Consider the following 243,793-nt stretch of genomic DNA (forward strand, 5'->3'; position numbering starts at 1 on the left):
CAGCAGCAGGTGGGGGTGGGGTGAGGGATGACACATGTCTACTCCTCCACCCTTCCCTGCCCTGCTCTCTGTCCCAGGAAACCACGTCTCTTGAGATCCCTTACCTCTGGCGTCCAGGTAGATTTTGCCATTAGAAAGCATCTTCAGAAGACAGGAAACCAGAGAGGAGAACAGTGGAAATTCATACCCCGAGCTCTGCTTGCTGTGGCACCTCTGTCAACAGCCATGTCCCCACCGAGGCTTCGGCTTCCACCCACAGCACCGTCTCTCTGTGGTACTCTGCTGGACAGCCCCAGGCCCTAGAATCTCAGCACCCACCTTCCTCCTCTTGGCAATCCCACCTTGGGCATGGAAGTGCATCGTGCTGTTGCTAATCTCTGGGTTGCCTCAGTGTCCCCTTAGATTGGCTTCTGCCACCTGTTTACAGTCCCTAAGTCCTCTGAAGAGTCTAGAACAGCATCTCTCCCATTTAGCTTACAAATAAGTCACCTGATTCAGTAGGTCTGGAGCATTTCTAACGAGCTCCAGGTGACATTGATGTTTCTGGTCCTTGGACAACATTTTAAGAAGAAAAGACCAGGGCAGTTTTTATTTTCCTAAAATAATGTGCTGGGCACTCTGCTGGGCAGTGGGTCACAAAGGTGAAACGAATAGACCTGTGTTCAGTCCAGACAGGGAGACAGACTCATTTAGATGACAATCACTATAAATGACACCATTGGTGAGTGCTCCAAAGGATGGACAGGAGGCTGTGAACAGTCAGGTCCTCAGGATGGCTTCCTTGACACCTTTTTGAGATAATGTTTTAGCTGAAATGCAGGGAAGGGGTGGGGAAAGTTTTTAGCAGCAGTGCATGAGCAGAGGCTGGGTGACAGAGGAACTATGTATGTATATTCTGCGGTCTGAGAGGAAGTCAGCAGGGCTAGAGCACAGTGAGAACTCCTGGTGATTGGGCCCAGAAGCTCAGGTTCCCAGGCACTGAGCTGCCTCCTCCTTCCCCAGCAAGAGGGGCTGTACCTGAATTTGACTACCCATGGGAATTGGCCTCCCCTTCCCCTATGGCCTGAACTCAGCTTCCAGTAAGGTCTCCAGGTGCTGGCAGCTGGTGCCCTCAGACACCTCTCTGCTCAACTGGCAGCCACGCCCAGACTGTCTGGTGCCTGAGTCTGGCTGCTGGTCTCCCAAAACAAGGCCATCTGGTCATGCATTAAAAAGGGGCAGTAGCAGGGGCAGGTCCTTGCCCTAGCACACAACCCCAGATATGATGGCGGCTTGGCCCCCACAGACGGACACTGAGGGGGACAGCATGCCTCTGCTTGCTGACCTTTGGAGTTTTAGTTTCCCCAAGAAACTCACATCTTAACCCCATACACAGTGATGTTTAGTATTTTCCTCCTCCCTCTCACCACATTAGGGCTTTTCTGTGTCTTATGAGCAGTGAAAACCATTGAAGGGTTAAACATGGGATTGTCTAACAGAATTTGTTTCCAAATACATTTAGGGCTGCAATGTGAAGAATGAGCTGTAAGGAGAGGGGAGAGAGAAAGGGGAGACCATGGGGAGAGGGGTCGCATATGGGTATGGTAGCCCTGTTATCAGCTCAGGTGTCCCTGGGGCCATAAGTACAGCAAGAGCCATGGCTGGCTCTGAATGCCAAGGTCAGGCTGCCCTTGGAGACTGAGAAAGGAAGAGATGCCAGACCTGTCTCTGAGGGAGTGGGCACTAGTTGGGGGATAGGTGACTATGAAGATTTGAAGACCTCTTCCCTTTTTGTCCCTGCTTTGAGATTCTGGGGTGGAGTGGAGCCCCTGGGACGGTTGATGGGGCAGCCAGGAGGGTCATCGAAAGACTCAGCCACACTTGGGGAGAGACATAAGGGCAGAGTGGGGAGCAGAAGTGGGGTTTAGAGGCAGGGACAGAGCTGGGTACCTGGGAAGACAGGAGCCACCTAGTCTGAGAAAAGCAGTGGAAGGTCAGGGGCTCCCCAACCTGTGGCTTACAGCATGAACAGCTTGGGCAGTGGTGGCCCTGGGGTATGGTTCAACACTCTGTCCTTGGAAGCTGAGGCTGCCCACACGGCCCTCCTGGCTCAGCCTGGATAACAGGCTCTGGGCAGGTGTAGGGGTGCCCAGATGAGCCTCTGTGTATGTGTGTGATGAGCAAGTGGGCCATGGTGGGCCCTCCACAGAGGAGCTACAGCACAGGAAAAAATGGGGGAACATCACCGTCACCCCTGAGGGTGGCTAGGTGTCAACCATGGGGAAAGGACACCATAAGCAGATATGGGCTTGGGAAGGCTCCAGGCCTGGGGATTCAATTCTTTGGGATTTTAGGCATTGCTTTAAGGCCTGTGGTGCTCTGGGTGTGTGATCCCTTTTTGACTATCCATCTGACAAACACTTCAGGCTGGTGCTAGCTACTTGACCTGCATTCCCTCCTAATTATCATGTTGAAAGTGAAGTCTGATGTAGAATGGGACTTTAAGTTGGTTCAGAATTGCTTCCAGCTGAGATTAATAGTTAAATGCCCATATTCGAAAGCCTGCAGTTGGTAAGTCCATGCTGGGCTTTAAGGAGAGGAAGTGAAGCCAGTCCTTCAGCCTCACCCACCACCCAAGGTGAACCTCTGTAAATTGAATACCTTGAACGGAAGAGAACGTGCATCTGAACAGCGAGTTGGCACCTGTGGGAAGTATAGCTTCTCTCTGAGTGTGGGTGCAGCCATCCCCAGCCCAAATCTGCAGCTCTAGGAAAATTGTGAAGACCGCGGGGGTGGGGGACCCCTGAAAGAAGAGATGACATATCTCTCCACTCAAGGGCTCCACGAATCTCAGCATTGGGCCTCAAGACACAGCTCCCAAGTGGGACATTCCTGGAAGCTAGGAGACCACCCCCCGTAGAAAGTATTCACACCTTCCACCCTCTTCAGCTCTGGGGCTCAAAGCTTCTGCTCCTGCTGCCTCTTCCAAGGGGGCAAAATGCACACCTGGGGTCCCCTCCACTTCTGACATTCACTTGTCTTGGGCCAGGACTTCAGCAGACCTAGGTAAGCTCCCAGGTCTCTATCAACTTTGTGTTTTTGATGCTTTTTTTTTTTTTGCTGTTATACTTTATAAAAAGGTTTCTGATCTGATCTCACCTTGATTGTAAGATCTCTCTCTCTCTCTTACACACACACACACACACACACACACACACACACACACACAGGCTCATGTGGGCTGGATGTGATTGTACGGCACCCTGTGGAAAGGGTGAAGTTGGGGCTCCAAAAATTCACCTGCCCACTGGACAGCCCTGGGATTTTGGGGGGTGGCAGAAGCTGTTCTTGATGAACTCAGGGAAGAAAGAGAGTCCAGTCAGAAGGGAGGACGAAGTATGCTATTTGGGGTGACAATTTCCCCCACACACAATTACACACACACACGCACACACACACACACCACACACACACACACTCCACTATCATCAGGGACCTGTGTCTGAGGGGGCGGTGGCACCGGGCAACTGGGTATGTGTATTCTCAGCTCTTAAAGGTGGAAACAGAACCTGTGGCTCTGAGTCACCACAACCGTGACACTCTCTTTTCCTTTGTGCTTCATTGGACACAGATCAGTCACCAGCCCCAAGCTGGGTCCACGCTGGTCGCAGGAGCAGGAGGCTGGCTAACCAGACAGGAGTGCTGAGTATGGAGGAAAGCTGGGAGGCTGGGCACAGCTAACATCCTGAGTGCTCTGTGCTCTTGACGTCTCTGTGTGCTCAAGAAAGGACCACCCTACCTCAGGATGAACCTTCCCGTGGGGCCAAGAGTCCCACTGGACCCAGCCCAGGAGCCCAGCTGCATGGCCACCCCAGCCTCACCCAGCAGGTGGGACAGTTCCCCGAGCAGCGCCTCCAGCCTGGACCAACCTCTGCCCATCAGTCCCACGGTAAGCCTGGGGCAAGCATGTGCAGGCATATAGCCTTCCCTCCCCTATCCTGATCCTTGACCTGGAGACACGCAGGGGCTTAGACAGGGAGATAAAAAAGGCCTGTGCTCTACTGTGGGGTTTTGGGCAGAGGTCAGTGGACCTCTCTGAGCCTGTCCTACACATATGGGCCACTAGAGGAGAGTGTGGACCATATTTTTCCTTGAAGAGAGCATCCGAGGAATAGAAAGACCAGTCTTGAAGGACAAAGGGCTGGAATGGCCCAGATCTGCCCTTGGCTACATCCACTCTTTTCTGAGAGTGGTTAGATACCCCCATGGAGCCTTCAAGAGAAGAAGGCATACACTAGACTTCTGGATTTGTCCAGCCCATAATGGGGCATTGGGTGTGTTCTGTTGCCTCCATGATTCTAGTCAGGATCCCAGGGCCATATCCACCAACTCCACCATTAACTGGGGAAGACCGAGGGTACCCTCTGGACCCTGGAATGCTGGCCTAGGTTCTGGACAAAATGGGAAGGTTCTGGTGGCTATAGGGGTTAGGGCAGGATAAATAATAAACCACTCCCTTGAAAAGAAGCTGGGAAAGGAGGTGTCTTTAAATCTCTTTGTACTGGCTTCACAGTATCATACCCTCCTGTAGTGACTCTGGAAAGCCTAAACTAACTTTTTCTTTCTTTCTTTCTTTCTTTCTTTCTTTCTTTCTTTCTTTCTTTCTTTCTTTCTTTCTTTCTTTCTTTCTTTCTTTCTTTCTTTCTCTTCCCTTCCTTCCTTCCTTCCTTCCTTCCTTCCTTCCTTCCTTCCTTCAGCTATTCCTTCCTTCCTTCTTCTTCCTTTCTTTCTTTCTTCCCTTTTTTTTATGGGTGACATTGGTTAATGAAATCAACAGTTTTCAATATACCTTTAACAATAAGGCATTATATATATTTACACTGTGTGTTCACCTCCCTTAGTTAAGATTTCTTTCTATCACCACATATTTGACCCCCTTTACCCCGTCTACCTCCCCTCTCCCCCGACCCCCTACCCTCTGGTAACCACTAGTCTATAGTCCATGTCCATGAGTCTCTGTTTATCCTGTTCATTTGTTGCTTTTAGGTTTATATCCCACATATAAGTGATATCATTAAACTTTCTTTATAAAGGGGAATTCTTTCCCTCTTTCATACCCGTCCTACCCAGATATATTCTAGGAGAATACAACCACTTCTTTGAAACTTGGGAGGGCATGGCATCTCAGAGGAGAGGAACTCCACCCCACTCCTCCATCCCAGAGTTGAGGGTGCCTGGAATACTATTGCTGACTGTCTTGGCACTTGGGACAGGGCCCATATAGCAGAGAGGAACCCATCTAAGGGTTGGCTCTGCCTTCCCCTCAATGAAAGGTAGAGTCCCCAATTGCCAGACATGTCAGTCTGTTCTACCAGCCTCCAACAGGTGATCTGAGCCCACTCCTATAAGCCTTATGCCTCTGTGCCATGGTTTAGGAGCTTGGGCTCGACTTTAGGAAGACCTACATTTCCTTTCCAGCTCAGCTACTTTCTAGCTATGTGGGTAAGTGACTTTGGCACTCTGAGCCTCAGTTTCTACACCTTCCACACCGGGAACCCTAACCCCTCTTTCTCAGGACTATTTGAAGGTGACAGGGTTACGTGATGCCCTGTTTCTCTGTCTCTCTACAGGCAGCTGGATCTCAGGCTGCTGCCTGGGTCCCCTTTCCCACAGTCGATGTTCCGGACCACGCCCATTACACCCTAGGCACAGTGATCCTGCTGGTGGGGCTCACAGGGATGCTGGGCAATCTGACGGTCATCTATACCTTCTGCAGGTGCATCCTCTCTATGCCTCAAAGAGCAGCCCTGAGTCCTCAAGCCCCTCAGCAACCACCCCTTCCTTCCACACCTGCCCTATTTGTAGGCTGAATGGCTGAGATAGGCAGGGAGAGAATTGAAACCCAGGCTCTATCACCTATTAGCTGAAATGACTGTGGGCAAGTCATTTATCCTCATTGAGACCACGTATCTTGTCTGCAAAATGGCGTTGTGATTTACTTCATGGAGTCAATGTAATGATTAAGTTCATGTAATGCAGTGCCCAGCACATGTGTTTGAATCCTGGCTGTGCCGCTTGCTGAGTTTTATGATCTGGAGCAAACCACACCATGAGTGAGAGCCTCAGTGAACTTATCTGGAAAATGGGGGCGGGAGTAGATATGAAGATGGATGGCTACAGGAGATGAGGTTTATGAAGGAACCTAGTCCATGGAGCATAATCCTCAGTTCCATTGTCCTTTGCCACCCCTGACGGTGAGGAATGCAGACATAGTTGTGCTGAGCAGGGCCCAGACCACGACACTGGAAGAATGGAGATGAGAAGGCTGCCAGAGGGAGGAGGTACAGTCTGGGCACATGGAAAGAGGAGCCTAGGGAGAAGACACTTGGGAGAACTTCGCCTTGAGGGGCTCAGAAAAATGAGGGTGTGTCCAAGGAGAGAGTATAGGTCATGCAGAGGAGATACAGAGGTGAAAAGAAGTAATGGATGCCACAAAAAACACAGCTTCTGCTGAGCGGAGCAGCAGCCCTGGAGAGATATTGCTCTCCGCTTCATTCTGAGGGAACCACCCTCAAAAGATAAGGGTCTCAATTCTCAGACTGCACTGCCAGGCACCAGAGCTGTTTGGCTAGTACTTGCTGGGCAGCAGATGGCCCAGCAGCTCGTGTCTGTGTGCATACATAAGTGTGCATGTGCATGGGTCTGTGTGTACATGTCCATGTGTGTGTATGTGCATGTGTGCATGTGTGCATGTGTGCATGTGTAATAGAGGGAGGCTCCCCAGCAGAAGCACCTCCTGACAGCTTCTGACCCCTCACAGGAGCAGAGGCCTCAGGACACCTGCAAACATGTTCATTATCAACCTCGCAGTGAGCGACTTCCTCATGTCTTTCACCCAGGCTCCCGTCGTCTTCATCAGCAGCCTCTATAAGCGGTGGCTCTTTGGGCAGGCAGGTAGACACTCAGGGCTCCCTTTTGCTGGAGGTGGGAGGGGGAGATTTATGGCAGCGGATGCCCACCCATGATGTGGGGTGGCGCGGATGAGGAGGTGATTTACTCTTCCTTGGCAGGGAGTGGGTAGCTGTCCTCATCCCGTGAATGAGCAACAGGGAAGACTCAGGTTTCAGTCCTGAGGCCTCCACCAGCCTCTGCCAGATGTGGCAAGTAGGCAAGGTGCAGAGGGCCTCAGGCTGCTTTTCTTAGAGGTGAGGGCAGGAGCCAAATACATGCCATCCTCAGACCCTTTCTCCCTTGGAATACATGATGGTCTCCTGCCAAGGGCTGAGGTCAAGGAGCTGTGCCCACAGGCTGCGAGTTCTATGCCTTCTGTGGTGCTCTCTTTGGCATCACCTCCATGATTACCCTGACGGCTATCGCCCTGGACCGCTACCTGGTGATCACACGCCCACTGGCTGCCATCGGGGTGGTGTCCAAGAGGCGGGCAGCGCTTGTTCTGCTGGGTGTCTGGCTCTACGCCCTGGCCTGGAGTCTGCCACCCTTCTTTGGCTGGAGTAAGTGGGCTGGGGGAATTGGAGGAGGGGAAGATAGTCTGGGAGGGGCATGTTCGAGGGGCAGGTTGGTAGACTTGGGTTGACCGGCTGGCAGGAGGGGTCAGGGAACTGCCTGGGCCTCAATGCACGTCGACATTCAGGGGGTATGACTAGCAGCAGGGAATACTGAAGCTGCACCATCAGCTATCAGAGAATGACGTGGGCTCCCATCCCTCAATACAGAGGGGAAGACATGGTTCTTGGGTGGTAGGAAGTGACAAGTCCATCTGATGCTGAGTTTGCAGTAAGTCAGACGGGTTGGGGTGTGAGGCCTCATCAGATACGAAGTTTAGCAGCAAGGCACCCACGCTTCTGGTAAAACCCTTCCTGGTGGGACCAGGAAGCTGGCTAAAACCTGGGGGAGTAGGACCCTGGGGCTCTGGTGAAGTCTTTGCTCCAAACCGGCAAGAACAGGCAGCAGTGGGCTTTGCCAGCTGTCTCCTGAGCTAGTGTCCCTGCCAGAACAGTCTTGGCAAGTTCTCCTTCATGTGCCTTGGCTTCCTCCCTGCACTGAGCAGGGCTGGGGCTAGGGCCAGTGTTCTAAGATCCCAGACCGCACGTCCAAAGTCCCTGCTGAATGAGAAGCCCAAGTCAGCGCAATCCAGAACACTGAGCCCTTGCTCCTGGCTCCCAGGTGCCTATGTGCCCGAGGGGTTGCTGACCTCCTGTTCCTGGGACTACATGAGCTTCACACCATCAGTTCGTGCCTACACCATGTTGCTCTTCTGCTTCGTATTCTTCCTTCCCTTGCTAATCATCATCTACTGCTACATCTTCATCTTCAGGGCTATCCGGGAGACAGGCCAGTAAGAGCTGGGCACGGAGGAGGGGCTAGATGGGAGAGGGGTCATGCCCCTTTGCCAGAGGCTCAAATCTGTACCCACCCCAGGGCATTTCCAGCTCCAGATGGGCAAAGACAAACTGAGCACCTGTGCTTATTGGGTAGATGCCTAGAGACCAGCACAGCCTGGTGCCTACAGGAGCCCCAAGAAACACAATCTTCTCAAGAGGGGACCTTTAGGCATGTAGAGGGTCTAGGGGGCAGAGAGGATACCGCCAGTGGAACCCCAGGGAGGCAGCTTAGATTGGATATAATGGAGAACTTTATGGGTGTTGAGGCTGCCTGCACTAGAAGGGATGGCCAGGTCCAGGGAGGCTCCCCAACAGTGGCCATGACCCTGGCACTCACTGCAACTCAAATGGGGCCAGACCCAACTTTGCACTCTTCCTAGGGCTCTCCAAACTTTTGGGGCCTGCGAGGGCCTCAGTGAGTTGCCCCGGCAACGACAGCGGCTACAGAGCGAGTGGAAAATGGCTAAGATTGTGCTGCTGGTCATCCTTCTCTTCGTGCTCTCCTGGGCCCCCTACTCCACTGTGGCCCTGATGGCCTTTGCTGGGTAAGCAATGGCTAAGGGGTTGAGTGAGGGGGCTGAATTGGTGGGAGAGGGGTAAAGGGGCCCTAGGGCAGCCTATCCCTCCCCAGTCCAAGCTGAAGCCAGCTGTCCTCACACATTAAGTCTAGCCTCACAGCCTTCTTCTCCCCCTGTGGTAAGATGATTCACCAGAGCTGGGCCTGCCTGGTTCCTAGAGGCATTAGGACACATGCTGGGGGAGCTCTGGGTTACATTGGATTTGGCCTGAGGGCCTGTAAGGGCTACCAGGTCCTGCCCGACCCCTTGGGAATACATGGCTCTCCCTGAGGTTCTGGTTCCCTCTTCACCCGGGCACACAGCCAGTGGTTCTGCTCACCTTCTGCTCTCCAGTCCTTTGTGGCAAGAGTCCGAGGACTTTGACATTTGCAGCAGCATGGACGTAGGCCAGACTTCTGAAGCACTTTTGATATAGGGAGAGCTATTAATCCTTGGAAGTATTTAAGTATGAGTTCTCCTTGTACAGAAACGGTCCCCTGGTGGACCCGCCTGTGAAGTTACTCTCAGAGAACCCGGGGAGCTACGGGCATCAGGTTTGGGTTGGGGCATGGGAAGCGCTGAGCAGAGGGTCATTGGGAATGGAGAGGGTTTATTGCCAGCAGCACAGGTTCCAGGGGACAATGAAACCCCCAACCTGGCATACTTTCCTCCCAGCCTCTCCCTTGATGGCTCTCTGGGTTCCCACTCGCCTCAGATCAGAATTCTTTCCAGCACTGCAGTTTCTCTCATGGGGCTGACTTGGCCGTGCTGGTTTGGGCCAGGCTGGGCTGTGCCCCTGGCAGAGCCTGGCCTGGAGGAAGAAGATTCCTGAGAGGGTGGTGGGCTGTGGAGTCACCAAGGAGGGCCATCTGGCAGGGGGACCACAGCTTCTTTATTCTAGGTACTCGCATGTCCTGACGCCCTACATGAACTCGGTGCCAGCCATCATCGCCAAGGCTTCTGCCATCCACAACCCCATCATTTACGCCATCACCCACCCCAAGTACAGGTGCAGCCCTCCTCCAGGCCCTAGTCCCAGGTGCCCAGATGTACCCTCATGGCCATGGAGGCCTGTGAATGGGGCAGAGATCCACCATCTTTCCTGTCTCTTGTATATACATTGGGTGGGAGCCTCTGGCAGCTATGAGTAGCCAGTGATACTGGATTGATTTTGGAGCTTGTGTCACCTTTGCTGCTCCAGCTTTCCAGGGGGCTCAGCTTGAAGGGACATCAGGGCTCCCTGGACAGTGTCCATCCCTAACTAGCGATTTTTGGAGCCGAGGATGAAAGGCAGCCAGTTTGGCTGATCAGCAGTGCTGCCCCCTATAAAGAGAAGCTCCCAGACAGTGACATCCTGGAGAGACCACAGCAGGGAGAGCTAGCTACACTTCAAGGGCCCTGGCAAAGCCCTGGGGATGGTTCAGGCCCAGAGTGCTCTCTGCTGATAGAATCCTAGCATACTGGCCTCTCTCACCAGAGGGGCTTCAGTGCTTCCTTTTGTCTGGTTGTGTCAGTAACTCACTTCCCTGCTGAGGTGACCAGCAGGCTTTACCCGATCCAGCTCAGAGGTTCCCATTCACAGAGATGTGTCTTGGGCCAGCCACTTGAGGGCTGGAGCCGAGCACCTGGCTGGATCTGCTACCCTAAGGCTCTCCTTCCATGCCCATGGCCCCAGCATCTCTCTGTCCATTCCCAGCCCTGTCAGTTTCCTTCACTCCAGCACCTATCTGTCCTTCCTCATCACTGCCTATCACTCTATCATCTGTCTGTCTGTCCTCATAAACCTACTGTCTGAATCACCCTCTTTCCCCAGTGGCTATCAGTTCATTTCCATTATCCTTGTATCAGTTTGTCTATCCATCCTCATCTCTTCATGTCTGTCTGTCCATCTCCTCTGCTCTAACCAGCTGTGCCATTCCTGCAGAATGGCCATAGCCCAGCATTTGCCCTGCCTTGGGGTGCTGCTGGGCATGTCAGGCCAGCACACTGGCCCATACACCAGTTACCGTTCCACCCACCGCTCCACACTGAGCAGCCAGGCCTCGGACCTCAGCTGGATCTCCAGACGGAGGCGCCAGGCATCCCTGGGATCTGAGAGTGAGATGGTAAGAATGCTGGGCCCTCACTTGCTGGCCATCTCTTCCTCAACCAAACCATCCTCAGGCCTCCATCCAGGCAGGGCTGCCTCTGAGACTCAGGGAACCTCAGGACCCTGGGATGCTGGCTGGAAGAACCCCTCCCAACTTCCCTACAGCGTTTCCATGCACCATCACCTCTGGCAGGTAGGGCACTGGGGCCAGAGAAGCAATGAGTTGGCCCAACATCACTCAGAAGCAAAGCCAGGACTAAACATGGGTCTTCCAGCTCCAGGACATCTCTTTTCTGGCGCTACCCTTTAGAGCCACAGATTGAAAAGACTAGCATTTCTGGCCCCATATGAGCCTCCAGAGAGACAGACAGGAGCTAGCTCAGGGCCTCTTGTTCTCAGCATTAAGCCCCCTCCTCCTGGGAGCCTTGAAGAGCCCACAAGATACAGAGGAAGGAGCACTGGCCTTAGAGTCAGGGTACCCGGGTTCAAGCCTAAGTTCTACCATGTGCTCACTGTGTGAGCTTGGGCAGGTCACTCACCCTCTCTGAGCCTTTATCCCCTCCTCTGAAAGGGGAAAAATCATCTCTACATCCAAAACTGGCTAGGGTGCCCATGAGTAGATGCCAACCCCATAGTTGTTGTCAGTCCTGGGAGCTACTAGCCTGCCAGTCCCTCCTTAGGGCTTGGAGCTATTATGCCCTCTGATGTCCCCTACACCATATGCTCCCATCCCCAGCCACACTTGGCCTCCTCCATATTGTGCCTACAGGTCCCACTGTGAGCCTCACCAAGAGCCTCAGCTGAACACCTCCCACTGCCCCCATCCCTGGAAATCTCAGTTAAAGGGCTGAGGGAAGAGCTGTCAGAGGTCCCTTCCCTGAATCACTGTAGTAAAAGACACCAAGGAGTGAATCTTTTCTGTTAACAGAGGTCTAGACCCTCATTAAGACGTACCCATCCCACATGCTTTAGAAGGTATACGAGTATGTGCAAGCATGTACACACACACATAACCTGGCACATGCACTCACAGTTTGCAGGGATTTGGTGACCAGCAACCCTGTGCAGTGTCATGGGCCTCACCCCAGTGAATATCATGGGGAGGATGGAGTAAGTCCTCGTGGGGAAGAAGGCAGGAGCAAGACTATAGAATGTCCTTCTCACCTCACAGTGACTCTCCTACCTCCCCCAGGGCTGGACGGACACGGAGGCAGCAGCTACGTGGGGGACTGCGCAGCAAGTGAGTGGCCCATCCCTCTGGGGTCAGGACCTGGAGGATGTGGAAGCCAAGGCCCCTCCCAAGCCCCAGGGATATGAAGCAGAGGCTCCCAGGAAGGTGATTGGGCCCAGCACCTGCCAATCTGTAAAGGGGTGGGATAGAGGCAAGTAGCCCAGGGAGTGGCCATGAAATGGGGAGCTTGTTCTCATGGGCAGGGCCGATGCCCTCTGAGAATCTCCCCCTTTCTGTACCTCCCAGCTTTCCCTTGCCAACCTGGAAGGCCTGGGGGTCTGTTACTCCTAGATGCTCTGAGCAGGCCTGAGTGTGGTCTGTGACTACACCTGAGAGTGTCTGTGTGTGATTGACTAACTGCACGTAGGTAGCAGATGGTGGTGGCCTTGCTGTCCTATGACAGGTATATGCATGTGTGTAAGTGTGTGTGACCATATTCCCAGTACATGCTCTCTGTCACTGTGACACCACAGGGAATGGGATTGAGTGTACCCTAATGTGTCTTCTCTAAGCTGTGCATGTGACCAAGTATGTGGTGTGCAATGGGAGGCTGGACATATCTGGGTAGGGGTGCCGCAAGCTGTGTATGTGCTCGCTATGAATGCCCTGAGATTAGGATGTCACCCAGAATACTTGTGGCTATTAAAAGAAGGCCAGCTGTCAGCCCAAGTGCCTATGGAATGGAATGTCGATGGTGATTAGAGGCCATATTCTGGAATGCTGGAAATGCCATGGGCACAGGCCCTGAGGCTGCCTCTCCCCCTCAGCTGACAGCTCCCCATCCTGGCCTTCCACTCACACCAGCACAACACCCCCAGCTCCCGGGCTCTCTTGGGCTTTCCCAGCAAGCCCAAGGCCAGAGACACTTTCCTGCTTTCCTTTTCCAAGGCTGTTCCCCCGCATGTCCCAGAGAGGGGGAGCTCTGGGCTACTCCCTATGGTTGTAGAGCCCCTGCCTCCCCTAGCTTTAGTATCCCAGGAATCCTCCACTGATGCTCCAGCCCCAAGGGGACTCACTCCCCAGCCCTGAGCCCAGGCACTGTGCATGGACACAGAGGCCAGGACAGAGGCTCGGCTGTGACCCCCAGACTGGTGGGGCAATGACAAAAGGCACAATGCCTGTCCTAGGGAGACTACTGAGCTGGGGTGGGGCACTGTGCAGAGAGGGATTGCACATCAGCAGTCACCTAACATGTGATAAGCACTGCCATCGAGGTATCAGCACACAGGGTGCTGAAAGCAGAGGCAAGTCCTCAAGGGCACCCCAGGGAAGGTGGAGATGAAGTGGGGGATTGCCAGGCGGGATGGGGTTGGGGTCGAGGGGTCCAGACTGTGCCCATGCGAATGCAGTGGGGCACAGAGGAACTCAGTGTCCTGGAACAGCGTGTTGTTCTGTGACCTCAGAGGCAACCAAAGGGAACCTGGGAGCTGACAGTGGGAAAGTAGGAGAAGAGAGAGTGGCCGGAGGTAGTAGGAGCTGTGGGAAGACCCCCTCAGGTACTGGCCAGGGGCGTCTCTAGGCATGATGCTGGGGGACAAGGAACCCTTGGAGGACTTAGATGGGGCCCTATTAGAGGCTGGGTCAGCTTTGTAGGGTAACTGGGAGCCTCTATAGTGGCTGGGGAAGGACAGATTGAATGGAATGAGCTGCAGGGAGACCAGAGGAAGCCACTGCTATAGGGACAGGCAAGGAATGAGACATTTAAGGTAGTAGGGAGAGAGGAGATGCTAGAGTGCAGGCATGTGGAAGAGGAGTGGAGGGAAGAGGAGAACTGGATGATAAGGTGAGGAGAGCTCAGTCTGTACCCCAGGAGCCTGTGAACCTGGGAGACATCCCAGGGGGACATCCTGAAGACAGTCTTAGACTGCTGACTCTACCTTCCAGGCCGAGTTGCCTGCAGTCTCAGAGAAGGCCCATCCTTGACCAAGGGTACAACCTGGCCCTCCATGCAACCTCCCTTCACTACTTGGTGACCCTAAACACAGAGGAGACTGTGCCTACAGGGTCATTCATTAGGCTAAACAGGTGTGCGCTGTTTGTTTTCAGACCAAGGAGCTGCTCCCCAGCCTAGACCCTAGGATGTAGGGCAACTTGGGCTCTCCTTTTCTTCTGGGACACATCCAGCCCCCTCACGACCCCTCACACACACATACCCAGGATCACTCATGAGACTGTGAGCTTTGGAAGTGGCCCTGTCACCCATGGTATGCTGGATTCACACCTAGAAATACAAAACTCCTGCCCTGCAAAGTGATCTACACCCACTTCTCATCTCGTCAGACTGCATCTCAGGCTCAACCTGAAGACTGAAGCCCAGGCCCTTCTGCTTCCTGGAGCTGTCTGCTTCTCCTCAAATGCTGTGTGCTGTGATTGTCCAGGCAATGCTAATGGTGATGGGACACACCAGCTATTTATGAGCTGCCTCTGTACCCAGGCTGGGCATTTCCCTTACACAGAAAGCCTCACTGTCTCCCACAACCAGCAGTTGAAGCTGAGCACAGATCTTCGGGCACTGGAAACTGTTACTCACCTCTGGCTTCTCCCTGCAGTGTACTGTTTGTACTTCAGCCCACACTTTTGTGCACACATACATTTGCGGGCACACTCTCCCGTATGTACATATTTGCATGTACACCAAGCACACCTGTGTACACTGCATCTGTGATTTCTCTCAAATCAGTGGTTTAAGCTCATCCCAGGGCTGTGTGGCTCTGAGAGGGTATTGGAAAATAAAAAGCAGAAAAGGTCTCAGACAAGTATGGTCTCTATCTGTTGATGCTTCAATGGGAGAGAAACCCCAGGCCTGCCCTCTTATGCCTAGACCTCTCTTCCTTCCCTCCCTCTATTCCCACCTCTTGACTCTCTCCTGAAGCCCCCATCTCAAACAGAGTGGAAGAGGGACAAAGACCAGACTTGCCCCCATTCCCACACCTGAAATGAGCTGCTGTTACCAAGAAGTGGCTCCCGTCCAGCCTGTGGGTACAAGGAGGGAGGCTGATCTTCCCCTTTAAGAGCATCCTTCCCACTATCCCTCCCTTTCCCCAGGGCAGCATCAGCCATCAGGTGGGTTCTCAAGTCCAGAGAAAGATCTTGCAGCTATAGGCATAGACTAGCCTGGGCCTCCCCTTCCTTCTTTACCCCATACTGGTCATGCCCTGCTGATGGTTCCTCTCCAGGCTGGCAGGACAGATCTCTCTAGGGAAGGGAGTAAGGCTGGAGTCAGGAATGGATGGTTTGGGGCCTGGGGGAGGAGCTGGGTGCTGGCCATGAGTGGCTTGCCTCTTGGGCCAGGCCCTGGCAGAGGACAGGCTGGGCTGCATGATACAGGACAGAGGTAGTGAAGTAGAGGAAAGAACACAGGTCCCTCTCTGGCCTCTTCTAGTTGATATTTTTGTGACCTTGGGAAGGTTACCAAATGCCCTTATAATGTGGGGACTCCTTCTACCTTGCATGTTGTACGTGCCAGGCCCAGAATGTGAGGAAGGATTCTGGCAGCCGGGAAATTACTCACACCCTGCACTTAGTCTCTGGGCCCCAGCTCAGGCCAGAGCCCTCCGGGAGGGCCAGAAAGCAGCCAGCCCAGTTGCCTTCCTCGAGTCTCAGTTTCCCCAGCCAGGAGCCAGGGTGGACCTTAATCTATCTCCAGACCACCCAAGGCCTCGGGTCTCTTCTGGGGAAGGGTTTCTGGAAGTATCCTGGGCCAAAGACCATGCTGGCAGGAGTCTCGAGGTACCTAGGCTTCCCTCCCAGAACACACTGTTTCTGGGTTACGGGCTGAACACATCAAACACGCTTTCCCTTCTCTGCCCCTTCTGGCCCTATGTCCCAGCAGCTGAGCTGATGGCATCCCTTCCCCTCCTCCCTGCCCCTTGCCATTCCAGCACAAAGGGCACAAGGGCCTGGCGTGCCACACTGGCAGCTGGAGCTTTCCATGCTGCTGTCAAGTTTTCCAGAACACAAATGAGACAGGAGAGCCAGGAATAACCGCTGGGCGCCTAGAGGGTCTGAAGGGTGTGGGCCTGCCCCAAACCTGCTTTTAGACCCTGTGCCAAGGGATGCAGGCCGGGACCCCTCCACTCCCCACAATCCCCCCGCCCTGCCTCCTCCCCGCAACCCGCCCACCCCTCTACCCAGCATTGGGAAGAACCCGTGCCCACTGGAAGCCAGTTATCTGTCATGAGTCCCATGAGAATGAGCCCATGCTCCAGTGTGGCCTGAGTTCACTCCCTGTGTGACCTTGGAAAAGTCACTTAACCTCTCTGATCCTTGGTTCCTGCCAGGGCAGTAGCCTTTCAAGATCTGAGGGGATCATGGAGTGAAGGGTCTGGAGCTGAGCTTGGTTGTACCCAGAGCTGCTGCTATTATGATCTTTTTTATGGCTGGACAACCTTGGGCTGGTTATTGGTCTCTTGCATGGAAGCTCTGTTCAGACAAGCTGGAGGCTCAGCTTGGTCCTAGGGATCATCAGGACTGCACACCGGGTAAGGTACAAACTCTCACAAGTGAGCACAGGGCAGCAATAACCTAAGTGGAAAAGCCCCTGCCCGAGGGAGCTCAGCTATGGTGTTCTGGGCAAAGGTGTGGGTGCAGCTGGGGAGAGTGCATGCATCTAGGCTCTCTAGAGGGCAGAGGGATCAAGGAGAGCAGGGAGGCAAGAGCATTATCACTGACCGGCCAGTCCCCTATCCTGACCCCTGGGGGGTAGTGGGTGCTGGACACTTCTCCCCAGGGGCTATATTAGCCATGTGAGTCACAGTGGATCGGCTGGGAGGCCTAAGCGGGCGGGCACAGTGTAGGGTTACAATCCATTTATGGGCGCAGCAGAGGGCAGATATCAGTGTCGATGGCATTCGTTCCCAGCTATTCTTAGGAGTCTCTCAGGAGCTCCACGCAGTCTGGGCAGCCTGGCCAGGCAGCAGCAAGAGACAGAGCAGGCAAGGCCGGGGGTTTGGGGGTCGGGGGCAGGAGCAGAAGTATGGGCTAGGGAGGCGGGGTGTCTGAGGACTCTCTCACTCCACTCTTTCCTTGTCCACAGAGACTGCTGCTGTCAGCACCAGCATGTCTTACAGTGTGACCCTGACTGGGCCTGGGCCCTGGGGCTTCCGTCTGCAGGGAGGCAAGGACTTCAACATGCCGCTCACTATCTCCCGGGTAAGTTGTGTTTAGAGGGGTGTGTGTGTGTCCATCCATATGTCCTTCCCCAAGGCTCTTGAAAAAGAGAGCATGCCTCATCCTTAGTCTGGGGGCTGGGAGTGGGCCCAACTGGATGCTGCCCACTATAGACCTCTGGTCTCAGCCACAGCTGTTCACCCACCTGAACTGGCCAGCCTGTTTTGAGAGTGAAACATCATGAGCAAGTGGCAGATATTTTGAGCAGAGAAGGAAGTGCCAAGTTTTCAGGGCAGGTAGGCAAGTGAACAGAGGACAGCAACTTCCTAAGCCCTTCCTTAGCAGGGTGGGCTCAGGATGCCCCCAAACCCAGAACATTTTTCTGGATGTGAGCAACTACTTTGGAGAGAGGACTCCTAACAGGTGACAGGTGGGTATCAGAGCTTGCGTATCAGGGCTTGGATATCAGGGCTTGGGTCTGGATTGGGCAGGTTACTGGGCTCTAGCAGCCACTCAATCCCAGACCCAAGATAATAGCCCACCTTCCTGGGCCTTCCAGGGACCTTGCACTGGCTGGCCTCATGAGTCTGGGCCTTCCTCCTCACCTGCCCAAGGTAGGGACCCATTCACCCACAGCTGCTTTGTCTGCCTGTCTTACATCTTATTCTGCATGCTCACCTGGGAAAATGACCCATGTCCTGCAGTATCTGTGATCAGGGAACAGCACCGCCTGATGGCGATGTCACGGAACATTGGAGAATATCCAAGTAACTCTATTGCCCCTCTAGAGACACTGAAACCCAGAGAGCCGAGAAGCTAGATCTGCTTGAGAGGAAGCTATCTATAAGAAAGGACTGTTTTAACCACTGCTGCCTCCCCAGCACCTACACCAGGGCTTAGAACATAGTAGGTGCTCATGTAACATATGTCAAGTAAAAGGAATCTCCAACAAGTCTAGCAGAGCTGGGGCTGAAGGCCCTGAGGCTCAGGGTGGATTGTGAGTTGTGCGAGGGAATAGACAAGCCCTAGTGGAATAAGGCTGAGGTGGCCCCCAGCAGTACTGGTGTGGGCACAAGGGGACAGGCTGAGGCCCCAGGCTGTTACTGGAGGATGATGGATGATGGGCAGAAGTGTCTGGGTTGCTGCCCACCTGGGAACAGGAAGACAGTTTTTTCTCCAGAGCAGCAGAAACTTTCCTTGGGCCCTGGGGGTAGATGGTTACAGGAAGGCAGCCAGGGAAGGCCAGTGCTTAGCAGAGAGGGCAGGGAGCCAATGCCCCTATTGGAAAAGCAATCCTGGTTGTGGAACGTGATGTGGGCATAGAGGCCACATTCCTCTGGGGCAGGGCACTGGCCTGGCTCCAGCCCAGGGAAAAGGACTTGCCCTCTATCCTTCCATTGGGGAGCTGGCTCATTCTAACCTGAGTCCACACGCTTCCAGACTCACTGCCATGGAGACCACAGGGTCCCACGGTAAAAGGACACCTAGAGACTTGCACACCCTGCCTGATGATGTGGTGACACATGGGCATTTGAGCCCAAGTGGACGCCTCCCCCGCCCCCCAGGACCCTGCAAAATTCCTACACCCATGGTTACAGGGCTCCTCCCTGTATGAGGGGCTGTCCACCTTCACTCTCATATGTCCATCTGCCACATACACTTGGGATTGAGCCCAACTCTCTCCCAGCCCCACCATCCTCAAGGCCTCCTCCTGGTGCTCCCTGTCTCATCCTTGCGGGTGAGAATTAGCCTCCTGGTTCAGTGGCACCCAGGATAGCCAATTACCTCACGCAAGGTCTATGTACCACCTGGCCTGGCTAGCTCAGGGCTTAAAGGGCAGCATAGGGACCTTAAGCTAGACAGCAGGAAGAATGTTCTCACTGCAGGGAGGGGGTGTATTAGGATGTACTGGAGCCAATGACTAGGGGAGACTTTTAAAAATAGAACCCACAGCTTAGGCAGGGCATTGGGGGACGGGCATAATGACATCTCTGCTTTCTACAGGGGCACACCCCAAATCACCAAGGCCATGGAGCAAGCTAAACTGGACACTGGGGCCTCCCCAGGGCTCTTGATAAACTCATCTGGTGGGCTACTGATACCCAGAGCTTGGGTGTCCCAGGCTTGGTGTTGCCAGCCTGCTATCCCACTAGGGCTGTGGTAAATGGGCCCTTAGGCCCGTCTGCTCCAGGAACTTCTCTCCCAAGGGGATGCAGGGCCACAGCTCTCTGGAGAGACCTTTCTCTCATCTCAGCCATGATCCACTTCCCACGGGAAGCAATGGTGCTCAGGTGACTATTGCAGAGGGGGAATTAGCAGAGGCAGGGCCTGCTCATTCTCAGTAGGGGCTGGCACCCCCTGCACATGCACTGCAATCCTGAGGGAGTAGTCAGGCAGGCAAGGCTTCAGAGTCAGCAAACTGAGGCTTGAATTTGCGCACGAGCTCCTGTTGGGCCCCCTCCTGTAGTAAGCCCTAGCACCCATTCTTGCCCCGTCACCCCTCTGGCTAGGGGCTGGAAAAGCACTGAGCGGGGTCTGTCCTCTGACAGCTGTAGGTGCAGTCTGCCGCTCCTCCTGTAAGAAGGTGGCCACCCGCAGGCTGGATGGTAGCTCCATTCACACTCTACCTTGCCCACAGGCCCCATAGCATCAACCTTGGGGCAGCAGCAGCCCCTCAAGGGCTCCCTTCAGTGGGTCTCAACTTGAGGACCCACAGAGAAGGGGGTTCAGGAGGGAGACTTGGAGGGTGGAGGGGGAAATGCCTTTATTTATCCTGGACAGGTGCTGGCTGGGCCTGCAACATGAGCTGCCCTCTCATCTCCACCCTCCCCCAACCCCAGCCAGCTCTCCAGGATGTGGGGGAGGGGTGGGAGTAGCTCCAAAGGCCCAGCCCCCACCCCACACCCAACTGCTAGGCCAGAGGCTGGGCCACGGTCTGGGGCCTTGCCCTTGGCACATGTTGTGGTCCTCAACTTTATGGAAGAGGTGTGTGCTTTTGTTTGGCTCTGCTACTCACAGCTGTGTCACTTTAGAAAAGTCAGTTCACCTGCTGAGTGTCAATTTATCCATCTGTAAAATGAGGATAGTGCCTCTGTGAGTCCTTCCTAACATGTACCTGTGAAAATTTGTTTTTCCTCAGGGACTGGTTGTGAGATTGGTGGAGTGGTGGGCTGAGCCTGGGGTGGGGCCTGTCTCTCTGCTCCACCCACCAGCCCAGCAGACTTGCCTGAGGACCAGGCCCTTTGCAGTTTTTCTGTTCCAGTATTTATCAGACTCTCCCAGCTACAATGGGGACATAGAGGACAGAGGGTCCCCAGGGAGGGGGAAGGCCGAGACTATTCTGGGGCAACTGTGCTGTTGATTCCTGGAATTCTGAGGCTGCTGGAGCTGTTTCTTGGGCAGCGCCTCACAGTGCTGACAGGTCATGCTGTTTATAGCCACCTTGAAGGTCAGGCAAGTCTCTGGAGGTCTCCTGTGGGGCTGCTGGGGTACCCCCCTCCCTCAACACATGAACAAATGGTGATGATAGCAGACAGACCCACAGCGGGGGAATGCATTCTTAGAGGTCCCCCAGCCAGGCCAGGCCCCCTCCTCTCATGCTTTTCTTCTCTGGTGCTCAGAGCTGTGCCTGACCCTGTGAGGGCCCTGAAGGGAGTAGGCACGAGGTCGAGGTCCTGGGTCCTGGGGAGTGGACCCTCCAAGGCCCTGTGCCAAGACACAGGACACCAGTAACTTCCTGAGCAGCTCCTTGGCTCCCTAGGTTTAAAGGCTTTGTGGGACAGCAGCCAAGTATGAAGAGGTTTCCTGAGTAAGGTCTGCTGGGCTCTGCTGGGGCGGCCCTCCAGCCTGGGAGACGTCTCCCTAGTTCCCTGAGTCTCTACATGGTCCCCACTCACCCAGGGGCTATTTATCATTTCAAAGGCCCTCCACCCCAGAGCCTCCCATTCCCAAACACAGCTTCTCTGACCCTCTGGAACCAGGCTCCACCTCTACTCAGGAGCCATCTTGAGAGGTGTGAAGCAGACTTTGCTGTGTCCCAGGGCTCTCTGGGGCCCAACGAGAGTGATGTGCCCATGGGAGCATTCTACAGGTGACTTCCGAGACAGAACGGGCCTGGATGGGCCTGGATGAGAGGAGAAGAGAGTGACTCACAAGGCTAGGGAAGGGTATGGTCAGCTAGAGAAGGGACCAGTGACCCCTGGCTTTGGAGTGGCTTTGGAGTGGTGGTGGCCAGAGCCAAATGGGTGGGTGTGAGAGCGATGGGAGATAGTAGAGGCAGGCTCTGCTGATCACATCTTGGAGAAGCCCGGAGGTAAAGAAAGAGAGAGAAACATGACAGGAACCAGCTGGAGCAGCTAAGGCAGGGGAGGGAGAGGCTTTTTTTTTTCCCTTTGTTTTTTAAAAAGATTATTTTCATAGAGCAGTTTTAGGTTCATAGCAATTGAGGGGAAGGTACAGAGATTTCTCATATACCCCCTACTCCTATGTATGCACAGCCTCCCCCATTGCCAACATTCCCCACCAGAGTCGTACATTTATTACAACAGATGAATACATTGACATATCATTATCACCCTGACATTAGGGTTCACTCTTGTTCTAGTATAATCTATGGGTTTGGACAAATGTGTAATGACATACATCTACCATTATAGTATCATACAGAGTATTTTCATTGCCCTGAAAATCCTCCGTTCGAGGAGAGGTTTTTGAGCATTGGCAAGACTCTGGTTTGTTTATGGGCCAGGATGGGGTTGAGAGTGGGGCCATGGGGAGACAGAGTTTCCAGTGAGAGGATGAGGGATGGAGCAAGGCCCCAGGGAAGCCAGATGGGACCAGAGTGGAGTACGGCATGATGGTAATTTAATCACACAGTGTAATGCACTTAGGGCTCCACGGGAAATCCCCTGGGGTGGTCAGCCTGGGAGGATGAGGAGATGCTGCAAACTACACCATCCACAGCATCCACTAAGCTACCCTTGCTCCCCATCCCCTAACACCCCTATACAGGCAAATCTAGAGGAAAAGGAAGGCGGGGGCCTTTCTTGTTTTGAACACTGAGAGTGATGGCCGAGAACTTCTGCAGAGAGCCCACCTGCCTTCCTGACTGCAGGGAAATGAGGGTAATAGAAGCAGATGGTTTGGATGCCCCTGAGCCCCAGCCAGTGTCTCACTTCCCCGGAAACCTTGACAGAGAACTTCTTCCCCACCCCCAATACCCCTCCACCCCGCCCCCAGCTAATGTGCGGGTCCCTCTAGGGACAACAGGCTGGCTCAAAACTGGTCAGTCAGGGTAGTCTCTTGCACCCTACTCTCCGCCAGCTCCAGATCTTGTTTCCTGCAGCCTCCCGGCCTTGGCCCCTCTGGCACCTCCGGGAGAAGGGGCCAGGGGCAGCACCTATGCCTCCTTGGTTGGGAGCTTCTCTGAAACTTTCTCAGCTCTGCGCCCTCCTTACATAATACCCTATTTAATAATGCAATGCTAGAAGCCATCTTGGAGAAAGGCACTGTTGCTCTCCTTACACAGAGGGCATAGAGGCTGGCATTGCAATCTCAGGTCTGGGTCAGATCAAAGTCCACACTCTTCCCTTTGCTCCCTCTCCCACAGGCACCTACAAGTGTCTGGGGCCACCACTGCTCCTGGCATCGGTTATTCCTGTGCCCACTCTGGGGTGCCCTAAGACCACATCACAGCAAGGTGAAAGGACTCCTGTAAGACAGGTAGCCATCTTGGCCCCCAAACACCTTAAGCACATTCTAGGGAACCTTTGAGACAAGACTTTAGGCCTGGAACTTTGCCCAGGGCTGGTTTCCCGGGTAAAAGGTGACTAGTGACCGGAGAAGACTGAGAAGTGAAGTGGAAATGAAACAACTACTACAAATTGTTTTTTAAATGCTTAAAAGGGGAAAGACTAAAGAAAAAAACCTCCAAAGATTTAGCTGCTTTGGGTCCTTTCTGGGACAAGGGAAGCAGAGAGGAATAGTCAGATAAGAGATCCGTGGGTCCATCAAGCCTGGACCGCATCCTTCACTGCCCTGGTCTCTGGTTGAGAGTACAAGTGTGGCCTCACCCTTCTGCAGAGAAAGCTACTACTGTGGTGGAGGGAGGAGATCTAATGGTCCTTGGGCCGAGCTGGGGGTCCTTGCCTCCATCCTGCCTCCACTAGGGGAAGCTGGGCAGAACTAGAAGGGCACTTCCCTACAAGAGGATGACAACACCCTCCACCCCACAGCTCGAGGGTTCTTGGGTCCTGCTCAGGGCAGCCAAAGGCCAGGCTAGCTGAGCCCTGATGGGCATACACAGGTGCAGGCAGACAGGTGCCAAGGGCAGGCAAGAGTCAGCTCTGTGGCTTCCCTCGGGGGAAGCTACTGACCAGACCCCAGGAAGGCTGAGCTCTTCCTTAGGAACAAGGATCACCATAGCCCACGCCCGAGGATGAGAGGGAGCAAGGCAGGGCCAGGCAAGTGGGGCGGTGGGAGGCCCAGTGGGAAGAATTAGTGTGAGCTAGCCAATGCCTGAGGGAGAAAGATGTCCCCAAGGCAGCTCCACCCCCCCACCCTTCGCCCCACTCCACCAGGCTTACCTGAGCTGATGTGTGGTCTCACCCATCCTCTCTTGGATGTCACTCTGATGTCCTTGCTTATACTGTCATCTGTGATCTTCTGGACATAGTACTGGTCCTGTCTGGCAGTTAGCTCTATAGGCAGCAGGCCTGTCCTTCTGGCTGGAGCCTGTGCTGCCACCTCCCACCTAGGAGCTCCATTCTTCAGGGTGATAGCCCCTTCTCTGTAGATGTTTAGAAGAATGTGGGGAACCCTAGTGTGGGGGTTTCACAGTGTGGGGGAGCCTGGCTGTAGGTACCCCTGGTGCGGGGAGCCCTGCCAGCAGTCCACCAGGAGGGCAGAGGTATTGCACACTTCGTTCTGAATGGAAGCATACCGGTGTCTGCTACTTTCTCTGAACTACTTGAATACTCAGATGTATTAGGTGGATGGAGAGAGGAGTTAGAGTGTGATGCAGCAAGTTGAGTGATATGTTATGGTAGAACCTCAGCGATGGGTATTTGCATGTTCACTGTAGAATTCTTTCTGCTTTTTCTGTATTTGAAGATGTCTATAATATAGTACTGAGGAGAGCACAGGCCTGAACATGAAGCCAGGTGTAGGGAAAGGACAGGACTGGCTTAGCAGCTCATTTGCCCTCAGGAGTCCCCACTCAGCCTGGAAAGTGTTTTGTTTTTCTTCCTGGTTGCTTTTCACCCATTATTCAACTCCTTAAATGAAGGAAACAACATACCCTGTCATTAGTAGAGGCTCCCTGTGGCTTAGGATTTGTAGAGAAGGACTATGTGCATTTTGAGAAGGCCTGAGTAGCTCCAAGATGCCCCTATGGGAGCTGGGCAAGCAGGCTGGACTCTGCAAACAGACAATGTGGCTACCTGGCAATCTAGGGGTTTGTTTTTCTCCTGTCCTTGTCTATTTCATCAGATTCAGGGATTGGGAGAGGCTGCTCTGGGCAAAGGTGGCCAGTGTTTAAGCAGATAATACAGCTCTCAGGGCTGAAATGATTGCTCGAGGCAGTAAGTGAGGCCTCTCCTGTCTCGCTGTTATCATTGGATCATCATACACTGTTCCTGGGCTCATCCTGTAGAGCCTATCTAGGAACGTGTTGGAAGCTGGTGACAGTAAAACTCTGGTTTAGATGAGAGTTCTCTGTGAGGCCCCTGGCAGGAAGCTTCTATCCATGTCTGGGAGCCCAGGGCCTGGCAGGAGGCCCTCCCAGGCTTGACAAACAAGGCATGGGACTGTCTCCAGGTCCTCTCTGAGCTTCTTCTAGGATGGTCCCCAAGCGTTGGCCAGAAAATGACTTCTGCAAGCATTAAGAGCAGACCTTGTGCCTAGGGTATAGCCAGGAAAGTGACTGGGATGTGTCCAGAGAAGCCAGGAGGACCGGCTGGTGGGCAGCTGGAGAGGAAAAGCCAAGGGCCTCCCTCCAGTCACAGCATGGTAGGGGGTGTGACTCCCAGAGGGCTATCCCCATTTCCTATGATATCATTGGGGGTGGGGCCTGCATGGCAGTTCACATGATGTCACAGGGGAGTCTTCCCCATGATGTCATGGGAGTAAGGTCACAAAGTCATTCTATGTGATATCAGCAAGGGTGGGCTTGCATGATATTCCACATGGTGTCATGGGAGTGGGGCAGAGTCTCTGTGATATTCCATGGAATGTCACTAGGGCAGGCCATTCAGAATTTTGCATTTGATGTGATATCACTGCAGGTGGGGTCTCCACAGCCTTCAGGGTGCTATTACTGGAAGCCAGACCTGCTGAATCTGGCATCATACATGATGTCATTGGGAGTGGAATCTGAGCCATTGTGGCATCCCAAGTAATGTCCCTGGGGGCGTAGCCTTCCTGACATCACATGGGGGTATTCCAGGGTGGAGCATACCTGACATTCTGTGCGCTCACACTAGGGGCGGGGCCCCCAGACTCTAATATTCTGTGATGTCATCAAGGATTTGGGAACTGGCCCCCACTTTTACCTCCCCTTCTGGAAGGATGAAGCCAACCTCAGAACACTGAGCCCTGCCCCTTGTCCCAGCCTTGCTCCTCCAGGCAGGGTGACGGCTCCCTAGTCCACTGTACCCCTGCCATGGTAGCACTAAGCACTCACACTAAGATGTATTGTGAGGGAGCATTTGACCTGCCTGCTGATCTAGCAGTGTCTCTGTGATGGTGCTGAGTCTTAGGTCCTGAGTATCCCCTGCCTCTTGGAGCCTGGGAAGCGCTCTATAGGTTTCCGGGATGCAAGTATTGTAGTAAGCAAGCTGGTGTAACAAACAGCCCCCAAATCTCAATGGCTTAGCATAATGAAAGTTTATTTCTCTCTCATTCATCATCCAATGTGGTGCTTCTTAGTTATTCTCCTCTAAGTAGTGACTCCAGGATCCAGGTCCCTTCCATTAGTGGCTTAGCTATCCTCCTCTGGGTCCTCTGCATCCAGTCAGCCCATAAGCAGAGAGAGTGCAAGATGGCAAGGATGGCTGCTTGGGGGAAGACCTGGAAGTAGTGTGCACTGCCTCCATCCACATTCCACTAACCAGAGCTAGACTTAAAACCAGACTCAGATACGACAAACTAGGAAATGTGGTGGCTAAGTACCAGCAAGAAGAATCAGGCTCGGTGAGCAGCAGATACTAGCAACAGTGAATGAAAGATAAAATGGCAGGTGTCTACTAGAGGATGGCAGGTAACTCTTCCCTGGGGACTGACTCATCCTCAGGCCCACCCTCCTAATGCTCATCTCCCAATCTGCTATTCTCTCAGATCACACCAGGCAGCAAGGCGGCCCAGTCCCAGCTCACCCAGGGTGACCTCGTGGTAGCCATTGATGGTGTCAACACAGATACCATGACCCACTTGGAGGCCCAGAACAAGATCAAGTCTGCCAGCTACAACCTAAGCCTCACACTGCAGAAGTAGGTGGGAGCTCTCCAGAGCAGAGGGGAGGTTGGGATGTGGGCATCAGGGGCCCAAGAGAGGAGCTATCCAGTAGCAGTTGTGTGGCCCCAACCCTGTGATACAAGGCCTCGAAGGGCAGTAAAGACAGCCCCTGGACTAGAGGAAGGACTAGGCCTAAGCCATCGTCAATCACCTCTCATATCTGTGTCTCAATTTACAGATGAGGCTGAGAGGGTGGGTCCAGTTTTCCCAGGAAGCCTCCCAAGGGCCTAGCAGAAGCCGGTGGCTACAAAGTGCCCAAGGGCTATGACTTCTCCATTCTGATCAGGCTCAGTGTCTTTCTGAGGACATCCAACTGACAGGGTGGACAGCGGGTTTCGGCCCCTCTGATCTGGTTCCCCAGTACTCTATTGCTCTCCCCTGGCCATCCCTGATGAGGCAGGAGCTCCTGGCCCCACATGTGACTGTCTTCACTTGGTCTCATTTCTGGTTTTTACAGGTCAAAGCGTCCCATACCCATCTCCACAACAGCGCCCCCGATCCAGTCCCCTCTGCCAGTAATCCCTCATCAGAAGGTAGGTGCCAATAGTTGATGGCAGGCTCCACTCTCAGCCATGGTTCCTAGGGTACAGGCCCTGCCTGGTCTGCCTGCCTAACTCTTGCCTGGACTACTTGAGGTGAGGTGAGGGACATGGCTGACCCTGGGAGGTGAGGCAGGCCTCAAAGAGAGGTGTTTGAGTCCCCATGAAATACTAAGTGTGGGGTGCCTGTCTGGGTGCCACCACCTCGGGCGTCATGGCTGGGCTGATGTAATACCGGCTTAGACAGCAGTGTTCTCAGGAAAGGGGACGTCCCAGGCAAGACAAGGACAAGTGTCCAGAAGGCTCTGACTCTCATCCTCCTGAGGTGGGATGGGTGACGGGGGGAAGGGGAGCTGTGGCATGAAAGCTGGAGGCCCCAGATTCAGCTGGTCATCCCAGGAGGGGCTCCTAGGCATGGAGGGGCCTGCTGGCCCTTGGAGTTTCTCCTCTGACCTAGGCTCTGTCCTGCTGATTTCCATTCCTTCTCTCAATTGCATGCCCCTATAGCCCAATCAGAAATGCTGGTGGTGGCCAAGAGGCCAGTACAGGAGAGAAGGTGGAGCCCTGGCTGCAGACCTCATCCTGTGCTCCAGGCCCCTTCCCAGTTCCCTCTAAACAGCTCAACCCTGTGGGCCCAGGGCATGGGCGGCCCATCCCACCTCTCCTACAGGAATCTACTCCCCACCTCTCCCTGTATGACCTCATACTTACTCCTGTCTCTTCGGTGAGGCAGAGTGGGCAAGGGGCAGAGTGAAGAGAGGGGAGAGGAGGAGACTGAGGGGTTGGGGTAGGAGACAGATTGGGGAAATAGGCAGAAGGATACTTGGGAGAAATCGCAGAAGTAAACCAAGGGAACCAAGTGTCAGCCCCCTATTTCCTCAGTTTTCCCTCCTGCACCTGCACCCTGCCTGTCCACCACCAGCCGGGGGGAACCCCTTCTCACTTGCCATGTGAGGGCCATAGAGCAGAAGGCTGGGCTGTGCCTACCAGGTGCCCCCGCTCAGAGGTGGCTCCCTCCGCACCCTGAGCCCTTTTGTTCCAGCCCTTGCTTCCAGTCCTGCAGGCGGGCTGGCTTGGCTTGGCTTTGTGTGTGAAGCTTTGCATTTTGTCCAGGTGGATACCAGCATTGGAGCTCAGAACTGTGTGCTTCCCCTGTTCTTCCTGACAAAACCCTTCTCTTCCAGGTGCCCTGTCTGGCCCCACCTGAGCTCAATGCAGCAGGCTGCAGGCTGCGGAGCTCTCGCACTAACACCTCCGTTTCAGGTCCATGCAGAAACACTTGGACATGTGTGGCCTCTAACCGCTCTCTTCTCTCTCCCTTGCATGACGTCTACCCTGTGCCAGGACCCTGCTCTGGACACGAACGGCAGCCTGGCGGCACCCAGCCCCAACTCCAAGACAAGGGTCGGCCTGGGCACCCCGGAGCTCAGGCAGACCTTTAGCTCTTCCTTCTCCCAGACCTCCGTCTTCTCCTCACACACAGAGGCCTCTGATCTCGGTCCTACACAGGGCAGCCCAGGGGCCCTGGACTCACTCAGCCAGAAAATGCCACTGGGCTCGAGCCAGCCAAGGCAGTATAACAACCCCATTGGCCTGTACTCGGCAGAGACCCTGAGGGAGATGGCTCAGATGTATCAGATGAGCCTCCGAGGGAAAACCTCAGGTGCTGGACTCCCAGGAGGGTAGGTAACGGGTGTACAGCTCTCCACTGGTGGTCTAGGGCCACCTGGGTCCTTGGTGCTCGGTAGAGTCCTGGTCAGGTGGTCAGAGCAAGGAGCTAGCCTCAATCCACCAGCCCTAACCCCATGAGGCAGCTCAGGCTGACAGCCATGAAAACAATGGTCCTACTGACATTTGCCATGAGACAAGTGCATCATTGCTTTATGCAACCACCCTAGGGTGATGTGTCAGATTTTGCAGAGGAGAAAACTGAGGCTCGGAGAAGGTTAAGTTGAGATCCAAGACAGGACAAAGCTTGCTACCTCCAGGAGCTCTGGGACAAGGGGACAGGCTGGTCTCTACCCCTCTCAGAGCCCTGAGGCAGGAGCAAAGAGGAATTAGAGAGGTGGGAAAGCAAGTTCTCTAACGCTGGGGGTGGTCTGGGAAGGCTGCCCAGAGGTGGGCACATCTAAGCTGGGTGCAGAGAAACTTGGCAATGGTGTGAAGGGAGCAGGCTTGTAGGACTGACCCTGGCTAGGGTGGAGCAGCAAGGAAGCAGGACCCGAGGAAAAGGGCTGTGTAGAGCAACAACCCATCCCCCACCCCCTGAGATCTAGCTAGTGGGACTCTGCGAGCATAGGAGTGAAAAGAACCTAGAGCCGGAAGATGTCACAGAGGGGCCCAGGGAAAGGAGCCCTCAAGCAGAGCATATATTAGCTTCTAAGCCCTTCATGTTTTTTATCTCGTTTTAACTTCTCCCATGACCCTAGAGCCGGCTGAGTCAGTGGTTAGGGGTACATGGACATGAGACTGTCCAGATCTCAAGGTTACTGGGAGGACTGAAGGAGACAACACATGGGTAGCACTGAGCTCTGTTCTGGCACACTCAATACGTCCTACCTGTTGTCATTGCCTGAAGTCACACAGCCTGGGTCAGTTGACCCAAGCCCACGCCCTTCCTTTGCCCTTGCCACAGAAGGTAAGATTTTGTGCTCCCTCAGCTCACTGCTGTCCTGGAGATCCCCACCTCCCCCGGTCCTCCAGTTCTTTCTTGGATCCTGAGTGAAGCTGGCCTCGGACATTCCACAGTCTGAGCGCCTGGACCCTGGCTTCCCTGGACCGAGGTGGCAGAGACATATACCCCCGGCTTTTCCAGCAAGGAGCTTCTGTCAGAAAACTTAGGAAATGGCAGAGTAGAAATGGCCCCCTTCTCTGCCTTGGATAGTCTGATAGCTCTTTCTTGTCCCCCTGGGACTGGCACCTGACAGGGAAGTCAGTCTCTGGTGGACTAACAACTCCATGAGGTCCACCTGCAACGAGGGCAATGTCTCCCCTTACCAAGCTCCCAGTCTGGGCTGGGCACCTGCTAACAGTCTATGTGCTTTAACTAACACGACTCTCCCAGCAACTTCAGAGGTGGGCATCATTTTCCCCACTTATAGCTGGGAATAGAAGCCCAGAATCTGTGAGTAATTTGCCCAAGGTCACACAGCTAATGACTGGCAGGACTGGCACTCAGGTCAGCCTGACTCCTCCTTGCAAGGAGACAGGGACCTACCTACCTGCCCAGAGAAGTGAGGGGTCAGCCCCGTGCCTGCTTTCCATGACTCCCACCCATTGGCACAAGGACTTCTCAGAACCTGACAAGTGTTACTTTATACTTGACACTCAGAGCATCAAGGTCTAACAGTTTCCTCCAAGGGAAGATGTGCTAGAAGAGGGAGCACTTCATCCAAATGAAGGCTGGTGCTGTTGCCACAGGAAGGGTGGAGCCTCTGACTTGGACTAACACCGGTGGCCTCTGTTGAGCTGAGACATTACCTTCGATAAGTGTCTAACTGCTTGAAATCCATCCACTGTACACTTAACCTATGCTGAGGGCTTTACTCTCAGCATTCTATTTCGTCTGCACAACCTGTCTGTGCGGTGGGCACCACCATCTCGATTTTATGAATGGAGAGACAGAGGAGAGACAGGTGGGTAACCTGCCCAGAATCACAGCACTAGGAAGAGGCAGGGTGAGGATTTGAATTCTGTCCTGTCTGGCTCCGAAAGGAAGTTCCTTCCCCTACTCTCCTCTTTGGCAGCTTCTGTCCTCTTGGGAGGCATGGAGAGGAAAAGGTGGGTGCGAGGACAGGGGGTCTGAGCATCCCTGCAGCCCTGTTCTCCTTGTACTCTCTGGGGCTGGCACTGAAGAGCAGTGTCCCTCAAGCCACTAGGTGCCAGGGCTCCTGGGCTGGTCTTACATCTTTGGGTCATCCTCCCCAAGACCTGGGTGCTGCCTCTTCTTTGAGCTGTCTGCCGCAGGCATCCTAGCCTCCAGGTCTTCAGGAGGAAGCTAAGCAGGGGACAGGAATCAATGCCAAAGAAGGAGCTGGCTGCCCAGGCAGGGCAGGCCAGAGGCAGTCCCAGAGGCCAACACTGCCCTCTCTAGGGTGCATGGCTGGTCAGGGCAAGAGCTGACTCTGCAGCTGTCAGGACTGGCCAAAAATGGAGAAGGAATGGAAGATCTGTGCTGGCCCTTTCCTAATATAGCTCCTCTCGCAGCTATTTTTGAGCCTGGGAGGACAGAGGAAATTATATCAGCTCTGAGACGGGCCTGGAGCTGAGATGGGCCACTGTGAGGCTACCTGGAGCTTGGGGGCCCCTGGCTTTGGCCTAGTTCCCAAAAGTCCTGGACAAAAGATGACCAGGGTCAGGCCAGCTAGGACACAGGCTCCCAGTCAGAACCCACGGTAGTCATATCTGAGAAGGTGGCAGAGTTTGGGGGCAAAGACGCTACCTTCTGCATTCTTCCCCCCTCAGGTTTCTGACAGGGCCATAGCAGCTGCCAGGATCTGCTGCTGCAAGGAATTTGCATTTAAGAAGATGTAATGCAGGCAATACCTCCACTATGGAGATGGTGCTCCAGAAGGCATGTTCGCAGATAAGAGCAAGGGTGGGGTTTCTCTTGTAGTTTCCAAGATGGGCTGCCCTGGCTGAGAGCTTTCTTGCAATAAACCTCAGACCCACACTTCTTTGTTGCCTATCCACAGGGCCTTTAGGACTGGTCACCAGGGAGTGCACAGACCCCCTATCCCCTGTGCCCCAGGAGGTGTAACCATAGCTGCCTGCCCCTCCTCCGAGAGGGAGAGCAGGTCCTGTGGGCTGTGGGTAAGCCGGCCACACATACACACCCAGCACCACTGCAACTCCTGCTCAGGTTGCAGAACTCTCAGAGCTGCCCCCATTAAACAGGGGTAAGTGCAGAGCTGCTGTCTGGCCAGGAGGTACTTAGGGGCAGCCGTAGCTGGTCCTGTCTCCATCTCCAGCTTCTTCTCCTAGAGTCTACAGCTAGGTTGTATGTGGGGGATTCATATACATGAGTGTCCATAAAGATGGACAAACAAACCTTTCTTCCTAGCCAAACTTTGGGTACTGGGGACCTACCGAGGGGGAATCGCTGCTGTAGGCATCTCTGACCCAAACCAAGAGACCATGACCCAATTCTGAACTCTTCACCTCCTTACTATGCACTCTCCTCAACCAGCGCCTGACTCGGCTGCCTCTGCCTCCACAATGCCAGTCTGAGGACAGTCCCCCTAGCAGGAGCCTCACTCTGATAGCCCTGTCTTCTTTCCTCCTCAGGTGGTAGCCAACTCTCCAGCCAAGTTAGTATCCAAGGAAAGCATGTGTGTGTGCTTGCGTGCATATTCTAGCATGCGTCTGTGTGTCTGTCCATCTGGACAGTGTGTGCCTGTCAGCATGTGTACGTGTGTATGCATGTGTGAAAGGGGGTGCATTTGTGTTCCTGAGTGAGCCTGCATGTGTGTGAAGCTGCGAATATGGAGTGGAGGAGTTGGGGAGGGATCCTAGGCCTCTATCTGATACCCTCGCCATTCCGTTGTTTCCCAATTTCCTGCTGCAGCTGCTTAACACCAGCAGGCTGGCTCTGGTGGGCGGTGGGTGGAATGCTGTGCTGACGCGGGGTTCTGTGTGAACCTGAAGACATTTCTGTCCTTGTGGGACCCCTCAGAAGGGCCGTGCCTAACCTCGTCTTTGTCCCGGTGAGCACACCTGCCTGTCGGAGGGGAAAGCCCCGATGGGTAGAGACTGATGGGCCACAAAGCAAGTTGGACATGATGGGGCCTGAGCAGCCTGAGCCCTGCTGGGTGGAAGAAACACATGCACTGAAGCATCTGGAGGAGCAGAACCCCCCAGCCACGGGGGCAGCCTATAGGATGAGCCCCTTGGTTGAGGAACGAATCTCAAAATCCCAGTAGGGTTGCTTTTCGCCTTTTGTGCGTCCTGGACTCCGTTTGGGCTGCTGCTGCCTGTCACGTGTAACCCAGCTCCTGTACCCCCAACCCCACTCCCCAACCCTTTTTGACTCTGCTTCCCAGTTGGTGTGGTGAGAGAGCTTTCAATGCCTGACGCCCCCTGCTGATCCTGGACGGTAGCTCAGGCTGAGCCGGGGCCTCCAGGGATCTGGAAAAACCCAGATGGGCAAGAAAAACCTGCAAAGGGCTTTGGGGAGGGTGCCGAGGATTTTCCTGACCAGACCCAGCCCAGCCACAGTTGGGGGGGCCTGGGATCAGACTTTGGGAGATCTCTCTCGACACCCTCCGCCACCAGCCCCCCATGTAATATCACCTGTTGCCCTTTTCTCCTTCCACTTCCCTCCTCGCTACTCCCTCTGCTCCCCCTGCTCCCCTCCCCCAGCGCCGATTACCAGGAACGCTTCAACCCCAACGCCCTGAAGGACTCGGCCCTGTCCACCCACAAGCCCATCGAGGTGAAGGGGCTGGGCGGCAAGGCCACCATCATCCATGCGCAGTATAACACGCCCATCAGCATGTACTCCCAAGACGCCATCATGGACGCCATCGCTGGGCAGGCCCAGGCCCAGGGCAGTGACTTCAGTGGGTAAGCGTCTTCCTTCATCCTCGGTTGCTCACGGCTCACCAACTCCGCCACCAGCCTGGCCTCATCCCCCGCGGAGGCTGAGGGCACCAGGCCGCTGGGCTACATCAGAGACTTAAGGCATCGGAACCCGCTTTCTTCCCTCGCCTTCAGCCTCCTGGGCATGAGCCAGCCTCTGTCCATACCTTCCAGAACATAATGTTCTCTCTTCAGAATCAAACGCATGGTCAGCTTTGGGTGAAGGGTGGAGAAATGCAGAATATGGTGGTTCCTCCAAGTGCCTGTCAGAGCCTCTGCATTTTCCCCCTGGCTCCATGCTGGGAATGGTTTAAAAAGAGACTTCTGAAATCCTGTTATGGGGGAAGAGCGGGGTGGTATTCTGGATATCGCAGTCTTCTCATAAGCCTTTCTTTGGGGGGAAGTTCCTGCGTTCTTCCACTGATGAGAGCAATTCAAATTTGTGACTGGGTTTCTTGTTTGGGAAGGGGGCTCCAGAGCAACCATCCAGGGTGCTGTTGGCATTTACCCCACTTTAGAACCTGGGGTGCTGCCAAAGACTAGGCACTCACCTCCTCCTGTTTGCCCCCAGGGAAGTGGGACTGAGGACATCCTTGGTTTCTGGAATTTGCCTGTTATAGATGGTTGAGGACTAAATAGGGAAAGATTTGGCTGAAGATCATCTGTGAATGCTAATAGTGCGAACATTAATGGGGACCTCTTCCTCTTCGTGTCTTTCTGTTTTAGTTTCTCTCTCTCTCCGTATGTCTTTGTTTGTGCCTGTCTCTGTCACTCTGTATGCTGTCTCTCTGTCTTTGTCTCTCTGTCTCTGTCTTTCTGTTGTCTCTCTCTTCCTTTCACACACACACACACACACACACACAGAGTCTCTCACTGTTTTCTACTTGGGAATACCATTAGTGTTGACTTTCAGAACTACCTCTTTGGATGACATCTTATCCCTGAGTCAGTATCTCCAGTAACTCAAGGCAAGAAAACTTGAAAAGATAGTTGTACCTTTTTTCCGAAGCTAAGAAAAACATGTTTTAAAAAGAATCAAGGGGTTAAAAAGTCCCAGAAAGTTCCTATAGCATTTGGCCTTTCCAGAACTGAGCCCTTATGGCCACGATGTGCATGTGGTTTATAGGGGGAAGCTCCAGAGGACAAAGGATGAAAGGTTATGTGGACTTCAGGGCTATCCTAGTCCCAGGAAGCCTGGCCCTCTCAGGCATGCAGTTCTTCCTTTGGACCACTAGGGGACAGAGGTTACTTGCCTTGGAGCCCTGGATCTCAAACTGGCCAGGCTCACGGCTGCAGCTCTTAGCAGAACTAGACACGATGTTCATTTATTTAATTCTGTCATTCAAAATAGAATATATGACCATGCAAGTTTAAAAACACAACCCTTATCTCATGTGTACCAAGAAAAACAAGGCTGCCTGAATAAGCCAAAGAGCTAATAGGGATTTCCTGCTAACATTTGTTTGCCACAGAATGTAACAAGTATGTCCTTGATGTGCTCCTAAAAGTGGTCACCAAAGGGAAGGTCAGTGGAAGATAATGGAAGAACTGCTCTTCACTTTCTATTTTCTGCACCTTTGGAAAAGACTATTATCATTTGGTTTTGCCACTAAGCAACCTGAGATTTTTTTAACAGGATGCACCATTGATCTAATCTAGTCTTCTCAAAGGACCTTTGCTATCTCCTGCCTGTCCTCTCCCCTCCCCTCCTTTATCCTCTCCTCCCCTTCCTTTCCCTTTCCCTGCAATCCTGGGGAGCAACATGCGCTCCCCTTTCTTCTAACTCAGCCCTGCTAGACTGGTGCTGTGTGGTACCTGTGGGTAAGAGCCGCCTCTCTCTGCCATAAGGTGCTCCGTTTCTGCTGTTAATTTCCATGATTCCTTCCTCACTGACAGTTTTCTTTTTGTCTCTCTTTCTTCCTCTTTCATCCACTCCACTCCCATAACTCATTTCTGATCCTAACCCTGCTCCCTTGTGTGTGCGCCACCCCTCTGCCATCCCTTGATGGACACGCACTCCCTGCTGGGCTTTCTTCTGCTTGGCAGGGCATCGCCACTGGCGTAAGTAGACCCCACAGTGTCTGTTCCGTTGTCTGTCTGTCTAGTTGTGGGATGGTGTGTGGGTTTGGTGGGATGTGTTTGAGGACAGTGCCTTTGCGTTCTTCCTTATACCCACCTAACAGCCAGATGGCATGCCCTGCAGCTTATACAGGCTTGTCTTTTGGGGTTTGCCCCAAATAATGTCACTATGGACACAGATGAGAGTAATAACACTCGTGTTGACACCCCAAGGCTGGAGCGTTCTTGCCGTGCTTTGCGGGTGTTTCCTCCAGCCTTTTCTGTCTGTACTGGGACAGTGTAGACCTGAATGTCAACTTCCACACTGGGCCATTATTCAAGGGAGAGGGTGATAAGGAGGCCTCTTAGAGGCCACTACCCGGAATCCTCATGGAAGATGGATCTGGAAGAGCTTGTGCTTGCTAAGACCACCCAAGGGAGGCAAAAGATGTGTCAGATATGGGGGCAGTGTACAGTGAAGTAAATGCCTCAAGGTGACCTTGATGTGGTGACCATGGAGTGGTTTTGGTGGCAAGAAGACCATGCTGGAAGCAGCTCCAGAGAATGGCCTCGGACCCAGGGTCCCAGAATTGTTCCATCCTCTTTCTGTACATATTCTCCCTGAGCCCCAGAATCTTAAAAAAAGCACAGCAGTTCTTCCTTTGGACTCCCAATCTCTGTTGTGGCAGCACCAGTCCCTGGTTTTTGCACAGTGTGGTGGAATGGTGGAAAATGAACCAATAATGTGAAACCCAAGGGACTCACTCTTGGCAGCTTTCTGGAGCCCGGGGAAGGACAGGGCAGCACCTCCAGGGCATGTTCCAAGGAAATGGCAGTAAACACCTTCTGTCTGTTTTCTGGACCACAAAGCTCAGTGTAGGCAGGCTCACAGGCAGGGCCTGGGCTTGAGTCTACATCTTGCCTCACCCACAGCACAGGCCACACTTCCTCCAAGCAGGCCAGGAAGTCCTGGTTGTTTCCTCCCATTGCCCATCTCACCCAAAGACAGTAGGTCCAGCATCTGCTTTGGGAATCCTTGGGAGACTTCCCTGTGCCAGAAATGCCCTCCCTCAGTGAGATCCTACCCACTCCTCTGCTCCTGGGTAACCCCAGGCTCCTTCCTGCTTGGACCCCAGACAGATCTGTTGGTTTTTCCCATGAGGTCTCAACCACAGGCTGCCAGTACCTGTAGCTCTTGGGCCAGGGCATTGCCTTCAGGGAAGTAGGGGCAGCTCTGCTGTACCCAGCTTTCATCACCTTTTGTCGCCTTTCTCCACCTTTGCTGTCATAGCCCACCCTGAGCCAGACACAGAGCACCAATCCTGAGAGACTCCAGTCCTGGGAAACTAGCCAATGCTTCCATCCAGCTCTTTGCAGAGAGGGTAGAAGACATGGGCACTGAGGAAGCCCCTCCCCCATCCAGCCAGTCCTGGGTAGGGAGCAGGTAGAAGCAGCCATAGAGGCAGGCAAGGAATGCTGGAAAGAATGAGTGTCTAGGCTGCGCCAAGTCTGCAGGCACAGAGCCTCTGGGGTGTACAAGGCTCCAGTGGGCAGAAGTGGCTTTTCTGAGCCCTTGTCACTACAGAGGGTCTGATAGAAAGGCCACTGGGCTGGGAGCTGGGATGCCTGGATTCTAATTCAGTGGGGTCCCTGTATGCTGTAATCAGCCAACCTTGTGGGACCTCGTTTTCAACATATGTAAGAGGAGAGGGCTGGGCCGCTGACCCACAGGCTGGGGAGACGGGCTATTCTTACTGTGAACTCCACCTGAGTCCATCCTGACTCCTGACAGGGTAGCTGGGCGTCCTGCATCCTCCAGCCCTCACTGGCCAGGGTGAGTGGGCTGGGATATATAAAAGCTTTAGATAGAGCCTCCTTGCAGTCTGGGCTGGGTTGGGAGGCACTGGACCCAAGGGGCTCTGGGTTCTCTTCTGGTTCTGATCTAGGATTCATTCATTCAACTAAGTTTTGAGCACCTATTATGTGCCAGACCCGGGGATTCTAAAAGGTCACCAGGCCCCCCTCAATAGGCTAGGCCAGAGACCAAATTACCCTCCTGCATCTCTACTCTCAGCTCCCCCAGGCCAGAATTCCCTTGTCTGCAAGCGATCCTGGCTGTGTGGGCTTGTTGCCCAATTCCTCACACCAGCCCCCCGACCGTGCCTGCCTGGTTGTAGCTGAGCGGGAGTCCCCAGTCCTCTTCTAGAGCAGTCACAGCATTGGCAGCTTCCTGTTTGGATCCAAAGGTGTGAGGAGGACAAGGAATTGCCTTAAGGAGTCTCTGGGTCCCCCAAATGGCCTGTCATCACATAGCCCCAAACTCAGGACTTGCTCAGGGAGAGGGAAATTACTTCGAGAAGATAAGTTCTGCCTCCTTTCTCCTTAAAGGAGATCTGGCCCCTGAGACGGGGCGGTGGGTATCTTCAGTCCTACGTCTGAGTTAGTACGGCAAGAGGGATCTCAGCTTCCTAATCCTTCATAAGAGAAATCACTGTCCCACTGTGACCACCATGAGCACTGAGGACCCAGCCAAGCCCTTGCCCCAGGTTCTCAGATGGCAGTGGGTAAAGGGCATGGTGGGTTCGGACAAATAGGGGCCGTCATGGGAATGGGAGTGCAAGGAGTGCCAGAGGGACGCAACATGGGGAGAACGCGAGGGATAGGGAGCAGGGTTCCAGAGTAGCCCTCGCCCACAGCCTTTTTCTGCATTGCAGGAGCCTTCCTGTTAAAGATCTTACTGTAGACAGCGCCTCTCCTGTGTATCAGGCTGTGATTAAGAACCAGAACAAGCCGGAAGATGAGGCTGATGAGTGGGCCCGCCGCTCCTCCAACCTGCAGTCTCGCTCCTTCCGTATCCTGGCCCAGATGACAGGGACAGAATACAGTAAGTGAGGGCTGTGGCAAGGTGGGGGCAAAAAGGAAAGATGCTGAGAGATCACACTCCCACAGAAGCTAGGGAATCAAGTCCTCCTACCCTTTAAGATGCGCTGGCCTTGACAAATATCAGCCTGCTGAGCCCCTCCTGGGCCCCTGGGGCAAGCAAATGACATCTGCCTTCTTCTGCTCAGTTCTCTGACCCAACAGCAGGCAGCAGTCTTGCCACGGGGATTCCAGGTGAAATTACTGCCCAGAGCTGGGGTAAGAGGACGTCTCAGGACATACCTTTGACCACTCCCACCCAACTGCACCATTTCCTCTCATGTCCCCTTTCTCTGCCCAGCACACAGCCTTTCCCTTCCTAGTTTACAGACTAGGGAGCAGTAACTGTTCAGTTATTAGTGGGTACTCAGTGTCCACAGAGCTCTAGCGACTTTTCTTCCTTTTGTTCCTTGTGATTCCTCCTGACCAACAACTTTCTACCCACAGTGCAAGACCCTGATGAAGAAGCTTTGCGAAGGTCAAGGTAAGTGCCTGGACTCAGGCTCTGTGGCCTTGCCCCTCCTAACCCCATCCCTCTCCGGGCAGCCCCAGGTAACATGACTTATGGAAGGATAAGTCTCAAGTTCATGTATTTGGGAACTCCTTGCCCCTAAAGCACTCAGGCAGATGCTGGCTTGAGGCATCTGTCCTGGGTCAGTGAGGTGCCTGGAGCTGAGTTTCTATCCCTTGGGCCCAGGCTGCAAGAGTTAGGACTCTGGGCTCTCTCGGCTCTGTCCCTGGGCAGGGGGCAGGGCTGCTTTGGCCTTTGCTGGGCTTTTGAGAACAAGGGCATCTCTCCCTGTGAAGGCACCGGCCCAGCTACCTTGCCTGCGCACCCTATGAGTCTAGAGGATAGGTGCTGGGAAGTAGGCACATGGAGGGCTGTACTGGGCACGGTGCCTGACTCCTGGACTCAGCTGTCCAGATATTGAGATATTAGTTTCATAAATTGCTAAAAGCACAACAGCTGCTGCAAGGAAGGACAAGTCCTGGGCATGAGAAGGGACTTGTACAGGACTAGGTATCTCAAGTTCAAGGCATGGTCTCTGCAACACTGGCAGGCCTAAGGCCACAGCCACTAACCCTACCACCTGCAGCTTGTCAGGTGCTCATCGACCTGGGCATGAGGGGGGCACGCTGCCCTGGAACCCATTGGAACCCACTAGGGCTTTCCATGGTGAGGCATGGAGCCTAGTGTGATTATGCTTATACTTCTGGAGGCAAACGTGTCATCTGCATGTTCTTCCTGGGAGTATCTGCCTTGGGTCAGTGCGTTCTGTGGTGGCCTCTGTGTGAGGCTGGGGCTCAGAGGCACTCTTCCACTGTGGGCCAAGCTTTCTGTACTTGCTAACCTGTGTGCTGTGGCCACAGGACTGTGTGGAGAGTGGGACTCTAGGGCCACCTGGAGTTGATGTGGATTTTCTTTTCGAACCTGTATTTTTGCCAACCCAAATTGCTCTCAAATTGCTTCCACTCTTTGGCTGGAGCTTCCAAGTCTAAAGTGTGGTCCTCCCAGGCCTGTTAACGATGGCATGCAGTTCCAGTAACAATTCTTAACCTGTCAGTGCCTGCAATGTGTCTATATGCGCCTGAAATGAGATGATGTTTGATTTAGCTCAAAAGTTAGTCTCTAGCTATTTTAAGTGTGACTGAGCTGTCAGCTCTCCCCCCTCCTATGCTCCACAGCTCCTGCGTGCTATTTCCATGTTTGTCCCACCTCCCCTTTGAAGCCACCCACGTAGATGCTCTAGGGAGCCATGTAGCCTTACTGAAGATTTGATAGAGGGCCTTTACAGCACACACCCCGCAGCAAACAACTTAAAAGTCCCCAGGTTCCTTCTATCAAGAAGCCAGCAGGGGCGTTTTCTCTCCCTCTCACAGGGCAACCTTGACTCTCCAGCCCCATCGACCCTCCTGTATACTTCTGGTCACTTTATGTTCCTCTGGCCAGATCACTCTAAGCTTGCACCTTGTTAACCGGCCACTGTTTAAGAAGGCTGGAGGGTACTGGTGGAGGTAGATTATAGGGAACTTCTGTCTTTTATATTTCTCCTGGAATATTCGCAGGCACTGCAAAGTTATTGAGTGAGTATAAGGGTGGTCCTCAGGCCTTGTCATTGGTCTCCCCCTTCCCAGCATCTGCTGGGGCTTGTTCTACCTGGTCCTGTAGAAGTGGGGAGGTTAGTCCTTCTCCCTGGAGCCTAATTTCGCACGAGCTTGGTTCAGTCCCCAGCAGAAGGCAGGGGGACTAAGAACTCTGTCACAGGCCTTGGAGTCTCTCCCCTGGCTATTGTAGGATTCTGTTGTAGGGAAATCTGGAAAGAGAGCCAATGAGGAGGCTCCAGCCTGCTTCTTCCCTCGGTCCCAGATCCCCACCCAAGAAAGCAGCTTCTCCCCACTGTGCCATCATCAGCCCCTCCCTCTGGGGTCCCTGCTGTGCAGTGAAGGCTCTGAATTTATGCCCAAGACTGGAGGGGCATAAGCTTCCTGCTCCACTCCCTTTTCCTGACTTTAATTTCTGGAGGTTCGTCTTCATAGCCTCCCTCCAAATGCCCATACTTCCCATGGCAATGGGAGGAGGGTGGGCTTTTCCATTTCACAACAGTCCAAGCAGCCTGTGGATGTGGGTAGGGGGGCGCATCAGCTGCAGCAGTTCAACTCTGTGATTCAAGCCCAAAGTAGTGACTGTGGCTACTGGTTACAGCTGGGGCACCAGGCTTACCCGAGTGGCCATCAGAGCAGAAAGGGAACTCTGGGGTCAGGGTTCTTGCTCCCCAAGAGGGCTGAGCCCCGCTTCCATCTGTCCCTACTCTCAAATTGGCAGCTGCACCCCGAGACCCACTGACCCATTTTCTTAGCTGAAGGCAGTCACAGCCTTTTCCTTTTCCTCCCAATTCAGTGGTTCAGCAAGGAGTCTAAGGGTCTCTTAAGAAGTCTAAGTCTCCCCAGGGGGGTTTCACGCTTCCAAGTTGCTTACTGGAGGAGAGCCTGAGTTTGCCAAACCCTGGAGCCCAGTAGCCTATGCACAGTGACAGCCTATACAGGCTTGCACGCATGCAAAGGTGCGTTCTCCTTCCTGCTCCTGTGTGTTGGGAAAGCTGGCAGGAATGCACGTGAGTGGCACTGGTGGCTCAAGGGCAAGTGTAAGTCTGCATGTCAGAGAACCTTGCAAACTCTCCCTTTACCTGTTGTTGCTTGGCCTTGAAGGTCTGTCCCCTGCAGAGTCCCAGAACAGCTCACAGCCCTCCCCTCCCCTCCCCTCCCCTCTTCTCTGCGCCATGGCTTCCTATGTTCTGACAATATCTCTGGTATGTGGTAGCAGGTAGCTTCCCTGTGAGGCTCCAATGCCCACCTACTGGCCAGTCCAAGGCAGAACTTAATCTCCAGGGACCCTATCTTTACAGGTGAGGCAGAGTGGACCCCTGAACAGCCCAGGCATCAGTTGCAGCTTTGGCTCCCTTCCCAGGAAAGACCCAGCAGCTTAGCAAACTGCCCAGGTGGACTTAAATGTTAGCCACCTGCCAGCTTCCACATGGGACCTGCTCTAGCTGGTGCAGGTAATGCTGTGGCTCCCAGCCTCCTCTGAAGTAGCAGAGCACAAATAGTGCCTCCATCCAGATGCTGAGCCTCTAATCTCAGGGAAGTCACCATAGCTTCCCTTTGACTTTGGGAAGGCATTCTGGTGCTCTTATGGTTTGGAAGATTGGGTCCACGTGGAGCAGCCCTGATGAGGCTCAGAGTAGGAACAAATCTAGCTTAGTTCTAGGCAGGGCTTGGATCTGTGAGGCATCTGGACACCACTGCTCATGCATAACCATCCTGGAGGACCTTAATGTGTAGCCCAGGTGTCCCCTGGCCCCTATCTGTGGCGCAATTATCTTTAAGTGTGTTTACCTGATGCTCACTAAGTAAAGAATCTTCATCTCTCTGAGTCCCCAAGTGTTAAGGAACAAAGTTTATTTTAGTGACAAGTTCACAGAGGAGTTGAAGATGAAAGTTGCCTTGCATACCCCTCCGCAAACAACATAAAAACTCTCCCAAGTCCCTTCTCCATTGTGCAACCACCTAAGATTCTTTTTCCTCTCCTCACCCCACTTCTCTTGCAACAAAACACAGGACTCACTGGTTCCTCCCTCCTCTCCCTGTAATGTCTTCTTCCCTCCCTGTGCACATTCAGCTCTCTCCATGCTCACACGGCCGACCATGAGGGGCCACACAGCTCAGGGCCCTTCCTCAAAGGGAATCCTCGTGAGGAGCAGTGAACAGCTATTGGTAACAAAAGTTACCTGTGTTTTGTGGATTTTTTGTCCTTGATGTTCTGGCAGTCTGGCAAGTTTGAAAACCACATCTGGAGAGGTGTTCCCTGAGCAGCCGTTGTGGATGTCCTGGGGTGTCTCTCCCTTTCTCTCTTTTCCCTTCTCTCCTCTTCCTTCCTCTCTTTGCTCCTCTCTCTGGCTGGCTATGAATTTCCAAACAGCTCCAAGCAGAGCAGGTTCACTAGACTTGCAGTCTCTGTCCTGTCACTGAGCATTGATGACAAAGGCTGCAGAGCCGGCTAGACAAAGTGGCTGCGCCTGTGTCCTGGATGGTCTCTCTGGGATGGTCGATTGTCTGTAGTGCTGTCAGCAGGACTGTGTGGGCCCTGCCATAGGGCCTCTGCTTGTGCTGTCTTTGCCCCTTCTCCCTGACCTCGGAGAGGCAGGTAGTGAAAGATGGTTCTGATGCCGTTTCCGTGTGTCTTTAGGTCATTCACGATGTCTCTGGGCCTTGGCTTCCTCTTGATACTAAGAAAGTTTGGACTCAACTAGTGGTTTTCAAATATGTTATCAGTGAGCCCCTTGTGTCAAACAGAATCCTACACAGACCCAATATGCAGGACTCAAAATGTGTGTGTGTATGTGAGAGGCTGGAGGGGAGGTCTACCAGGTAATGCACATGTGGGAAGGTGGACAGATTTAAATGTGGGGACATGAGATTGTTACCATGGAGAAATGCGAGACCAGCACTGCCCCATCCTCTGATTTTTAAAGGCATAAAGCTGATCTGCCTGATTTTTATATGCTGACCATTTATTATAGTCTTCATTTTTAGATAATTGCAGATTGGCATGTAATTGAAAGAAATAATACAGAGAGATCCTATGTACCTTTTACCCCCCAATGGTATTCTCTTGCAAAACTACAGTACTATCTCACAGACAAGGTGTTGACATTGATACTGTCAAATGCAGAATATTTCCATCATCCTGAGCATTTCTCCATGTTGCCCTTCTATAGCCGTACCCGCCTCCCTACCACGCACCCTCTCCCCAGCCTGTGGCAACCACTAATGTTATCTGTTCTCTGTTTCTATAATTTTGTCATTCCAAGAAAGTCGTATAAATAGAATCATAAAGCCTATGACCTTGTGGAGTCAAATTTTTCAGTCAGCCTAATTCCTTGGGGATTCACCCAAGTTGTTGAGTGTACCAATGGTTCATTTGTGTCTTTTTATTCGTAAGTAATATTTCATGGTCTGGATGTAGTAACTAATTTTTAAAATGAGTTTTAAACACTGTCCAGGTTGAATACATGTTATTTGTGGCTGGATGTGACCGCCGGGCCGCCAGTGTGCACCTCTGGTCTAGAGGATGTTAGAAGCCTCTCCAGCTGGGGGTGGGGTGGGGTGGTTGGGTTTCCAGGATTCTGGGGTCGGTGTCACTGGCCTTCCCCAGGCACACCCTTTCCTCCATGTATTCATTTCTGGCTGCTCCTTGCCTGTTTTGTCCTGTGCCCTCAGCTGAGCAGGCTGTGGGTTGAGCTCCAGAGGCCCTGCTGGTTGGAAGTGGCAGGAAGTCCTGGCCCTCTGTATGTGTGCCAGCATCTTTGTGAGTATGTATGTGCACGGTTGTACCTAGTCATGCTCAGGCCTAGAAGGGCAGGGGCAATTAATGGTGTTAGAAGGCTTCTCTCTAGGGGCAGAAAAGTGTTGGCAGAGATCAGGGCAGCACAGTGAGGTGACAGGTCTGCTCACCAAGCTTCATCACAGGGACAGGTGTTTCTCCTTCTTTATGCCCAGCTAGGAGACAGAGACCATGCTAGGCCCATCTGCCTATATAGTTCAGTCCCGAGAGGCCACAGCCAAAGCGGCCCTGCCTAGCCCTAACCATAGAGGCCAGAGAGAACCCAGAAGCCTCCCCCTTGCCTAGCCTGCCCTCAGGCCCTCTAGCTAGGCCCCTTCTCCATGGCCCCTCAGTCATTCAAGTCAGGGACTTTAGTCCCTCCATCCTGGTCCCTGGGACTCTGGTTTTGCCCCAAACCAGGCCTAATCATCTGGAAAGTGCCCCATGGATGGCAAAACCTTCCCAAGCCAAATTCCTTCCTCCCATGCCCTCTGCCCCAGCTATCAGACAGGGGAATGGTGGACACATCCCCTAACCCCTTTCTTTCTTCCTCTCTTCTCTCTGTCTCTCTGTCTCTCTCTGTCTCTCTGTTTCTCTCTCTCTCTCTCTCTCTGTGCCACAGGGAAAGGTTTGAAACGGAACGTAACAGCCCACGTTTTGCCAAATTGCGCAACTGGCACCATGGCCTTTCAGCCCAAATCCTTAATGTTAAAAGCTAAAAGGCTCTCTGGAATCCCCTCCCTTCCCCTCCTCCCACCCAGATCTGGCATGTGAGCCCCACTGTGATGCCTGAGAATGTAGACTGTGCTGGGTGCACCTTCAGTAGTTAAGTGCAGCAGTTCTCCTCTCTGCCCACCCTGGAACTGATGGCCGAAGCCCAGCCTCACATAGTACTGCACCCATCCATCCCAACCCTTCAGTGAAACCTTCACCACCTGCCAAACAGCTCAAGCCTCTGCTTCCCCGACCAAGGCCTTAGCCATAGATCAGAGAGGATGTGATGGGGTTTGTTGGCATAATACTCCAGAACCAAGGGAAACAGAACGTGCCCCTCGTTGATTTTCTACCAACCTCAGCTCCTGAGAAAGGCATCCAGGCCTAGTGCTGTCCTGGAAGGAGTCACCCATAGATCAGGGTCCTGGGCAGAGACCAACTCCCTGTCCCCACTCACTCCCTCGCTGCCCTCTGGAGCCCCAGCAGCCTGGAACGGGGCTCTCTGCAAAGGAAATGGAAACCCCAGGGTAGATGAGACAGAGGCCCCGCCTGGCTGTGGTGAAATTGGGGCATGTGCTCTCCTCTCTGTGCTGTGTGCTGGCTCCCTAGTTCTCTCCTGTACATATCAGCATGCTTGTTATGAAATAAAGAGGATTTGAAACAAACCAAACCAGCTCCAGTCACGCTGTGCCTACGTGCATACCACACAAGAGGAGCATGTCTGAGACGGGAAGAGGACAGGCACTTCCAGAAGAGGGCCGGGGCCAGTGCCCACCAAGGCTGAGAACTGGTGCAGCTCTGCTTTCCACTGATTTCCCATACCTGGGCTGCATGCTCTGGCTGGTGAATGGCTGGTGGGCAGCCTTAGTCTCCCAGTGGGCAATGTGTATCGGTGGGTACCTGAAATGTCCCCTGCCTCTGCTCCCACACCCAGCTGCAACCAGCAGGCCAAGACATTTAGTCCTCCCATCAGAAAGCAGGCCACAAGTGCCGTAAGCAGGAAGGTGCTGCTTGTACTCAGCCCTGCTCAGGAGGCAAGGGAGGGGGTTGGGAAAGTACTCCTGGACTAAGGAGACAGTCACAGGGGAGCTGCTGGGGGTCCTCGGTGGGCCAGGGCCATGGCTTGGGAGAAGAGGTGGAAGATGTGCCTGGTGGAGTCTTGCTCAAGTGGTGGGAAGGCAGGAAAGACTTCCAGCTGGGTCTTGCTCCTGGCTCCCACCCACCTGTGGCCTTGTCTTTATCTTGATCATTTAGGAAGAGCCAGGCTGGCAGGCTCACATCCTCCCCACTCTCCTGTCTGCCCATCAGCCTAGTCTCTGATTATGGGAACCATCTGCTGAGAATGAGACCACTAGCACTTAGCAAATAAAGGCAAATGCTAAGGCCCATCCTTCAAGACTTCCCTGCTGCCTCTATAACTGGACTGGGCCAAAGCCTCACTCTCATTCCTGCTGCCTGGGCACAGGCTTTCTTTCTGCCTCCAGGGACCTTGACAATCCCATCTAGAAGGGCTGGCCAGGGATACTGCTCTAGCCTTCCTACCACCCTGAGATGCTCCCCAAAGTCCCCTGCCAGCCTATTCCACTTTGGCCTTTTATCTCTTCCTGCTTCTAACAGTCTGACTCCAGGGCCAAGGCCGGGGCCAGGCAGGGCAAGCTGGCTGAGGGATCAACAGAGGAGATGAGGGTTTGTGCTCCTGCTTACGTCTAGGCATCCTGGAGCACATCTATATTTAACTGAGCTTTTATTGAGGACTCCCAAGGACCAAGGGTTGGTTGAGGGGCCAGGGGCTGACAGACAGAGGCCCCAGGCAGTGGGTATCCTGAGGTTGGCAGAGGATCTGAGCCAATCAGTCAGAGCTCGTGGCCTAACAGTCCCCTGTCCCTGGCCCCCAGCCTGTTGGAGCGCTCTTAAAGCTCTGGAAAGCTCTTATCTGCATTTCAGCCTGCCTGGTGCTTCTTAGTGACCCTAGGTCCCTGCATGCAGCACCTCAGCGGCCCCAGGCCAGGGGTCCACATCAAGCCCTCTGGAATGAACAGGAAGGATGTCCTCATTCAGTATTCTATGTCCATGGGCATTAGTCAAGGCACCATGCCTGGCTGCTATGCATGCCAAAGAAATCAGAAAGGGCTGATGTGGCTGTGACTGACCATGGTGCAAAGTTGTTCATGGGAGGTCCAGAGACAGGGAGTGCTCCTCTGACTGAAGGATCAGAAAAGGCTTCCTAGCAGAAGGCATCTGTGTGTCTGATCTGCAAGAACAGTTAAGATTGGGGCATGTGCCATTAGGGGAGACTGGACAGCTACTCTAAGCAGGGGGAGCACAGGGGTTGATTAATCCAGTACCCAGGATTAATCATTCTGGCTGGAATGAAGGGAATGCAGAGGATGTTTTGGTTAGTAGTGGTCCAGAGCTGGAATGACAGGCTATGAGATATTGACTGTATTCTGAAGATAATGAGGGACTAGCAAAGGTTGCTGAGCACCATTCACACCGCAGCCTGTGGGTATTGCTGTGCACTGTTCTCAAGAAGTGTCATTTGCACAGACTACAATTTCAGTGGGGCCCCTGGAGTTTTCCAGTGCAGCAACCCTGCTGCAAAATGACATGGTCAAGGCTTCCCTGAGCAGTAATATTAGGCTGCAAGATGAAACATCAAGCAGGTGGATGGCAGAGTGAACAATTTCAAGACCAGCTACCTGACAGGTGTTCTGTCATCATCCAATTAACAAAGATGTTCATATTTCATTCTCTTAACTAATACAAATAATATCATCACCCCAATAATGGCATCCACCTCCCAGCACCGTTAGTCACAATACCTCCACAATCACCAACAGTTCCAGCCTGAGCCCATTGACTACAAACTCCAAGAGCTAGCACCACGACCAATACCAGCCCATCCTTTCCATACATAATATCATTGCCGTCCATAAGAGCATCAACTAAGGGCTACCACAAGAGAGCAGGGGCACAAGGTTGGCATGCTTTACCTTGATGCCAGTTGGGTTGAAGGAAGAGATGGGATGAAAAGGGAACTGTAGCCAGGCTGTATTTCTCCTCTGGCCATACCCTGCCCATGCACAATTGAATATAATTGGCTTGGTTTGGTTTCTGTTTAGATATTTAAAGTGAATTATGAGTGGGGAAGGAGGCAGCTGTAGAGTAGTCCTAAACCAGGCTGGGGTGATCTTATAGGCACTGTCTTTAGGACTGAATCAGGGCCAACTAAATTCTCTGCATACTTGCTCTCTGAGACACCCTCCTTGGTTTTCGGGGGCTCATGAAACTTCTGACAGGAATTGGCCTAGACAAGATCCTTCAGGATGCCCTTCAATGCCTATCCCTACCTCCCCTAGGCCCTGGATGCTTCGTGTCTACAGACAGTGGTCCTAAATAAGATGCCACTCAGCAAGAACCCCAAGTAGCAGGCTCATGTGCATGCCCTTTGTCCTGACCCTGCAGTAGATCATGAATTTTCCTAGGGCCCACATCTAGCTCCAGTTTTATGCATCCTCCCCTTCCCCCAAAAATCCAGGGTTCATTTGGAGCCATATCTGGAGAGAGCACCAAGTAAGCTAGTCTGGCAGGGAATTGGAGCAAAGAGGACAGGCGAACCCATTTCCTATTTGTTCTGCAGAATACTGTCCTTAGCCCAGACATTTTCATCACTCATGTCCTGAGTGGTGTTCTCAGTTCCCAGAAACCCACTGGAAGCATGCACAGGGTCAAGGAGAAACAGATAAAGGAGACTGGGTGTCCTATGTCAGCCTGGGCCTTCCCAGACCATACTTGCCCACACTGTGATGAGGGTCTATCAGCTAGCTCAGCGGTATGGCTTTAGTACTTCCACCTACTTCTCTGAGGCAGCCACTTCACAGGAATAGCTTCCAGAAGCCAGGTTCTTTCATGGAGGATGAGTGAGTGGCCTCATGGAAGAGCTAGGGCTGGACACTGCTGCAGGCATGAGAACTGGGCTGCCTGAGGCCTCCTCTCTAAACTAAGCTGGGAAAGGGCTGGTCAGGACATGGCTACTGCCCTTGCTCATGCTGGATGTTTCCTACATAATCACAGAAAAGAATCGTGTTCCCTCCTATGAAGCAGTCAACCCAAACTTTGCCACTTCTCCAGCTCTCTTCTTCCAGCCTTCTCACATTTCACACCTTTCTCTGTTCTACACCTCACTGGATAGAGGAGAACAATTCAGCAAACCAGCTCACGGCTCTCTGGCATTCCTATCTGAGACAGACCTCTGTAGTACCTTCTTACAGTGTGTTTCATGGACCAGCAGCATCAGTTATCACCTAGTAGCATGTTAGAAATGTAGACTCTCAGCCCCACCCAGACCTGGACCTACAGAACCAGAAGCTTCATTTTAACAAGATTCTCAGGCGATTTACCTGCATATGAAAGTCTGAGAAGTGTTGTGGTGATTAGGACTCACACTCTTCTCTGCCACTTGGCAGCTTTGTGATGTTTTAGCGGAGATTCAGTCTCTTTGGACCTCAGGTTTCTTATCTGTAAACTGAGGATCTTGATATCAATCATCCAGCAAGGTTGAAAAGATCAAATGAAGTAATGCTTATCCAGCTATTAGCACAAGGCCTGGCATATGGTAAGCACTCACAGAGGAAAGATTATTATTCTAATTATTTCAAATAAGAAGAGTGCCTTCTGTTGGGGAAAAAAATTTTACTTGACTGACTGTAAAAATAAGGTTTTTTTTTTTCTCCATGAGGGGCCACTTGAGGTATTGGGTAAAGCTTCAACTCAAATGCTCCTCAGTCAGATCTTGCTGTCACTACCTATATGTTCTAAGAACTTGAGCAATTGAATTCTCTGTCCCCATTCCCTCATCTATTAAATAGAGTCACTAATATCTACATCAGAGGGCAGTTGTGAGGAACTACAGACATATGCCTGGCACATAGAGTACCAGGTCAATAAATGAATTACATAGCCTGGGGACAGCATTCCCACTTATAAGAGTCACAGTATCTTATTGCTGCTGTAGCAAGTACAAACCTTAATTCAGTGACCCAGATGAGCAAAGAATGTGCATTTCTTTTCTTTCCTATAATTTAATTTGTATTCTCTGTCCTGTTTCATAGGTGGCAAAAATCTAATCTCATCAATCCAGGCTCTGATGCTCCTGTCTTGCCTAGAGTGGTTCTGGGGAAGAGATGCTCATAGAATAACAGTATAGGTAGAGTGGGGCATCCAGGCACCTGGTCCTTGACATAGTCTGCCTGCACTGGCCCACACTGGCACAGAAGTCACCTCTCTTGTTCCCAATTTCAAGGACTTTCAGATGTGCAGACACTCAGGGCCATGGCCAGGTCACTCTTGGATGTATGAGAAACCCTCTACAGCAGCTAGGGCATACGATAGCCTGGGGATCTTTGGGCTGTCGTGGATCAACCTTCCCCTTCCCCTTCACCATGGGCATAGGAGACCCTAGGGGCCTACTATCTCCCCAGGGTTTACCCAAACAAGAGATTCAGTCTTTCTGGACTTCAGAAAAGGAGCACAGCTGCCTCTATTCTTGAATCCCCCACAGCACGATGCCCCCTTTCTGGCCCAGATAACCTCAATCTGCCTGGCATGGTAGCTTTCATACATCTTCCAAATGTGTTGTCAGTGTCCTGAGTCCTTTGCAGCCCAAAGCCCAGGCTCTCACCACTCCAGAGCCTAAGCCCTTGACCCTCAAATATCTGACCTCTGCTTTTCTCAATGTATCACCCCTTCTCAAAGGCAATGTGTGCCACTGACCAAATGGGGAAAGGGAAAAGAAAAAGGAAAATAGGATGGGGAGGAACCTTGGTTGATAATTCAATCTACTTTTCCACCACACTATATTTTTGTAATACATACTCAGAAAAATTCAGAAGTACACAAAACTGGGAGTTGGGAATCTCACTAGGCTTGAGAATAATTTTGATACTACTACTATCTTCCTTATGGTCTGAACCCTTTCATCTTGGAGTCTTGGGGGTGTTCTTTCCCTGAGCCTGGGAATACACCTTCTGGAATACACCTTGCTGTTTGTAGTACTGATGGTGCCTTCTACCCAGTCTGCCTTTACTGCAGGCACTGCGCCCCAGTCCTGCAGAGGGGCCCCCTTGACCTGTTGTCTTTCTTGGTCCCACCTCATCAGCACCCCTATTGAGCATGCTCCAGTGTGCACCAGCCAGGCCACCACCCCACTGCTGCCTGCTTCTGCCCAGCTGCCTGTTGCTGCCTCTCCCAGCACAGCCTCACCGTCCCTGGCCGCAGCTGCTGCCCTTGCTGCCACCGCCTCTGCTACAGCCCCTGCCTCAAGTGCTGCAGACAGTCCAAGGTAACTGGCCCACAGATACTGGCCCTGGCTTAGTCGGGGAGGCAGGAAAGGCCTTACCCTGGGTCCATCTGTTGACAGCTGTGTCTAGCCCTCAGAAAGGCCCATCCAATGTGGTTAGGGGACCAGGGTGCCAAGGTAGGCCAAGGGTAGCACTGCTTGCTTCAGAGAGTGAAGGGGAGTGCACTGTATTGCTGAAGACAAAGGCAGGAAAATGTGCTACCCTGCCCTCCAGGGACACACACTCTAGCAAGAGAGGTAAAGATACACACACACACACACACACACACACACACACACACACACAGTTAGATAACAAAGGGAGACTGTATGGGAAGTCTGTGTTCCTGGAACTGGAATTAAGGAGAATTAAGGATATCCCCGTGGAAAGTCAAGGAAGTCTCCACAGAAAAGGGAGCATTGACCTGGGCACAGAGGCATGTCAGATATTTAGTGACTAATTTTCCCTTGTCCCTTAGCCTTTCTCCTCTTGATGGAGAAGCATGCTAACTCCAGAGGCACTTGGTACAGTGGGATTTGAATCTCTGCTCTACTACTTACTGCCTATAATCTTCAGAAAGTGATGAAACTCTGAATCTCATTTTCCTCATCTGCTATGATGTTTAATGCAATGTTTATTTTACAGGATTGGGGTAGAAAAAGTATACATAAAACACCTAGCACATAAAATGCTCTCAAGTATTGCAAGTTACTGCTTTCCAACTTGCCTTCCTGCATACTCAGCGAAAGCAGGGTTGGGAGTGTTAGAGGGGTGCTGGGAGGTGCAGGGAAGTGGAGGGGATAAGCTGACAGGTCACTCTGGAGTGGCCAGGCAGTATAACAGGCCCAGCAGACCCAGCTCTTTCTGGGCTGAGACGAGCCGTCAAGTTGGTATTAGGGTCAGAGCCACCTTTCTCAGTCTCCCATGCTCCTCTCCCAGGGTTTTGCCAAAAGACATGCCTCTCTGAGTCAGGATGCATGGGTCCCTGGTGAAGCCTGAGGGGTACGAAGGGTGAACAGAGTGACCCACAGACCTGCCGGCTGCACCCCTACTCCTGGGGCTACACAATGATCCAGATGGTACGGAGCCAGCCCAACTTAGGCTTCAAGGGTGAGCCAGGCCAGCCTCCAGGGGTTGTTCTAGCTCAGCTTCCTTGGGGGCACTTAGCAAGTGCTTCTCCTCTGCACACCAGAATCACTTCAGGTAAAGGCACAAAGAAGAGGCTTAGAGGAGGATAAGAAATTTCTCCGTTGCTGAGTGGGAAGATGCCTCCTGGGTTTGGATGGGGGAGCACTACATGCTGGGGTCCTGCCCAAGAGCAGACTCCCGCATCACACATCAGGCGTCTGTGTCCTGAGGCCCATGGGACTCCCTCAACAGGGTAAACCTTTCCTTCACTTTGCCCTGCAAAGAGAGATGAGGCCTGGGTGGAGGTTGGGGAACCAGAGCACTCCCAGCATCAGGCTGGAGCAGAAGGGATCAAGGGACCATACTCTGGGCCTAGCTACCTCCCTTTCTTGCATAGGGCTAGGATGGAGCTAGAGGGGGCAAGTGGAAGACAAATGGCCACCCAGCCTTTTACCAGAGCATGGCCTTAGAATTCTTGCTAGATATCTTAAGCTTCTGCTTCCTCCCCCAATATCAGTTCCTGACCCAGGACCCATAGCTCCTGGGATGCTGAGAAAACACCCTCCACTGGTGGGAAAGTCTGGCTACCGACTAGGCCTTCTCTCACCACAGGGGAAGCTGGGGACCCCATGGACACTGCCTCTTCCTCTTCCATTGAGGCTCCTACTCCACTGGTCTTAACAGGGATTTATCAGAGAAGAGCAGGCAGGCCTAGGGAAGGGTGACAACGGCCTCATTTAACCAGAAACATGGCAACGTGCCAGGGCAAGTCTGCACACTGCCCAGGTCTGGGATGCTGACTGGCTGAGGCTCCTTCCACCTCCACACTGTCTTTCTGAGGAGATAAACAGTAAACAGGAGCTTGACAATAGGTTCTTAGCTCCAGGCTACCCCCTCCCAGAGTCCTAAAGAGGAAGATACTCCCTTATTCTATGACTCTGCTCAGCATGATGCACAGGCACTGGGCCCATGGGAAACAGATGCAAGGAAGGCAGGAAGCCATGGGCTGGTGAGGGTCAGTAAATTTCTAGGTGCTCACTTCTCTAGCACCTCATCAATGACCCATTTACTCTGGGTATGGTTGCATTGTCCCTGTTGGGATCTGAAAGATGCAGGGAGAGACCAGGGACATGTTCACTAGTTTTAAATGAAAAAAATGAAAAGGAGGTTTCACAGACAAATAAAATTGAGAAACACTGGATCAGCAAAGTTTAACATTCTGCTTAACTCCAGGAGTTCTTGGAGCCTTTAGCTCTCCAAGAGCAGAGGCCGAGTACAGCATTTCCTGAGGGCAATGAACTGGGAGACTTTTTTTCCATCTCTTTGGTTCCTCGGTCACAAGTAGGAAAAGATTGCTCTAGGCCTCTTGGCAGCTAATCCAGTGGGAAGAGGGCAACAGGAAGAATTCTATATGGAAGAGAAGAGAGAGAGAGTGTGTGTGTGTGTGTGTGTGTGTGTGTGTGTGTGTGTGTGTGTGTGTGTGTGTGTGTGTGTGTGTGTGTGTTTTGGAGGGGACTCTCCTAGCTTCCCATGAGCCCTCCCTAGAGCACTCTAGCTCAGAAACCTGAGACTTTGCAGCTACTTTTAGCAACAATAGAAAGGGGGAGGCAGAAGTAGGCGGGGGAGCCAGGTGGTCTGAGGCCATGATGTGCCCCAGAGGTCAGAAGGTCAGTGGAGTGGGGCAGCTCTGACCACCTTCTTCTCTCTTCTGCCCTGACTCCTCCAGTCCCAGACCTACCCTTACGGTCTCTTCCCATGGTAGTGAAGGGTTTTCCATGCATCCTCCTGTCCAGCTGGTAGCTTTCCTCCCTCTCTCCAAGGTGGTGACATCAGCAATGGGCTGTGATTTTTGAGATATCTCTGCTGCTTTAACCAAACTCACCAAGACTCAGAAACCAAGGAGCAGCTTCCTCCCCTTTAAGATTCCAAGGAGCTTTCCTTCACAGCCTCTGGCAGCTGTTCAGGATCATCTCTGTTAGGTTTCCTCCTCACAGAGGCTCCTGAGGATTGCAGAGCCAACTGCCACGGCTTCAGGCCCCAGGGCCTGGGTGGGGCTGTCCTTCTGGCTTCTAACTCTTCCCCTTGTTTCCAGGCCCCAGGCTTCTGCCTACAGTCCCACCAATGTGACCTCTCCAGCACCTGCCGCCCATACATACAGTGAGACCCAAGCCGCCCCTGCGCCCAAGCCCCGGGTCGTCACCACTGCCAGCATTCGGCCTTCTGTCTACCAGCCAGGTGAGAAGCAGAGCGAGAGGCTGTCAGACTTGGCATGGGCTTCAACAGTTAGCCTTAAGGTCACATCCCCAGAAGGAAGGTGGTCAGTGAGGCCTTCCTTCCCCCAGTTGTGGACCAGACCTATAAAGCGTGCCTCTGGCACTGGAGAAGACAGGTGGGCAGTGCCAGGCAGGGTTGGAGCCTCCTAGCTCTTAGAAAAAGGATGCTTCCAGGGATTTTCAGGCTCGAGGTGAGGGAAGACGATTTAGAAGTAGAAGCTTATTTCTCTAAGAGTCTTGGTCTGGCTTAAGCTGGAGGACGGGCAGCTATATCAAAAATGCAGTGGGCTTTGGACAGAGCTACTGCATCAACCTGTCTGGTCTTCGATTTCCTCAGCTGAAGCAGGGTAACTGGAGGCAAGGAAAGGATAGGTGAGGCAGCAGAGTGGCCAGCACAGGGTCTGCTGGTGGCTGAGCTCAATGGCTATTTGTTCCATCCTTCTGGTCTCCATTCTTTTCAGTGCCTAGGACCCTCTTACTGGGATGAGGACTCAGCCCTATGATTCCCTCTTTCCTAGCCAGTGTTAGGCCTGCTTCCCAAAGTCCCAGGGCAAGTCTCAGGCTGGCTTGTACCCTACCTTCCTCTGCCTGTCCTTGCTCAGTAAACCTAGGGGCTCTTTAGCAGGGATTTTCCCAAGCTGGAGGAAGGTCCCCTGTACCCTGACCTATAGGATGTACCCACAGGAGGGCTCCTGGCATCCAGGCCCTGAGTGCTAATATCACCATTTACCCTCTCTTTCCTACTGGATTCTGACTGTGAATTCCCAAAGGTTAGGGCTATGGCATATTGTCTCCACTATCCCCAGCACCTGACTCTGGTCTGGCACAGAGGAGCTGCCCTGTAGAGAGATAAATAGAAACAAATGAATAAATGCTGGTGAGAATCACAAGTGTCCCTCCACTTGCAATGGGGAGTAGGGAGTGGGAAAGTGAGGAAGTTAATGTCTTGTTTGGGAAAAAATGAGGTAGCTAATTCTAAGGGAGCAAGAAGGAGCCTTCTTTGTGTCATGAAAGAGAGTGAATAAAGGACCATAAAGTCTGGACTCTGGAGCATGTCTTGTTAGGGAAATTGAGAAACCCAGTGAGTATTCTCACTGTGGCAGGAGAGCAAGGGAGACAAGACAGGGACTGAATCAGGAAGGGCCTTGCTTGGGGAACTTGACCTGTGTAGGGTAGAAGAGTCCCATCAGCCCTCGGTTTACAGAACTCACTGACAGCAGCGTTAAGTGTGGGCAGTAGAAGGGGACTCCCTGCTAAGGCCTGCTCTGTTCTCTAAGGCAAAGTACTTCATTTTCTGTACCAGAATTTCCTCCTTTGAAAGATAGTCATGATACTGTGTAAGCTTTGTGTTCTGAAGATGAAATGAAGCACCTAGCTCAGTGCTGGGAACACAGGAGGTGCCCTTCTTTGTCCTTCAGAGGCAGAGTCACAAAGCTCTCAGGTTAAAAATGCACAGGATTAGGTAACAATTTGGAACGGACTGCAATGGTGAAAAATCTTAAATGGAGCTGAAGGAAGCGGCTGTCCTGCGCAGATGGGGAACACCAGAGGGAGAGTGGAAAGGAGTCTGGAGGAGCAGCGGCGAGTGGAGATGAGGCTGGGGTGGAGGGGACCTGGAGGGCATATCCGTCCCGACCCCGAGTAGGGCTCTCCTCCTAGGCAGGTCCTTCTGGGCACCTTCCGGGGCGGGCCCCGGGCTTCGGCGCCCCCGCCCCGGCCCTGGGTTCTTTTCCGAAGGTCCTCCAGGGGACAGCACGGCTCCGGGGGCGCGCACTGCCTGGCCCGCGCAGCGCCCCTTCCCTCCTCCTTCCCGGGCTGTGCCCCAAGCGGGCGAGACGTGCTGGAGCCCAGGCCTCCGCGGCGTTCCCAGGCCGGGCAGACGTTAACTCATTCCTGCCTGGAGGTTAGGAGGCGGCCTGCCTCCATCCCATCACCCGGGGGACAGATCCGGGGGGGATCCGGGGGCGGCTGGCAGGCAGCCTGGGGAGAAGTGAGTAACGTGGGCCCGAGCCCCCTCCTCTCTTCTGCCGATCCCAACCCCGGAGCGGGAGCGCCCCGGCGCGGCCGCAGCTCCCCGCGGGGTCTCCTCCGGGCTGAGGGTGTTCACAGCCCAGATCTTATCGCTGGCGCCGGGGCTGGGCTGCCGCTCCCCAGAGCACCTGGGGCCCGGGAGTGGGTTGGGCGGCAGAGGCCCGGGCTAGGGAAGGCCATGTCGGCCCGCGGGCCGGGCAGGGCCCGGGCACTCGCCAGAAGTCAGGCCCAACCTGCAGTGAGTCAGAAATCACCTTGTTTAATTACACATTCCCGAGGCCGCCGAGTGCGATAGAGGCCTTTTGAACTTGCCAATTAGAGATGAAATATCACCTTCTAATTTGGACGAACTGAATTCTGTCACGAAGAAATAGCAACAGCCCGGGGCTCCGAGACAGAATATCAAGTCTCTCCCGGCACGTCGCGGGTGGCGCAGCGAGCCGGGCCGAAGGATGCAGATGGAAGGGGCCCGGGAAGCAACTGCTCCCTTCGCCCTCCCCCCTCTCCTGGAATGTGGGAACGCGATGGGGGAGGGGAGCTTCCTGGCGGTGCCTTGAGGAAGAGAAGGCCCCCGGCTCTGGATGGGTGTAGGCCTGCGCAAGGAAGCGGGCAAACCTAGGTCCAGATTCTGGCCTGCTCCTTACTACTGAGACCTTGTGTTGTAGGGGCTTAGAAAAGGAGGTTGAATCAAGAAGTCTGGAGGAGGGAAGAGGTATCTGCCAGGTAGAGGAACTAGGGTTATGTATTGCTGGAGGGAGGCAGGAAAAGTAGACAAGGGTGTGATTTGGAAGGGGCTTGTTTTGCTGCCTAGGGCGTGGTTAAGGGGTGGGAGGGATCTGGCGTTGAATCCCAAGGCCAGAGCTCCAGTTCAGCCAAGTAGTTCACTAGCTCAAAGACTTTGAGTTAGTCAGTCACTTAAGCTCTCCAAGCCTCAGTTCCTCCTCTATAAAATGGATTTCATAATATTATCTGCCTCATTGGATTGCACCGAGTGATACATGAAATAATGAACATAAAGGGCTTGGCATGTGGAAACAGTTGGTACTTGGTAGCTACTGTTCTGATTAGGACAGCACTAACCAATAAAAATAAATTTTCTAGTGGCCATGTTTGAAAGAAAAGTAAAATGAAGCAGGTGAAATTAATTTCAGTATATTTTATTTAAGTCAGTATGTTCACAATATTTCAATATATAATTAATATAAAATAATTATTAGGATATTTTGCAATCTTTTCTTGTACTAAGTCTTCAAAATCTGGTATATATTTTACCCTGATAGCACTTCTCAATTCAGACAAGCCACATTTCACGTGCTCAATAGCCACGTAAGACTAATGTATTGGACAGCACAGGATTAGGGATTTTGTTCTTAATCCCCTTTAACAGAGATCCCCTACTTTACAGAAAGGAAACAATTTTGGACTGAACCTCATTATATGTGACAGAGAGGGGTGAAACTCCTCTGAAGTTCTGCTAGATCACCTTCACACCCCTTCCCTTGCAGCATTCCTCCCATCACTTTTGCCCCCAGCAATTTGAGACTCTGCTCTGGGCACTTGAGAGCTATGCACGGTTGTTAGGGAAGATGACAACACCTTGAATTGGGCTTTACAGATTTACAAAGTGCAAGTCCCATGTCACTCCAGTAGGTCCCCACCACTCCCTGTGAGGCAGACAGTAGGGTCACGTATTCCACCACTGGTGAGTAGACTCAGCCCCAGGTTATCTGACTTCAGGGTGTTACATCTTCCCCCCACCCCTCACTCCCCACATCCTACAGTCTACCTGGGCTGGGCTCCCTGAGGTGACCCCTAGGGCTGTGAGATGAGCTGACAGTTCATCCTGACCCTGAGACCCAGGAGTCACTATCCCTACCATCTTCACTAACATTTAATGACACATACACTGTGCCAGGTACTTATTTCCCTTAATCCTCATAACAACCCTATAAAGTACTAAGAATTATTATTGCCATTTTTAGATAAGGAAATTCAGGCCCAGAGATATTAAGGAACTTGCCCAAGAACACATAGCCAGGATATAGTAGAGCTGTTCCCCTAAATGCTGTGCTACATGCCAGAGCATAGAGCCTCCTCCACACTGACAGTTACCCAGTGACACTATGCACCAAGATTTTATGGAAATCAGACAAGTGTTCTTTACAGAGGCAGCTTGGGGTGATAGAAAGAATGGGTTTGGGAGACTTGCTTTGCCACTTGCTGGCTCTGTCTGAGCCTCAGGGACCTCAACTATATATGGGACCAACAAAGATGAACTGTTATGTATCTACTGTACCCCTTTAGTAAGTGGGAAGACAATTTTTTGTGGATGAAGCCAGCATTGCTCCCAGGATGGCTCCAGGGCAGGGTTGTGGAGGGTTTTACTTCTTCAGCTTTCCCTAACACAGGCCTGGTCCCTCCCCACCCCCAGTGTAGGGGTTTCCATGATACTCAGCTCTGAACGGCCAGTGAGTCATCTGGAAGTAGAAGGCATAGAGTTGGAGCAGCAGGCCACAAGCCACCCAAGGTGATACAGGGGGACCAGGTGGGAGAGACTGGAAGCCAGGGTAGGGCTTTTATCCCTGAGAGAGGCCTTACTTTCTAGGCTGGACCCTTGAGGAGGCTGCCTCAGTACCCCTCAGCAAAGGCTCAGGAATGGGGAGGGAGGCTACCCTGACACACTTCCATGAGGCCTCTTTCCATAAGAGCAGACTGAGTTGAGGTGAGGCATCTAGACTTCCTCACTGGAAGAAGAGGCTAACTGGACAGTGTGCAGGATGCAGTTCGGTCTGCCCCAGCTGGTTTCACAGCAGAGGCAACAGAGCACTAAGATTCCTGGGTTTTGAGGGCCCAGGCTTTGGGTAAGCTGCAATGCTCCTTTGTGCCATCACCTCAAAAAGGTTTTTTGACTCTCAGTGAACTGGAGGAGGTGGTTCTAGAAGTGGGCAATGCATTCTTCTCCTACACTCTGACTTCCTTGGTAACCTCTGTAGTCACTCAGACTCACTCTTACTTTCCACCAAAGTGATACAGGAAAGCATGGGTGCCCCAAAGGCAGCTGGACCTGGGCTCTGTCACCCTAGCATCTCTGCCCAGGCTCCCTCTGATTGACTCCTTCAAGACCCCTCCCACCCCCCGCCCCCCGCACCCCTGCCGATACACACTAATCAAACCAAGATGGAATTTCCCCTCAGTACAAATCAAGCCAAGATGTTTTTCAGAAAACGACTGTGGCTAATCCTGAAACCTGAACCTAAAAACCCTATTGCCTTGTCATCTGTTTTGTCCCAAAGACTGAACTAGGTCCAGGTTCAGCAAACACACGTGATTGAGGCTTTTCAGATGTCAAATCACGAGTCAGAGTGCAACCGAAGCATCTTCCAGTCAAGGCCAAGCTGACCCACTCTCACCCTCTTCTAGGCCCAGGGGACCCAGATAGAAGCCTGGCCTGCCCCCTACCCCCATTCTCTGCCTTCTGCAGGTCTTTGGCAGCCAAAGCCCAGTGAGCCTCACCCCAGGCAGCCGCATATATTTATAGCTATATCCCTTTCTCAGCCCCGTCATAATTCCTGGGGGCCCTGCTCTGAGGGCCCGTTATCTGCCTTGGCTCCTGAAGCAAATTCAAGTTCGGGGCATCAAGAAATTCTGGATTGTGTTTCCAGTAAAAATTGAAATTGTCCTGCTCTGATATTAAAGTCACCTTTCTCTGGCTGGGGTGGGATGGGGTGGGGGAAGTTGGGGGAAATGAGTTCCTGACACATTTTCTTTGGATCTTTTTGGATTGCAGTGCCTGCATCTACTTACAGCCCATCCCCTGGGGCCAATTACAGTCCAACTCCCTACACCCCCTCCCCTGCCCCTGCCTATACTCCATCGCCTGCCCCCACCTATTCCCCCTCACCAGCACCAGCCTATACCCCCTCACCAGCCCCAAGCTATAACCCTGCACCCTCAGTGGCCTACAGCGGAGGCCCTTCTGAATCTGCCAGCCGCCCCCCATGGGTGACAGACGACAGCTTCTCTCAGAAATTTGCCTCTGGCAAGAGCACCACTTCCATCAGCAAGCAGACCCTGTCCCCAGGAACCCCTGCCTACACCCTAACAGGTTCCCAGGTGTCCCCCCTTGCCAGGGGCACCTTCCAGAGGGCCGAGCGCTTCCCAGCCAGCAGCCGGACTCCACTCTGTGGCCACTGCAACAATGTTATCCGGTATGATCCAGCTGTGCCCCTGTGCTGGGGTGCTGGAAGGGTGGGAGTATGGGTTGCTTCCCCACTGTCTGAACCTTGCGATGGGGTAGGGAGATGGGAACGCAGGTACAGGGAGAAGGCTGCGTGCAAGGCAGCCTCAGGTCTCTCTGACTAGCCATCTGGTCTGACCCTCTCTGAGCTTTAGCTTCCACTCCTGTGTGACACCCACTTCCCTGGGGCGTTGGGTGGACTCCATGAGGTAAGTGGATGAAGCTCTGAACATGGTACCTGGTGCCAGGACCGCCCCCTTGGGTTAAGGCCGAGTTCTGGGAATGGCAGGTTTTATTTTCAGTAGGTTTATTGGGCATGTTATAAGTTGGCTGAGAGTGTTGATTTTGACCCAGCTTTCCTTTAGAGTTGCTTCTGGGTCTTTCCACAAACAGGCCTGTGCTGCTCAGGGCTTTGGTGGGCATCTGCCACACTAAAATAAAAACAAATGATTTCACCTTTAGAAGCAAGGGATGATGAATAGTGCTTGTCTGAATATAGTATGTTTATAGTATTTGTGTGTGTGGGGGGGTGCTTGAGGGTGGTGAGCTTATGTATATATAAAAAATACACTTTTATTTAAAACGAAAGTAATACCCATTAGAGAAGAATTAGAAAATTCAGAAAGTGAAAATTAAAATATAAAATATTTCCGTATAGTTCCATTTTTCTGACTAATAATGTGGAACTAGACTCCCCAGGTTTGTGTCTTAGGTCTACCATACTATGACCTTGAACAACTTATTTAACTTCTCTGTGCCTCGGTTTCCTTATCCGAAAATGCGTATCATAATAGTACCTACTTCATAGGATTGTTGTGAGAATTAAACAAGTTAATAAATACAAATTTCTTCTTGACTAGTGCCTGGCACAGAGTCAGCACTTTGTAAATGTTAGCCATCAGCACCATCATCATTGCTCTTCTTATTATAGTTATCAGTAGTCAACTGAATGGATGTTCCATAATATGCTTATCCCATCCCCTACTGGTGAATGTTTGAGTTGCTCCCCAGTTCTGTTTGTTGTAAATGATGCACAATGAACATCTTTCTGCATGGAGCTTTATCTGAATTTCACATTATTTCATTAGAACAGTCACAAAAGTCAGGGTTTTGGGTTAAAGTATGGGCATCGTTGGGGGTCTTGAACTATCTGTTCTCAAACTTTTGGGGCTGCCTTAGTAGATGCTGTTCTCTGCTTCCCAGGGGCCCCTTTCTGGTAGCCATGGGCCGCTCCTGGCACCCAGAAGAATTCAACTGTGCGTACTGCAAGAACTCCTTGGCAGATGTGTGCTTTGTGGAGGAGCAGAACAATGTTTACTGTGAGCGGTGTTATGAGCAGTTCTTTGCCCCAATCTGTGCCAAGTGCAATACCAAAATCATGGGGGTAAGTGGGCAGTATCCTTCTCCTCTGACCCTTGTCTTTTCCCCAACCAATCTCTTCCCCTCCCCAAGACTGTGGGGGTACCAATAGAAAGCCAAGAAGTTGATTTAATGGAGAGAGAACAATTCCATTTCTATCCTGGAAGGGAGTCAGTTTGCCATCCATGAACTAGGGAGCAAATTAACTTGAAGTCTTGAAGTGAGAGATGATTACATGCCTGGGCCACACAGCTTGAAGTGGTGGCAGACCTTCTGCAAAGCGAATTATCACTTCATAGCCTGACCTCACCATGTACCTGAATGTTGCCTTGACCCTTAATGTCCCGTTGGTAAGATGGTGGTAATAAGCAGTACCTCCCTCCCAGGTTTGATGGGAGCATTCTGCATCACAGTTACGTAAATGCGCAGAACCTGCAAGTACTTCCCACCAGCAAGTACCGCATGAGTAGGAATCCCTCCTCTGCCATCCTGGGCCTTCCTTCGGTGCATCCGAGGTCCACTTCCTGGGCTCTCCTGCCTTGTTCCCACATGGGATGCTCCAGAAGTGGCTGGGGCCTGGTGGGGATGTCAAGCCCAGCTCCCTCCCCCCGGATCTTTCTATCCTGAGCTAAAGCTCTTTTCCTCAGGAAGTGATGCATGCCCTGAGACAGACATGGCACACCACCTGCTTCATCTGTGCAGCCTGCAAGAAGCCCTTCGGGAACAGCCTCTTCCACATGGAAGATGGGGAGCCCTACTGTGAGAAAGGTAGGGCTGCTGTGCTGTGGAAAGTCCCTCCACCCCTGCCTGGGAGAAAGGGGCAGGCACAGGGAACTCCTGCTTGAGTATATTTACATGGAAACATCAGGAGGCTTCAAGTGGCAGAATCATGCTAATATTACACAAAGGAAGTTCATTGAACTCTCTCTCCTGTCTATTTGGTTGCAGTAAGGAGGAGGCTTGATGTTTTTACACATTCAAACTCTGCTCCCTTCCCGCACCAAATATGTGAGTCTCAAGTTGGTATCTTGTGGGAAACATTTTATATGATTTTAATTTGGAGACCACAAAGTCTAGTCTGGAAAGGCTTCATCCTCTGGACTTCATCCTGGATTCTGCTCCAGGCTCCACCTCAGGCTGGCTTTGCAACCCTGAGTGAGTTACTAAACTTCTCAGAGCCTCACTTTCCTCACCTGTGAAATAGGGGAACTAAACATCTGCCTCAGTTGTGGTGAGGATGAAACCACAGAAAGTGTGTAAAGCATTACTCTTCCTGCTTCTAGGTTGTTCCTTCAGAGTCCTGAAATCTCCCTGTCTGAATTCAGCGTTTCTCTGTTCCCCCAAATGATGTATGTTATCTTAAAACTTGGAGTAAATTATCATAAATTCTGAAGACAAAGCATTCTATTAGAGAGTTGGATGTCCTGGCTAACTAGCCGTTTGCTCACTCATTTATTCACAGCCTGCTTCTTTCAGAAAAGGATTTGAGGCAGGTTCCAACAAAAGTAACATAGACTTGAAGGTTAAGACAATAGAAGTAGAAAATCAGTACTAGTTAGAAGAGGGAAAAGCAGGCATGCTGATTATAAAGATTAACAGAGAAGCAGTGACTGGGTAGCACATTTGAGGGCAAAAAGAGAAACACAGTAAGTTAGTTTACTTTAAAATTAGAAAGGAGAAAACATTACAGTTTCTCAAGGAGAAAAGAAAAACAAAATGAAACTTGTTCCCCCAACAATAAATTGTAAAAGCAATTTCTTCTATATTGGTGAGTTCTCTTTTTAGCTCTGAAGTTAATTGAATGACTTAGTGACTTAGTAACTCTGTACCTCAGTGTCCATATCTGTAAAAAGGAGAAGATAACACCCATGTTTTCTCTTCTTATGAGCATATGGTGATGATTGGTGATTGAGAAAAGTGCTGTTGCTCCAATGCGACTAAAAGCATTATTAATCGACTAAAAGCATTATAACTTTTATAATTTGTGATAAGCCATAATTTGTGTCTCAGGTTTGTGAAAGAATGATAGATTTCCACCATCACCACTGTCCTTCTCCATAGCAATACCCCTAAAAGGATTGGTGGACATTTGGGTTCCTTTTACTTCTTGGCTATTATGAATAGAGCTGCTATGAACATGAGTGTGTCAAGATCCTGTTTTCTTTTGGGTATGTGCCCAGAGGTAGGATTGTTGGATCATATGGTAGTTGTATTTTTTTACTTTTTGAGGAACTGCCATACTATTTTCTATGTTGGGTGCACAATTTTACATCCCACTAACAGTGCAGTGTTCTAATTTCTCTACATTTTTGCCCAAACTTGTTATTTTATGATACTTTTAATAGCAGCCATCCTAATGAGAATGAGGTAGTATCTCATTGTGGTACTTTGTCATCATTTTTATCAGCAGCTTGACAGAAAACACAGGATGATAGAATCTAGACTCACAAAGATTTTGGTTGGCTGCAATGATTATGCTGACACTTTCATATATGACATCTTATATATAAGACAGGTAGGAGGGTCAGCCCCTCACAGGTGGGCTTACACCTGAGCAGTGCCCAGGCCTGTCAAGGCATCACAGTCACCGGGGGAACTATAAGAGATTAGAGAAGATAAATTCCCAGACCTCCAGATGACAAATTTGATGTGGTGCCCCTCCCCAACCTAGGTGATTTCAATATTTAGTTAGGTTTGGGAATCCAAGTGTGGGCCCAGGACCAGCAGTATTAACATCACCTGGGAATTTGTTAGAATGACAGGTCTTCTGGCCCCACCCCAGATCTATTGAATCAGAAACTCTGTGGGGTGGAGCCCAACACTGTGTTTTAATGAACCTCCAGATGATTCTAACATTTGATAACCACTGCTCTAGTAAAGCACTAAGTCCTCCTTTTTCAACACAGAGCATCTGTGATTTGATGGATGGAAATCCTTTTACAATAGCAGTAAAATCAATTAAGTACAGGGTGTGAATTCAAATTGGGCCATAAGAGAGTCAAAGAAAATTATAAAGACCGAATAGGAGAAATAAAGGAAGAAATAAATAAATGAGGAACTAGATTATGCTCCTAGTGGGAAAGGCCCATGCACAAATTTAATTCGATACCAATTACGTTCTCTTTTTGTAGATAAACGAGGAAAAATCAGCTTTTTAAAAAATATATGTTAGAGTCAGACCTATGCTACCAAATTTTAAAACAAAGTGGCAATTCTCCGGATCAAGTTTAAAACAAAAATCAATCAGTGGGAACGACTAGACATTCCAGAAATAATATCAAGCCATTTCAGAGCTTAATCTGTAAAAAACCATAGGCTGTACAACAGGAGAAGGAATTACCATTTAATTAGGCATTCCGAACCATTTCTTTCTTTGTCAATTCATCATTTATCCATCAAATGTGTGCTAGTTCGTGTGCAAGATGCTGAGCTTGGAAAAGAGGGTCTCTGCCCTCAAAAACCTCAAGTAGACCCGTCATTGTGTGATGTGCCAGCACATAAATGGACAGTTAAGTGATAATGAATGAGTGGATGAAAAGGAAGGGAAGCCCAGGAGATGCACTCAGGAAGGCAATCTCATATCTCTTGGTTGGGGTGGGGATGACGACTTCCCAGAAGGAAGGCCTGGCCCAAAGGATTGCAGAGGTTCAGATAGACAAACTGGAGAGGGTTTTCCAAGTCCAATTCTTGGTTTATCTAAAGGCATGGAAGTGGAGGAGAGAGCCCAGGGTATCTGGAGACTGACTGGGAGTAGGGAGAGAGAAGTCAGGAGTGGGGTGCAGGTCTTGCCCTCCAGTGAAGATGGGTTAGCCTATAGCCCTGTTTTTCACCCCATGCTGATAAGTTCCTACAGAGCACAGAGTGAACCGTAAACCTGCCATAACTTCCTGAAGGAAGCAGAATAATGTTTTCTTAGCTCTGGTGAGATGATAGATTTCAGCCTACTGAAGAAATTAAGTATTCTGTCAGAAACAAGATTCATGGACTGTGATATATGTAAAAGCATTTGCATGACAAACTATAATTAAACCCAAAGAGAGAAACCAGACATTGGAAAAATATGTAAGAGATACTTATCAAAGTTCAATGGCAAATAGATAACTGGAGATACCATGAAGTCATGGAAAGAGGATGATAAATTTGGAGTCCATCAGGCTACTTGTGTGATGGAACCTCTACAACCAGTTTCCTCATTTTTAAAATAGAAATAATACTTTTTCACAGGACTGCTGTGAAGATTAAACAAGAAACATAGAAAAGCACTAATATTGGATTAACACATAGTAGATACTTGAATCAGTTCCCTTCCCTCCTTTTATCATTTATAAAGACATTCAAAATAAGAGCCAACATTTGAGTATTTGAACCACGGACTTCACATACATTATCTTATTTATTCTGTATAATAACTCCATGAATTAGGCACTACAATTGTTCCCATTATACAGATGAGAAAGTTGAGGTGCTGAAAAGTCAGGCAACTTGCCTCACATTCGAACAATTCCTTAATAGAGCTGGGACCTGAACCCAGTTCTTTTCTTTCTTCAGAACTCAAATTTATCACCCCTACTGCACTCTGCTTCTTAGTGTGTGTCTAAGACAATGAACAGGCATACTGTCCACAAGGAGATCTGAGCAGAAAATTGCTGTAAGCAAAAGCCAACTGTGGCAGAGCTGTGGAGAGATAAATAATTTCCTGGGGAAATGAAGGCTTTGTAAAAGTCATCAAGCTTTTCTAGAAGAACCTGGAAGGGTTCTACAGTGAGTGCAGTAGAACTGCTGCTCCTGTGACCCAAAGAGAACAGCTCATTTAGTGGAGAAGCATGGGACCTGGTCCACTGTGTCTCAACTGTGTGACTGGTGAGGCCCTTCACCTCTGATCTCTTTTCTTCATCCACAAAATACAACCAAACAAAACAGAAAATCAATAATAGTTCAGTCTTCAACAATTTTTTTGCAACAATTAAGTTCATTCATTGACTTATTGATTCATTGATTCATCCATTCACTCATGTTGGGTACTAACTTATGTGCCCAGGCACTCTGCTGGGAGTATGAAGACCTGACATTGAGATACTAGTAAATAATACCATCTATGTGAGAATGCATGATAAACTATAAAGCATTAGAAAATAATGTTTGGTGGTATTATCTTCTTGGCTAGGGGTTGGGGGGAGGTGGCAGGAGACATGTCCCAACAAAGTAGCTAAAATATTGAAATAGTGAAAAGTTATTATTAACACAAATGGCCAATGACAGAAGAATGACCAGGGAAAGAACATTCTTTAATTATTAAAAATGTTAAGGGCTCTCATTCTTTCAAAATAAGCATAGCTGCTGAGAAATGTGATTTTTTTTTTTCTTTTTTGGGATTGGTATTTTTGGCTATAAGAGGTAACAGGGACAGGAGAAAATTACTTTACAGAAAGTTAATGACAGTTTGAGAAAGTGTTTGTAAATCAAACCAGAACAGGATGGTGACTAAGCCTGAATCCGTACAACAGCAGTGCATATTATTTGAAAAGGAGGGAAAAAACCACAATCGTATAACTATTTTGTCTGCAAGATGACAAGTAATCAATTAGGATTCACCCACTGCCCCTAGCCCAGTAATTTGGGGGTTGTCCTGGCATTGGGTTGATATGGCCAGGACGCTCCTTCCAGCTTGCCTGGATGCTGATCCTCACTCTGCCTTTCATTTCAGACTACATCAATCTGTTCAGCACCAAGTGTCATGGCTGTGATTTCCCTGTTGAGGCTGGTGACAAGTTTATCGAAGCTCTGGGGCATACCTGGCATGATACCTGCTTCATTTGCGCAGTATGTTTTTAGCCTGGGGTTCTGACTTTCTGAGAAGGGGCAGGAGGGATGAAGTGGACCAAAAGACCAACAGTTTACATTATTTGAACTCTGGCATTCTAATATTCTGATCATTTTTAAAATCTGGCCAATACTATGATGCCTTAATATGTCATAGTTGAGCCTAGTTTTATTACTAATATTTTCTATAAACCAGTGTGGCTTTGTTATACTCTATTTCATTAAGGACACAGTGTCCTAGGATCTGGCAAACCAGCAGCTTCTCTCACCAACATTATTCTCAGTAGGTGGGAGCAGTGAATGAAGCTTGGATTTAAAGAGGGGTGGATGGCTTCCTGTGGTTACAGGTTGTTTTAGATATGTGATTCAAGGGTTTTCCCCAGGAACACTAGGCTGGCGCTTATTGACTAATCCTATGAAAAGCTGAGGTAAGGTTTCTTTTGATAGAACTTTTAGAGAGCAGAACTGAGTATCATTTCATTTTCCTAAATGGTCTTGTTCTTGATATGTAGTTGCCAAGAGATAAGCCCTAGATTAACTATTAACCATGTGCAGTTTATTCCTGCTAAACAACCAGGTCATTTTTACCATGCAAGATTGGCATTTTCCTTCTGAGGGCTTTGGGTTGGGGAGTAGATATGGTAATGAATCTATGACATTTAGATTCTGCATTACAGTTAGACAATAGTCATCCCTGATAAAGCCCTGTAATGTCAATCTGTCACTGACTAAACTTTATTTGAGAAAATGAATGTGCTACTACTACTATTTTTATTTTTACCAGAGCTACTCAAGGTAAATTTTGGGAGTGTGTGAAAGGTCTGTATAGTTTAAACTTGAAGAATTTTTATAGACTTATGACATAGGACAACCCTAGTAATAAAGTTTACTGCAATACACTTCAGGTTTTACAATTTATTTCTATACTGCTCCTCCCATTAGTGGGATGCACTATATTTACTCTGTGTATTAGTCTGCTAGGTCTGCTGTACAAAGTACCACAAACTAATGGCTTAAACAAAAGAAATTTATTTTCTCACAGTTCTGGGGGCTAGAAGTCCAAATTCAAGGTGTCAACAAGGCTATGTTCTCTCTCCTAGCTTCCGGTGTTTGCCAGCAATCCTAGGTGTTTCTTGGCTTCTAACTGCGTAACTCCAGTCTCTGGCTCCATTGTCACATGGCTATCTTCCCTCTGTGTGTCTGTGTCTTCGCATGGCATTCTCCTTTGTGTGTGTGTCTGTCTCTGTGTGTACCTCTCCTCTTCTTATAAGGATTCTGGTCATATTGGATTAAGGGCCCAACTTACTCCAGTATGACCTCAAGTTACATCTTAATTACATCTGAAAAGACCCTATTTCCAAATGAGGTCATTGCTGTGTCCCTGCGCTGGGTAGGTTGGAGGTACTAATGGTTAGGACTTCAATGTGTGAATTTTGGGGGGACATAATTAGATCTATAACACTTATTTTCCAGCTCTTTGAACAGATTCTCTAGTTGCCTTTTAGGGTCCTTTAAATATATCAGGGCCACCAATCACAAAAGGGACGGCAATATAAATATATTAGTTTTGGTGTTGTCCTCTACAGAGCCATAGCTCAGCAAGACACAGCATATGGCTCTTTAACCCTTACATTCAAGCCATTGCTTGTCTGATCCTAAGATGCTGCCCGCAAATCTGGTTACTCAACTTCTAGAAGGATCCAAGAGACTTGGGGAAAGTCCAAGGAAGACAGTGGCACACAAGACCTGTTCTTTGAAGGCAGGCTGATGAGAATCTGTGTCACATGGAGAGGGAACCATGGCAAAGATGAGCATGCATCTGCTCCCTTGAGCTTGCCACACGTGTTTGGCTGAGAGTCACGAGAGCACAAGTCCCAGAGGAAGTCCACAAGAAGCAGTAAAACTTAGGGTTGTTCAGGCTGAGATTATAAATAAGTTTTAGCACTGCCTAAAGAATGCACCCAAAAAAACCAGGCAGATCCTATTCTTTGGAGAATTAACAGAGAATTGTTAAATCTTCCCCCAAACTAGCCATCTGTGGCCTTCACTGTCCCATTAAGATGTATCAAAGGGAAGCATGGTTTTAATTTTTGAAGCAATCTTTTGATTGGAAACCTTTGAGGGTTCTTTTGGTCCTCTTTCTCTCACATTATATTTCCAAATCACTTTTAATGAGCGTATATTTTCCTATAACTTAAAAAAACTAGCAAGAAAGGAAGATCAGGACTAGCTCTCCCAGCTGATGTGCTATTTTCCCCATCAGTCATATCTCGGGAAAGCACATCCTTTAGACTAATTCAAATTACCAAATATTCTATGAGTTTTGTGTATAAGAGTATCCAGAACAAGTCTCTATCATCAAGGAATTTAGCATATTGAAAGGAAAACAAAGCTAACATGTACAACTAGTTAAAGAACAGAACAAGACAACATCTCTGAAGTCCCAAGCATATAAAATGAAGGTGAGAAAGGGCAGTGTGGGTCAGGGTGCAAGTTGAACTCCTGTGTGTCTTTGGCACTTGAGCTCCAGGGAAAGAATTTGGGTCCTTCCTTAGTGGAGGAAAGATCTTACTGGTCCCTATTTCCTCTAAGTTTACTTAGTTTCTAGTCCTTTTCCACCAGTGTGGGTATCATGAGGGGATAGTTAGTGGTATAACTTTTGTGAGTAGTCCTAAGCACTTGGCCTGTTCTATTGCCTTCCACTCTGTGGTCAGTACTGTTTATGGTCACCACTCCCAGGCCCTGATGCTACTTGACCACGGAGCCTGGGAGGTGAATCTGTTCTCCAGCGGCATATCCCTCCTATGTCCTATGCTGGGTAGGCTGGAGGTTTTCTCCACCATGAAGCCACCTTGCATCCCACCTGCAGTCTCCTGGCCCAGGACACTGAGTACAACGTCTCTGTGAAAGTTCTTGCCCTCAGCCCAGTCTTATCAGTGAGCCCCCTCTGAGTCTCTGGCCTTTCCTTACTCCTTGGTCTTCAGTCCCCCAAAACCTCTCCAGCCTGACTCATCCCAGAGTTCTCACAATTAACCAGCACCGTTTCAGATCAGGCAGAATTGACAAGCATTTTCTTGCCAGCTCACTCTAGAGCTGCCTATCTCCCCTGAAATCTATCCTCAGTTGAATCTTGATTGCCTCCTTCTTAGATTTGTCTTCAAGTTGTCATCAGCAGCATGAGACCACCACAAGAGCCTGGTGACTCTAAACATGACTGCATGCACCTGGGATGATTGTAGACACTTTCAGGTCATTAGTTTCCAGAGCCCATTGGCAGCCCTGGGTGACCCCAAGCATAACATCTTCAACTATCCATCAGGGCCTTGCACTTGGGGCTACCATGATGTCACTTTTCTTTTCAGTGCTCTTGGAGTGGACACATGCTCACTGACCCAAGCTCATTTTAGTAGGGTGATTTCTCTGTTCTCATGCCTATCCATACATGGGAACTCTACCTGCACTTTTTCCAATGTTAGTGTCCTGGATGTGGCCCCCAATTCTGCTTCCCATTAGGGATCCTCAGTACCCTTTCTGAGGCTTGGACCCATGACTAGCTAACTCTGACACATTGGCTAGCCTACTTATTGTAGGTAGTCCAACAAACTTGGAGGGCTGCCTCTGTACAAGTTCGTAAACCCAGAAAAATTTCAAGTAAATGCAGCCCCTGTCTGCTATGGGCTATGTGGAAAATGAGCTTAGAATTGGAGTCTTGCAGACCTGGATATGGGTTCCCAGTCTACAACTTACTAGGTCTGTCACTTAAACAAGACACTTGGGCTCTCTAAGCCTTAGTTTTTCTTTCTTTTTTAAAAAAAATATTTAAAAAAAATTTTCAGTTACAGTTGGCATACAATATTATATTAGTTTCAGGTAGTGATTAAACGTTTATATGACTTAGAAGTAATCATCCTGATAAATCTAGTACCCATCTGACACCATGCATAGTTATTACAATATTATTGACTATTCCTTATGCTGTTCTTTACATCCCCATGACTATTTTGTACCTACCAATTTGTACCTCTTAATCCCTTCTCCTTTTTAACCCAGCCCCCAAAACCCGTCTCATCTGGCAACCATCAAAATATTCTCTGTATCTGTGAGTTTCTTTCTGTTTTGTTTGTTTGTTTATCCTGTTCTCTAGATTCTACATGTAAGTGAAATCATATGGCATTTGTCTTTCTCTGTCTGACCTACTCCAATCAGCACAATACCCTCTAGGTCCATCCACGTTGTTGCAGATGGCAAGATTCATTCTTTCTTATGGCCAAATAATATTCCATTGTATATATGTGCCACCACTTCTTTATCCTTTCATTCAATGATGAACACCCAAGTGGCCTCCATATCTTGGTTATTGTAAATAATGCTGCAATAAACATATCAATTTACATGTTCCTTTGAAGTAGTGTTTTGGGTTTCTTTGGATAAATACTCAGAAGTGGGATTCCCAGGTTCATCTCTGTTTCTTGTTATAGCTTTTGTTTTAAAGTCTATTTTGTCTGGTATAAGTATTGCCAGACAATATTAGTTTTCTTTTTTCTTTCCATTTTCATGAAATATATTTTCCATTCCTTTACTTTCAGTCTAGTATGTGTCTTTCGATCTGAATTGAGACTCTTGTAGGCAGCATATGTAATTTATGTTCATATCCATTCAGCCACCCTATCTTTTTATGGCAACATTTAATCCATTTACATTTAAAGTAATTGTTGATAGATACATAATTATTGCCATTTTATTATTCATATTTTTTTTTTTTCCCTTCTTCTTAAAGACGTCCCTCTAACATTTGTTGTAATACTGGCTTGGTGGTGATGAACTCCTTTAGCTTTTTCTTATTTGGGCTCTCTTTATCTCTCCTTCAATTCTAATTGATAGCTTTGCTGGGTAGAGTCATCTTGGTTGTAGGTCTTAGCTTTTCATCACAGACTATTTTATGCCAATCCTTTCTGGCCTGCAAAGTTTCTGTTGGGAAATCAGCTGACAGTCTTATGGGAGCTTCCTTGTAGGTAATTAGATGCTTTTCTCTTGCCACTTTTAAGATTCTCTCTGCCTTTAACCTTTGGCATTTTAATTATGAGGTGTCTTGGTGTGGGCCTTATTGGGTGAATCTTTCTTAGGATTCTCGCGCTTCCTGGGCTTATATGACTGTTTCCTTGTCCAGGTTAGGGAAGTTTTCCGTCATTATTTCTTCAAATATGTTTTCAATTTTTTGCTCTCTCTTTTCTCTTTCTGGTACCCTATGGTGTGAATGTTGGTACACATCGTCCCAGAGGCCCCTTAAACTTTTTGGGGGGGGCAGATTTTTTTTCTTTCTGCTGTTCTGATTGGGTGTTTTCTGCTACCTTATCTTCTAAATCACTGATTTGATGTTCTGCTCCATCTAATCTACTGTTGGTTCCCTCTAATGTATTCTTCATTTCAATTATTCTATTCTCATTTTTGATGGGTTCTTTTTTATGTTTTATATCTCCATTCTAATATTTTCTATTCTTTGTTAATATTCTCAGTGAGTTCATCTACTCTTCTAAGTTCATTGAGCATCCTTATAACCAAACTCTGCATCTGGTAGATTGCTTGTCTGCATTTTGCTTAGTTTTTTTTCCTGAAACTTTGCTCTGTTCCTTCATTTGGGTCCTGTTTCTTTATCATCCATTTTGGCTGCCTCCCTGTGTTTGTATCTATGTATTAGGTAGAGCTGCTATGTCTCCTGGTCTTAGTAGAGTGGCCTTATGTAGTAGGTGTCCTGTGGGACCAAGTGGCACAGTCTCCTTGGTCACCTGAGCAGGGTGCTCCAGGTGTGTCCCTTGTATGGGTTGTATGTGCCCTTCTGTTGTGGTTGAGCCTTGGTTGCTGTTTGCATGTTAGTGGGAGGGATTGACCCTTAGGCTGATCGGTTGTAAGGACTGGCCAGTGACTACAGTGGAGGAACTGTTGTGCAGGGGCTGACTCTAAGAAGCAGGATTCCCTTTCGCAAGGCCCTGGTGCCTGCCCAGTTTGCCTTTTGGGTGTATGTTCCTTGGATGAGGCCTTAGCTGGTCCTCCAGCTCGGTTGGAAGCTGGCAACTGGTTGTGCCAGCCCCAGGGCCTCCTGGGAGGGTCCCCAATAAGACCAACTTCAAGTGCAGCCTGTGCCCTGCCCGGGGCCACCTGGCAAGAGTTACCAAGCAATCTGCAGATGGCTGCCACCCAAGCTGGGCTTGAAGATACCTTGAGAGGCCAAGCTGCAAACATAGGGCAGCTACTGCTAATGCTGGGCTTGGGGCTGCTCAGCAAGAGGTACGGGGCATACTGAAGCCAGACGCTGCTTGTTTGGGTTTTGTGAACCTTTGAGAGATTTTAGGAAAGTCCACAACTTGTGGCAAGACAGGCCGTTTGTATGGAAAAGCCATTGGAAGCAACTTGGATGGGCCAGCAAATTGGGTGGGGTGAGGTCTCAGAGAATCACCAATCCAAAGATGGGGTGGCTGAATGGATAAGAATATAAGAGCCTTAAATATGCTGCCTACAAGAGACTCAATTCAGATTGAAAGACACATACTAGATTGTAAGTAAAGGGATGGAAAAAGATATTTCATGAAAATGGAAAAAAAAGAGCTAGGATAGCAATATTTATACCAGACAAAATAGACTTTAAAACAAAGGACCCAGTAATCCCACGTCTGGGATTGCTAACCCAATATACTAACTTTGAAGAGACATGTGAATCCATATGTTTATTGTAGCATTATTTACAATAACCAAGATATGGAGGCCACTTGGGTGTTCATCATTGAATGAAAGGATAAAGAAGTAGTGGCACATATATACAATGGAATATTATTTGGCCATAAGAAAGAATGAATCTTGCCATCTGCAACGTGGTTGGACCTAGAGGGTATTGTGCTGATTGGAGTAGGTCAGACAGAGAAAGACAATTGCCATATGATTTCACTTACATGTAGAATCTAGAGAACAGGATAAATAAACAAACAAAACAGAAAGAAGCTCATAGATACAGAGAATATTTTGATGGTTGCCAGATGGGAGGGGGTTTTGAGGACTAGGGTTAAAAAGGAGAAGGGATTAAGAGGTACAGATTAGTAATTACAAAATAGTCATGCGGATATAAAGAATAGCATGAGGAATATAGTTAATAATATTGTAGTAACTATGTATGGTGTCAGATGAGTACTGGATTTATCAGGGTGATCACTTTGTAAGTTATATAAATGTCTAATCACCATATCGTACACCTGAATCATATAATCTTATATGACAAGTATAATTGAAAAAAATTTTTTTTTAAGAAAAAGAAGGGCACATGTAACTCTAGCTGCCCTCTGTCTCGCTCAGTCACAATCTCTGCTGGTTTTCACAGCCAGAAGTTGTGGGGACTTCTCTCCCTGGCACTGGAACCCTGGGTTGGGGGCCTTGGTTTGGGGCTGTGGCTCCTTGCTCATCAGCAGGGACCTTCTCAGCCAAGATATCCCTCCTGATTCTCAATCGCCACACACAGGTGTGTGACCAACCCGTTTCACATCTTCCGGCCCACCACCAGTCTTGAGGTGGCTTCTTCTCTATGTCCGTAGTTGTGGAACTTCAGCTAAATTTTAGGTGATTCTCATTGATGGTTGTTTTGTAGTTTAGTTGTAATTTTGGTGTAGTTATAAAAAGAGACAAGCAGAGCATTTACCTACTTTGTCATCTTAACTGGAAATCATTGAGCCTCAGTTTTTCAATTGTGAAAGGGGGAAAAGTTATACCTATTTTATAAGGTTTTTGTGAAAATTAAATGAGATCATCTACATAGAGTGTCTAGCATCCTGTTTGACCCTCAGTAGCTCAACAAGTATTACTTAGCTCCCTTCTTTCTGTAATGTCTCCATCTTCAAACTTGCTCATATGTTGCCATCATGGGAATATATAATTTTGTCCCTTTTTTCATATAATATTTCCCTGCAATCACTTTTCCATATTTGATTTATCTTTTTCATGGTGGCATTTTGTTGGAAAAAAGCACTATAAAAATTTACTTAACTATTACCCTACTGAGAGAAATTTTAGTGATTTTGTTTTTAGTTGAGCACAGATTGACTTCTTGTTTTGTGCAATAGTTTCTGTAATAGAAAATTCTCCTCTTCACCATTGCCACATTCTCTACAGAAGACTGAGCTGATTTACATGTTCCTAGCAATACACAAGTAGGCCTACTTCCTTTTGGCATTGCAGACTTTTGATTTATTTATTTTTTTCACTTTTTGGCTATAGTCATAAAAGGTTAAAGGTGACAAGCCATTCAGTTTTTTTTTTAATTTTGCTAGATTAATAGGTCTGTATCGTATCTATGGACGTTTTAATTTAATTTTATTTAATTATTAGTGGAGACAATTTTCCTGACGTGTTTAGTTTACTGATGGCATTCCTTCAGACATTAATAATCTTGGTGGATATTGATCTATGAACTTGTATTGTTTTTTTTATAAGTTTTAGACAGCATCAATTGGGCTTTAATATGTATATTTCCTGTAATCCATTAAATTTTACTAATTTAATTTGATTTGAGTTTTATTCCATGTTACTGTTTGTAAGGCTTAAATTTTATGTAGTTCAACTTATTTATCTGCTTTAGTCATTAAACACACTGTTGCCTTTCCTCTCATTTGCACGCGACAGCGCTTTCTCTTAAAGAGGTGACTGAAATCTTTTGCTTATGTCCCCCTTGCCTCATGGGTTACAAGGCCCTGTGTCACACCAGTCTTTTTTCTGTCCCAGGTCTGCCATGTGAATCTGGAGGGGCAGCCATTCTATTCCAAGAAAGACAAACCTCTGTGCAAGAAGCATGCACACGCCGTCAATGTTTAGGAAGCCCAAGGCTTCTGATGCAGACAGGTGGTGAGCTGCTCCTGCTGTTGGCAACAAAGGATTCAAGGAGGCTGATATCTATTTTGGGGGTAAAGGGAGAAGACAGGAAGTAACTGAGCCCTTTTAAAGTATAATTTTAGTCTTTTTTCTGCACACAGATTGTGTATTTGCATAGTTCAGATTAAAAGCCAAATGAAAATCCCTAAACCAAGCTAGTAATTAATCCAAGACTGGAATCGTACTTTAGACATTAGGGCAGAATTCTAAGAACTGAAAAGAGAAAAACAAAAAGTAACTTTCCCAAGGTGATATACTTCCTGAGGTCACCAGAGCAGGGACAGAGCCCAGAGCAGTTACAGAGAATCTGAAACATTCTGTGGAGTTCTTTAGAGCTCCTCTGGCAAACGAAATGAAGTGCCAAACAGTCCTCCCTGCAGGGTATTTTTAGGGTCAGAGCTGAGAGCTTATTAGCTAAGGCAGACTGGGCTTTGCTCACCAAAAAAGGAAGTGTTATTCCATTACTAGAGTCATGGAGCTACCTCTGCACATCAGACTTCAGACCTTGAACAGACTCGAACATCCTAAAGGGAGCTCAGACATCCAGAGTGATGTCTTCTGGGAGCCACTGAGCAACTGACCTGGCTTGAGGAAGGGTTCTGGCTCGCACTGCTGACAGCTGAGGAAAGATGGGCTCTTTAGCTCCCCTCTTTCAATCTGAAACACCCGATGCCCCAGAAAGCTTAGCTCCTTTTTGAATTGTGACGGGAAAGTGGAATTGGGTTTTTCCAGTTTTGCTTTGCTGTGTGTGAGAGATTTTTAAATGACTCCGGGTTGTGTTTGGCCCTTGTTTTGCTTTATGCGGTTAGGTTCGTTAGTGTGAATGTCCAGTCATGTGCATGTATTTCACTGCCAGGCCTATGACAGCTCATTTATGAAGTCTTCCTCAGCACCTGGTCCCCCAGCAGGCTTAGTGACCTGTGGAAAAGAAGATGTCTGAAACAGGATGGCAGAACAGGCTGAGAACACGTCCAAACTCGAGGTGCAGAAGAGGAACCTTACATTCTGCCAACCTCATTCAGAATGAATGCATGGGTTGGCAGGCCCTCCCACCTCAAATCAGCGCCATCCTTCTCATATGTTCCTTTAAATGCAGCACACTGGTTATATACCATTGTGTTGACTGCTGGAAGAAAAAGATGGACTGATATAAACTCGTTTGCCATTTTGGCCAGTATTTTGAAAATGTATGAGCTGGGTTGATCTAGCAATTATTTAAGTATTTATCAAAATAGACTTGGGTATTCAAACTTCTTTAAAATATTAGTGATAGTTTGAGTTAAGTAAGCATTATAAAGCCGTTTGGTGATAAAGGGAAAAGCTTTAGTTTCTGAGATTGGAAATGGAATATAAGGCTCTTTCCCTTTTAGGAAACACTCTTATTATACACATTGAACATAGCACTGAAGCAAGCAGTTCGAGTGGATGTTTCTCACTTGAGCACAATACTTAAGCATTCTTCCAGCTCACTGCTAGTCTCTTCTCACTCCTGTTTTGGATTTTCTCTTTATACGCTTGAAATCTTTTATGAAAATGCATTAGAACACTTTTTTTTTTTCCTGAGAACTGAGGCTTCCAGGGACTGACTTTAAACCTGAATATGTCTCTTTTCCCCCAGGAAGAGGGAAGCAACTAAATGTGTCCCTAGCAGGAGGCCTGTGTTTCTTTCCAAGAGTAAAGCCACCAATGTCCCCCAGGGAGCACCAGGAGGGATATAAACATGCTCCTACCACAGGGCCCTTCGTTAACTTAGTGCTGTGAGAAAGTGAATGTAGAGCACCAAACGGAGTAAAATCTGCAGGGAGTGCCTGGAGATTTTTCAGGAGTTGCAAACAAGTACCTTGGAGCATTTTGTTATTTTTGGAAAGTTCAAATATACAAGGACAAGGAGGTTGCTGACTGTTCAGAAAGGCTCTAGGTAGGTTTTCTCTAAAAAAAAGAAAAAAGAAAGAAAGAAAGAAAAAACAACCCCTCCCCCCACACCAAACTATTAAATTATGAAGGACTAGTCTTGAGGAAAGGAAAAAAAAAGTTCCCTAGAGTTAAGTTTCCAAAAATATCTTTTGAAAGGGTTTTACACACACACACACACACACACACACACACACACACACATGCACACACATGATCATTAAAAAGTGTGCAATCATTAAAAAGAAAAGTGAAATATCTCAAAGGAGAACTTCATCATAGTCATATATTGAATTGTTTTTTGTTTGTTTTTTTACATTTCAGAGCTAGTGTAGATTCTGAGGGACTCTTTTATTTACCAAAACGCAAAACAAAACAAAAATATTTTAAAGGTAGGAGGGAAAGGAGGTAGTTTGAATATGGTTTCCTCCATATTTGTAAGTTTGGCATAGCATAGGGGTTAACATTGTATCTATTTCAGATTAACATCATGGATGGCCTACAACACCAAACAATTTTTAACAGTTCATGGTGGGGAGTACACTTTGGATATACAGTTCTTGTTTCATTGCTGACATTTATTTAACATTTATAAACATTAATTTTTTGCAACTGAGTGACTTGTGTTTGCAGTGTTTGTGTTAGGAATCTAGCTTTTATAATGTTAACTTTCAACCTATTACTTTTGTTTGGGGATTTTTTTTAATTTTAAGATTTCAGAAGTGGAATACAATGTGTAAGAGGTGTGCATAAAAATAATTTGCATGTTGTTTTTTGGACTGTGTGAATCCTACTTTTTAGCAAAATAAAATGCAAAAAGGCTGTGCAAATACAGATTTTTCTGTGTTAAGTTTTTTTCATGTGACACCAAAAACAGGTTTTTTTCTATATGGCTACTAATAAAATTCTAGACAAAACAAAATGCTCTATGAAGAAATACATAAAACTCACTCTGTTGGTTTATATGTGAATAATACATATGTTTTGCATATAAAGTTAATTTTCCGCATAAATAATAAACTGAAGATCAGGCTTTGCCTTTTCTTTTTGGAAAGATTTATTTATTTAGCTATTCGGTGAATAAATATTTCATAATTATTTATTTTTATTCTGCTCCAAATGGTCTAATTTCTATATTATATGTAGAACATTATATATATCATTTCTATATTATATAGACTACAATATTCTATAAATATTTCTATATTTAAAATGGCTATATTTTCTTCCATATCTTTAGTTTTGAAATAAGTTCAGAGAAAAATTCTACTGGTATTTTTTAAAAAGATAATGAAGTTACTATGCTTAAAACCAATTTATTCTTTTTCAAGGTATTCTGTTTCTAGGCATTACTTAAAAGGAAAGGGAAATTTTTCATAATTTGATTTTTACCACCTGAGTCAGATTTTGAAAGAGCTGTGAAATTACAAGCAGAAATAAAATCTCATTATTTCAGTAATTTTTAAAACTATAGCAATTTTTAAAAATAGGTGATGGAGGACAAGGAGGCTCATAGAATCATAGAATTTAAATTTGGAAGGACTCTAAAAGATCACCTGGGCATTTTCCAGGTGAAGGAGCCGAGGTCTAGAAAGGGGAAGTGGCTTCCCAGCATATACAACCAGCTAGGGAGGCAATGGTGCAATGGAATAAACATGGACTTTGACATGCTAAGACCAGGGTTTATATCAAAGTTGATCTAATACCACCTGAGTGACACTGGGAGAGTCTCTCTAAGGCTGCCTATCTACCTGAAAATGAAGGTGATAATATCTGCCTCACAATGATATTTTGAGAACGAAGTGCAATAGCTTTTGGAAGAAAATTGCAATATGCATGTTAGTTGTTATTATGATCAATAGAGTGGGGTCAGAACCCAAGGCCCTCAACTCCTGCGTTATTTCCTTAACTTCTCCAACTTCGCCATCCAGAAAAAATACGTTGGGAAAAACAGCAACAAGAATAAATATTATACAAAGAGCTCAGAAATATGAACCCCATGGATCAGAATTTGATATAATTACAGTATTTCCACCTTATCTGTGGATGCTTATATATACTGAACCCTATTCATACTATGTTTTTCCTATACATACTTAAAGTTTAATTTATAAAAAGCACACTAAGAAATTAACAATAATAACATAATAAAAGGGAACGATTTTGAGATAAACATGTGAATGCGGTCTCTCTCTTAAAATATTGTATTGTATATATAGTGTGGATATGCTGGACGAAGGGATGATTCACAGCTCAGGTGAGAGTTCTTCGTGCAACTCAAGCAATTTAAAACTTATGAATTATTTATTTCTGGAATTTTCCATTTAATATTTTTATACCTCGGTTGCCTGTGGGTAACTGAAACCATGGAAAGTGAAACCATGGATAACAGGGGACTACTGTACCTCTACCAGAATTTCTTCACTGAAGACTTGTGGACAGAATCAAAATTGTATATTCCTTTGCTCACTCACTCATTTTTTCAACAAATATGTATGAGCACCTACTATGTGTCAGGCACTGCTCTGGACACTGGGAATGTGATAGTGAATAAAACAGACAAAAACCTCTATTCTCATGGAGCCTAGATTCTAGTGGTTTGGAATCAGCCAAACGAGATAAATAACTGAATTATGATGAGATAAATAACTGAATTATGTTGAATTAGTTCTAAGGAGAAAAATTTGGACTATTTAAAGCTTCTCTACAGCGTTACACCGGCATCTAGCTGGACTGAGGCTCATCAGTAATAAAGACATGGATCAAATAGAAATTCACCATACACATATGTGCGCTGTGTGAGTGTTCAGTCCCTCAATAAAGAAACCTATTTAACTTATTTAAGCACAGAACATGGAACTCCAATTTGGAAAATACTGCCTACATTTTGGGTTTAGGCTTTCCAGAGCTCTAGCTTTCCCAGGACAGTCCTAATGTCAAATAATCTTTCTTGATGTTCCCCTCACATGCTTAAAATATTTCGATAACTTGGGCAGCGTGTGTGTGTGTGTGTGTGTGTGTGTGTGTGTGTGTGTGTGTGTGTGTGTGTGTGTGTTATGTTGTGTTGTATTAGACTTTATTTTTAGAGTAGTTTTAAGTTCACAGCAAAATTGAGCATAAGGCACACAGATTTCCCATATTCCCCTGCCCCCACTCATGTATAGTCTCCCGGGTTATCAAAATCTCCCATTGGAGTGATGCATTTATTACAATCGATGAACCTACATTGACAACATAATCACACAGAGTCCATAGTTTATATTAGGGTTCACTTTTGTTATTGTATATTCTGTGGGTTTGGACAAATGTATTATGACATGTATCCACCATTATAATATCACAGAATTGCCCTAAGAATCCTCTGCTCCACTTATTCATCCCTATCTCATCCTTAATCCCTGACAACCACTGATCTTTTTACTGTCTCCATAGTTTTGTCTTTTCTAAAATGTCATATAGTAGGAATCATACAGTATGTAGCCTTTTCAGATTGGCTTCTTTCACTTAGCAATATGCATTTAATTTCTCTCCATGTCTTTTCATGGCTTGATCATTTCTTTTTAGTGCTGAATAATATTCCAAGAGTCTAACTTTGCATTCCATAAACATTCAGTGAGTGGTTAGGCTGTTGTAGGGATGGATGATGACAATACAGACAAGGGTCTGGCATTCATAGAGCTTGCACTTTAAAGGGAGGAGATCAACAGTAAACAAATAATACATAATCAGTATAATTTGAGATCGTGAGTGCTATAGAAAAATAAACAGAGTGATGTGTTTGAGGCTGGAGTAAGCTAGTTTCGGAGAGTGGTCAGGAAAGACCTTGCTGAGGAAATGACATTTGGGCAAAGGTCTGAATGATGAGAAGAAACCAACCATACAAAAGTTGGAGGTAAAGTGTTCCAGAGGGGAAAATAACTGTGAAACCTTTAAAAGAACAATTTTGGCACTGCAAAGGCACAGGGCTTGAGAGCAGAGAGAAGAGGGCAGCAGCAGAAGAGGTAGAGAGCACAGAGGGCCTTGCAGGCGATAGTAAGACATGTCAGATAATGCCTTCAAATGCCTGCCAATTGCAGAGAGAGAAAATACATATTTGACTATAAGAACCTCACTTTTGGTAGAGTGAATTTTATTTTTTTCTATGAGACTTTCACTTTAAAAAAAATTTAAAGTTGTTCATCAGGCAGTTCTGGATGAATATGGCAAAATTGTCAAGGTTTTATGCAGTTGTTAAAGTCTGGGAAACCTCATTTCTGTGTGGGTAGCATAGAATTGTTTTCCGAAACCTGAGAAACACGGACTTCTACTTGTATACACACCTGCACAAAGTGCACACACACATTGTGTTTTACTTAATTGGAATCATACTATATATACTGCTCTGAGATTTGCTTTCTTTTAAAAGCAATTTCTTTTTGTGGAGAGGTGGTCGCTTTCTAAGTTATAAAAATGTTTAACCACTATGCTATATAACTGAAGCTAATATAATATTGAATGTCAACTGTAATTGAAAAATTAAATAAATAAAACAATTGTAACTGTGAACTTCACTGTTTGATCCCACTTAAACCTCTATAAAATATATATTAAGGATTATCTGAATAATAGTGATCATGAATTAATCTATTTACCAAGCTTGTAGAATTAATCTGCCATTAATTTTGTCAAGACAATCAACTACTTTTCTGAACTATTAGATGTGTATGTCTTCAGTGTAGTGCTGTCCTCTGAGCTCACATATCCAGGTTTTGCTCTACTGCCTCACCTGATGTCCTACAGCCATCAACAAGTCTTCCTGTTTAATAGGTTGGAGGAACGGCCTCATGTGTTTTCTTCCTGTCCTTCCTTTTGGTACAGACTCTGCTCCTTTAGGAACACAGATTAGTTTAAGAAGTGGGTTTGTGAACCAAACCAGAACAATTGGAACCTTTCCCTGAGATTTTGTTAAAACGAGCTTGTAGAGAGAGACTCTCTTTTATCACCAGTGGCTGAGCTAGAGTAATGTGAGTCCAAAGGCCCTCTGTTCCCTCCTATGCGGAGAAAGTCTGTCTGTGATGGGAAAGAATAAAGCCAATAGGCACTGACAAGCAAAGATTAGAAATGAGAAGGAGAGAGTATCCTGCCAACATGAGGGCTCCTGGACCTAGTCATTCCTGAAGCTCCATGCCTACCTCTTCCTGGGTTTGATAAATTTCCCCTTGATCCTTGAGCTTGTTTAAATTTGGTTTCTGCCATGTGCAATTAAAAAAATCTCGAATAATACAATTACCCAATGCTGAATTCAGGATGGGGGAACCTTAAGTCCTCATAATCTGTCACTTATTTTACACAGGTGGGAACAGAGGCCCCTAGACATCAAATCTAAGCATACATACAAACAGAGTGCTTATTACTGTAAACATTATTTTAAGATGGATCCCACAGTCCTGATGCTTTACACCTCTTCTGTGTAGGTATTCTGGAGCTGCCACTAGCCAAATGTACCACCCTACCATCCAAACCTGATTCTCCTCTTGCATTGTTTCTTTTGGTGAATTGCAGGTACCACCCAGTCACTGAAACTAGAAATCTGGGAGTCATCTAAGTGTCTTTCTTCTTCTAAAACTGCTCTTCCTGACAACCAATAGTTATTACAGGCTGCCAAATTTACTTCCTTAATCTGTCTTGAACCTGTTTTCTTCTCTCCATCCTCAGGACTCCTTCCTGCCTTTCAAACATCTCTCCTCTAAGTTAGCTCACCAGCTTCCTAACTGGCCTTCTTGTCTCCATTTGTCCCTACTTACCCCTAACCCATCCCCCATACTGCAGCTAGAGAGATCTCTTCCAAAATAAATCTGGCCATATAATAGTCTTGCTTAACATTCATAGATTCCCAATATCCCTCGATATAGCCCAAATTAACCTACACACAAGACTCTAACTTTCTGGGCCCCAGTGACCTATCTAGCCTCTTAACCTATGCTAGAGCTAACTTCTCATAACACGACATCATCCTGGCCACTCTGTGGGTCAGCATTCCCACCTCAGTATTTCCACAACACTCTTACATTTTTACATTATATAATAATTGACTGTTTATGTCATTCTCACCTGTTTACACAGAAGGAACTATGGGGAATGACGATTTGGAGCACATTTATGTGTTAGTCAAACTGAAAAACTCTGGATACTTTTTCACAGCAGAGTATGCACTGGACTATGTTTTTTGTTTTTTTCATCTACAGTTATTCATTAGGCTGGACAGATTTACAACTGAAGTGACAAAAGGATTTCATCATTGTTATCACTTAGCTGGGATCTGAGATCCATTTTTCACAAATTCTATTAAAAATATAAAACATTTTATTAACCCATTTCCTGTTTTCTCGGAGAATACTTGTCAGCAGCGCTTGCAGCTGCAGCATTTACCCCAAGATAACTTACGGATTACAGCCTTAACCTTACCCCCAAAGTTTGCCATGAAATATCTCACTTTTATTACTATTTTTGCATCGCTCTAGTGTATTGATAGTCTTTGGAAACAAATGACATCATTCTATTTATAGCATTCTGTTTTTAGTAGTGGTATTTCCATTTACAAAATATAATAATTCTTGATCACTGAAAATGTCAAATCCTAGAAGACGTAGCATTCCTACGTGTGATGTTAACATCATTCTTGAACAGTTGTTAGCTCAAGATTTACTTGGTGAATCCAATTTTTCCGAAATAGATGATTCTGATTTTTCAGATAGTGCTTTGGAAGACTATATGGTTAGGCCTCCATCCAATTTGGAATCTGATGGAAATAGCCCTACATCAGCTGACTTGGGTCGTGCTCTGAAATGGTCAACTCATGTTATGATTCCATGTGAAAGGTATGACTTTCCTAGCACACCTGGCAGAAAAGTTCATGTCGGTGATACCACTGACCGACTAGTTCAGTATTTTGAACTGTTCTTTACTGGAAAATTAGTTTCAAAAATTATTAGCGAAATGAATGGCCAAGCTGCCTTGTTGGTTTCAAAGCCACCTGGTCTGAAAAGATTTTCATGGATGGATAAATGGAAAGACGCTGATAGTGATGAACTGAAAGTCTTTTTTGCAGTAATGTTATTGCAAGATATTGTGCAGAAACCTGGGCTGGAGATGTTTTGGTTGACAAGGCCTCTTTTGGATGTGCCTTATCTCAGGCAAATTATGACTGGTGAAAGATTTTTACTTTTGCTTCAGTGCCTGTATTTTGTCAACAATTCTTCCATATCCACTGGTCAAAGGCCCAGATTTCATTGCAGAAGATCAAACCCGTGTTCAACTTTCTTGTAAATAAGTTTTCAACTGTATATACTCCAAACAGAAACATTGTAGTTGATGAATCGCTGATGCTATTCAAGGGGCGGTTGGCTATGAAGCAGTACATCCTGATGAAACGAGCACAATTTGGTCTCAAGCTATATGTACTTTGTGAAAGTCAATCTGGTTACATGTGGAATGTGCTTGTTCACACAGAGTCCAGTATGAATTTGAAGGATTCAGCTGGCAGTGAGCTGCACTTTTTTTTTTCTAAACGGGAAATAGCTTAAGTAAATTCTTACTACCTTTCCATTTACAAAGCAGTTATTCCCTTATCTAACTCTAGTTCAAAGTCTATTTGATGCATAAAAGTAGGTATAAAAAGACTATTTTAAAAGTTTTTAGATTCAGGGCAGAAGCTAACTAATAGAGGTTTTATCTTTTACTTCCAGTGAAACACTTGGGAATGCAAGAGGGCCCTAATATTTGCGGAAGAAGGATTGGTGCAAGGCATCCAATGTGTACCTGCAGTAGAAGATGGAATGCAAGCAGTGAGGGTGGTTCCATCTTGCATGTAGTCATCGCTACAGGAACCCCTGCAGAGTCTCCTCCCATACTTGTGACTTTCTGGTGAACTATAGGTTAGTGAGGCACTGAGAAAAGTAGACACGGATTGGAGAAGAACCTGATCCAGCCTGGGATCCAGGTTTGTGGGGCCATCTTTAAGAAAAATAATATAAAATTTCAAAAAAAAATTATTACAAAACTGAGTATTCATTTGAAATGAGAAGAAAGAATCAACAAATTACTGGAGTCATGGATCTCTAGGTCTCTTTCTTCTGAAATTTCTTTAGGCAAGTTTTCAGAAGAGCTTATATAAGAATGCTCCCTGATTGCAACCTGACTTCCCTCTCAATCTAGAACATTTCAGCATTCTTACAGGCCTTTCAAAGAGAGGATCCTGAAGCTTAAGTTTTATTAGTTTCCTGTTAAAGCTACCGTGGACCCAGGCAAATAGCAAAATACACAGCCATTTGGGGATCCTGATTCCCTGGCTAATGCTCTATGTTGGGAACTGGCAACATTTGTCCAGGGCTGTCTCCAGAACCAGGACCAAGACATGCCTTGAAGTTGAGAGAGTAAATCAGATTACTGAACAAGGCAAGGCTTGAAATGGGCCCTGACTCTGCAGCTCACACCTTCCAACAGGTGGTTACCTTTCTCCACCTTCTAGTTAAATTATCCCTCTCTTAGAAGCCCAGGTTTAACGTGAAGGTAACCGAGATAGCAAGTAATCTCTTGAATGGTATGGTAATATTAGGTTGGAGGTTTAGGAGGAAGGAGCAGGGTATTGCAGAAAAAGCTCCAGTGGCTCATATCTGAGCCATGGATACCAGGTCCTTTTTGAGTTGCGTGAAATGATTAAAGTGACCAGAATCATCTCTTAGTTTGTAGATTAATAACCAGAAAGTGACTATAGAAGAAAATAAAGAAACTTTTTTTTTCATGCACCTTTTATGTGCCAAGCACAGTGCTTGGCATTTTTTGAATCTTTCCTCATTCAATTTTCATAACCTTACCAGGTTGGGAAGCCAAAGCTGAGGTAGGTTAATTACCATTCCCAAAAAGTACAGCCAAGAGTGTATTCTCTCCACTAGGCACTTGATGTGAAGTCCTGTTAGTTAAACAGTTTCAAAGTTCTTCTCCTTGGAGGAAATACTACATTCTCTCCAAAGTACTGGGAGAAGACAGAGTTCAATTCACAATCATTCTGGAGCCTCTACTTTGAGCCAGGCCTCCTGGAAGTAGCTAAGTATTGCTAATTCAGAGATGAATGATATACATTCTCTGCCCTGACAAAGCTGTTAGTCTGGTGGCAGAAATATACAAGTTACAGCATAATTTCACTATCATCTGGCAATAAATATTTCTCCAACTTTTCTGCAAAGCAGACCTAAAAACAAAGGACAATAAACACATGTCCTCTAGGCACCCTATGCAATTGTGAATTTTCTTTTGTAGTCTAATATTTTGGCTGAGAAAAATTTATGATCTTTATTTTACTTATTATTAGATAAAACTCATGCCCTGGAGAAGATACCTTATAATATCATATACTTTGTATTCAATGGTACCCTGGTTTGAGAAGCAGAATGCATGGAAAGTGATAGGACAGAAATAAGCTGGGGTACCATGGGACCACTCAGTAGGGACACTAACTCAGCTTGGGAGTGGGCAGTGAAGGCTTTCTGGAGAAGGAAATTCCTGAGCTGAGGCTGGAATGAAGACTTGGAGCCCAGCCCAAGTTGAAGCAGAACTCATATACTAATTACTGAACTGCACTGGGCTGTATTTGAAGTAAGCCTCATTAAGAATTTTACAGTTTGTTTTCTTTCCACTTCAACATAAACACTAATGGACCAATCACTTTCTAGAAGGAAAAGAAGAGGTAACTAAAATTAATTGAGCACTCTATGCCAACTGTTTTTTATATACTCTCAGTTAATTCTCACATCTGTCTCATTAGATTGATATTATTTATCCCTATTTTATAGATGAAGAAGTTGGGATTCAGTGATGGTGACGAATTCTGCCCAAGGTCAAAAATTAGGAAGTTCAGCCAGAATTCTGACTCCGAAGTTGGTGTTCTTCCCACCATATCGTGTTGCTTAGCCTGTTTCTGAAGGGTCTCCCTACAGGGTGGGTTCAATTGCCGCCAAGAAAACAATGGATTGGCTTCAAGTTTCAGGGATGAAAGAAAAGAAAAACAGAAGCTTTCCATGAGCTCTTTAGCCATTTCCTTTGGTCATGGAAAGCTCTGGAAAGGGACTTCTGGGATAGTCCTCTAGCTGTCATTGCAGTACCCTACCTCACCAAGCCAGATCTGCTGAATCTGGACTTGGAGAAGTAAGGGTTCATGGGACATCCTTGGGAGTGTCCACTGAGGTCTGCTTTTTACAGTTTATAATTTGCTGTAAACAGCTCACTGTTCCTAATTAAACCTGTGTGATCATGCCTGAACTTTTAGGAAACAAGAACTTCTTTTTATGGTTCTCTTCTCAGAGGGAAAACTGGTGCCCTCTTCAGCTCCACAAACCTCCTTAACCTGCTGGGCCTTGATTCCCAGACTTTGGACTATAGTCTAGAAATGTGTGGATCCTGGCAAAATGCCTAACAAATGCCTCGATGAGAGGATTGCTGGCGCTCATGAGCCATCTCTTCCAGTGGGATGTTTTGTGACTCTATTTAGCAGGGCTCTAGGGCACCCCAAGCACAGGCTCTTTGACACTATTCATGCTAGAAAAGAAGGGAATACAGATCTCTCAACTAAAAGATGTTTGCTGAGTGATTTTTAAAGAAACAGTTGCTCGAAATGATTACTTCCTCTCTTAGAGACAGAGTCTGGATAAAACCACCTTAGTTTGAAACTGGTCATTAAAAAAGAAATGGGTGTAAGTAATTTTTAGTAATTAAGAATATGTGCTAACTGAATAAAATCCAAAAAACATATAAATAGGAAGAAAATGTAATCATAGTCCCACTACCTGGAGACAACCACTATTAGCATTTTGGTCAATTTTCTACCACTTAAAATTTTTATTTTATGTAGTAAGAACACTTCTTACAGTATTTCTATACTAGTGCTCTTGTGCCCCACATGTTAAGGGACACTCCTGTAGTAATGAACTATAGAAATGATTCTTGAAAGTACTAGTCTTTCTACTATTTGTTTTGAATCATGGGAATCAAAACATCAGTTCAGGAGATGAGCTCAGATACTGTTCATGAGACCTGAGTTGAGCAGGTCACAGTCTATAACAACACTGTCCAATAGAATTTCTGTGACAATTGAAATGTTTTATATCAGCACTTTTCTAGTAATTAAGAATATGTAGCCACTAACCTCATGTGGCTATTGAGCACTTAATGAGCTTAGACTGAGAAACTGAATTTTAATTTTACTTAATTTTAACTAATTTAAAATTTACAGAGCCATACTTGGCAAGTGGCATGTGTATTGAACAGTGCAGGTCTACACAGAGGATTTATAAAATAGTCACTCGCTAATCTCCAAGTGTATGGTGGACAGAGTTTGAAAGTTGGCACTGGGAATGCCAAGTCTATCATTTCAAATAATGACAGAACTCAGAATACTTCTCAGCGATGAGAAAGGACACTCCAAGAAAAAGTATAGAAATGGGCTCACAATTTGTTTCTGAAAGGAACTCAGTTATTAGCTACCTTCTGACATCCTAGCAATTAACAAGTCTTGGGAGAAGAGCAGGTATCTCCAGAGAGGTGCCAAATAAATAGGAGATAAGAGACTATAAAAATGAAAAGCCTCTTGGTCTTTCATCACAGGATAATCCACTGAATGTGAATTAATGGCAAAAGGCTCAATAATAGCCTTTGTGAGGAAACAGGAGCAGTGTAGCAGGATATCCTTTTTCCGCAGTAAAGCACCCAATTCTTTCAATTTTATATACAGCGGAAGCAATTAATTGTACTAGAAAGAAATCCACAGCTGGCTTTTCCTGATGGCCCCATAAGCAACAAGCACTATTGTTCAGCTTCCGGGATACATGTAAAGTCATTCTACTGTACTGTTGAGATTTTTCTGATTGTTTAGTTTGACTCTTCCAAAGATAAAAACATGTGTAACATCTAAAATTCAATTCTTGTCATCACGCATTTTCAGTATAAGCAGCTGTCAGAAAGTTAATTTTTTATTTGTAATATAATCTAAACACGCGACTTGATGCTAGTATTTCCTCTAAACTTTATGTAACTGAATCATAAATTATTCACTTTTGTTTGTTTTACATGTTTATACGCAGTTAAACTGTGCTGTCTCTGCTTTTGTGGTTAACATTCGTAGTTGATCTATTTGAGGACTGTGCATAACTAACAAATAAGATTATATGTCAAAAATCTAGAAACTCAACATTTCAAATTATTGGCCTGTATGGTGTTGTTTTGCATTTTAGGTGCATTAAAGCACATTGTATTTCATCAATACTTACATACACATTTTTGGATATTCTATCATCTCTGAAATTTGGATGTCTTACAACTGATATGTCCTACTTTAATCGGCAGTGTTTTTTCTTTCCTAGTTGTACATAAAATGATGTTTTTATAATCAAAGATATCCTGGTTTTTATGACATGCGGTTACATATAGTTAAAAGTTGATTAATATGATGCATTATTGCAAGTATAACAATAACTTTTGTTACTAAGAACATTCACATATGGAATTATAACTGACTATTAATTCTGATAAATATGCATCTTGCCACTTTCGTTGCCCCCAAATGCCTTGAAAGATATATGTTATACAATACAATATGCCACATATATAAAACGTAATATATAATGTTACATGTACATATATTATAGTGTTAACCAATAAAAAAGTTGACTCTTTAAACAAGCCAGGAACTAGGCTCCCTGTCTGCATTTGAGTGACACTTCTGTGGTGTTCAGTAGGGCCAGGTGCAGCTTTTGAACAGCACAGCTCCATCTTTCACACAGAACTAGACGTGAATGGTGCCCCTTGGAGTCCAGCAATGTAACCAACCTTGTGCTCAGTGCAGTGACTAAAGCAACCGTGGTAACAACTGGGGCATGGGAGGGCTGAACGGAGGGAGGAAAAGGAGTGCCCTCTTTGACCTTGAGGGAGAGGAGAGCACAGCAGACGCATGGAGACTATGACCACCCCCTTCCTCTAGTTGGACTTTGAAAACAAATGGATTAGCAGAGGCAAAGATTTTGATAATTACAATGATAGGCCCCAGCCTGTAGCTATTATTTTGATAGCTTGTGTATTTTGATATCCCCTAAACTCTCCTCCATCAGGCCAGGAGGCTAGGAAACCCCTATTTGCATGTAAGTAAATAAAGGTACAAAATCTTATTTGGGATAAAGACACAGGAACAGCTACACTATGCAAAAAAAAAAAGTCAGTGATATAGACAATGGAGAGAAAAGCCTGAATTTAGTCTGCTCTGACCTCTTTGCAAGAGGGGATACTTGGGCATTGCAGGTAGGAGAATGGCATTGAAAGGAGAATGAATGTGCCCCATTCTGCAGGAAGTGAAGAGACCAGTCGAAGGGAATGTTGCCATATATCAGTGGTTCCCAGAGTTTGATAAGAGTGTCTCATTAACAGAAATCTGGAAAAACTAAGAAAGATCAATTGAGAGAGGGAATGACCAATTAGGAAGATAGCTAGTATGATTCAAGTATATAGTGAGGAAGATAGATTTTAAGGTGGGTAGCAAACCAAATGTAAAATAATCTATATTTTAAAAGAAACACTGACAGGTATTGGTTACTGGTTAAATAAATATATGATTGTGTTTTCTTTTTTTATGAAAGAATTGAGGAAGTGGTTTTAAAGAGCAAATGGAACTCCAGAACTCACGCATTATTTATTGAAAATGAGTTGTTAGAATTTAAAGTCAATGATGGTTCTGTGTTATTTATCATGTACAGCATTTGTTAACTCTCATTCCATTATGTTAAGTGCTTTATCATTAATCCTAAAGAATACTAAAAAAAAAAAAACCAAACCAAACCAAATAAAAAACAACTCTGCCATGGTTAATAAAAATAAATTAATAAGGGCAAACTTAATTGAGAACAAAATGAAGTATCAACTACCTTAAAGGCAATAAATCCTGACTCAAACAAACATCACATGAAGGAGTTATGTATATGTCTTATTTTTACTAGATTTTAAGTTTCTAGAGGAGAGTAGTCCACTATAATGCCTAGAATATTCAATCATTCCCTCAGTGAGTATTTACTGACTACCTACTGGTATGCCAGACAGCACACTAGGTCCTAGGGATACAACGAAGTGAGAATAAGACAGTTCTTGTCCTCTAGAACTTCATGTCCACCACAGGGATAGGTACCTCCAACATATGTGGTAGATAAACTAGTATGTCTGGTCACATTAGCGGCACCACACTACACCTAAGAACACACCTGGATAACCGTGTAGACCATATACAGTAGGTACAGTATGGCTGTTAACAACTCAACATTCCCAATCCAGGATTGTATCTTCTCGGTTATGTCAGCTTGAATCTTTATCATGACACCTTGTCTTCCTTTGACGAGTTATTCACAAGGTAATCATACTCAGTTCCAGATGCCGGGGTTTCTGGACTACTAGTCCCCAAAAAATTATTGAGTAGAATTAGCGTTTTGGAGTAGTGCGTAGAATCACATATGAGTTACACTTATACATATATGTATGAATATAATATATATGGATAAATATATATGTAAAAATACAAATACATATATACACACAAACACACCTATTACACTTTTAAAATTTTTATTTGGTTAAAAAAATAACCAAAGTGTAATAGGTCATAAGCCCACTGCTCTCGGGACAGAGAAAGGCAGGGTAGTAAGGGTGGTGAATTGCTACAGGATGAGGAAGAGTTACCATGGGCTGAGTGGGAGTTGGGGTAGGGGAGCCCAAGCTCCAGGTGTCTGGTGGGAAGAACTGCAGCCCTTTAGGCAGTACCTGATAGCCAGAGAGCAGTGAGCAAGCAACAGGTGGTAGTCCAGGAGAGCAGTAGGCATCAGGTAATAGGGGGAAAAGAGGTCTGATAGATGGATCGGTTATTGACACAGAGAAACTAGGAATGAAGAGCTGAAGGCAAGTAAGTGTTGCCATCAAATATCTATCAGTGCACAGCAGAATTGGTGTTTCGGGTGTGGGGCAGAGTCCAGACAACAGGCAGAGAAAACCAAGTTCCACGTAGGTTAATAGGCTAGGGCTTCAAACACAAGTAAAGTGCTGTGAGTCAGTTCTCAGAAAGGGGCCAGGGTTAGGGATCCCGAAGTAAGTAGCAAAGGCAGGAGGCTGAGTCCTGGGCCTGGAGCTCTGAAAATTCTTCCTGCCATGGAGCCAGCAATGAACTGGGTTTTATGGTAAAGGGTTTATTGATAGTAGGTACAGGAAGACTATAGAGACCATGAAATAGGTGGGATCAAGTGGTGACTACTCTGCAGCAAGAGCCTCAGTACACCATTTTTTAATCAAAGTAAACAAGTGCTTTGAAGCAAAGAGAAACGGGAAAAGGAAAAAGTTATTTAGAGTTAAAAATAGAAGGGAAAGTAAAATATACAATTCTAAAGAGCAAACTTATAATAAATTTTAAACGTTTCTCTTTTGTGCACTGAATTATATTTATATATTATCATCTTTTTCTTACACAATTTGTTTTGGGTTGGTCCTTCTAAACCATAACAGGGTATTATTGTACTGTTAACCAATAAAATGACGTAGTAGTGTCCCTAATGAAAAATGTAGTTGTTTACTCTTCACAATGTTTTTGTCCATTTAACATTAGGTGTGAAATCAACCTCAAGCATTACCCTTCAATTACTGGGCTCTTACTTATCTTCATACTCACAAAGACTTAGTACTGCCTTTGCCTCATAAAGTCTTTACAACAGGAAAATGACTTTGGATGGATTAACTTGGATTAATCTACTGAACTACTGCCTTCCCTGAAAGCAGAAGTCTCCACTTCACTGAAGATGGTATAATCCATAGCTTCCTTGACCCACCCTCACCTTTTTCAACATAGGCCATGCCACCCTCTAAAACTGGGTCTTGATGACAAGGTTCAGCAATGCTTAGAGGAAGCATTTCTTAGATGCTATCCTTATCTCTCTCATTCATTTAACAAATACTGAGCAGTGCTATATGCCAGAAACTAAGCTCTAAGGAAACAGTTGAGGACAAGATTGACAAGGTCTTTGCTCTCATAGAGTTTACATTCTAGTGGGACAAAGACACTCAGACCATAAACAAATAACTAAACAAACAAGGTAATTTCATAAAGTACAAAGTGGTACAAAAAAAAAAATGAAATTGGCTGTGTTAAGGTGCTAATTTAAGACAGGTGATCAGGGAAGGTGTCCCTGCGGATTTCAGAACTGTATGAGAAGGGTAATTTTCCATTCCAAACTAATGCTATGTGATTTGGGCATGTCACCCACTATCACTCTTGGGACCTATACCTCAAACAAATTGTATAGAGAAAAAAGGCCCATTTCAGCCGACTCTGTTAATCTACTTAATCGTCACATTAGAGAATGTTAAATTTGGACCTTGAGGTGTTGCCTTTGAGTTTGAGCGCCAGACCATTTGTGTCCAGATGTCTCCTTGGTCTTCCTGGCCGCTTTCTTCATTTAGAGGGCAGGCAAACCGGAGAAACAGGCTGGCATGCACGCACATGCCAGGAACCAAAGAGAACACCATGCCCTGCTCAACTGTCAGTGGGTCGCTTGACTGCTGTGAAAACACTAAAGATGTAATCCTGTGTACTATATAGACCTTATCTAAGGAGAGTAAAAAGATGTCAAGTAAAATTGCCAAAGACCTAAAAAAGAGATCCTTTTGTAGAGAAAAAATATATCATGACTTAAAATTTGATGCCTCAACTTTGCTCTCATTTCTATAGTGGCATATAACACAAGCCAGGTAACACCAATTTGTATATTCAGAAACTTGATGTGCTTACGTTCCAACCTGAGACTCTTTTCTATTTTATAGATTAATTCATACATCTGAAAATTGAATTAGGCTTTAGAGGGTATATGAACACACTTGTCATGGTTTTATCTGCCATGACACATTGCTCAGCAAACATCAATGAGTTCTTTGGTCAGTCTAAATATCCTTGAGCAAAAGGTCCAGACTTTTCCCTAAAATTAAAGCAGTATAGTACATAGAAAACTTGAAAAAGTGACAAATTTTAGTTGACGGAAGGAAACACCATAGCATACGTTCTTTCTGCTAGCAAGATACTGTAACCCATGATTCTCAAACCTGAGCCTGAGACAGCTAGAATTAAGAAAAAAAATGAGAGTAAATATAATTGAAAAAGAACTTGGAATTACGGAGGATATCTGAAGTATCAAGGGCAAAGTTAGGTAAAAAGAGAAAGGAGAGGCAGAATAGAAGATAGGCCCCCAAAAAATCCTTAAACAAGAATGTAAGGCAATTCAGACATTTAAACAAAAATATAGTGGACCACTCAAATCTAAACATCTCTTTAGGGAGAACGTGTACAAAAACAAATATTAGTGCCTGGCACATTTTTATTTTTCCTCTTTTTACCCAGTTTAAAAAGTGATTTTATAACAGGACCTTAAAAAAAGAATATCTTTTGTAAAGACATTCGTTGAAATACCAGAGATTAAGGTCACAAATGGTGTTAAAAAGGGGCCTATACTCTTCACATACAGGGCATTGAATACTTTTAACAGCATTTTCCACAAAGAATGAGGAAAAATGGAAGAAAACAAGTAGTGACAATTATTTATATTTTCCAAATGGGGGCAATAAGACTCCGGAGGGTACACGAGGTCACTAGAGTGAGCCAAAGGTGGAGAAGGGAGCAATATTTATAGTGCAATGACTTCAGTTCTGTTGGGTTAACGCCGCTCCTCATCTTATGCCTTTGGAATTCACGGGTTCGCAGATCACACGGCTCAGGGAGGCCCGGGCCTCGGAGCGCCTGGCCCAACGCGGAAACGCTTCTGTGTCCTGCAACTCATTCGGAGCCGGTCCACTTCCACCTCCCTACCAGTGCCTCCGCACATTAGCAAAAAGCCCAGAAAAAGAAACCGGGGCGCTGTGGGTGAATAATGGCTGAAGTGTGGCTACATGTGTTTTCTTTGTCGCCACACCACGGTGTGTGGATTCTGAGCGATCAGGCTTATCTCACCAGCCCACCAACTGGCGCTCAAGTGGAGTATGAGTTTGTCGGAGTAGTCCACACCAAGGACTTGCCAGAAGGGACTCTGTCCTAGGGGGCCCGGCCCGCGCGCAGCACGCGGCTGCGGTGTCCCACGCACCGTGTATGCCTGACACGGCTTCCAGAGACTAGCCGCCCCACGACGGCGGCAGTGGGGCTTCTTGGTGAGGAGGGGCTGGCGGGATCGAGCGGAGAAGAAACCCCCTAGACAGCAGCCCGGCGCCCCCTTGACGGCGGCTGGCCCTCCCACCCGGCAGCCGGGCGCCAGGAATCGCGGACCCTTCGGGCGCTTCCGCCGCGCGCTCGGCTCCTTTCGCGTCCGGGGCGGAGCGCGGCGGGTGTACTCCCAGTGCGCGCGCGCAGCCCCGTCTCCCGGAGGTCCGCCCCTCCCCCCAGGCTCCGCTCCCGAGCCCGCGCTGCCCCCCCGCCCCCCCGCCGTGAGTGTCGGCGGCGGCGGTCGCTGCTGAGATTGGAATCCGCCTGCTGGCGCTCGGCTAAGGAGGAGGGAGGCGGGAGGAGGGAGGAGAGAAGGGGGCGGGCAGGAAGGCAGGCTCCGGTTCCAGCGCGTCGATCCGCGCGAGACGAGGATCGCACGGTCGCGCGAGGGGCGACCGGGCCGGGGCCGCTGCACGCCGAGGGCGGAGGCCGAACCGCGCCCCCGTCGCGTCCCAGTGGCTCACCGCGCCCACCCTGCTTCGCGCCGAGGGCTGGAGGATGAGTTCCCCGGGGTCCGGGTGAGTTGGCTCGTCGGGAGAATGCGTATGCGTGCGGGGAGAGGCCGGCCGCGTCAGGGAGGCCGGCGCGGGCTTCGGGCGAAGTTTCAGGGGGAGCTATGCGCGTGCGGGAGGCCCGAGCTCGGGGAGCGGCCGGGCCTGGTCGCCTCGCGGGGTCCCTGCCGCCCCAGCTGTGTCAGCTCGCGGCCGACTGGGCCCCGCCGTCCCGCGCCCCCACCCCGGGCCCGAACCTGCCGCGGACGCTGGCCTCCTGGACGCCCAATGTCGAGCCCTGGAGGCCGCTCGGCTGCCTGGCCCCTCTTTTGTTCCTCACCCCCGGGTTTCAGGCTGAGTTTGGGGAGGCTGTGTGGGCGAAAGCCGCCTCCAAGGACGCTTCTTGAATCCTTAAATGGGAAAGGCGCTCACCTCCTTCGCCCAGGAGCTGCGAGGTTGATATTCGCGATTTGTCTCCATATGCTTCTGCAAAAAAAGAAAAAAACATGTCTGTTTCGTGGGGTAGTAGAGCCAGGAGGAGTTGCATGCCCTCTTCAAAACTTGTCCGCGGGAAGGTGCCAGGTTTCTCGGAGCTTCACCTGTTGTCCTGCGCTGCCATGTCTGTTGTGATTATGCATTTCGGTTTCTGAAAACTTTCTCCTGGATCGAATGTAACCCTCCCCTTTTCTCCCTCTTTCCAGACTCCTAGTAGAAAGGTTTGGCAGCGAAAAAAAAATAGCGTGCGTCAGGGAAGAAAAATTCTGTGCTATGTATTAGGGTCTGGCATTTTGTGACTTGTACTCTTCCATGCTCTCGGATGTTTTAATATGGTCAATGTTGCAGGTTTTCTCTTTTAAACGGTTAGCAAATTAATTATTCTGAGTACATAGTACGAACTTGGCACATTCACTTGTGTTACGTCATTTAATCCTTATGATAACTCTGGTTGTTGTATTCCTCATTTTTTAGACGAGGAAACCGAGACGAAAAGAAGTTAAATAGCTTGTTTAAGTGAGCTAGGATTTTCTTTACTACTATTCAGGAATTCTTAAAGTGAGGCATAGGATGAGTTAAAAATAACAACAACAACAACAACAACAACAAAAACACCTCTTTCTGCAAACACATGTTTAGGAGCACTTTTCAGTTACTCATTCTTGAAATGATCGCTATTTTGTTGCTTGAGTTGAACACAACTTTATTGTATTTAGTTGTAAGAGGAGTTCAATTCCGAATTAAAGTAGATTGTAATTTAATGCATACCACTGTTTTCAGTTGTTGAAATAAAAGTTTGTGAACCAGATTTAAATATTTAAACGTAAAACTAAAATACAGGACAGTTCTGAGCTAGGAATAGGTTGAGTTTCCAAAAGGCTGATTGAAACTTAGAATGTACTTTTAATAGAACGGGTATTCTACTCCTGTTTTTGTTGTTGTTGTTGTTGTTGTTGTTTTTAACCCCCTGCTCATTATCTGTGGAGTTCATTTCAGACTTTTTCTACTTTCTTCACTTCTCCAAACATTTTACTAAAAAGATTGAGACATCCAGTGAGAGTTCCTTCCAAAATTTACTGGATTCCTTTTATCATGTGCTTCTTTACTTCTTAGTGGAAGAATATTTTTTGTTCTTTCTTCTAGTTAATCCCTCGTTTCATTTTTCTCTTAATGGAATATGAATTGCTCTCTCTTTTGTCTTGGAGTTTTTAAAAGTCTGAATGTGCTTAGGATTCCCTCAGTTTACAATTAAGAAGTACAAATTGGCAGTTACAAAATAGTCATGGGAATTAAAGTACAGCATAGAGAATACAGTCAATAATATTGTAATAACTGTATGCTGTCAGGTGGGTAGTAGAATTATGGGGAGGAATCACTTTGTAAGTTATATAACTGTCTAACCACTGTGCTGTGCACCTGAAACTAATAAAATATTGAATGTCAACTTTAATGGAAAAAAAGATTCCCTCAATTTACAAAAATCTCTTGAATCTACTGCTCCCTCAAGTTGTCTTGTTGCTGCTTTTCCTTTTCAAATCACATGAATGTTAAAAAAAGTTTTGTCTTTATAAAAGTAATACATGCCATGAAAGAAAATAGAAGAGCAAAATTGAAGTAAAATTAAAGTTCAGTCCTTTATAATACCATCTCTAGAGATTGTCAAAGTCTACTTTTCCTGCCTTTATTTCCTGGCCATCTATTCACTTTTTAACCCCTTGTTATCTGGGTCTCACCTTCACAATAGTCCTCTATAACTTAATCAAAAACATTTATGCCCCTTTTCTGAGTCAATTTGAGCTTTCTGTAGTATTTTGAAATGTCTTTCCTTGGCTTTTGTACACCCATCCATTTCATTCAATAAATATTGTATTCTAATACACCATGCAAGGCAATAGGCTGCAACAATAGATATGGCCCTTGTCCTTCTGGAGCTTAAAGTCTAGCGGGGGGAACATATATTAAAGAATGAATTCTGTTGTGTGATTATGATTATAATTAAAGTACAGAGTATTCCAAAAGCTTGAAATGGGGACCTGATCTGGTGCTGGGAGAATCTGAGAAGGCCTTCTTAAAAATGTTACTTTGGAACCTGGGACAATTCTGAAGGATGAGTAGGAATTAACTAGATGAATTAACTGTGACATTGCACTGACTTTCTCTTTGCCCTTTTTCTGCTTTCTGTTTTTTCCTTTGTGCTTAATATATGTTCTCCAACTTTCACCTTTCAGATTACTTTCCCGTGTCTCTAGTCCCTTGACGTTATTGTTTAGACCATGGTCCCCAACATTTTTGGCACCAGGGACCGGTGCTCCTATGAGAATCTAATGCCTGATGATCTGAGGTGGAGCTGAGGCCGTGGAGCTAGAGCTGGGGAGCGGCTGCAAATACAGATGAAACTGCCGGCTAGTCTGCTGCTCACCTCCTGCTGTGTGTCCTGGTTCCTGACAGGCCACAGACTGGTACCAGTCCACGGCCTGGGGGTTGGGGACCCCTGATTTAGACCCTTCTGTCTGAATAATTATCGAATCTCTATTTATTTCTTTTCTGCACTTGAATCAATGTTTTTCCAACTGCTTTATGCATATCGCTTACTGGTTCTGTATTAAACTGAACTCTTCCTTACCAAACTTGTTTCCCTGGTGTTCCTTATTTCTGTTGATGTTATACCAAACCCAGCTCTTTCCCCATTCCATCACATCTTGTCTATAGCCAACATCTGTCTATTGGTTCTATTTTCATGGTATTTTCACTCTTTTCCTGCTAACTCTGGTACGATTCTTAGTACTTGTTGGTGTCTAGGTTATGATAGATTCATAAAATGAGTTGGACAGTTTTCCTTTTTCTCTTTTCAGGAGCAATTTAGACTGAGATTATCTTTTACTTGAGAGTTTGGCAGGCCTTACCTATGAGACAATTCAGGCTTTGATTGTTTTTTTTTCCTGAAGAGGATTTTAGTACCATTCCAATTTATTTAATAGCTGTTCTGTGTAGATTTTGTTTCTTTTGTGAATTTTAGTGTTTAATCCAGAAATTTATATACTGAGTTTTCAAATCTAGTATTTGATTTTCATAGTTCTTTTTCTTTAAATTTTTTGATTTGATATATATTTGTATACCATATATATTGTCTATATAGTTCTATATTTGATAACTTTCCCTTTTTAATTAGTTTTGAACCGAATCAGGTTCTCATCCCACCTAGATTGATGTTATGATATTTTTGCCTTCACTTCCACCTTTATCCAGGTTATCTTATGCATTTCTGCCTAGATTACTCTTAAAGCTCAGTTCCTGTCACTTCTCTACTCCGAAGTCCTTTTCATGGGATTTGCCTTAGATATTATTTTTATTTCCTGCTATTCTTATTTCCCGCTATTTTTACTTCCTGCAAATGTTCCTTTTCCACTGTCCCTGCTGTAGCTATACTCTTCCCTTTATGGGGACTGCCCACATGGCCCATTGCCATATGTCCAAGTCATACCCATTCTATTTCAAATTCTACCTCTTTCTGTAATAAACGTTTGTTAAATCCTTTTCTGTTAAAACAGGTCAGTAGATATCTAAATTATGTGATTCTTGAAATAGAAGTTTAGTGATCTTATTTAAAGATAGATTATCACTAGAGATATTAAAATTGATTAAAATGGCTATCACTAGTTAGTGGTACTTCAGTGGAGATGGATAGGTCTATCATAAGTTGGTTAATTTTCTTCATAGTCCTTCATAATGCTAATATATATGAATAATGTTAATGTTATTGAGTAATGCATATATTACTCAAAAAATCTGGGTGGCTCCCTAGAATAGTGGTTAGCATGTCTGCTTTACATGCAGAAGGTCATTGGTTCATGCTCCAGGTGGAGCCACAGACCATACCTTGGGTGCGCGAGGCCCCTGAGTGCACCGGGGGCGCAAGGTCCAGGGTGGGGGCGGAGAGTGCATGAGGGCGAGACGCCCCGCCTTCAGAGATCCAGTTCGTAAAGACGGCCGCATCCATAGGTCAGGGGTGGAAGTCGGGGGGCGGGGGCGGAGGGGATTAAAGAGGGGAAAAATTTGCAATATTGTAATAATTTTGTACGCTGATGGTAATTACACTTACTGTGGGGATTATTTTGTAATGTGTATACTATATTTCTATGATGTACACTCAAAACTAATAGGATGTTATATGTCAATATCATTTAAAAAACGTAATAAGGTAAAAAAAATCTGCAACTCAAAGGCTATGTAAAATCGAATGACGGCGAGAAAACAAATTCCATCTTTCTGAAGTTTTCCGTTTTCTTTTGAATGCAGTTCCTTCTGAAGGAAGGTATATTTTTAAACATAAAGTTTTTTATGTAGTATTTTCTTATTGCACTTAATCATTTGTCTTTTTTTTTTGAAAAATCAACTTTATTGAAGTATAATTTATATATAGTGGTATGCACACATGTTCAGTGTGTAGTTCCGTGGGTCATTTAGTCTTATGTTTTTATACAGATATTCTGCTACCAGACTGTAGACTGGCTCTGTAACTGACTTTGTTGCATATTAAAATGAATAAATGGAGAAGGGCCCCTGTCTAGCCTAGCAGTGGCTGGACATCAGTTACAGTAGCACTGACTTTTGGATCTTGGAAGCAGGGAACCATGGAAAGTAAATTGAGTTTCCTCTTAGGCTAAATTTTGGACTAGAAAGTTTTTCCTTTCCTTCTTCCCTCTTCCACCTTTTATTAGTATTTATGCTTTTAAAATGCCTCCTTAATTACTTCAATGTCTGTATTGATCAAGTCAGTTCAACTTATAAGATTAAATATTGAGTTGCATTGAATTACATCAATTATAAGATGCACCATAATTTTATAGACCACTTATAAAGAAAATATGCTTCTAGTTATTTTTAAGAAGTTTTTGATTGTAGATGCACCCTAATTTCAGAGATTCTAAAATATGAATAATACATGCACCATTAGAGGTGATGAAAAGGGGTTCTTCCCCTTATCAAAACTATTATTCTTTTAGTGTATATGTTTAGAAGAAGAATTTAAACCACACTTGTAGGAGTGACTTATAGCTTTACTGTTATGAAAAGTTATTTTTTAAAAGAGGATGCTTGTCTTTAATGAGTAAAATATTTCTTGCAGGCAGTATAGAGAAGTATTTATTTTTGAATGGGGGTCTCCCACAACTAGATGTGCCATCTGATTTCAAGGCAGTTTGACTCCCAGCTTTCAGTATTTTTCCCCCTCAATTTCTTTTGCTCATTTTTTTGACTCACAGCTTCTCTAAGAGCTGGTAATTTTCACAAAATGGCACAGATTATATAAGGGAGGAATTATGGGAGAGTTGTGATAGCCAATTTTGTAGATTATTTTAAAGACAATATCCAGTATTTATATATCACCATTAACAATCATATAAAAAGGTAAATATAAAAATAATTGTAAAATGTTTGGATACTTTACTGAATCATAGTTATAATGTGTGTCATTTTTTTTTTGTAGTCAATATTTTAAAGGCTTTCAAAATGGAAACACAGTGATGTATTTGGGGATCCCCAGTAGTATTTTTAAAGAGAGCACTAGTTAGAGTAGGGGCTTAGAGAAAACATGATCAGTGAGTGGAACTCATGATGGGTGCACTGGGTCCCTAAACCAAGTTCATATGGGCAGTTAAATATAGAACTAATGAATAGACATTGAATAGATAAGGAAGTTATTCTTGAGTATCTTTTATTAAAAACAGGTGAATCTAAACTACTCTGATACAGTTCTTGTTACTCTTAAAATTTTATGTTTCTGACGAATCTCGTTTTCTTATGGTATACATTTGTTATACCACTAATAACATCAGAAGCAGTGGAGCTTGGCTGTTGCTCTGGCTGTATATAATTGCTGTTGATTTAAGGAAGTGGCTAGGGATATGTCAGGTGTAGGGATAAAATAATCAGATTTGTAGTTTAAAGAGATTAATTACATAGTGGAGAGGCAATTTGAAGAAAGGAAGACTGAGGACACTGAAACTTGTGGGGAGGCCGTTTCATCCTGGCCCATACTAGGATGGTGGCACGTAATCAAGGCCTAGAATGGACAGGACTTGATAATTAGTTATGAGCGAGAGAAGTAATGGGATTGGCAAGAATGACTCCTACATTTCTGGCTTGGAACTTGGGTAGATGTGTATTGTTGATTGAAATGAAAAATGTGGAGGGAGAGCTGATCAGTGGAGGAATATAGTTTGTTTTTGATCATATGGAGTTTGAGGTGCATATGCAGCAGACAAATAGAAATTTCCACTTGACAATTACATATACGGGTCTGGAGTTTGACAGAGGTTTAGGCTGGGGATAGACATTTGGGAGTGATTACAGTATAGGTTATATAGTCCAACAGTGGAAATCGGGTGGCTCTCTCAAGTGACTTTTGCTTGCAGGTGACAAACTCAACTCAAAGTAAACAAAAGGGGAAAAGATTCCCCTGCTCTCTGTTTTTGGAAAGCCTGGAAATAGGCATGGCTGGATCTAAGCTTACAGATGATGTAATCAGAGGTCTGTCTTCTCTGTTCTCCACTTTTTGGGCCTCATTTTCAGTAGGTACTTTCATCTGGCAGAGGAGGACCACGGGCAACTCCAGACTTGTATGGGCCTTACTCAAGAGGGGGAAAAGGCACCTCTTTCCCAGGTATATGTATTCTGTCTCATGGAGAGAGTCTTATTGGATCTGCATGGAGTATGGGGTACTATCATTGGCCAGGCCTGGCTTACATGCCCACTGGACCAGTCAGGGAGCCTGTTAAACTCTGAGACTGATAGCCTTCATGGAACCATGTGAGATGGGAAAGTGGTTGTTTCCCCAAAAGAAATGTTGGCTTTGGGCAGAAAACCACATAAATCTACTGTCTTTGGTTCTTAGCCTTTTTTAAGGTCATTTTTTGAGTGCCTGAAGAAAATTACACAAATAACAACAATTTTGTGTATAATTTCATGGTTATATTATAGACCTCATAACAGGAATTCTCCGTATATAGCAGAGAGCCTAGGATAGCCCTGAGAAACACCAATTTAAGACCTAGGTAGAAAAGATAGACATTAAATACTTTTACAAATTATTATCTAATTGTATCTGTAAGATGTGTAAAAGAGAAGTACAGGGAGCTTATAAGAGTCTGTAATAAGGAAACCTGGTCTGTTCAGGGTGCAAGTGCTTTGGAAGGCTTTCCTGAGAAGGTGGTCTATAGAATGAGACCTTAGACCAGAAAGGAAGAGGGAGAATGCTTCTGGAAGTATTCAGTAGTTTTTAAAGCAAACCTTTTTTGCTTTTTTAAAATTAGAAAAGCAATGCATCTGTTGCAGATAATTCAGGAAATATGAAAAGTATGAAGTTAGCCGTGCAGTCTTGGATATTACTCTAAACCTATCTTTCATTTCCATATCTTAAAATGTGAAAGAGACTTGGTGAACTTTAAGATCATTTTCTGCTTTTAAAAAAAAAAAGGAAAGAAAATTCCATGACTTTAATGCGGAGTAGGTAGGTGCCGAAATTACAGGTTCATATAATGCTTTTAGTTATGATGACATCACTGAATTTCTGACTTTTGGCTGAAAGTCACTCTTTTTGCCTTTTCAGTCATTGTAAGTAATGAAAGGAATGGCTTATAACCAATGTTTTTTCATGCACTGCTTTCTTATCTCCTTTTGTGAGCCCTGATTTTTTTTTTCTTCAGCCTTCAGGTGGATTATCTGAAATGCTATAGGCTCTCAATTTTGAAGTTATCTAGAGGAAACTTGCATGTTTGTGATACCGTTTTATATATATCGTAATTTGTAAGTAGTTTTCTTATTAGCAATTAAATTTCTTTGTAATATATTTCAGGATAATAAGATCTCGAGTGTCTTAAATTTGTATTTAATTAAAAATATTTTAGATTTCTGGCTAAAAGGAACTCTTGATCGGAAGTGTTAAAGGCCGTTAACTTTTGGTGAAGTTCTTAGAACTTATATCATTTTGACACAATTCATCTTAAAATGGTCATGAAATAAAAATACTTCAACAGTAACTACCCAGAAGTATTTTAAATATACATATATACACCAAATCAACAAAATATGGTCACTTGATGACAGATTATTTTTTATATTTTCAATTCAGTAATCTTTCATGCAATAAAAAATGTTGGAAAAAAACTGCATGTTGAATTTATATGTCTATCTGAATAAAGAAAAAGAAGTTAAGCTTCCTGAAATAGTGCTTTAATAATCATCCTTACTTGTTAAATGTTTTTTTCTGGTTTCTTACTTGCTTACAATATAAAATTCTAATGATCTCAGACTGGCCTTCTGCTCAGGCTCAGTCTGCCTTTTCTGCCTCATTCACTTCCTCCTGCTCTTACATTAGTTTACATCACCTAAATATCCAATTCTAGGTTTGGATTCAGAATTCTTAGACCTATTATGTCTACTATAGTAGCCAATATCACATATAACCATTGAATATTTGAAATGTGGCTAATCTGAATTATCCACTAGATTATGAAGTAAGTAAAAAAAAAAGTAAAATAAAATATCTCTGCTTTAAAAATATTGACTGCATATTGAAATGATACTGTTTTGAATATGTTGAATTAAATAAATTTATTAAAATTAATATCACCTAATTCTTTTTGCTTTTTTAATATGGCTTTTAAAAAAATTTTAAATTATGCATTATGTTGGACAGTGCTGCTTTCTTTCCTTCCCCCTATCAAAATGCTTCAAAATCCTGTCTCTCCTAGGAAGTCTTCCACAGTCGTTCAGGCCTAGAATTTAGCTCTTCTGTATCTTTAATTTGGGTAGTATTTTGGTGTTTCTTGTACCATCTATTAATAATTAGGTTTCTTTACTACAGGCCTTCTCAGGTTTTGAAACTCCAAATAGCTTACCTGTGTATTACCATAAAACTCTACATTGTTTCTTCTGTTAACAGAAGTTACACATATTTGTGATTGAAACTTTAAACAATACAGTTGTGAAGTAGAAAGTGAAAGTCTTCTGTAACCCTACCCAACCCCCCACAGATTATAAATGTTAAAAGTATAGAGATAAGTATAATCTTTCTTTTCCATTGTCTTCATTTCTTTCTCTCTTCCCTTTCCAAAAATTGAGCCATACTATACATCCTTTTCTTTAATCTTGTTTTCATTGAAATGTAGGACTCTTTATGTCAGTAAATGTCACTTTCCTCATTCTTCTTAGCAGTATTCCATTTTGTGAATATACCTTAATTTTATTTACTCATCCTCTTTGATGAATATTTAGATTGTTTACATTTTTTTTTGCATTACAAACAATGCTGTGGTGTTTGTATATATCCCGTGAAACTATTTTTATTTTATAGGATGAATTCTTAGAAATGCGGTTATTGTAAGAGAAGCCCTGCAGAGTTTGATATAGTGCCAAACTGCTCTGAAAATACTTTGTAACAGTTCACATTCCAACCAAGTGTTTGAGTATGTTCTCCCCCCACTCACCAACACATTATAGCATCACTCTATTTTAATCTTTGCCAGTCTGCTGCTAGCTGAAAACACAGTATTATAGTTTTAATCTGTGTTTCCTTGATAATGAGTAAGGTTGAGCAGGAGGTTTTTTTTTTTTTTAATTTAATTTTTAGGTGAGGCAACTCTTGGTTGCCCTCACAGATTGCAAGGACCTCATCAGCTTACAATCCTTTATTTTTTATTTTTTACACTTACAACACTTGGTCTTCTTAGATAGTCTTCCATTGAGCAGGATTTTATGTTTGTTGGCTCTTTGCATTTCTCTGTCCTTTGTTCATTTTCTATTTTTTACTTTTATTTATTATTCATTAGTAAGAACTCTTCGAGGTATGGATATTAACTCTTTTTTGGCATGTTATGTTTCTTAACTTGGTCATTTAAAAAATTTTTTTATTGAGATGTAAAAATTCCTTTGCCATTTTAAGAGTGTTGAAAACAGAAAAATTAACAATCCAATTAAAAAATGGGCAGATGATCTGAATAGATACTTCTCCAAAGAGGAAATACTGATAGCTAACAGACATAAGAAAAGATGCTCAAGGTTGCTAATCATCAGAGAAATGCAAATTAAAACCACAATGAGATATCACCTCACACCTGTCAGAATGGCTATCATCAGTAAATTAAAAAACAGCAAGTGTTGGTGAGGACACGGAGAAAAGGAAACCTTCATACATTGTTGGTGGAATTGCAAATTGGTACAGCCGCTATGGAAAACAGTATGGAGGTTTCTCAAAAAATTAAAAATGGATATACCTTTTGACTCAGCAATTGCACTTCTGGATATTTATACAAAGAAAACCAGAACAATAATTTGTAAAGATCTATGCACTCCAATGTTCATGGCAGCACAATTTACAATAGCCAAGATATGGAAGCAACCTAAATGCCCATCAGCAGACGATTGGATAAAGAAATTATGGTTCATATATATAATGAAATATTAGTCATTAAAAAAATGAAATCCTACAATTTACAATAACATGGATGGACCTAGAGGTTATTATGCTGAGTGAAATAAGTCAGACAGAGAAAGATAAATACCATGTGATTTCACTTATATGTGGAATCTAAGGAACAAAAAGAACAAACTAATCAAAAACAGACTCACAAATATAGTGGACAATTTGGTGACGGACAGAGGGGGGAGGCAGATTGTGAGGCTGGGAGAATGGGATGAAGTGTTAAAGAAGTATAAATTAGTTGTCGATAGTTGGTCACGGGGATGGGGAGCACAGCATAGAGAATGCAGTTAGCATTCATATGATGGCTAAGTGGAGGACCAGAGGAGGGAGGGAGCAATTGGAGGAATAATTTAATAAATTTATTTAAATTTGTTTCAAGTATACAGTACATTATGTATACTTGAAACAATGTACTGTATACTTGAAACAAATTTAAATTTATTAAAAACAAAAAATAAAAACTTTAAATTGTTGCACTCTCAATTTATTGTACAAGCTCCTTGGTAGCTGAATTTTGCCCTAAAATATTTTTTTTTTTTGCCAACAGTTTTGCCAACTAATTCAGTGCTTTATGCAGAGTAACTGTTCAGATATCTGTATGTGTTGATGGCACAGGGGTCCAGAATAAACCACTGTAGCATAAAAATTATTTTGAGCTGAAGGCATTTGAAATAGGCTTTTCCCCCCTGAGCTCCCTTATCTGCCTAAAAGCAGAGCCTCTCAGAGGAGTTCAGTTGTCATAAATTCGCTTCTCAGAGTTTTGAAACCAGTTAAGATTGACTCATCACTTAAGAGAAGAGTGGACCGGTGGGTACCACACCTAAACTGACATTGTCGCAGAACGATCATATCTTTCATCTATTCATCCAAGGACCCATTTATATTACCTCAAAGTTGTTCGTTTTCCTGTAAGTGCCCTTCTTCCCCTCTCTTTCCTCTGTTAATGCTATAGAAGCCCCAAATTCTGACTGCCTTCTTGAGTCACATTTTTTTTTCTGTAAACTTTGGTAAATGAATAAAAATCTGTCTGTTTCTCTTGCTAATTTGTCTTTTGCCAGCCTAATTTGCAGGCCCAGATTTGGAACCCAAGAGCTTAGAGAAGTTTTTCCTCTTTGACAATGGCCAGATTGTTTCTGGCTGTTAGGGCAGGGGGTCATAAGCAAATGAAGTTTATATCTTTCTAAAAACAAGATTAAGTATTTTAAATATAAAGGGCATAAATCAAATTTATTTAATCTACATTTTAAAAAATGTTTTCTCCAAAATTAAAATGTGTTAGATGAATTAGAATATACTATTAGAGAGGTACCCCCTACTCCCTGAATATAGTCCTACAATAATAAAGCTATTGATTGGTATAATTACTCTAATTGTATTGACTAAGCTTTTATTCACCCCAGAGTTATTCACAGTTTTGTGTTCTTTCTTGCCATCTTATCAATTTGCATAGAAGAAGGTTTGTGACTGGTTCCACTGGTCACATCATTGAGAAGAAACAAGAAAAAAAGTTCATTCAGTTAAGATTAAGTAAAATCTTTATACAAAGAGGGCACTAATTTTTTTAAAAGAAGAAATCTTGATATGATTACAGTGACTTTTCCTTTATCTGGATTCCATATAACTTAAAAGGTTCATTAAACCTTGAGATATTTATATGTTTATTTATTTATTTATATATTGTATTTGGTAGCTTACTGGTTTCTGTTTGCTAGGTTTGTGACCTTGCACCAAAGTAATTAATCTTTCTGAGCTTTATTTCCTCATATGTAAAATGAGGATAATATAGTCCTCTCTCAAAGCGACTAACGAATGGGTGCACTTGAGCACTGAACACTGTTCTTGCCACATAGTAATGCTTAATAAATCTTAATGAAGGTGAATATTTGTGTGAGAGAAATTTGAATGGTTGTATATATAGGGTCCTTGAAAATTAAATTTAATCCTGATACCTTCTGATTCAGTATGTGTTATTTCTGTTCATATTAATATTTGAATTTGCAAAGTGCTTTTTTTATACTGGCAAATTGACATAGGTTTAGTTGCTTTTCCTTTTTTGTATGTCAAGAATCTGAGGCTAATGAAGGTTCATTGTTCCATAAAGGTCAAGTAAGTAAAACAAAGTAAGTAGAATCAGACTTTTCCTAGTTATCTCAGAATGGGGACTAAGACCTCAGAATTAGTGTAAAGTGAAGTCAAGACTCCACGTTCTAGAAAAAGCCCAAACAGTGGCCTGAATCCTCTCCAGGGCTTATTAAGATGTGACAGAACCCCAATAGATGATGGAGGAGAGGGGAATTGTGCACACTGTCATTGCAGTGGCTAGTCTGCCTAGGCAGAGAGCTGGTGGTTTTTGCTCCCTTCTTCTTCCGTTGGGGTGGCCTTCTCTTAGATGCTTAGTGTGGAGAAGTTGAAGAGAACCAGTTCTGAAGGTTAGAATACTAGCAAAAAATGAAGTGGAACATTTCATTACCTAGATGACAGTCATTATACAGCTGATTGGTTTACCTGTGCTTATTCTAGGAAGGGATAAAGAAAATTGGAGAGAAATCTCAAGATGGACAGGGAGTGGCCATGGAACAGCCTGTATTTATTTTGAATTTCTGTTCAAGTGGGTGATGCAGAAGGTAACCATGTTTCAGCCATCTTGACAGGGCTGGCTCTCCTGGAGAAGGGAGCAAAAGTAGCAGAGGTTGAGCTGAAGCAGATCTTTAGGGAAATGTGCAGTAAGTTAGAGCCCCAAAACCCCTTAGTCACCAAAGAGCTTCAGCTTGTCTCCAGAAGAAAAGCCATAATTTGGCTGCCTGTGATACAGCTAGTATAGTCTGTTTTAGGGAAGTGACAATAACCACAAAGTACTACAAAAGTGCTCAGATGTTGAGACAGTTTATTCTGTTCTTCATGTCCCCACCCCCTCCCCACAGTAGATCAGAGCACACCTCTTTCTTGTACCATGGTGGCGGGCGGGGGGTGGGGGGTTAGGGGGTGGGGCGGGAAGCCTGAGCGTAGAGAGAAGGGAAGTGATTTTAAGATTCAAGATTAAACTTTTATATAGTAATAAATTAAACTGCACTTTTAATAACCGAAAGCTACTGGAAAGCTGTAGGAGTTGTTCCTACATTAAAGGTTAGAAAGGGGAAATTTGACCAACCATAGCTGGGGGTAGAAAAGAGAAAAATAAAAACCTTTCTCATGTTTGTACCAATTTCACACCCTTTATTAAAGTTACAGAAATATCACCTTAAGTACTTACTAAAGCACCTGTGACACCAGACGTCATTCTTTTCTCTATGTAAAGCTATTAGAGTATTATACCATAAGTCCTCACTATATCTTATAAACGATATATATCAAAATGTAGGCTAATTGATATAAACAGGAATAAGTTCCTGTGACATCTCATCAACGTTGTAATGACAGGACCTTGAATGAAATGACATGATTCGAGGACCCACTGCTGTACATGATCATTTGATCTTAATGGTTTCCAAGTGTATTACTGTTCTGCTCAATGTAATTTTAATATTAAGCATATTTTCTTTAATTCTAACTTTGAAATTTGTAAGCTATACGATAACCTTTTAAATTGGACATTTAGAAAAATTTCTTATTCCTTAGTTTTTATGGAGTTGTTGGAGTTTATCAAACCTTGAAAACATTAAATACAATAAAAAGCATTCATTAAAAGGTACAAGTTTAATAGTATAGGTGATTTTGAGTTTTTGAGGTTTTAATTTTCAGCCATTATTCACATATAAAAAGTAAGTGGGTTTTAGTTTAAGCAATCTAGAATAATAAAATACAAGATTGAAGTGGATTAGATTATTCCTAACATATTTTCCTTTGTGTGTACCTGGCCCTATTTTAAGTAACTTTACACATATTCATCCATTTAATCCTTAAAATATTCTGTGAGGTATTCAGTAGGTATTGTTATCAGTTCCTTTTTACATATGAGGAAAATAAAGCTGCAGAGGTTAAATAATTTGTTAAGGGTTGCACAGTTAGTAAGTGGCAGAGCTGGGATTCAAATCCAGATAATCTGACTTTAGATAAAGTCCATGTTCTTAACCACAGAATTATATTTGTTCTCAAATGCAGTAGGGTTATTTTAAGGCAAGGTTGTGTATTAAACACACATACACATTTTACTTTATTTTTGCCTGCTTTTATTCCATGTTCTTTACATAGAGTAGATAGATGCGTTTGCCTGTGTTTGCTGTAGTGTTCCCTGAGGTACCTGGTAAAATACTATCTCCATACAAGGTCTATATGTATATATTTGTTGGGTAAGATTTGATTGACTTTTAACACTTAACTCTTACTTCTCTTTTTAATATTTAAAATTTGTTAGAAACTTCACGAGTGGCAACTTTTTGATTGATATTCTTCAACTTCCCTGATGTTGCCAGTGCATTGAAGAGAAAAGAATATTAAAACTCAGTGGAATACAGTTGCTTTTTAAACATTTACCCAAAACCTTTCCTATAAATAAATATTTTTTTAAACTTAATGTTTGATTATATATCTCATTTCTGATGTATATATGAATATGTGCATTTTTAATTGTTGATGACGATCACACAAAAGCTTTTTTAAAATAGCTTTACTGTGGCTACTAATCGTAAAGTTTTTGAAATTGGGTAGCTATTTGCATAGTATAATATGTTATTTGTATTGTTTCTTAGAATACATTTAATATCTACCCTGTGGGAGAGCAGGAAGAAAAAAAGATTAAAAATACTGCCATATCAATTGAAAATGAAAGGGAATAAACCCATCTATGGTACAGTTTTTGGAGCCAAACAGGTTGAGAAATGAAACTAATTTTTACCCATTAATGATGCCGAACTGTCCTCTGGAATATTATTAAATTGCTTATGTTATCCCATAAAAATTGTTTAAATGTAATTGGTTATGGCATGTAGACAATAAAAATAATCTCTGTCCTCTCAGGTTTCTTTTCAAAACAAAACAAAAGCCTGATTACCAAAGTAATGCTCATTGAACAAATTTAAAACACAGAAAAGCCCCAAGAAGAAAGTAAAAATTCCTTACATTCATACTACTCAAAGATGACATCTATAAACATTTTGATATACACAGTATAAGTTAAAAAAAATTCTTACTATCTACTGTTTGTATCATAGCTTAAGAATTTGAGGAGGTTAGGTGAGTTAAAGCTGACATTCTATTCATACATTAAACCTGAATATCTGAACCTGAAATATAAGAAACAATTAAGGGAACAAGGAGAGGAGTTATTTAAGTAGAAATAGAAAGTTTTAAAATTTGGCTCTTCTAGTTATCTGATCATCTTTTTTTCTGTATATTCTCTTTTTTTCAGCTTTGCAACTTTTAAACATTGAACAAAGATGTTTTGAAGTTGATGTACTTTTCTGTAATAATGGACAAAAATAAAATAAGATGTAAAACCTAAGCTGAAGGAGGTCAAAAACCATATGGAAATAAAAAATCTAAAACTTTTAGCAGAATGAAGCTAGAAAGAATGGAATCTAAACACTGAAATTATACATCTGCTAAGCAGCTGTGCTTTCTTTATTCGTAGGTTCTGTTGAAGCAATAGCAAAAGAAACTTTGAAAGGAAAATGTATTCTAAATAGCATATATTCTTATTACTATGATGTGTACATTTTTAATTAATGAATTCCTCTTTTTTGAGAGTTACAAGATTTTTTTTCCAAAAATAACATCACTTTTGGAAGTTAAATTTAGGTTTCCTATTTTTATCTTACAGATCAGAGGATTTTGAATGATACTGAAAGAGTGTGATGACGTACATTTGTTGCTTTCCTTTTTGTCAGTATGCAAGGATATGTGGCACTTTAATTTGCCCTTCAAAAATCAACTCTTACAAATTTGTTTAAACAAAATATTTAAATTTTAAACTGACTTTTGAAGCAGTTGATATTTAAAAACAGAAAGGCATGAAAGAGCTTTTATTTTGTTTAGTCCTGGGATGTTTTATTACTAACATTTGTATTGTACAACTTTATAGTTTATAAAGCACTTTATATCCATTATCTCCTGTGATTTTCATTCTCTTGGCAACATTTTTTTTTTATCTCAACTTGAAAATTAAGACAGAACACTGTCAGTTCAGTCAGTGATTATATAGAACACTCTAGTTTTTCTTTATAATAAAGGTGATATATATTCTGGATTTAGAAAACGTGGAAAAATAGAACAGAAGGGAAAAACATCCCAAACATCTCATAATAACCATTGTTAACGTTTAATATAATTTTTTCAGTCTTCTTTCCCCTCCCTTCTTTAGTGCCTCCCCACCCCGCTTCCACCCCTGACCCATGGATGTTGCTGTTTCCCCTTAAGAACTGGATCTTTGAAGGCTGGGCATCTTCTCCCACATGCTCATGTTGTGCAACCCGGGGCCTGGCGCCCCCAGTGTACTCGGTGGGCGTGGTGCACCCAGGGTATGGTCCGTGGCTCCACCTAGGGCGCGAACCCAGGACCTTCTGTGTGTAAAGCAGACGTGCTAACTACTACACTGTGTAGCCACTCCCTTCTGTCTTTTTCTATTATATGTTTTTGCAGTTTGCTCTAATACTGAGGATACAATATTTGTGTTCTTTTAAAATTCATATCTTAAGCATTTCTGATAAATTGCTCTTAACCATTTTTTGGTACTGTTTTAATAAAACCTTTTTCCGTTTGAGGTAAAACATTTTATCCCAGGATTTTTATATATATATAGTGGTTAAGGGCATGGATTCTGCTTGGGTTTAAATCCCAACTCTGCTGCTCTCCTTAGCTGTGAGACTAGCAATTTTGGCATATTGATTTCTGTGTTTGTTTCTTGATCTGTAAAATGAGAATAATGATCCCTACCTCATGGAGTAGTTCTCTGTGTGTGTGTGTGTTTATTTGATCAGGGACCATATTCATACTACTAATTGAACTAGCAGACAAAAAATTAGTAAGGCTATAGAAAATTGAACAACAATGAAAAAGTTGATCTAATTGAGATACACAGACACACACACACACACACACACACACACACATACACACACACAGAATACTATACTCAGTAAGGATAGAATATGACCCATTTGCTGGGTCATAGAGCAAGTCTCTACAGATATCAAAGGATTGAAATCATTCACAATGTCCTTCGACCTTAATTGAATTAAGTTAGAAATCAATAACAAAAGGTAATGAGAAAATCTTTGAAATTAGGCAGTGCACTTCTGAATAACCCATAGATCAAATAAATTACAAAAGAATTAGAAATTATTTTGGATTCAATAATAGTGAAAATATGTCACGTCAAAATTTGGGATACAGTTAATTCTGTACTTAGAGGAAATATAGCTTTAAAAAAGTAGAGGGGCTAAAAATTTAAGTGTCTCATAAGAAATTAAAATCATTGGTATTTCCTTTTTCTCAATTTTAATTGGATGGAGTGTAGGGGAATTTTAGTTTTATGTTTTACATCAAGTTCATTTTTTAATAAGACAGGAGGAAAGTTATGATTGACATAAATAGGTTTACTACTTTGTTTTCCTATTAGTATGTTTGAATTCCCACTTCCCCCATAGCTTGATTCCTAGTTTACTTTGTTTCTAGGAGACTTTATCTCAGTACCTTTTATGAACACCTCCCATTTCTTGGCCCTTCCATAAAACCTTTAACTTTTCTAAGGAGAAAGAAGCAGGGTTTCTGAGGAAGCAGAGACAAGAACTTCGAGATGATCAGTTTTAGTCTTGATAATAATTTCTAAGTCTTTAAGGCCTTGAAAGTATAATTTAACTTGATAAGTATGTAATGATCACCTCTTACAGATCAGACACTGTCCACAGTTGGTTATATAATAATGAATAAATAGCCTTGAGTACTGCTTTTATGGTGCTTATGCTCTGGTGGGGGAAACCAGCATTTAAAAAAACAAATCCACCCAGTTGTATGATTACAATGTGGTGTTAGAGGACTAGGAGAGTGGATCAAGGGATCCAGCTTATTTAGGTTGAGAATGTAGTGAGCTATGTAAAAAACTAGAATAAAATGGGAAATAGACCCATGGAGAATCATCGAAAGGCTTTTTAAAAGATGAGGGAATAAATCTTAAAATGTGTTATCTTGACTGACATAAACAATCCAGAGGTCTGAGAAATTATCCTTAGCCCAGTAGTAACTGGGTGGATAGGCTTATTCAGGTTTCAGTTTTTTGTTTTAGATTTCACTTCTCTATTCTGTAGACATTCTTTGGGTCTCAGTTCTCTGTTCTGTAGAATGAACATGCTCAGGACTTTATTAGCACTTTAGAGAGTATTTTATTCTGGTTGTGAAAACTATAATTTTTAGAAAAATTATAGATTATAGGAAGGAAAAACACTCTCCCTCAAATTTCATTTGTACTGGAGATCTCAAATTTATTATAAATAGAGAATATGTCAGAGAATTTGACCTCCCCACAGTTCTGGGAGGTGTTGGTTAACAGGGCATTATTAATCAGGATAGGCTAAAGCAGGGGTCCCTAATCCCTGGGCTGTGGACCAGTACCAGCCCATGGCCTCTTATGAACTGGGCCACACAGCAGGAGGTGAGCAACTGGTAAGCTAGTAAAACTTCATCTGTATTTGCAGCCGCTCCCCAGTGCTAGCATCACTGCCTCAGCTCCACCTCAGATCATCAGGCATTAGATTCTCATAGCACCAGTCCCTGGTGCCAAAAAGATTGGGAACTGCTGGGCTAAAGTAAAGTATGCTTCATTAATAAACAAAATCCTGAAATTTCAGTGGCTTGATAGAGTAAAAGTTTATTTCTCACACCTTGTCCAGTTTGGGTCAAGTAGGCAGTTGAGATAAAACCTGTCAGAGGGTCTACTGTCTTACAGTTATATACCTTTGGAACACATGGCTTTCTTGGTTGCTGTGGAAGGAAGGAGAACATGAGGGTCTTATAACTAGCAATTATGTAACTTCGCCAGTCAGAAATAGTCATTCGCCTTTACGGAACTGCAAGGGAATAGAAGAGTGTAGTTATTCCATGTTCTTGGAAGTAGAGGAGATCTGGCCATAGATGAGCTTTTAAAAAGTCTTTACAACAGCTACCTTGCTTTTCTTGGCCTTAGCTAAGTAGAGTGAGGTTGGATCCCAGATCCAGGTGGGGCCAATTGCATTGTTTTTACTAGGAATTTGCTTTTGGGTCACTGGAGACCAAAGTTAGCATTGTAGTGCTCAGACCATTGAATACAGAGGCTTTGCTCCCAGTCAGGGGTGGTAGGATTCAAGTAGCTGGGTAATCAGAAGTTGACCTATATAGAGAGGAATAAATCAGATGCATTGCGGAAATAAGTTATTGTGTAGCTTTGAGGAGAAAAAAAATAACTTGATAGTGTTCAGTGGCTTTCCATTTCTTAGTTTTAGATTCTTAATAAAGACTTGCTGTAGTTTTCGCACATAGATTTCTTGAGAACATGCATGCTTTCCCAACTCATGGAATATTCACAAAAAGTAAGGATGTTCGTGCCACAAAGAAAATCAGATTTTTACATAACAAAAATCAGATAGGTTATATTTAAATTTTCTGGCCACAGTGCAAAAGAAATTAAGAGCAGTAAGATGTCTCACCCTGCCCGCCTCCAACCCCGCAAACATGCAGAAAAAAACAACGAAAAAAAACCCAAAACAAAAACACTTACCTTCTTTGAGAGGATGGGAAGAGACCTACCCTTTAAGTACCTTAGATAAGCATAACTGATGTCACACAGTTTAGAAGTTAATTATAGTGAGACTACTACTATTAATGTAGCCAATGTGAAACTTTATGGGAAATTCATACCAATTACATATTAATTAGTAAATGAGAAAGATTAAAGCTAAATGAGCAAGGTATTCAAGCTGATTAAAAACAATAAACCCAAATAAAATAGGATGAAAGAATAAATATAAAATCATGTTAATGAATAACAAAACTCTTCAGTTAGACCAAAACCTGGTAGACTCTGCACAAGTCTGATTAAGATGAAAACAAGCTAGAAGCAAACATTAAAAATGAGCTGTGGACATTTCTATAAATACCGAGATGAAAGCCTTAGAATATTATGTATAACTTTATGCCACACATCCTGGGAATTGGATGAAATGGATTATTTCTTAGGAAAATACAAAGTAGTGAAATTATCAAAAAGAATGGAAAAGCTTGATAATCCAGTAGCCGATGAAGAAACAGAAATATTGTCAAAGATATACCTCTTGAAAGAGCCAGACTTCAAATTGATGATTCTCGTGTTATACAGATTTCCAGAGAAAGGAAAAGTGCAGAAGATGCTCTTCAAAGCTAATGTAACTCTTCTAGCAAAAAGGATAGCTCAAGAAAACAATAGGCTATTCTCATAAGTCACTTAATTGTAAAATCCAAAGTAAAATAATAGCAAACCAAATCCAACAGTATATTAAAACTATAGGATAAAGCTAAACCAGGGAGTCAAAGATGATTTGACCTTAGGAAATCTATTAGTGTCATTTATACTATTAATAAAAAAGGAAAACATTATGATCATCTCAATTGATGACAGAAGTATACTAGATAAAATTCAGTAACCATTTCTGATAGACTAGGTTTAGGAAAAGAATGAAACTTTTCCAACCTGATAAAGGGTAGAACTACGTGATTCGTATAATAAACCCAGCTGTTAAATATTGTCCATGAAAAAAAGGACAATACTCATTTTTAATGCTACTGTTAAACATTTAACTGGAAGCCTGGTGAATGGAGTAAGAGAGGCTAAAGAAAACAGAGGTGTAAGTATTTGAAAGGGAAAGTCAAAATTTATACTTTTTGCATATGTGCTTTGTAGAGCATATAATCTACCTTAGAAAAATGAAGGAAATCAACTGACAAACTTGGAAAACTAATAAACAGGTGCATATAAGGTGGCTGTGTAGATGCTGAATGAAAAAGATTGATTCTCTATATACCACAATAGCCATTCAACTTACGAAGTACCATCAATATTTGCTACATTTGGTAAGAAGTGCCTTTTGATCCTGGCCTGTTTGTCAGCTTCCTGTCCCAGACAAGCTTTGAATCATGAAGCGAGAACTCCAGAAGCTTCTTATTTCCTGCTTGTCTCAACACAAAAATCAAATGTTTGAAGGGCTAACACAAGGTTGATTGCTTCATGACAGCCCCACATAGCTAAATCTATTCCCTCTAATGTTCATCTGGCGATAAAAAGGCTTGGTTTTGGACATTCCTTGAGAATGTATCACTGAGTTCTCTGGGGACCCTGGAGGTCCAGCCCTTAGTTTCCTGCAAAGAGTATACTAAGGAAAATAGAGATTCCCCTAAACACAACTTAAAATTGTAATATATGCTTTCAGTAAACAATTCAAACTCTATAGAAAAGTGAATTTTCCTCTTGTTACTCTCTCCCCTTCTCAGTTTACTTCTCATTGGTAACCACTGTTGCTACTTTATCTTTCTAAAATTTTTTCTTCATTTACAAAAATATATGTCCCTTTTTTGTGTTTTATATAAATGATATCCCACATTCTATGTTGCAGCTTGCCGTTTTCACTTAACATTTTCTATATTTCCCTCATTCTTTTTTTACTACATATTCAACTTTATTCCCCACAGGCTTTGTATAAATCTCTGTGACAGACTCCTTCCCACTGCTCTCTAACCCCGAAGCCTTTTCGTTGTGCCTTTCTGACTATTCTGTCCACCTTCTTGCTCTGAAGCTTCTTAAGTTTTTTTGGGCAGTCTGTGTCCCCTGTCTCAGACTAATGTTTTTAAATGTGAAAAATAAATTACAAAAGAAACCAACTATATTGAAATACAGCTATTAAAGTCATTAAAATTTTTTTGGATATAGTTTGTTCTTTTTTTAACTCATTAAATAACTGGCAGGTTTTAACTGGGTTAAAGTATAAAATAATGATGAACATAAATAATATTTTGAGTTTTCTGCAAAATTGTAATTTGATGAGAATATCCAATTTCTTTTGGTTATAAAGTTGCAGATACTGCTAATATTACAGTGGGTTTTGCCAACTCATAATTAAATAATTAAATTTCAGTTAGAGGCTAGTGAAACTAAAGATGTAATTTTTTTCCCGTCTAAGTTTATGGACCTCCCGAAATTTGTGAGAACTGTTCCAGCTGAAACTTGATTCAGATTGGACACTAATTCTTTTGCAGTCTGCCTCTCCTTTGAGCCTGGAGATGATTATTCTCCTTGTCCTTTGCTACTTTCACACCACTCTTCCTCCCACCTTAACTTAACATCAAACAAAAAACATGATTTTGAATTTCCTCATCAGACAGTACCACCTACTACTACTACTACTACTACTTGCAGTTTTCCATGGAACCTTAGCTTATTTTCCCCTCATGTATCCCTTATCCCATGCACATTTTATCTTATATTGCTCATTATCAACAGTACTGCCTTATTCTAATTCTTGATGGTCTCATCATTCAGGTGGATGATTCTTCCACTGCCTTCATGGTCTCTTGGTTTCTTGACCTTTTCCTCCAGTGTCCTCCACTCTCCTTCATACCTCAGATTTATTATACAATATAATGTGCTTATAATTATAGTAACTCTAACCCCCTCCATAATTCAATTTCAAGTACCCGACTCTCTGATCATTATCTGTCACCTTTCCAGCTCACACCCTCTAATAGCAACAAATCCTTTTGCCTCACTGGGGCCTACAACCCATTGATCCTATTACCTTTACATTGTTCCTTACCACACTCCCTCTCATGTCCTCACTCTTTTCTTTATTCATTTTAAATTCTTTGGTCAGCCATAATTTTCAGTTGCAAATATTTTCAACCCCTTTCCCTCACTTGCGTCATTGCTTACTTGAGAAGTTCCAATGCTGGGTAAATGGTGCCTACTGTACTTTTGGGGGGGAGGGGGTAAAAATGCTTAACATAAATTTACCCTCATAACAGTTTTTAAATGTACAGTACAGTATTGTTAATTATGTGCACATCGTTGTACAGCAGATCTCTAGAACTTCTTCATCTTGCCTGACTCTGTACCCATTGAACAGCTTCTTATTTTTCTCTCCCCCCAACCCCTGGCATCCACCACTCTACTTTCTGTGTCTATGAGTTTGATTACTTTAGATATATAGAGAATGAAAGTGAAATCATGCGATACTTATATTTTTATGATTGGTTTATTTCACTTAGCATAATGTCTTCAAGGCACATCTATATTTGTAGCATATGACAGGATTTCTTTATTTTTAAGGTTGAATCATTTATTGTGTGTATGTACCACAATGTCTTTATATTCATTTGTTAATGGACATGTAGGTTGCTTACACTTCTTAGCTATTGTGAATAATGCTGCAGTGACTAAACATGGTATACAAATATCTCTTCAAGATCCTGTTTTCAATTCTTTTGAATATTTACCCAGAAGTCAGATTGATGGATCATGTAGTAGTTCAGTTTTTAATTTGTTGAGACGCTTCCATATTGTTTTCCATAGTGGCTGTACCATTTTACAGTCCCACCAGTAGAGTACAGGGTTCTTATTTCTCCACATCCTTATAACACTTGTTATTTTCTCTTTTTCTGATAGTGGCCATTCTAATTAGTATTAGGCGATATCTCATGGTTTTAATTTGAATTTCACTGATAATTAGTGATGTTGAACATCTTTCATATGCTTGTTGGACATTTGTGTACAGGCATACCTCATTTTATTGTGTTTTACTTCATGTGCTTTGCAGATACTGTATTTTACAAATTGAAGGTTTGTGGCAAGTCTGTTGATGTCATTTTTCTAAGACTCAGATGATGGTTAGCATTTTTTAGCAATAAAGCATTTTTAAATTAATAATAGCATTTTTAATAATGCTATTGGACACTTAATAGACTACAGTAAAACGTAAACATAACTTTTATATGCACTAGGAAACCAAAATATTCATGTGACTCGCTCTGTTGTGATAATCACTTTATCGCAGGGGCCTGGAACCAAATTTGGAATGTCTCTGAGGTATGCCTTTATTTTCTTTGGAGAAATGTCTGTTCAAGTCTTTTGCCCATTTTTAAATCAGGTTATTTTTTGTTGTTGTTATTGAGTTGTAGGAATTTTTTGTATAGTCTGGTTATAAACACCTTATCCAATATATGGTTTGCAAATATTTTCTTCCATTCTGTAGGTTGCTTTTTTGCTCTGTTGATTATTTTCTTTGCTGCACAAATGTTTTTTTAAGTTTTGATGTAGTCCCATTTGTTTTTTTTATTTTTTTTTTTGCCTGTGCTTTTGGTGTCATATCAAAGAAATCATCCATTCCAATGTCGTGAAGCTTTCCCCCTATATTTTTTTGTAGGGGTTTTATAGTTTCAGGTCTTATGTTTATTCTTTAATCCATTTTGAGTTAATTTTTATATATGATGTAAGATAAGGATTACTCTTTATTATATTGTGTGTAGTTTTCCGAGCACCATTTCCTGAAGAGACTATCCTTTCCCCGTTTTGTAGTCTTGTTACCCTTCTTGAAGATCATTGACCATATATGCAAGGGCTTATTTCTGGTGTCTCTGTCCTGTTCCATTGGTCTATATGTCTGTTTTTACGGCAGTACCATAATTTTTGATTACTGTAGCTTTGTAATGTATTCTGTTTTTAGAAAATATGGGAAATAGGAAGGATGCTTCCAGCTTCTTTTTTAAGATTGTTTCGACTATTTGGGGTCCTTTGAGATTCCATATGAATTTTAAGATTTTTTTTCTATTTAGCAGAAAATGCCATTAGGATTTTCATAAGGATCGTACTGAATCTGTAGATCACTATGGACAATTTAGACGTTAACAATATTAAATCTTTTAATTCATGAACACAGGATGTCTCTCCATTTATTTGTGTCTTCATTAGTTTTTTTTTCAGCAGTGTTTATAGTTTTCAGTGTACACGTCTTTCACCTTCTTGGTTAACTTTATTCCTAAGTATTTAAAAAAAATTTTTTTTAACTATAGTTGATAGTCAATATTGTATTAGTTTCAGGTGTACTGCGTAATGGTTAGGCATTTATATGACTTATAAAGTGATCCCCCAATAAGTTTAGTACCCACCTGGCACCATACATAATTATTACAATATTATTGAATACATTTCGTACACTGTACTTTACACCTCTGGCAACTGTTTTGTAACTGCCAGTTTGTACCTCTTTAATCCCTGTGCACCTTTTTCATCCAGACCCTTAACCTCCCTCCCATCTGACAACCATAAGTTTATTCTCTGTATCTATGAGTTTGTTTCAGTTTTGATTTTTTGTTTATTTTGTTTTTTAGATTCCACATATAAGTGATATCATATGGTAGTCGTCTTTCTCTGACTAATTTCACTTAGCATAATACCTTCTAAGTCCATTCATGTTGTTATAAATGGTAAAATTTCATTCTTTTTTATGTCTGAGTAGTATTTCATTGTATATATGTACCACCCCTTTTTTATCCAGTCATCTATCTATGGACTCTTTGCTATTGTAACTGAAGTGTCCTGATGTGTGTCTTGTAATAGCCTTTGTTATAAAGTCTGTTTTCTCTGATATAAGTATTACTATCCCAGCTTTTTTGTTTGTTTGTTTCCATTTGCATGAAATATCTTTTTCTATCCCTTTACTTTCAGTCTGTGTATGTCTTTCAATCTGAACTGAGTCTTTGTAGACAGCATATGTAAGGGTTTTATTTTCTTATTCACTCAGCGACCCGATGTCTTTTGATTAGAGCATTTAACCCATTTACATTTAAAGTAATTGTTAATAGATATGTAGTTATTGCCATTTTACTATTCATATTTTTGATCTCTTTTTTTTTTTTCTTAAAGAAATCCTTTTAACATTTCATGTAATACTGGTTTGGTGGTGAACTCCTTTAGCTTTTTCTTGTCTGGGAAGCTATTTCTCCTTCAGTTCTAAATGATAGCCTTATTGGGTAGAATCATCTTGGTTTTAGGTCCTTGCTTTTTATCACTTTTACAATTTAATGCCAATCCCTTCCGGCCTGCAAAGTTTCTGTTGAGAGATCTGACAGTCTTATGGGAGCTCTTTTGTAGGTAACTAACTCCTTTTCTCTTGCCGATTTTAAGATTCTTCTTTTGTTTTTAACCTTTGGCATTTTAATTATGATGTATCTTGGTGTGGGCCTCTTTGGATTCTTCTTGTTTGGGACTCTGTGCTTTATGTTTCTAAGAATTTATTCTAGGTTATCTAAATTGTTGGTTCATATAGTCTCTTAAATTCTTTTTATTTCTGTGACATAAGTTGTAACATCTCTTTCATTTATGATTTTAGTTATTTGAGTCTTCTCTCCTTTTCTCCTCTAGCTAAGGGTTTGTCAGTTTTGTTTGTCATTTCAAATAACGAACTCAGTTTCATTCATTCATTTTTTTTTTTTGCTGTTGTTATTTTGTTCTCTATTTTGTTTATTTCTGCTGTAATCTTTATTAGTTTCTTCCTTATAACTTTGAATCTAGTTTGTTCTTTTTCTACTTCTTTGAAATGCAAAGCTAGATTGTTGGTTTGAGGTCTCTTTTTTTTAATTGAAGGCATATTCCACTATAAACTTCCCTCTTAGAACTGCTTTTGCTGCACCCCATAAATTTTGGTTTGTGTTCTTGTCTTCATCTCAAGATATTTTCTAATTTCCCGTTTGATTTTTTCTTTGAACTATTAGTTGTTCAAGAGTGTGTTGTTTAATTTCCACATATTTGTGAATTTTTCAGTTTTCTTAATGTTGACTTCCAGAGGTCATTCTGTTGTGGTTGGAAAAGATACTTGGTATGATTTCAGTATTCTTAGCTTTGTCAAGAGTGGTTTTGTGGTCTAACACATGATCTCTCCTGCAAAATGTTCCCTGTGTGCTTGAGAAGAATGTGTATTATGCTGCTGGTGGGTGGCATTTTCAGTATATGTCTTTTAGGACCAGTTGGTCCATACTGTTGTTCAAATCCTCTGTTTTTCTTATTGATCTTCTGTCTGGTGGTTCTATTTGTTATTGAAAGTTAGATATTGAAATCTCCTATTATTGCGTTACTGTTTCTCCCTTCAGTTCTATCAATGTTCGCTTTTTATTTGGGTGCTCTGATTGTAAACTTGTACTTTTGCAGCTGAAAGTGGCTGGAGAATTAATTTTGTTGATTGGTCTTACTTCCAGTTAATACCACAAAGGTCAGATGAGCTCTTAATGTTGCTTAGCAATAGTTCCTAGTCCATTTACTTTCCCAGCCTGACCTAGGTGGTGATCATTTAAACCTTCTCCTTCTCAGACCTCCGACAATTTCTTCCACATTCTTTATGCTCACTATACAACTTTGCTTTTTATCTCACTGAGACAGTAGATGTCATAAGAAGATAACATCTATTAAGTTTTTGTTACTACATCTATCCATCTCTCATCATCTGTGCTCCATGTATTTTCCTCTACTGTTATGAAATAAACAGACCATGCTTCTAGCAAGGGCCACAACCTCTATCCTCTGTGCTCTAATTCCACCCCTTTTCTCTTATACAGGATCATTCTCATCAGCACACCAACATACTCTTACTTCTATCATCCTAAACTACAACAAAGCCTCTATTGACTCCACTTTCCCCTCTAACTGTTGCTCCATTCCCCCGTCCTTTTCTTTTTTCAAAAGAAGTGTCTATACTTTGTTTCTAATTTTCTCCTCCCAATATCTTATGAGCCTGCCCACTCTAATTAGGCCTTTCCTCTTAGCACCCTATCTAAACTCTTATGAAGTTTTCTTATGCCTCTTCCTTTCTCATCCTTGAATTCTTTGACCTAGCAACAGTATTTGACACAGATGGTCACTTATTCTGTCCTGGAAACACTTTCTTCACTAAGCTTCCAGGATTGCCTGTTCTTAGTTTGCATCTCAATCTTTTTTGTCATGGAGTGCTTCCTGAGCTCAGTCTTTATATCTTTTTTTAGTCATACTTATTCACTTGTTGATTTTATCTGATTTTAAGGTATTGAAACCATCTGTGTGTACTATAATTCAACAAAGGATTCTTTGCTCAACACACAAACATATCTGAGAGATCCGTACATTGAAACATCTGAAGCATTGTTCACAGTGGCCAGGACATGGAAACAGCCAAAGTGTCCTTTAATAGATGATTGGATCAAGATGGTGTGGTACATGTATACAATGGAATACTACTCAGCCATAAGAAAAGATGAAGTTTTGCCATTCGCAACAATATCAGTGGATCTAGAGAATATCATGCTAAGCGAAATAAGTCAGATAGAAAAAGTCGAGAGCCAGACGATTTCACTCTTATGTGGAATATAAAACTGAAAACAAATGAACAAACAAGATGAATAAACAAAAATTCATAGATGAATAAAAATCCATAAACAAGATGAATTAACAAAAATTCATAGACACAATAGTGTGGTGGTTACCAGATGGGATGTGTGGCGGAGGGGCATAGAAGAGGGTAAAAGAGGTCAAATATATGGTGACGGAAGGAGATTTGACTTTGGGTGGTGAACACAATGCAATTTACAGATGATGTATTATAGAATGGCACACTTGAAGCCTATGTAACCTATGATACTCTTTCCTTCTCTGCCCCCTGGAGGTTAGGAGGCAGTAGTATAGAGCAATATTTAAACATTAGTCTTGGGTCTAGAGTAGAGATACAAACTTTTGGAGGTATACAAGCACATGCATAGTTTTAAGTGAATCAGTTTTCAGACCCTCAATGTTCACATGTGCTCTTTACTAAAATTGATCCTCCTGTGAACAAGTCTTTTAAGCAGTTTCTTCTTTCCCATGTTCCTTTTCACCATTGTCTTTTTCCATTTTACAAAACAATGGCATAACTCTTCCCTTGTCTATACTCTTAACCATGATGCATTTGCCCTGTAGTGGATATATCTCAGGAGAGAAAAGAGTATCAAGACACCAAGACAGTGGTGCTGGGACAACTGGATATCCAAATGCAAAAGAATGAAGTTGGACCTCTACCTAACACCATATACAAAAGTTAACTCAAATTAACAATCTAAATGTAAGAGCTAAAGCTGCAAAACTCTTAGAAGAAAACAGATTAAAGTTTTGTAGTCTTGGATTAGGCAGTGGTTTCTTAGATATGACGTCAGAAGCACAATCAAAGTAAGAAAATAAATTAGACTTCATCAAAATGAAAAACCTGTGTGCATCAAAGGACACTATCAAGAGAATGAAAAAATAACCCACAGAATGAGAAAATATTTGTGTTTAGAATACATAAAGAACACTGACTATGTGAAGAAATATATATAGTTATATAAAAGAATAAATAACAGAAAAACCCTATGAATTTAAAAATAGGCAAAGGATTTGAGTAAATGTTTCTCTGAAGAAGATGTAGAAGTGGTCAGTGAGATAGGTTGAAAGATAGATAAATGGTCAATATCATTAGTCATCAGAAAAGTATAAATCAAAACCACAATGATATACCACTTTGTACTTTCTAGAATGGCTATAACAAAAAAGACCAATAATAACAAATGTTAGTAAGGTTGTGGAAAAATGGGAACCTTCACGTACTGTTTGTGGGAATGTAAAATGATGCAGCTGCTGTGGAAGATAGACTAGCAGGACCTCAAAAAGTTAGACATAGAGTTACTATGTGATCTAGCAGTTCCATGTTAACACAAAAATTTGTACCCGAAAGATCATAGCATTATTTTTAACAGCCAAGTGGAAACAACCCAAATGTCCTTCACCTGATAGATAAAATGTGGTCTATCTATATGATAGAAAATAGCCAGTCACCCGTGAAAAGAAGTACTGATTTGTGCTACGATATGGATTAACTTTGAAAATATTATGCTTAGTGAAAGAAGCCTGTCACAAGGGACCACATATTGTATGATTCCATTTATATGAAATGCCCAGAATAGGCAAATTCATAAAGAAAAAAGTAGTTAAGAGGATTAGGTGGAGGGGAAGTTGGGTGTGATTGCTAATGCTTGTTGTTTTTTTTTTAAAGGGTGATGAAAATGTTTTGGAATTAGATAGTGGCGATGGTTGTACAACTTTGTGAATATGCTGATAACCACTGAATTATATACTTTAAAAGAATGAATTTTATGGTATGTGAATTACATCTCCAAAAAATAACAAAACCTCAGGGACCCCTAAAGTGGCAATTCCAAATGTTAATGTTAGTATTGAAAAAGTAAATAGCTCTAATCTTTGGAGAACAAATCCATTAATGGTTTTCATTATTTTTGCTTTCAACAGAATTGAAGGATTTTTCAATTCCAGTATTCAAAAATAATTTTTTTAGCTGCTAGGTCATTAAAAATATTTTTGATAGTGAATCACTATGGAAGTTTTCAACAAATAACTCAGAATTTTAAAAACTGTGCAGGTCTACTGACAAAATTCCTTCCATTTTCATTCACCTATTTATGTGAATAAAATGTATCAGCGCTTTCTTAAAAAAACACACAAAAGTGGGAATATGCTGAATCATTTCATTTTAGCAATACTTATTCAGATAAGTGAACCAATTGAAAAAAGCCCCATCTTATTAATACATTTCTAGTAAAACTTTTTACATTTAATGTTACTTATCAAATCTTTAATGTCTCATTTAAATAAATTTTATATGCTAATAGTAATAATAATTGAATCCCAAATAATTTTTTTAAGCACTTAGAAGCTTATTTATGGTCAAAGGTAATTTTTAAAGGATTTCTATTTAAACTCCAGAATGTATGACTGAGTGATTAATATTAGACTTTTAAACAGAAAAATTATTACATAAGGGCAAATGGAATGATGAGTTCAAAGAGAAAAAAACGACGTGAAATTGTCATTTTAAAATGTATGATGGTGGATATCAGATCACAGTGATATTTAGATTCTCTTCAACAGATTTAAGAGTGATGTTAGATTTATTTAAAATGTTGGTATTTAGGGTATGCCAGAAATCAAATTCTTTGCAGTTATCTGACTTGTGAAAGATTTCAGATGTCAGTTTAAAAATGCATGAGGGATTATGTAGGTTTTCACACTTATATATGAGGATACTCAAGCTGAGAAAACTATTAACCAGTAGTCAGAGTAAGTGAATTATCTGTGTTGCTTATTGGTAACATTAACCTAAGTAGTTTTTCTGTAACCAGAACCAAAATACAGCTCCCTGGGCTGTTGTGAGGATTAAATAAGATTAAGGTAGGAAAATGTTTAGTGTAGCACCTGGCACTTAGTACTAGTCACTAACATCAAATGATCACTGTATACCAGGCATTTTTCAGAGTGCTTTACATATGTGCTTTAATCTTCCCAAAATCTTTGAGGTAAAAATTATTATTTCTGTTTTGCATAAAGGGGTTAAACAAGAGACTAATGCTCTGGAGAGCAACATAATTTATTAAGTGCACTAGCTCTGAAGCCCAACTACCTGCATTTGAATCCTGTCTTTGCTACTTACTAGCTTTATGCCTTTGCTAAGTTATGTAATGGTCTGTGCTCAGTTTCTCCATCTGTAGAATGGGATAAATAGCACTAAGGACTAACATTTATTACTGTATCTAGCACAATTCCTTGGCAAATATTCTTTGAACTATATTCAGTACTCCATACTCTGTTCAATAGCCTTCTTCCTTTCTGAACACTCTTCTGCTACCTCTACTTAATTGATCCCATTCTTTTTTGATTATCACTTAAGTCTTTTCCACAGTTACTGTATGTCCTTTGATCACTCTCCTGACTTTTATGTCTGCTCACACATGCTGGTATGGACAAGGCAAAAGAAAGTTAGTTAGATATGTGTTTTGTGATTTCAGAGTTTTGTATTTATATTTTACTTGCTAGGAAAGAAGGAAGAAGAGTTAAAAGGTATAAAGCATTGAGTCGGAATGTCATTAGCAACAAAATCACATGCAGGTGTATAGTGACAGGTACCTCTATTTTTATTTCATCCACAGAGGGAGCAGGTTTTCTGATTACATATTTGCTTAGTAACAGATTTTTTTTTGATATTGTAAGACTGTTCAGTTAATTTAAAATATAAAATAGTCAATTCTCTCAGTTCGTTCAGGCTATTACAAAATACCATAAACTGTGTGGCTTATAAACAACAGAAATTTACTTCTCAGAGTCTGCAGTCTGAGAAGTTCAAGATCAAGGTGGTGGCAGATTTGGTGTCTGGTGAGAGCACACTTCCTATTTCATAGATGGTCGTCTTTTCTCTGTATCTTCACAAAGCAGAGGAGCAAGGGAGCTCTCTGGCCTCTCTCATAAGGGTTCCAGTCTCATTCATGAGGGCTCCACTCTCATGACCTAATCACCTTCCAAAGGCTCCACCTCCAAAATCACCACCTTGAGTGTTAGGATTTAACATGAATTTTGAAAAGAAACAAACATTCAGTTTATAACAGTCAATTATATAGTGCAGTTGCTGTATTAGTTTCCTGTTGCTGCTGTAAGATAACAAATTTGTGCTGTTCAAACCACAGTCTTTGAAGGGCACAAATTTATTACCTTACAGTCTCTAGGTCAGAAGCCCAACACAGGTGTCACCAGGCGTCCACAGGATTACATTCCTTTTCTGGAAGCTCTAGGGGAGAATCTGATTCTTTGCCTTTTCTGGCTTCTAGAGGCTAACTTCATTCAATCTTTGGCTTGTAGCCTCCTTCCTCCTCATCTTCAAAGCCAACAGGGTCTCATCTCTGACCCTTTGTCATCTCTTTCTCTAACCACAGCAGGGGAAGGTTCTCTGCTTTTAAGGACTGGTGAGATTAGATTGAGCCCAACAAGATGATCTCCCCATTGCAAGCCTTATAACCTTAATCACATCTATCAAGATCCTTTTGCCATGCAAGGTCATATTCATAGGTTCCAGGGATTAAGGTATGCAGGTCTTTGAGGGGACCATCATTCTGCTATCACAGTTGTGTTTTAGTTACATAACATTAAACTGTTCATTTTATCTATTTATTTTGATAAATGTAATGACTACATTAGTGGTCAAGTGGCAAGACTTGGAGTTGAACCTGCTGTGTATCAGCATAGCTGAACTTGTTTCTTCTCTGGTAAAATGGAGATAATAATGCTTGCTACATACTAGCATACCAGCAAGCATTGTTATCTCCATTTTACCAGAGAAGAATCAGGTTTTTTTTTTTTATAGAAATAGGAGTTCAGGGCTATAGACTGGAGCGATGAGACTTCTACCAAACTTTTTATGGCTATCTTTACTAAGCAAATTTGTGACCACCTAACTCATAAGGTTGTTTTGAGGATCCGACTATGTAATGAATGTAGAAGTGCTTTGACATTTATACAAATTATTTAAAATTTTGGTAGTACTAATTTTAGAATACCTTTAAAACTTTTTGTCGATGGTGAGAATGTTCAGTACATCCTTTGATAACCTGGCTAACAAATTTTTTTTCAGGTTTTGTTTTCTAGATTTTCAGATATACTTGTCTCCTTTATTAAATTAGGATATACGAAAAGATAATTTGAGAATTAAAGTACATAACCTATACGATTCTTTAGCCACTGAGATTTAAAATTCAAATTTATTTAGATTCTTTTTGTATTCTTAATTATTTCCTCTTCTGAAAACTTCTTTGGAGCTAATTATTATTTTTGTTGTAGAAGCAAAATAAATACTAAATCTACTTTATGTTAGTAAGACTAATTGTTAAAACCTGAGCTGCATTTTTAAACCTTGAGAAGTAGACATTTAGGTAGCAAAAACATAGTCTTCATTTATAATTGACCTGTCTATATACTCAGTATTTGATACATAAATATCACCATATATTAAGCAAAATTGCTTTTAAAGAGTGATTTGATTTCTTATTTTTTCCCTTACGCGGTAATATGTAATAGATGTTTTTTCCCCTAAGCGGCACAAAGATGCCATTTTGAGAGGTTAAATTACTTTCCAAATGTTGCCGTGAAGGAGGAGAGAAGGAAAAGAGATCAAGTTACACATTCTTTGTTCCAGAGCCTACCACTGCACTTCAAGTTTGGAGCCGCTCTGGCGAGGCTAGACTATGCATTTGCCACAGTATTTTCAACCCTGCCCCCACTTAGGGAGCAAGAGACTTTTATATTTTCCCTGCTAGGGCCCCCAAAAGAGAACCATTTTAACTTAAATATTTGTAAAAGTCACTACTAGGTTTTCTTTTAAAGGCTTTACTTTTATATAGTTTATTTTCCAACTAATTACAGATTATTTCTCTGGATATTTAAAGGTATTATAAAAAAGATATTTTCTTTGAGAGGCCTATTAAGTTATATTTTAATATTTCAGTTAAATATAAATTTAACTCAAATTTATTTAATTAAATTTAGAGTATTTCAAATTGTATTTTGAGAAAAAAATAGCTTTTTTAGGCATAAAATGGCATGAATTGGACTGTGTATATAAGAAATTTGGTGGTAAAAAAATCTTTATAGCAGTTACAGTATTTCCTTTGTTTCAATTCTTTGCTACTCTTAGATAAATCAAGACCTTAAAAAGATTTTTCACATAAGCACTGTCATGAAAATCCCAATACCACATTCTCAGTGTTAATTTGTCTGTTTTATGTTGTAATTTTCCTGGTTCATTTTTAGTTAGAATATAGAGAAGCTTTTTTTAACCTTTAAGGAATCATTAAAAAAATTTTTTAATTAAAAAGTATTGATTTTTTTCCTCATTTGTATTAATGTTCATCAATTTATATAATGCTCTTCTGAGGAGTCACTAATTAGTAAATTGATTATAATCAGAAATGTAGTCATATTTGTATCAATCTTTTTAGTATTTTGAGAGTACGTATCATATTTTCTAAACAGACTGTCCCAGCACACTTTTTCTAAAAAGAGAAAAGATACAGTTGATAAAATTTGTGGTTGAGCAGTGGGACTTGATATTCTGTTTTGTCCTGTTCATACAGATTTTATTCTCTCTAGCTCATGAGTTATAATTTATTTACGTATTTTTGCTCAATAATACGATGTTGGATTTGGCTTTCTGTGTTGTCATCCTAATTCTTCGGTGTTGTCTATGCTTCTTTGTTAATCTTCTTCCTCTCCCTTCTTGTCAAACCATGTTGGTAGGCTCAGCCTAAGTCTTAACCTTTGCCACGAAGCCTTAATTTCATCTGGGCTTTTGGTCAATTCTTCCTTTTCTGTGCTTCTGTAGGGCTTATAATGCCACTTTGTACTGTTATTTTTCTTCCTAAGTATTCTTTATCTCTGATTTGATTTAAAATAATTATACTAGCTACCGTCGTACCCATGGTATGCCAAGTACTGTGCCAGTATTGTGAATCTAAAATAACCTGGTAAGGTAGCTATTAGCCTACTCATGAGGAAGTGGAAGCCAGCTACACTGTGCTGGAAGTTTAGTCACATATCTTTTTTTCTTTGGCTCCTATCACACGTATTGGGTACCTTAAGCATTCTTAATAAATATGGCGTGATTAGATGACTCACATTTTGGTTCACTCTCTCTTTTAAAGGTGATTTTTGGAAAAGGTGAGAGAAACTAAGTCTGTTGGGATTTGTGAATTTTTCCCTTTTTAGTCACATGGCATTGTCAGGTACCATATGGGCTTTTCTTCTAAACTTCCATATATCTAAGTATGGAACTTTGTTCCCAAAAAGTTGAGATATAGTTCCCTGTATTGTTAAAAAAAAACCTATGACTGCGTGAAGCAGAGAAGATGTTTGAAAGTGACTAGGGAGAATAGAATATGCTGCTGTAGGATATTATTTAAATCATTAAGTGAATATATTTATATATTTAAAAATTACATGTAGATAAACTTCATAGAAAATGTAAAAATGGAAATAAATCTCATGAGATGCTTTTGAATTTTGAATCTTTTTTGTATTTAAATACTTTGTACATTTGCTATTTATTATTTTGACATAAAAATAATTGCTAGTGAGATTTGAGACACATTTTCTTAAGCATATTTAAAAAATTTTTGTGTCTGTTCCTTATGGTTCCTATGAGACTGTGACCCATTTTAGTGCTTTGCTTTTGTAGCTTCCTAATCCATATTATTTATAAATCTTTGCAAAAATCAAGTAATTGACCTCTTTATCACAATTTCCATACTTGAAAAATTAACATTAATTTTTTTACATGTTGTCAATAAAAGTAGCATTTTAACCATTCTCTCTACATTATTTGATAGATGCTATTAGTTTTGTCTATTTTATTATTTTTATAAATATATAATGTTCTTTGATTATTTTAAATGTTTATTGAGCTTTAGACCTAAATCCTGATAAGGGTTTTACTTTTTAAGATGCTGAGGTTTATTATTTACGTGTGTATTTTGTAGGGAAATGGCTTTAAGGATATCAAAACTGACTTAAACATAGAAACTTATACTCAGATATATAAAATTAAATAGAATTATGTATTGATAAGGTCTTAATATAAATCTTCAGACTTATATTTTTAAAGAAGCCACTTCACTGTAACAGAGTAGTTTTTCTCCCTGATTATATTGAAATTTTGCCTAGTAATGCTTTTTACTTAAACTTAGACATACACCTTTGTCAAAACTATCATTTAGCACCCATTTTAAATTTCCTTTATGGCACTTATCATGATTGTTATTAAATTATAATTTGTATGAACATTTCTTTAAGATCTGTTTCCATTCTTAGAAACTGTAAGCTCTGTGTGAGTAGAGAATCTTATTTGGCTCATTGTGTTACTGGGTCTAGCTCAGTGCCTTGCCTAGCACAGGTGCTCAGTGAGTTTTGTGTGGCAGCAACCAATGCTCTTTTTTTCCCCATTTTTTAAAAAAAATTGTTTATTGGGGTAACATTGGTTAATACAATTATATAATTTTCAGGTGTACATTATAATTTGACATCTATATATTCTATTGTGTGTTTACCACCCAAAGTACAGTTTCCGCCAACTACCATATATTTGATCCCCTTTACCCACTTCACCATCCCCCTGTACCTCTATATTTGACCACTTTTACCCGTCTACCTCTCCCCTCCTCTCCCACCCTACTAGTAACCACTAGTCTATAGTCCATGTCCATGAGTCTCTGTTTGTCCTGTTCCTTTGCTGCTTTTAGGTTTATATCCCACATATAAGTGATATCATGTGATTTGCAACTTTTTCTGTCTAGCTTATTTCGCTTACCATGATTATCTCAAAGTCCATCCATGTTGTTGCACATGGCACCATTTCATCACTTTCTATGGCTGAGTAATATTCCATTGTATATATGTACCAGGGCTTCTTTAGCCAATCATCTATCGTAGGACACTTGGGTTGCTTCCATGTCCTGGCCACTGTGAATAATGCTGCTATGAGCATCAGTATGCAAATATCTTTATGGGTATGGGTTTTCAAGTCTTTGGGGTAAATACCCAGTAGAGGGATTGCTGGATCATATGGTAGGACAATTCTCAGTTTTTTGAGGAATCTCTATACTGTTTTCTATAGAGGCTGTACCAATTTGCAGCCCCACCAGCAGCGTATGAGGGTTCCTATTTCTTCACATACTCTCCAGCATTTGTTATTACTTGTCCTATTGATTATAGCTTTTTTAACAGGTGTGAGATGGTATCTCATTGTGGTTTTGATTTGCATTTCCCTAAAAGCTAGCAATGTTGAGCATCTTTTCAAATATTTGTTTGCCATCTGTATGTCCTCCAGCGAGAAGTGTCTGTTCAGGTTCTCTGCTCACTTTTTGATTGGATCATTTGTTTTTTTTTGTTGTTATTGAGTTGTATGAGTTCTTTATATATTTTGGATATTAGGCCCTTATCGGAGGTGTTGCTTGCAAATATATTTTCCCATTCGGATGGTTGTCTCTTTACCTTGTTGACGATTTTTTTTGCTGAGCAGAAGCTTTTTAGTTTGATGTAGTCCCATTCATTTATTTTAGCTTCTACTTCCCTTGCCTCTGAGGTCAAATTCATAAAATCCTCTTTAAGTCCAAGGTCCTTGAGTTTTGATCCTATGTTTTCTTCTATGCATTTTATTGTTTCAGGTCTTATATTCAGGTCTTCATTCCATTTTGAGTTAATTTTGGTATGTGGTGATTTTTTGTTCTATTTCTTTAAAAAACGGCAATGGGCTTTTGATGGGGATTGCATCAAAATATAATGCTTTAGATAATAAAGTCATTTTAACTATATTGATTCTTTCAATCCAAGAACACAGAATATCTTTCTATTTGTATCTTCTATTTCTTTCAATAGGGTCTTATAGTTTTCATTATATATAGGCCCTTCACTTGTTTTCATTAAATTTATTCCTAGGTGTTTCATTCTTTTTGTTGCAGTTACAAAAGGAATTATTTGCCCACTTCTTTTTCTGACACTTTATTGTTAAAGTATACAAACGCTATGGATTTTTAACATTGGTTTTGTATCCAGAGACTTTACTGTATTTGCTTATTGTTTCTAGTAATGTTCCTGTGGAGTCTTTAGGGTTTTCTATATAGAGAGTCATGTCATCCACAAATAGTGACAGTTTGACTTCTTCATTTCCTATTTGGATGCCTTTTATATCTTTCTCTTGTCTGATTGCACTCGCTAGGACCTCCAATGTTATATTGAATAAGAGTAGCGATAGTGGACAGCCTTGCCTTGTTCCTGATCTTAGAGGGAAGGTTTTTAGTTTTTCACCATTAAGTATAATGTTGACTGAGGGTTTGTCATAGATGGCCTTTATTATGTTAAGGTACTTTCCTTCCGTACCGATTTTTTGAAGTGTTTTGATCATAAATTGATGCTATATCTTGTTGAAAGCTTTTCTGCAACTATTGATGTGATCATATAATTCTTATTTTTTAATTTGTTTGTGTGGTGTATCATATTAATTGATTTGAGCCCCTGGGATGAAGCCCACTTGATCATGGTGTATAATCTTAATACGTTGCTGCATTCGATTCGCTGATATCTTATTTAGGAATTTTGCATCTGTGTTCATGAGAGATACTGGTCTGTAGTTTTCTTTTTTTGTGTTATCTTTACCAGGTTTTGGTATCACGGTAATAATGGCCTCATAAAATGAGTTGGGAAGAATTGCCTCCTCTTCGATTTTTTGGAAGAGTTTGAGGAGAATAGGTATTAAATCTTCTTTGAATGTTTGGTAGAATTGACTGGTGAAGCCTTCTGGTCCTAGACTTTTACTCTTTGGTGGGTTTTTAATGATTGTTTCCATTTCCATACTGCTGATTGGTCTATTTAGATTTTCCAGTTCTTGATTCAGTCTAGGAAGATTGTATTTTTCTAAGTACGGTCTATTTCTTCTAGGTTCTTAAATTTGGTGTTATATACTTTTTCCTAGATTTCTTGTATGATCCTTTGTATTTCTGCTATGTCAGTCGTAATTTCCCCTCTTTTCATCCCTGATTTTGTTTGTGTCCTTTCTTTTTTCTTTAGTGAGTCTAGCCAGGGGTTTGTCAATTTTATTAACCTTCTCAAAGAACCAGCTCTTTGTTGCATTTATTTTTTCTGTTGTTTTTGTTTGTTTGTTTGTTTCCAACTTCATTTATTTCTGCTCTAATTTTGATGATTTCTTTCCTTCTGCTGACTTTAGGCTTCATTTGTTCTTCCTTTTCTAGTTTTTTAAGATGAAGCGTTAGGTTGTTTATTTGGGCTTGTTCTTGTTTTTGGAGATAGGCCTGTAATGATATGAGCTTTCTTCTTATGACCGTTTTGCCGTGTCTCAAAAGTTTTAATAGGTTGTACTATCATTATCATTCGTTTCTATGCAGCTCTTGATCTCTCTTTTGATTTCTACTCTGACCAGTTATTCTTCATTAGCATGTTGTTTAATCTCCATGTATTTGTGGTTCTTCCTGCTTTCTTTTTGCAGTTGATCTCTAGTTTCAGAGCATTATAATCAAAGAATATGGTTGGTATGATTTCAGTCCTCTTATATTTGTTGAGGCTATCTCTGTGTCCCAGTATGTGGTCGATTCTTGAGAATGTTCCATGTGCACTAGAGAAGAATGTATAAGCAGCTGTTTTGGGATGGAAGGCTCTGTAAATGTCAATTATGTCCAGTTGGTCTAATGTGTCATTTAAGGATATTATATCCTTAATGATTTTCTGTTTGGATGATCTGTCCATATCTGACAGTGGGGTATTTAGGTCCTCTACTACAATAGTGTTTTGGTGTGTTTCTCCCTTTAGTTCTGTTAGTAATTGCTTTACATAATTCGGTGCTCCCTGATTGGGAGCATAGATATTAATAAGTGTTATGTCTTCTTGGTGCATGATTCCCTTTATCATTATGAAGTATCCCTCAGTATTATTCTTTACTTTTTTTATTTTGAAGTCTATTTCGTCTGATATTACTCTCGCTTTTCTCTGAATGCCATTTTCTTGAAATATCATTTTCTACCCTTTCACTTTGAGTCTGTATTTGTCTTTGGAGCTGAAATGTGTCTCCTGGAGGCAGCATATGGTTGGGTTTTGTTTTTTGATTCATTCTGCAACTCTGTGCCTTTTTATTGGTGAGTTCAGTTCATTTACATTTAGAGTGATTATTGAAATATGAGGTCTTCTTATAGCCATTTTATCTTTTGCTTTCTGGTAGCTTGGTGTTTCCATTGCTTCTTTGTCCATGTGTTTCTGTTTATTTTGGTTGGTTTTTGTGGTTTTTGCCTCTGGTTCTTCTTCTTTTATGTTATATACTTCAGTTCTGAATCTTTGGCCTGTGGTTACCATTACGAATATAAAGGATAGTTATATATATATATACAGTCATTCATTTTCTGCGTGTGCCTTATCTCCATTCCTGTTTGCAAATTTGGATCTATGAATCCCCCCCTTTTCAGTCATTGTTGTCTCAATTTGTCCTTATGTATGCTGAACTTTCATTACTATCTTGTCATAACAATTTACTTATTATTATTTAAGCTATAATGCCCTGTTCATTGTAAAGGTTGCACTCCTCTACTTCTATCTGTCTCCTAGTCACTTTACTCCTATTTATGTATTTTTTTTTTGTTGTTATTTTATTTTAGGTGAGCTGACACCTTTCAGTATTTCCTGTAGTGCAGGCCTCGTAGTGGAGAATTTCCTCAATTTTTGTATGTCTGGAAAGGTCTTAATTTCTCCTTCATATCTAAAGGAGAGCTTAGCTGGATACATTATTCAAGGCTGGTAATTCTTTCACTTAGTAGTTTAAATATTTGATTCCATGCCTTTCTGGCTTGTAAGGTTTGTGCTGAGAAGTCCGATGATAATCTGTTGGGTATTCCTTTTTAAGTTACCAGTTTCTTCTCCCTGACTGCCCTGAGAATTCTGTCTGTCATTGATTTTTGATAATTTTAATACGATGTGTCTTGGTGAAGGCCTTTTTGGGTTGAGATAAATGAATGTTCTATTGACTTTTTGAATTCCAGTCTCTAGCTCATTCCTTAGATTTGGGAAATTCTCGTCCACTATTTGTCTGAAAATGCTTTGTAGTGCCTGCTCCTTTTCCTTGCCTTCAGTAATGCCAATTATTCTTATGTTTCCTCTCCTGATGGTATCAGCTAGTTCTTGTATTTCTCTTTCATTATTTTTCATTCTTCGATTTCTCTCATCTTCCTTCTGATTTATTTCTTGATTTCTGTCTTCGCTATCACTGATCTTTTCTTATATTTGGTTGACTCTATTTCACAAGTTTGCTATTTCATTTTTCAGCTCTTGCAGGGTTGCAGGGTGTTTTTTTTTTTTATCTCCAAAAGATCTATTCTGGTTTTTTTTGAGAGTTTCCATCTCCTTGCTCTGCTCATCTAGTTGTTTTTTTTTTTTTTAATTCCTGAAATTGTGGATATGACTTGTTTTGGAACTTACTGAGTTTTTTCAGAACTCTCTGTCACTTACGTTGCATATTTATATTTCTATAAGCTTATTTTCTGGAGATTTTTCTCATTCTTTCTGAGATGCCTTGTCACCTTGGTTTTTCATGGTGTTTAATAGACTGTTTCTCTACTTAGACATTAATGGAAGTGTATTCTGCTGTTTTTCCAGAAAGAAAGTTTATTATATAAAAGTCTCTCTTTAATTTCTTTTGGTTTCCAGTAGGTGGCATCTAAGCCTTTTGGATCATTGCTTTATATAAAGGCTTAATATTGCTTTTTAAATTTTCTTGTAGATATTTAATCACACTCGCTACCCTCAGTTTCAGACCCTGTCAGTGTCAGTGACAGTCTCTGCAGTGTTTGTTCAGATTCCCCTGGGGCTCCGCAGTAAGTGGTCACTGATGGTATTGGGAGAGGGGCCCTCTGGGCTGGGAGTTGGGGGCTGAGGTTCAGCCTCAGTTTTACAACCGCAGCCGGTAAAAATCAACTGTTGTTTCTCTGTGGTCCCGTCCCACTTCTCTGTCTTTTGCCCTGATGACTGAGCCCTGTTGCCCGCTGCAGGGAGCTCACTGCAGTCTCAGGCAGGGCTGTTCAGGGAAGTCCCCTCACGTTCACCCCTCCTCCTTCCCCTCCTCCTGCAGGAAGCTTTGGAGGCAGTAAGAGTCAGCTTCTTTATTTCTCCCAGTCCGCCACCTGACACCGGGGTTCTGACCTGTGGTAGCTCTTATGCGCAGATCCCATGCTCAGACGTGCTAATGTGCAGTTTGGGTGTTTTTTGTTGAGTTTTAGATGTTCAGCTTATTGTTGTTTCAAGAGGAGAGATGCGGGAACGTCTCTCACTCCATGTTTCTGCAAAGTCCCACCAATGCTCTTTTTTTAGTCCTTTTTAATTAATAAAAAGCTTTGGTTTTTGTAAAACGTTTAGTGTTTTTAGAGGCCCTGGAAAGAAACATAATAACCAAAAAGAGCTGACTTCAGTATTACTTGTCTTGAAAATAACTATGACTATTTCAGTGATTAGAAGATCAATTAAACTGCAGAATTTAAGGAGTTGAAATTAAGATTATTTTAGCAATACCTTGACTTTGCATTTTTGTTATTGTGATTTAAGATGGTTATAGTCTTGATCGATGATACCTATTAAAAGCAAACCTAACCAACCATTTCTGCTGGATTCTGAATGCTGTGTAACAGAAACTGAGAAGTATTGCAGATTGTAAAGTGAGATTGTACTACTTCAAGATAATGTAGGCTTTAATGAAATACCAAAATGTGAAAATGCTTAATGTGCCTGGCACACTGTAGGTGCTCTATAAATATTATTTCTGTAGATAAAATAAATCTTCCCTTCAGAAGAACAGGTGTAAATTTAAAGAAGAATTTATTTCCCAGCCCATACTAAGTATCAAAATACAAATATGGTATATTACTTTAAAAAAGAGAACTGTTTTGTCATTTAACCTCACTTTGAATCCTAAATGGGTGTATTTTAGAGCAACTTGTGATATCGCTGCTTGGAGTGAAGAACTATCTAAAAACCAGAAAAGAGTAAAAGAAAAAAGCAAACCCACTATGATTCTTTAATCTAGAGGTTGTAAACTAGTGGCCTGTGAACTGGATTTGGCCTGCATGCATATTAAAAAGGAGGTCAGATGGGTAGAATAAAATATTCTGATCTTACTGCCCTAGCCACAACTCTAAAAGCCACAACATAATTGTAATAATGTTATGAGTTTATTAAGATTGCTACATAAAACAGAAAAAGTTATGTTCATTGTTATCTTTAATAACAATTTACATCAGCTTTTTTCTTTAAGGTTTCTTCTTTTGATGTCAAACTTAGAAATTTCCCCATTGCAATAGTATTTTTAAGTTCTTTTATGGTTTCATATTTTACATCTTCACCTTTTATTTATCTGGAATTAATTTGGTTGCATGAGGTAAGAATCTAACCTAGTTTTTCCCAAATGGTTAGGATATTCAACAACTTTAATTGATTTGAGATGCTGCTTTTATTATATTCATTTATATATGTATATATGTGTATATGTACACATATGTATATATATACACACACATACCTGGATCTACTTTTAGTCTCCTCTTATAATGTATCTCTTGGCAGTTGAATTACTCTTTATATTGATGTAGCTTTTGGAACTTAAGGCAAATCCTTTTTTGTTACTTTTCCAAAAGTTTAAGATATTCCAAAGTTTTTTTTTCAAGCCAGTTAACATTTATTGATTGATATGGAGAGAACTGACGTCTTTACAGTTTATAGTTTCTACTTAAAAAATGGCATACCTCCTTTTATTAGTCTTTTTTGACTTTCAGTAAAGTTTTATAGTACATTTTTAAGTGCTATTGTAAGATTGTTTTCCATTATATTTTGTAACCTATTTTGTTAATATACAACTTACTTTTATATGTTTAAACCATTCAATATATGTAACTTTTTTTTAATTCTAACAGTTTTTTCAGTTATTTTTTTCATTTTTTGGTTATTCTAATGGGAGATTTAAAAATTTACATATAATATGATCTTTAAATAATGATAACTTTGCTAAATCACTTTTGGTATATTCTTGGCTGGGATTTAGTTTACATTGAAAACACTTACAGGGATGAGATAGTGCATTGAGTTTGTTTTTTTTATCACATGGTTTTCTTTAAAGTGCAGGGTTTGTGCTGATGATTTCTTCAGTCTTTATTTGATGAACAATAGTGAATAATCCAAATATTTGTGTTTTTAAAACATCTTTATTTAGTGAAAGTATCTCAGATATCTGTAAAAAGTATTTTAGCATAATCTTTAGGTTTTTTTGGGGGAAGTGGTTACTATTCTAATTCTTTTGTTTGTTGGCTACTGCTTGGATGGGCAGATAATCATTTTCTCCTGGTTTTGGAGGCTAGACATTCAAAATCAAGTTGTTGGTGGAACCATGCTCCCTTTGAAGGTTCTAGGGAAGGATCTGATCTGTTCCAGATCTCTTTCCTCACTTCTGATAGCCTCAAGCATTCCCTGGGTTGTAGATGGCCATCTTTTCCCCTGTCTGTCTTCACATGCCTGTGTCCATATTTCCCTCTTTTTATAAAGATACCAATCATATTGGATTAGGGCTCACATACATGACCTCATTTTAACTCGATGACCTCCGTAAAGACACTATCTCCAAATAAGGTCACATTCTGAGATGCATGAATTTAATTCATTAATTTTTTTATTTCGAAATTATTTTATACTTAGAAGAGATACAAGGATAGCATAGTGAACTCCCATATATTCTCTAACTACATCCATTTTTAACATTTTTCCACATTTGCATCTTTCTCTGATTCTCTCTTTCCTCTACGTATCTACACACATACACGCAGTTTGTTTTTGATGAATTCTTTGAGAGAGTGAGATTGTATATATTATGTCATTTTAGTCTTACTATTTCGTTTCTGTTTTCCAAGAACAAGGATAATCTTGTAGATAATCATACTTTGGTTATCAAATTCAGGAAATTTAACATTGATACAGTACTATAATCAGCAGTTTATATTCTGTCAGTTGTCTCAATGAGGTCCTTTTTAGTTATTTTTTCACCTCAGGTGGAAGATTCAGTTGTTATGTCTCTTTAATCTGGAACAGTTCCTTAACTGTCTTATCTTTCATGACATTAACTTTGGGAATGATATAGGTCAGTTATTTTATACAGTATTCCTCATTTTGGAATTATCTGACATTTTCTCATTGCTAGATTTAGGTGATGCATCTCTGGCCAGCATTCTGCATAAATGATGATTTGTCCTTTCTCAGGGTATTATATTTAGAAGCATAATATATTTGTCCTACCTATTATTGATAATGCTAATTATGGTCACCCAGTCAAGGTGTCGTCCAATTTCTCCACTGTATAGTTGCTATTTTCCCCTTTACAACTACCAAGCAATTTGTAGGGTGATACTTGAAGACCATGCAGTTTTTTGCTCCTCATAATATTTCTTACCCCCTCTTTAGAGTTAACTGGTATTTGCTATTTATAGTTGTAGTACAGTAATTTTCCAGTTTCGTCAGTTCTACATTTATCATTCTGCATTATACTGTGAGAACCCTTCTTACTTTTATCTATTTAATTTAGCTAGCTAGTTAGCTACCATCAGTATGGACTAATGGACTTCTATTTCAATAATCCATTACAACTCTTATGTTTTTGATGTTCATATTATCCCAGATTTTGACAGTGGGAATCCTTTCATCTGGCTCTGGTGTCCCTTAGATGTGGCCTCATCTTTTTTTGTGTGTGTGCACTTTACTTTCTAACGCAGTAACATTCCAAGCTCATGTTGGACCTTGTTTGCTGTATCTATGGGGCAAAATCAGTCATGTCTCTAAGGAGGCCAGGTCTCTTATTGGAGAATTGATATGTAGAAACCAAGATCTGACCATTAGGTGTCGTCATTGGTACTGGGTGTCATTGCTTCAAATCCCTTTCAGTGAACATGTTTAGGTATTACATTATTTTCAATATTACTTTACATAATTTTAGTTTATACTAATACCTCTAATTATAATCCAACAGGATCTTTTTTTGCCTTTTTCCATTCCACATTGTAATTTAAGTTTAAAAATGTATATATGGTCACTTCTAATTGAAAAATAAAAAAAATATACACACAGTGGAATGTAGAGATCTTGTGTGTACAGGTCAATTAGTTTTGAAAAATGCATACACGTTTGTAACCTACATTCCCTGTCAATAAATTTTAGTTAACTTTTAGACACTTGATCCTTGAAATGTATTCATTCACAGATTCATTTGCACTTCCTTTGAACACGTGTAAGCAAAAGTTCACTGGTATTAGATCAATGAAGCAACGTTATTTTATATACCATGGCTTAATGCAGATATATTTATTTCTTACCAGTTATTTGACTTTTATTTTCTTAGTATTGGGCTGAGATGTTGACATTTATTCAAGAATTATATTGCTACATTTTTCTAATTTTAAATTGTAATGGTAAAGGAAACTATTTCCTTATGAGTAGGTGAAGTGCATTGTGGTCTCTGGAGTTTTGCCTTCTTAGACCCCTTCTAGCAATTGATGGCACTTCTCACAGAAATTTATAACTTTCAACAGCATACTTTTTTAGACTGGTGGAATAGAAATGAACAGGGGTGACTCATTTTCAAGAAGAAGGCATATGTTTGATTTGAAAAGGACATTTCTATAGGATATTTCTGATTTTTTAATTTAATTTTACAGCTGACTTTGTAAAGCCAGAACAGTATAACTTTGGAGGAGTGGAGAAATGACCAGAAGGAAAAAATAAAAAGACTGGCAAAAAATTAATAATTATGTTAAAAGGAACAGCAGTGAATAAAAAACCATCCTTTAGCTTACAGGATCCCAAAATGAACTATCCATTAGTTAAATACTAAAAAAAGTAACTTTAATAGTTTTACAAATCTGATGGGCGGTTTTAGAATGGATGAGTTTACAAAGCATGCTTAGCACAAGAAATGAGGGCAGCTCTTAATGCACTCAAGGGTTGTGCAGATGATGATTCCTGTATCTTAGTGACATCATCTGAGTGAAGAAATTTTCTGTTTAGATTAGGAGGAAAAATGCCTGGCACAGTGAGTGATACACAGATAGAAGTGATGAATCATATACAGTAATAGCACTAAAGTTGAGAAGGATCTTGAAAACATTAATCAACTGATGACTTAATTAGAAGTCAATCTGCTAGTCATATTTATTATATATGACAGGGTTTATATGTGAAGAACAATTGAGCTGAAGGTACAGAGATTTCCCATATACCACTTGCCCCTCCATCACCTCTCCGCATTATCAACAAACCCCTCCAGAGTGGTACATTTGTTAAAATTCATGAACGTACACTAACACACCCAAGTCCATAGTTTACATTAGGGTTCATTCTTGATGTTGTAATTCTTTGTGTTTTGACAAATATATAATGACATGTATCCTCCATCATAGGATCATACAGAATAATTTCACTGCTCTGAAAATCCTCTGTGCTCTGCCTATTCATCCCACTCTTCCACAGAACCTTGGCAACCTCTGATCTTTTTACTTAATACATAGCTTTGCTTCCTCCAGCAGGCTATATAGTTGGAATCATACAATAAGTATAGCCTTTTCAGATTGGCTTCTTTAACTTAGTAATATGCATTTAAGTTTTCTCCATGTCTTTTCATGGCTTGATAGCTCATTTCTTTCTAATGCTGAATAATAGTCCATTGTCTGGATGTACCATAACTTATTTATCCGTTTATCTACTGAAGGACATCTTGGTTGCTTCCAGGTTTTGGCAATTATGAATAAAGCTGCTATAAACATCCTTGTGCAGGTTTTTGCATGGGCATAAGTTTTCAACTTAGGATACCAACCAAAGAACATGATTTCTGGATTGTTATATCAATAATACGTTTAGTTTTGTGAGAAACTGCCAAACTCTCTTTTAATGTGGCTATGTTGTTTTTGCATTCTCACCAGCAGTGAATGAAAGTTCCTTAGTTCCACATCCTTACTCTTATTTGGTGTTGTCAATGTTTTGGATTTTGACCATTCTAATAAGTGTTTAGTGACATCTATCTGATTGTTGTTTTAATTTTCAATTCCCTAATGAGTGAGGTATGTTATTGAATGTCTTTTCAATGCTTATTTGCCATCTGTACATCTTTTTTGGTGAGGTGTCCAAGTCATTTGCTCATTTTGCATTGGATTGTTTTCTAATTGTTGAGTTTTAAGAGTTCTTTGTATATTTTGGATAACAATTTTTAGAGGTACTTTTTTGCAAATATTGTCTCCTAGTCTGTGGCTTGTCTTCTCATTCTTTTTACATTGTCTTTTGCAGGGCAGAATTTTAAATTTTAATAAGCCCCAGCTTACCAGTTATTTCTTTCATGGATTGTGCCTGTGGTGTTTTATCTACAAAGTCATCGCCAAACCCAAGGTCATTTGGATTTTCTCTATGTTATTTTCTAAGAGTCTTGCATTTCACAGTTAAGGATGTGCTCCATCTTGAGTTACTTCTGCGAAGGCTGAAAGGTCTGTGTTTAGATTTTTTTTTCATATGGATATCCAATTATTCTAGCACTGTATGCTGAAAAGTCTTTGCTCTGTCGTATGGCTTTTGCTCATTTGTCAAGGGTCAGTTGACTATATGAGTCTATTTGCAGGTTTTTTGGATGGCAGCTTAGGTTATTGATTTTAGATCTTCTGTATAATGTATGCATTCAGTGCTATAAATTTCCCTCTAAGCACTGTTTTTACTGCATTCCACAAATTTTGAAAAGTTGTATTTTCATTTTTGTTTAGTTCAAATTATTTTTAAATTTCTCTTGAGATTTCTTCTTTGGCACATTTCTTATTTAGAAATACATTGTTTAATATCCGTGTATTTTTGGATTTTCAAGTTAACTGTGTTTGATTCTAATTTAATTCCATTGCTGTCTAAGAGGAGACATTGTATGATTTCTGTTTTTTTAAATTTGCTAAGATGCATTTTATGCCCCAGAGTGTAGTCTGTCTTGGCAAATATTCCATGTGAGCTTGAGAATAATGTGTATTCAGCCACTGTTGGATAAAGTAGTTAGTAGATGTAAATTATGTCCAATTTACTGATGTTGTTGTTGAGTTCAATTATGTCCTTACTGATTTTCTGCCTGCTGGATCTATCCATTTCTGATAGAGAGGCATCGAAGCCTTCTACTATAATAGTGGATTCATTTGTTTTTACTTGGCAGTTCTATCAGCTTTTGTCTCATGCATTTTGATGCTTTGTTGTTAGTTGCGTACACATTAAGGATTGTTGTGTCTTCTCATCATATTTGTTGAACTTAAAAATTTTTTTTTTAGTGGTTGCCCGAGAGTTTTCAGTATACACTTACAGCTAATCTAAGTCTACTTTCAAATACAGGCATATCTTAGAGATATTGCAGGTTTGGTTCCAGACCACTGCAATAAAAGCAAATATTGCAATAAAGCATCACATGAATTTTTTGGTTTCTCAGTGCATGTAATTTTACTGTAATATGTGTCGGTATTGATTATTTTGTGTCAATATTCTCAAGTATGCATTGTATGCCTTAAGCATGTAGCTTCAAGTCCTTTAGGAAAATTTTCTTGAATTATTTTTTAGTATTTTTGTACAGTTTTTGGTGTTTAGCTCCCTTTCTTGGTTTTCTTTAGTGATTACTGTTATATACAAAATTAAAACAATTTTGGTCACTTTTCCTAGAATCCTTTTGTCTCTTCGTTTCTATCTACCTATCTACCTATTTATTTATTTATCCCCGTCCCCTTAATCCCCCGCTTTCCACCCCTGACCTATGGATGTTGCCATCTCCCCTTAAGAACTGGATCTCTGAAGGTGGGGTTTCTCCTCCTACACACTCACGGTGTGCACCCGGGGCCCGGCACACCCAGGGGCCCCGGTGCACCCAGGGTATGGTTCATGGCTCCACCTGGGGCGCAAACCCAAGACCTTCTGCCTGTAAAGCATACGTGTTAACCACTACACTGTGGAACCACCCTCTTCATTTCTTTTTTGGTTTTTAGGGTTAGACTCCTTTTTACTTTCTATTTCTCTTAAAGCATTATCTGTTGTATTTATTCATTCTCATGTTTCTTTGTTTTTAGTCTTTATTTCTGAAATAAAAATTTTTAAATTCTAATTCTTTTTTGAGTTATGTTCTCCCATTTCTGAGTTTCTCCAGTTCCGATGTTATTTTTTAGTGTCATATAATTTCCCTAATACTTTTAGCTTTTTATCAGTTTTGTGTTTCTTCTATTCTGGCATGCTTTAGTTATATGTAGGAATGTCATTTTACTTTCTCTATTTTTTTAACCTTGTAATAACATGTATAAGATTTGGATCTGAAAACGTACTCACGGGTCATTTTAAAATTAGTTTTCCTGATTTTTAGAAGGAAGTCTTGATTCAGGATAGCATTTTTAACTTGACAGAATTGTTTCTGGTTATGTTTAGGAACATGGCTGATTGCCTTCTGAGATCTAGTTTTATTACTGTTCTTTACTTTAATGGGAGCTTTCTCCTTCCATTGTCTCTGATGTACCTTTCCTATTCAATTTTGTTTTCACTCCCAGAAGTTTCTGTTTCTATGTGAGGCTCTGTCCTGACAGGGAGGCCTGGTCGGTCATTTTACAAGTTCAGAGAGGCTTGACGACCACATCAACTTCAAACTTATGCTATGTAGGCCCTTTGCTATCATCTGCAATCGGATTAATCACCTCTTCCACCCTCCCCAGTTTTACTTATATTTTCAAATTTGCCTTCTCTTCTTTCTCCAGTGAATACTTATTTACTATTTCGCATTAGAGGTACATGCTAACAAGCAAACCAGTGTTTATTCCTGTCAAGGCCCCAGAATTGCAAGTATTAGTTTTACCTAACATAGGAATAACAGTTCAGGCTAAAAAGTGGTTTAAAAATCTGTATAAGAACCAGTTATACCATGGAATCTAGGACTTAGATCCTCTGTTCCACACTTGTCCACAGAGCCAAGTGCCTGCATGTGGTAATGACTTACTAGTGCTGGTTCACATCCAGTTCTTCTTTCACCCCAGGCATATGGGAACATTTAATTCCTTAGTTTCCTTGACGTTAGGTAGTATCATGTGACAGATGCTGGCCAGTGGACTTTGAGGGAGAAGTGTGTGTTTCTTTTGGATTGAAACAGTAAAAAAGCCCATGAAGATTCTTTGGTCTTTTTCTTTACTTGGGAAGTACCTAGCCTTGTGTTTCATTTGATACAGCAACAAGATGATCAGCCTGAATCCTTAGATGACTGTGAAACAGTCCCTGCCCACCCATGTTGGACATTTTACATGAGACAGAAGTGAACTTGTTTTGTTGAGCTGTTGAAATTTTAGAGTTTGTTTTTTTTAGAGCATAATTTAGACTCTGCTATCTAATATGGTAACCACTAGCCACATATGGCTTTTGAGCACTTAACATGAGGTTAGTCCTAATTGAAATGTGATCTAAGTATAGAGTACACACTAGGTTTGGAAGTCTAAATATGAAAAAAGGAATGGACAATATCTGATTAGTAATTTTTATATTTATGACATTGAAATAAAATTTTGGATCCACTGGATTAAATAAAAATATATTAATTTCAGCTCAGTAAAATTAATATATTAATTTTTTTTCATGAGGATACTAGAAAATTTGCAAGTATCACATCTGGTCATGTTTATGGCATTATATCTTGGACAGTGCAGAACCCTACCTGGACTAATTCAGCAGAAATTGGATGTTTGATTGTCTAGAGATACTAAACCAGTGAGACTCCAGATTTGGAGAGAATACAGTAGAGGAATACGTTGTAAGTGGGGATTAAGCAAAAGTCTACTTTCCAGATCAGGAGATATGCCCTTACTTTCTGTCCCATGTCCCTTTTCTCATTTATGTGCAGAGCACTGGAAGTCAGGGATGTATATCCTTAATCTAGGAAACTAGAGGACTCTTTTCTAAGAAACTCCAGAGAACAACAGAGATCAACAGAGCCTGACATGTAAGGCACGTGACTGCTGGATTATCCTACAGTGAAGCCCACTAGTTTATAAGACCTTCCTATATCCACAGTGTTGTCTAGTTAGGGTTTCTGTGCTTCTCTCTTATATTAACAGTACCCAAGTATCACCAGATACTTTTTGGAAACTTCTAACAGGAAAGAAACTCCTTAAGGAAGAATATAATGATAGTAGCAGTGAGTTGATTACATATTAAGATAATGCAGGTAATGAGAATACAAGTAAAAAGAAAAAAATCAACATATAGTCTTTGTGATCAGGCTCATCTACAATACTAACCCTGCACCCTCTGCCCCCAATCCTGTGCTAAAACTTGAACAGTCCTTTGGTTATATAATTTAAGGGAGCAAGTGAGAAGACCTGATTTCTTTTAGCTCAGTTATTCTCTTGTTCTAAAACTTACAAAGTTGCTAGAAGGGAAAGTGTGCCTATAGTGAGAGAAATAGTTTAAGGAAAATGGTACAGTATTCAAAATTCTCAAAATAAGCGTAATTATTGAAAATTATAGGTAAGTGTATGTTATTCTTTTCCTGTGTTGAGCAGTAGTTTGTATATACTGGAATTAGAGTTTGAAGACAGAGCCTGTTATTGCGATCGAACATCTGAATTTGAAGCCCATCTTTGCCACCCTACTAGATGTGGCTCCAAAGAGAAATTACTTAACCCCATTAAGACAGTAAAATAGGATATAATTTCCAAGAAGGCAGAGATTTTGTTGCTGCTGTTGTTCATTGCTATATAACCAGGCATTGAATAGTTCATAGGACAGACAGATAACTAGCACTCAGTAAAAGTACATTGAATGAAAATGAAGAGTCCTTGCCTCTTAGATTTGTTTTAAGGATGAATGTAGTAGTAATGTAAAGCACTGAGTTTACAAGTATGTGTATGTGTAAAGGTACCTACATACTAAGTATTCGACTTTGTTTCTGTTACCTTTTTATTTCACTCTATCGCCATGCATGAAGTGAAGTGCTTGATTACTACTTATTTTTTTGAAGCTGCTGTAGAAAAGTCTGTTTTATAAGTTTACCTGTCTTGGGAGAATTTTTCAGTTATGGAATGTTTCAAGTCTTTGTAATTTTATTTTTCCTAGTAAATTACCTTCTTCTTCTCAAATTATAAATATGCTTAAATTCTGGTGCCTCCTTTTGAAACTGGAGGGAAACTGAGTCTGGGGCTCATGCTACCTGCGCTACTCACAGCAAAAAGACCGACAGAGGAGTTGGGCTAAATAGAATAAAGATTTATTAGAGCATTGCAACTCCCAGAGAGACAGACAAGGCTATTGTTCCAAAAGCCTGGCTCTCCAAGTGTCTTGGGAGCACCAATTATATAGGGAAGTCAGTAGTCGTGGAAACTAAGGGAGAGGGGGTGGCCATGGCCATCTATCTTGTCTTTTTGGCCAGGGTTTGTTTCCCAGGCCACCTGGAGGGGAGGCAGGAGGAACTGCGTGTCCGGACATGGAATCAGCCGCTGCATCATCCTGTGACCTTGCTCCCTTATGCCACATTGTTCGTGTCAGTTCTTCCAGACAGGGGGGCCTTGTATCAGGTCCTTCTTCACTTGACAATGCATGTTACCTAAAAATGATGTTACATTATAACATTAACTTCATAGATTATTACAGTGGTTGTTACTTTGAGTTACAAATAGGATCATAGTCTTCAGGCATACTATCGATTCTCCCATTTTTCAGTGGCTCACCTTCATGCGCATGCTAACCGTGGAGAAGAAATGATTTTCCCAACTTCCTCTAGTACTTTATGGTTATATGATAGGACTTAAAGTCTTTTTTTTAAAAATCAAACATTGGAAAAATTAAATTTCATTCTTAATTCTGTCTCAATGTGGCCTCTTCTTTATATTTTAGTTATAGGAGTTCCATTCAGCTAGTCTTCAGGTGGTTCTTTAGGATGATTTTTCTATAATTTAGTTGTAATTTTGATGTGGTCATGGGAGAAGACAAGCATAGTGCTTACCTACTCTGCCATCTGGACTGGAACCTCTCAAGGTGAGAGTCTGAAGTCTTTAATTCTTGCTTGGAAGAACTAAAATGAGTATCACTGCTGTGGACATGGGCTTCAGCGTGGCTATGTATTTATCATCTGGGTCAGACCATACATTGATTATCCTTCTCTATCGCTCTAGAATCCAGACCCCTGGTGGGACAATGGCCAGGCACAGTGCACCCTCCCTGGGTGTCTCCCTGGCCTTCCTGGTAAAATGCCCATTTGAACCTGGACCACTCCCTCCTTGTATACTATCAAACCCTGTTATTCTTGAAGGGCCACTTTAAGCCCACAGTGATCTCTCTACTTATGAAGTAGTAGCCTTTTGTACTTCTCTGTTAATCATCATGTTAGTGGTATGAAAATATTTGTATTGTCATCTGGTACTATTATTTAAACTTTAATGTATTTATGACATGACTCTTCAAGTTGAGCGTTGCTTGCTGGCAGGGAACTATGTCTTACAAGTTTTAAAATTTACTATAGTGCCCTCAGAAGTATTATCAAGTTACTCTTTTTCTTTCTCTTTCAGTCTCATTTGCCTGTTGATAATAGAGCCGTTCTCTGAAATTAAAACATATCTAGCTTCACAAACTTAGTCCCAAAAGTACATGATACGTTTTGCAAGAAGGTAGATAAATCCATAGTCAGGCTGTTGAACTATATGCATTATATTGGGATAGTCATTTCTAATCATCTGTCTCAAACTTCAGAATTTGTTGTTGCTTACTTTTGAAATCCTATTTGATTGCTCTTCTTGTTGCTCATTGTGCTTACAGGCCCCCTCCCTTAGGCCTGTGACTAACTGATTTAAAAGACAATGCTGTTGGTTCAATAATTAACTACCTGCCTCTCATCACAGAGATGAGAACTTAAATGCTGGCTTCCAGCTGAAACTTTCTTCCCTATGTGTTTACCCACTTACGAACATGTAGCAACAGTGTCCCACACCTGGCCTTTGGAGGAAATATTTTTAGTCCATTTTCTTTCTTATTGGAAGTGATTAGTTTGCATTTTCCTGTACAAGTGATTGATTTTGTATAGGTTCTGTTAATTGAAAATATTTTTATTTTCTGTAATTCCTAGGATGTCATTTGTTTAGTTTCACTGATGTACACATTTGGGTGAATAACAATTAGGTTTTTAATGAAGGTAGTTTTAGGTTTTTAGTAAATAATTAAGCCAAATATTATATAACAGGTTAAATAGATTAAATTCTTCTTGGAGTTGATTTTTTTTTTTTTTGTCCAACATTATGATTTTGAGATTTCATTCATGTTGACATCCTTATCTGAGGTACATTCATTTCACTACTATGTGGTAATTCCATATGAATATACTACAGTTTATCCACTTTACTGTTGTTGGACACTTGGGTTTCCTCTAGTTTTTACTATTGTAAAAATGATGCTGTAAGTATTTTCTTGTACATGCTTTCTGGTAGATATATGTAAAAGGTTTCCCAGCTTATATACCTAGAGCTAGAATTTTGGGCTTTTTTGGATATGTACACTGTCAGCTTTACGAAGCAGTGGCAAAAAAATTTCTGGCAAACAGTTGTGCTTTAAGCCAAATAAGGAATTGAGGGAGAACAGGCTTGTGAGAGGATGGAAAAACAAGGTGAGTTCTGTTTGATATATTTTGAGTTTTGGCATCTCACTAGAAATGCTGAGTAGGCATTTGAGATGTGTTCACAGTTTTTACCTCCACCCATTTTTTTTTTCCTGAACTGACTCATTCAGGTGTCTTATCTGTCCCTTCTCCTTGAAGTGGTCTTTTAAAAATTACTGTCATATCACAGCATAAAAATTACTTGATTGTGATGGAAGATATGTTCAGTTTTTATACCCTTAGTCTCAGGCTGTCATATGCAACTCTTTTTCTTTCTTTGTCAATAGACCTTGAACCACAGAACTACATTAAGCTAGTTTTCTGGTTCTCACTGATGATGTAAATGAAAAGTAGGAAGAGGGTGCTGTTATTATATCAGCAAACATGCATTCTAGGTAGCTTTTAGCAAGGGGAAGAAAACAGGAATGCAAGCTAAAACAAATAAGCATACAGGCAAGTAAATAAGTAAACACTCTTCTAGAACCATTTAGAACTGGAGCAGACAGCTCTACATATTAGTAGTCCCTCATGATTTCACTATATCATAGCATAAATCTGTAATTTTCGTTCATAATGTTTATACTAAATAACCTTTGTTATTTCTCAGAATTCTACAGGAAAAAAATGGGTGATATATATTTCTCTACTAACTGGATTAATTTATTTGGAAGGGGAAAGGAGATGTATCAAGTAATTTAAATGTCTTATAATGTGAATATTATTATATTTATTATACTATTAATATATTGTAGAAAAATTAAAATGAAAATATAGAAGTGGTTTTCATGCTTCATTGTCAGAAAAGCTAAGTTGAAAAAGAACATGCAAGTAGATGATAATTTGGGAGGTCATTTTGCTGCAGGTGGCTGCCTCAAACCTCCTTCATTTGCTATCCTTGGAACAGATGGATGCTCATCTAGGAGTAGCTGCTGCTTCCCATAGTCAGAGGATGAGAGATCCAGAAAGAATCTGCTGAAGACCTAGAATTTGGTCTAGTAACTGCCAGTTTCTTTAGACCTCTGTTATGAGCAGTTTTCATTCCCACAGGATACTAGAAAACACTGCAGAATTAAAGTTTATTAGCTGATTTGGAAAAAAAATGTATTTTGAATAGTCTTTGAACAGTTATTTTTCTATTCAAAATCTAATTAAAGAAAGATAAAAAATGTTTTAGAAAGTAGAGTTTAAAATTTTTTTAATTTTGGAGTAATTAGAGTCATTGGAAATTGCAAAAATAGTAAGTAAAGGTCCATTGTACTTTTCACCTTCCCCCCATGGTTACCTTATACATGTAGTACATTATCAGACCAGAAATTGACATCGATAATTTTGTGTGTATAGTTGTGTGCCATTTAAGCATACATGTAGGTGTGTGTAACCACCACAGTATTAAGAAACAGATTCCATCACCACAAAGGTCTCCCTTGTGCTACCCACACACCCGCCAGGTCCTTTGGCAACCATTAATATCTCTTCCAGCTCTTTGATTTTGTCATTTAGAGAATGTTTCATAAATGGATTCATATAGTATGAATCTTTTTTTCACTCTGCCTAATCCTTGCGATCCATCTCAAGTCGTGTGAATCAATTCATTCCTTTTTATTGCTAAGTAGGATTCCATGGTATGGATGTACTGTAGTTTGTTTAATCAGTCATCTTTTGAAGGACATTTTGTTTTTTCCAGTTTGAGGATATTAAAAATTAAGCTCCTGTGATTATTAATGTTCATTTATTTCTTTGGAACCTCTTCTTTGTTACCAGGAATGCAATTGGCAACATATAAGTGTATATTTAGTTTTTAAAGAAACTTTCAAACCATTTTCCAAAGTAGCTATGCCGTTTTATATTCTCACCAGCAATGTGTGAGAGATCCATTATCTTCATTCTTGCCAGAACGAGGTATTGTTACTTTTGTATTTTAACTGTTCAGTAGGTATATAGTGATATCTCAGCACAGTCTTAATTTGCATTTCTCTGTTGGCTAGTGTTGTTGACCATATTTTTTCCTTGTTTTTATTTGCCATACAGTTATCTTCTTCAGCACACAAGTACTTCACATTCTTTGCCCATTTTCTGGGTGACTTTTTTTTTTAATTTGAGTTCTGAGATTTCTTCCTATTTTCTAGATGAGTCTTTTGTCATATATATTGTTTGCAAATAGATTTTCCCAGTCTGTACCTTGTTTTTTCATTTTCTTAACAGGGTCTTAAGGGGTGGAAGTGGAAAATTTTAGCAGAGCAAACATTTTTAATTTTGATGGAAGTCTAATTTATCCATTTTGTTCCTTTCATGGATCATCCTTTGGGTGTCTTTTTCTATTCCCACCCTCCTCCCCCAGTCCCAGATAACCATTAATCTATTTTCTGTCTATAGAATTACATATTCTGGGTAATTCATGTAAATGGGATCATATAATATGTGGCCTTCTGTGTCTGGCATCTTTCACTGAGTTTAATATTTTCAAGGTTCATCTATGTTGCATCAGAATTGGTTCTTTTTATGGCTAATATTCCATCAACTGATGAATAGCGGTATATCCACATTTAGGTTGTTTTCACTCTTTTGCCTACATTCAGAGCAAATGGTGTATACCCTTTCATCCCTTCACCTTCCTCAAGTGTTACATACACACATGTTCCTATATGTATATAGTTTTTCTTTTTAATAATGGAGGAGTGATTTATATATTTTTTAACTTAAGAGTATTTGAGATATCTTTCCATGTCAGTGCAAATTAATAAAATGTATCTCTTGCTTTTTAATGACTGTTCAGTGTGACTGTAAACCGATCCCACACTGATAAACATTTAGGTGACATTTGTGACTCCCTCTTTTTCTTTCTTAGATAACATTGGCAATAACCATCCTATACACAACTGTCTGTGATACAGAGCTCATTTTAGCTGCTTTTGGATTTTCCTCATCAGTCATTCTTCATGAATCACTTATTAAAAAAAAATACAAATTATCTTCTATCCACTGGTCACTGGACTGTGCTTTAAACACAGGGGACACAAGCATTAGTAAAATGCTATTGCTGTACTTTTATCTTAGCAAAGATGATATATCTATAAATAGATCATCATAATTCAGTATGATAAGCACTACAATGTGTAATTACTAAATTCCTGTGGAATAAGTAGTCATATATAGGTAGTGGGGAGAATTCAACAAAAACTGACATATTTGAGATGGATCTTTGTGAGGACAAATGGAAATTCACTTGGCAAAAGATACAGATAAGAACATTTTGACTTTTGAATTAGGTTAGCAAGTTTGAAGAAAGGTAGAATCATTAAATAGCCCGGTATACTTAGGAAATAGCAAATAGTTTAATATGACCAGGAGGAAGCTTTTTGGCAGTGATTATTGCAGAAAATAAAGTAAAGTAAATAGATTGAAAGCAGATTAATCTGCGAATGCCCTAAAAAATTTAGACTTCAGTTTGTACATAATTGGAAATCATTGTAAATTTTTAACTTGTACTTTTTTTATTTTTAGTAAATTCTTGGAGTTGTTCTATGAGTATTCTAGACCATTCCCATCACCATCCAAAATTTTCCACTTCCACCCCTTACTCTAGGCAACCACTGCTTTCTGTCTCTGTAAATTTACCCTTAATGAACATTTCATATATATTAAGTCCTCATTAATGTCATTATAGGTTCTGTGACTTCAAGTGAAACTATGTGTAATGAAACCAGTTTTATCATGGTTAATCGATATAAACAAGAGTTAAGTTCCTATGTTATCTCATCAACATTATAACAAAATGACATTATTAGAGCACCTATTGTACATGGAATCGTATAATATGTGGTATTGTGCATCTAGCTTCTTTTACTTAGCATGTTTTTGAAGTACCTTTATGTGTTAACATGAGTATTTTGTTCCTTTTCACTACCTGATGGTATTCCATTGTATGATTATGCCTCACTTTATTTTGGATTGTTTCCAGTTTTGGGCCATTATGAATAATGCTGAGAACATTTGTAAAGAAGTCTTTGTATAGACATATAGTTTCATTTCTCTAGGATAGGTTCCTATAGAGGGAATTTTGGTTCATATGGTGAGTTTATGCTTATATTTAACTTTCTAATAAATTGACAAACTGTTCTCCAAAGTGACTGCATTATTTTACAGCAGTGTGTGAGAGTTCTAGTTTTTCCATGTCCTTACTGCCACTTGGTATTGTCTGTCTTTTTGATTTGGCCATTCCAGCGGGTATGTAGTGGTATCTCATTATGGTTTTAACTTGTATTTTCCTAATGATTTATTATATTTATAATTTTTTTCATGAGGCACAGTTGTATTTTAAAAACACAGTTACAGTGAAAGAGGTAAGGGTGAAGGCAGGCTAAATGAAGATGAGAGCCCTCCACTAGATGTGTGTAGAGATGAAGGGGACATATTTTAAAGATATATCAGAGATAGAATAGGCAGCATTTAGTAACTGCCTAAATATAATAGGTGAAGCAGAGAGAGGTAGGGCTAGTGATCCTAGATTTCCAACTTTGACAATTGAGTAGATGGTGCCACCATTAGCCAGAAAACTGAATACAGGTGTATAAACAATTTTTGTGCTGGGGTAGAAGATGGCTTTCATATAAATCCTATTCTCTTGATGTACCACTGGAAAAAAATATTTAATATAGCTGTTTGGTAGTTTGGAAACATGTATCTAGTTCAAAACAAGCATCTATATTGAGATATAAATTTAGGGGAGCTGTCATACACTTAGCAGTTGAATTCATGGAAATAAATGGTGTATCTGTTTTTTTTGTAAGTACTCAATAAATATTAGTTTTTATTATTTTTAAATTTCTTCAAGATAGTGGTATAGAAGTTTGTTTTGAGAAGAACAAAAATATGTGCCAATACTCTTCCTTGCTTTATCTGTGGATTCTTATAAAATTTCTTTACTACCTTTAAAATAATTAGATCTTTTATACATCTCTAGATTCTCAAGGACTAGAACAGTTTCTTAGATTTTCAAAGAACTTCTGTGATTTCTTTGATGATTTTTTTAGCATTTTGTTTTATTTGTTTCAAGTATACAGTACATTGGTTAGACATTTATATAGTTTATGAAAAGATCTCCCCGATTATTCTGTCACCCCTCTGGCTCTACACATAGCTATTACATTACTGCTGACTACATTCCCTATGTTGTGCTCCCCATCCCCGTGACCATCTATTAACTACTAATTTGTACTCCTTTAACCCTTCACCCCTTTATCCCAGCCTCCCAAGCCCCCTCCCCTCCAGCCCTCACCAGATTGTCCTCTATATTTGTGAGCCTGTTTTGATTAATTTGTTCTTCTTTTCCTTAGATCCACATGTAAGTAAAATCATAGGGTATTTATCTTTTTCTGTCTGTTTTATTTCTGTCAGCATTATAACCTCTAGGTCCATTTATGTCATTGCAAATGATAGGATTCTTTTTTATGGCTGAGTAATATTCCATTGTATATATGAACCAAAATTTCTTTATCCAGTTGTCTGTTGATGGGCATTTAGGTTTCTTCCGTATCTTGGCTATTGTAAATAGTGCTGCTGTGAACATAGGGATGCATACATCTTTACGAATTATTGTTTTGGTTTTCTTTGGATAAATACCCAGAAGCACATTTGCTGGGTCAAAAATAAATCCATTTTAAATTTTTTGAGGACACTCCAGACTGTTTTCCATAGTGACTGCAATCCCACCAACAGTGCATGAGGGTTCTCTTTTTTCCACATCCTCACTTGTTTGTTCTTTGATTTATTGATGATAGCCATTCTGACAGGTGTGAGGTGATATCTCATTGTGGTTTTAATTTGCATTTCTATAATGATTAGTGTGACCTTGAGCATCTTTTCACTCCTATTGGTTATCTGTATTTCCTCTTTGGAGAAATATCTATCTATTCAGGTCTTCTATCCATTTTTTAATTGGATTGTTTTTTTGTTGTTGCTGTTGAGGTATATGAGTTCTTTATATATTTTGGATATTAACCCCTTACCACATCTATCATAAGCATATATCTTCTCCCATTTAGTAGGTTGTCTTTTTGTTTTCTTAATGGTTTCTTTTACTGTGCAAAAACTTTTTAGTTTGATGTGGTCCCATTTGTTTATTTTTTCTTTTGTTTTCTTTGGCCAAGGAGATATATCCAAAAAGAAATTACTAATAGCAGTATCAGAGAGTTTACTGCCTGTGTTTTCTTCTAGAAATTTTATGGTTTTGGATTTTACATTTAAGTCTTTAATCCATTTTAAGTTTATTCTGTATATGGTATAAGAAGGTGGTCCAGTTTCTTTTCTTTTTTTTTGCATATATCTGTCCAATTTTACCAGCACCATTTATTGAAGAAACTATCTTACCCCATTGTATATTCTTGCTACCTTTGTCATATATTAAATGAGCATATAGATGTGGATTTTTGGGCTTTCTCTTCTGTTCCATTGATTAATGTATCTGTTTTTATGCTAGTGCCATGCCGTTTTGATTACTGTAGCCTTCTAGTATAGTTCAACATCAGGTAGTGTGATACCTCTAACTTTGTACTTTCTCAAGATTGCTGTGGCTGTTTGGGATCTTTTATGGTTCCATATTAATTTTAGTGGTGTATCTATTCTTAAATTGATGTTTTGAGTGGGTTACTTTTGGTGATTGAAAATTGCTTAGTAAGATGTTTAATATAATAAAAAGATCCAAGATGGTTTAAGATTAATTCATTCAATCATAAAAACATCACCAAAGATCCAGGTTCTTTACATCTTTTAATGCTGCCATTCTTTATCTGTTAAGTTGTCTTCTTAGGCTGTCTCCTTCTTGCTCCTAAGACGGCTGCCATAGTTCTGCTTGACAAATTCAAACCCAGAGTTGCCTAGGGAAAATGGATATTTTCATTTGGGTGTCTTTTTTCATCAGCTAGGAAATCCTTTCCCAGAAGTTCCCTAGCAAACTTAAGTCTCTTGTCTTATTGGCCAGAATTACATCAGATGCTTATTGCTAAACCGCTCGTTGGCAAGGGGAATGGAAATGACCACAACTGACTTAGACCAGAGCATTCTAACCCTGGTGTTAAGCTTTTTTTTTTTTTCCCCCTTCATATCTCTCTTGGAAGAAACTTTTTCCCTTACCTTTTGGTTTTCTGCTTTAGTTCAGATAGGTAAAGTTTTCTAGAAGACTAGTTGCTATTCAGTACTTCAGATCAGCTAATACTTGTTAAAATCCTACTCTTTGTCATCTACTATTAGAATCTAGGATATAGCAGCTTACAAGAAACTTACAGTTTGGTGTGGAAGTATTCTTAAGCAGAAGAATGCTGTGATAGAATTGTGTACCGGAGGTCATTTGTATTATGGGTTTAATAACATTTATATCTTTGGTTTTATGAGAAAGGCATCTTGAATTTCAAAATCCAGCTTATATTCAATTTATAAATGAACTTTTTCAACATTTAGAACACAACCCATTCATAAGTCGACCCTCCCTTTCTGTGTTATGTGGTTACATGCTTTATTATAGCAGTGCATGTTATACTGTTCATTTGAGTTACTTACATCCAAAACTGTATTTTTTTCTGAAGCATAATGTTTGAATTTTCCAGTTAATATACCAAAGGTTTTAATAATAATACCTTTAGTTTAAGAGCCCAACTGAAATGTTTTGTGAAACATTTTATAATTTGGTTCTGATTTTTTTTAAATGGCCACATGAATGCAGCTGTAGTGTTTATAGCAATATTTGTACAGTATGTGTGGGTGCTTTTTGGGGGCTAAGGAAAAATGAAGAGGAAATTTGAATTGGTGGAAGGAAAAAATATAGTCAGTATTGCTAATTTTGTGAATACTAAGAAATCTACTTTTGACATTTGTTACAAACTCAAAAGTAATTTTAAGTTTTGTGTTAGTATATTTATCAAAAGCATATTCATGCTCTTCTATAAATTAAATTTTATAATATAGAAGTTAATGGGTTATTTTCTAACACCTCAGAGCCAAAGATAGCTGTACTATCCACAATTGATATTTGTCACTGAAGAGTTCTTTAAAGCACCCCTGTTATTGATCTTTAAAGTACCTCAGTGTTTTTTTTGTTTTGTTTTGTTTTTACTTTATTTATTTTTATTATGGTGACATTAGTTAATGAAATCCACTAAGTTTCAGGTATACAATTCAACAGTCAGGCGCATATATACACACACACACACACACACACATTATAATATATGTATATATACATTGTAATATATATATATACATTGTAATATGTATATATATTACATTGTGTGTTCACTGCCCACAGTTAGATTTCTTTCTGTCATCACATATTCAACCCCTTACCCTTACCCCATCAACCTCCCCGCTCCCTCTACCTCAGTGGTTTAAGATTTAACCACTTTAATAACTTTGAAAACCAAAAAGAGTATGTACATTTTGATGGCAAAAGATGATGTTTTGTAAAGGCAATGTGTGGTTAAAATGAACTTTTCACATTTGTGGATACTGAGGAAATGCTAATGTTAGCTCTGAATTATAAAATATTAGAATATGTCTAGAAAGGTTTGGTTTTCATTAATTGAGTTATTTAAAAGCTCTGATGTGTTTTTAAAACAATTATCTTTCCCTTAATGTGTTTAGAACTTACAGGCTTAAATTTAAGACATAAAATCTTTGGTAAACATTTTATTATTTGTTTAGTGTTTAGATCCATTGTGGTTGTTAAATACAAGTTCGAAGTGCTAAAAGCTTGTGGTAAACTACCTTATAAGTTAAGTAATTAAAGTTGTTGGGAACATTTGCCTATGTAAATCCTGTTTCTATGCAAGTACGTATTTTGATCATACTTATAGGACTTTATAGGACCATAACACTATATTACAAAGTTAAGGAAAACTTTATTAACAATTTTTAGTATATAAGAATTGATTTGCAGACCTGTACTTCACTGTGAAGCACATCTGTCCTTTTTTTGGTCTTTTATTACCTCTTAGTAATGAAGTCAAACCTCACTTGATTTTCCTTAACTGGTCTTAAATTCAGTCTTTAGAAAGGTTTTCTGAACTTTATGTTTTGTCATGTATTTGTATACATGAAAGAATGGAGGAAGAGTAGATGATTCAGGGCCTTCGACTTTGAAGGCTGTATATTTGAACATTTTTCTTAAAGTTTGAAACTTGTTTTTTTCACACTAAGGAGACAGTAATAAATAGTGTTATAATAAACAATGGTTGGTAAGTGGTTTGCATGTTAATTTTATTTATTTGATCCATTGGAAATATCTGGTAGAATTAGAATTAGGCTGTATGTGTGTGTATATATATATACACACACACACACACACACACACACACACACACACATTTAAATTGTTTATTGGGGTAACATTGGTTAATACAGTCATATAATTTTCAGGTGTACATTATCATTTGACATCTGTATATTCTATTGTGTGTTCACCACTCCATCTACTTCTCTCCCTCACCCACCCACTAGTAACCACTACTCTATAGTCCTTTGGTAACCACTAGTCTATAGTGCATGTCCATGAGTCTCTGTTTGTCCTGCGCATTTGTTGCTTTTAGGTTTATATCCCACATATAAGTGATATCATGTGATTTTTAACTTTTTGTCTGGTTTATTTTGCTTAGCATGATCATCTCAAGTTCCATCGATGTTGTCACAAATGGCAATATTTCATCTTTTCTTATGGCTGAGTAATATTCCATTGTATGTATATACCACAGCTTCTTTAGCCAGTCATCTATCGTAGGGCACTTCGGTTGCTTCCATGTCCTGGCCACCGTGAATAATGCTGCTATGAACATTGGTGTGCAAATATCTTTATAGATACGAGTTTTCAAGTCTTTGGAGCAAATACCCAGAAGAGGGATTGCTGGATCATTTGGTAGGTCAATTCTTAGTTTTTTGAGGAACCTCCATACCACTTTCCATAGTGGCTGTACTAATTTGCAGTCCCACAAGCAGTGTATGAGGGTTCCTGTTTGTCCACAACCTCTCCAAAATTTTTTATTACTTGTCCTGTTGATTATAGCTATTCTAACAGGTATGAGATGGTATCTCATTGTGGTTTTGATTTGCATTTCCCTGATAGCTAGCGATGTTGAGCATCTTTTCATATATTTGTTGGCCATTTGTATGTCCTCTAGGGAGAAGTGTCTGTTCAGGTCCTCTGCCCATTATTTGATTGGATCACTTGTTTATTTGTTGTTATTGAGTCATATGACTTCTTTGTATATTTTGGATATTAGGCCCTTATTGGAGGTGTTGCTTGCAAATATATTTTCGCATTCGATGGTTGTCTCTTTACCTTGTTGACTGTTTCTTTTGCTGGGCAGAAGCTTTTTAGTTTGATGTAGTCCCATTCATTTATTTTTGCTCGCTCTTCCCTTGTCTTTGAGGTCAAATTCATAAAATCCTCTTTAAGTCCAAGGTCCATGAGTTTCAGTCCTATGTTTTCTTCTATGCATTTTATTGTTTCAGGTCTTATATTCAGTTCCTTAATCCGTTTTGAGTTCATTTTGGTGTTGGTGATAGACAACAGTCTAGTTTCATTCTTTTGCAAGTGGCTTTCTAGTTTTCCCAGTACCACTTATTGAAGAGGCTTTCCTTTCTCCACTGTATATTTTTGGTGCTTTTGTTGAAAATTATTTGCCCATATAAATATGGGTTTACTTCTGGACTCTTGATTCTGTTCCACTGGTCTGTGTGTCTGTTTGCTGCCAATACCATGCCATTTTGCTTACTGTCGCTTTGTAGTCTAATTTGAAGTCGGGTAGAGTGATGCCTCCAGCCTCATTCTTTTTTCTCAGGATGGCTTTGGCAATTTGGGGTCTTTTGTGCTTCCATACAAATCTGATGATATTTTGTTCTATTTCTTTAAAAAATGCCGATTGGATTTTGATGGAGGTTGCATTAAATCTGTATAATGTTTTAGGTAATATGGTCATCTTAACTATGTTGATTCTTCCAGTCGAGGAACACGGAATATCTTTCCATTTCTTTGTATTTTCTTCGATTTCTTTTAATAGGGTCTTGTAGTTTTCATCATATGGGTCTTTCAAAACATGTTTCATTAGAGTTATTCCTAGGTATTTTATTTTTTTTGTTGCAATTGCAAAAGGAATTATTTTTTCCATTTTTTCTGACACTTCATTGTTAGAGTATAGGAATGCTATGGATTTTTGAACATTGATTTTGTATCCAGAGACTTTACTGTATTTGCTTATTGTTTCTAGTAGTGTTCTTGTGGAGTCTTTAGGGTTTTCTATATAGAGAATTATGTCATCCTCAAATAGTGACAGTTTGACTTCTTCGTTTCCTTTTTGGTTGCCTTTTTTATCTTTCTCTTGTCTGGTTGCACTTGCTAGGACCTCCAATGTTATTTTGAATAAGAGTGGCAATAGTGGACAGCCTCGTCTTGTTCTTGATCTTGAAAATTTTTTCGTTTTTCACCATTAAGTCTAATGTTGGCTAAGGGTTTGTCATAGATGGCCTTTATTATGTTAAGATACTTTTCAGGCCATATGTTTTTAAACATAGTCACTTTGATGGACTATTTTAACCTTAATAAGGAGACGTTAATCAGATTGTTTCCCTACCTTTCTTCCACACATACCCTTAGGGAAGAATAGAATTGTTGGCAAAGAATGGCTTTAGAAGAAAATCTGTATGTCATTTCTAAAATGGAAACAATGTATTTATTTTTTGACTACTATAAGCAAACCTTTTAAGACTGTGAACTTCTCAGGTGGGGGTGGGGGGGGGAAGCTAAACACCAAGTCTCCATCCCTGATCTCTCTCATTTTTTCTGAATGATGGTCTGAGTTTTATAGTCATATGAGTATCCTGAAAAATGTTAAGGATTAGGTTAAATTGTAGGTAACTAGTACATTGAGAAGACTGTTAAAGGCTCCTAAATGCAGACAGAGTGTTACTAATTGCTTTCGAGATCAGCCTGTCTTTTGTTGGACCATGAGAGATTTAGCATGGTCCGATGGCAGCCTGTCTGCTGAGTGGGGATTCTTGACTTTAAGAAAGGCTGCTATCTGATATGTTAGACCCTTTCAGGTTGCCCCAGTTTAGTCATTATTGCCAAGACTATTAAACCTTAGTGTAACACACATGATACTTCATAAATGGACTTAAAGACAAAGGCACTTTGACCTTGCAATGGGACATAGGTAATGTTCATACAGCTTAAACTTTTTCCTTTTTAAATAAGAGAATACTTTGCTATTTGAAGTTTTAGTTAAAAGACACAGATGAAGAAATTATTTTTAAGATATCTAAGTAAACAGCAAACCTGTCTTTAACTAAATTAAAAATTGTAATGGTTTCCAGCTTTTAGATTTATGAACAGTATCTCTTAGTATAGTTGGGTACTAATGGCATTAGTGCCATAGTTGAAACCTATCCCATGAACTTAGACCAAGCAGTGCAATTTTTGACCTTCACAATTCTAATATTCGAGGTAGAAGTTTGCTGAAATTAAAACTGCTTATTGAGACTTTGTGATAAAAAGTGAAAATAGGGATACTAGCTTGGTGTTCAAATACATTTTTGCCTAAGTAGGAATCTGAATGTAGTAGAATTGTAGATTTTAGTGCTGCTTCTAGTTGTTCCTGTTCTTTTCAATTTGAGATGTGATTCTTTTTCAATAGCCTGAGCTAATGCAGAAATTTTACATGTTAGTAATTTTTTCCACACAAGTATTACCTTTGTAAAGTTGAAAATACTCAAAATGGGGAACTTCTTTGGGCAGAGGTTGGGAAAATGGTAAACTGATAGGTTTCTAAAATATTGTAGAACTTTTCACTGACTTTACATTGAAAATGTATAGTTTTACACATGATAAATTTTTCGTATTGCTTCTACATGCATTATTCTGACAAATAAGTGTTCTTTCATTCTGAAATATTTTTTTTTTCTTAACAGATTTATGAAAATATGCATCAGTTTAATACTGTCTTGGAATTCATGAGATGGAAGCATAGGTCAAAGCTGTTTGGAGAAAATTGGAAGTCCAGTTTTATCTAGCCACATCTCTGAGGTAAGGAAAAGACGTAAGAAAATAATTAGAATCATAATTAGAATAATATGAAAATTTTCACTTCTTAACAACTGAAAATAATTCTTCTAAATCATGGTTACAACTTTAGTTTTAGTTTCTTTAATCACTTTCCTTATGAATCTTAGGTAGTTCTAATATATTCTTCTCTCCTAATAATGTTGAACCTCTTCAGGGGTAAAAAGTATTCATTTATTACTAATAACACTTTCTATACTCTAATTGTAGAAAATGAGCATTAAATAATGTATATATTTATTTCTTCCCTCTAAAGATGACTCAGCAGAGTTTAGAATTTAAGATTATATTAAACTGAATGTTTACATTATTTTGAACCATTCACACATTTTAGAATTTAGAATAAAACTGTTACCTTATTTGGTAACAGATCTTTGGAGAAAGAATTTATTTAAAGAAGTAGGCACTTCTTTAAATAAAGCAATAAGACTTGGGATAGGAGAGAAAAAGCCATTTTAAAACAATATGTACAGAGAAATCACTTTTATTATTTTCGGGTCCATTTAGAGACTCAAATTACAGGTAAAAGGTTTGAATTCTTGAGGGATCTATATTTTTAAAAAATAGGACATACTGTTTTATGAAGTAGTTTATACTTTTTCCTCATGAAATAGTAGCCTTTGCTCACTGTTTCTACTTCCTTATAGCATCTTTTTTCTTCCCCTGCCAAACTGCTGTATTTGCTCTTTTGAAAAATACTCATGAGTTTCTAATTGTCTTTATTAGGTTTCATACTCTTTGATCACTGTAGTAGTTGCCATTTTTCTTTTCTTGAAATTCTTTTAGTGTCTGTGACCCTGTGCTCTCCTAATTCTACTTCTTTAATTATTCATTCATAATTTCTTTTCTTTCTCTTCCTACTCTTAAATGATGACGTTCCCCAAGGTTTTATCTTTGAAATTCTTCTGCTTTTTTCCTTTGGCTTTCCTAATTTCATAATTTCAACAGTTACCTCTAAAATGATTTTTTCAATTTTATATCTCATTTGTGACACTTTCTCTGAGCTTCAAACCCATATTTTCAACTGCTTGGTTCATATCCAGTGTTCCTACTTTTGTTACTGGACCTCTTTGTTAACAGCACTCAATGTCTCAGTGTAGAATCTTTTCCTTCCTACTCTTTCTTAGTTAAGAGATCAAGTCCTATCTATTTTACCTCTATAATGTATCATGAATGTTTTTATCATCTCTTTTCTAATCCCCCCATTGCCATCCACGTTCAGGTCTTTATATTACATTTCACCTGAAATGTTTCAGGACTCTCCTAACTTTGTCCCTCTCCTCACTCTGTTTCCCTCTGCATGTACTGTCAGTGACTCTTTGTTAGCCTGCCAGAGTAAGGACAAACTCCTCTAGTAAAGCCTATCAATGGGGTAACACTGAGTGACACCTTTGCCTGTATCCATTCATTTCTTCCTCCCTTTAATCACTTACTAAACATACTTGCTATATCCCAGGCACTGTGTTAGGCACTGAGAACACAAAACATTTCTTGCTTTGGTCCCAAAGACTATGTAGAGATGAGTATGCAAACAGTTAATTCAAGTGCAATCAGGAAAATGCTATATAAAATTGAAAAAAATGTATCGGCATCACCTAGAAAGGCTCCACCAACATTGTTAGAGGAGAGAATTATCAGAGAGGCTTCTTATAGAAAATGACATTTGAGTAGTCTTAGAAGATGAGTAGAAGATTGCTGAGTGGAATTTGGGAGGCAAGAGAATTTCATGCACAGAGCCCGGCATAAGTAGAGGAAGCTCGAAATGTGTAGAATGTACAAAAGACAGAAGAAATCATTTTGTATGGTTTGAATTCATTATGTAGGAGAGGGATCGAGGGACAAAGCTGAAAGAGATCTTGATATGAAGAACTTTGAATGTCCTGGTTAGAAGTTCAGATTTTTTTTTTTTTTTTTTTGAGTAATTGGCCATCTTTGAAAAATTTTAACAGGCATTTTTTATCATAATTGTATTTTGTTAAAATTAATCTAGTGGTGATATGAATGATAGTTTGGAAAGGAGGAGACACCAGCAGCAGAGAGACAATTAGGATATTCTTAATTGTTTCAAGCAAAAAATAATGAGGCTCTTGATTAAGATAGGGATCAACATACCTATGAAAACCTTTAAGCATTGGTTATTTAAAGACTTGAAATTACCCTATATTTTCTCTCCTCTCTATTCATGTTATTCTTTCCTCCTGGCATGCTTTTTTCTCTTTTTCTCTCTTGTGGAAGGCCTGTCAATATTTAAAAATCTATCCAGGGCCAGTTAATCCCTAAGGTCCTTTCTGATCTCTGTTTCTTTGACTCTTAAGAGTTCTATCCTAGTTGAAGGTCGCAGAGCACTTATTTTTTTGTTCTACAGGATATTACTTTTATTAGTCTCTGTTAAACTATGTAACAGCAAGTCACAAAGGAAGAATGCTCTGTTTATAGTCTCATCGGTAAGGTATATATGTAATATGAGTAATGATAGCCAATCATTGCTAGGTGAAAGTGATGAATGCCAAAGAAGTAAATTATTACTTCTAGTCAGGGTTACCTCTGATAAGTACAAATAAAGGGGTTATTTGAGCTGGTCTTGAAAAGTAAGTAGAATTTGGATAGGTAAGAAAGAATTAAAAAATAGTTCTAGAAAAGCTGATTAATAGAAAATGTGTATTTCCATAGGAGTATTGTAGAGGTCTTGGTGAGGGTAGGATGTGTGGCAAAAAGAAAATTATATTTTAGGGAAGTTACACTAGTAGCGATGTATAAAAATATATCATTAGAGAAATGGAGTGAGGAATCAGGAAGCTTAGAAAATCATAACATTAGTTAGGCATGAGGTAATCAGAATTTAATCAGAGTGGTAATAGTGGAAATAGAAAAGAAAGATTAAATGGAATAGGTATTATGAAGGAAGAAGGAATTTATGACTAGAATTTGGATAGAAGGAATTTGTGACTAGAATTTGGATAGAGATGATTATATCTACATTTTTAATCTCAATAGAATTTGGATAGAAGGAATTTATGACTAGAATTTGGATAGAGATGATTATATCTACATTTTTAATCTGAATAGTAGGAATAATGTTGACATCATTAATAGCAAACAAATAATTCTTCAAATCCAGTTGGATCTGAATTTTCTAAATTTAAAGAAGTATTAAAATTGTTGTTATACTGTGTTGTTGTCTCTTCATTAGTTTATATACAACAAATAGTTTTGTACATTATTTTTCAAGCCTTAGCATATTGAAATGGAGATACTATGAAAAAAAATCAAAGTATTGCCTCTTTTAGAAGAGTACTTTTTAAAGAAGTAAATACTCTTCTGTTCATATTTAGCTCTTTTGCTATAGTTTTAAATGCCGTGTAAGACTTAGTAAAGTTTAAGAACGTTTAAAAGTATTTCTACAGGTAAAGTTGTAGAAATACTTTTTCAACCTCTTAATGAAGGTTGGTATCTTATTTTAATAGAATTATGACTAAATGAATAGGGACCTGCGAAGAAATCCATTAAGCAGAATTTGATCGTTCCACATTAACAAATAAACGTTAATATAGTAATGTCCTTGGAGAAATACCTTATAGTGAGGTTATAATAAGTTACCTCATTATATAAAACTAGCTAGTTTTGATACTTTTATTAAAGTTCTTTTCAACTCTTAATTCATGACTAATTTAGGGCTGTGCAATATTTAGAAATAGTAGAAACAGTCCACCACTGTATATTGAAAATAAAGTAGTAACTGTGTCCTAATTATACATTATGTAAAACTGGAAAACATTACATTATTGAGGAAGGAAAGCTTTCATGTTAAGAAAAAGGCTTTTATCAAGTTATTTCCTCTCTAACATAAATCCAGTTAAGCTCTCAAATTAATATAAATTAATATTTATATTTGTGTGTGTGTGTGTGTGTGTGTGTGTGTGTGTGTGTGTGTGTGTGTGTGTAAAGATCCCCTGTATCATTCTTATCTCAGAATAGTCACAACAATGTTTCCTAAAGTGTGGAGTGTGTACTACTGGGGTGTTCAGAAAAAGGTAGTATACTGACGAATTTAATTTTTTTTTTATAGTTATATATTTATTTTTATAACCTATTTATGACAAGTAATACTGACTTTTCCATTTAAGGTAGTAGCAGTATGCTCCCTTTGTTTTCTCTCTCTGTTTTGAACTGTGGTTCAGAAACTTGAGTTAATCAGGCTTTTAGAGTTTATAGCAGTAAAATTACTATCTTCGTTCATTATAAGGCCCCTCATTGATTTATCTCCTTTATTCTTGATATCAGCTCCCATTTTCATCTCTTCCTGCCATAGGAAACCAATCTAATTTGTTTGCTATATGTCTTTGAATGAATGTATCCTTATAGAACATATAGTGTGTGTGTGTGCGTGCGTGCGTGCGTGCGTGTGTGCATGTGATTGATTTAATTAGGTTTTCGCTACAAATAATCTGCCCTTTTTTTCACTGTTTTCTTTAATACTGCAAAGTTAAAAATCTCTCCATGTTGCTGTGTGTACACTTGTTCATTGCTTCTTACTTACATTTAGTATCCCATAGTATACAGCAGCAGTCCCCATCCTTTTTGGCACCAGGGATTGGTTTTGTTGAAGACAATTTTTCCATGGACGGTGTATGTGTGTGTGTGTTGAGGGATGGAGTTGGGATGATTTAAACGCATTACATTTATTGTGCATTTTATTTCTGTTATCATTACATTGTAATATATAATGAAATAATTATACAGCTCACCATAATGCAGAATCAGATGCCACCAAATGCAGCTGTACAATTGAAGTACATCAACTCAGTTGCTGCTAAAGCCTGCCACTAGATGCAGCTTAATTGTCTTTTGCCTCTCACTCATAGAGTTTTGATATGAGTCTGCTAGCAGTTGATTTATTATGGTCTTTGTTTAGTCAGACCTTTGCTAATGTTAATCTGTATTTGCAGCCGCTCCCCAGTGCACTAGCATCACTGCCTTGGCTCCACCTCAGATCCTCAGGCATTAGAGTCTAATAAGGAGCATGCAACCTAGATCCTTCATCTTTGCAGTTCACGCCTGAGGACCTGAAGTGAAGCTGAGACTGCGATGTTAGTGCTGGGATCGGCTGCAAATACAGATGATGTTTCACTTGCTTGCCTGCTTCTTACCTCTTGCTGTGTGGCCTAGGAGTCAGCGGCCTCTGATATACAGCACCACATTCTACTACTTTAAAGAGGCAACATACTCTTGTTAAATGCATGGACAGTGGAGCCAAGTTACTTCATTTTGAGTCTTGTCTGTTCCACTTCTTAGTTTGAGTTCCTTTGAAAGTGGAGCCTGAGAAAAGGACTTATGACTGCGTAGTTCATTTGGAAGGAGATCCAAAGAAGCAAAAATGAGACAGTTGACAGAGGAGAGTAAATTTACATATGGTGTTAATGAGCTAGTTATTACTATGGGGAACTGGGATTCAATTACTCTGGGGCCCTCTGAATGCACCTCACTATTGTCCCACCAAAGGACAGGGAGCTTGGGACATTTTCCTTTCGTTAATTGAAGGTTGCTCCCAGAGCTTTTAACTCTCACATTTTTGTGGTTGTCCTCATGCTGAGCAGTTTTCTTTAGGTTTAGAGAAAACCCTGAGGAATAGTACAGAACAGCTTTGGTTCATAGTGGATGTCAGATGCTGTTGGACAGTACATAGAACTGTCTGCCTTGGCTGTAATGAGAAAAGGTAGCTATAATGAGAGGATATGTTGCAGAGTACCACAAGTGTATCACACCTTTTATTACTTAGATTACCTCATGTTCCCTTAAATCTATTCTGTCACTTACCATTCAGAGTGGTGGCTAGTTATAATTGCTAAAATAAATCTCTAAAACAGGAGGATTAGTGGGATAGCTGTAGTCCCCACTGTTGCAGCTAATCCTGATGTTCCCCAGGAGATATTCTATAAACCTTGGGATAGTGGTGCTAGCAACGGGATATACTGTGGCAGAGAAGGCAAACCCATATTTAGAGTAAGTGTCAGTTCTGCACCTACATGTTCAGTGGGCATTCTACAGTAGCAGTAATTAGGTCACCTTTATAAGAAGCCCATGCCATTGGCCTGTGTAAAGGCTTCCCCTCTGTCACTGTGGTTTCTCCATTCATGGCCCTGTTGGTCAAGCAGTCAAAGTGGCAGAGAGCAGAAGCTGGCTGACATCCACTGATAAGTCATTCCAACTGTAGTTGGGATGTAGTTAAATGTCTCTGTTGTTGGTGCGTTGTAGTGGGCATTAACAAAACACATAAAGATTGGCACTTTGTGCCATTAATATGACTGTTCTCCAGATTCCTTATCTCTTATTTTCTAGTTTTGCTGCTTCTACCCACTAACCAATCAGCCAGACCATTCACCACTCCCAAGGAGTTCATGTTTTTTTTTCTCTTGTCACTCCTCTCCTCATCATACCCACTGAGAGAATTTGTACATCATCATTGTCTTTCAGAGCCATCTGTGTAGGACTGTAGAGCAATAGCAGTTTATTTTTGACTCGTATATGTTAACCAGGCCCCAGGTTTTTCTTTTTTATCATCAGTCACCAGGAACCTACCATTAAGTCATCGGTGTGAGCAGAAGTAAAGCCAGTGTGATAAGGGTAGGTGACATGAGGTTCTGGGCCACCTCTTGTAGTTTACTAGAGCCTTCTGGACCTGCCTAGACCTTATTATAAATATTACCATTTCCATCATACAATAGATTGCTTCTCCATGTGACCTTGTGACTTGGTAGATCATGATGGGTAGTGCTGGTCACAAAACCTTTGATGTTCCATGGTCAAATTCTGTACTAGGTCCAATATCAGGCCAGAAGCTACATTTTTTATACAGTGTTATAGAAGGCATGTTCTTGCTTCAGAAAACCTAGAGGTCTGTGCTGCAACTCACCTATGAGTACCTGGCAGAGAATATACACAGCATCCCTGTCTTCCACAGATATCTATAGTACCTTTGAGTCTGTTGAGTCTGAGCACCAGGGCAGCTTGCACTGGAGCTTGATCTGCTGAGAACCTCTTCTCCTATAGGTCCTAATCCCAAACTGGCAGCCTTCTGAATCACCCAGTCTCATCTTTTAAAAATTTTTCAATTTTTTAAATGTACTAGTCATCTTTCAATTAGTATATAAAATGATTCAGCAAAGATTGAATTCTTCAAGGAAAGGTGCAGGGCAAAGAAGGTCATAGTGAGGAATGCAGAGTATACCTTTCATGCTGGGCCCTCTTTGGTGGTTTCTGTGTAGCCATTCATGTTTGAGTTCTTTGTAAGAAAAGTGGGAGTTGAAAAGCATGTCAGTGCCAGCACCATAGAAACCCAGGAATGCTTCCATTCTTCACACTGACATACTTGTTGTCATACTGGTAGTAACCTCTTTGAAATGATCCGACAGTGCCTTTGGGGGCGATATTTCACATTGGTATCCAGTTGGGCAGCTCCTTAATTTTGATATCTCTGAGTTTCTTCTCTTTCACTGGTACAGCTGACATCATCTAGGTGTCCTGGGTGTCCATTGTCACCCAATCTTGTCTGTTAGTTCTGCTTAAATAGGAGCCACCTATTCTTATTTTAACCTTAGCTGTCACTCCAGTTGCTGAGTTCCCTTTAAATGAGTCGTATATTTTCACACCCACATCCAGGGGTTTTGGGTTCCCTAAGCACTCATTTAGTTCGGACTGTAGCCATCTGTTGTTCATTGGCCATGAATGGGCATAGAAGGCAGGATTTTTTCTGTCCTGTGGACTGATAACAAAGGAACCAAGAGATTGTTACCTCTGTCTTGAAGCCTGTGAGAGGAGTCAGTGCTTCCAGGCACTCCCAACTGCAAGATCCTTTAGCATTGTAACAGAGGAGGGTTGCCTCTAAGTCTGCTGAAATCTGTTAGATCTAGCAGCCTCTTGAGACTCTGCATTGCAGTAAAGCAATTATAGCTCCAGGCTTGAGGAAAAGCTTAGTTGTATCTTTACTATTGGCGTCTCCTTGGAACCCATTGAAAATTTAGTCTCATACTTCTCTATTCTGTACAGAAACCTGGAACTCATGGTCTTAGAAACATCCTACCTGCCTTGCCCTCCACTCTTTGGTTATTATGCTCCTCCAGAAAGGGAAACAGAGAACGTTTATTCTTGTTCTCTTCAATTCAGACTGCCTCTTCATAACCAAGAAACCATGACTCTTTTCTTAATTTAAGTTTGGTGGATATGTTCCTGGTTTATTTATTTGCTCATTCTCCAGTTTGAATGCTTTTAGATTCAGGTAGTTTTTTTGTATAATTAACAAGTGTATATGATACCGTGGGGAGAGCATGTCACAAGATTTATGGTAGCATCTTTACATCTTATATAGTGACATTTCAATTCATATCTTTATCTTCCACCCTAATACTTTTCTCCTGCTCTCCTATCTTATAATTTCCAATTATAAGATACTTTCCAATCTAGGTCTCTGAGATAGAAATTCCCATTTCTCTGAGCTCCATCTACTTCTTACCTTTTCTTCTTTTATTCCTTTCCTCCTTCTCACCCTTCATCCATCCTTTGTGGGTTGGGGTTAGTGGAGGTCTGATTGTCTCTTTATAGAACAGCTTTTTAATTTTTTAAAGATTACATAAGCAAGATATGACTAAGTTCTTAAATAAAATTTCGAACAGTGTACACCAAAGCCTAAGTCCTCCTTCACTACCCTCCACTCCATTGCCCTCCTCATCACCTTCCCCTTCATTTCATTTCCATGTCATTGACTTCCACTTTATAGTCAGGTTATTGATTAATTTATGTATTCTACTCTCTTGAGTGAATTTTGGTTTTTAATATCATTCTTAAAAATCATGTAATACTTCTTGATTTTCAGATTTATTTTTTCCAGCTTTATTGAAACATAGACAATTAGTTGCTCATATTTACATTTACAAGTCAAGGAATTTTTTTCAATTATAGTTGGCATACAATAATATACCAGTTTCAGTTGTACAGCATAGTGATCAGAGATCCACATAACTTACAAAGCAATCACCGCACTAAATCTAGTACCCCTCTTCACCCTTACATATCTATTACAACATTATTAACCATCTTCCCCATGCTACCCTCTGTATCTCCATGTCTGTTCTGCAACTATCCATTTGTACCTCTTAATCCCTTTGCTTTTTTTTTGCTGTCTCTCCAACACCTCTCCCATCTAGTAGCCCTCAAAATATTCTCTGTGTCTATGAGATTATTTCCACTTTTGTTGTTGTCGTTTATTCTGTTCTTTAGATTCCACATGTATATGAAATCATGTGGTATTTGTCTTTCTCTATCTGACTCATTTCATTCAGAGTAATACCTTTTAGGTCCATCAAAGCAATATCTTTTTCCATTTCCTTCCTTTTTAGTCTGTGTGTGTCTTTTAATCTGAAGTGAGACTCTTGTAGGCAGCATATGTAGGGGTCTTGTTTTCTTATCCATTCAGCCACTCTATCTTTTGGTTGGAGCACTTAATTATCTTCCCGTTGAGGTATTTGTTGATAGGAAAGTAGTTATCATTCTTTAGTCCTGTTTTTGATACATGTTCTTTCTTCTTAAAGAAGTCCCCCCAACATTTACTGTAATACTGACTGGTGTTGATAAATTCTTTAGCTTATTTTTGCCTGAGAAGCTCTATCCTTCAACTCCAAATGATAGCTCTACTGGACAAAATATTCTTTGTTGTAGATCCTGGGTTTTCATCACATCGAATATTTTGTGCCAAGCCCTTCTGTCCTGCATAGTTTCTTTTGAGAAATCAGCTGCCAGTCTTATGGGTGCTCCCTTGTAGATAACTAACTGCTTTTCTCTTGCTGCTTTTAAGATTCTCCCTTTACATTTAACCTTTGGCATTTTAATTATGATGTGTTTTGGTCTGGGCCTCTTTGGGTTCCTCTTTCTTGGGACTGTCTGGTCTTCCTGGGGTTGTATGTCTATTTCCTTCACCAGGTGAGGGAAGTTTTCCAACATTATTTCTTCAGTGTCTTGTTTTCTTTCAGGAACCCTCACGACATGGATGTTTTTACATTTAATAGTGTCCCATAGCCTCCTTAAATTATTATAGTCTTGGCTTCTTTTTTCTTGCTGTTCTGATTGAATGTCCTTGGCTTCCCCATCCTCGGTATTGGTGGTTTGATCCTCTTCTTTATCCACTCTGTTTATTCCCTCTAATATACTGTTTATCTCAGATAATGTGTTGTTCATTTCTGATTGGTTCCCTTTTATAATTTTCATTTCCATTTTTTTTTTTATATCTTTGTTAAAGTTCTCACTGAATTCATCTACACTTCCCCTAAGTTCATTGAGCATCTTTATAACCAGTGTTTTGAACTCTGCATCTGTTTGCTTGACTCCGTTATTCCTGGATCTCTGTTCTGTTCTCTCATATGGTTTCTGCTGCTTTGTCTTCTCATTTTGGCTGCCTTTCTGTGTCTGTTTCTATGTAGTAAGCAAAACTCTTAAGTTTCTCAGTCTTATTAGTGTGGATTTGTGTGGTAGGCGTCCAGTGGCACAGTCCTAAGAGGGGTTCAGCTGCAGACCAAGTTTAGCCCCAGCCTGTGCCCCTCCAGAGCCACCTGTTAAGATTCAGCAAGCAATCCACAGATGCTGTGCTTATAGCAGCCTCAAGAAACCATGCCAGAAATTGAGGCCAGCTGCCACCAGTGTGTCTCTTGGCACTGCTCAGCAAGTTACAGGACTCACCAAGGACACACCTGGATGTGGCTTGGGTGGGGCCGTGAGTTGGGGGAGGTGAAGTTTCAGAGAATCCTCTGGGTAGAGCAACCTCTGTTATCTAGTCTCAGCTATGGCAGCTGTGGGTCTGTACACTGGGAGGGGAGGACTCAACAGAGGAACAATGGATACCGCTGGCACTTCTGTCTTGGAGAGAGCCTCGCCTCTAGCCCTCATTCTGACAACTCAGTGTCTCCTGTAAGTCCCTGGTGCCCCCTGAGCAGCCAGTCCAGCACTGGTGCTCAGAGTGAGCAGGATCGTCATTGTGAAAGTCTCCTTGTGGACATGGCCCCTTTAAGAAGCATCTGGAGCTGCTGGCTGTCGCTGCCATAGCCTCTGCCCCACTCAGCTGCTGGGGACCAGGCAGCCTCGTGTCTTCACCCGCTCCTACCTTTCTTCTTTTGCAGGTTGATTAATTATTTCTCTCCCTAGTTGTAGTGCTTCTGTTCATCTAGATCCCAGGCGACTTTCCTTGCTGTTTGCTCCAAGTGTCTTTTGATCCTTCCACTCCTCCATACCCTTACATTGATCCAACTATACTGAAATTACTGTAGCCTGTCTTTATAGGCAGTCCCATTTAGACTTCCATTCCTTTGCACAGCCTAGGTGCTCTTCCCTTTGTTTTCCCCAAGTCATGACTTTGTCTTCCCAAAGTTACAATTTTGATTTGGTCACAAGAAGGATGAACAAAGCCTCTATCATCTACCCCATTTTTTCCTCTCCTCTGATTTATTCTGTAAAATTATGCATAATGAGAATACTTGCCTCAAAGTTAGTGTGAGGATGAAATGATTTAATATATGTAAAATATGTAGAACATATTAGCATTCTCGTTTCATGGTATAAAAAATATTTGAAGAAAAAGCTAATAAACTTAGAGCTCAGGTAATTCAAAATATGAAATAAATCAGATGTGTTTTGGGAAGAGAGTTTTTAAATATACTAAAGTTCCCATTTTATGATTTGGATCTGAATTTCCTTGGCTTCCAGAATTCACTAGAAAATGTGTTATGGGAGCAAAATTCTTGAGCTAATACTTAGAGATTGTTGGGTTATTAGTAACTGGCTATAACCATAATGTTTGGGAGATGACTTTTTAGGTTTCAATGTACTTATAAAGAACTACTAAGAGTATATTATGTGATTTTATAGTTGCTTTAACTCCCCAATTATGTTTTTCTTAACAAGGTTATTATTTTTTATTCATTTCATTGATTTATTAAACGGTTATTACTTTACTTAGTAGTAGTGTGCTAGAGAATGGATATTATAGTGCTGCAAGATAAGTACAAAAAATCACGTGGCTAAATAAGCCTTATAAGCAGAGAAATCACATCTGTCTTACGTACTGTTATTAGAGTGTGACACATTCCAAGTAATTAATAAATAGTTTTTGAATGATGTTAGTCAAGAACTGTGAAGTAGCTATGGTACATATTCTAAGTACACTAGAAGTACAGGGATGGGACACTTCCTCAACCTGATGAGTAGAGATCAGGGATTGCTTACAAAGATTATTACTCATAGATCAGGTCTTGAAGAGTGAATTATAGTTAACCTGGTGAAAAACAAAGGGAAGAGCACGAAGGCTATGCAAAGGAATGGAAGTCTAAATGGGACTGCCTATAAAGATAGGCTACAGTGATTTCAGCATAGTTGGATCATTGTAAGGGTATGGAGGAGTGGGAGGATGGTATTAGCCCAGCAAAGGCTTATGTCTTGGTAATTCTATTCTGTGAACTGGGAATATTTATAGATTTTTAAGCAGAGAACATGACAAGGTCATTTGGTTTTAGAAGTTAAGTTTGGCTTTAGAAGTTAGCATTTAATTAACAGTAACCATTTACTAGTCTGTACAGCAAGTTCTAATACATTCAGATAATTATATGAACCATATTTTCTGCACCTAAATTTAAAATGAATAACAAACTGTATATATAAACCCACATTTGGAAGTTTAAAAGCGTAACATATAAACCCCACTGGTCAAAAGTAAAATGATAATGCAAATCAGAAAACACCTAGGATTAAATAATAAAGAAAATTAGGACGTATTAAAACTTGTGTGACACAGTGAAGTCTTATGTACTCATATTTAAAAATAAAAATTAAATATCAATAAACTAAGCATCTAATTTAGATTAGGAAAAGAACAAAACAAATTAAAGTGAAGTAAAATAGATATAAAGATAAAGCTAACACCTGTAGAGAACTTGCAATCTACCAAGCACTTTTCCATGTACTTTATAAGGTTTTCCTCATTTAACCTTTACACCAATCCTGAAAGGTAGATGCCATCGCTGTTCCCACTTTACACATGAGAAAACTAAAGCACAGAGATAAATTTTTCCCAGCTTCTAGCTAATAAGTGATAAAATTGAGGTTTGAAATTAATTCAAACAGATATTTTTCAAAGATTCAATGGAAAGCATTAACAAAGCCAAAAGTCGGTCTCTTGAAAAGGCTGATAAACAAACCATTTGAATGATTGATCAAGAAAAACCTAGAAAGCACAAATAATGTTGGAAATGTAAAGGAGGATATAATCTCAGATACAGAAGAGATATTTTTGAATAAGAATATTTGAATAACTTTATGCCAATAAATTTTACAACTCAAATAAAATGATCATTTTCTAAAGAAAGCAACCTAATATTACCTTTGAATAAATAAACTATTAAAGAAATTGAATTTGTAGTGTAAGATCTGCCCCCTCCCACATACTCACAGGTAAGCCCTTGGCCCATATGATTTTATATTATTTCATTTTATTTTTTTAAATGCCAGTTTATTTTTTTCGTAATACATATACATAATTTTTTAACATTTTATTTTTTATTTTCCCCTTCCCCGCTCTGCGCTTTCTTCTGATAACCACTAGTCCATTGTCCATGTCCATGAGTTTCTTTATTTGTCCTGTTCCTTTGTTGCTTTTAGATTTATATCCCACATATAAGTCATATCACACGATTTTCAGCGTTTTCTGTCTGGCTTATTTCGCTTAGCATGATTATTTCAAGCTCCATCCATGTTGTTGCAAATGGTAGTATTTTATCTCTTCTTATGGCTGAGTAATATTCCATTGTATGTATGTTTCACAGCTTCTTTAGCCAATCATCTGTTGTAGGATACTGGTTGCTTCCATGTTCTGGCCTCTGAATAGTGCTGCTATAAACATCGGTGTGCAAATATCTTTTCGGATATGGGTTCGCAAGTCTTTGGGGTAAATACCCAGTAGAGTGATTGCTGGATCATATGGTAGATCAAGTCTTAGTTTTTTGAGGAACCTTCATACCACTTTCCATAGTGGCTGTACCAGTTTGCAGTCCTACCAGCAGTGTATGAGGGCTCCTATTTCTCCACATCCTCCCCAACATTTTTTATTACTTGTCCTGTTGATTATAGCTATTCTAACAGGTATGAGATGGTATCTCATTGTGGTTTTGATTTGCATTTCCCTGATAGCTAGCGATGTTGAGCATCTTTTCATATATTTGTTGGTCATTTGTATGTCCTCTAGGGAGAAGTGTCTGTTCAGGTCCTCTGCCCATTATTTGATTGGATCACTTGTTTATTTGTTGTTGTTGAGTCGTATGACTTCTTTGTATATTTTGGATATTAGGCCCTTATTGGAGGTGTTGCTTGCAAATATATTTTCGCATTCGATGGTTGTCTCTTTACCTTGTTGACTGTTTCTTTTGCTGGGTAGAAGCTTTTTAGTTTGATGTAGTCCCATTCATTTATTTTTGCTCGCTCTTCCCTTGTCTTTGAGGTCAAATTCATAAAATCCTCTTTAAGTCCAAGGTCCATGAGTTTCAGTCCTATGTTTTCTTCTATGCATTTTATTGTTTCAGGTCTTATATTCAGTTCCTTAATCCGTTTTGAGTTCATTTTGGTGTTGGTGATAGACAACAGTCTAGTTTCATTCATTTGCAAGTGGCTTTCTAGTTTTCCCAGTACCACTTACTGAAGAGGCTTTCCTTTCTCCACTGTATATTTTTGGTGCTTTTGTTGAAAATTATTTGCCCATATAAATATGGGTTTACTTCTGGACTTCTGATTCTGTTCACTGGTCTGTGTGTCTGTTTGCTGCCAATACCATGCCATTTTGCTTACTGTCGCTTTGTAGTCTAATTTGAAGTTGGGTAGAGTGATGCCTCCAGCCTCATTCTTTTTTCTCAGGATGGCTTTGGCAATTTGGGGTCTTTTGTGCTTCCATACAAATCTGATGATTTTTTGTTCTATTTCTTTAAAAAATACCGATGGGATTTTGATGGGAATTGCATTAAATCTGTATAATGTTTTAGGTAATATGGTCATCTTAACTATGTTTATTCTTCCAATCCAAGAACACGGAATATCTTTCCATTTCTTTGTATCTTCTTGATTTCTTTTAATAGGGTCTTGTAGTTTTCATCATATAGGTCCTTCACATGTTTCATTAGAGTTATTCCTAGGTATTTTATTCTTTTTGTTGCAATTGCAAAAGGAATTATTTTTTTCCACTTCTTTTTCTGACACTTTGTTATTAGATTATAGGAACACTATGAATTTTTGAACATTGATTTTGTATCCAGAAACTTTATTGTATTTGCTTATTGTTTCTAGTAGTGTTCTTGCGGAGTCTTTAGGGTTTTCTATATAGAGAGTCATGTCATCCGCAAATACGGACAGTTTGACTTCCTCGTTTCCTATTCGGATGCCTTTTATATCTTTCTCTTGCCTGATTGCACTTACTAGGACTCCCATTTGTCATATTAAATAACAGTGGTGATAGTGGACAGCCTTGCCTTGTTCTTGATCTTGGAAGTTTTTTCGTTTTTCACCATTAAATCTAATGTTGGCTAAGGGCTTGTCATATATGGCCTTTATTATGTTAAGGTACTTCTATACTGATTTCGTTAAGTGTTTTGATCATAAATGAATGCTGTATCTTGTCGAAGGCTTTTTCTGCATCTATTGATATGATCATATGATTCCTATTTTCTAATTTGTTTATGTGGTGTATCACATTAATTGATTTGCATATGTTGAACCATCCCTGTGCCTCTGGAATGAAGCCCACTTGATTGTGGTTTATAATCTTTTTAATATGTTGCTGCATTCGGTCACTAGTATCTTATTTAGGAATTTTGCGACTGTGTTCATGAGAGATACTGGTCTTTAGTTTTCTTTTTTTGTGTTATCTTTACTAAGTTTTGGTATCAAGGTAATAATGGCCTCAAAAAATGAGTTGGGAAGAATTGCCTCCTCTTCGATTTTTTGGAAGAGTTTGAGGAGAATAGGTATTAAATCTTCTTTGAATGTTTGATAGAATTCACTGGTGAAGCCATCTAGTCCTGGACTTTTACTGTTTGGTAGGTTTTTGATAATTGTTTCCATTTTCATACTGCTGATCAGTCTATTTAGATTTTCCAGTTCTTCTTGATTCAGTCTAGGAAGGTTGTATTTTCCTAAGTACTGGTCTGTTTCTTCTAGGTTATTAAATTTGGTGTTATATACTTTTTCATAGATTTCTTGTATGATCCTTTGTATTTCTGCTATGTCAGTCGTAATTTCCTCTCTTTCATCCCTGATTTTGTTTATTTGTGTCCTTTTTTTTTTCTTTAGTGAGTCTAGCCAGGGTTTTGTCAATTTTATTAACCTTCTCAAAGAACCAGCTCTTTGTTGCATTTATTTTTTCTATTGTTTTTGTTTGTTTGTTTGTTTCCAACTTCATTTATTTCTGCTCTAATTTTGATGATTTCTTTCCTTCTGCTGATTTTAGGCTTCATTTGTTCTTCCTTTTCTAGTTTTTTAGGATGAAGCGTTAGGTTGTTTATTTGGGCTTGTTCTTGTTTTTGGAGATAGGCCTGTAATGATATGAGCTTTCTTCTTATGACCGCTTTTGTGGTGTCCCAAAAGTTTTGATAGGTTGTACTATCATTATCATTCGTTTCTATGTATCTCTTGATCTCTCTTTTGACTTCTTCTTTGACCCAGTTATTCTTCATTAGCATGTTGTTTAATCTCCATGTATTTGTGGTTCTTCTTGCTTTCTTTTTGCAGTTGATCTCTAGTTTCAGAGCATTATAATCAACGAATATAGTGGTATGATTTCAATCCTCTTATATTTGTTGAGGCTATCTCTGTGTCCCAGTATGTGGTCGATTCTTGAGAATGTTCCATGTGCACTAGAGAAGAATGTATAAGCAGCTGTTTTGGGATGGAAGGCTCTGTAAATGTCAATTATGTCCAGTTGGTCTAATGTGTCATTTAAGGATATTATATCCTTAATGATTTTCTGTTTGGATGATCTGTCCATATCTGACAGTGGGGTATTTAGGTCCTCTACTACAATAGTGTTTTGGTGTGTTTCTCCCTTTAGTTCTGTTAGTAATTGCTTTACATAATTCGGTGCTCCCTGATTGGGAGCATAGATATTAATAAGTGTTATGTCTTCTTGGTGCATGATTCCCTTTATCATTATGAAGTATCCCTCAGTATTATTCTTTACCTTTTTTATTTTGAAGTCTATTTCGCTTTTCTCTGAATGCCATTTTCTTGAAATATCATTTTCTACCCTTTCACTTTGAGTCTGTATTTGTCTTTGGAGCTGAAATGTGTCTCCTGGAGGCAGCATATGGTTGGGTTTTGTTTTTTGATTCATTCTGCAACTCTGTGCCTTTTTATTAGTGAGTTCAGTCCATTTACATTTAGAGTGATTATTGAAATATGAGGTCTTCTTATAGCCATTTTATCTTTTGTTTTCTGGTAGCTTGGTGTTTCACTTATCCTTTCCTTGTCCTTGTGTTTCTGTTTTCTTTATTTTGTTGGCTTTTCTGGGTTTCCCTCTGGTCCTTCTTGTTTTATGTCATATACTTAGATTTTAAATCTTTGGCCTGTGGTTACCATTAGGAATATGAAAAGGGTAGTTGTGTATATACAGTCATCCCTTTTCTTCTGTGTATGCCTTATCTCCATTCCCCTTTGAGAATTTGGATCTTTGAATCCTCCCCTTTTCAGTCATTGTCTCATTTTGTCCCTATGTATGCTGAACTTTCATTACTGTCTTGCTATAGCAAATCTCTTCTTATTTTAAGCTTATAGTGCCCTGTTCGTAGTAAGGATTGCACTTCCCTGCTTATCAGCCTCCTAGTCACCTTACTCCTAATTATGCTTTTTTTTTTTTTTTTCATTTTGTTTTAGGTGAGCTGACCTCTTTCAGTATTTCTTGTAGCGCAGGGCTTGTAGTGGAGAATTCCCTCAATTTTTGTATGTCTGGAAAGGTCTTTATTTCTCCCTCATATCTAAAGGAGAGCTTAGCTGGATACATTATTCTTGGCTGGTAGTTTCTTTCATTTAATAGTTTGAATATTTGATTCCACTCCTTTCTAGCTTGTAAGATTTGTGCTGAGAAGTCTGACCATAATCTAATGGGTTTTCCTTTTTAGGTTATCGTGTTCTTTTCCCTGGCTGCCTTGAGAATTCTGTCTTTGTCATTGATTTTTGATAATTTTAATACGATGTGTCTTAGTGAAGGCCTTTTTGGGTTGAGATAATTGGGTGTGCTATTGACTTCTTGGATTCCAAGCTCCAGCTCAGAGTAGATTTGGGAAATTCTCGTCCACTCTTTGTCTGAACATGCTTTCTAATCCCTGTTCCTTTTCCTCCCTTCGACTATTCCCATTATTTTTATATTTCTTCCTCTCCTGATGGTATCAGGTAGTTCTTGTATTTCTCTTTCATTATTTTTCATTCTTTGGTTTCTCTCTTCTTCCTTCTGATTTATTTCTAGATTTCTGTCTTCCATATCACTTATCCTTTCCTCTATTTGGTTGACTCTATTTCCTAAGCTTGCTATTTCATTTTTCAGCTCTTGCAGTGTGTTCTTTATCATCAGAAGGTCTATTCAGTTCTTTTTGAAGGTTTCAGTCTCCTTGCTAAAGAACTCATTCTGCTGATTAAGTTGTTTTTTCAATTCCTGAAATTGTTGGTATGACTCATTTGGGAACCCACTGAGTTTTTTCAGAAGTACCATCCTGAATATTCTGTCATTTAAGTTGCATATTTCTCTGTCTGTAAGCTTATTTTCTGGATATTTTTCTCTTTCTTTCTGAGATGCCTTGTCACTTTGGTTGTTCATGATGTTTACTGGACTATTTCTCCGCCTGGGCATTAATGGAAGTGTGTTTTGCTCCACCCCCACCCCCCCCAGAAAGAAGATTTATTACATAACAGTCCCTAGCCAGTTGCAAATAAGATGTTTTTCTTTTGGTTTCCAGTAGGTGGCATCTAAGCCTCTTGGATCTCTGCTTTATATAAAGTGTTAATAATGCCTTTTTTTCCCTTATAGTTATTTAATCATGCTCACTGACCTCTGTTTCAGTTCCTGTCAGTGTTAGTGATAGTTTCAGTAGCATTTGTTCAGATTCCCCTGGGGCTCTGCGGCGTTTAGTCTTGGAGGGTATGGGGGTAGGAGCCCTCTGGGTTGAGGTTTGGAAGCTGCAGCTCAGCCTCAGTTTTGCAACTGCAGCTGATAAAAATCAACTGTTGTTTCTCTTGCTGTCCCCGCTTTTCTGCCGTCCCTGTTTCTCTGCCTTCTGTCCTGATGATTGGGCACTGCCGCCGGCCTCCTGGAGCTCACAGCACTCTCAGGCAGGGTTGTTCAGGGAACTCACCGCTCCTTCTTCCCTCTCCTTCCTCCTACAGGGAGCTCCGGCTGCAAGAGGCAGCTTCTTTGTTACGCCCAGTCCACTGCCTGACACCCAGAGTTCTGACCTGTGGTAGCTATTATGTGCAGATCCCACACTCAGACGTGCTGGTGTGCAGTTTGGGTGTTTTTTGTTGAGTCTTAGGTGTTCAGCTTATTGTTTCAAGGGGTGAGTTCTGGGTACGTCCCTCGCGCCGCCATGTTTAATCCCTGGCCCATCTGATTTTAAAGGTGAGTTCTACCAAACTATTCAAATGATAGATATGTCCAAATTTACTGACTTGTTTCAGAGGATAGCAAAATAAGGAACATTCCTCCACTTATTATATGTGGCTAGATAACCTTGATACCAAAGCCAGACATGGATAATGTGAGAAAAAATTATAGGCCAGTCTTACTTATGAATAGATAGTAAAATGTAACAAAATATTAGCAAAAGAAATCCAGTAGTGTATTTAAACATTATCATGTCTACAGTACTGCAGTACAATTAAGACATTGCTTATCCAGAATTAGTATTAGATTCCACAGGTTTAAGGGCACAGTCCCTAACAAGACTGCCCTCATTTCAGACGTCAGTCACAAGTTTATGGGTCCCCAGGCCACTCACACTTCTAACAGGACTCCTTACAATCCCAATCCCACTAAGGTTTGACAGTTCACTAAAATGACTCACAAGACTCAAGAAAGTGGTATAGGTATGATGATAGTTTCATTATAGATGATACAGATTGAGACCAGCCAAATGAAAGAGATATATAGAGTGAGGTTTGAGAGAGTTTCAAAGGTGGAGCTTCCATACCATTTCCCTGGGAATCAAGGTTTGTCATCCTGCCAGCACATTGATATTTTCACCAACTAGGGAGTTTAGCCAAGCGTGATATACAAAGTTTTTATTGTAGTTTCATTGTGTAGGCATGATTGAAAAATTGGCCATATGATAGAATTCAGTCTTCAGTGCAATCCTCTCCCTGGAGGTTGGGCTGGCTCAAAATTCTAGCCATCTAATCACATGATATTTCTGATGACCAGCTCCCATCCTGAGTCACCCATTAGCATAAGCTCAGGTATGATCCATGAGGATCTTGAAAAACAAAGATACTCCTGTTACCCAAGAAATTCCAAGGATTTAGAGGTTCTCTCCCAAGAACTAGGAACAGACACCACACAAATTATTTATTATTTAATAATGACAAATTTGAATTCATCCCAGGAATCCAAGATAGCATGTTAATTATCATTGCTGTATAATAGTTTATCCCAAAACTTAGTGACTTGAAACAACAAAAACTTAATTCAATGTACAAGAATTCAGGCACAGTATACTGGGTGGTGTTGGCTCAGGATATCTCATGAGATTGTAGTTAAGATGTTGGCAGGGGCTGCAGTCATCTGAAAACTTGACTGGGATAGGATCTACTTCCAGAATGGCTCACTTGTGTGGCTATTGGCAGGAGGCCTCAGTTTCACATCCATGGGTCTCTTCACAGACTCTTTGAATGCTCTCACACTATGGCAACTGGCTCTCTCTAGAATGATTGATAAAAGAAGGAGAGCAAGGAGAAAGCCACATTGCCTTTTAAGGTGTAATCTCAGAAGTCATACTTTGTCATTTTCACTTTATTCTGTTTGTTAAAAGGGAGTCAGTCTAGCCCACACTCAAAGTAATTATGTTCTACCTCTTGAAGAGGGGAATATGAAAGAATTTGTGGACATATTTGAAAACTACCACAGATGATTTGTTCTTTAAAAAGCTCTTAATATGGATTATTATTTATCCATTAACACATTGAAGGAGGATCATAACTGTGATCATATCAATAGATAGTGAAAAAACATTTGATGAAATTCAGCCCCATTTATGATGAAAACTTAGCAAACTAAGAATAGAAGGGAACTTTAATGTAATAGTGTCAGTAAATTTTTAATTATCTTAGGAAGAATCGACATATATGATATTGAGGCTTTCTGTACACAATGCAGTAAATATATCTTAACATATTTTAAAGTTTATTCTTGTGTCCTTCAGGAATCTTTGAAAATTATTTTTATGTCAGTGTATTTGCCCAAACACAGTACTTTTTTGCAGCATTACTTAAAATACCAAAATATGAAAACAACCTAAAATGTCCATCAACAGGAGAATGGATAAATACAGCTTAAGATGTTTTTAGGATAGAACACTAACAATTAAAATGAATTATAGGGAACTATATGTATATATCTTGGAAATTACTAACAATGTTGACTGAAAAATAAGCAAATGATAAAAATACACACATAGAAGGATACAATTTTTATACATCTATAGAAAATTATTAATATGCATAGCAGTGCTGTATATATTTGACAAGTGAATGTCAAGTCCCTCCTATGACACAAAACTTCTTCATGAAAACACTCTAACCTAGCAAATTTTAACCTAAAGAAATGTTCTGACAAAGAAAATAAAATCTAAATATTTCATCCACAAGGGGGAATACTCTTCCTGGATTTCCAAGTGCTTCATGTTTGTAAACAGAAATTTGTAATCTTAAGGATATTCTTTCTTAGATCTGCAGGCATGCAAAATTTAGTTTCCTATAGTTTGTGGAAGAATTGTTAACATCTGATTTTAACACCCTCTGATCTTATTCAGGCCTTTGGTGACTTATAATTTACATGTAAATATTACCTTTGAACCTTGTGTCTATTTAGTAAAAGATAGCAGTTGAATTTAGATGGTACTTTGAAGTTCCTTTTCTCAGACCACATTGTACTAAAGGACTGCATTTTCCTTTTGTCTATGATTATTTCTATAATTATTTAGCTTGCTGTAACTAGTATAAGCCATTGTTTTCCTTAAGCATCACTTGGGAAGTGATGTTTACTTACACAAGTCTTTTGAATTTATATCTCAGGCCTGAGTATATGCAGTGAAAATAGTGGAAAATTTTTTTCACTGGATCTTGATACAAGTCAGGGTTCCAGGTGAGCAAAAGGAAGTGGTGTGGTTTTTGTATCATTTCAGTTGTGTCGAGATAAGGAAATGGAATAGTTTATCCACAGCACAGCCCTTTTGGGAAAGACTTGTTTGTATATGAAAGCAAAAAGAATTGGTATAACGTTTTAATTCCTTCTGCTATATTCAGTAATTCCTTCAGCAAATATTTATTTAGTACCAGTTATGTACTAAGCCCCGTTCTACGTGATAGAAATACAGAGCAAAAAAGATAGACTACACCCCTGCGCTTATGGAACATACATTCTGGAGCAGGTAGCCGGCAGTAAACAAAATAAATAGTAAATTCTATATCAAATTACAGCATGACAAGTGCTAAAGAGGAAAAAAAATATCAGAGGAGAGAAGTGCTAGGGATGAGGATGGTATTAGAATTTTTAAGTAGGGTGAGTGGGAACACTGGAAATAAAGGGATATTTGGGTTTAGCACTTAGAAGAAGTATGGTATAAGTTATACAGATGTCTTGGGGAGGAGTGTTAATAGGTAGAGGGACCGGAAATGCAAAGGTCCTACAGCAGGGCCATCCCTGGCATGTTCAAGGAGCAAGGAGGCCAGTGTGCCGGGAATGGAGGAGTTGGTGGAGGCTTGTGGGTCTCAGATTTACTCTTGAGTGAGTTGGGGAGCCATTGGGGGATTTTGAACAGAAGAGTGATGTAATCTAATATGCTTTTTATTATCACTTTGGCTGCTGTGTTGAGATGATATTGTAGGCGAACAAGGGTAGAAGCAGGGAGACCATTTAGGAGGCTGTTTCAGTAATCCAGGCAAAAACTGTTAGTGGCTTGGACCAGAAAGGTAATAGGTGGAGGTAGTGAGAAGTACTTAGGTTCTGGATATATTTTGAGGGTAGAACCAACAGGATTTGCAGACAGAAAGGATATGAAGTATGCAAAGGAAGGAGAGAGTAGTCAAGAATGACTCCAAGATTTTAGGCATGAGAAACTAGAGGAGCAGAGAGACTATAAACTGAAATGGGAAAGACTACGGGCCCAGCAGATACGGAGGTTGAGAAGAGAAAGACCAGAAGGAATAAATTATATAGCTTCTGGTCACATTAAGTCAATTTTTATACTATTCGATCTGTCTTAAAAGTAAATCTTATACTGGTCTGTGGGTTTTTAAAAAAAATACATTATCAACCCCCTTTTTAAAAATTATTTATCAGTTTTTTTTTTTTAAGTTATTCAACTTTATTCAGAATTACTAATTCCAAATTTTGGTACTCTTTCAAGCATTTCGACTTGGGTCACGTAGGTTAGAATAGAAAGTCCAACCAATCTTGAACAAATTTCTAACTTTGATGAGTTAAAATTATTTGTGGTGAGAAAAAGTTGAAATGTACTAAGTCTAGAATTCATTCCTAAATTCAAAATATCTTAGCATGTTCTTTGAATATATATATGTATTAAAACAATGTGCTTTATAAGAACTTAGGAAATATTAGACATACTGTTGGTTTCTTTTTCGTGAAGTGAATATATATTAAAAAGTGTGTGTGGTGATTTTATATAGTCAACCTGCTGCTATTTCAGATCTTTTGTCTGAAAGTGTTTGTATCAATCAGGGGAAAGCTGAAACTACACTGGTTGTTTTAACAGAGAATTTGATATAGATAATTGACTACATAGGTATTAGGGAATTGAAAAACTAAAGGAACCCTGGGATTAAACAGAAATAGTAATTGTGGGAAACACCTACTACCCTGAAGAAGTCGAAGTTATAGAACCTAGAAGCTTGGGCAAAATGTGCCCCTGTGGATCCTTTGAGGAGCTCAGAACCCAGCTACTGCTGACACATACTGAGCTCAGAGCAGGGATCTTGAGCTGGTACTCAGACCCTGAGGTGTAGGCACCACAGGGTCTGAATGGGGGCCAGGAGGCTGGTTCTGGGAGTGTGGAAGGAAGCTGGAAACTGGAATCTACTGCGGCTACCAGGGCGAAGGGTGTCGTTCAGGTGACTAACAGGAACAGCAAACAAAATTAGGAAGGAAGAAGTCTCTTCTCCCCTCCTCCAGCTTTTTGTAGTTTCCCAGATAGGCAGAACCTATCAGGGAGCTAGCTAGTGAAAGATGGATTAACAATATCCCAGTTCAACATCACAAAGCAGAGTATTTAGATAGAAGTGTGAATTTGTTGTTTTGGGCTTTTTTGTTACAAAGCAATAATAATAATATTAAGGGGCACAGTACTTTTTATTTTTTTTCTCATCAACTGCCAGCTCCTGACTATGCAGTAGTGAGTGGAATTTAGGCTTTATCCACAGCAGACTTGCTACTTACTGGTTATGTGAACTTGGGCAAGTTTCTTAACTTTGCTGAGCTTCACTTTTTCCTTCAGAGTTGTGAAGATGAAATAAAATCTTACATGGCTCAATAAAAATTAACTTCCTGTTTCACTTTTGATGTGTTTATCCATGTACTTACTGGATAAATCATTGCACTTGGGATTAGAAGGCTTGGGTTTTAGTTTGTCCTTCAAGTTACTAGCTGTATGAAATTTGGTGAGTCACTTTTGCTCCCTGAGCCTGTCTTTTTCACTGTAAAAGTAGGAATAATTATACTTACTGTAAGGGTCATACTAATGGTTATAATGGTTAATGTAAAGTTACCATTAAATACTACATATGAGTTCCTCTCATTTAATCTGCAAGAAGACCTAGATCTGTCTTATGCTAGACCCAGAACTCTTCACTACTACATTATCCTGATTTTATCTCTATAAAAATACTGTGCAGAAACACAGACAGTATTGTTCACCATTACCCATAGTACACCTGTAAGGGTGACCAAGCTCTCTTCCCTCACAGGCATTTCTGCAACCATTGATTGACTTTACCTGGTTTTTTTTTTTTTTTTTTGTCATCTGTGCTTATTCCAGAGGAGAGACAGAAGAATAACACCCAGAGCCCCTCAATTAACAGCTGGCATTAAGAATCTCTTCTGAGCACAGATGTGCCAAAATTTGCTTTATTAGCATCATCTAGTTCTAATTATCTGTAAGGTATTTTTTGTTTGTTTGTTCGTTTAATATAATTTAAAAAGCTTTAGAGAAACCAGTTTAGGGAATTTGTAGTACAAAGGTGAATGGTTTTTTGAAAATAGATTATCTCATGTTTTTTAAACTACTTCATAAACCAAGAAGTATTTATTGTGCATCTAATATTGAGACCCCTAGTGAAGAATATAAGATCTATAAATGCATCATGTATATATAATGCCATACTAGTTTGTCTTTCCTCTCGGTCTTAAAAAGAGTTAACGTTAAGATGCATTCAAACCTGTACAGAATTTTTATAAGAGTTTACTTGAGCCAAACTGACAATGTATGGGAGTGGGGGATGACAAGATCTCAGATGCTCTGGACAATAACAGTTTTGTAGGGATTGTAAAGAAGATTACATGAAGGTGGGCGAAAGCAAGGCAGGAACTGGATTACAGGATAGTTAGCAAGATTATGTGCTTTCCTAAAGGTGGTTAAGGCTTATTTCAAAGGTGGTGTTACCGTACAGGGTATAGGATGACCTGAACAACTCTGGTGCTGCCCTGGTTAACACAGGAGATTCTTGGTTCTTTTCGCTAATGCAGAGATAATTCCAGCACAGCGAAGTTTAGAAGAAGTAAGATTTATTAAAAGTATATTTTAGAAGGAGATGAGCCATACTAAGGAAGGCTGTAGCCCTGTGGAATTTGGGAGGTGAAAAGATAAAAGTTAAAAATCCGCTCTAAAGGAGGAGCAGATTTTCAGAGAAGGCGGCTTAACAACCCAGAAGTGGGAAGGTCTGTACTATATTAGGGCCGTGATGGGTCATTACAAAGGTGTTCCTAGGAGATTGGCATACGAGGTCATTTTGATTGACATTTGGTTATTATATAACTCCCTTGCATGTGCTTACCCAAAATTCAGTCTGTTATAATTAGATTCGTGAACTTCTGGGCACAGGCATGGTATTACAATGATGGTATAATGTGGCTGAGGTTATGGGCAGGTTAGGGTAGTACCTTCTGCACAAACTTCTGTGGCTGGACTAAACCAACTACAAGTTTATGGTCCTCCAGAGTCCTTTTTCTCTCAGGATGCAGGAGTGATTCTTTAACTACAAATGGGGTGTTCTTTGGGCTGTCTCTGGTCTGAGCCTTCATTCCTTTGTTCCCCCATTGCTCATGTCTGACTAACCTAGATGCACAGAGACAATAGACAGGGCTGGCTTAAAACCTTTCACAGGCCTGGAGTGTGACTACCCACTGTGACCTGCCCAGTTAGGAATTTATGATCAGATCACCCTGTGAGGTTAATTTTCCATAGAACCCCTTTTTTTATCCACAGAAGAATTTATACTTGTGTTAGGGCTAATAGTCTCTTGGCATAGAAGAAAAGTGAAAGGTTTTGAATAAAGAGGGGATGATTAAGCAGAAATACCAAATGTATTAAATTTGTTTTGAGTAAATAATTGAGTGTTGGGGACAGGTAAAGTGTAGTTGGAAAGTAATATCAGGGGTGATGATGAAATAAGTGACTTCTAGGTGATGAAGATGTGGCAGTTAGAAATGTCTTTATAAAGTAGAACTTACCCAACCCTGCTATAGGTCAGAATTTAGCTAGATAGTTGGTTCTTATCGCTCCTTTTCAGACTTTCCAACGACCTCATTATGAATGTCTTACCCATCATAAGTTCTCACAGCATCGATTCCAAGGCAGGCTTTTTGGTGAGATTCCTGTTTATTACCACAGATATGGTCACATAACTATTTAAGCATGTTGTTTTCTTAAGGGTTTATGTTTAGATTGGGGTGAGATTGTTTTTTACATTCACATAAAAATAACCATGAGTAGTGTTGCTCCAGTCATATGTGTATGTATTAGTTTAGGAATTGATGGGGGTGGAGGTTAGAAATGGGGAAGGAATGGATGAGTTGCTTGTTAAGGGAAAAGACAATATTCTTATGCTAATCTAAGCCCTGGATAAGGAGCAAAGCAGCCGTGCAAACAATGGCTGTGGAGCCAGAAAGTCTGCTGTGAGTCTAGGCTTTCTCAGAAAGCTCGTCAGACCCGGCGCCTGGAGCTGCCTAGGGGAAAGGACCTTTGGAGCAGGGTGGAGGGGGTTGGGGGTCTTCTCCTTATTGCTTGATGGAATTGGCGGCAGGCCAGCTTGTTGAAAATTCCCGAACTTCACTAATAGAAAATAAAAAATTAAGGGTGGGGGGGCTTAACAGGAAGAGGAAAGAATGACTTTATTCTGTTTTTTCAGCTGACTTCAGCCTTTTTTTTTTTTTTTTTTTTTTTTTAAATTCTGATTGAGGTATTGGTTCAGTCTTCTTACTGTTTACAAAGCTGTATTTTTTTTTTGTTTAAAAAGAAATTATTTATACTTTATTGAGTAACTTTGCCTTAATATTATTTTCCTGAAGAGGAAACTACACCAATCTGTGTTTATTGTGAAGGAACTTTATTTAGATGCCTATTTGAACTATTTAATAATAACTTTTAAATGTCAGCATCATTTTAAAATTTTGATTATGCAGTATTTCAAATGTCTGTATTTCCTTATGTTCTTAACATTGCAAGATTAGATAATTTTAATTTTAACATAAAAATTCTGATAAATTATTCTAGGATTAAAAAATATTTTATTTTCAGATGTTAGAATTATGAAATAGTTTCAAGAATGGTTACTATTTTGCTATATCATAATTATAGAAACAGTTACTATTATGGAACAAATACATGGAAAGTCATCAGCATTTATATTATTAACAATCAGTAATAAAACTGATCTATTATTTATTGAATATTTAATATCAAGGTGCAAAATACTAACTCAGTTGGGTTAGTAACATTATACCCATTTTATGGCTAAGGAAACTGAGACCCAGATAACTTGAGTAAATTTCCCCAAAATTACATAGCAAAGAAATATACCAGAGCTGATATTTGAAACTGTCAGGACCGGGAAGCATTCCCCTTACCTATTTAGTTCTTCTGATTGGTCAATAATTCAGAAGACATACAGCTTATTAACAGGAGAAAGTCAAATTTTAATTCGTGCATAGGGGAATTCAGGTAGACATGAAAATTCTGAAGGCAGTGAGGCAAAATCAGATATATATATGTCATTTTAGACTAAGGAAGGGGAGGTAGGTAATTCACAGAGAGATGGGAAAGAGTAAACATTTGGTAAACAAATTTTTGCAGGGCCACCCAGAAACAGTGAGACACAAAAGGAGAATCCAGTGAACAGATTTTTGCTCGGATCCTCTCTGCCACATTTAAGTTTTATGTGGTAAGGTGAATATCCTAAGATTCCCTTCCTGAAGCATGTTTTTCTATATGAACGTCTTTAGGGAGATAAAAACAACAACAAAAGAAAACTTCTTGAGTTTGTTGGGCATTAACTGTTTTTAACTCTAAGTAATCTGCATGCCAGGGTGGCACATTCTGAGGACACTCAGCTCCTAACCCCCGCAAAATCAATAGGCTGACATCAGAATTCACTCTCTTATTTTAATATTATATGAAAAGTGCCTTTACCTAGAATTCAAAACTAATATCATCTTTATGGAATCCATAGTTTAAAAGGGCAAAGTTACAGTATATAGTGTAGAACTAGGGGCAGTTTTCCCCCCAAAAGAAGTGTGAGCCTTACTTGTTGATATAATTTAAAAACAAAGAGCACACTTTTGGTTACTCTTTTGAAAGAAAGATGTCAGTTATATATATTATCCAGTTAGTCCTTTTAGTTTTCTTAACTGTGTTTTCCAGACTTCTGTCTTTGATTGTGCAGTAACTCAGAGTTATTATTTCAGCAAATTTCTCATAATGACTGTATTATAGCAATGAATGCTATCTATTGGAGCCCAACAGATTTAGCAGCTTAAAACAACCAACATTTATTATCCTATACATTTTCTGAGGGTCAGGAATCTACCAGGGGCTTAGCTGGATGGTCCTAGTTTAGGATGATAGTGAATTGTGGTTAAGATGTCTGTGAAGCTAGTCACCCTGAAAGCTTCCTTGGGGCTGACAGATCCATGTCCAAGGTGGCTAACTCACATGGCTGCTGGCAGGAGGCCTGGATTCCTTGCCACATGGGCCTCTCTGTAAGGCTGCTTTAGTGCCCTTACAGCATGTAAGTCACACTCTATTGTTTCCATCTTATTTGTTAGAAGTGGGAATTCAAGGGAAAGAATTAGGCTCTACTTTTTGAATGTAGTATTGAGAGCACTTGTGAACATATTTTAGATCAGGCAATGATCTTTAGTAGATTTTTTTAACTGTGAGGAAAATATCTTTTGTGAACAGTGATACCACACCTGAAATATAAACTACATTAATATTGTTCATAACGGATCCTGGACCATAAATATATGAGGTATTAATGTTTTCATTAATCCAACTTTTAAATGAACATTGGTGTTTGGGAGCCCTCTTTTCATTCTTAGAAGGCCGTCTCATACAGAGCCATAGCTTTAAATATATCTATGCTGTCAACACATTTATATCTTCAATCCTAGATATTTCCTTTAAGCTTCAGAACCAAATACTCATTAGAAATTCCCTTCGAGTAATCTCAAATGTCTAAAATTGAACACTTGATCTCTTCTCCTCATTCTTTAAAAATCCACTTGCCCCCACTTGAGTAATCGCTCATGCCAGAAATGTAGGACTCTTCTTTGACTCCTTACTTCCCCTCATCTAACCCATTACCAAGTCCTATTGAGTCTATTTGTGAACTATATCTTGAATTCATCCATGTACCACTACCACCCTAATCTTAACTGCCATTATCCTTCTCCTAGATTGCTGCAATATCCTTCTTACTGGTCTACTTGCTTCTGCTTTTGTTCTCTCCAGCCTATTACATAGAAACCAGATAATTGCCTTCCCATCCCATTTAAATTGCAACTCCTTCATATGATCTTGCTTGACTTGGTCCTTGCCTTTTGTCTCTTCAACCTTCCCTCCCACCACACTACCTCTTATTCTCAACATTTCAGAAACATTGTACTTACTTTGCTCTTCTGTGCCTCAGGATCTTTGCACAGACTGTGCCTTATTCCTAAACTGCTTCCCCCCTTCTTTATCTGGCTAATTCTTTTATTCTTCAGATCTCAACTTAAATGCCACTTTTCATCATTGCTCCCTTGACCTCTCCATCTAGTTTAAATTAGATCACTAGCCCATGTCCCTCCAGGACATAGTACTTTTCTTTCTTTGCATATTCCACAAGTTATGAGTATCATTTGTATTGTCTGGTTTGATATCTGAACATCTCAATTGTCTTGTTTAATGACTGTGAACTCCATGAAAGCTGGGTCTTTTTGCTCTCATCACTGTTTTCTTGGTGTGTAATATAGAATCATGCATATGATTGAGGTAAAATAGGCACTTAATAAATATTTAGTAAATATTCAATAGCAAGAACACCGTTCATGAAGGACTTCAGAGTTGGAAGGAATCTGGTCTTTTAATTAGTTTGTTTCCATCATGCCTGTTGTGTCCTTGACAAAGGTACATTCACACATTTTTTCTTTTGCTACTCTGTGAGCAAAGACCCCCAGTTCTTTTAATTGTCTCAAGTGTAGTCAATTTTCTAGCCTTTGCATTCCTGTCATTCTTCTCTAAAGTGTTTAAGGGGCCTGACTAGGTGGAATGAAGATGGTTACTTACCCTCTTTGATTATAGCAGTGTGCTTCAATCAATACTTGATAAGATTGCCTTCATGTCTTAGCAATTGTCATAGCATAGTGAGTTTGTAATCAGCTGAAACTCAACATTTTTCTTTAAAAGATTAGGGATTTCCATTGTTAGATTACAATGAGGCATTTGAAACCATTTTACCTTTAGCCTTTCATTGGCTGGTAGCTGTTCTCCATATAAGTTATTGTAGGATTTTTTAGTCTATAAAAATTTCTTGAAGATGGGATCTTCATGGATAAGCACCTGTTAACTTCCTGTGCCTGGTTGGCAAGTGTGTAATAAACATGTATGAGATGAGGAAACATATATTGGGCACCTACTCTGTAGCAGGCTCTCCAAAATATTTCATAATGTATAGTTTACATTATATAATATACATAAAATATTCAGAAGGGGAGTATAGGGTAGCAGTTAAGATCTGGACTGTGGAAGCATATGTCCTTGATGAGAATTATAGTTCTACACTTCCCAGCTGTGTGATCTTTCTTAAACTTTGCTTGCCTCGATTTCCTCATCTGTAAAATTAAAATAGTTGTATCTCTCTTATAAAGTAGTGATGATTTGATAAATTAATATTAATATATTCAAGCATTTATAATGGTGCTGGTGCATAGAGGTGAATATGTGTTATTATCTCATTTAGTTCTCAAAAGAATTATGAGTTAGTAATATAATTCTAGTTTCACAGATAGGGAAACTTACCCAGAAAGATTAGGTTACCTATTTAAGGCAGATCCAGGAATTGAACTGTGCCCAGGGTAGCAGAGTCACAGATGTTTCTGTGGAAGGAATCACACATAATCCCTTCCGCTTGAAAGAGATTGTGAGTGTGGCAGGTGCTGAGAGTCTTTCGACCACCCTGCATGATACCTTGGTTTTACCTCCAATGAGACAAGACAGCATATTAGTTTTAAATAAATTGGTGAAGAAACTGACACTGAAAGATAGAACCAATCATAGCAATCAGTTTCCTGTTCAAAACTATGAGCTCCTTGAAGCAGAAACTGTCATGCTCCTATTTGTTTTTCCTAGTACCTTACACTTACTTATATATAACATGTACTCAAAAACTGCTGTTGGTGAATGAGTGAGTGAATGAATAAATAGAGGAAAGCTTTGAGGAGGTGAGAGCTGGAGCTAGTAAAGGAGGCAGAAATGATGCCAGGGTTTTTGGTATGGGTAACTAGACAGCACCACGTTTCACTGTGGTAGCAAGTGGAGGAGGAGAAAGCAGGTCTAGTCTAGAGAAGTAAGAAGAAAAGCTAGAGATGATTTAGACAGGTGGAGTATAATCCTCTTAGAGATATTTAATAGCCAAATAGAAATAGAGACAGAGATCAGGGTTGGAAAAATATTGGAAACTTCTTTTGAGTTTGAAACCTGGAACAAGTATCTCTAGAACCATATTGTATAATAAGTTTTCCCAAGAAATACTGTTGTCACATTACAGATGTCATTCTGTAATATTTTAGACTTTACATCTTACTCTCTCAGCATTATATAGATGAGAAGCACATTAATTTTATAGTAGAGAAGGGAGAAATTGCAGAGATTTTAGAACTAAGCCATATATAAAATGTACAATATAAATGACATCTTACTTATAAGCCTTATTTTCTAAATACTGTTAAATAACTTTGGAGTGCTAATTAAAGTAGAAAATTCTTAGGTAGATAAAATAGAAAGCTCAGGTTACTTATGATAGATATTATGTCGGGGTAATTGCATCATAAATAAATAAAATCTTTTTCATTTAGGAATAATTCAGGCTGAAGTCAATAAAATCAATTTGCCTGAACCAACAGAATGGGGGAAAACAATTATATTCACCTTTATACAAACTAGCCTTTTTTTTCTGTTATCTATTTAACTATTTTATAATTGCTAAACTTTATTTTTAAAGGTTATGTTTCACATCATCCATATTAAAAGCTCAATTTTATCCTAATAAAGTCATCTTTGCAGTATTTTAGGAAAATAATTTTAAGATATATTCCTATTAGTTTTGCTTTAATGATGAAGAACATGGCACATTTAAAATGTGTGATTTTCTAGATAGGTTTTCTCTTCTATCTATAGAATAAATTATTAGAAAGATTTAAGATATTTTTATCATATCTGCTAAGATTTGAAAGATTATTAATGAATAGTATTTTAAATTCAACTTTTCCTGTTTTATTCTTAATATATTTAGAAATTTTTTTTGGTAGTAACAAAATAATTACTTTAGAGCAGCCAGAAGAGACTATTGAGATTATTTAGTGTACTTAAATTGTTTTACTACATATGGTTAATCTAAAGTCAGGAGAGGTGATAACCTATTACTAAATTATTTAAGCTTCTGCATTACAATGCCTTTCTTTTTAAACAAAGATAGCTTTAATCTTTAAAAATATATTTCATTGTTTAAAGTTCTATCTGGGATTGGTTTTGAAAACTCTTCAGAATTCAGTCATATTACCTTCTTCATATTTTTATTTTTCAGGAACCAGGAGAGACAAGTGGAAGTTGAAGTCATTGTCAAGTGATTGAGACCTTTTACAAGAAAATCTCATTGAATAAAAGTCATTTTTAAATTAATGATATAACAAGACCAGTTATTTAAGGTGACAGTGTACAGGAAACATTAGAATCGAACAATGACTCAGCTGTATATTTATATCAGATTATTGGGAGCCTATCTGTTCATCATTTCTCGTGTTCAAGGTAAACCGGTGTTCATTTAAGCAATCTTATCTTTTAAATAATTTATTTCTGTATATAAAAAAGTACTCATTGTAACAATTGCTTTTTGTCCCTTTTTGAACAGTTAGGCCCAGTTCGCAGCATAACTTTTAAGTAAAGAGACAAAGAACACATATGTTAAATAATTTTTTAACTTAATTGTGATAGGGGCCTTTTCAAGTATTGTAAAATACTTCAGCCTCTCTGAACCTATTCTCTTATCTGTAACATAAGCATTGTTAGGTATTATGATTCACAGCATCAGGTCTTATGAGGATAAAATGAGATAAAATAAAATACCTGACCTACTGCCTAAGGCACAGGGTAATAGGTATTCAAAACTTAGTTTTAAAATTCATATCTTCTTTAAAATACAATAGGAATATAAATCATTTTAAAATCATTTCATTGTTGTTAAAAGACTTTAGAAATATAAATTGCACTTGTGTATGCCGCATACTAAAATTTCTTCATAAAGTACTCAAAGTTTTACTTATAACCAACATTGTAACTTTACTATTGTGTGTTCACAGCTTAGACCTCCCAAACAGGAAGTTATTGTGATTACTTTTAGGATCAGATAGACTGTATTTGCACATGAGTTTTTTCCTGTACAGTTTAATCAGAACAGTATTTTAAACTGAAGAGAAAGTACTATTTTGCAAATGGATTTTAGATAGAACTTATTGGACATCTTCATTATCTTAAATTTATGACTTTATAGATTGCTCTTTCATAATGTTTTGTTCACAGTGATATGGATTAATATCTACAAACAAGAAGAAATATGATTAACAGCATAAATCTTTTGAACAATTTCACTTTAGTGTGTGAACATAATGAATTCTGTAGCTTCTTTGTATTTGGTTAGGTATAAATAGCCTTATTACCATGCTAAAATAGAGCCCTCTTGCAAAAAGCCACTTTTTAAACACCACAATATTTAATAAAACACCTTTACTTTAGCATCTGTTGTTATATGCCTTGCTGATTAGCATCAATCAAAGCTGTAGTAGTTTTGAAGATGAGTTAAATTAATAGTAACATTTATATTTGCTACTTCGCTCCCAAGTAATCTAGCCTGTTAATTTTTTTAAAATCTATATAGCTCACACACAGGCAATATGATATGAGTCTCATTTTCCAACCTGATTCAAGTTGTTCTATAATAAACTTTTTTAAATGATGTAAATTGGTAATTAGTTATCAAGTGTAAGTGAAAAAAAAATCTTAGAATTATATTTATCAGGTAAAGAGCAAAATTTGTTATATTTTCTTTCAAAAAAGATTAGTTTGTAGTTGGTTCACATGGTAAGAAAAAAATGTTCGCTCTTAAAGAAAAGAACTAAAACCAATGTGGGAAAAATGTTATTTCTTAGAGATTACTAAGAAGGATTGGTGTTAATGGACATGATTTTGAATGGTGTTAATGGAAATGATTTTGACTTTATCTTCAACTTTTTCTTGAATTGTGCCTTGGGAAAGTAAATTTCTCTGTACCTTGGTTCCCTTATTAGAAAATAGAAATAACAAAACTTACCCTAAACATAAGCAGGAGTATTTTGAGCATCAAATGTTATAATATAGATTAAAGTGCTTTTACACTGAGATAAAGTTCAGTTGGAACAGAGGAATGAATCATCTGATATTACTATCTGATAGATATTTAGTCCTTGTTTTTGACTTGGTCACAAATTTTAGAAATGGATTTAGCTTTAAGTAAAAATTACCCAACAACTTAAACAAATAGAGATTTGGTTTTTTACAAAGATGGTAGGTGTTTTCTGGTGTTCATTCAGTAGTTGAATGGTGTCAAGGTTGACACCTTTGTGATACTTTTGGCTTTTCCCTCATGGTTACAAAATGGCTGCTGCTATCTGCATTGGAGTAAGGAAAAATGGGGAAACGATCAGCACTTGCCTCCACTGGACCATATATCAGGAAAGCAAAAGTGTTCCCAAAAACTAATCCTCTGACTTTATCTTGTTTTATTAGCTAAACTGAGACAGTTGCTAGGGCTACTGGAAAACTGGGAAACAGGATTGTCACAATCAGCTTAGGTTAATATCTAAATCCATTGCCTAGGGCTGGGTACATATTTCCCCCCAGACAAAATCAGAGTTCTGTTAACTAGGAAGACAGGGTATTGGGGAGGGGGAGTGGCATGTGCAGGGATAGATATTCATGGGGCAACTAAAAGGGTCTGGAATAGATTCTATCTCTTATTAGTTAAGATATTTTCAGCTATAAGTAACAAAAACCCAAAATAAAATGGCATAAACAGTAAGGAAAATGTAAGATCACATGTCAAAAACTCCGAACACAAGAATAGTCCAGTCAACTGAGTCATTGGCTCATCAGGTTCTTTATTTCAACTGTGCTGTTCTCCATATAGCAGTTTATCCATACGTTAACTCAGTTCATGGCCACAATATGGCTGCTGAGGGGCCAGACATCTCATGCAGATGGAGCAACTTCGAGTTGATGGCATTCAGTGGAAGAAGAGGGATGGATGTCTCTTTTCACTTGGTAAAAAAATCTTTCCCCAGGCACGGCCCCACTTTTCCCCCAACAGACTTCCTTCTCATGGTATTGGACAGAATTTATTATTTGCTCTCATGTAAACAGTGGCAAAGGGAAAGGAACTAAAATTGTTAGATTAGACATACGATTATCTCTACTGAGGGTAGGGCTGTGCTTCCTTGAATCACATGAAAGAGGGGCAAACACTTAAACAAAAAAAAATGTGTGTGTGTGTGTATGTGTGTGTGTGTGTGTGTGTGTGTGTGTGTGTGTATTGCCAGCAGGTAAAGGGGAGTAGAACAACTAACAGTATCTGTGGTAGGGCACCACATTTGTCTTTCTAACATCATAAATGCCCTTTCCCCCATGCACAAATGAAAAGTGCTTATGTTGATATGAAATGTTCAGTTTCTCCTCAAGGGGATTTGTAACCCAGAATTTCATCCACTTAATATACTCAGCTACTAATCCAGGACTTCTGGAAAGTATATAGATTTCTCCATCAGGTCCAGATGTGACTCTTCATGGTCCAGCAATGTGTGACTAAAAGAGAAATTATTGATGCCTAGCACACCTAGTATTCAATGATGAAGAAAAAATAGGATAAGTACTATATAAACTCCCACTCAGAGGAGGGAAGACTTTGAAAAAACCTTTAGTAGTCACTGTTCCATAGCACATAGATTAAGGAAAACTACTGTCGATTACCTCATACATGCAATGCATTGATATCTCACTGGTCTCTACAACTCTCCTGTCTTTTGCTTTCTGATTCATATTCTAGATGTTTCATCTTAAAGAATAGGGAGGGAGAGTTCCTCTTCTTATACAAAGGAAGCCAATAAGATTTCTGGGAAAGTAGGAAAAATTGTTTAGTGAGAAATGAAAATCTAATAAAATCATTGATGCCAAATTTGCTATATGAATGACAAAAGGAGCCTGGTATAAATGTTCCTGTATACAGTTACTTCTGTCTTTCAGCTATATGTATTTGGATGTTTTTCTAAGCATGTAAGCTATGAAATATTTTTTGCATGTGTTTGTTTTGAAACATAATCTATAGCCCCAGCCCACCCCAGGCCTCTTAATTTTATACTTTGTAAATAATAACACTTGCTGGTAGAAAGAGATCGACATGTCTCAGGAACTGACAGAAGGCCAGTTTGCCTGAGCAAGATGAATGGGAGGTGTTGTGAGTTGATGTTGGAGAGGTACACAGGGTCCAAATCCTGCTGGGCCTCAGTAGGCATGGTGGAGGATGGTGGATTTTATTCTGAGTGCATATGCCATTAATTGGTTTTAAGTAGCAGAATGATGGGATCCAATTTATGTTTATAAGATAACTGGCTGCTACATGGGAAATGGACTGGAGGGGCCAAAAACAGAAGTGGAGAGATCAGTGTGGAGATTCTTACCTTAGAAGTTGCTTGATATAATGGGTCCAGGTAATAGCAGTGGAGTTGCAGAAAAATGGGAAAAAAATGAGGTATATTTTGGAGGTTGAGCCAAAAGACTAGGGGAGAACCAGCTTTGAGGATAAAAGAGTTCCATTTTGGACAAGTTAATTTTGAGATAATGAAGCATGTTGAGGCTGGAGGGATAAATTGAGGAACCATCAGCAAAAAGATTTGTTAACCATGGGAATGGGTGCTAGGGAGAGAGTGCAGAGAAGCTGTTGCTAGATATTTTTCTTTGTATCCATGCCTCTGCTTTTTGAAATCTTACAGCTTTAAGATGTGGCTCAGATTTCATTGCTATTGATACCCTAGGATGAATTTGTGTTATTAGCTCCTTCCTTTGTTTACATTACACCTTTGTATTATATCAGTTTTCAAATTGTGTTTACTTATGTGCTTGTCACCCCTTTCCCCTTCACCTCATTCCAAGTTTCTTAAGGACGAGATCAGTTTCCAGCTAGCTAAACCATAGCAGACTAGAATCCAGGTTTCTTCATTTCCAGCTCAGTGGATAACTCTTCCTGCACCTCCTCACTTTTTTTTTTTTTACATCTTAACATAAATGAGGTCTTTAAGTTTTGTAGTATTTATAGGATTAAGTGAAGATTATTAAAATTCAAGATATGGAATCACTAAAACTTATTTAGCAGTACATTCTTTTCCTGTTATCACTTGTAGATACGTGCTTTTTCTTCTCTTTCAATAGTTCATCTCACCAGTATGGCTAAATTTAAAGTCAAGTCCACATTATTAAGCCTTGAGCCATTTATTTAACATTTATAATTAAATACATACCCAATTCTCTTAATCTTTTATGCTTGTTTGTCTCTATATTTTATTCCCTTGAGATCAACCTTATAAGGAATAGCCTAGTTGATTTCAGATTATTCAAGGGGAGGAAGGAATACTAAAACATTTAGTTTTGTTCTGCTTTCAGGCTGTACCAGATATGACATTATCTGTCATTTGAGGCTACTAGACTCCGATGCAAGAATAACTTTCATTTTCTGGCAGCATAGTCTGGATTTGAACCAGTGACCTTAAGATAAAAGGCACCAGATAAAATGATTAGTCCCCATGCTCTCACAATTCCTTTACTTAAGCAATTAAAGTCCAAAGCAAGATGCTTAGTAACTCCACTTTTGCATAGAGGCACAAGTAAAAGACTTATTTTTTTAAGCTAGTCACAAGTTTTGAACCAAAGAGTTTAAGAAAAGAAACATAATTTGTATGTTTTTTAATGATTACAGGCAATCTCGGCCTTCCCTGCAATTCCTTCCATGTACCTTTCTTAAAAATTATGACCGTATTCTTCCTTGTGCTTCTTTTTTATCTTTCACTAGTGCAAAAGTTGTGACATAGTCATCTCTATATATCTCATCAGTACCTGAGATAGTAATTCTGTGCATAATAGGTTATTAATAAATGTCTGTTACCTGTGTGAATGAAATTTTAATTAAGGAAACACGTTAGCTGCAATTATTGAGATAGGAAAGCTTAGAAACTTTTCCTCATTGAATATTGAAGTCAAAGAATTAACTTTTCAGAAATGGTTTATTTACAAATTTTATTTATGATTATAGGGCAGAATCTAGACAGTATGCTCCATGGTACTGGGATGAAATCAGACTCCGACCAGAAAAAGTCAGAAAATGGAGTAACCTTAGCACCAGAGGATACCTTGCCTTTTTTAAAGTGCTATTGCTCAGGACACTGCCCGGATGATGCTATTAATAACACATGCATGTAAGTATATTATGCAGCCTTTCTTTAAGTTGGGAGAATAGGGTTGCATTTAGTGGCATTTTAAGAATTGTTTACATTGTCTAAGTTTTTTTTTTAACTTTATATATATCATGTCTTTCCAAAGAGCCGAAAAGCTTTTTGTACTGTATATAGGAACATGTGTTACTATTGTAATACATGGTTTCTTTCTAGAGTAACATTGCGATATAGCTTTTTAAATGAGATAAAAGGAATCGGGTATTTGTGTAACATTTTGAGTTTATTTAATGATCTTTTTATCATAAAGTTATTAATAGTCATTAAAGAAAACATTACCAAAAATATGAAAATTCCACTAAAAACTTGTAATTCTAAATTGTCTGATATATTTTACAGATATGTAAGAATATTATATTTATTTAATTTTATGTTATCGTCTTACAAACTTCACAATCCAAATCTGATTTATATAACCATTTTAATTTTCCTACTTCATTGTTAGCTACTTAATTTTATGTTTACATTTATATATGATCATGTAATTCTATTCCATATTTGAAGAATTAGTTTACTAGCCAAAAAATTCTCTGAAGAACCTAATCTCATCTGTCAATTAGTTCTCTCCATTTTATAAGGGTAATAATCAATGTCTTGTTCTGTATTGTCCTGATAATTGTATGTTCTTTGAATGTGACCAATATAAAGCATAAATGTTTACATGTAAAATCTTGAAAGTATATGATAGTTTCTTACCTCTTATATTTGTTGTTTGTCTTCTGATGGTGGTTGACTTTATTGTGACAGACTAGGTGATCTGTCATAGAGGAGTACTCCCCCACTATGTCACCAAGCAATTTCTTGCCAAAATTCTTGTCTGTAGTGCCTGCCGGGTATTTGTTAGTGACTGAGTAATCCAGAGTATAACTGAATCATCAATATTAACAGAAATTTGCCCCACACTTAATATTTTCTCCTTACAGAAAATAAATAATGCTAAAAAGAAAAAGAAAATGACTAATTCTTAGATTCTTTTAAGTAGAAGCAATATACTTAAAGATGTGAACAATAAGTGGGAGCACACAAAAAGCTTTTGGAAGTTTTTTTCTACCCATTAAAGTCTAAATGAATATATTAGGGGGAAACTCCAACATACTAATATTAAAATGACAAAATTTCATTAGATGCAAATACATTTGTGTAAATTTCTTAAAAATTCAGCTGTTCAAAAGTTCTTTTTTATGTTCAGTAAAAAATGCCTCTCAGGATCTTAGTCTGTTCTTCCCAAGTATACTTTGTCATTGAGTCTGTTTTTGTATGTTTCACAGAAAAGTTTGTTTTTGTTATTATTATGAACAGTATGTGAATACTGAAAATCTTATGGGTAAAAAAAAGACAAAGTTATTTTTAAGTATATTTTTAAACAAATCAGCTTTCTGTAGTCATATGACTGTGATTAGCAAAGAGAAGTTACATAATAATTCATATTTAGAGAACTTATTTAACAGAAATCCTTTTCCACCTTACAAAAGGGCTCTTATTAGACCTTTAGGTTTTAGTTCAGATGTGACAGCTTTCATTTGCTTTAAAACCCATGCTGTTTGCCAATAAATTACACGTGAATACAATTCTAATTTAAAAAATAAGGTACTAAAGGTGATCAGTACCTGGTCAAATTTAAACTTCAATTTAGTAATTTCTGATATGAAGTTATGTTTTTTGTTCTTTTTTTTTTTTTAGTTTTTTAGTTTTTTGTTTGTTTCTTTTTTTCTTTTAGAACTAATGGGCATTGCTTTGCCATCATAGAAGAAGATGACCAGGGAGAAACCACATTAGCTTCAGGGTGTATGAAATATGAAGGATCAGATTTTCAGTGTAAGGTAAGATCTAATTTGGGGCCTATGGAATAAAGAAGGGAGGGGCTACATGAAAAGCATTGATTTTCCCTAGGAGAAGTGTGCCTGGTCTGCACATTGTTGTATGTTCTTGTAAGCTACTATATTGGGAGAAGCTTAGCTCTTACTTCAAGTATTATGATTGTGGTAATTGAAGTTCCAGATTATTTTACTTTTAAAAAAAGTTTTAAGTCATTCTGATTCTAAATTATTATAGCTGCAAAAAATTGTACTGTCACACTTGTGACTTATTTGTAGATTATAAAATTGACTGAAAAGACTTTAAAGTGTTGGGCAATAATCTTTGTATCACTCTGAGACAACTTAGAAATGGTAAGTCCTTGTAAGGAGATCTCAGTGGAGCTATTTTAACAGCAGCAGCAGAGTAATCAGAGGATTAGTAATGGTTTATGAACATCCCCATAGTACTCTGGGTTATAAACTTAATCTCTTCAAAATTCTGAGTAGTAATTTTGCCCCAGGGGATCCTGCCAATGTTTCTGAAAAGCAGCTTAAGGTAGAACTGTTTACACATACAAATTTAAACTTTGGCAATTTTAGAAAATTATTTGAATTATTAAGAAATTCTCAGGTTTGATAGAAACCTAAAAGGTTACATGCATCAACTTCTCAGCTGATGTTTGGAATCCACCCCCCTCACTCTCACACATAATAGACACACACACACACACACACACACACACACACACTCTCTCTCTCTTCTCTCTCTCTCTCCTCCTCCTCCCTCTTCTCTCTCTGCATCCCATTTATTTTCTGTGTGTTACAGGAGCTCATTACCTTCCACGACCACATATTTATCTATAAAGTGACCTGACTTGATCTTTAGAAAGCTCCCCATGACTGCAGAGTCTATCTTCCTTCCTGCCTTTTTGGTCCATAGAGAACAAATCTAATCCCTCTATAATATGATAGCCCTTTACTATGTGAAGGAAGTTTTTTTTGTCCTGCTTTCCTCCCCATACCCTCTAGTCTTTGCCCAATGAAAATAATAGTTCACAATGACTTCAGCTGCTCCCTATATGATCAGCTTTAGAGTTACTAACTCTCCAGTTTCTCATTGTAATATGCAGAATTGAGTGGTCTGACCAGGAAAAAAAGGGAGAGAATGAGTAACTCTTTTCTCTTTTTCTAAAACAGCCAACTCTTGTTAGATCCTTGACTGTCACTCTATATTCTTGAAGCACGGAGCTTTCTCTTAGCTGAAATCCCCATGTCTTTCATTCATGCTACTGCTTAGCCACATCTCTTCATTCTTTACTGATGCTGTTGGTTTCTTGACACAAATAAATTGATGGGAATAGAACGAGTTTTATTATATAGTTGTCACATACTTGTCTATATTAAATTCATCATATTAGAATCAGTCCTTTGCTGTAATTTGTCAGAATTTGGGGGGATGCTAATTTGGTTGTTTCTTCCAAGTTTTATGCCATTTGCATGTTTATTAACCACACATACTATACATTTCTTCGATACTTAAAAAATATCAAAGAAAGAACTGTTGTTAGAGCACTGAGCTCAGCAGTAGGAACCAGTATCTTGTAGGCTCCATGAACTAAGCGTATCCCAAACTGAATTCACCAATATAAGTTAGTTGTTAAACTTGATGATCTGTGTTCAAATCTATATGCTGCCTCTTACTAGTTGTAAAACTTTGGGCAAGGAGCTTTACTCTTGTTTTCTCATCTATAATGATGTTGCTGTAAGGATCAAATGAGATAGCATATATGTAAACAGTTTAGTACAATTGGCACATAGTAAGAGCTTAATATACATTAGCTTTTTAGCTTTTACTCTATTTTTTTATGTAACTGAACAGTCTTTAAGCTGGATTACACATATTCCTGGGTAAACACAGACTATGTTACACAAAGATCACATAGACTTGTGGGTGGTTTTAAGGGAATCACTTTAGGTTTACAGATCCTACACTTCCATTGGACCCATTGGTTAATATTTATCTCCCTAAGAACAGAGCCTCACAGCAATTTCTCTTTTCCCTCCTCTCTTTTCACAGTCACCCTTTTCACAGTTTATAGATCAAGCATCTGGGATGTAAAACCTCAAGTTTCCAAACAGCGTTGTAATTAGAAATCTAATGCTGTGGGAAATGTGAGAACGTCAAATATGTTTGCATGTCAGGTGGTTTTCAACTTTTTGCTTTCAACCAAATTGTTAGATCTTTGAAAATTTTTGATAATAGATCATTATGTGAGTTTAGCATATGATTGGAAGGTCTTTAAAGAATTACAACACAACAGTATAACAAACTCCTCCATTATTATCTTTTATGTGAACAAAGTATGCTAGTACCGACCCCCAAAAAAGCAAAATAGGAAAACAGGAATAAAATTAATGCTGAACTTTCTCATTCTAGCAATAAGTAATATTTATCCATGAATTTATGAACTACTTTTTAAAAAAAATTTTCATCCATCTCATACCTTTCCAACAAAATTTTCTTTTACTGTTAGTATTTTAATAACATTGTTTTGATCAATTTTATACTCATAGTAATTGTGATGATAAATCAAACGAGAATAATTTTTTAAAACTTAAAGTCGTGTTGTCACAAAAAGTAAAATACATTAATTTATATTTGTATATATTTTTGATATGGAGAATCATGTCAGTACATTAGGACATAGTTATTGTGGGACATGTGGAAAGGAAATAGGAGTTAAAAAAGGGAACATTAAAATTTCTAATTGTTAAACATTTTTTTTTTTAAATAATGATAATGGGTGTCAAATTGCTATGTTATTTAGATTCTACTGTATAGATTTAAGAATGACAATTTATGTTAAAATGTCATGTACTGTAAGCCAGAAATTATTAACATATTCTTTGCAGCTATTTATAATAAAATGTTAGGTGGCAGCCTAAAAATGTGTGTGGGGATACATTGTTTTTCAGAACTCTTTTAGGGGTTACACAAGCAAGAAATTTTAACTTATCTAACTTTCTTTGTATCTTATAATATCACTACCCATTTCCTTAGCACCTAACCTGAGGAGAGAACAACTTTTTTAATTTCACCCTAAACTTTTTTCTCCTAGTGCTTTTACATACTGTCAGGTTTGGATCAGAACAGATTCAAATGATAATCACCATGCTTTGCCCAGACCTTGATTCCCTCCTAACCCCCACAGTCTCTGTTGTTAAATCTAGCTTATTCTGTTTCTTCCTGTAGAATGAATTATTTCTCAGAAACTACTCTGCCATTCTTTATAATTTGGTTTCAATTCCTTTTTCATGTGCCATTCTCTCACCTCTTCCCACCCAAGCTCAATAAATCTCCTATTTCACGAATGCCAAATGAGTTTTCTCATGAGGATTTTTATTACCCACATAAATCTAGAGATACAAATGGACTTGTTTGGAAGAGGGCAGTGGGGAATACAGGAATGGGAAAAGTTGTGTCATCAACTTTATAATCTAGACACACCTGACTTTAGCCTACTCACTTAACCTGCATAAAAGAAAGATGTGAGGTGGGTCTGCTGTTGGTTATTCATAGTGAAACCACATCGAGTCTTCTAGGGGGCTATAAGCATTTTCTGCTTTTTCTAGAATCTTGACTATGATCCATGTCAAGTTCACTAAAGGAAGAATTAATTTATTAAATACTTACTGTTTGTATTTAATATGCTAGGTACTTGGTATATTGTACCCCATTTCCTCCTAGTTACCCTGTAAGACAGATAATTTTTATCTTCCATTTTATAGTAGAGAACACTAAAGCCCAGAGAGAAGTAAGTTCATTGCTTAGAGTCACACAGTTAATAAGTGGCAAAGCTAGGATTTAAGCTATTTTATTCCAGGGCCCTCACTTTTTCCATAATACTATGCTACCTCCAATCTGTTATTGGCAAAGTCTACTTCATTTACTTTTTAAAGAAAAGGAATATAACATTTAGCTATCTAGTTGCCAACACACCTTATTTTAAAATCTTTAAAATTATACTTGTCTTTCAGCCATCTCACAAGTACTCTCATCTTCATGGGATATAATTCACCTAGCTTAGAAGATAGGAACTCATACAGATATAGAAACATTGTAGGATCTCTTCATACATCCAGGGTATCAGTTCCCACTTACTGTTGTTCGGTCTGCCTTCTTCATTCTTATTATCATTCTTGATAGGGAAGACCAAAACAAAACAGGAGTTGAAGAAATGTACATTTTCTTTGTTCTTCATTACCTGCTGTTTTGTCAGTAATACATCAATTGCTTGGTAGCCTGTCTTCAAGCACTGCCAGAGAAACCCGCTCTTGGTTTTTCTTTGCATTTTCTTTTCTGCAAAGCTAAGCTCATTTTGAACTTTAGCCTTCCTGGAACTATTCTTGGATGCTTGGCATTTCTTTTATTCATCTTTAATTGTAATACTCTATTCCATCTTTTGTGTAAGGTTTTTTTCTAGATCTGGGATTATTTCAGTCACTGGCATAACTCCTAAAATTTTTCTTTCTCTTTATGATCAGTTTTTAAAAAGTAAAAAATTTAGTTAAAATGTAAAACTTGTCCTTTTGGAGGTTTCCAGTGTTCTTGACCCATCTTCTCTGATAGAATCTGAAGTCCTATACTTTCGTTCATATTTTTAAAGTAATACCTGATGATACTGAGGTATTTCCTTTCTCACCATCTGATATTTAAGAATAACCCAGTCATTTTCTGCCTATACTCTTGCTACTTTTATAATAAGCAATTTCTTTGTGTTGCTATTTTGGTCCAGAATGGCAATTCTCCCAGGAGGTACTGAAATATGAGCATTTAAGTTAAGAGCTTACTAAGTACTATACTGTTAGTCAAATAAAACTTCACATGTAATTGTTGATATTTGTTCCCATGACTACAGTCTTTTCTCTGTGCTTGTTTCTGACCTGTTAGGAACACATCTCATATCTGGTTGGTGGCCTCTAAAAAACTTTCAGGAATATCGTTTTTATATTTTGCCCTTTTCCTCACTTGTGTATGCTTCAGTTTGCTTCCACATAGTTTATTAGTTTCAACAGAGTTGTTATATGCAAAATCTATAGTATCTTCTCTTTACTCCATGACCTTTCCTAACCTGTCTTATTTGGCCTAAGACATCCTGCACTTTTTAGTCTGATCTTATTTCATCCATCTAAGTCTCAGCACTACTCTAGATCATATTTACCCTACTAATTTATCGTTGTAATGAAATATATTACCCATGTTTTTTAAGAAAAGGTCTCATGACTTTAAATACTTTTTAACTAAATACTAATGAATAGTAATATCAAAGTTTGGTGGACAGTGCTTATCAACTTTTGTTTATAATTGGTTATGCTCTAGTGTTCTAACATACCATCTACATATATAGGTTTTCCTTAAGAAAAACCATTTTATATTCTTAACAACTATAAACCATTTCAGCACAAATCCTATTTTTAAATTTTTTTTACACATAAAATTTGCAGATTCTTTTTACTCACTGAATTCGAAATTATATTTTTTGAATATTAAAAAATTTTTCATCAGCAATTTAGTGTATCAAACCATTTCTAATTTTATCATTTCTCTTCCTCTAGGATTCACCAAAAGCCCAGCTACGCCGGACAATAGAATGCTGTCGGACCAATTTATGTAACCAGTATTTACAGCCTACGCTGCCCCCTGTTGTTATAGGTAGGTTAGCAGAGAAAAGTGTGATTATGATTCTCAATAAAATGTTTTCTTTGGTTTTAACAATAAGCAAGCTTTTTAGAATTTAACACTACAGATTATTTTTTCTTTTTAATAATATGTAAAAGATAATACGTTTACTTCATTGTTTACTTTCATTGTCAGGTCCATTTTTCGATGGTAGCATTCGATGGCTGGTTGTGCTCATTTCAATGGCTATCTGCATAATTGCTATGATCATCTTCTCCAGCTGCTTTTGTTACAAGTAAGACAATAATTATTTTGATGTAAAACATTTTGTTGAATATTAGGAATAAATAGTTGTTCTTAAAGCCAATGGACAGAAATCATTGACTGCTAAATGTAATTCAGAAACCATTAACTTGCATTTACTGGTTATGCCTCCTTTAATTAACTAGATTATAGTTTCCTTAAGAGAAAAGAGGATCTTATTACCAGTCATTTCATTGGACACAACTTTATACTTCTTGTTATATTCATGAGTACTTATGATTTTCTTATTTACGAAATATTGAATTTTCTTACATCTGAATATTTAAAACCAATTCCAAGAAACCAACTGTATTATCAATTTTTAGTTATTTGGGTCTTAAGAATCATTTCCATTTAGTCATGATTTCATAAGAAGTTACCAAAAGAGAAGAGTAATGAGGGAGTGAATTTCAAAAAATAAAACATTATCTTACTAGCATATGAATAGACAGAGATCAGGAACAGGTTACTAAACCCATAAATAGACACAAGTATATAAAGAAATACATGATAAAGGTAACATTTCAGATCACTGAGGAAAAGATGGATTATTCAATAAGTAGATTTGGGAATAGGGAGCTATATAGGAAAAAAATGAAGTTGAATCAGTTCCCTACACTAAAATAAATTTTAACCAACAACCTATGGAGAAATTTTAAAAATAGTCTGAGTATAGAAGACCTTCATGTGTCTGACACACAACTTCGAAGCTCCTAGTCAGGATGGCGGAGTAGGTGAATGCTGTGCTTGCCTCCTCTCATAACTACTTCAGAATTACAACTAAACTACAGAACAACCATCATTGAGAATCACTTGAAATCTAGGTGATCTAAAGTCCTACAACTAAAGACATACTGAAGAATCCATTTCCAGACTGGTAGGAGGGGCGGAGACACTGAACCAGCTGGCCCCACACCCGCGTGTGGCAGTTAAAAATCGGCAGAGATATCTCTGCTGCAGAGGTCCCCTATGAGAAGCGAGGAGTCCCAGCCTCATACCAGCTTCCCCAGCCCAGGGTTTCAGTGCCAAAAGAGAAGTCTTCACAACTTCTGGCTGTGAAAACCAGAGGAGATTGTGGCTGAGCGAGATGGAGGGCCGATGGGGTGTCAGGTATTTCTCTTAAAGGGCCCATGCATGGCCTTATTCACTGATGGGCTCACTTGCTCTGAGTTTCAGCGCTGGGGCAGCAGCCTGAAAGGTGCCAGAGACCTATGGGCATGAACTGAATTGTCTGGCTTCAGAGCAAGGGCTGGAGGGACAGCTTTCTCCCAGACAGAAGTGCTAACAGAAGCCATTTGTTCAGTCCCCAACCCCTCCACCCCCCGCCAACCCAGTGAATGCGCAGGCAGATGCCTTATCTGAGTCTCCATCAACCTGGCTAATACCAATTGCCCTACTCTGGTGATTCCCTGAGACCTTGGCCTACCAATTTGCAAGCCCACCCAAGCCACTTCCAGTGACTTTTTCATACAGATGGCCTGTCTTAGCTTATGCTGCAGACTCTCCTAAAATTTCTCAAAGGTTCACAAACCCCAGATAAGCAGCATCTGGCTATGACATGTCCCATACCTCTTGGTAAGCAGCCCCCAAGCCCAGTACTAGCGGCAGCTGGCCTCAGTTCACAGCGTAGCCTCTCCTAGGCACCACTAAGCTCAGCTCTAGTAGCAACAATCTGCAGATCACTTTGTAGTTCACACTTAGTGCCCCGGGACAGGGCACAGGCAGTGGCTGACCTTGGCCAGCAACAGAGCCCCTCCCAAGAGACCTCAGAACCAACACATCCAGTAACTAGCTTTAGGCCACACGAGAGCACCACCCAAATACCTCCACAAACAATACACTCAAAGGGCAGATTGGGCAGGCTCCAGAGCCCCGCTAAAGCAAATCCTGCTCTGTAGGATCCGCTTATGTATATCAGCTCCTCCACTGTAGTCACAGCCAGTCTTCACATCCAATCAGCCCCAGAGTCAGTCATTCTCATTGATGTGCAAACAGCAAGCAAAGCTCAATTACAACAGAAGAGCATATACCACCCACATGAAGGAAACACCTGTAGTACCCAGCTCAGGTGACTAGGGAGATTGCACCACTGGGCCCTACAGGACACCTACATAAGGCCACTCTACTAAAAACAGGAGACAAAGTGTTCTACCTAATACATAGAAACAAAAACAAGGAGGCAGCCAAAATGGGGAGACAAAGAAACATGACCCCAATAAAAGAGCAGAGCTAGGCTCCAGAAAAAGAACTAAACAAAATGGAGACAAGCAATCTACCAGATGCAGAGTTCAAAACACTGGTTATAAGGATGCTTATTGATCTCAAAACTTCAGCAAAGAGATAGAAAACATAAAAATAGGAAACAAAAAAGAATGAGTCAGAAATGGACACTACAATAACAAATAAAGTATACATTAGAGAGAATCAACAGTAGATTAGATAAAGCAGAGACAAAGAGAAACTCTTAAAAGCAGCAAGGGAAAGGCAAAAGCAGTTTGTTACCTACAAGGGAGCTCACATAAGACTGTCAGCTGATTTCTAAACAGAAACTATGATGGCCAGAGGGACTGGCATGAAATAATCAAAATGATGAAAAGTAAGGACCTACAACCAAGATCTACCCAGCAAGGCCGTCAAGTAAAATTGAAGGTAACTGAATTGCCAAAGCCATCCTGAGAAAAAAGAATGAGGCTGGAGGCATCACTCTGCCTGACTTCAAATTAGACTACAAAGCAACAGTAATCAAAACAGCATGGTATTGGCAGCAAAACAGACACATGGACCAGTGGAACAGAATCGAGAGTCCAGAAGTAAACCCATATTTATATGGGCAAGTAATTTTCGACAAAAGAGCCAAAAACATATAGCAGAGAAAGGAAAGCCTCTTCGATAAATGGTGCTGGGAAAACTGGAAAGCTACCTGCAGAAGATTGAAACTAGACTGTTGTCTATCACCAACACCAAAATTAACTCAAAATGGATTAGGGACCTAAATATAAGACCTGAAACAGTAAAATACATAGAAGAAAACATAGGAATGAAACTCATGGACCTTGGACTTAAAGAGGATCTTATGAATTTGACCTCTAAGACAAGGGAAGTAAAAGTTAAAATTAATGAATGGGACTACATCAAACTAAAAAGCTTCTGCCGAGCAAAAGAAACAGTCAACAAGGTAAAGAGACAGCCATCGAATGCGAAAATATATTTGCAAGCAACACCTCCAATAAGGGCCTAATATCCAAAATATACAAAAAACTCACACAATTCAAAATAACAACAAAAAAATGATCCAGTCAAATAATGGGCAGAGGACCTGAACAAACACTTCTCCCTAAAGGACATACAAATGGCAAACAAATATATGAAAAGATGCTACAATGAGATACCATCTCACACCTGTTAGAAAAGCTATAATCAATAGGACAAGTAATAAAAAATGCGGGAGAGGATGTGGAGAAATAGGAGCCCTCATACACTGCTAATGGGACTGCTAATTGGTACAGCCACTATGGAAAGTGGTATGGAGGTTCCTCAAAAAACTAAGAATTGACCTACCATATGATCCAGCAATCCCTCTACTGGGTATTTACCCCAAAGACTTGCGAACCCATATCCGAAAAGATATTTGCACACCGATGTTCATAGCAGCACTATTCATAGTGGCTGGAACAAAGAAGCAACCAAAGTGTCCTACAATAGATGATTGGCTAAAGAAGCTGTGAAACATATATACAATGGAATATTACTCAGCCATAAGAAGAGATAAAATACTGCCATTTGCAACAACATGGATGGAGCTTGAAATAATCATGCTAAGCGAAATAAGCCAGACAGAAAAAGTTGAAAATCACATGATATCAGTTATATGTGGGATATAAAACTAAAAGCAACAAATGAATAAGACAACCAAACAGAGACTCATGGACTATAGAGTAGTGGTTACTAGTGGGGTGCAGGAGGAGGAGGGAGAGTGAAGCGAAAGGGTAAAATGGGGTCAAATATAGGGGGTAGGGGGAGGGTGAAGTGGGTAAAGGGGATCAAATATATGGTAGCTGAAGGAAACTGGACTGCAGGTGGTAAACACACAATAGAATATACAGATGTCAAATGATAATGTACACCTGAAAATTATATAATCGTATTAACCAGTGTTACCCTAATAAACTTAATTAAAAAAAAAAAGTTGAAAGTAAGATAAATTGGTTTCCAAATAGGAAAAAGCTAAGGGAATTCATCAACACCAAGCCAATATTACAAGAAATGTTAAAAAGACTTTTTTAAGAAGAAAAAAAGACCAAAGTTATGAATAATAAAATGGTAATAACTACATATCTATCAACAATTACTTTAAACGTAAATAGATTAAATACTCCAATCAAAAGACATCAAGTGGCTGAATGGATAAGAAAACAAGACCCTTACCATATGCCTACAAGAGACTCACTTCAGATCACAAGACACAGACTGAAAATAAAGGGATGGAAAAAGATATTTCTTGAAAATAGAAAGAAACAAAAAAAAACTGAGGCGGCTGTACTTATACCAGATAAAATAGATTTTTTAAAAAGGCTATAATGAGACAAATAAGGACGCAGTAATTTCACTTCTGGGTATTTATCTGAGGAAACCCAAAACACTACTTCAAAGGGACATGTATATCCATATGTTCATTGCAGCATTATTTACAGTAGCCAAGATATGGAGGCTTCCTGGGTATCCATCCATGGATAAAGAAGAGGTGGTACATATATGCAATGGACTCAGCCATAAAAAAGAATGAAATCTTGTCATTTGCATCCACCTGGTTAGACCCTAGAGGGCACTGTGCTGAGTGTAAGTCAGACAAAGAAAGACAAATGCCATATGATTTCACTTATTTGTGGAATCTAAAGTATAAAAATAAACGAACAAACAAAACAGAAACAAACTCATAGAGAACATTTTGATGGTTGCCAGGTGGGAGCGGGGTTAGGGAGTGAGAAAAAGGGGAAGGGATTAAGAAATACAAATTGGTAGTTACAGGATAGTCATGGGTATGTCAAGTATAGCATAGGGAATATAGTCAATAATATTGTAATAACTACGGGTCATATGGGTACTAGATTTATCAGGGTCATTACTTCATAAGTTATATAAATGTCTAATCACCGTGTTGTACACCTGAAACTAATATAATATTGTATGTCAACTGTAGTTGAAAAATTAAAAAATTGTTTTAAAAAATCCCCCTATGACCCTATTTAAAAAAAAATTAGAAGCAAAAAAACCCTTATTTAGAATTAAAAGTGAAAAGATCGATGGTATCAACTACACAAAAATAAAACTTTACTATGTGGCTGAAACTACCAAAAAGAGTCAGAAGACAGACTACTAGTGAAAAACATTAGTAGCTCATATTACAAAGAACTGATTTCTCAAATATAAAGAGCTTCTATAAATTAGAAAGGAAAATCTAGCAAGTCATTGGGAAAATAAGCCACAAAAATGAACACATGATTTATCCAAAAAGAAATTCGTATGACTCTTAAAAGAAAAATTAAAAGATAACTCACCAATGCTTATAATATGAAAAATATAAATTAAAATTATACTGAGATATTGTTTTTCACCTGTTACACTGGCAAAGATTTAAATGTTTGGTAATGTCTTTTAGATAAAGAGGCAGATTGAGCATACTTACTTTTGCTCTTCTCACTAAATTAGCAATAGTTTTTAACCGCTTTGTCTAACTAGGAGAAGGAACGCAGGAGATAACAGCAAACAACCTAGGAACCTGTGAAGCATATGGATTAGTAGTAAGTAACTTAACTGACTAGTTTAGAAATTGAGAGCCAAAAAGCAACCAATTTATACTATAGAATTCTCTGAGAAGCTCAGGAATTGGCAATACCACTTATCCCTGGAAGTGAAGTTGAGAGTGGCAGTAAAACCAAGAAAATTGCTTAAAAATCTATTTTTAGGAAGTCAGAGACTATATGGTTATCTAATAATGTATGAAGAAATCACTCTCAAATTTAGTGACTTAAAACAGCAGTTACTATCTCTCATTGTTTCTGTGGGTCAGGAATTCAGGAGTGACTTGACTGATTGGCTCAGGATCTTACCTGAAGGATCAACTGGAGCTGCAGATCACTTTCCAAGTAGCTCACCTCTAAGGCTTACAAGTATGTAGGAGACCTTAGTTCCTCTCATGTGCACTTCCCTATAGCACTACTTGAGTGTCCTCACAGCATTAAGCCTGGCTTGCCTCCAGAGTGAGTAATCTAAGAGACCAAAGTGGAGGCTCCAATGCTATTTATCATTTACACTCAGACATCACATCATCACTTCTTCCATATTCTATTGGTCACACAGGTCAGCCCTAAGTACATTATGAAAGAGAAGTAAACAAGGACATGCATAGCAAGAGGTGAGGATCTTCACAGGCCATTTTGGATGCCAAGTACCACAGACATTGAGATCCCCACTCCTATTATGAATAATCATGTGACTTCCCCACCATCTCCCTAACAGAAGGCTAGAAGTATATTCTCTGGAAAGAACAAAAATAAGGTTCTCATCTGTGGTATGCTGTTATTTAGGGTCAGGTATTATAGTGAAAACAAGGAGGTAAAGTGAGCATTTATGTAATGATTGGTAGGCCCCTCAACCCTTCCAGAACCCTGTCAACCAGGCTTGTTCCCTCAAGACAACAGATAGGAAGACTTTCTTAGGGAAATCCATCCAGCTCCCAGAGGAAAAAAACTAAATATAATGACATTAGGGCCAGTGAAATGGCTCAGACATATTATCTTACAGTGAAGCCTGTAATCAATAAGCTTCACTCACATACTAACAGCTAACAATCAGGCAGTAAAGGATATCGATCAATCCCTGAGAAACAGGAAACAAGTGAGGTGAGCCTTATGATTACCCAGTTTACTGCCTGAAGAGTTTCTGGCTGCAGGACACAGGAGGAAACCAGGTATAGCCCAGCAGACTCTGAATTGAGGAGACAAAGCTGAGACCTGGAGAGAGAACAGCAGCTGTAGTTCATAGGACAGTAATGGAGAGAAGAGAGCCTCATAGAGAAAGAATTTGAAGAGCTGCAGGAGGTTCCCATTGAATATTCATCTGAGTCTTGATTAGCGAATACAAGTGGGGAAACTACCCACAGCTGGGAAAGAATGCTTGAAAAAATTGAAGGAAACAGTATTTAGTGCTCACACAAGGCTGGGAATTCGGTCTGTTCCCACCAACTGTGAGACTTGAAAAGCTCATAATTCACAGGGTTTGGTTAGAGTACTCAGAAGGGCCTTGCCTCAGCACTCCCTACACTATTCATGGCTCTGGGCCTGCCTCAAAAGCAAGACCCAAAAGGATTGTACTGTTTCCAGATAGCTACATCCAAGAGCAAAGCTCAAGAATATTTATAGGATTACTGAAATATCCAGCACCCAACAAAGTAAAATTCACAGTATCTGCCATCCATTCAACAACTACCAATATGCAAAAAGTAGGAAAATACAACCTATAATGAGGAAAAACTTAAGCAAATATTACCACTGACTCAGAAATGATTTAGATTTTAAAATTAGCAGACAAAGACATTAAAAGTTATTATAACTATTTTATATGTTCCAAAGTTAGAGACATGGAAGATATAAGAGACCCAAATCAAACTTCAGGAAATGAAATCTGTAATATCTGAAATCAGATATACACGGGGTGAGATTAATGGCAGTAAACATGAAAACAGCAATAGAAGCTAAACAAACATTAAAAAAAGAACTTAAAAGAGTCGAGCACCATTGAGCTGTGGCACTTCAAACAGCCTAAAATATATATTTTATATTTATATATAGCTACATAACATATATGACATATATATGTACATATAATTGGAGTTCCCAAAGAAAGGAAGAGACAAAAAATATTTTAAGAAATGACCAAAATTTTTCTAAAGTTAGTGAAAACTATAAACCATAGATCCAAAAAGCTCAACAAACCCTGTAGTACAAGAAACATGGAGAAAACTGCACCGAGGCAAATCATAATCAAATTGCTCAAAAACAGTGATCATGAGAAAAATTTTTAATGCTACCGGAGAAAAAAGGCAGATTATGTACAGAAGAAGAAAGTTAAGGATGGTAGCCAACTTTTCCTGGGGAACAAAGTAAGCAAGAATGTAGCTGAGCACGATCTTTAGAGTACTTAAAGGAAAAAGTCATGAACCTAGAATTCTATACTCATAGAGAAAATAATTTTCAAAAACAAAGGTGAAATAAAGACTTTTAGACATACAAAAGCTTGAAAGAATTCACCAGCATATCTACACAAGAAATGTTAAAGGAAGTTCTTCAAATAGAAAATTATGCCAGGTAGAAATATAAAGCTACACAAAAGAATAAAGAGCATTGGAAATGAAGATCAAGGGAACCCTGACACAAACTAAACTAATAATGTCTTTTAAGATTAACTAAAAAGAACGTTTGTCTCAGAGTCAAGCCTTGGACACTTGAGTGACCTAGAGCAGCTCATAAAATACACAGACACCGTGAACTGTTTTTTTTTTTAGGCTCCTTTTATAGTTTTAAACTAAATATTACAGAAACCCTCATGATTGCCCTGTATATATAGATTTTGAATTTTATGTACCGGTTTTATCTACTCGGAGACCAATTATTGAGCAGATTTACAAGATTAGTAATTTGGTATATTCACATTTAGATTGATTTTAACAAGACAAAAACTTCTATCTAAACAAGCCATAAAAGGATAAGAGTAAAGAGGGATATTTCCACATATTGAAGTTAGTCTCTTTTATGTTTCTCATTAATAGTTCATTCCATGTCTTTTCTGATGACTGTTTACTTCCAGTCTAGAAAAATTTGCAGATTTATTCTTCTTCAATCTGATTTACATTCATGATAACTAGGTCCTTGAAATCAATACCTTCTCCAAAATGTCTTCTCTAGCCATCACCTCCCTTCATTCTGAATTAGCTATCATTTCTGTTCCATACTGCCAGTTCTTTGTACTTTCCTCTGACATGGAATTTCTGTTCTTTTTTGTAAATGATTTCTTTAACCCTTAAAAAACTAATTAGATATTATGATGTACCCCTAAAACATTTACTGCTTTTACCTATCATTTTTTCATTTGCAATCATTTGTTTACTTATTTATAATCATTTTGCCTAAATTCTGCCTTTCCCATTGGACAGGAACCTCAATAATGGTAGAGATTACCTGTCCATTGATATTGATGATGGCTGGTTGATAAATTATCACTTTTCTGTTGAAGTATTAAGGTTGAACATGTGAATCAATGTGTTCCCCATGCTTGATGCACAACCTCCCCTGACCCAAAATGTTTGCTTGGAAGCAGTATCACAGATTAATTTATCAGATATAAAACCTACTTCCAGGTTTATAATTGGCCTATCATTCTCACTGCCATTAGGGAACATCTCAGCCCCACAGTAATTCAGTATTAGAAATGGATGACTAAAAGTAAAGTAATTACAGCAAAAAATATTCCCAAGTAATGTTTCATTTAATAAAAAAGATAATAAACGTTTATTATATACCTGAAAAAGGAGCTGCCAATCAGCTTTAAAGTGATTAAAAATAAGAAAAAAGTCCTTTATGTTCATGTTCATTTTTATCATTTTCAGCACTCTCTATTTGTTTAGTTCTAAGTTTTAGGTCTAAATTTTCGTTTGGTATATTTCTTTTGTCCGAAGAACTTCCTTTTACTAAATTTCTTGCATTATAGGTCTACTGACCATAAATTCATTCTGCTTTTGTTTTTCTGAAAAATCTTTTGCCTTCTCTTTCCAAAGTTATTTGCATGAGATATAGAATTCTTGGTTGACTTTGTTTTTCTTTACAGATTTCATTGTCTTTTGTACATGATTTCATTCATAATTCTTATCTATGGTCGACTATATATATACATATATATATTTTATGGCTTCTTTTAAGAGTTTCCTTTTTATCTTTAGTTTTAAGCAATTTGACTACAGTATATTTAGGATATGTGTGTTTCTTTTTTCGGTACTCATTTGAGATTCACAAGTTTATTGAATCAGTGGCTTGATGTCTTTCATTATTTTTTCAAAATTATTATCTACTATCTCAAAATATTTTCTGTTCCTTTCTCTGTTCTCATTTCGATACTAATTACACATATTTTAAATTATTTGATATTGTCCCACAGCTCTTTTATTTTTTACTGAATATTTCTTATTATTTTTTCTCTTTGTGATTTAGTTCAGGTAATTTCTATTCACCTGTTTTCAAATTAGCTTTTATTTTCCTCAGCTGTGTCCAATCCACTGATGTGCCTAGCAAGGGAATTCTTCATCTCTGATACCGTGTTTTACATTTCTAGCATTTTCATTCAACTCCATCCATTTCTGTTATTTTCCATTTTTTGATTTACGTTGTCCACCTTTTCCACTAGATGCTTTACCGTTTTAATCATAGTTATTTTAAGGAAACTATCTGATAGTTCTAACATGAGTTATCTCTTAGACTGGTTCTAGTGATTCCCATACTTCTTGACAGTGGGCTATTTTTCCTTGCTTTTTAGTGTGTCTCATAACTTCTAATTGAATGCTGTATATCACATTTAGAATAATAGAGACTGAGATTAAAAAAAAACTGTCTCAGGGTTTTCAGGAAAGCAAAAAATAACCATGGTATACAGTGAGATCCAGGTATGGATAGAGTTTATCTGGTCATCATAATGCAAACATTGAATATTGATCTAAACAAATACTATGCTATAACTATGTTCGGAGGACAGAAGTATTTTTGTTTGGGGAAACGGGAGTATAAATGATGAGTTAAATCTTCATCTTCCACAGCGTGAAGTCAATAGTTAGAGCCTAAGATTAAAAAACTGAAAATGTCAATATAAGCATGTTATTTAGTAATAATGAGGTAAACATTAAACAAATCAGCTTAGAAACATTGAAAATATTTGCTTCTGAGAATTGCAAAGTAGGTGAAAAGAAGAGAGGAGATGAGATGGGAACTACTGCTTTGTTACTAAGCCACAAAGAACTACAGTAAGTCCTTACTTAATGTCAATGATAGGGTCTGTGACTTTAAGTGAAACTAAGTATCATGAAGTCAGCTTTACCATAGGCTAATTGATATAAACGGGATTGATATAAGTTCCTATGGCTTCTCATTGTTATGAAACATTAATTGAGGACCTGCTATGTGTACCTTTTAAAAATAAATGAATATTATATAGATATCAAATGATAACATACACCTGAAAATTATATAATTGTATTAACCAGTGTTACCCCAATAAACTTAATTAAAATAATAAATAAATAAATAAATAAGTAGATGTAGAACTTTGATAAAATTAAAAACAAAGTTCTAAAAGTTCGTCTACACAAGGGTATGAATAAGAATGTGGGGAAAATGGGCACTCTCATATATATGGTAGAGAGATAGTAATTGGTATAAGCTTCAAGGAAGTCAATAGAGCCTTCTATCAAAATTCCAAATTCATTTCTAACTTGTACTTCAGATTTGCCAGAAATTTTTTTCATTTTAGCCTTGTGCGAAGTAAGACTAGAAACAGTCTAAATGTTACCAGTAAGGGAATGATTAAGAGCTATACAATGGAATACTGTTTAACCATTAAATAAAACAGAGGCTACTTATGCACTGCTCTGAAATAATCCCCCACGTATAATGCTAAGTGAAAAAGCAAGATGCAGAACAGTACATATTGTATACTACCATTTCTGGAAGAAAAAAAAAGCAAAAGCAAGAGAAATAAACACCAATGTATATGTTTTTGTTTGAATATGCATAAATGGTCTCCAGAAGATCATCCATGAAACTGGAAATAGTTCCAGTTCTAGGTTCCTTCTAGGAAAATGAAGTTGGTGGCGCAGGGATAGAGATGGGAGGAAGGTTTCTCACTGTACACCCCTTTAAGCCTTTTGAATTTTAAGCCGTTTGAGGCAATTACCTATTAACTTATCAAAATAAAATTATAAAAGTGGTCATGTATACTGGGCTATCGATATGGAAAATAAATTTAATTTGATTTATTCCCTAATTTCCATTCTGTACTATAAGTTCCAAATGAATTAAAAGACTAAATGAGAGAAACAAAATTTTTAAACCTTGAAGGTATATTTATGACATTAAGTTGTCTTAAACAGGACATAAAAGCATATATGAAAAAGAAGGAAAGGTTTGATGAATTTAATTTGACATTAAAATTAAAAACTGACAAAAAGTACCATAAATGGAATGACATGACAGTGACAACTGAGAGAAGACTCTTGTAACACATACTTATCCAATATTTAGTATCCAGATTATATAAAGAACTCTTATGAATTAATACAGAAAAAAAAATAATAAATCACCCCAGTTGAATAAAGTGCAAAAAAACAAGATCAGGCAGTTCACAGAGAAAACCGAACTATTAAAAACAAAATTTCAGCCTCCCTTGTAATCAGGGGAAAACAAATGAAAACATGTCACTATTTCATATACATCAGGTTGGCAAAAGTCAAAAAATATAGCAGGGCCCAGACTGGCTTGGAATGTGGGGAAATGGACACTGTGATATCACACTATTGATGGAAGTATAAATTACTCCACTTTGGAGAGCAATTTGGTAGATGTCAATAAAATTGAAAATATGTATACCTTCAAGAAATTTTTAAACATCTTCATAAGAGACTGGCTCAAAAATGGTTTTTGCGGCCCTGTTTATATTAACAGACTTTTGGGAATAACTAAAATATGGCATCAGGTAAGTTGTGGCAAAATTCATAAACAGGAACACTAGTTACCATTTAAATCACTTCCTTGACAGAATAGTAGTGACTAAGACCATGGATTCCTGATCAGGGCCTCTAGGTTTAGATCCCAGCTGCTTTACTTGGCCAGCTGTGTGACTTAGAGAAGATGATGAACTTCTGGGCCATAGTTGCCTTATTTGTAAAATGAGAATAACAATACTTAACCTCTTAAGAGTTTTGTAAAGATGAAGTGAGTCATAGAACAATGCCTGACACACTCAGCATCAACAAAATTGAGCTGCTGTTTTTTTCGTATATCAGCATGCATAAATATGTAAAACATGGGAGTTTTTTTAAATTAAAAAGCAAGGTGTAAAATATTAATAGAACAGACCATTTATGTAAATTTGTATCCAGGAAACAATATTGTTTATGAATATATACAGTTATGATAAAAATGTAAATACGTACATTAAAAGGATGTAATCACCTTCAGGATAGTGTTTGCCTTTTGAGAGTAAAGGAGGGAAATAGAATCATCAGGGAAATGGCTGGAGCTTCCAATATTTTTAATGTTTATTTTAAATATATTTAAAATAGATATAGCATAATGTTAATATTTTTTAAACTTAAATGATGTACACATGGGGTGCCAATTAAATTAATCTCTACCTTTCTCTCTGCATCTTTAATAATTTGAAAGTTTAAAGAGAAGCCTTCAAAACTATCAGAATAAATTAAGAGGACTTGTTTGATTTCTTTTCCATAAACTTCTTTTTTCCTTTTTTTAAAAATGGAAATATATTTACTGTTCATTTTGATACTAAAATACATACTTAACAAATTCCAATGAAAATACTTATGTAACATAGAAAGTGTATATTCCTACATCCCCAGAAATAACTTATTTATAACTTGCTATATATAATTTCAGATATTTTTAGACATATTTAAATATATATAATTTAAACACTTTTTAGAGCTAGGATCACAATTTATATGCTGTTTTTTGATCTATTTTTTCACTGGTTACTGCATCATGGCCATCTTTCCATTTTAGCATGCTGTATAGAAATCTACCTCATAAATGCCATTTCTAGACATTATTTTAATAGAGGATATATTATCCTATGGTAGCTTAATTTTGATATGATCCTGTCTAAAGGAAGGATAATGGTGTTGACAACTTCAAAATTTTCTTTTGAACTTTATAGTTGTAGAATTTTAATGTAGATCATTTTCTGCTTTTTTAAAAGACATTATTGTAAGAGCATCTCAAGCAGAAGTCGTTATAATCGTGATTTGGAACAGGATGAAGCATTTATTCCAGTTGGAGAATCATTAAAAGACCTTATTGACCAGTCACAAAGTTCTGGTAGTGGATCTGGACTACCTTTATTGGTAAGATAAAATGTCACAGAAACATGAATGATTTATTGATACAGAATGTGTCCTCCTATGATAGATAGCATAATTACTACAGATTAGAGAACATTGCTGCGCATATTTTTTTCCCTTATTTGGAAAGATGACAGTAGTAATGCAAAATGAAATTAGTTAAAAATAAGAAATATGAGTGAAATAAGAAAAATAGAATAGGCAAGTAAGAGAGCCACAAGCAAGGTTAGGAAAGAAAATATGGTCATAAAGTATTATATATGTGCTAGAGTTAGCTCACAAGTTTTGCTTTTAACAGCCAACTTGAAGAGGAATTGGGTATAAAATACATCTATAAGATTAAACTGATGGTTGGGAGAAGTATAACTTTCAGATTCTGAAATCAAAGAGAAGTTTCTTCCACATATTTTCATAGAGAAGATGCTTCCCTCAATATTATACCATATTACCAAAACACAGTTTGTACAAATAATTTTAAAGAGAATTGTTAATAATTCCAATAAGAGGGTTATATGTAAGGAAATACTCAGATTTAGGGGTTGAGAGGACCCTTATAATAAACATCAGATATTCAGATAGATATTTGTTTAATTGTATTTGTTTAAATACAGTTATCTCTAATTTAAAAATTCATCGAATTAAATAATTCTGTAATCGAATTGGAAAGGTAAAGTAAAACTGTGTTTATATGCAGACAACATGACTGTCTATATGTAAAAAATCTCAAGGATGATACCATAAAGCTACAACAACCAATAAGTGAGTTTGTCAGGGTTGTAGAATATAAGGTCATTGTACAAAAATCATTGAATTTATGTACACTGGCAAGAAACAATTAGGAATTAAAAATTTTTTAAGCTGCATCAGTTGAAATAGCATCATAAAAAATTCACTATATGGAATAAGCTTAACAAAATTTATGTTAAGACCTGTACACTGAAAATTAGAAAACATTGCCAAAAAGAATTAACAGCCCCAAATAAGTGGAGATGTATATCCTGTTTGTGATTCAAAGGACTCAGTATTGATGTCAGATTTTCTAAAATTGACTTACAGTTTCAATTCAATGCAAATCAAAACCAAAACAAGCTTTTATAGAAATTGATGAGCTGATTCTAACATTTATATGGAAATGCAAAAAGACCTGTAAGAGCCAAAAGAGTTTTGGAGAAAAAAAACCCCAAACAATTCACTACCTGATTTCTGGATTTAGTATAAAGCTGCAGTAATCAACACTGTGCTGCAAGCATAAGGATAAATATGTTTATCAGTGAAATAGAATAGAGAGTCTAGAAATGGACACACACATATATGATCAATTGAGTTTTGTGCCAGAATAATTCAGTGGGGAAGACAGTCTGTTCAACAAATGGTGCAGGAAAAATTGGGCATCCATTTGCCAAAAAGAGAATCCCAACCCTTACCTCATTCCATATACAAAATTACCTTAGAATAGATCATAGACCTAAATGTAAAAGTTAAAATATAAAACCTTTAAAAGAAAATATTTTAGAAAATCATTGTGACTTCGGGTTGAGCACAGATTTCTTTAGCACACAAAAGGCGTGAATCATTTTGTAGTGATAAATTAGGCACTTTATCAAAATTTAAGGCTTTTCCTATTCTGAAGACACTGTTGTTAAAATGAAAAATAAAGTCACAAACTGGTATAGATCAGATAAAGAATTTGTGTTACAGAGTATATAAAGAACTTTTATAATTCAGTATTAAGACAAACAATTCAGTTTTAAAATGGACAAAAAATGTGAATAGACACTTTCCCAAAGAAGATATAAGAATGGCAAATAAGCATATGAAAAGATACTAATCATCATGAGAGAATACAAACTAACACAATGAAATGCTACTATGCATCCACTAATATGGCTGAGACTGAGGATATCAACTAGAAATCTCATATATTGCTGATTGAAATGCACAGTGATACAGCCACTTTGAGAATAGTTTGACAGTTGACTGAAAACTTAAACACACAGCGAAGCAGTCCTGCTAAGTATTTGCATAAGAGCTATGCAAACATGGCCAGACAAAGACCTGAATGTGAATGTTTATAGCAGCTTTATTCATAATAGATACAAATTGTAAACAAAAGTTCATCAGTTGTTATGTGGATAAGTGGTGGTACATTCATAGAGTGGAATACAACTCACCAATAAAAAGGAACAGACTGCTGATACATGCAACATGATGAATTTGAAAGCGTTTTATGTTAAGTGAAAAAGCTGAGACACAAAAGACTACATGCTGTATGTTTCTATTTATGTGATATTCTAGAAAGGCCAAACTGTAGGTACAAAACAGATCAGTGATGCCAGAGACTGGGGGTGGGTGAGGGAGGATTGACTTTAAAGAGGCTAAAAGGGAACTTTTTTGAGTGATGGCTATTACATGACTCTACACATTTGTCAAAACACAGTTCTCAAAAACGGTGAATTTTATTATATGTAAATGATACCTCAATAATCCTGAGTTTCTGAAAAAAATTATAAAAGGATTCTGCAATAAAATGATTCCTCAAGTAAGTTAGTTTAGGTGTGCACAAAATCTAGCCCATTTTAAGTGCATTTCATCCTGGAACTTAGTGTCATTTTTAATTTAGAATGGCCACTATGCTTCTGAAAATGAAAGGTAGTAATTAATGTACATCTTTCATTCAAGAAATATTAATGAAAGCATTTACTATACCCCAGGTATTGTCTCAAATAAGTACCTGTATTTTGTGAACAGGGTGGGATGGAATTCAGACAAATACATATATAAATAATAGGTTCTTTTCATCAAGAGCTCAAAATTTTTTTTTTTTTTTTTTTTTTTATGAAGGTTCAGCGAACTATTGCCAAACAGATTCAGATGGTTCGGCAAGTTGGTAAAGGCCGATACGGAGAAGTGTGGATGGGTAAATGGCGTGGTGAAAAAGTAGCAGTCAAAGTGTTTTTTACCACTGAAGAAGCTAGCTGGTTTCGAGAAACAGAAATCTATCAAACTGTGCTAATGCGCCATGAAAATATACTTGGTAGGTACACATTTCATTTCAGTCAATTCCATATTCTGACAAGGTTAGTAGGGTGTGGGTGGAAGCTTGCCACATGGGCTCTGAAAACATTTGAATTCCGTTATAGGCATTAGGCTAAAGGAAACCCAGTAGAATACATAGTTTAAATACACAGTTTAAATACAATAAGCCCCTAATGCCAACCAGCCGGTTTATTTACTACCCTACTGGTGAGACAGTGGTAGTTTCAAATTGGAAGTGATGTCAGTTTATTGGACTTATCATACAGTAACAAAAACCATGTCTTTTTTAAGTAATGTAAGTAATTTTATAGGATAACTTTATATATACCTTTTGCCTTTTGTAAACTAAACTGCTACCACCATATGATGTAGCTTAATATTCTATGCTTAGTAGGTCTCTTCCTCCCCACTCTCCCATTTACACAGTAGGAAAATAATTTAGTTATGATCTGGTCAGTAGGATACGTAAACTCATCTAGCTTTTCTGACTTTTCTTTTCAGCTACTGTTTCTCTTTTAGACAGTGTATAGCACAATGCTCAAGAGTATAATAGGCACTTGTATCAATTTCCTAAGGCTGTCATAACAAGTTACCACAAACTCGGTAATTTAAAACCATGGAAATTTATTTTCTCTGAGTTTTGAGGCCTGAAGTTTAAAATCAAGGTGTTGGTGGGGCCATGCTCTCTGAAGGCTTTAGGAGAGGACCCTTCCTTGCTTCTTCTTGCCTTCTGGTGATTGCCAGCAATCTTTGGTGTTCCTTGGCTTAGAGACAGCACTCTTTCCTATCTCTGTCCCTGTTATCACATGGCCTCCCCCCTGTGTCTGTGTTCAAATTTGCCTCTTTTAAGGATACCAGTCATTTAATTATGACCCACTTTAATCTAATATGACCTGATCTGAATTTCATTACATCTGCAAAGACCATTTCAAAATAAAGTCACATTTACAGTTGCCATACGTACATGAATTTGAGAGAACACTATTCAACCCAGCACTTTTACTGGCCTTTTTCTTAAAGGAGAAAGGAGAAGGAAAGGGGGTCACTATTATGGACCTGTTTGTCAACAAGCCAGACTGTAAAGGAGGCATTGATGGGAAAATGGAATTGGCTTAATTAGGTGCAAACTCTTAGATGAACATTTTTAACTTTAGTATTGTAATGTATCCACTTTTCGATTTGAAATCGAGAGCCTTTTTCATGTTCCTTTTTTATGGCTCTTCATGTTTACGGAATCACATAGCTGTAAACACTCTCCCAGATTATTATTTATGTGATCTTCTTAGTTATATTATAATTTTCATGATCATTATATTAAGTTTATTGCAGAAATATAGAGTTATAAGTGTAAATGGCAGAAATAAAAATCTTGGGAACAAATTCAAGAGATTTTGTTAGGCAAATTTAATGTTTAATGTCTACATGGTACCTGAGTTATTCTCAGTATCTTGAATGAGCATTCATTATCCTCCATAGCCACGTCTGATAACTAACCTTTTGAACTCGTTAATTAAACAGGTTTTATAGCAGCAGACATTAAAGGTACAGGTTCCTGGACTCAGCTCTATTTGATTACTGACTACCATGAAAATGGATCTCTCTATGATTTCCTGAAGTGTGCTACATTAGACACCAGAGCTCTCCTCAAGTTGGCTTATTCAGCTGCTTGTGGTCTGTGCCATCTCCACACAGAAATTTATGGCACCCAAGGAAAGCCTGCAATTGCTCACCGAGACCTAAAGAGCAAAAACATTCTCATCAAGAAAAATGGAAGTTGTTGCATTGCTGACTTGGGCCTTGCTGTTAAATTCAACAGGTGAGTGATTCTTTGCCCGCTGTTTAGAAATTATGTTAATCTCAGGACAGTGCAATTCCAAACATGTATTTATGCTTACATAGTTACATAGTTATATAAATAGGTAATTGGGGTTTTTGTCATGGTTTATTTTGGTGGGTTTTGTTTGCTTTGTTTACAAAAACCGCATTTTACTCTACATAATTCTTGGTTTCCTTTATTTTCTTAAATATCCTTCTGTTTCAGTTTATATAGACGTACTTCATTTTTTCAATAGTATCGATCAGAGTTTTTCAAAATATGTATGTACTATAATTTATGTCATGACCCAATTGATAAGCATTAAATTTGCCTCTGGTTTGTCTCTCTTATTTAAAAAATGCTTTTTAATGGACATTTTATTTTATTTATATATATTATATCCTTGAACACTTATACAAGTATTTTTTCATAATGGATTCCTAGAGAGGAGTATGTACATATTAAGGTATATTGCAAGTTATGCCTTCAGAGCGCATGCGTCAATTTATACTCCCATAAATGATATAAATATGCCATTTCTCCATCACTACTTGATAAGTTGTTAATATTTTTAAACAATTATAAAATTTTTGAGAAACTATTGAAATCATTTTAATGTTGTTATAACTCTAGAATACAGCAGTCATTTCACATTTCAGAATTAATTTCAGGCCATAAGATAAAAATACTAGTCCATACCAAAGTAAACATTAAAAAAATTAAATCTTCTCTGGTCATTACAGTGTTCTAACCCTGGTTTTTGTTTTTGTTTCTGTTTTTTAAATAATGTAGTGTTTATTGGTTCAAATATTTATCAGATGCCATATAGGAAAATATATATTAACCTATGCTTCACAGTAGTTTCTAAACCTATCAGAATTGAGGACCTAAACAACAAAACATTCATGTCTTCCCACTCTAAAATTTACTCCAAAAGTTGAAAAACCAGTAAACATCATTTATTAATGGTTGTCAATGTGATTATGTAAACATTACTCATAACAGAACTAAGATGATTGGACCCATGAAGAAAATGTAATCCTCTATCACATGAGAATGGTGAAAGCAAATGATTCCTCTCCGTTTATTTTCACATTCACTTGTTCTGGGACATAATTATCTACCACTTTTTCTTATATTCAGTGTTGTCCTTTTTCTTAGAGAAACACCAAACTCGTTTGGTGACAAAACCTGACCTGACGGTATCTATTGTCTTTATCCAGCCTCATATGAATAGTCATACTTAATTTTTCAATACAGACTAGTAATCATTTTGATTAAGAATACTACTCTAGACCCTTCTAGGTATAATATGTAGCACAGTTTTAAAGGGTATGATGTTTTTCTAAAATCTGAAAGATACTAAATTTTAAAATACATCTGACCCCAGTGATTTCTGTTGAAGGAATGTAGAGATTTTGGATGGATAGATGGATGGATAGATGATAGATAAGTAGATAGATAGATAGATAGATAGATAGATAGATAGATAGATAGATAGATAGATGATAGATAGATATTTTTATTATATATATGTATATATATACACATATATATGTGTATGTATATATATATATATAGAGAGAGAGAGAGAGAGAGGCTATTAGAAAATAGAAATGGAAGGTAAACTATTTTATTTTTGACTATCAACCTGGATATTATCTGTCTTCTGTTTCAGCGATACAAATGAAGTCGATGTACCCTTGAATACCAGGGTGGGTACCAAACGCTACATGGCTCCAGAAGTGCTAGATGAAAGCCTGAATAAAAACCATTTCCAGCCCTACATAATGGCGGACATCTATAGCTTTGGCCTAATAATTTGGGAAATGGCTCGTCGTTGTATCACAGGAGGTAGGAGTTTAGGGAATTTGTTTCTGGTTATGTTTGCATCCTCATCATTCAAAAAAACTTAACAGCTCTTGTTATATCATTTGTATGTCATGTATGTCATAGATCACTCCCAAGTTCTATGATTTCACTAGAAGGACTCATAGGACTCCGTATGTAGTTGTCCTCACAACTAAAATTTATTACAGTGACGGGATACAAAGCAAAATCAGCAAAGGGAAAAGTACATGGGGCAAAGTTTGGAGGAAATCGGGCACATTTTCTAAAGTCCTCTCCCAGTAGAATCACACAGGATGCACTTAATTCCTCCAACAATGTGTTAAATAGTATCATCTAGGGAAGTTATTAGAGACTTAGTTCCCAAAGATTTTATTGGAGGCTGGTCACATGGGCACTCTCTGCCTAGTGTGTACCAAAATTCCAAACTCTAAGAAAGCAGGTGTTCAGCATAAACCATATTTGTACAAACCATGTTTGTACAAATAGTCTAGGCACATTGCACCATTCTTATCATTTAGGGAGTGTAGGAAGCTGTCCACCAGGCAGGTTCCCATAAACTATCCGGAGGCCAGCCTTGTAAGCAGGCCTATGTAAGGATAACAGTCTCAGGCTTGCTGTGTTATCTCTTTTCTATATATCATGGTGTCTTTCTACTGCAGAACAAAACAAAAATAATGACTGCATTCATTGTTAGTAGGAACAATTGTGTACATAAATAATTAGCTTAAAATTTAGGGTAAGTGAGTGTTTCACCCTTCTTTTTTTTAGAGATAATATATTGGTATGTCCACAGCTATAATTGGGATCCCGATGAATGTAGGGGAAATAATTAGACATTAAAAAAAAAGAGAGAGAGATAACATACATTTTCTATTAAAAGTTAATCATCCACTCAAGTATTTTTTTCTTCTTTATGTAGGAATCGGTTTTAGTTCCATAGTTCAGTAAGCTGAATAGATTGATATATTTTGTCCAGCCACCCTTTTGTGCCCACTATGTTTTCTTATTCCCTACAGGGATAGTAGAAGAATACCAGTTGCCATATTACAACATGGTACCCAGTGATCCATCATATGAAGACATGCGTGAGGTTGTGTGTGTCAAACGTTTGCGGCCAATTGTGTCTAATCGATGGAACAGTGATGAAGTAAGTTGAACTCAGTTCTTTGAGGAATTGATTGGTGTCACCAAAGATATTTACCTGCTCACTACATTCTCTTTACTTTTCAGTGTCTACGAGCAGTTTTGAAGCTAATGTCAGAGTGCTGGGCCCACAATCCAGCTTCTAGACTTACAGCTCTGAGAATCAAGAAGACACTTGCTAAGATGGTTGAATCCCAAGATGTAAAGATTTGACAGTTAAGCAATCATGAGAAGAAACTCTAGACTGCAAGAACTGTTTTCACCTAAGGAACGGGTGGAATTAGAGTAGAATAAGGATGTTAACTTGGTTCTCAGACTCTTTCCTCACTACACCTTCACAGGCTGCTAATATTAAACCTTTCAGTACTCCGTAGAATATAAGCTGGGAACTTCTGAACACTTAATTCTTCATATATGGACAGCTTTATTTTAAATGTGGTTTTTGATGCCTTTTTTTTTTTTATTGGGTTTTTATGAACTGCATCAAGACTTCAATCCTAATTAATAAGTCTCCAGTCAAACTCTGGGTACTGAATTACCTGTTCATAAAATGGTGCTTTCTGTGAAAGCCATAAGAAGATAAATGAATTCAGCAGAGATGGAGAAATATACATTTGCCTTCTACCTGAAAAATTTAATCTATTTGTATTCTACCTTTGTAAACAGCCTATGGATTATGATTTGTTTGGGATACTGCTTAGTTTATGATAGTTTGTCATGCTTTGATAATGGTATGTGTACACACACATACACACCAGGATTTCTCTGTTGCTATTTGAATTAGAAGAAAATAATTTATGAATGCACAGGAACATATTAGTGGTAGTTGATTTTGTGCTTTAAAAATGCATGATCTGACCAAGATTTGCCAATCACATAAAAGCCATTTACCTTGCAGGTGAGCTAGCTTCTCCACCAACTTTATTTTTAACATAAAAGTTGATAAAAGGCCAAAAGAAGTTGAAAGTGCCCGTAAATTTGAACTGTTTTTCTCTTACCACCATCTTTTTTTGTTTTTGGTAATTATTATTTTTGTCCTAAAAAGCATCCTATCCAAAGTTGGAACTCCCAATGCCATGAACCTTGTAAAGAAAACACTTCTTATTGAAGTGAATTACTAATTACTACATTTGATAGCAATGTTAAGTGCCTATAACCACATTCTGTATTCTTTATTCTCAGTAACTTTTAAAAGGGAAGTTATTTATATTTTGTGTGTAATATGCTTTATTTGCAAAACACCTGCTCCTTTTACAATCATATTTTATATATGTACATACATTCATACTGTAGAAACCAGCTCACATGTACCTCACATCCCATCATTAAGGGGAAAAAAATAAAAGATTAGAAGAAAATATTACAAAGTAGAACTACATATGAATTTTCAGAACTAATACATTCAAAGTAGTGAATCAAACCTAGGACTTTGTTAACTTCAGGCATAGACTTTCATTAAGATACTATCATCTCAATTTTCCTTTATGAAAGAATCCTCTAAATAGAAGTTTCTATTTCAGAGCTGATATAAGTTTATCAGCAACTGTTTTAGACACTTAAATCATTTGAGGTTTTTGATTTTATGATTTCTGTTCCATAACTTGGGAGGACAATGAAGGGTCAGGCACAAAAGCTAAGTATCTAGTCAGTACTTACTATCTATACCATATAGCTGTTATTCAAGAAAATGCTACATATTTTATGAATGCCTTGTTATCCCAAGGAATAATTTTAATTTACTTAAACTTTTTATACTTCTGTAATGCCTTTTAAATATTAATATCTTATTCTGAACAAACTACTCATGGGTGCATAAAGTGAGACAATGTTCTTTGAATATAACATAAATGTGATTTTTCACAACATGGTCAAAATAACTTTAAAGGGAAGGAATCAGAGCATGTATTCATTCATTACCAAAATTTAACTAGCACTTAAGGCTGAAACTTGTATATCTGTCTGTACATCAAACTTCACACATTTGAAACTTGCTTTAACAGTTTTGGCTAAGTTTAATAATTTTCACCTAACGACTCAAGTTAGAAATGTTCATCAAGGTAAGTAAATTGACATTTGGTAGTACCCAATAACTTGCTTTTTCTAAATGTTTTCCCCATGTCTATACTGAAATTTATAGATATTTTTATCTAAATTGCCATGTGATTTAAGAACACTTATGATTTCAAATCTCCTTAGTCTAAGGTTAACCTTGATTTATTTTTTATTTGATAAACTACAAATCTTGAAAATCACTTGTTATGTTAATAATAAAATATGTAAGGAAAGGCAAGCTCTAGTCTTAGAAATGTTAAAATAGTATGTGGAAGCAAAACATTGCAAATAGTATATAAGTACAAGACAGCTGTAATAATTCTTTTAAATTAAATTGATCCATTAAACATGATATCAAGAATTAATGTTAGAGACTTGTTCAGTAAAAATATTTTCTAGTATAACCTGTTTTTAAAAAGCAAACGATGCTTTTTAAGATTTCAAAATATTTGAAATCTTAAAGTCTAAAAAAAGTTGCATGATATTTATTTTCTTCCTCCATCTTACTCTTAAATTTCTGAGTTCACTCAATAAGTGAAATATTTAAAGAGGAAGAGGAAGGAAGTATTACATAGTACTATAGTTAATAGTCATAAAACCCTAAAAGCCATTATTTGGTATCACAATTTAGCATTTTAAAAAATGTATGGCTTCTGTCTGTCATTCCTTTAAATAATTAAAACATAAAATCAAAAAACTCAGAGCTACCTGGATATAACAAAAGTTAACCCTCAAAGAAAATTTTTCTTATGAATTCTTTTTATACTAGTAAATATCTCTAGAATTAAAGGCACATTAGAATTGGCTTCAATGTATTCTGAGCTTTCCTTGTGCCTTTTTATTGAACAAGTTTCCAAAGCATAAAATTTGAATCTTATTTCTCTGGAAATATTTTCACAAAAGCTATTCCAATCAATATATCATGTTGCCTTTTCAATGTCTAGAAGTATTTCTAAACTTAGAAAGTGACCTATAGTTTTTGAAAATCGTTTTTCTACAATGTGCCAGATTTATTATTTATTCACTCAGAAATATAGTGCCTTTCTCCCCCAGATTTTTTGTTTCTGTTTAAAACAAAAATACAATACAGTTTTAAAGAATCATGAATCTCTAAGTTAGCCCAAAGTCAAATTTGATATTGATGAATAATTTATTCCAGAGAAGATTTTATGAATTAAATCACTTATATTTCTTTTCGTACATGTTGTTTTGAAATGTTTCTAAATATCTAAAATAATTTCAACAACAGAAATACTGATTTTTAAAAGGATTATCGCACCTCTTGTACCATTCAAAAGTATGGTAATGTTATTTGCTTAGGTCAGATGTTAAAATAGCAGTGTAGCAGTTCTTGCCTCCGTACTGTTACGAGTGTCACAGTGAAAATTGCAGACAGCTGACATATTCATAAAAACCAAAATAAATCTAGAGCAGCATCAAATGGAGCCACATGTAATGATCATCCCACAAGGAAAGTATGTGAATACTGCTTTTGAAAAGGATTAAATATATTGTAATTTTAGCTTGTGCTTTGTACTATGCTTTCAGTGGAATTATTTAAGCTCTTCTAATGACTGTTGTCCTTGCCCATTTAAAAACTAAAATGTAGTATATATTGTATAAAATGAAAATATCATTATAGCTTAATTAGAGAAGTTGTACAGAGACCTTGAAAGAAGGGTTAAAAAAACAAGCAGTTTCATTATGCAGTTGTAAAACACCAAAAATACAGATTCATCTTTGGTATGTAACACACTAAATGTATTTTATACAGCATCTAGCTTAAAAGGTGCCTTATTAAGTTTACCATTAACTGCTTTGTTCTATGTATAAATTACATCTAATGTATCATTTTTAAGTAAATAACCTTATTTTAGTATACTTTAGTGATGTGTTTTATGATACTCTACTTGGATTGTATTGTGTATCAAAAGCCACATGTGCCTGGTGAGATTTTATAACAAATAAGTTAGTGTACATACATTTGTCCCTGAGATGTGCATTTCAGCTTCCGGAAACCCAGTACGGAGCACGGGGCAGGTAAGTGACATGGAACCATATATTCTTTGTGTAGATAGAGAATTCATAAACCTATTATAGTAAAGGTTGTTCTTAAAACATACACACATTTTTTTCTAGTTTTAAAGATGTGTAATTACAGAAATTTTGGAAAACATAGGAAAGAATCTAAAAAGCAAATAAAATCATTCAAATTTCTATTGTCAGATGTTACCACTATTTACATTCAAATGTTTCTTTTTAATCTTTTTTCTGCTACATATATTCTTACAGTATTAAGATGTTATGTCACATATAGCCATTGAAAACAGTTTTTAAAAAAGTGACTAATATTCCATCTGCTTGATGGAATATTTATTTTTTTCCTATTGAATATTTGGATTCCCTATTGAATATTTGGATTATTTTACATCGTTTTGGAAAATATAACCAAGGCATTGAACATCATTATATATAAATCTTTGTACATTTTCTTAGATTACCTTTCTAAAAATGGGCCTAGTGAATATGAACTTTTAAAAGATTATTTAAGATGGAAAAAAATCTTAGGTTTTTTATAAATATTGCCATATTGCTGCCCAGAGAATTTTCATTTACACAGCTACTCGCAGTGTAAAAGAGTACTCATCTCACTACATGCGCAGGGCATTTCTTCCAAGGTTTTATCTTTTTGCTAGCATCATGCCTGGTCTCTTGTCCTGTAACTGGCTTTTTCAAATAATGGAATCCATTTATCTGGCCTTATGGTGTTCCTGCTGTGTCAGTGCTTTTTGGAAAGCTTAAACTTCAGGGAAGTAAAGGTAGCTTTCTTTTTGTTCTGCAACAATACCATTTTCCTTCCTGCACTTAGTCTCACCACCTGTCAGCTGTTTTCAATTGTCTGTAAATTCATTCCTAGTGATGCCTTTTCTTAGGCAGTTGAACGTGTTAAATCATCAAAAAGATTTGGGACTAGTTGATGTCTGCCCACAAAAGTAAATGTTTGGAGAGTCTACGGCCATGCTACCCTGAACACGCCTGATCCCGTCTGATCTCAGAAGCTAAGCAGAGTCGGGCCTGGTTAGTACTTGGATGGGAGACCACATAGGAAGACCAGGTGCCGTAGGCGTAAAAAATAAAAAAATAAAGCATTGTAAGTTAACAAGGTCCTTGCAGTCTGTGAGGTCAACCAAGGGTTGCTTCGCCTAAAAAAAAATAAAATGTTTGGAGATAGCCAATTACACATTCTTCACAAGAATCTTCTTTAGTATCTGTGAGATGGTTTCTTGAAACAATAGCATGCACTCATGCAGCTTAATGTAGAATCAGGGTTTTTCTGGGCCTGTTAAATACTTGCAGGCTTTCATTCCTTGTAAAAGCCTAGATAAATGCATTCATTTTTCCTTCCAGCATAATCTGTTACTCTCACTGGTCAGTTGGAAGAGTAACTATTTTCAAGGTTTCTTTAATATTAATTGTATTAATAGAGTAGACACATTAAGAAATGATACAGTTCTCAAAATAGTCTAATCCTTTTAGTAGTTTCGAGAGATGCTAATTCAATCTTCATTCACTTGGAGAAATGTTTATCTACTTGTTGCTAGTGCATGGACCATTTCTGGCATTTCAGACTTTATTAAATTATATGCATATTCCTATGCAGACTTGCTTGAGACCTTGAAGCAATACAGTCTTGACTTGGTGGACATGGTTCACTGAAAGTGGCCAGCCAGTAGTGTAGGCAGAGACTACCTAATGGTGGTGATACTGTTCTAGTCACGGGGAGTTAAATACTGTGAGCTCAGGGTACAAGCCAAAATGGGCAAGTCACCCTGAGGCTGGGAACAGGAAGAGGAAACAA

The 243,793-nt window shown here is 40.2% G+C and overlaps 3 protein-coding genes and 1 non-coding gene across 9 annotated transcripts; all 4 read left to right on the plus strand.

The window, feature by feature from the left end:
- The first annotated feature begins 3,784 nt into the window (after nt 1-3,784).
- On the plus strand, nt 3,785-14,343 carry OPN4 (opsin 4). 2 transcript variants are annotated; one of them, XM_039872448.1, is made up of 11 exons: nt 3,785-3,928; nt 5,610-5,760; nt 5,976-6,003; nt 6,800-6,933; nt 7,287-7,490; nt 8,164-8,335; nt 8,762-8,926; nt 9,840-9,947; nt 10,863-11,043; nt 12,220-12,363; nt 14,305-14,343. In XM_039872448.1, exons 1-11 carry the CDS (start codon nt 3,785-3,787, stop codon nt 14,341-14,343), a joined length of 1,470 nt encoding a protein of 489 aa, XP_039728382.1. The 2 variants fall into 2 exon arrangements, with proteins under 2 accessions (XP_039728382.1, XP_039728383.1); XM_039872449.1 differs by lacking the exon at nt 5,976-6,003 and having other exon boundaries at nt 5,610-5,755.
- Nucleotides 14,344-17,045: 2,702 nt separating this feature from the next.
- On the plus strand, nt 17,046-79,717 carry LDB3 (LIM domain binding 3). Of its 5 annotated transcripts, XM_039872294.1 has the most exons (16): nt 17,046-17,192; nt 17,294-17,409; nt 26,701-26,852; nt 27,335-27,410; nt 28,761-29,098; nt 33,777-33,980; nt 38,768-38,937; nt 39,420-39,456; nt 51,725-51,907; nt 55,126-55,268; nt 61,125-61,545; nt 62,778-62,958; nt 63,581-63,701; nt 68,638-68,753; nt 77,511-77,630; nt 78,514-79,717. In XM_039872294.1, the coding sequence occupies exons 2-15, from the start codon at nt 17,317-17,319 to the stop codon at nt 77,598-77,600; spliced, it is 2,325 nt and encodes a 774-aa protein (XP_039728228.1). In that variant the 5' UTR covers nt 17,046-17,192; nt 17,294-17,316; the 3' UTR covers nt 77,601-77,630; nt 78,514-79,717. The 5 variants fall into 5 exon arrangements, with proteins under 5 accessions (XP_039728228.1, XP_039728229.1, XP_039728230.1 ...); XM_039872295.1 differs by lacking the exon at nt 51,725-51,907 and having other exon boundaries at nt 77,511-79,717; XM_039872296.1 differs by lacking the exon at nt 33,777-33,980 and having other exon boundaries at nt 77,511-79,717.
- An 18,525-nt stretch (nt 79,718-98,242) lies between these two features.
- On the plus strand, nt 98,243-241,815 carry BMPR1A (bone morphogenetic protein receptor type 1A). The gene is made up of 13 exons (XM_039872299.1): nt 98,243-98,375; nt 168,306-168,420; nt 202,081-202,301; nt 207,883-208,045; nt 209,799-209,901; nt 215,494-215,590; nt 215,753-215,852; nt 229,895-230,039; nt 232,878-233,070; nt 234,591-234,888; nt 236,567-236,742; nt 237,756-237,886; nt 237,970-241,815. Exons 3-13 carry the CDS (start codon nt 202,235-202,237, stop codon nt 238,093-238,095), a joined length of 1,599 nt encoding a protein of 532 aa, XP_039728233.1. The 5' UTR covers nt 98,243-98,375; nt 168,306-168,420; nt 202,081-202,234; the 3' UTR covers nt 238,096-241,815.
- Nucleotides 241,816-242,942: 1,127 nt separating this feature from the next.
- On the plus strand, nt 242,943-243,061 carry LOC120609756 (5S ribosomal RNA). Its single transcript, XR_005654824.1, has one exon. It is a non-coding gene; the product is annotated as a 5S ribosomal RNA (ribosomal RNA).
- Nucleotides 243,062-243,793: the final 732 nt, after the last annotated feature.

The sequence above is a fragment of the Pteropus medius genome, unplaced genomic scaffold (genome assembly GCF_902729225.1).
Source record: "Pteropus medius unplaced genomic scaffold, Ma_sr-lr_union100, whole genome shotgun sequence".
Taxonomy (NCBI): domain Eukaryota; kingdom Metazoa; phylum Chordata; class Mammalia; order Chiroptera; family Pteropodidae; genus Pteropus; species Pteropus medius.

Excerpts from the sequence above, each read along its gene's own strand:
- OPN4 (XM_039872448.1), top strand. The coding sequence starts at position 3,785 with ATGAACCTTCCCGTGGGGCCAAGAGTCCCACTGGACCCAGCCCAGGAG. Across the intron at positions 5,761-5,975 it reads CTATACCTTCTGCAGGTGCA|TACTTCATGGAGTCAATGTA; the intron begins TCCTCTCTATGC and ends GGCGTTGTGATT. Across the intron at positions 12,364-14,304 it reads AAGCAGAGGCTCCCAGGAAG|ACCAAGGAGCTGCTCCCCAG; the intron begins GTGATTGGGCCC and ends GTTTGTTTTCAG.
- LDB3 (XM_039872294.1), top strand. The coding sequence starts at position 17,317 with ATGTCTTACAGTGTGACCCTGACTGGGCCTGGGCCCTGGGGCTTCCGT. Across the intron at positions 26,853-27,334 it reads CTAAGCCTCACACTGCAGAA|GTCAAAGCGTCCCATACCCA; the intron begins GTAGGTGGGAGC and ends TGGTTTTTACAG. Across the intron at positions 33,981-38,767 it reads CAGGGCAGTGACTTCAGTGG|GAGCCTTCCTGTTAAAGATC; the intron begins GTAAGCGTCTTC and ends TCTGCATTGCAG.
- BMPR1A (XM_039872299.1), top strand. The coding sequence starts at position 202,235 with ATGACTCAGCTGTATATTTATATCAGATTATTGGGAGCCTATCTGTTC. Across the intron at positions 209,902-215,493 it reads GATCAGATTTTCAGTGTAAG|GATTCACCAAAAGCCCAGCT; the intron begins GTAAGATCTAAT and ends CTCTTCCTCTAG. Across the intron at positions 215,591-215,752 it reads GCTGCCCCCTGTTGTTATAG|GTCCATTTTTCGATGGTAGC; the intron begins GTAGGTTAGCAG and ends TTTCATTGTCAG.